Source organism: Lepisosteus oculatus, chromosome 22 (genome assembly GCF_040954835.1).
Source record: "Lepisosteus oculatus isolate fLepOcu1 chromosome 22, fLepOcu1.hap2, whole genome shotgun sequence".
In the NCBI taxonomy this organism is placed as follows: Eukaryota; Metazoa; Chordata; class Actinopteri; order Semionotiformes; family Lepisosteidae; genus Lepisosteus; species Lepisosteus oculatus.
Window position 1 is genome coordinate 8719990 of NC_090717.1, and position 241325 is coordinate 8961314.

At 36.5% G+C, this 241325-nt stretch overlaps 3 protein-coding genes and 2 long non-coding RNA genes across 27 annotated transcripts; 2 read left to right on the top strand and 3 right to left on the bottom strand.

Moving 5' to 3' along the window:
- Window positions 1-7717: 7717 nt before the first annotated feature.
- On the top strand, window positions 7718-127805 carry rimbp2b (RIMS binding protein 2b). Of its 22 annotated transcripts, none has more exons than XM_015366315.2 (27): window positions 7718-7861; window positions 56893-56976; window positions 69810-69899; window positions 73060-73182; window positions 79811-79915; window positions 84018-84068; window positions 86862-86882; window positions 89765-89969; window positions 90668-90816; window positions 94406-94482; window positions 98182-98291; window positions 99040-99858; window positions 106472-106626; window positions 106945-107427; window positions 108688-108837; window positions 109317-109472; window positions 111899-112720; window positions 114311-114428; window positions 115015-115167; window positions 116721-116890; window positions 117222-117390; window positions 118833-118898; window positions 119541-119644; window positions 121240-121290; window positions 121784-121855; window positions 122452-122586; window positions 125897-127805. In XM_015366315.2, the coding sequence occupies exons 5-27, from the start codon at window positions 79814-79816 to the stop codon at window positions 126086-126088; spliced, it is 4530 nt and encodes a 1509-aa protein (XP_015221801.2). In that variant the 5' UTR covers window positions 7718-7861; window positions 56893-56976; window positions 69810-69899; window positions 73060-73182; window positions 79811-79813; the 3' UTR covers window positions 126089-127805. The 22 variants fall into 22 exon arrangements, 21 of the variants coding, with proteins under 21 accessions (XP_015221801.2, XP_069038100.1, XP_069038107.1 ...); XM_069181999.1 differs by having other exon boundaries at window positions 106475-106626; XR_011182964.1 differs by lacking the exons at window positions 7718-7861; window positions 56893-56976; window positions 69810-69899 and adding an exon at window positions 123689-124810 and having other exon boundaries at window positions 73097-73182; window positions 125897-125920.
- On the bottom strand, window positions 7749-11621 carry LOC107079776 (uncharacterized). Its single transcript, XR_001480692.2, has 3 exons — window positions 11527-11621; window positions 8935-9093; window positions 7749-7828 (listed from the first exon to the last, which is right to left on the bottom strand). It is a non-coding gene; the product is annotated as an uncharacterized lncRNA (long non-coding RNA).
- A 1132-nt stretch (window positions 127806-128937) lies between the features above and the next one.
- piwil1 (piwi-like RNA-mediated gene silencing 1) lies at window positions 128938-142490 on the bottom strand. Its single transcript, XM_069182221.1, has 21 exons — window positions 142396-142490; window positions 139959-140034; window positions 139458-139563; window positions 138577-138702; window positions 137375-137589; window positions 136922-137043; window positions 136566-136646; window positions 135609-135806; window positions 135350-135458; window positions 135130-135256; window positions 134706-134823; window positions 133857-133971; window positions 133485-133672; window positions 133324-133396; window positions 132853-133053; window positions 132530-132633; window positions 132289-132359; window positions 131978-132131; window positions 131401-131526; window positions 130956-131103; window positions 128938-130193 (listed from the first exon to the last, which is right to left on the bottom strand). The coding sequence occupies exons 2-21, from the start codon at window positions 140025-140027 to the stop codon at window positions 130077-130079; spliced, it is 2568 nt and encodes an 855-aa protein (XP_069038322.1). The 5' UTR covers window positions 140028-140034; window positions 142396-142490; the 3' UTR covers window positions 128938-130076.
- Window positions 142491-143665: 1175 nt separating this feature from the next.
- Window positions 143666-178828, top strand: LOC138224497 (uncharacterized). 2 transcript variants are annotated; one of them, XR_011182996.1, is made up of 6 exons: window positions 143666-143790; window positions 162267-162334; window positions 163846-163933; window positions 174935-175024; window positions 175152-175236; window positions 177977-178828. It is a non-coding gene; the product is annotated as an uncharacterized lncRNA (long non-coding RNA). The 2 variants fall into 2 exon arrangements; XR_011182995.1 differs by having other exon boundaries at window positions 177981-178828.
- Window positions 178829-183960: 5132 nt separating this feature from the next.
- fzd10 (frizzled class receptor 10) lies at window positions 183961-187495 on the bottom strand. The gene has a single exon (XM_006640395.3). The coding sequence runs from the start codon at window positions 186688-186690 to the stop codon at window positions 184933-184935; it is 1758 nt and encodes a 585-aa protein (XP_006640458.1). The 5' UTR covers window positions 186691-187495; the 3' UTR covers window positions 183961-184932.
- Window positions 187496-241325: the final 53830 nt, after the last annotated feature.

A 241325-nucleotide genomic window follows, 5' to 3' on the forward strand; every position in this document is an offset into this window, starting at 1 on the left:
AAGAATCAGCATTGACAAGTGCATTTCAAGTACAATAAATGTAAAATGGAAACCTTCAGTTCACATCACAAAACAGACAAAAATTTCAGGTATGCTCAAGTATAATTGGAAATGGTGCAGCCATATTCTGATTTAGAATGAGACAGCAACACTTCCATTGAGGTGGAGCTGTCCTATTACAGTGTAAACAAGCAGGCTTGTGAGTACATCTGTGAGTACATTGGAACTTTTCTGCAGTGAAATGTCCGCTGCACAACCTGTACTTATTTGCTTGTACTTCACATTAAAGTAGTCATTACAGTGACTAGTGAGCAGGAAGGGCTGCTTCACATAGCAATTTTCACGAACCTTAACTCTTGCCTGGGGTTTGCGACAACAATGGTGACTTACAGTACTTTCACAAAGGTAATTATTTTGTTCTTAATTTGATTTTGGTTAAATTCTTCTATACTGTCAATGAACACATTTTGTTACTGAGATTTAATAACTGTTCTGAACCAGCAGTTCCCCTTTAATTCCTTTTCCAATTTTAATTACTAAATATGCTCTAGTAAGAAAGGAAAACATTAATTCTGCTAAACATTTCTTTAAGTATAGTAATTTAATGAAACATCTCTAGTGAGTACATTGCAAACGTAATAGATATGGCATTAAGCCAAACTAGTTTTTATAAAGTGTTTCTCTTCTTGCCTTAAGCTTTAAAATTCCCTCTTCATATAATTGGTTAGGAAAGCAATTGGTTCTGTGTTGTGTAAAAAAACAAGCCAATTAAATGAGCAAGCTTGAAGAGTCTTTGGAAATGTTTCAGACTCTTCAAATTTAATCTTTTGTTCAAGACTGATCTTCATCTCTTTCATGAAATTCACACTATGGCTTAACCCATAGAGGAAGAATTATTAATGTAAAAGTTATATTTAATCTTAAATTAAATGTGCATCCAGGCATTCACAAATGCAAACATAATGTTTAATTCAGTGATGCATTTTGGGCAGCTAAAAGCATGTGCTTGCTTCGTAACAGTACAGTGTGTGATTCATTGTCCATTGTCCATTAACTAATAGACTATTAGTTAATAATATCCACAATTCCAAGGGAAAAACATTTATTCCATATCAATACTATATTTCTGGACCAATAATTAGAGAAAACTTTGCCATATGATGGTTCTATCAACTACCTCAAATATTTAAATACAGTCATCGTATATATTGTAGTGCATTAACGAGCAGGAGCAAGGCAAAAAAAAAAATACAACAGCTAACATAACTAGAACTGTGTTATATTCCAAAATCATGTGAGAAAACAAAAACTATAATTGGGTTGGTGATGGGGGGAGGGGGTATATGTCAGATTTGATCAAATCCTTAAGTCCCACAAAGCAAAACACTTCAGCTCAGTTTAGTTTGTAAAGAATGCTTTTTGTTCCTGTCTTAAACTTATTTTTCAATCTGATTATTTTCAAAGCCAACCCGAGTGCCTGATGAAAGGAATGTAAATGAGTTGCACGCAAGAAATTTGATTGTATTTGCTGTAGTAGCACATTTTCTCAAAGCCGTTTCAGATGAGCTTTGTCACTGCTGGATAATTCCAGGCATTTTTACAAGTCAGTGTTTAAGGCATGATTAAGAAACTAGTACATTGAATCTAAATGTATGCATCACACTGGCTGTGTATTGTCATGTATGTACATGTGTGCACTGTATACTGTACATGCATCAAACTATATTTAGCTTTCTGGATCAAGCTATAGAATTGGATTAAATCCAAACAAAGCAGAGACTAATCAGCAAGACTTTGTGAAATTTGACATCGTTACATTATATTCAGGTCTTTTTAGCTCACATTCTATACAAGTTATGTTGGATCCTCATGTTTGCCATATTGCATTTGCAGTGGGATTGCTATAGACTACAATCTTCCTTTGCTGTCATGGTGGTTATATATAGCAAATAAATGTAATGTTGAAATGTACAGGGGTTAGACCTTTCAAAATACATCCATCCCCCCGTTTCTGACTGTGAAATAGGAAGTCCATGTTCTGTTGATTCATTCTGAAGGTACAAGGACAGGAAGGAAGATAATTTATTTTTCTCATTTTCTTAGTCTACCTTTGATAATCACCTTGCAATTCGGGAGGTAAATCTCATGGGAAATAATCGTTTGGGAAAACATTGCAACGTTCCCTACATTCTCATTTTAGTTGCACTATGTATGGCGGTCATATGTGGCACTGAATACAAGTCATAGCTTTGATGGATAGTGAGAGAATTGGCAATATTGATGTTTTCAGATGAGCAGGATAGGATTTGACAGCACATGGGTTATAGCAGCATTGGTATTTATTGAATGAATTATAAATGGACTAAAGCATTAGATGCACCAAGGACCTTCTAAGTATATCTTGTAAAAAACAGGTAGCCTGCTTCATTTCCTTCCTATTTGTAGTTACAAAATTAAAATAGTCTTAACTCTGTTTTAAGAGAAAGTTTAGTTCTTTCATATTGTGTATCTCCATAACAGCACAGGAAATACGGCTGCTGAAATTTGCCTTTAATAATGTTACGTGATAGTATGATCTAATGAGTTTCCCGTAAGACAGAAACACATATCATTTCAAGGTAAACACTAAAAGTACTTTTTAATCCATTCGAATTCTGCAGACTGATGCTTTATACAGTATATAATAAGTGGGTCTATCTGCGAGCTATACAGTACTTAGTCTGAAACAAAGAGTTGTCTGATTTCCGTGTTCTCACATTCAATATCCCCAGTTGCTGATTATTAACTTTTGCATAAGTTTAAAAATGCAGTTTGTTTGTCAAGTGTGGTTAGGCATGTCTTATCAATATTCCTGAACATTTACTGTTTGACAAGGTTAACAGTTGAGTGTATGCAGTATTAATTTTATCCATAAAACCAGTAGTGCAGACTTTTATTGGTACTTTTTCAAATAATGGAGCACTCAGTTTTACCAAAAAATTTACCCCAAATTAAACTACAGCTTTATACTTTAATGCTCCGTGACTTGTTTAAAATACGAAAGGACTGGTTTTCTTTCATGTCAGTGTAAGATGACTACAAATCTTTTACAGTTCGCAAAAGGTGAGTCTCAGCAGCACAGATTGTCACGTTAGGAGCTCGCAGTGCCTCAAGGGTGAAGCATTTGTGCTTCTAGGCATATTACACAAACGTTAATGTATTAACAAACATTTGGTTAAAGAAATAGGGATTAAATATAAAAAATAAACATTGCTCAGATTTGCAGATTGTATTTAATGGCAGTATATGTTTACCTTAAAAGTGTTATTTATAATGTGCATTGGGTTCTGCCTTTGTTTTTATTTTCTTTAGATTTTAATTTCTAAGGACTGACAGGTGTCGGTAGGAAAGATCGGTTTGATTCTAGTTAGTGGGGTATTCTGCAATGGACTGTCATCCTGTCCAGGGTGTACCCTGCCTTTGTTCTGGGATAGTCTCCGACTCCCCCACGACCCCGAACTGGACGAAGAGATTAGAAAATTGATGGCTAGTTGCATATTAATGAAGTGAAGTCCCCATAAAGACTGGGGTTTTGAAGGACAGATGTTGGAGCTCAGTGCCAGAAATTAATATGATAAGTAAAAAACAATGCAGGAATGAGATTGAAAGCAGGTTGTGTAGCTTCAGGATTTCAGCGTTCAGGATGTGAGAAATATGAACTACGTTTTTAACCCACTACCCAATGTCTGGGCTCTTAATTAATATGTAGTTTGTGTACAGATGATTCAGTCTGAGCACCACTATTGATCTGACCATTCTCTCTATGGTCTCATAATGACTGGCTTTGTACTTGTACTTTTGGCTTTCACTGTTGCAAGAGAGAAATAATATTAACAGCAGAGTATAGTGTTCTGTTTAAGGCAGCATAGCCATAAAGCAAACCTGGATCCTGTGTTTTATTTTTGGCTAGGGTGAATTACTGTGTCTAGTATACATATTCTCTCATGTTCGTGTAGCTCTGTGTTCAGATTGGGTTTTCTAAAGGCATTGTTGTAGGTTCACTGGATGTTACATCGCCCGTTTCAAGAGAAACAAGAACTGGATGCTCTCCTCACTGGTCCCACTCCGTCAGGAGTAGCTCTGCAAGAAAGCCACTGCCAAGGTGGATTTAAAATCCTTACAAACATGTTTACTAGATCTATGTTGTCAGATTCATGAATGACAACTCCACACGTTTTTCATTCAAATACTTCTCCTGCAGTGCTCCCTGACACTCAAGTCAATAGAGAATATGTCATCCCAGATCAGTGCAATAGGGGGATTTTTTTTTACTTCTTACACTTTATGATTTTTGACATATATGTAATGTATGAAAATGTTTAAAATTCTCCAGAAAGCTGTTACATTGACAAGCACAGTGATTAAAAATAACAATAAATAGTAATGTTTTAACCACTATGATATGTATAAACTCTTTAAGGGTTTAGATACTTAGCACAGTCTCTTTTAAAGATATCAGTATATTCCACGAAAGCCCCAACTCATATGTCTATTTCTGTGTTTTGAATTTCAGGAATGTTTTCCAACAGGGCTACTAACCAAACACTGCCTGCTTGCCTTTGGTTGAATTGATGTAAATGGGGTGGTAGTCTAAAAATATAAGCTATTCCTTGACAACAACATCTTTAAGGCATTAGCCTTTACTGTGGTGTAGAGAAAACATCAGATAACGATGAGAATGTCCAACTCTGACAAAACCAAAGGAACTAAACCGTTATAGTCTTGAACAGAAAAGATGAATTTTCAAAATCCTTGATGAAAACCCAGCAGACTTCTTCATAATAAGCAATGAAACACGAATCAGAGGACACCAGTGGAAACAACTTTAATATACAGTTTAAACTGAGAACAGGGGACACTTCACTACTCAAAGGGTTGTAAGAGCATGGAACAAGCTGCCCAGTCATGTTGTTGAAACCTATAACCTGGTTTTCCTTAAGAAACGGTTGATTAAGATCTTTGGATACTGTCCCGATTTATACCAAATACCAGGCAAAACCTCCCACCAACTCTTCTTTACAAACAAACCTGTGCTGAAGATTAATTTGAAAGTCTTAGAATCCTGCCCCCAGGTGCTGGGATCAGGGGGACATGCATCACAACATCATACAGTGTTCGGGTAACCCCTTTACCCGTTTCTTCGCCTTAAACCTCTCTCCACTGGATCTCACTAGAAGACTTCTAACACTCATTTAGGCTCAGTCCCAGCACAACCACTACTGACTACAGAGAAATAGAATCAGATAAACTTAATGGTCCAAATGGTATCTTCCCATCTGTGGCTTTTCTGGTGCTCTGATTCTTGCTCAAGGCACAATTTTGCAAAGACAAAACTTTCGGGATGTGGTCCTTTATAAAAGCCATTTTCCATTATCTGGAAGCTGAAATTAATAAATACATGTTCTGCTCACCCCCGACTGGAAAGCATTTTTAAAGTTTTGCCTGGTGTATGTTTAAACATTTCAAGTAGCCTTTTTGGTTCAAGATCTTAAATATAGATTCAATATTTATGTGTATTTAATTTCAGAAGCATGTTTGAAAAATTGATCTGTTGAGAACAGAGCTCACTAAAGAAGCATGATGATTTTTTCTTGTTTTTTGGAGGTTTTTCATTTGTTTTGGGTCCTTAGGGAGAAAAGTATGCAGTGAAAGAGAGCTCACAACATGAGATAAAGTTACAGCTCTTTTTAGATGACACAATAGTTGCAACTGGTTCTACCTGACAGAGGTCATGAATAAATAAAGCAGCATTCCAATTCAGACCCGAGTCCTATCAATAGACAGAATAGAGAAGAATAGAAGACCTGGCAGCAAAAGTCAGTGTAAACGGAATACCTGAATATGGAGGGTGAATTTTACTTTATTACACCACCTCAGCATGCTTCTGTGTGCTTTTTGTAAGTATTGGATTTTTGAATTGCCACCTGCACCACTGCTTAATTTATTGAATTCTTCAGTTTTCTCTGTCAAATTTGAAAATAAAATGTAATATGGCTATTTCTAGAAGGCAAGGCAGCTGCTGGACAGAAAAAAATCGAATTTTGTATTTATTCTTTATTCTGTTCCACCAGATGCAAGTGACTGTAAACATACAGTTTTGGAACATTTGAACAGGGAATGAAAAAAAAAGTTAAAGCATGCTATTTAAAAGCAGCTTGATATTTGTCGTGGAACTAACCTTTTTGTGGTTTCCCCGTTATCATATTTTAATTATAGGCAAGAATGCCAGTACTTTTATCATCAGGATATTTATTATTAACAAACTGATAAAATGTTGTGGTATAAAAAAAGACTATACAGTAGGATTAAGCTGAATGGGTTGTATTGATTTAAAACTCGGAAGAAGCCAAACAAAGAACAAAGAACAAAATAGAATCATTGACTCCGTTTATAAACAATACAAACACAGACAGTAATACTAAAAAAATCTCACAGCTGGAGTTTGAGTGCAACCTGTAGTGTGACATTATAATCACATGTTTTCCTTTTGCCTGACTTTATAACCCCTGCTGATCTCCAGCAAACAATGCTTTATCAGCAACATGAACTAAACTGGGATTTCTTAGATGTTATTTATTTTGCACCTAAACCGAATCTTTTTTTCTTTTTTTGCTGTTTAAATTAATTGCTCTCATTTCACCACTGACGGCCATGACCACTCTAATCTTTCCTGTGTTCTCAAAGACGGTTTTCCGAACTCATACATCAGAAAGACTACCGAAACCAAAATTATTCTGCAGCTAGGATCACACCTTCTCCCTTCTCTTAACGACTGACTACTTTTCTTCTAAATTCTCTCTATTCGTTGTAGGTTTCATTTCACTCCTCTCTACACCTATCCTGACTTCACACCTCTTGATTGGCCTCTCTTTCTGTCCCCTGCTCCCACCTCTCGCTCCTCCTCTCTCCCAGCTTTTGTTCTCCCACTACATTACCTTTGCCTACTGCCTTGTCTCTCTCACACCTGAAAAAGGCTCCATGGCCGAAACATTGTTTTCTTTCTTCTTTTTTTCAGCATGGAATAAACCTATTACTTGTTCCTTTGCAGCCTACACATGCTGACGCAGCTACCCAACCTGAACTATCACAAAGCCATGTTCACCAGTGGTCACATATAATAAGTGGGTTCAAAGAATTAAGAAGCTTGTCTTTTCACCTATCCCCCAGCTTGTTTAATACTCTATGGGAAGTAAACAGTGTCGATAGAAGTCTCTTTGTAGCAATAAAGATTTACAGTATAGTAACTGAGGCGACAATTGAATATAAATAGGACTTACAAGTACTTCCCATTGCAAATAGTTTCTTTCTTGTGTTTCTTTGGTGCTGGATTCTACAAGAATATAAAGAGACTGTTTATATACTGTTTATATAACATTTATATAAATGTTTTCCAGGAAAATTGTTTAAAAGTTGCTGTTTTTTATTACAATTGGCTCATAAACCATTGTGCAGATAACACCATATGTTTTTGCATGTGAATAACCCCAATTACGGTAGCTTTATTGCCTTAGTTATCAAGTTTGTTTGTTGAAATATGTTCAGGATGAGCCATGGTTGGGTAGATAAACACGATCATAAACCTTCTCCACAGGACCATGGGTGGGTGGATCACCTTGCTTTTGGTACTGAAAAAGTTCAAGAGCTCACTCCTCATTTTTCTTTTTTTGTCCCCCAGCAGCTGAAAAATGAGGCTCAGCTCCCGCAGCTCCCAGCTGAAACAGTAAAAAAAGTTCATGGGGTCCAGCTTTTAGGAGAAAAGAGCAGAGCCTTTAAGTCTGAAGCAGCAGATCTGAACCAAGAGAGGAAACAATATAAATTACTGGTGAGTCATTTCAAATTGTTTTAATCTTATATTTTAAGTATAGTTGGGCTTTCATGGTCAGTGCTCTTCAAACTGAACAGTTGCTTTGGTTTTGTTGAAACAGCAGTTTCATAACTTGTGAAAAGTGCCACAGTACTGTGTTTGTATTTTGGATTGTGTTCGATTTGTAAATCTGAATGGTGCTGCCTGAAGAATATCAAATAAAAAGACGTCGGAGATCTGCAAGAATTTTAATTGCTAGAAAGATCAAAATGGGTTTCAAACCTTTACATCCGTGTAGGAGGTGACAGCATTTTGGAAGTCAAGGGTTGCCTTTTGACAGTTAATGAAAAAGATAACCAGTTGCAAAATGAAAGGTGCTGTTTCGTAAGGGTATACAGAGCGGGGATAACGCATAACAAGCCTTTGAGACTAATGTATTCCTCAGCTCTGTGGGCTATAGTAAGTCTAAAAAAACCTAAGAGGATATTCTAGAAATACAGTAGAATGCTATTTAAAAGCTTAATGTATTTTCATATTTGGTAGTACTATTGTACTGTAGAACCATTTGTCTACTATTAGTACAGAGTGATTTCCACAAATCACTTGTAGTAACAGCAGATCTTCACCTGTCGCTTCTATGAGAAGCATAAATGTACAGTATATACTTTTACTCCAGCTAAATGTTTTTCTTAATATGGGCTTCACTCTTGTCCTAGGTATGTTACTGAGCAGTGATCAAGCAATGCAGTAAAGCAGTAGAAACATCAGACAAGCAAGTTCTTTATAATCCTCATAACAGTAGCGTTCTACCACTCTAGCCTGATCCTGTCAAATCCCAGAAGCCAAGGAAGGTTGTGGCTGGACAGGACTTTGATGGGGGCAGTCAGGTTGCTGGTTCAAGGCCCTGTAGGTGACTCTTGTCTCTCTGGACCACAGTTTCCAGACCAGTGCCCCCATGGGGTGATCAGAGAACTGGTGCTGTAGGCAGTGGAAACATCTGGACAAGACATGAACTTGAAGTCCTGCCTGCTTGGTCTTTAAAGATCCAAAAGGAGTTTGATTCCTTATGTCCTGGCTTCTCCGTAATTCACCTTGTAAAGGAACATCTCTTTCCACAATCAGCTGTGCACTGGGGTTGCTGGCACAGAATGGCTGCCACACTTCCTCCTGGTGGGTGTGCCCTTCAATGGAAGATGAGATGGATCCTTTCTGATGTGTAGATAACTTTGGGATCCTTTGGGATGCAATCTCTGTAGAAGTGCAGTTCATTACATTTGACTAATTACTGTTTTCTAGCATTTTATATGAAGGGAAGCTCCTCAAAAGCAATGATGTACTGCATTGTCCAGTGTGTGCTCTAATAGTTCAAATATTTTGTTTATGTTTAGATCTTTAATTCAATCATCTGTACATCTGAGCAATGTGCTTAATAGTCTTTGTAGTCAAGTACTACTTGGAAATCTAGGAAAGTCTTCAGAATGCATGGCATATGTCAGCCCCTCTTCTTTCTGCTATATAGGAGTCTGTCTTACTGTAGAACTCCCTGAGAATCTTAATTCTCCCATTAGTACTTTTAAATGAGTGCAGCCAAGTTCTGATTATGAGACAATTATCATCCTCTCCCATAATACCAAGCAGTGAGGGCTCTTCCTCTGTCCAGTTTGGTAGAGAAAGATATTGACTAGGAATGAAATTCTCAGCTCTGCCTGACAGCTTAAGCAAAGAGCAGAGAGAACACTAGTAAGTAAAATGCATGTGTTTAATTTAATTTACAGTCCTTGTCTTGTCATTTCACAGTGCTATTCTTTTGCAGTATGCTATTAATGTCATTTAATGATGGACTGCATCATACTCCTTTGAGTATGTCTATTATACTCAAAATGAAGGGAAAATGGCTATTCTTCCTCCATCATGTAATAAAATAGGGGTAGATCTGTTTTATATCATTCGTGTTTTGTTTTTTTGTTTTTCAGAAGGGTGTATTAAGGTTAAACACCCGTATAGTTGAGCTATAAGCAAAGCAAGCTTCAGCAGTTTACTATACCCTGTTCTCAGGCAATATGCATCTGTGGTTGTGATCCACTAAATATTGTTATGCCTTCAGTTACTAACTGCAAAAAAAGTCAGTCGCACTATATCAAACAAAATGATCTCCTGTTCTTTTAAAATCATATTATATTTTATGTTCATAAAAAACAAGACTAAAACATTTTGCCATAGTCTTTATGTTATGTTTACCAGCTATTTTTCTTGCTAAATAAGGCAGTAACTGCACAGCTAAAATGCCACCAGTGGAGATGTATTGGTGAGCCTATAGTGTAAATGGGGTATTTTACTCTTGGGTGGTATATGTTTCAGCACAATAGAAAAAATAGTATTGTTTGTTCAGTTACATTTTTCATGCTGAACAGGCAAATGTGTGATAATTTTCCAGCTGTTTGCCTGTGATTTAACAGGATACACCTGGAACCTTGAAAAAAAATACTCCAGTTTATCATATTCTAGGAAAAAAGAGGTGTGTACATTTTTCTTCGGTTCTTGGTTTATCCCAGGTAGCCTTTTCTAAAAACATTTCCTCTTCCAGGTGAAGAGGGAACTGGCAAATACTCTGGCAGGAAATGTAGTGAAGTTTGCTTTTGATACATTATTTGGATGCCATTAGATGCCATTAGAGTTGCTCAGGGAATAGGTTTGGCCTTGGAGTAGCAACCTCAGCCCATGGGCAAGGCTCTGTCATAATTTTACTTCTTTGTGAGTATAATTGTCCCATATGTATACAACAGTATTCTATCTGGTAAAGTCAAGGTTTAAACAGTTAAACAGATATTTCATTTTCTGGGTGGTGGGAGAATTGAATCCAAAATGATTCTATCATTCTCTGTGCATTCTGTGCAAAAAATAAATTACTGAAAAAAGGCAAAAATGTACAATTATTTGTCTTATCAAAGTTTTCCTCTTAATCAGTAGTTCCCAACCATAATCCTGGAGGTCCAGCTAAGCTCCTAAATTCTCAGAGCCAATTCATGATTAATTGCTTAGCTTGCTTAGACTTTTATTGAACTTGTTTCTTCAGTAATTCAGTGATAGAGTGTCAAAAATATCCTATTTAAGAGTACTGTTTCTAACAACTTCAGCATACAGTCTCTGATGCAGTCTCTCCACAATTTGTCAGCCATTATTTCTGACTAAAAAGCTCTTGATGGTTGGCCAATTGATGATGAACAGACACGGGTGGGAATGACACTGCAACAGATGCACCCACAGTGAGCTCTTTATCCTTCCTTTCGTAAGAGGTTCAGTTGGGTTCAGTACAGGCAGCGCACTTGACTGACGGGAGTTCTGAAACTCAGAAACTGTTAGTGTCGATTACCCAGATCTTTTAAGAGCCAAAAGGAAATTTACTTTGCTGGAGCAAATACCAGAATAACAGAACTACTGCTCTATACTCTTATGTCTGTTTCTCGATCGTTCTATTTTGCCTACCTAGCTGAAAGTTTCAGAACAATGTTTTGGAAAAGACATTATTTTTGGATGTTAGCAAAACAATGACAGACTGAAAAATAATGAGTTGTCATACTGCATCAGTTTAACCTAACAGAGTAATATTTCCTTTGTTTGTTCCATTACTCATAATGTGACAACACGGGTACAGAAGAGTATGCTGCAAAGCTGTAACGTTTTACCTGTTAGTTGCTAGGAGACCATGACATGGCAAATGTGATTGTTCCAATGTCATTAAGTTGTGCTGTTTTGCAGTGTGTGCAGTAAACAGATCAGTGTTTTGTTTTTAAAAAAGATCAATTGCATGCACCTGATAAAGGGTCTAGCAGAATTATAATGACATCCTCACCTGACAGTGCAGCATTGTTTTAGGTAACCGTTGGAACTGTTGTCATAGTAACAGCAATAACCAACATGCTTGTGTGTTAAGAAGAATGAAGTAACAATAGAAAATTGACAGACTACAATGTTTTTTTCTTTTATAAAATATAATTGTTTTTTTTATATTTTTTGCATATTATAATATTAATGACCCAGATTAATATTGTTTTAATTATGTATTTATTCCAAAGATGCACACAGATCTCTGTAATATATAAGTAACCATACAGGTCAATCCATCTTTCTTAAATACTTTTAAAGTATTTCCCCTAATGTTTTCCCCTTGTGTTTTGAATTATGTTTCCTATTCAATTACAATAGACTGCTTGATTAATAAAAAACCTTAGTAGTATGGACAAATGTCTTTGATGGGCCCACTAAAATATTGTTTTTTTGTATTAGATCATTTACTTACATATATTTATTTAGGTGAGTTTGTTTTAGAAAATGTCTTCATATCTGAATTTTTAAAGTCAGAATTTCAGCAGTGAGAGAGAGCTCAATATCTGTAAAGTTTGCAGTGCAGTTAACCATTATCTTGTTGCAGCAATCAACCTACAGTCTTAACCGAAAAACCCAGCAAAAGAACTCCAACAGCAAGTAAAAAATATGATATTCAACATAATGCAATTTTTTCTTATAAAGGTTTTTTTAACTGGGATACTCCCTTTAGGTTGCCTATATTAGACAAATAAATATTATTTGTCTGTTTCAGGAAGTCTAAAGGCTTTATTCTTAATACTATATTTCTATGCTACAATATCTTAAAATACAAAGCATTTAACACAGTTATTTCACGTGTCTGGGTGGTGGGAGAAATGCAACCGAAATGATTCTATCATGCTCTGTGCATTCTGCTCAGCATTCTGGGTTTGTGCCTGTAAGTCATGCAAAATAGTTAAACCATCATTAAAGCTACCAGGCTGCTGAAGCTGTGAGTAAAATGCTAAGCTGATGATGGACTCATCTGCAGGCCAGCTGTGCTACAGAACAGTGACCTTCAAAATCAGTGGTCCTGTGAGAGATAAAATCCTGAAGGAAAACAGTTAGTCGTGCAGACCAGTGTCCCTTTCATTGTCTGTACTGTGCCTGTTTTGTATAAAAAATGCAGCAAAGAATAATTCTATCATCTACAGTTCATAACTACTGTGCAAAACAAGCATGAATGGGTGGTTTTGTTTTTATTAATATTTTCTGCAGCGTCACAGTGTTCATCTCATGAGAGCTGTAAATTAATGAAAATAATGCAAAAGAAGAGAATTATGGATGACAGCTGGCAAAAATGCATCATGTTCATTTTTAATTAGCTCTTAAGAAGTATTGCAAAGCACAAGACGAATACAGAATCAATTTTCCTTCTTTACTAACCTTTGTCTGTGTATAATTAAACATCAGGATCAATTCAAAAACTGTTACCTGCCTCTATTATGTATAATTTTATTATGCATAATTATGACTTGCATGTAATACATAGAACCTTTTTCAATGGTAGAACACAAAACAAGTTCTGCTTTCCTGGTTTGTCAAAGCTTCAGGGTCTATATGCTGTCTGTCTGAACTATCCTGCGGTAATAATTATTTAGCTCAAATTATTTTGTGTTTTTAAGCAGAACAGTTTAAAGAAAGAACTTAGGCTATGCATGTGCTCAAGCCATGTGAGGAGGCTTGTTTTGTTATTCGAATTAGGGACTGCAGTGTAGAGTACTGGTTACGGTTTTGCACTTGGACGTTTTTTCCTATCTCTAACCCCCCATCTTTGGAGGACAACATTTGTTTTGATACTATCTCTCTCTCTCTCTCTCAAAATTTCTCTTACAATATTTTTGTGTCTCTGGTGCCATTCAAGCAAGCCTCTAATGGGTCCCATACATGTTTAAATTCATTAATTTGCACCTCCAAGGCAAGGGAAAGTTTACCTATTTAATCTGTAACACAGCTTCATTAATCATGTCTGTGTGTGTTGGTCCTAGGGTATTCAACAGGTTTCGCAGAATTATTTTTTGGCAATAATATGGATACAGAGTTGATATTTTAAACCTTGATAAATCTCAAAGTGTAAGGATGCAAGGAGTCACAGTGCAGTTCAGTGAAGATTTTAGATGAGCTTTCATTTGTGACAGAAAAATGCCATTTCCAGAGGGCACTGGGGGAAGATGCACAAAAGGTGCATGCTCCACAGAGTCCTGAATTCCAGCAGTCTTACAGGGAGTTTTACATTCCAGCTACAGCCACGGTCACCCTACAGTACATTATTATCATGTGTGGGTGATACTTCCATATTGGAATCATAGAAAATACTTCCACTTATGGCACAGTGGCTGTTTCTGATCATGTTATTACCACCTTTCAGTTATTCCTGGGATGTCACGTACAACAGTTATTTCTGACCAGTCTTAGACAGCAGGTTTCTGTTTAAAATGCACTCCACTCAAGCCAGAATACAAGTAATAGGAGGAGTTAAAGGAATTGAAATAATTTAGTATTTGAGTGGTGGTCCAAATGGACTAAATGTCTTGACAATCCCTTAGTAAACATATTAATGATCGATCAAATAAATTACATTTTACATAGATCCCAGGCACTGCTGTTGAGCCAGGTACTTCACCCCACATATCAGGCTATTTGATCAGCACAGTAGTGATCAAAATGTTTAATCCTGCAACACTTTCTTTCTTATGCAAATGTTATAGCATTTTAAACCCACAATTAAGACAAAATACTGATGCAGCAAAAAAATGATTTCCCCTAAAGGGTTTATCTATTTTTATTACTTCTCTTGAAATACCTTGTCTAATCATTTTCATATTCATATTGCACACAATTTGAAATGCATGAAGGCAGCATTTGTAAAATGTGTTTAGTGGAAGGAGTGTCATTAAAGCAAAGACTGCATTGTCAGACGAGGCTGTTTCCACATGTACAACATTAAGAGCAGCTGTGCAATCAAATTGCCACATGCAAGCCTCCATCAGATAATGTTTACATCTTTTTAATGGAATTAGACCAGTTCGGCATCCACACCACTTGGTTTTTGCAGCTTAAATAATTTGATTATCCCTTGTTTTAATGTGTTGAACGGATTGCTGGCTCCCGACAAGCATTTTTCAAAACTGAATATAGTTGTATCATCACAAGGCAAGCAGCAGTCTCTGATTTTAGGAAGAGTTTGTGCACTTTAATATCATTTAGAAAATGAAATGCCATTGTGGCATTCATAACAAAGGGATAAGTTCCAGGTTCATAAATCCTGTGTAACCATCCCAGGTTTTGTCCAAGCAGGTCTATTTAAGGTTCTTGATAATGTGATTGTTGAAGGACCTCTGTAAACAATACTGAACCTCTTTCACTTTAAATGTACAGCAATGATTATCTTAACCAATCCAGGTGTGTCACCTTTGGTTTCTTTTTCAGCCTAATTTGAATGTGAGAAATTAACTTCATTATTTATTTGGAATTAAGTCATTTAATTCCAATGAAAAACAATGTAATTATCAACCAAATGGACTGTGCCAGATGATAAGTGAGTAAAAGGAAGTGAATCTTCCTGTGGGCTTTATCCAACAGTCTTTTAATTAGTATTACAGGTGCAAATTTCCATAATGACTTTTAAATCTGTAGTTAAACTTCTATGTAAAAGATTATGCCAACAATGTTAAACCTAGAATTTTGCTTAGTTTTCTGTGGCAAAATAGAATTTGTGAAGTGGCTGTTTTTTTCCAAACATTTTTCAAAATGGGAACCTAACAAGTATGACGCTTGATGTATTTGTAAAAACTTTGAGAAAGTAAAAGAAAGGATCAAATATTGATCACATACCTTATTCGTCCTTATAGAGCTCTTTTTTCTCAGACTAAGAACTTTCATTAAGCAGTAAACACTCTGGAGGTAAAATAAAATCTCTATATTGATAGCATTAGTGTTAATATGAATGTAAAAAGCGCCCCTATAAATTCAGATCCAAATTTAGTTTTTTTATGAATATAGATTCCACAGTTTTCCGTTATCATGAAGTGTGGGAACTGTACTAAGCAGTCATGGGGTTAATCTGTAGCTTTAATTCTATGCCAGCGGCCTTGATGCAATAGGGCTCTTTGATTTATATATTCATCCATATGCTAGAAATGTAGATATACAGTATGTATACTGACTACACAGTCTGTGTGTTTAAAACAAAATTCGGTGCCAGTGTATTATATGAAATAACAGCCCTGTTCAATCCCAGCCCACTAGCCAGTGGGGATAATAGAAGGACTTTGCTGCTGAGTACTCAGTGTCTTGGCAGCTGATTGCATTAGAAAGCCAGGGCAGCCTGGCTCTGTGGTGCCTTGGAACCAGTCAGTGCTTCACGAAGGATGCAGACTGTCTCAACACAAATCTGATTAAGTCATTAGCACGACACCTACAGAGACATCAAATATATCTCGAATTCAAAGCACAGCCTTTGCCATTCAAGACCAGAAGGGGCGGATGCGATGATGAACAAGGTTCTGAATCTGCAGTTTTTAGGGAAAGGAGGAAACAGTTTAGTATTTAGCATTCCCTCTTTCTGCTAATAAAATTTGATGCTTATGGGGTGAAGTGACTGCAAAGAAAAAAAAAGAGATTATATAAAGGGATGTGTGAAAAAAATGTTATTTATTAATAACCACCAACATACTTTATTAATGTGCGTTTAACTGTATGATTCACGTCTTAACTGCGGGGAGTTCTTTTACCCTCCATCAGTGTATACATTGATTATTAGCCTCTAAGGCTATGTCTCTAATTATGGCATGCATAATATTTTAAACATTCCCAGTCCTGAATGTTTAATTATATGGAACAACTGAAAATGTTAAAGTAAAGTACAAGACTATAAATACAGCTGATCTCAAATGCCAGCATTGTTCATATACTGGAAATATAGTCTCCTTAATTTAAAGTGAATATAGGCCAACAAGTGCATTATTCAAAAGTCCAATTTGTAAAGGAACTACCTTAACTATCAAATTGAAGTTTGTCAGATGGCTCTATGTAAATGGCAATTCCATGTTATTCTTATGTGAATATCTTATCCTTGTGTACTTGTGTAAAAATCCTTGCAAAGAGGAAATTAACATAGAAGGAAAACATGTTCTTTCTTATTCAATATAAAATATTCATTTACACTGTTGCCAGCCTAGTTTGTAATGTGATCTCTACTAGTGAAAAGTTACGTTCTCACACTGAACCCACCCAGTGAATTGTTTTTACACTCATACTGTTTCTAACATAATATTTCAGGTCTGTAATATTCACCCTTCAGAGTTTGCTCAGGTATAGTACTTAGCAGCTGGGAAGTAACGAGGGAAAGGGCAATACAGTATTTTAAGTAATGACCCCCCCTTGGAAATGAACATAATCTTTTAATTCTAGCTAAATAAGTGCATAGCCAGTGGGAAAAGGACCCATTTAGACAGCATTTGTAAGGCAAGGGTAAAGCTCATTTGAAATGTAGCAGAAGATAAGTGGAATACTATCTTTCCACCTCAGAAACCGGCTATATCATAAGTGCAGGGAGAAAGCATAGTATTTACTGATCAAGCAGATTAGTACATAATAAAGCTAACACCATTAGTGTTTTGGCAGATGTACTTGATTGCAACTGTGAAATCTGGAAACTAAGCACATTGATACATAATGACTCACAGTATATTTTCACATATACAATATGTGATATATATATATATTCACGTCGATGTACCCCCAGAGCATAAAACATAGAAGATGGAAAAACACAAGTGTAGCATCATTAATTTTAAACAAAGTGCATAGTATTTGACAAAAGCTGTGAATTCAGGTCTTGGCTTCTACTCAGAGTTAAGAACAGACATTCAAAAGTTCCTTTTCCTAGTAAGAGGAGCATGCTGTACTTGATTTACATTCTTCCTGCCAAATAATTCTTTCTGCTAAATCAAAGTTATTAAAATTTAAATCTGCTCATGGCCCTGATTTTTTTCTTTTTGAAAGAATGTAGCTTTTAATATTATATATAATATAACTCATTTTATCAAGAGTGTAAAATATTCATTTATTTTTTATAAGCTTGTTAGCAGAGTGATAAATAACTCTGCTTTTTAAGCTGGCTGTCACTTCGCAAAGCACTATTATAAAAAAGGCCACATATAGAGGTTACTATCTCTCTGACTACTTGATTGAATTTATGATGGCTGTTGTCCACATTTTGATGCATCTAATCTTCAGAATATAAAATATAGTTCTGGTCTTTTCTTCTTGGAAATACACATATACAAAGGACTATATTTTAAACACTATTAAAGGAACTGTGGGTGATCAACATTATTTGTCTATTAATTTAAATATTGATTTGAAGGATTATCGAGGCAAAGGTAAAAGGAAAGGTAAAGAAACCTTTTATCCAGTATCAGTATCAATTTCTAGTTAGTGTTCCAAGCTGTAGTCACCTGAATTACCTGAATTAAGTTTTAAGAAATCTAAAATCATAATTCAAGTATGCATTTCTCAGACACAGAGTTTTTTAATGGATTTTAAAATCTCAATCTCAACATCTTGAAGCTCACACCCATAATTCTAAGGATAGTTCTGTCAAGTATTTGTTGTATCTTGAGTATAGGGTTTTCTTACCCTCAAAACATAATTATTTGTTCCAGATTTGGCTTTTATTCTCTCTTTAAGTTTGGTAACAATAAATTGGAAAACAGAATGATTGTCTGCCTAGTATGTAATACAACTGCAGTTTTCTGATTGCAATACATAGCAAGCATACATCAAAACTTTGTGCCATTAAGAAGGTAAGCTGCTATAACTTAGTAATATAATAAATTAAGCAATTAAATTTAACTGTAATATCCTGGCACATGATAGCTAATGATTGTGAGCATTATTATGTCAAGGATGTACCACACCAAAGGTTTTTAACCAACTGGAATTCCCATAATGATACTAAAGATGCTCTAAGCATACTGTGTACTGTATTACTTTTTTTCTTCTCCTTGGTTAGTTATCCAAGAACATAGATATTCCCCAAATAAATTAAGAAGATAATATGCGTCTGCACATCATCTAAGAAGGAATCAAGGCCTAGTGGCACAAAGTAACGAAGGTTAAAGCACAGACATATCTTCATGGCACAATTCTGCTCTGAGGTAAAAGTGGTCTGAACATTTATGGTAAGATAGCAAAAAAGTTGTTCAAAGTTTCAAACCATTAAACTCTCTCTGTGTAATTTGTTTTAGAACCACCAATACTGTACTTATCTAACCACAGTTTCCTCCGTTACTGATAATTAGAAGAATTAGATGGTTTGTAGAGATACTTGTAAAGATACAACTTGTCTCTTCTTGAGTAATTTGAAGATGAGGTTTAGGCTGTTCTGTATAGTGTCAATGTTGGGTAAAAGACAAAAATTGCATATGAATTAACCTTGATAAAGAGGGACTTTTATCTGAAATTATGCATTTGAACCTGAAAATCATGTTCTTTCAATCATAAGAAGCCTAATGTGTTTGCATTCTGGTAAGCCACTTCGCCCCCTGCTACCTCAACACTGATATTGCTAATTAGTATGATTTTCCAATAGAAACACAGATCACATTGTGCTTATATTTCCGGTTTTTTTTTTAGAATTAAGACGATCAAAATTTTGAATTCAAGATTAAGCAATTAGGTTCTTGTCTGGCAGGATAATGTGAGATTTTGAAGTCTGATCTCAAGCAGGAAGGTAGTGTGAGGAACAGTCTGGTTCAGGGCTCCTCTAATCCAATACACTGCGCATTTTTGCTCCACCCAGCTTCATAAGTATTTAATTCATTATCCATGTAATCAACAGAATAATTAAGGTAGTGAATAGTGCAAAAGGCTGCGATGGACTGCATTGGAAGATGAACAGGTAGACATTTTAATTGAACATTTACATATTTTAATATTTATGCGCACAAGTGTTAAAATGATACAGGACGATATGCAGGTAGCTAAATAATACTGAGGAGAAGTTCACTAATGCAAGAGCAAAATGAAACACTGAAGGAAAAATGAAATTCTTGAATCTTTGTTCTCTAAAAACTGACAAAATTGACAGGCAATCATTGTCACTGATTTTGTGACTTAGCTCTGTCTTAAAAAAAACCCGCCTCTGTTCATGTTTAAAAGTTCATCCGAAAAGTATTATTTATAATAACATAAGCTACTGTAAGTAAGAACTGAATTAACCCAGACCTCATTTCCACCCACCTTTAAAACAAAAATAATTTTATTGAAAAAGCCTTTACCATCACCATGATTATTAGAAGTGGCTTAAGGGTCTTTTTTTTAGGGTTGCTAGGGGATGGTGCATTTGCTGAGAGGAGAACAGATGCTGATTTGAATCCTCCACTGAGGGTCAGTATCTCTAAAAGAGTAGTTACATTTAACACCATGCGGGGACTTTGGTTAAGCTTTGAAGAAAGTGAGCTCCTGCTGAGCCACTCTGAGAGCTTCCCAGCGTACCTGATTTTCTCTGAGGTCATCCATCCAAGTGCTCTGTATGTCAAATTTAGATTATCCCCTCAAGTGGCACCCTCACACGGCTGGAGATAGCACGCAACTGATATGTCGTACCCACACAAACTCCTTGTATTTTGTAATGGGGATTCTGGATCTCCTGCAAAATCTTTTGCTTCGTAAAAAAATAAAACAGATAGGTAGAGATGTTTAGATTTTAATCACCTTGCAAAGAAATTGATGATACATTACACTCTGCTTCAAGCTGCGCTGAAGTACTTTTTAAAGCATGGAGTCTGAACCAGAACATATTTTTATTATATAAATAAACTCTGCAGTGTGATAATCTAATGTTATAACATACTGTAGCTTGCTCATTTTGATCAGAATAGCTTTCAAGCACTTTGGTATGACTGTAAAGATAACATGGAAATACACAATCAATATTTAAATGTTTTCTAGTTGTATAGTTAATGACAGGAAAGGGAAAGCTGCACACGCCTGGAAAGGATACTTATTTGTTAGGCTGCATAATTTAATAAGCAAGAATAATCTTGCGGTCATAGAGGATGGTGTTGTTTTACAGTTTTGAATGACTGCGCCCACTGGACAAACATGGCATTGGTATAAGGCAATGGTTACAGCTCCCTTTGGAAAGTCTTCACACCAATGGCCTCACTTGACTTCTGCCTCCATTTCAGAGGTCATTGGTTCCAGTGACAGCTTGTAACAATAAAAAAAATCCACCTGTTTTTTTCAGATGTTTTTGATCCTAAAGTTAATTCTATTTGTGAATTCTGCTGTGCTTCCTAATTACCAATGACAGCAGACAGTTAAACAGAAGCCCAGTTCCAGGTACAGAGTGCAATATTGCACAGTTCTAGACTAGGTATTTAATGAAAAGGATCTCAATCCATAAACTACTTTTACATTATATCAACCTTTCATTTTTTGTCTTCTCTTAAAAATAACTCACAACATTTGTTGAAAATTGAAGTGTTGTCTAAAAATGAATGTGGTAAGTCTGCATTTGACTTTGGATAGCCACAAGAGGCAGTGCATTTTAGATTGCTGTCAGTTATTTTTTAATTGAATTGAAAATGAACATTAAATCTTTCATAATGAAGATAAGGGAATAGAAATTTAAAGTCTTTAATCTGATATAATAAAAAATAAATGAAAGGAAATATAATTAGAGGGAAAGTGGATGGAATTTGCTCTTCTTCACCCTTCACTACAGCAGTGAAGAAGTGCAAACAGCTAGCTATGAAATACCAATTTGCCTCTGCATTTACTTGCCTTCTAGGCCTCTCTTTTCTTTCTCAGAGAGCTGACAGGTTTAAGACAGGCAGCAGGTTTGATGTGATCTGTGACCTTCTCATTTCCTGTAAAGCCTGTTGAGGCCAGCCAGTCGTGTTTCTGGAGGCTGGGATAGGTAGTAGTGGTGGAGAGCTATTTCTCTTATCTTCTCTTGTTATGGCACTATTTCTCTGAGCACTTAGTCCAAAATGAGTCATAGAAGTGTTTCTTAAAGTTTTTCACTGAATGATTTTGATTATATATTAAAAAAGTGACAGCTTTACTTAATTTAATATTAAGATTATTTAATATTAATTTAAATAATCCACCATTTTCTAACGGCTTTATCCAAAATGGGGTCACAGGTAAAACCTAATGGAGTTCTAACAAAAGTTTGGGAGAAATGAAGGCAGCTGAACTAATTAAGCTCATCTGTCGCAATATACATCTAATCCACATATATACAGTACCACATGTCACCCTCTCTTCTTCCTCGCTCGCGTTCACATCTCCACCTCTGCAGCTGCCCCTTGGTCACCTTTTCACCATACATGGGGGTCCCGGCCTCCTCATCCTGTGGCCCTCAGCCAAGTGGGTTAAGCCAAAGTTTTCACTACATTCAATAAATGAACGTAGTCTACTATTACAAAACTTTGGCTGCTGCCTTTCCTCGTGAAAGAGTACTTATATCAATCTTATTAAGAATGTTTCCATTTTTCTTGAAGTAAAAAAAAAATCTCTTTGCGCATACTGTGGTGGTTTGTGATATAACTCACCCAATGCCTTCTAATATCAAAACAGCTAACACCTACAGTCTGTTAATCCTTGTATATTTTACAAGCTGGTAGCTTGATAGCTGGTGCATCTAAATAATTATGTGGCTCTCTAATGTAATGTAAATCAAGTGAAACCACTGCACAACAAAATTATATTACTCCCAAGTCACACTAAAATAAATTACGACTGTGAACTGCCCAGGTCCTGTAAAATAGCATTTTATAATAAAACGTTATTATAAAATATGTATCAGAAGAGTAGTTATGTTTCAGCTGGAGAACTGCATTGAGTTGCTATCAAACCCCCTCTCTCTAAACAGTGTCTATCAGTTTTTTCGGGCTCCTTACTGTGTCTAGTGTCTCCTTTGCCTCTCCCCACAATTAGTGCTTTTTTCTGTAGGGTACTCACGCTGTCACTTAGCTCTCCATTTCTCCCAGCTTTTCTCCTGAAATCAGTTTTAGCAGATATGTCAAGAAGATGTTAGATTCTGACAATTCAATCTGTCATGACTCATCTTCTTTGTGGAGTAAAATCGTTTCATTGCTTTCATAGCGTTCGTACTTCATTTTGCTTTTACTGCCTTAAGTGCTTGCAAATATTTTTAATCATATATTGTCCTTTACAATTTAAAGGCAATGCTGTTTTGCACTATTGTGAGTAATGTGACGTATGTCTGATGGATAATATTATGGATGTGACCTCATGGTGCATTGTACAGTATGTGTACAGTACATTGCAAGTCATGTGCATTGTAAATCTATGCTGTCTTCTTGTTATTGTTTGCAGTTTCCAGCAAAGAAATACAGATCTTTTTTATCTGGTACTAAAATTAATGCTGTTTTTTTCATTTTCTTCAAGAACAGATGACTGTTCAACAAATTTTACAATGTTATTCAATCAAATGAGTGGCATTCGTGTACTAGATCTAAAACAAAGGATTTAGTTACTGACCTGTACTGTGTTTAGTTCATTGACTGGACTGTGTGGTACTCTTCTTGCCTTTTCTTAAGATTATTATAAGTGGTATAAAGATCAGCTTGATTTCTTTGAAGTTTGGAAACGAATGGTGTAACCAGCAAATCCTGTCTAATTTACGAGCAGGAAAGCGTGAAGAATTCTATTTCTTAAATTCTTAAAGTTCCAATCAATACTGTATTTGGTTCCATTTAAACATGTGAATCAATAGCCAAGCAGGAACGCAGTTATTACCTTGCTGCTTGTTATTAATGTGATATGAAATCATTAGGAATGCCGTCTAGCTGACTCAAACAGGATAACAACAACATGCGATGAAAGTGCACGAACAAGGTGACCAATTCAAAGAGAGAACAAGGCATAATTCTAAATGTTCAAAGGAAATCTTAACACGACCTATAGGTACTTGAAGAGGTTATTTCCGTGCCTGCTGTTTTCTAGATTCTGAAGTGGCTAAAGAGGCTGTGAGGAGCTGACAGATAAACTAAAAAGGATTAGCTCCTCTGTGGTTTCATTCTATAGGAAATCATGTAGTTGAATATTTCAACCACCATAGTTTTAGTCATTTAGTGTTAGCAATATGATTTCCTGCTTCTAATTAAGTTGTTATCAGTGGATTGAAATCTTGTCTCTAATAACTGGTAACTAATAAATTGAGACAAAAAGGCATCTGATGTTTAGTGAACAGAAAAACAAAATTATGTGAAACCTAGCACACAGGCTGCAGCATGGCATGCTGTTTATTTTTAGAGATGAAGGTTGTGAATAACCTAATGTAAAGGGATATTATTTAATTACCACAGCGAAAAATGCCTTTTGGTCATGCTATTTTTGGTTTCCCAAGAGAGGAAGGTAAGTATCTAAAGTGCTGAGGTAAATGTGGTATCTCATCACATTTTTAGAGTGGAATTAAATTGAGCATATGTGGGGAACAAAATCCACCCTTTAGCATGTAATATTGACACAGGGGGATGATGATCCCATCAAACTCTCACCAGCGAGGTCCAGGTAATGGTAAAACGAGCCTGCTCTGCTAGTACTGTAAATAAGTAAAAGGAAAGACTGATTCTTCACTGCACCCTCATCCCACGTGGGGGCCATCTCCTTGGCACGTTTCAGGACGTGCCTGACAGAACCATCTGACTGCTGAAAGAATAGAACAGCAGTGATCACTGGAGTTTGTTAACACATGTTCAGGGAAAAAGACAAAACCCAATTGCAGCAGCCTTTTGGTTTGTCGTAGAAAGTTCTGTCCTCCTCATCCAGGCTATCAAACAAAATAAGTTAACACCAAATACACAGTATCAATAACTGCAGTATTGTGCATCAATGTTCGCTCTATTTTACAATTGTAACTATTGTAGCTAATTGTAACTACAATTGTTATTATTTTCCAATTCTCTTACATAGGGTAAAAAGCAGACCTGCACTTGTGACACAGGGACTCATGAATCAGTTTGAAAAAGGAATCTTTCTCAAACTGCACAGTTCTGTTTGCAAGCACAATATATACCTTGGTGAAGTGAAGTTGTTAGTTCTCAAATTTGCACACGGCCTAAAATGTCTTGTAGGCCTTCAAAGTTTAATGCCTGGCCTCTAACACATGCAGCGTAGAGGGAGCACAGAACATCCGTTCGCAGGAAAATCTTGCAAAGACCAAAATGGTGCTAGAAATAAGTCACTGTACTTTATATGAGGAAAGCGATCTGATCTCCATCATAGTCAAACTGGCTTCAAGGACTTTTTCCCAATAACTGCTGCAGATCTGTTTTTGCTGTGACATCAGCACATCACAAATACTCTGAAAGATGTCAGATGTGAAATAGATCAGTCAGCACACTGAGTTTTCTCTTTTTGACTTCTGCCCTTGAAAAGGGACATTCCATGCTCAGATGGCTATACTGATTTGGGAGGCTCCATGTTTCATTCGACTTGCTTGCTAATTATAGTGGTCAAAGAGGACATGACATTATTCTGCCGTTCTTCAGAACACCTTGCTGATTCATGTATTGCACTCAGGTCTATTATTTCAATGTGTAATTAAATATGCGCCTTTGCCACCTCAGTGTCAGCCTTGGTGGAAATAATATAATGTGACATTTATGACTAGTACAACAACTAGCCTATAGGAAATGTGACCTAATCCAGCCCTGGGCTCTCCTTGTTCTAATTAAAACAAAGCGTATTTACAAAGTCATCATCTATACACAGGGTGGGAAATGTCCTTGGCATTTCATAGTTAATAAGAAAGAAGCAAAACTCATAACTCAACTATTAACCTTGGGGAAAAGTAAATAGTTTCAATCACTCATGTTTTCTTCCTTTTTATTGCTTATTTGTAATGTTGTGCTTTTCTTATTCTTTGTTGTCATGGGTCTGGTCTATCCGCTTAATAGATGAATAGATGAGAATTTTGAATTTACTATTTAGAGTTGTGATGATGATTTTTGGGATTGACTCCTTTGATACTCCCAGGTGCTCAGTGCCTTTCCCAGTTCTGTTAAGGATGGAGTGCTGAATGAAATAAGAAATGATGGAGGTCCTCAGCCTCAGGAGTACAAAATAAACAGCAAACAGTGTGTTAACACTTATTGTCATGGGTACACATTCAAGTAAGGTAGAATACAGCAATATAACAATGCAACAGGTACATTATATACTATAAAAATGAATCTTATTTTGACATTTTATGCTTAATATTCCTTGGTTTGTTTGACTATTTAAACTTTATTTATAGTAAACATGTTTACTATAAATTACTGTTTACTGCTCAGAAACAATAGCTGATATTGTGTCAGCTAACGAACATCAATGTTTCCTTAGTGACTGGAAACAATGGTTAACAAAGTTTTGCAATTTTGCGATAGAAGGATGTTTAGCTTTTAGTTTTAATGCCATGGATCTTCAGCATTGAAAATGGCTGCTGCTAAACCAAGTTACATGTATTTTTCTGGAAGCGCATGCCTTCTGTGCATCTATTACCCCCTGAGGAAAACCATGGCAGCTCATGCAGAATAAAGAAAATCATCATTAACTTAAAGAGCACATAATGAAGGCTTTAAAAATTGATGGTTTCATTGTCACAGCTAGGAGAATATAAAGGGGTTAATATTAGTGTGACATGCCTAATTAGTATTTCCAAAAATATCTAAATGAAGTCTCTACATGGACCTTATACAAACAGTCATGTATTATTAAATACGTTGTTTGTAAGGGTGTAAAATAGGTACTGGAGCTTGGGAATACTCATTGCTCAGGTTTGGATAGTGAAAGGTATCAAGCAAGGTATTACTGCTAAAAACCTGTTAATGAAAGTATTATTTTTACAAACATAAAATGGGAAGTTTTGTTATGAAGCTCCATCCTGATAAATTAAGCAAATTTCATTTGCTTTCTAAACAAGACAATATTCTGAATGAGCTCGTATTAGTGAATTGTAAAGCTGAAGCATAACTTACTCATATTTAAATCCCACACCCTTTGCTTAATGGTTAAGCAAGTTAACCAAGTAAAAGACATCAGTATTTTTTTATTTTTGCCTACCTGATGAAAACGTGATGTGCTGTAGTCTGTTCATCCAGAATTCTGCTTTCAGTCAACTGTGCTGAGCTGGCTTTTTAATGTAAGGTAAACAGTTTACTAAAAAGACAAGTAGATGTTTCACAAAAGTTTTGTGAAAACCCATAATATCAGCTGTGACATCTTCTTCAAGCATGGTTGTCTTCAGAACTTATTTTTAATAACTCTTTTTACTTTTCAGTGTGCAGTTAATTTCCACTTTCTAACTTGATTTTACCAAACGATTTTGTACCATTTTTTGCACTGCGATGAATCGTGCCTTGCACCTGTTGTTTGCAGGGATAGGCTCTGGCTCCCCTGAAACTCTGAATTAAATAAGAGGTTAGAAAAGGGATGAGTGGATGAACATTGTTCTGTTTCTTTATTGCACTACCTTATAGTTATAGCAGCCGAATTTATCATCATATAATTTTCACAAAGTATCCTTCTACCAAATATTTTAATATAGACTCCATGGTATTATATCTTAACTTCCCTCTCAGAAGAGGTAACTGAAAAAATACTCAGCACAGGTCATGCTGCTGAAATTACATTCTTTAAAAAAATATATTGTATGAAGTAAAGCAACTACAGCAAGAAAATTACAGTAAGAGCTAGTCCCTGTGAAAAAGATTTAGGAGTGAGTTTCACCATGTTATCTGAATTTATTAAGCCTAGTTGTTTAACTAGATTATTTGTCTTTGTGCCTTCATTAACAAATCACTCACTGATCCATACATTTTGTCCTTGGGGCTAAAGAAGCATCGTATAGAGCAAAAGATTGCAAATCAATAGAGACAAGAAAAATAAATCAGAATGTGAAAGTGCAATATGAAAGAGTTCTGGTTTATTCTCCCCACACACTCATGAACATGTTTTTTTTTGGTTTTTAAAGCTAGCTTGGAAAAAGTGTTTTTTTTTTCCTTGTGTATACAGATTTTTTACATTAACTGCCATGATTAGGATAAAACAAGTTTAATTTCTTTGGGACTTAGGGCTTCATTCACTAAAGGGCTGCAGAGTTTTTATATGCATTATTAATATGATGCTAATGAGTAATTTGCATATTGGGAAACAACACAGGTTTTATAATATACACATGAGTAATCAGGGGTAGCATTAAAAACTACTTACCACTTGCATCGAGTGAGGACTTGTCATATTGCAGATAACTTTTTCCCTGTATTTACAGTGATTATGTACAGTACCAGTCACAAGTTTGAGTACACCTGCTTGAAACCAGGTTTTTCAGGATTATCTGTGCTTTAAACTTCATGTCTATAAACATGTCTATAAACACTTCATATTTAATTACATTATATGTGTATTTATAATTGTAAGTGAACTGCATTTAAAATGTTATTTTTCATTTTCAATAAAATGAACACCAAGCAGATTTCAGTCTGAAGCCCAGGTTAGTTAAAAGTCAGAAATGTGTACTGTTATAACATGGTGTTAAAACACTAAAAGTTTTAAATTGTCTTTGTTAGATGTTCTCACAGTTAACTAGCATGTTAACTTATTTACCTTTTGTCAGCAATTATTGGTAACCAGGTGAGGGTCAACGATTACTATAAATATAGGGATCATGGGAAAAAGTTTGTAATTCCTAAATGAACATGGCGAAATGTGCCTAGTTAAGCAAGGAGAGAAGACAGTCTATAATTACTTTGCCAAATGAAGGTCAATCTTTAAGACAAATTACAAGAACTTTGCAAGTGTCAGTAACTCCTGTGGCCAAGTCTATCAAACGATATGAAGAAACTGGCACTCATGAGGAAAGAAAAAGGTCAGGCAGGCCAAAGGTGAGAATACGTTCATTAGGGTCACAAATCTGTGAAACTGGCGACTAACTGCCCCTGAAAAACAAGCTGAGCTCAATGCAACTGAAAGTACAGGTGTTTCAACATCAACTGTTTGCGTGAGCAAACATTTGGTAAAGGCTCCTACTACTTATAATACACATTACCATACTTTTAACACTGAGGGCTTTATACTCAATGTAGTAGGATACACTGAATCTTCCAGTACACACACATTAAAATAATTTTTAGTCTTTGGTTTGCATCTGAATTAGACTAATAACTACAATGAGGAAAACAGAAATGTTTTTTTTATGCTGTCACATTAATCCAAAATAACATTCTTTTTAAAGAGAAATTAAGATATACAAAACTCAGACTATTGAAAATGGGAAATTTACTGATTTTTTTATTAAAAGAAGCAAGATTTACCAGAGAATAAGGCCAGGTCCCATACTTAACATCACAATGGGGAAGTGTGGTGACCACTGGACAAGAGAAAGGACCTCTTCTTCTGTAGGGCCTGTCTTTCATGAACTTAGTGTTTGACCTTGCGTGGGCATGTTGGAAAGTCAGAAAGAAGGAGCACACTGAAAGGACGTACTGTATAGTCACACTGTCATTGGCTTCCAGCATTAGTAACAGCACAGTCTAGTATTAAGGAAAAAAGGGGATAATGGCTGTGTGAGAGTCTTGTGAGAGGCAGCAATGTACCAGTAAACAGAGAGGAACACTATAGTGAGAGTCAAGTAGCCCCTTTTTAGTACATTTTAAAGCCCTTATATATAGCAAGCAGCCTAGCCCAGGTGTTCATTTGCTAACTAGTGTTTTAGCAGTGCTCCCTCTCAAAATGAAAAATAACCAAACATGTAACGTCATGAATTGTGCCATGCAGATTAATGCAGTGGGAAGTGTCTGCCATTTTAAGGATTATACCATGAGGAATTGCAAGTTCTGAAGTTCTGACAGTTTATTTAACAATTATAATAGATAGGTTTGACGGTAAATGGTTGGCTTTTGTCTTAACAGAACACTTTATATTATTATATCATTAGATTTGATTATAAAAACATAAAACGTTCCTTTTTTTGTTGTACACACTGGAATACTGGATTGTTAATTTAATTTGTGTGTATGCCTAAGATTAAAATAAATTGAATGTTGGGTTGAAAAGAAATATATACTTTGCTTTTTCCTCGATTATTACATTTGTAGTCTGTATCTGTTTTGTTTCAATTTGTTCTAATGGGATAGGAAATCATCTCAGAAAGCCAGCATTATACTTTTAAGCCTAAATAATGTAGTATATATTATGTATATAATATACTGAATATGTAATTTAAAGGTTGTTTCCTATGGTGATGCACAGATAAATGTGTACAGTTCTTCTTCATATTCTCCGTTTTCAAATTACAATAGGTAAGCCAGAAAAGAGTCACTGAACACCTTGCTCTCTCATGACTTCTCATTCACAGGACATGTGAAATATACAGACCTTGATGAATGAACTTTTCTAGGGAAATAATAGTAGGAAGCATCTGCAGCATTTTTCTCCTTTGTAATATTCACTGTGGCTCCATACACTGCATTGTCCAAAATGGGAATGTTGTCTGAACTGCCTGAAAAAGAAAAATGTGAAAGAAAGTGGTTAAACTTTTCACACTGTTGCATTTGGCATTGAATGCACTGGCATCTTAACAGATGTAGCTTAATTTTAATGGGTATTCCTGACTCTTGACCTATGTAGCCCCGATACCATACTCATTGAGAGCACCATTCAACATGAAATTTCCAATAACGGAATAGTTGTCAGAAAATACAATTGTACCACAGTTGATACATGTTGTTTGGTTAGGCAAGGCTGCTTAGTCTATTCAGACTAATATTTAGATGCCCTGAGTTATATTTACTCCGGAAATGAGTGGTAGGTTGCATTCAATTCTTAATGAAAATCTGAACCTTAACCCTAACCTACCCAAAGCCTTAGCTAGGGTTAGGGTTATTAGAAAACATAGAGGATGTTTGATGGCACGGCTGTGTTTTAGGACAGGAGTGAAATGTAGGAAAAGTGATATTGTAATGTTATCTTCACATTTGTTTTCTTGCATATATTCACTACTGGAAAAATGACAGGATAAATGTTGTTTTGTGAATTCCTATTTCAGGAGGAAGCACATGCTAATGTTTCCAGCCTGCTGATGTACTGTAAGTCAAGTAAACACCTATATTTGCAACAACATTGAAAACATGTGTCTGTTATACAGTTTAAATTTAGTATACAGTAAGTCACGTCCAAGGGGGTACCCATTCATTATAATATAGATGTGTTTGATATCTTCAATGCCACTGTTACTCATCAGCAAGGCTACAGTACATAACAAGAACATTTCTTGTAAATTATTCAAGCACTGTGGTTAATTATCAAGGATAATTGAACAATCCTGCATGTTTGTTAATGACGGATGCATAAGCATGATTTCAGTCAGTCCCAGTGGACTACACTGTAGAAGTTTGTTTATAAAAAGTGTGTCCTGATTAGCAGCTTTTAGAACCCCAGCAGTGTGCTGAATCATTTGTGTTGAGGAATGGATTAAATAGGTAATCTAGTGCAATTACAGCAGGAATAAGCTGCCTGAACCTAAAGGATTCAATTTGGCATTGAGAATTTAAGGATAGCTGAGATGCCTGAGGAGTTAACCCAGGTTTTCATATCAGTGTGGTTTACTTCCATGGACTGCTATGAATGTTCAGAAGCTGGTAGCCATGACACTGCCAATGAATCTTGGCAGTGTTTTTCCAAAATCTAATCTAATAAAGAGTGGTACAAGTCTGGTAACAATAGCAAGCATATTATAATTATTTAAAGGGTGTACATATTTTGACTGAAAATGCTAAAAAGAAAATTACTTTTCTTTTTTTTTACATCTTTTTGAGAAAGATGTGCCTTAACTGAACAATATCCAGGATAAAAGACTGCTTTTGTTACACTGTCTGTCTGTGTTCTGATAGAGAATGTAGGTTGGTGTCACATACTGTAGGCTGAGGCTATGTCTAAGGAATTTTTAAATATACTGTTTATGGTTTCTTGTGCTGTTGTTTTAGTTTAACCTTTAGCAAGATATTTAAATAACAGAGAATTCAATGCTGGATAGTAAAAGATGAACAAATCTAGCAGATGTACTATAAGCAATCAGAAAATTAGCCTTTGAAAGTGATTTCTTGACTTAGTTGTTGTCAGAAGATGGTTTCTCCCATCAACAATGACTGACACTTCACCAATGCCCAGACTGAAAATGAAAGAAAACTCAAGGAAGATCACCTTGTCAGCAACAGTTTTTCTTGTTTTGGTATTTTTCATGTTAAAACACATTTAAAGGATAACAATCAGAAATTTTCTTAAATAAGTCTTTGTCTCATCTTACCAGCTAACTCTGGATGTGTTTCAGGATTCACTGTTTTTAAAAAATAAAGGTTGTTAAATGTTCTAAGAACTTTTCCTTGTTCCAGTCTTTCATAGTATTTTGTGACTGCTTAGTCATACCACAACTAAATACCAGATGAGTTATCCATTGTCTCAAGAGCACAATAGTTCATTTATTGCTGAAAATGCCAGTTATTGTTGATAAAATTATAATCTTACTCATGTGCAAGAACTAATTTTTCCTTCTGTCTATTGAATTTGTATTCCACTGTGCAGAAAAGACAGTGTAGTAATAGTGTAGCCCCTTTGTACCATGAGGACTGCAAGAGTTGAGTCCTGTTATAGTGTCTTCATATGTTAGCATGTCCCTAATTTGAATTACGCGGTTAAGTACAACAGCCACAAAACAATTTTTATTCATTTTCTCAGAAGAAAGGAAAGGCCAATGTAAGACCATATAATCCTTTTACATTCTAGTTTCCCAAAAAAGAAAACAGAATCCAGCTGTCTGAAATGAAAATTGACTTATTTTGGACTCATTTTCATTTGGGAGGTATTTAACTGACTCCAAAGGCATTAATGAATCTGTAATGCTTAATTCCCTTTTTGCAAGTAGTCAAAGAGAATCTTTCTAATAAAAGTGGATTGTGAAAACCAGTGTCACAATCCAGTTGGACTAGAGACCAGTCCCATCACAAGCTTGTTCAATTATTTATAAGCTTTTAGCCGTGCATGTAAGTCAACCAGACCTGGTAACAAGCTTGTGAATCAGATAGCACAGTAGCACTACTGATACACAGACATAGCATATCTGTCAGAAGTACTTCCACAAATGTCAAGAGATGTCTAATGAGTGCTAATAATTGTCAGTGTGTCTAATAAGATAATACATTACTTTTATATCATTCATGATTATATTTTCTTTGAGGTGGCTAATGTTTAACATATATGACATGGCAGGAGAAAATATTATATTTTACATACACATATAGTATCACTAAACAAAGAGGTGGAAGGAGATGTATGGTGATTTGATCACACTGTTATATCTTTATAACTTTTTAATGTGCTCAGTGTTGACCTACATGTTATAGACTAGAAATCTACCTCATTTAGAGACAAGCAGAAGTTAATTCATTGCTGAAAAGTACAATGAAAAAAGCATTTTATCTGTTACACAATTTTCTTGCTCTTTTCAGATTGAAATTTACTCCTACTTCCTACTCTCCACTCAACATATCATTTATCTTTCCTTAGACAAATACAACAGAGTAGTGTTCTGTTTAAACTGTAATCTTTATAATGTTTATTATTATCATGTCTCACAATGTATGGTACTGTATGATGTAGGGAGAGAATGAGGAACACAAGTGGATTAAACATATTTCCTTTAAAAACGTATTATCCAAAACAGGACTGTTTTCTAACGTCTTCAGAAGGACTGCAAACTTTTCTCAGCAAAATGATTCATTAGCTAAACAGTTTCTGTAAAATGGCTTTGAAATGCTGTTACAACTCTTGCCAACAGAAATGTTATTTTATAGAACGTTTTTTGTTCCTGTCAAATTGATATACATTCTCATGCATTTTTTAAATAAATTAATCTGCCCTTGGAAAAGTCCTCAGTCTTTAGGAAAAACAAATCCCATGATGGTGACAATGCCAGTCTTGATTAGATTTTGAAAAGAAATATGAAATAGAATATACAGTATGTGAAAAAGCAGTGGGATTTTCAGCATTTATTTAAAGATGATCTTTGGATGCAGACCAGTAAGATTATTGACAATTCTGTTTACTTCCTACTGAAAATGTTGGTGTTCACATGCTAGTGTCTGTGTCATAATGTGTCACTCACTTTGTTTATTAAGGTTCTGAATTTATTTGACACGATTATTTTGATGGCACGTGAAGGTTTTACAAGAGTGGGTGTCTTACATACAGTGTTTATTACTTCATATATGAAATTTAATATATGTCAAATTATTTTACATTGCTGTGCAGTGCTGTTTCCTGTAGTACAGTATATGTCACAGACAACTTAAAGAGACTCCTGTAATTCACTTTAGCTCTGTTGTGCTTGGGGTATCTGTGTACTGGAAAATACAGTAATTTATTTATAATTTGTCCTTTGCTGAGTAGATTTTCCAAACTGAAATCTGAAGCAGGTTAAACAAATGAGACAACCTGAAAGTATTGTGCCGTCATGTTTTCCTCTGTCACTTGTATTATACTATGTACCTTGTATGTTACGCTACATTAACTTAATTGGCATTTTCATTTCATGTGTCGCCTTACTCCTTGCCAGTTATTGAGGTAGAATGAAGATTACACAACAGAAAATTCATGGCGCAAGTTCCAAAGCTAAATAAACTCAATACAAGAGTTGGCTAATGGAGTTTATCAGGAATGTTCAGGAGGGATGACAACGACCAGGTTCAGTCACTCTCAGCTGTCAGTAATTCGCAATCATTACTGACGTCATTTCCTCACATTATGTTACTGTACCAATACCGTACCTAAGGGCCCTCATTCTCCCTTGCATTCACGTTTTGCATCCCTTCTCTGTCCCTTTGCAGGTATCCCTTGGCCATTCCTCCCTCCCCACAGCCTCCTTGTCCTGTGGGCAGAAAGTTGACCCTCAGCCAAGCAGGTTAAGCCAATTTTAAATGACTAAATCACTTAATAAACCTCTCCAGTATGGTTCATTCTTGGGTGTTGCTATTCCTATTGAATTGTCTATTCATTAATTCATTATTTTCTTTACCCAAAAGAATTTGCAGTGCATACTATCATAAGATAAAAGAAGTGTCACATTAAGGATATTTATTGTGCAACCTGTGTGTTTAAAACCTGTCCTCTGCATGTTCTTTCCGGATCTGTGAAACATGTTTACAGTCATGGAGTCATGGACAGCTGATACTATTACATATACTTTTTACAGCTATCATAAACCTTTTAAAAGTAAGAGTAAGAACAGAGTTGATCAACAGTCTGCTGATTCCTAATTGTAATTACGCTGCATGTACTGTATGCTGGTAACATAAGCTATAGGCTCCCTCTGTTCATCTGATCTTTGACTCAATGGGAGGTCAAATTCCTTTATGTTGTATTGTGTCATGGCCTGGTGCTACCAAGCTTACAGTGAGTCTTCATGTTGTTTGAGCCTCCTGTGTATTACCTGTTTAGTATTAAAGAAAACTAGTAAGTCTTTCGACAGTTCAGTTGTTCCTGTTAATTTTAAAATGACTTGAATGTTTGTATTTTGACTGCAAGATAAGAAGAAGTCACTGCAGCTTGGGTCTCTAAAGAGAATAGAAAAAGATCAGTGTTTTTCACATTACAATTTCTCTAAGAAGAATTACTGTATATATATATAAAAATATTTGTCAGACTCTGGCTTGGGTATTGAATACGCAGAATAAACAGCCTTACAGCAAGTGTCAAAAACTTCAGTGTTTATCCTAAAGGTGGTTAAAACCCTAAGAGGAATCTGCAAAGCTAGTTTGTTTTGGCATAACATAGAAGATTAGAAAGCTACAGGGATTTAAAATAAATGGAAAAAAGTGGTATCACAAATACCTATCACCCATGATGTGACAATATTTTAGAAGTGATACAATTCATTTTTTATATATTCTCATTCTGGCTGTCATGCAACACTAAAAGTGTTGAAATGAGGTCATCGGGAAAGGATTACAGAAGTGACCAACAGGTTAGTTTCAGTTTAAAACATCTGCTCTGTATTTGTAATTCATCGTAGTTAAAAGACAGAAGTAGATGATGCTTCCACTTTACAGTACTGTAGTTACTGACTTGCAGAGCATATACAAAATAAAATAATAATAATCTAATGATTTAGTACTTTTAAGAAACATTAATTCAGTTTTTTTATATGCATTGAAAAAAAGATGCAAAAGTAGAATTGCACAAAGGATACATAATGGGTTTAGGGAAATAATGAAAAGATTACTGCAGGTTTTTTTGCTTTTATGGGAGTCTGAATGCTAATGTTAAAACTGTGGAGGTAACATCAACATTGAAAGGACAAAAAGCAGATTTTATTTGGTATAAATGAAATCCAAACACTCTGACTAGTGCAAAGATATCAGACCTAATCGCAGATGATAACCCAGCTGTATTGTCTGTTAAAGTTCAACAGCTGTGTTTACCCACTGTAATCACGAACGGACAGTGTTTCCTCTAGCTATAACAGTTCCGGCCAAATACCTCTCTTTACTTGTAAGTTATGAAATAGTAAATAGTTAATTATATATATGCTATAATCATAGTGAATAGTTAGTGAACCTGTTAAGTTCAGATGTTCTGCAGCAAAGACCACTTCATGTATTTCAGAATATGTGCAGTAGATATAAAATATAATTTTATCTATAATACTGAATGATTGGATAGCAAAACGATGCTTCGGGTTTAATCCTCATTTTAAGAGCTCGGTCCTTGATGTGCTTTCCTGCACTGAAGCTTTGTGAAACGCTAAATCAAAGGATGGCACTTTTATCATGTGATATCTATTTCCCAACTTCAATTTTTCCAGCCACCTTGGGTGCTTAATTTTTCAGAAAAGTGGATGAGCATAAGACAGAAAACTTTGATTATGATTTTGTTTTTCTTTAGTCCTCTAGCCACAGGATAATAAAGTAAAGATATATAATTAAGATAGTACTGTGATTTCAGGTGTAACAGATTGCTGCATTTAGTGACTATATCTTTTCAAGATTGTGGACTACTAATGTCAGTTGAAACATTTAATTGCCAGTTTGTTAAAAATGCTGAGCACCGATAGAACAAACGAATAAGCTGACAACCCATGATGATCTTGAATTATTTTTTGGTATGCGATTTTTTATAAATATGATGGGAATGGAGACTCAGATATCTTATGAATTTATACTCTTTTTTAAAGATATTTCAGAATTATATTGGAAGACATTGTAAAACCTTAGAGATAATTACCAAACCTTTTTTGTCCAATGCCTCATATTATGCAAAGCAGTGTACCTCTGTACGTAGGTGTACCTCTTACAATGCACCTCTTAGGTTGGTCTAAATGTTGCAAGAGAGGATTTCACTCTTCATCATATGCAATATTGAATGATTTTCATATTGGAGTGGTTGTTTTTCCACATTCAGGTTTGACGTTGGTCATTGTCTTTTGTTTTTTCACTTCTAATTTTGCAGTCCTTATTCATATATGGTACGCTATCTTGGCTCATTTTTGCAACCTGATAAATTTTCATTTCATGTTGATGCTTTCAGAAATTGTAATATTTTGTATTGCTTTGTTTGTTATGGTACTTGAAAAAATAAGTATATTTTTAGTTAATATATATTTTTTCTATACTATAATACCTTGTCTTTGATGGTGAAATTCTTGTTTTGTAATATGTCAACCTTAGCATTATAATAACATTTCAATTATATAATTGCATTCCTTTTATCAAAACATAGCTTAGGAACAGATTGAATCCTGTACAGCGTTTAGGCCTCCTATATTTGGTTACATATCCTTGTATTTGTGTGCAGTACTGCAAATGCTTATTTATGTTGTGATCTTAATCCAATAACCTACTCTCCAGCCTTTGCCTTTGAGGTCATTCCTGTTGTTCTCAGCAGGGATTTAAATCTTCTGTTAATACCTGCAGGGAAAATAGCAGATTCACTTCCACACTGCCCTGCTATGCATAGCGTGTGACTTATGAATCACCCAAAGAATATTATGTCCTTCTCTCTTGTTTAAAAAATAGATACTCATGTCTTCAGGCCTGTAATAAAACCTTCTAAAAACATTTACGTTTTGGTCCTGAGGGTTGATTAGTACAAGGAATAGGAATTTCATATTTAGTCTTTTTTAGTGCATTGGAGGTCTAAATATATACGAGAGTTGCAATATTTTAGTTTGTAATCCACCTCCTCATAAGATCCTCTATAGTAAAAATATTAAAGCTTATGGCTATAATATTCCTCTGAAACTTAAAAAAGAATCAGAGGCTTTCTTTCTCATTTAGAAGCAGAGAATGAGTATTATGGCTCAGGGCCAAAAATATGCAGTGATTTTCCCATTGGAAAAGTAGTTGAGTGTTTCTCTGGGGAAGAACTGGCTGTGTAAGACTTCATCTTTTAGTTCTGGACAGTCTCTATAATGTTTTTCATAACCACGTACAGTATATGCCATTATGTAATAGAATATAATCAACATTAGCCATTCCAATAGTAATGCAATGATACATTGATTTATGTTAGTACTGAAAAGTTCACTATAATATTTTTTTTGGGGGGATGTGTATCCATCCACTCATCCATACACATATTAAATATTTAAGAGGCACTAATCAAGATAGCCAGCACACCTTTGAACGATGTTAAGAAACTAGAGCACCTTGAGAAAACCCATGCTGTCATGGAGAGAATATGCCACACATAAGAACCACACAGAAGACACTCCAGGACAAAACTGAACACAAGACACAAGAGCTATGAGGCAGCAATGTTAGGCACCACACCTACAGGACTTTTTAAATGAATTTTCAATAAAACGCTGAAAGTCAGAAATGCATATTTTCCCTTGTTGCAAGCTTTTGATAACAGAAAAAAGGTAAGTGCATCAATTTGAAGTAGTTGCTTTTGGCATTTATACCTTACTTAAAAAATGAATGGTAATTGCCAAACATTTATGAACATCATCTTAATTGTTTTTTTTTTAAATATTATGTCCCAAATTAATGTTAAAAAAATGTAACAAAATCGGGAACAAACAATTTCGCCACGGGCAAGAGCAAGAATTCGCGAGAATTGTGGGGTGGGAAGTGGCCCTTCCTGTTCACTAGTTGCTGTAATGCGATCTATAAGCGAATAAATACAGGTTGTGCAACAGAGATTTCCCCGCAGAAGTGCTCCAACAAAATCTGCATGCAAAGTTGACCAGTAAGTAGTATTTCACTGCAAAATCATCTCAAAGTCGAGAGCAATATTTCTATAGTATTAAAAGAGCTGTATTCACAAGCCTGCTTGTTTACAAAGTAGTATCGCCACTTCATGTCACCAGATGTTTTGTTGCCTCGTTCTAAGTTTCATAAAATGGCGCTGTGAAAATTTACCTGGAAATTTTGTCTGTTTTGTGATGCAAATTGGAGGGTTTACGAGTTACTGTGTGCATTTTACTTTCATTGGTTTATACTTATCAACAATGATTCTTTCTAACCCTGTAAAATAAAAATAGCATTTCTGTTTCTCTTTAAGAATGTGACTTGCAATGTGTTATGGGTATAAAGTATTCTTTGTACCCTTTGTGTTAGTGGCTAAGTCTTTAAGGAAGTATATATTGTCTTAAAATCAGTAGACCTGCCACAGAACTGAAGAACATTAAACACTTGAACGTTGAAAACACTGGCTTGAAAACAGAATGATTTATGACACCTGAAACTACGCCTTTGAGGGCTGTTGTGGGAGTCTCTGAAACTGAAGATTAAAACTGGCTTTATTTGCTGAGGCGATCCTTTTCTGAACAAGCTTTGTGCTTCTTATGCATGAACACTCTCTGAAATGTCACCCAGTAGTATTTTGTTTTACTATTACTTTTCCAAAAAAAACAAACAAACATTTTTTTTCAGAAATGAATGTTGTGTTTCCATTCAACTAATTCCACTCAAGTGCTTTTGTGTACAATAAAACCTGGCAATCAGTACATGGTTTCCATTGAGAAGGAAGTAGAAAAGAAACTGCATCAAGTACTGAGGCTGCAATTTGCTGTTGGTTTTGTATGTTGATGTTCAGAATAAACCAGCTATTAATTTTGTACAAAAGGTAAAGATTGAGCACCTTTCATAGGTTTGGTAATAACCAATGAGGTATTTGCATACAACATGTGACTAAATACTCTATGTGAAATTTCTAACATCTGATGGTAATGCTTGTGGTATAAGTTCACAAGTTCCTTGTGTTTTTCTTTTGACTGTATCCATCATTTGTATAGCCTTTTGGCACTGTATAACACAGTAAGTATGGGGCTGCATCCTTTGCTGTGATGTTGAGAGTATTTTCTCCTTTTCAAATTTCTACTGTGCGTCCAGACTTCTTTCTTCACCAGTGCCAGGCAACTAAGCATTTTACTGACTTGTCTCTGAGACTATGCTTTAAAGTCCCAGCTGTGATTTATGAGCTCTGTGTGTGGCTTCCTCTGTGCAACTAATGCTCTCATGCGCAGGTGCGACAGCTGTTCTGTGCTACAACCTCAGGGATGTCGATAGAGGAAAAAAAAATGTTTTTCTTTTCCTATACGTGGTACGGTTTTATTTAAGAATTATCTCCACCTTGATTCTGTTTACTTAGTGTTTCTTTGGAGAAGACATCCTGCTGTTTTCTCTGCTAAGTGTGTTTGGCAGGCATGCCATCATCTGAAGTACTGTGTGTCACGTCCTTTTCCCCTGTGGCCAGCTGTGGGTAGGCATGCCTAAGGGTCTCACTGTCAAGCACTTTCCTATGCTATAGTTCTGTTGAGACCCCAGTGTCACCCTCTGGGGGAAGAAACAAAAAAATGCTATAAAATGCAATAACTGCAATGTTAGTAGTGTGGATGAGTTTGCACTACAGATAGCTGAGCACTCTTTGCTACAGCATCTGCTTCCTACCTCTAGGTTAATGAAAGATAACATTTAAGGAGTTTTTATTTCTTAAGTAGATATGAATTAAAGTCAAAAGATGGGAGTTCTCCTCATTTTTCATATTGGCTTTTGTGTACGTCGATGATCACAGATAACTGTAGAGTAGCTCTGAGTGTTTAATATTGCCAAAGCAGTCATGGCACATGTACAATAGGTTTATCATCCATGCCTGGAAAGGATGATAACACATCTTGCACACCCAGTCTTCAGCCTGATTTCTTGAGTGCAGCACTAAAAATAACACTAATTTACCATCCTGGAAGAAGAATTATTGACTTTTAATTTATGTTTTCATTGATTGTAACCATTTAAAATAGACACATGTTAATCTAATTAGAGTTACACTTGGTGTAATCATAATGTGCTGTTTACTTTGGCAACTAGATCAATACATCACTGAACAGTGTATAGGAAAAAGAAGATGAATATCTCTCATGGCATTAGTTACAACCTCAAGGGGTTACTGTCTACTTATTGCGTTTTGAAGGAATGTCCTTAATTAAGAATTGCACTTAAATGTTCATATATATCCTTGTATATTTCAAAACATTTTACGTAGCATAGCTGATGCATGAAACAATGCTTATCATTGTATGAAGGTTGCATTAAGTTAACTTAAATGCCAGCAGCCATATCACTCTGCAACTCACAAACCACTGAAGCTAAGCAGGAGTGAGCCTGGCCAGTACCTGGATGAGAGACCTCCTGGGAAAAACTAAGGTTGCTGCTGGAAGAGGTGTTAGTGGGGCTAACAGGGGGCACTCACCCCTATACTGTAAACAGGCACCGTCCTTCGGATGAGACGTAAAGCCGAGGTCCTTTTCTCGAAAAGAGTAGGGGTGTAACCCCGGTGTCCTGGCCAAATTTCCCATTGGCACTTACCAATCATGGCCTCCTTATAATCCCCATCTATGAATTGGCTTCGTTACTCTACTCTCCTCCCTACTGATAGCTTATGTGTGGTGAGCGTACTGGTGCACTATGACTGCTTTCGCATCATCCGGGTGGGGCTGCACATTGGTGGTGGAAGAGAGTCCCCATTACCTGTAAAGCGCTTTGAGTGGAGTGTCCAGAAAAGCGCTATATAAGTGTAAGCAATTATTAATTATTATTAATTCACAAGTCTTAAATTGCTCTTAGACAAAAACAGAATATGTGCAGCGAATCTGATGAGAAGCATAAAGGAAATTTAACATTGCTCCCTCATACAGTATATTGGTGAGAATCTAATCTCTTTTTATACTGCCTGCTTATCATCACTACATCCCATTTGTAAAATTTCTTTGCCTTGAGATATTGTGATAACATGAAACTATAAAGCAACTGTATTAGAATGTTGGTGTTGAATTTGGCCAGTTTTCCTTTTTTTGTACGTCTATAAAAATATTGCACTTTCCCCAGCTATGTTCAAAACTCATACTGCAAAAATGAACCATGCCTACCTATGTTATATGAGAGACATAAAACAGTTAGCAAAGGCCTGTGTTAAACCAGACCATCAAAAACTCTGTTCTGAAAAGTCATGTGTATTGTTTCATGTTCAAAATTTTTGGTTGTTGTATTTTTAAGTCTTCAGTCTATATTTGTTTATTAAACACATAGGGCATGCCAACAGGTGCCATCTCAAATTGATTAATACGTCATCCTGAGTAATTTTTGAAAAACCCAGGAGGTCTTGTTTAAGTTTTCATTTAGTAGTAACCAAGGTCTCAGTCAGAAATGTAACACTGGACCATGTCTTTTGCCTATGCGATGTTGCTATTGAATAAAAAGTTCTGCAGTTTGCATTATTTGCTTTAAGACTGCATGAATAGAGCATTGATGAGTGACTGCTTTTTTTCAAATTAACTTAAAACCTTGTCTTAGGCCTCTGTAAGCAGGTTCATGGATTAATGAAGAATTAGTTGTGTGCCTTCTTCGTGATCCTGATGTAAATAGCATTAATCAAGCTTTCACCGTAATTAGCACCTCTTCTCTCTCTGCTGCCTTGTATCAGTGTGTCAGTAGTTGGGGTGTGTGTAGGGGGGGGGGGGGGACTGGAGGAGGAGTCAATACTAGAGAGATTCTCCTCCCTTCCCCAGCCTCCAACCCCCTCTCCTGAAACCTAAAGGGACCTGCATCCCATTTCCAGGCTGCAGTCAGTCAGAGTAAGGTCAGCCTAGGCAGATAGTGAAGATTAATTCTAATTCTGCAGCATGCTACAATACAGCGTGCAACACGAAGGCTGCCTCAGCGCTGAACTGCTGCTTATCTGTACCAGAGAGAAAGAGACTGACCGTGAGAAGCTGCTTGACATTTTACAGGGATAAAAGGGAAATATAAAATGCTGGCTAAGATGCAGAACATGGAAGCTTAAATTGTAAGTCCTGTCCTCCTTTCCTTTCTTGTAACATTTTAATTAATGCAGGATGGAAACCTTGTGTTGTAATGCATGTAAAGGGGGTGCTACACATATCATTTAAATGTGAAGTAGCATGCCTGCTTGTGCAAGCATGCAGAGACGAATCTGTAATTGTTGCCAGAAGATAAATGATGCTGTAATATAATGTATTGAATATCAAGCAGTGCAGATCAACCTTCACAGATTATACACTATTCATAATCAGTGTATCTAGATATGTTTCCTACCTTTCCATTTAAAACATACTTGGTTGTACTATCTGTATTTTACTATGCAGGTTATGCTATAGCCTGATGTTTTTAGTATGAAAACTGCATCATTTGAAGGCAGTATTTGTAAAAAGATTAAATAAATATTTTCCTGTATAGTCACACAGATGATATTTTAAAAATGTCATTTTGTAATGCTGACTGGTGATTAGTTTGTAATGTTGGTTTACACCTGTCAGTTACAGTAAGTGAAAAGGAATCAAGGGATGGATTCCAATTCATTTTATTGTGTAGAGCATGTATTTGTGGTGAGTACTATCCTGAAGTACTTCGAAATGATTAATGTTACAGCAAGGGACACCCGACGTAAAGTAAAAGAACAGTGCAAAAAAACAAGTAATTATCAAGTTTGAAAACATAATACAATTGAAAGCATTTTCATTTGCAAGTGCTTATTTAAAGCATTTCACAGCAATGTTAAAGTGCACACATATACAATTACAAAATATTTAGCTTTTAAATAGAAGCAATTCACACCCAATTACAAAGAAATAGTTCTGTATATGAAAACATATATCACAGAGATGGTAAAAAACAGGTTAATATAGATTAGAGCTTTGGCAGGACTATTTAGCATATTCACACTTTAAGGTCTCAAATTCTCAAAAATATACTGACTGAAAATTAAAGCAGATAATCGCATAGAGTTGTGCTAGTGATTAAATGGGAATTGTGCTACAGTATGTGGTTGAAGAAACACTTTTAAATAACAATGTGGCTCTAGTGAGCTTTATAAAAAGAGTAGTGTTTTGCATCAAAAACAAGATTGATTTTCCAGATTAAAGGAGTGAACCAAAACCACATGAGAAGAAACATCAGGGTACATTACACGGCATATTCAATATTTATTCAAAATATTTGATCAACATGTTTCCAAATTAAAGGATGACCGTATAAACAAGCCTTCATTACAGGGTCTGATTCTGCCAATACTGCACCCAAAGGTTAGGGTGTACCACTGCTCAGTCCCGATTACTGTTCATTTTTGATCTGGTATTGCAATAGAATGCTTTTCGTTTCACTATTTATATCATTATATTCATTTTCAATAGAGGCAAGTACGTTTTGTGTGCTTTCTTACAGTTAATTGATGACGATCATTACCTACAAAGAATTATTTATGGGATAGTCATTTGTTCTTTAAGACAGTTGGTGTGTAGAGTCCCAGACATTATTTTAAAATTATTGTATTTCTTGATTCTGATTATACTTTTTATCTCTATAAGCATATTGGAAGCTCCAGTTTTTAAAGCAGTCTCTTGCTCATTTAAAAAACATTATGATCAGGATGAGTGCAAATTATCCCTCTATAGCTCATAATTGGAAGAAACTTTAATCAACTTATAATTATGCTGTTAAAACAAGCATACGATAAGAATCAAGTATATAGTTAAGAATCTATGAAACATTGCAGGCAAAAGTGATTACCAATCTAATAACTAAAGGCATATATAGAAGGATTGATTACCCTTTGATAGTCAAAGTTTATGAGCCCAATAGGTTAAATTTTCTTTTTTTGCAAAATGAAAAGTAAGAAGTGTGTCTTTATGTCTGAGATAGTAAAAGCAGAAGTATAATTTCACTTCTATGCATTCATGTACAGTATGTTGATATTAAACAAGAAATTGGAGGTGTGTTCTTCTGCCAGAAGATCAGAGGTCCTAATATTGCTATTATCAGTATCTCAGCATTGACATTATTTAAATTGATATATCTGGTTTGGGTTCACATGGCTATGACAGGAACATCTTGCTTACGTCTTATGAATTCTTAATTCAGTAATTCCCAGGGAACTTTCTTTTCAGCCTTGCTAGGGAGTTAGTTAATTGTAATTAGTTTAGTTAGTTAATTAAATATTTCCTGGATTATATCATCTATATAAATACAATAGATTTAATGGATTAAAAAATAGATAACTTTCTGACTGTTGCTAAAATTAAACAAGCTTTGGCTAATATACAGTAGTACTAAAATTGCTGGAGAGAATGAAAATCAATTATAATGAAAATAGGCTTTCATATGTGTGCCTTATAAGTTAATATATCAATATTGCATAACACCTCTCCAATATGTTAATTGTCTGGACCAAAAACACGAAATGCCATCTAAATATTTTTTTATGTGTATAATGAAGGCTATTTACAAATTATATTCTAATGTCATTAGAAGATCGCTACCTCTTTCACTGACTCTCTAGGCCAGTGGTCTCCATGTCTGGTCCTGGAGAGCTGTAATCTATCAGTCTCTTTTAAGTGTCTTCAATCAGTGGCTGAAGGTCATATTAATCTTGCTTAATTAAGGCACTTACAGTATAGTTTCATTTAAGCAACTGTGTTTTTGACTGGATTGACAACTGGAAGAGACTACTTTTCCTGAGATTGATTTTAGGCCTTTAAAGGTGCTTTTAAGACATACAGAAGTCTGAAAATAATTTCCCTTATCCATCAGTATACACTTCAGATCTCTAGGGGGTTTATTTAACATTTTGTGACTCAGTAAATAAGCCGTCCACTGTCATGTCCGACATCAGTGTTATGGAGTAAATTAATTAATTTCTCAGGATGTGCATGTACATGAAATGTATGACCAGTTGGCTCCTGATCTTTAGTTTTCACAAACAGCATGCATTTAGGGAAGTTTCAAGCATTATCACAACTCTCAAAAAGAGTTATTACCTTGAGGAGACCTGCCATGATTTGACAGATAGACAGTACAGGGATTGTATGTATGTACCACATAGAATTGCGTTTGTTTGTGCAAAAGACACACAGAGAAAAATATGAGAAAAAAGACCAACACACCTGCATTCAGATATTTAAGTATAGTTGACTGTACAGCGGTGCAACATGCTCATTAAAAGGACATGTATTTACAGGATTCCCAAATATTCCCCCATTAAACATTATCCAGTCTGACTGATAAAATATAGTGCTTCTTGATAAAACCTTAACTGCAAAATACGATTAACTGTTATCAATTTATTTCCACAACAAGATGACATAGATCAACATTAAAATGAGGTTGACTACTTTGTCATTTACGATCCCATGGTACTGTTCTTTAGAGTAGGGATGTTAACCCTGGCGTCCTTGCCAAATTCCACTTTAGATTTGTTCAATATGAATTCCATAAGTATCCCCCTTAACTAAGCTGGTGAAGTAATTTCTCACTATTTGCTGCATAGAGAGGCTGCTGTTGCATAATGACTGCTGTGTGTCACCCAGGTGGGTGCCGTACTTCAGTGGTGGATGAAGTGGGTTTCCTCCTACATGTGAAGCATTTTGCGGCCCTTTGAGATGAAACACACTATACGAATGCAAACAATGTATTATTACATGAAAGGATCCTCTCTTAAGTTCATAATACAAATCTTTAGTTTACGCATTGTTAACATATCCTGCTGAACAAACATAAATGGAAACAAGCATCATTTAAAAAAAAAACACTACAAATGCAATTGAAAATTCTCAGACTCAGATTACAATGGGCAGCTTTCAGACATTGAAAGATTTATTAAATGAAGATTCTTCCCAGACATTTATCAAGGAAGAAATCGACAACGCCTCAGATTGAGGAAATGACAGTAAGTAATTCAATGTAAAAAAACCTTAAAACAGAATAGAAGTGCCTAAGATGGTGTAAATGTATTTGCACAGCTTGCTGTATACAAATAATTTCATTTTACAAGTCGAGAATCTCACCAAGCATGGCCATGTGTGCTGCATTAATTGCAAAGACGTTGCAGTACAAGAATGACACATTTGCAATTGATTGCCCAACTACCCAATGGCACAGACAGTGTACTGGCATATTACATCTTAAGTATTTACCAGAATATGTAAAATGGCATGATTGATACCTCAGTATCTAAAGCATACTGTACCTGGATTGTTTTTTCTTTTGTTATTTTGATTAAACATCCTGAAAGTGTAGAAGGAAAAAAAAAACACTAGCTCTTTTTTTTCTTAACCAGTTGCCAGTTGGTGACAGATTGGGAATGGTTTTTATGCATTCATTTGACATATCATCCTATCCTGTGACAGTACTGGCATGACAGATTGTAACCAAAAGTAATTTACATGGTATATTATCCCAAGGCCTTTTCCAAGGCCCCACAATAAGATAGCAGTCATTACTGAACATAACTGTATATATTTTATCACTTGTACTTTAACACTTTTTGTGGAAAATAATTCTTCTTTTACATGGTAATAAGCCTTTTCTCCAGGTCCAATTAGATCTGACCCCCTGTCATGTTTTTTACGGCTTTTGAGCTCACTGTGAGGTCTCCGACTGCTGTGAGAATGTTTTATGAGTCGATTTAGTAAAGATTGGTGCAAAATATCCCCCGATAGAAACCAAGAGGCAATCATGAAACGAGCAGGCAAACCAAGAATGTTGTATTTTTGGAAATTTGATCCATTGGAAAATGGATAGATGAGAGTTAATTGTTCTCTAGATGTTCGTACAAGAAAATAACACTAAGTAGGAATTTCAGGGAACAGCTTTCATAGTATTCCTTGAGTCTGTTCGGTGTGTATTGAACTGAGAGTTCCGCTGAGGGTCAGAGTGTGTTTTTAGGGAGAGTTCAAGGTGATCAAAATTTAAACCTTTGCTTGAAATCAATAAGATCATCTGGAGATAACTCAAAATGTAAACTCTAGCTGAACATTCTGGTAACTCCTGTGACATGTCAATAAAGGAAATTAATTTTCTGCATGGGGGTGACACGTGGTGCTGTGGTTGGCATTGGTGCCTCACAGTCTGGGGTTAAATTCCCGACCTGGGATACAATCTGTGTGAAGTTTGTATGTTCTCTTCGCGTAGGCGTTGATTTCCTCCAGGTGCTCTGGCTTCCTCCCACAGTCCAAAAGCATATGGTACTTTAGGTCAATTGGCTCCTGGGAAAATTGGCCCTGATGTGAGTGTGTTTGTGTGGGTTTTCCCCTGTCCGTGCTGTACCTGCCTTGTGCCTGTTGTTTGCCTGGATAGGCTCTGGAACCCCCGAGACCCCAAATTGAACAAAACATTTAGAAAATGGGTAGATGGATGGAATTTTTTGCACATTCCATTGCTATATGTGGCAGTGAATCAGCATTATTTTGAAGGATGACTTTTCTACTTTATCAGAGGAAGAAGTGGGAATGACGCGGGTGTTTATAGTTTTCTGGTGAATTTACTTAAAGGCCCGAATTTCTGTCAGCTGCAGCAATATAATCCCTTACTGGCTTATTTATATTTTATGACACCTATCTTAAAATGTGATCAAGTTTAAGTCAGTGTCAGCTTGTGTCGCCTGGATGCTGTTTCCATCTGTGCTGGCCCGTGACCAATACCACTGAAGAAAACTGCGTTGGCTCAGCAAGTGGTGGCTAGTTAAACTGTCTGGCTCAATTACCAAACAGCAAACTCTAAGACAACTCAGATAAGTTGCATACGGTCATTGTCTCCCAGCTGATTTGGACAGGTCTCCCAGTGACAGCACAAATCACATGAAAAAATAAATGTGTTTCCATTCCCATATAACAATAAGTACAGATTTTAGATTAGTCTAAAAATTCATTTTTATTTAGTTTTTAATACCCATCATTCTTGTAGAATAAGGAAAAAATGTTTTTTTTTGTCCTGTCTTTAGATATATTATATACTTAAATCAATTTCCGTTGGTGTTTCTGTTTTTTTACATGCCATTTAGATGCATATTTTATGATTTCTTATACAATAAACTGAGTTATATGAATGTGACTCTTATAAGCAACATTCTGCATGATAAACCACAGACATGTATTTCATATTCCCTCTTGGTGTGTAATTGTATGAGATTTATCATAATTGTGTGTTTTATATTCTAATGTAGTGCTGCGTTCTCACTACAGAACACAATTGACATAAACCATGCATCATAAAGATTTTAAAAGAACTCAACATTGTTTTCCCAAAGAAATTGCCCTATAAATTATTTTACAAATGAAAGAAACATTTGCATAAAACATAGAAGTGTATTAAAATTCTTTTAAATTTATGGATTTACTGAGACCAATTACAGTACAGAAGATTGTCATATACTGGAATGTGTGTATGAAAATATAAAATATGCTATACTAAAATGATAAATCATAAACAATACCTCTTTTTAGTAGTGAGAGGAAACATTACTTTGTAATGATGATGTGATACAGTGTATTACAGTATCTTAACTGTGGCTTATGTGAGAGCTAAAGACTTCTGCTGGATCAGCCTTGGTTTGAGAAATCAGTGGCTTTGATCCATTCCAAGAAAAAAATTGTTTTGACCTTAACAGCCAAGATACTGAAATGCCCTATGTACTACTTGTGTCTGTACAATCATTCATACTTTGATCTCTTAAAGAAAATAAGGTTTACTACAAAGTTTCAGGGGGGACTTATTAATGCATTAAAATGACATCAAGAATGCATCAGAGCTGTTTCTCCACTTTACCATTGTTGTTGTAAGGTTTATAGAAATTCCAACTAGCAAACAGTATTGCTGTTCTAATGTTCAAAGTTTTTTTAGACATTCTTTTTGCTGAATATGATGCTTGTGTGGTGGAAGAATGGGTACCACATTGATATGTTCAATAATTACAAGTGTACATAGAACATACGTACATGTTTTTTAGCCCTAATTATTAATTATGAAGAGCTCACCGATTAAACTGTTTGAGGGGTTGCGATATGCTTGCAAAAAATGTCAGAGTTCATGAACCACTTTTACAAATCTTGTTCTTTACTGAATATGACAAAAAGCCTGACATTTTGTTTGGTAAAAAACAATTCTGCTTGTAGATTTGCACCTGCAAATGCGGTATTTGTGTACATGAAACATTGCATGAAGAACACAGCACAGATTATCTGTTTTATAACACTGTCATGACTATACACAACATCTCTAGCTATTGATGGGCATACTACATATTGATCACTTATTCAGGAGCCAATAACTGATATGAATGCACTATGTGACCCATATAGAAATTATGTTTAAACCTTTATGTCACAAAATTGTTTAAAATAGAGGTAGTTTCACAGTCACAGTAAATCCACAACTTAAAGAGCCTACCCAATTTTGTAAATGTTTATCATGATCCTTGGGTCATGTTTTTAAAAGCAGTTTAGACAATTCTTGATTGATTGTTTTATTTTTAAATAAGAGTTAATACAGTAGATCTTTCTCCGAAAACAAGACTAATTAAAGACAGATTTATGTTTTTATAAAAGACAGATTTATATTTGTATTTATTATACAAAATAGTAAAAGAAAGTTCATTATTAATTAAAGACCCAAAGTTTCCAAACACGTCAGATTTGTTTTATAGTAGATTTTGTTTTATAGTCTGCAAATCAAACTAAATATAAACAACTTTAAAGACTAACTTTAACTTTAACTTAACTTTAAGTGTTTCACTGTTCCAAGAATAGGTATACACACAAATACAATCTAAATATGTCTTTGAATTATTGAATTAGATACAGTATTTGAGAGAACATGATTATTCGTAACAGAAGTAATGTTCATCCTGCAGCTTTCTATAAGTTGCTCTTTTTACAGGCTATCAATATCCACTGAATACAGTATATCACATTCATGTTTTATATCAGTGTGTTTTGGATTTCAAGCTTTGCTTTGAAAATGTTTGTGTTCAAATCTATACTATAAGAATTGGTCTCATTCTGTCTCACTGGGTAGAAAAGCAAAATGTTACAAGTGACTGAAGCTGAATATTATGATTGTTTTACTTAGGGGATTCTTTATTTATAAATCACAAAGCGTTGCATTAAAACCAGAATTATTGCACGTACAGTATTATCATATACAGTATGTTATGAATTAATGGGACTGCTGCGGTATTATGGCTACTACATGTCACTCAACTGGATGCTGCACTTCAGTGTAGAAGGTCCCATGATATATTTAACTATGCAATGGAAAGCAGTATATTAATGCAATGAATAATTAAGCTACTTGTTTAGATTATTCATTGCATTAATATGCTGTTTTCCAGGTGGAGTGGTAGCTCTGTGGCTAAGGGGCTGTGCCTGTGGCTGGAAGGTTGCTGGTTCAAATCCCTCAGCTGGCAGAGGAATCCTACTCCATTAAACCCCTGCTAAGGGCCTTCACCCCAACTGCTCCAGGGGTGCTGTACAATGCCTGACCCTGTGCTCTGACCCCAAGCTTCTCCCCCTGTTTGTGTGTCTGTGTCTCATGGAGAGCAAGCTGGGGTATGCATAAAGATGAATTCCTAATGCAAGAAATTGTATAGGGCTAATAAAGCAATATTATTATTATTATTATTATTATTATTATTATTATTAGATAAATAATTGTAGCTTGTTTCTCTTTTGGTAAAACAGTAACAGACATTCTGTGAAAAGAGTATTGTGGAATAAAATAATGTGCTGCTTTATTTCAGAGTCACCAGGCACGTTTACATCTTCCAGGTCATTACGTTCTTGGTTTCTTGGGTATGAGCAGAAAGAGTAAAGATAAGGTTAAATAAATGCCGGATTACACTGTGCACGTCTACACAAATTCTGTAAATGATCAATAAACCTAAAAGGTGTCATTAACCTCAATAATGTTATAGCTGTGGATAAGAAAGTTTGTTGTCCAACGTGAGTATTTAAATAGAAAATGTGGCAGATGGTGTGAATGAACCTTTCAAGCCAGTGGGGTGGAAAGCTGCCTTAAGGATAGGTAACATGCTTTTCCATCATTCATGCACACTGACAGTAGCAGACACTACTGATGCTTTGGGGTGATTCTGCAACTGTAGCAATAGCCATGGGTAACAATATCAAGTTCACTTAGTAAAAGCTCTATAAATGACTTACAGTACGTGGTTTTTCTACACTCTTTTTTTATTTATCCAGTGTTATTGTCAATATTTATGACGGTTAACTTTTTGCTTGGTCCATTTTGGAACCTTGGGCATTTTTGTACATTATCTCTCCTTCCAGCAAGAAATAAAAGTAGGTACATCTACAGGTAAATCAGCTGCAATACCTCTGTAGCCAGTCAGTTTTAGCTGGTTATTATTTACAGGTGATGAGGAGTAAACTGTCCTATGCATGCTGGTTGATGCTGGCATTCTTGTAAGAATCTGATGACCCTATCTCAGGCTCCAAGCCATAAGCAGCACAGCTCCTCCTCCAAAGATCGATGAATTCTGCTATGCCAAAAGGCCGACCCCCTATCACTTGTGTCATTCTTCTTGGGAAATATTCCCTAGGAACCTCAAAGCTATTAAGGTTCCTGGGAAATGACCTCACTGTAATGGGCTGAAGGTTGGAATGAACGCTGTTACATATGAATGAATAAAGTGACAAACAATGTTGCCTATGAATAGAGGTGCTAGGCAAATATTAGTTTTGCTTGTGATTGTTAAATCGTGGCTGTTTGTTGGATTAGAACCGCAGCTCCATTCTTTGTATCTTTATAATGATGGTATAATTTACAGTTAGTGTTATTGTAGTGATATGGCCCATCTATGCTTTACACTATACTCAAATAAATGGATACATGTTTTTTTTTTCAAATAGGCAGAAAAGGAGTATTTTGTACATGTGTAACATTTTCAGATGTAATTAATTACAGTATGAGCACATTTATTCAAATAGAATCTCAGTGAGCACCGATATGATTATAAAAGGCAGAGAAAGTGTGTTATAATTTACTTTTTAATAAGAATGTGGAAGCAGGGATTTAATGAAATCCCCAAACACTTAACGAGGGATTTCGAGTATTTACGGAAATATTTAAGGATTTTGTGAAATGGCAGGTTAAATATTTAGGCATTTCATGAAATCCCTGCTTCCACATTCTTACTGTAATATGCAGGGTATAACTGAAGAAATAAGGTAAATGTATATTTGTAATTTAGTAATGGTAAAGAAGGATGTGGAATTATTAGTTTACCTTTACCATTCTTTATTTCCTACCTCCACTATCTCACTGTTCCTATAGCAACTATATTTTCCTCCCATCCCCCAGTATCTCTCAGTACTGCAGTCCTTCCATATGATATGTAATTAAACACATGGTGCTTCTATAGACCACTAAGACCCTTATGTGTGAAGGGATTGCCTTAATTTTCGCGATATTCAGGGGCGTAATTATTTTCAGTTCTAGTTGTCAATGATTTGTATTGCCTTTGTTTAGTACTAACTTAATTTTTGTTTTTAATTAAACTGATATTAATTTAAAAGTATTTTAAAATGAGTACATTTAGAAACCTTTTTTAACAGTAGTTTCTTGTATCATTTGTATTATATTCTAACATCATTATGCTTCATTTCATTCTCTGGTGCATAGTGTTATGAAAAAATGCGACAGCTTGATGTGTTTTTAAGAAAATGTATAAATTTGACAACAGTGTACTAAAGGTAATTAATGAAAAGGTTTCAGTGGTGAGCCTGTCCTGTGGTTACCTGGTAAAAGGTCTCAACCCTCAACAAAGTAAATAAGATACACAACCTGAAGAACAAATGAGAACATACTGTATTTCACATGCAGTGTGAAATATATTAGTTGTTTCAAATATATGTTAGTCTCTTTTAATAATAATTGGTTAATAATGTAGGCATTGGTCACTACAGGATATATTTCCTTACAAAGGAAACTTTGCCTTGCCTACTTCATTTGAAATTTGAAGATTGTTTAAATTGCAAAATATTTATACATAAACAAAATGCAGTCACTGTCTGTCTAATTTTGTCTTCTGTCTCCTTGAAATGAGTCACTTCATGTGACACAAAAAATAGTGCCTCTTACCAGTTAAATGCATACAGTATGATGCACCGAGGGTTAATGTTCCAGATCCAATGAGAAAGTGATCCATGGCAATAAAAACATAAATAAGTATCCCTGGTCACCAATAAACATAAATTGAGCTTGATCACTAAATGTGAAATCAAATTTCGCAAGGACTGAGAAAATTAAATCGCTTGAGCAGTGAGGTCATGGTGGCTGTCATCTGAGCTACTCCACAGCTGTTGGAGAGAGTAAATCAGAGGTGGTGAAGATCAATCAGGATGAGTAGCCCTTTTCATTGATCCCTTTTTCAACAGCTTACCTTAATTTGCCTCTTAAAAGGGGCCAAAGAGTTTGAGCTTTGATGTCAGATTAGCTAGGCACAGTCGCATTATTTAGGCCAGGAAACCTTTAGCCATTAAAAAAAAAATCAAGTGCATGCAATCATGCACATGCTAAATGCAAGCCATTGCCTTTTGATTACTGCTTACAGAGGTTTGATTTTAGAACCTAGTATTACCTTGGACATATTAATCCCATTACATGTGTAGACCTTGGTTTATTAAACTGAATAAAATATTTGCTAAAGAGTATATCCAATTTTGAGGAATTGTACCATTTTTTAAATTTGCCACATTAGGAAATTGCAATTTATTTATTTTTATTTTTATGGCTATTTGTACTCATTTCAAATTCAACTGTGATATCCTTAATAAGAAAGAAATCTTATACCATGCCAGCTTTGGTTAGTATCAGCCCATCACTGCTGAGCTTCAAAGATATATTAGTATACATTGTAGAGGAAACATTCTGTGTTTAGATTCTGATGATAGAAAAGTTTAAGTGGTCCTGACACAATGCACAGACTTTCCCTTCCAACCCTCTAAACACTTGTCATAAGTAGAGTAATGCACTGCTATAACACACACCAATAATACACTGCAATGCAAGTGTACTGTATATTGGGGTCTATTATCCCATTATGAAAAGAGGAGTTCTTGTAGACACAGAACATAACACAGAGTATTACAACTGGTAACTTTTGAATTTTGTTTTCACATTCGGCCATGCTCTGAAAGCAGCTCCATTTCATTACTAAAAGCAGTGGAACATGTTGAAACAGATGAAATCCTTTTTAATTCTACATGACTAATCTAGAGTTCACAGCTGTTCTCTTATCTCACTCTTGTTCTCTGTAAGGCTCAAGCTGCAGATATGAATCGCTCGTTACAAAATGTAGCAAAAGCTAGTCATAGGAAGTGTGAGTTTTAGACAGTAGAAATTATGTTGAGGGATTCCGTTTACATATTTGATTTCTCATTTGATTATGGAAATAAATATATGACATTATTCCAGTAAATTCTCATATCCTTTTCAGTGGTTTCTATAGCTGTTCAGCAGCTAACTAAGAACGCTTAGTTTAAGAACACTACACTAAGAACACAACTAAGCGAACTCTGGTATTGTTCATGATACAGAAGGTTTTTAGTAATAAAAAACATCAAATGGAATATCTTTTTTTTTTCTTTCAGAGCATTGTGGATAAAAATAAACATACTCAATAATTAATATTTTCTATCAAGGAATTATGGTAGATTTTTTTTCCAAAAATATATGTTGTGTTTTAAACAAGCTAGGAAGCTGAAGAAAATAAATAGATTAGAGCTGAGTAAAGAAAACGTCTTCCAAGTAGTTTTGGTTTGATGGACTAGCTGACAAATGCAACAAATGCAAACACATGATAATTTTGAAATAATAATTTAATGTCTAACAAATGATTTGAAAATATGCGTTCCTGAGTCTTTCTCTTTTAGGACGTGAATCGTGTTCAAATGACATTTTGGGTCGCTGGATTCAGTTCCGGACCCAAGTTGCTAGCCCCCTTGTTTGCCTGGGTTTTTTCCGGGTTCTCCGGTTTCCTCCCACAGTCAAAGACGTACTAGGAGGTCAATTGGCCTCTGGGAAATTTAGCCCTGGTGTGAGTGTGTGCATATTTGTGTCTGTGTGTCTTGCTCCCATTGCATGCCAGAATAGACTGTGGCTCCGCCATGACCCTGAATTGGATGAACTGTTTAGAAAATGGATGGATGGATTTGGGCAAAATGGAACAGAAAGCAAAATGAGCAGAAAAGCTTATTTTTTCCTTTCTTTTTGGTGTGTATCTTGTTTGACAGGTCACTGAACTTCCAAATCACAATTCAGAAAGGACACTAGAGCAAGTCTCTCCACCCACAGGCTCTGACTGATAGGAAGGCTCTGAATTCAGGACTTTAGCAGTCATTGACAAAGAGAGCTATAGACTTATAAAAGGCACATACGTGGCAGTTCTCCCAGGATTTTTTTCAGGAAAATTAAGAACTCATCTCTAAAGGAAATTGGAGATGTGAACAGCATCCTAAAATCATGTGGATGTCCATTTTAAGAAGTTATTCATTTTCCACCAAACCTGAAGCCTGAAAAGAGCTAAATTATCAATTATAATTATATAATAACTTACAACTTTTTAAAAAAATCTTTAAATCTTTAGCAAACATTTGTTTTCTTTCTAGTTCTGACTCCCTCCAGTATTGGCAGACTTTTATTAATATACAGTAGCCCACAAAGGCTTGCAGGGACATTGTTCAGAGCGTGATAAAGCTATTTGCTCTTTGACCACTGGTAGGGTGCCAGGAGAGCACGTCCTGGGAAACCATCCCAGTTTTTACCGACACATAATGAAATAGTGTTTTTGTCCTTTTACAGGAGAAAGAGGTACACAGGAAAAGAGAGCAATGCAAAGCCCTCGATGAGGAGTTGAAGAAAAAGCACAGAACATGTCAGACTTTGGTAAGTGCTTTTCAGAATTTCTTAAAATGCTCAGGCCCTGATCCTTTCCTAAAACATATTTTTAATTTTGCAGTTGTATTGTACTCCTTCCATCCTTCAAATTTGGAATTGCATATTATTTTTAGTTTTTGCCCACTCAGTTTGGAATCTCTAGACCTAGTGCACACATAGTGATAACGACAAATTGCCAGCTGACTCCTCTGACCTCCCAACTAATTCAGCTTCAGATCTGTTGACACACTTCAGCCACTGATGCAATGCACAGCACCAATTGTACACCAACTGATTAATTGAAGAGTGTTGTGTCCCACTCTGATATAATCACAAGCCTGCAGATGACAGGGAGAGATCTCTGTATGAATAATGTTAACCCTGGTCAAGGAGGGGCTGAGCCAGTCTCTGCTTGGAGAATATGAGTCACAGATGTCCTGTGTCACAATGTTGGCACAATATCAGTAGAGTTAAACCTGTATATACCATTCAAGAGCACCTAATAATGTCAGCATCTACCCAATTAGTTGTTTTCAGTCAACAAAAAATATTATGGGCATAATTGTTTCTGTTTTGATTGTGTTTTTATGACCGTGGTTCATGAAACACTGCGATGTTGGACAATAAGTGTCAGTAAACAGTTTGATTTTTTTTAAGGTTGTACTGGTTGCAGTAGTAACCCACAACTTTGTGTATTTCCATCAGAGTTTTATGTCAAGCGTCATTAGAGCCTTGATCAAATTAATCTTTAACTTTCTAATCTGGTTCTAAAATGGAGTGGACACTAATCTAATGTGGTCTGGGTACTAGTTCAACTAGTTCTTGTGTATATGATACATTAATAATACACACAGATGATTTATTTATCTTGTTGAATGTCTCAGCCTTGTAATTCCATCTGCAAAAATGACAGCTGGAAACTCACCAGGGGTGAAAATCCACCTTTGCTGGTATACCTGCAAGGAGGATTTTCCATCACATTACATTTCATCCATGGAGATTAACCTTTGTATTATTTCCTGCACATACAGAATCGTTTTTAGGTGAGGTAATTGTTCACCTGAATGGCACTGGAAATCACCAGGGTATACATTACTAATCAAAGGTTAATTTGTATGTGATGATGACACATAAGGAATCCAGCCACCACCTCATGATATTGTGTGATATTTAAAATAATGCATACTTTCAATTCATATTTTCAGTGGAAAAACATTGTCTACTTGTCATCATTGTTGATCTTCCACCTTGCTACCTCCAACAGATGACATAGCATAATGGTCATATGGCTGGAACAAACTACAGATTAATCTTTATTAGACAGGGGATGTGCAAAATAAAAAAAAGGTATATAGGTGGATAAATTCCCATTCCCTGACCTCCACTGTCACCAAACCTTATTATTCAAATACAGTGGATTTGGAGCCACTTCAAGTCAAACGACGTAATGCTGAAGACATCAAAACATAAATAAGATCTGAGGCAATCATTCCTAATGATATTGTTCTGAGTGATAAATGACAAGTCAGAATGCAAGGATGCAGAGGTATGGGGTCAAGACTGAGGCCATTATGAACTTTTACAATAATGTAGATGTTTTACCTTCAGCTTGTTATTCTGCAGTGGTAATGTCACTTAAAAATCATTTTTGCAACCAACCATTTTTTTTACCCACCCAATTACATGCACAATAATCCAATCCAATCTTTCGAAACTGATATACAGAATCCTAGCTTAACAATAAGTACCTGAATACACTATCATTGAATATCTTAAGTCAATGGCTTTTCCTTCCTGTCCCATTTGTCGTATAACGTTGCAGATGTTTGTCAGTAAATAAACAGAGGTGTTCGTTAACCCCTTCGTTAAATGAGAGGCGCTTGAAAAGGTTAAGAAGAATGGAGCGAGCCGTTCTTGTGAGGTCAGGGCTGTTAACTCCCAGCTGTGAAAGTGCCCTGTCTCTCTACACAGGCAGGTTCTCCTGTGGTGATGCGGTATGGGTTCTGTCTACAGCAGGCAGCTCAGAACAGAGTATCCTGTCAGAGAAAACAATATTTTCAAAGGATGGCAGTTTAAATAAATATCAACACTGTGGCACTACCAGCACAGTCAACATGCAGTTCCTTTTTTGTAAAGTGCTTACGTATATAGCCAGCTGAGACACTACAATATATTTACTTTGGCTGCCTGAAATGTCATGAACAAAAGGGGAAAAAAAATAGAAGGCATTGTATTACTGGCAGTCATATCAGCTGGTAAAAAATGGAAAGCTGGGTAAACAGAGTTGTATACTATGCTTATAGTTTATGTCTGCGAGCAGACTTTGGCTTTGGATTGGTATAGCAAAGATGAGCCTGGTCAATGCATAGTTTCTGTCCTTCAATTCTGCATGTGGGGGTACAGTATGGTTTACCCAAAGAGTGTTATTGTAACACAGGACATGTTCTTTTTATCAAGCAATTAAGATCGGCCTCCTCCAATCATGTTGGTAACAACCAGGTAGTTTTCATTACTCAAGAGGATTTTAACTTCATTTTCTATTTATTTCATTACAAAGCATGAATCGATTAAATACTTCAGAGAGATGACCGAGTTTCAGCTTCCATACATACGTACGTGTAGTCAGTTGTATTCAAATGAATTTAAAATGTATCATCATGGAAAGGTACAGTAATGGTACACATAAGACACAGAAGTGCTCCACGTCCTTTTTTTGTTTTTAATCAATTCAGAATAACCAATTATTTTGTGCCACCTAGTCTTACAGTTTGGAAATGCCAGAAGCTGATTCATGTCTTGACCCACAGCTTCCCACCCTGCTCTCTTATGAGCAGAGCCCAAGGATCTTTATAAAAGAAACGTTAAAGACCTTATTAGAGGAACCGCAGGCCTCTTTTTTTTCAATCTTGAACTCTTATAACTGAAGACCTTATCAAAATTGATCAAGACTAAAGTTCAATTTAGATCCTAATGAATGCGATAGACGGATGAAATTTGTAGAAAGTACTGTATATGTTTTTTGGTGAGGACTGAGCTAGGGAGTTTGCTGCGAGAGTGTAGCTGGGGATGTGTGATGGATACACAAAGGGAAGACCTGGATGCTAGACTGATTTTCTATACATTGGCGAGAGGAAGCGTGCAAGATTAGGATCTTACTTTCCTCCTGGGCTTCTGTTATAAACTCCATTATTAAAAACTGCTCACATAGCTGTAGTACCGTGCATCCCAAGGTGTTTCATATACTGTACATATAGAAGGGGACCCATATTATCCACCAGTGCGCCCATAGCCCATCTGATTCCAGATCTACGAAGTTCAAGTAAAGTGAGAAATCATTCACCGGTTGAATTAAAGGGAAGGTTTAGTTAGGAAAGATTGTACAAACCAAAAAGTGGAATTTAGCCAGGACACAGTCAGAATACTCCTGTCAATATCCCTGTTATGGCCAGCACTACTGTATGTCCAACAACTATGACTGACTATGTTGTTTACTCTCATGAACAACATTAAATGTCCAAGTAGTCTGCACCCCAGTTTAACATCTTATACAAAAGACGCTTTCTCCTAAGACGCAATGTATTAATTTGGGAATTGTGTTCCAGAGGGAAGAGCCTTGCCTAATGGCTCTCTAGCACCATTTACAGCAGCAGTCTGGCTTTCCTTAGAGATCATTCATCAGAGTAATAACCAGGGGCAGCCTTGCTTAGTTTCTGAGGTCTGGCTATAGGGTGGTAATACTGCTGTCGATATTGTTTTTATTATATTTCTTTAACCTAGTTAGAGGTTTCTGCCTACATTGTAATTAATCAGTTTACAGAAGTCTGATCTGACTGGTCAAGCACTGCAAAAAAAACACATCAACAATTTACAACATTGGGATGTCAAATATGCAGCCTTTCACCCATAACCACTACTGGGAAAAATAAATATTTGCCTGAACAAATCTGATTAACTGGTGCACTATTCTGGAAAAGCTCATTTGGAAATAGGAACATTTAAAATGTTGTACGCATGCATCCTAATTCACATTGATGCTGCACCCTAACATTTTCCTATCATGGCCCAAATATTACCATTTAAATCTTGTTCTGTTAGCTTTTGAGCATACTGCACAATACTCACTCAAAAGTCCAGTATAACCCACACAGTCAGTACTTAGTAACAGTCATCATAAATGTTTGGTATTTCTGTGGTATACCTTGAGAAAAAGTATAATGAAGAATGAACAAATTATTTTATGCATGAATTAGTTTATGTTTAGATTTATGTTTAGATTAAGTTTCATATGACATATTTCATATGATACATATGAAATAATAAAAAACAGTATATGCTGTATGAGCATATAAAATACAGCACTCATGTAATATTGGATGTAATCAAATGTTTTTAAAAAATATTAAACAAAATTAAAAAAATGAAATATACAGATTAGAGCTGGAAGGGTCGTGAGAAATTTCAGAGTGAAACCTGTCATGATCGAAGTACTTCAAACTTAGTGTTGGGTATGACCTCCCTGTGCTGACACAGATCTGATCACATTCTGGGTGGAGTGCTATGGTATCACTCCATTTTATCACTCTTCTTGGCCAGAAGAAAATGCTGGCAACTCCCAGACTTTGACACTATTTTTTATCACTTCCTGCTGTTCATATCCTGGCACCTTTTGGTTTTGTATTGTCTGGCTAGAAAAACATCATAAGTTGTGAGAATGGTAAGCTTCTGGCTGGAGGACTTCAACGATGTATCGCTAAGCAGTAAGGTTGTCCTCAGACTACACCAAAGGAGTTATTGTGTTAAAGGAGATTCCATCTGACATTATTACAATAGTACTACCCCACCAGCTGGGGCACAAATAACACCACAGTCATCACGATACACACCAGGACATCTGTACGTTAGACAGACGTTTTCCGTCTGTCCTGTCAGGGGCAAAACGGTATTGACTGCCAACTCAAATGATTGCCAACTCAAATGTCTTCTCGTCCCCAGAAGATGACAAATTCATCTCTCATCTGTCAACGTTACGCCTTAAGCACATAGGCATGCAAACAGAGAGCCATTTTGCTGTTGTGCAGGTTATTTTTTATTGGAATCTCTCATGCTGGTGCCACAGCAGTCAGAAAATAACGACACAGATGGATCACACAACCGTGACAGTCCTCAACTGGTCTTGTGGCCCTCTGGTTTCCAAGACCTGGCTTGTCCCTCACAGAGCCATTTTCAGTACTAGTCTGCTAAATGTTAGAGGAGAATGTTATTTTCCTAAAATTAAAGGTATAACATTCCAGTATAGTTGTTTTTATTTATATTATCATTACCCTGAAGAACCTCATCTGAATAATTTTCAGTTGTACTATTGTGACTTGCAACAGTGCTCAAGTGTACTAAGAAAATGTTAATTTAAGATTAAAATAAAAATCTGTCATCAACATTAAAAAGGTATACTGTATAAACATTAAGGAAATCATACTGTGATATTCCCATGAAAGATGCATCAAGTACAAACCCTTACATTCAACCTTATGAGGAAAATGAAATTCAATACACAGGAATTATCCTTTCTTTAGCATATCTTCAGACACAAAGTTTAAAAAACAAACCACTCTACCTATACAGTATAAGATCTAAAAAAATACTGAAGCTAAAAATTCAAATTGGAGACATATATTATCCATAAATACTTAAAAACCTTTGATTTTTCTTTTTTTACTATTTATCTGTATCTGTACATGTGCAAGACATTTAGATGTCATCACAGCAAGGGCAAGATTTCAGAATTAATTAAAATAAATTAATGATATCTTGGCATTAGAATAATAACTGATTTTCCATTTTTTCCATAAGCCTTTCCATATTTTTCCTTTTATTTCTATAATGGCATAATATACATTTCTGTTAAATGGTCTGCTAGGCAAAATCGTACAAATAAGAACAGAGAAATTGTGTTTGAATAGCTTTGAATAAATCTGCAATCATTAGTGTTGTTTGAGTAGGCACCAGAGTAATTATAATAGGAAAAAACTCTTTGATGGATTTTGCAGAAATATGCAGTAGTTAAAGGGCAAAAACCTGATTTGTTAACTTTGAACTTTGTTCTGTTCGTGCTACTATGCTCTTCTTTTATGCCAAGTTCCTTCTGGCTTTTACACAGTCACACCAAATTGTTTTTAATGAAAGTGATCCAAAAAACTACCTTTTATTGCTATTCAACCTCTTTATCTTTTAGTTAAAATGTCTTAGTTTATGACTTGACGCAGCTCCTAGTTTCTAGAAATAAGATGTTCAGTTTTTAATCTTTTATTTACAAATCCTTGGATTCAATTTAATATTTACATATTATTATAGTGATTTAATTCTCCAATAACATATGCATTATGTACAGTATTTGTCACTGCTGTTTAAGAAACACCATTTATCATACAAATTTCTGTATATTTGTGGCTTTTGAGATTAAGTGATTTTTCGTGGTGGGTGGTGGTGGAATTTTAAATTATTAGAAGGTTAAGGACAAGATGTGCATCGCATACTAAAGGGTGTGGCTCTGTATTACCCTCTGTTGCGTTTGTTTTATTTCCTCTAAAACCTCTGTTTTCTAATCTGCTTCAGGCTGTAACCCTTCTCCACCATCAGCATGGCTATGGGAGAATGCAGATTTTGACATTATCTTAACTTGCTAATGAAGTCGACTTTGATCGTTTTACATGTGTTCCATGCATTCAGAAGTCCTGCTGCCAGGCTGTCATAGCAACCAGCCCTGCTCTTCAAGAGACAGATAAGGGGCTGTCCATTTCTGTTTTAGATTAATAAAATGTATTGAAAATATGTCAAGCTTTCCAAGGACGATTAGAGATGACTCTTTATGTGTATTTATATACTGTAGGTATGTCTTGAAACTTTGCAGAAGCATTTTACTTAATGGTATACAATACATGTGTAGACACATTTATTACAGTTCTGGGCATTTACATGGATTTGTTAGCGATTTCAAGGCCACTTTATGTAAGCTTACTATGTTTTAATTATGAACCCTTTCTAATCTATCTGTTAAGCTCTCATTTTTCTTCGTGTGAGAGGCATTGACAGGGAGAGGAAATAGAAAGAGAAGCTTTTCATAAACATACAGTATGTTATGTACGATGCATGCATTTATCATGTTTGTGCTTGGAGGTCTTGATTTTAATATAGAATAGAGATTTGTGCTGGTCCGTGTTGCCTGGACTGCAGAAATGCACACATCAGCAACTTCAAAGATGCTGATGCCAGTTCTAGGAAGGAATTAGGAAGAAATCGAAAATAAAAATAAATGGATAAAATGGAATAAATTTGATGAATAGTCTCTATTTTCTTTTTTGAAAGAAATGCCACTTAAATCTTTATTTTGCTTGTGAAATGAGCTCTCTCTTCCATAGTGTATATGCAGAATTAATTATTTTACAGGAAATAAGAAATGAGAGCCATCATGTTAAACAGATGCAGTTCTGGAATATAATTTTGGACAATGGGACAAATATGCAAACAGTTGTATCCATTTTAAGATTTACAATTAGTACGTTATCACCTGGGATATTGAATTGTATTTGCCATTCAGATTAAACTGCCTGAAACAAAAGTCTGTCGGAAACAGACGTTTTCTTTGAGTGGTTACGATTGCTCCCTCAGAGCAATGGGGCTCTGGGGTCAGTTCCGGACTTGAGGTGCTGTCTGTGTGGAGTTTGTTTGTCCTCTGCTCTCTCCCTGTTTTCATGTGGGGTTCCTCTGGTGCTCCAGTTCTCTCCCACAATCTAAAGGCATAATGGGAGGTTAACTGGATTCTGGCAAAATTGACCCAGGTGTGCATGTACTGTATGCCTGTGCTTGTGTCTCGCAAAAAAACAGTACCCACTGTCAGACTTAAATTACTGTACTGATTCTGTAGCAAGTGCAACAGTACCACCCTGATATGTACTATATATTAAATAAGCAAATTAAAGTGTCTATGCGCCCTGTCCTGTCCAGGTTGTATTCTGTATTCCTGGGATCGGCTGTAGCTGAATTGAATGAAGTGCTTGGAAAATGGATGGATGGAAAGATCTTTCCTTTACACTTTGAAGTTTAACTATATATTGTTTAAAAAAAACCATAATGACTAGTATTTAATATAATTTATTGTTTTTGGTGTTTTCAGTTCTGCTTACTATTATGGGATTGGAAAGTTTTGGCATGTGGCACCATTCTAAAAAAACTATTGCATTATAATTATTTAATATAATTATTACAGAGACATCTATGTTATAACTAATTGAAAGATGCATTTATGAAGAGACTTTAGTGCTGAGTTTTTGATTTATTAAATTGCAGGTTTATTAGTATGTTAAAATATTACAGTACCTGTTGGGTCGAACTGTCATAGATTCAACATTTCAAGAACAGTTCTAGCTAATTTTTCTTGCTCAATAAGAGAGAAAAAAAAATAACATTAAATGAATAAATGGTTTTGGATCAAGATTGAAATCAGGAGGTTATACACAATGTTATAAATATCAGTTTCACAGGAGCTTCATACACATGTAAGTTCTAGTTTAAAAAGTGTAAACTAATAAAAATGATTAATTTGTTTTTCAGTCTACTTTGTATTAGTAGGAATTCATATACAGTACCTCACCAAAAATAACTAAGAATTAATATTCTTACACTTAATTTAGCCAGCGGCTATATCACCCTGTAGCTCTCAGCTGGCTACCCACTGAAGCTCAGCAGGTGTGAGCCTGGTCAGTACCTGGATGGGAGGACTCTTGGGAAGCTATGGTTGCTGCTGGAAAAGGTGTTAGTGGGACCAGTGGGGGGCGCCCACCCTGCTGTCTGTGTGGGTCCTAATGCCCCAGTATAGTGGAGGGGACACTATACTGTAGTGGGCGCCGTCTTTCAGATGAGATGTTAAACCGAGGATTAAAGATCCCCGGGCATTTCTCGATAAGAGCAGGAAGTTATCCTGGTGTCCAGGTCACATTTCTCCTCTCAGCCTTAACCATGGCCTTCCTCATTGTCCATGTGTATGAGTGGCTTGCACTGGCCCTGCGATGGACTGGCACCCTGTCCAGAGTGTACCATGCCTTGCGCTCTTTGCTTGCTGGGTAGGCACTGGCTCAAGACACCATATGGTATTAAGTGGTTTGGTAAATGACATGACATGACATTTAATTTAAATACATTATTTAATATCTCTCAATTATTTATTAGGACATTCTTTTAATGAGATCTTAGTTTTCCTAGGATATCTTCAAACAATAAATATTAATGTAAACTTCATTACAGAGAATGAAATCTTTAAAATAATTTTAAGAATTAAAATATTTCTTAAAAAATGAAGCTTCATGCTCATTGTAGTATGTTTTGTCAATAAATGAAGTTTGTAGAAGCTTGTATACACAAGGAATCATAGCCAATCACAGTAAAGTGATATTTTAACTTCATTCAATAATTTTGTCCTTTGACAGCCTTGCATTTTTTGACTTTATTGTTTTTATGCTAATGAGAGATTAGGTCCCCATTAATATTTGCCTCATTAATTTAGTCCTCTTGTGTCTGAACATACCATTACCTGATATGATGCTTTGCATGAGAAAAGCGTGATGTGATTTACATGTAGAGATGGAAAGGATCTATTGAAACTGAAAGCTATTTTATTAAAGAACAATCAGTCATGAAAATAAGACAGGTCTGGGTACAACGGTTCGTAACAAGTAGTGATGAAGAGTTGAACAGTAGCCATAGATGTGTTTTTGACAATATAATAATTGTTACTTTATCTTAGTGGATAACGTTGAATTTTTATAATCTGTGAAGCAGGAAAATAAAGGTTTTAATGTTCTTCGTTACAGACTGTAATTTAAGAAAGAAAATAGAGGTTTTCTAAGTTTAGTTTCATTGTCCTTCTTAAACAAAACCCTAACATGGAAATTGCCATGAAGTGTTTTCCTGCAGTACTAAAACTCTTTTTTAGTGTTTTGTATTCAAGGCACGTGTCTCTTCACTGGTATTCTTGCTGTCCAGGGCTTCCTTTTACAGTATTGATTCAAGGCCTCGGTATCTTGTCTGGATTAAATCCGGGATATATATATATACTGTATTCCTTGGTTTACACCTCAGGATTGTCACTTAGAAATTGTCCAGCAAAGAGCCCTCTTAAAGCTTTTTTTCAGCTCTTAACAATTGGGACATAATCAATCTGATGTACAGACCTGAGTGCCTGTGCTGGAAGGCTTATTTCTTAATACTTTCTTTCTCTGCCCAACTCCCTTTCATCCTCTTATTACTTAATATTGGATGGTACCCTGGTTTGGTACTCGGCTTTGAAAGACTACCAATAAATGTAATTATGCACAAGAGCTCCAGCCGGACTTTATTGTGATTTTTATTTTATTTTGCAGGTATGACAACAGAAAGCTGTTCAGATTACACTTTAATTGCATTCCAAGCACATCAAACAAGGGCTTGATAAAGTATAATTAGGTTTCCTCCTCTGCAGTAGAACTTGTTTTATCTTCTACTGAAATACTAGTGAGGATTATACTGAACCTAATTTTTCCCAGCAAAAAGTTGAAACTTGAAACTAATGTTTTTACTCTGCCAGTACTGCCCTTTTTTGAATTCTTACAATACACCATAAGATATATATTATTTCCATTGTTCTTAACAATTTCATAATTTATAATTATCACAATAGAAATTCAACATTCAACAACAATGGTGCCTGTGGTATGTATATTTTAATGTTGAACCCCTTCTATATGCACATATTATAGTTCTCCACATCATAGGGTATTGGAGTCAATAAATATGTGCAGAAATGCTATTTCTCTACAGTATATAAATGTGTATAGATATGTAGTATATGGATATTTTCATCTCTTTGATCAACACCTACTGTAGCTTAATGGTAAGAATGTAAAGCAACACGATTGTCTTTTGCTGTTATGATACGGTATTTATAGATTCGTGTTTATTACTTTGTTTCCTACATCTAATATTGCTAATATTGCTAATGTTGCTCGCCAAATACCTGACATATTGAAGAGCCACTTTTAAGCACGTGTAAAGCCCCACTAAACTATAAACTTTCTACATTGACATGCAAAGGCTCCTTAAAATCACTAAATTGTGCAACTTTTGCAAGCCAAGCTCCATTATAAATGTGTGTTGTGTGATACACTGGTACTCTTTGCATGTTACTTGTGTCTAGTGGCATGGCTCTTATTGATGGTTTCAGGGAACTGAATGACTTTTCAGGAAACTTACAGTTTCCTATAGTGTGAAAGCTTTATTAATGAGATAATCAAATTTCAGTTTGTTATCCCTTTTCCTTAGCTCATTTTCAACCTTAGCAATCAGCCATTTTGTAATTATTCAGTGTGGAAAAACAATTGGCAAATATGTATTTTTATTGCTAACAGAGATTAAGTACTCACATGTCATATACTGTATTACTAGGATTTTTTATTCTTTCAATATTACTGCATTGATCACACCTCTGAATATGGATCATGTTCACAGTCCAGCAGGTGTCCAGATAGCCCTTTCTTAATTGCGGACGTGACATTTTATTCATACCATCTTATTGAACCATTTGTTTTTTACTGAGGGAGATGGCACACTGCTGTGTTCTCGCCCATCTCCGGAGTGCAGTGTGCTCCTTAATGTTAAAGCCCTGAATATAATGATCTGACAAGCAAAAACAATATCCCGGTCTTTCCTGCTGTTGAATAGAAAATGGGAAAAAAAATATTTGAAATATTTTGCTGCAGTGAGTTTTCTCAACCTTCAAGCTATCACGGCTTTCTTTTTTATCTTAAAGAAATCATTTATATAATTTAAATGTTCAAGTTAATCAGCTTCCGTAAAACAGTATAATGAAGTGTGTATAGTAAACACTGTTTTCTAACAAAAAAAATATATTTGAAGGAAAAAATATATTTTTAATTTTTTCCTTCATTTCTTCAATTCAATTGTAGTGAGTTATTACTTTGTGGCACATCATGACATGTCATTAACCAAAAGTGGTGAATTTTACTGTAGTGTCTTTCAGCTGATATTTGGAGAATTTGAATGACATTGATTGCCTGACATCTGCCTTGTTTAACTATGTTAAAGCAATAAATAGAGAAGTACCTTAGTCTTATACTGTCTGACGTTTATTGAGACTCACTGTACAGTATGTCAGGGTACACTGCTTTGTAGTCTTTAATTGCATGTATCAATTCCATAATTCAGATTGCACTCAATAAACAATGTTGCATTTTTTAATTTTATAGTCCTATAAAATGTTATAATGTTTTAACGTTTGATTTTGTGATGAACACGTTTTGTTTTCCATTAACTGAAGAAGATACAATATGCAGCACATCTTTTTACAGCTGTTACTACTCTTGCTGGTTAGAAGCTGAAAGACTGACTATACTGTTGGATGCAAATTAAGACATTTTAAAGTGGTATTGAATAGGTAAAAAAGACAAAAGAAGTAGCTGGCCTACACATTAGAGACTTCTAAACAGCAAATTGAATAGGATATGGCATGTAGCTTATAAAAGTGTATCATTTCTGGAAAGAACTTAGTGTCCTTGTATTCAGTCATTGGATTTTGGAACTGTAATGTGTCTGGCACCATACAGTATCTCTGTCTGTCTGGTTATTATTTAACCAAAATATTGGCTGGTGCAATTATTATTTAGACATCTAAATAACTCTGATTTGCTGTATTATCAGCGCCATTAAAGAATTATGAAAGGTTTCTCTAATGTGTGAATATTACTGCATGCAATCACAGTATCACAGTTATTTATGCATGTCTGTTCTATACTTCATAGGAGAATGAGCTCAAAGTGGTTCTACAGGAAAAAGATCGCTTGAGTATTCAGTTGTCAACCTACAACAAGAAAGTAGCAGAATATGACCAGGTAAGAGCCAACTTGTTATATTGCTTGGACCAGATAATGAAATATGTGTGTCAAGTTGATAACATGATAACAATTCCTGACCATTCTATTTTATAGATATCTTTACCTGTCCAGTAACAAGCAACAATTTTGAAAAAAATCATACACTTGCTTTTTTTCAGTCAAGACAGCTTTGCCTCCTGTATTCTGTAAACTTAGGTGTACAGGCATATCACTGTCTGTATTTGTAGCTGTATGATTGTCAGAGAGTAAGAGGCTTCTTATTTGAGCTTCGGTATGGCTCATCTGTAAAACCTCCCACTCAAGTGGTTTGTTGAGAAAGCCTGTTTTTTGACGATTTGAATCCAGGCTGTGGCCTGGAGCACTTGAGGTCAACACAAAATTGGCTTCTGAGCTTCTGATCTAGGGTGAGATGTAATTACAGTAGTTGTAGAATCATAAACTATTCCTCAGTACCATGCAATGACAGGACTGAGGAGGAAAACCCAATCCCTCAGACAGTGAATAGATCTGCGTTATTTTCTCTTTTGGTTTTTATCTGCTTATTTCTAAGTGTAAAAAGAAGTACTTGGTCTGACTATCTGTGTGTTTCAGAGGATAGGTTTGAGTAATTGTCCAGCTAATTAATATCAAGATAGTTTATCTAAGTTTACACTGTAGCAATGTGAATAAAACTCAATAAACTGAACTGACTGCATTATCAGTGAAATACAATTTACAGGGGTGTTGTATAGCTCTGTTTAGCTTTCATTCTTGAGATCTGTGTGATCTGCACAGCATACTGTAGTTGTTTTGTGCTGAACTAAAACAATACAAAGAGAGATGGAAAAAAGAGAGAGCTACAGGCATTATTGTCTTATCTGAAGGAGATGTTCTTCGACACAAGAATTTATAAGGTACTGTAGATTATAGTTCAGGATATGAAAAAAAGAACAGTGCAGCACTCTAGAAATTACTTTGTGCTAATGCGAAAGTATTGTGATGTTATCATTTTGAAGAGCTAACGTTAACCTGACTGTGACAAAACCTTATAAGCTTCACATCAAAACAGCATTTTAGAGCTATAGTATGTTTTTTCCCCAATTAGGACAGTTTTGCATTGTTGCTTTTTATTCCTTAATGACTCCCGCTGAGCTGAAGGGTGATGAGTTGATGTGCTTTTTTTAAAACACAGAATGTCACTTCTTGTTATCTGTTTACTGTAGGACTGTATTCACATACAGTAACATTTAGCAAGCCAGCAATAACAGCAATAATATAGACAAAAAAATACATGTGAAGAAGAAACACTTGCAATACTTACTATTTTTTTTTTCAAACATTCAAATATGAGCCAAAGGTTTTGATCACAGGTAATCACTTGCTTTTGCATGAATGGGAATAACGAGGGACCATCAAAGATTCTTGTTCTTGTTTTCTTATTCTTTGTCTTCAGAAATTAATACCTCTTAATATTGGGGGGAAAATGGTACTCAGTATTGGAATGCTGTGGAAATGAAAGTATATTTTTAAAACTTTTTTACTCCATAATCTTTGCTGGAAATACCACAACATAAATTGTAGTTTGGGCTATTCATGAGGCATCCAAACATACAGTATTTTTCAGGAGATGTCCAGTCAGGCCATTAAACTCACATTCACCTAATGCAGACACTAGAACAATCTAGCTATTTTTTAGTGTCTGCTTAAATTAATATGATAATCCTCTACTGCGACATTAAAGTGAATATTGATCTGTTAGGCAGATGTTATAATTTGTTGGTTTAAATCCTTGTAGACTAACAGTTATAGCCACATTTCTTTTATTTTTTGTGGTACAGGTTCACCAAAAATCTAATCTGACATTATAATTGAATATTTTTTGTGTTGCATAAGAGGTTAATAGCTTGTTTTCATAACTGTCTCGTTATATTGGATCTATGCTCGTTGTGCTTTTTTGTTGCCTAAATATTTTTTAAGTTAAAGAATTCCCCTAGAATCAGAATCATATTAAAGCTTCTAGTTTTGTTAAATTACATAAGTCTTCTACAATGCACATATCTGCAATGTAACAGTGCTCATTTCTGCAGATATGAGGGTATGAGATTTAATCGAAAATTTGGAAAGCAGGCATTGTTCCAGATGAGAGAAAATGCTAATTCAAAACCAAAAGTACAGTTTGTCATGCTTGAGACGTAGTAAGTTATTACTTCTGCAAAAAGCCATTGAAATTGCACACTTTGTTACTTTATGCTGCACCTTTTAGATGTAGAAAATTATTTAGCAAAAAGTGAACAGATGGCAAAACAAAAGAGTAAAATAAGCCGTATACCTCCGTGGGTGGAAATAAACAGAAAATATCACTGCCTATTAATCAAAAGGGATCTTCTGAAGGTCTACTCGCTAGCACTAAATAAGAAGTGGATCATGCTCATGCCTATGAAACCCCAGATTCTGCAGTTATATAGTACTAAAGATAATTCCCCTCTGATTTTATCTGTTTATTGTTTAATAATAAACACCCTACATGCAGTTACAGCTGTGGGTTTCTTGGAATTTAAGATGTTATTTTAGCACACATATAAATTTTGAAGAGCTTAGACCTTTTAACCTTTCTTAAGTGTTACAAAGTGTAAATCCTAGTAAACAGGAAAAAATAAGAGTTATCAGTCATTTTCATGATAGCATCATGAATTATCATGTGCTTTTTTTGGCCCTTTCTCTCTACTTCCACTCCCACTCTAATTACATATCACAAAAGTGCATCTAGAAATTACATATAAAAAAAGAACACAATTACTTATTGTGACACAAATCTAATACCAGTTCTAGTTCATCATCTCTCCATCACATCTCTGTCAAATCGACAAAATATATAAAAAAACTGTACTGACAGATACTAATGAGATCACTAAAAATTGGTAAATAATACGGGGAAATGTTTTTTTTTGTGAAGAGATGAGAGGACATGGAAGTAATCAATATATGAAATGAGAATAAAATGGAATGTCATGAGGTTACATGATCAAGCACTTGATGCAGTTGGATTTTAGGTTTCTGTTTCATTTTATTATTAAATTGTTCTTTTAAATCACTCCATTGCTTCTTATTGACACTATTTGGATTTGTATGTTCTCACTATGCTTGTATGTTAAAAAAACACATTTAATTTGATTTTCAGGTGAAGTCGGACTATGTCCAGCTTAGAGAAACCCTTGATATTGTGACTCAGGACAGAAATTCGGCCCTGCAGGAGAAGAAACAGCTCCACGTCAAACTGGAGAACCTAGAGCAGGTCCTAAAGGTGAGGAAATTCACACAAAAACATCAGCTTCCCATATATCTCCAGATGTTTTAGATGTTGCACTGTTTGATACATTCAAGAGTAAACCTGTCCTATGTCTACTACCTTTCAATTGCATAGTTACTGCTAAATCTGCTGAACAAAAAGGAAAATAAGCACTTTCTCCAAGCTGTTGCTAGACGTTTCTCACAACAAACATTTCTTAAACAGAATAATGGCAAACATATTGAGCTGTAAACTAAAAGGATGATTTTGTAGTTACAATTGCAGAAATAGAAGATTAGTCAAATAAAAGACCTGTAAGTGCAGTTTGGATGAAAATGCACTGTTCAAAAAGGAAATTGATTTCAGATAAAACATTACCAAGAACAGATGACTGATGTCACTTGAACAGTACAAAAAAACAGCAATTTGTGATTGGGAAAGGGAAGCCTATCATTAATGCCAAATGACTGAGGTTTCAGTGAACGTATGCAGATAATACTATGTCTTGTAAAATCCAGTTAACTGCTGGCTTAATATTTGAAGAAGGACATGATTCTTAAACATAAATGGAGAAAGTGGGAAGATTTTCCACAGACTAATTCTAGTTAATTCCAGATTTTTTAACTTGCCAAATACTATCCTAATGGACTATACAGTAGTATTCAGGAGTAAAATCCCAGCAATGGTCCCCACTCAAATACCCGGGTAGATGGAAGCAAATGGGGTACATTACCTAAACCAAGGGTAGAACAGCAATTTCTGCGGCACAGACTGAACCCACAAACCTTTATTCATGAGTCCAATGGCCTATCCCCTATGCTACACTACCCCTCTTTCTTAATATAAAATGTCCGATCATTTTTCAATGACAGCTACTTTCTTTTTAAAACCCCAGTCGTGGGTTTAGCAATTCAGAGCCCTTGTAGTGTAGCAGCAGAGGGGGTAGAGAACCGTGTTTGGTTTTTTTCTCAACAGTGGAGCCATCAGCTGCTTTATACACCACAAATCCCACAGTGCCTACAGCTAAGCAGGAATTCATAGTAGGAACAGTGCAGCTCCTTGTTACACATCAAAGTAGCAAGCCCTCGACAAGCATCAGGCTCACTGTTGCAGGATGTGTAGGTCGCTCTGGCTAATGTTTTTGCCATTAATTGTGGGGAAGCCCTGACTATGAGCTTTTTATGACAAAGCAAGCTCAAATAAGGGTTATAGAGCTCAGTGTTCTTTTGAGTAGCCTCTTTGGGACCCTGCCATTACAGATTGTATTGAGAATTCTGTGTTAGGCAATATTTCAGAGGAACCCTGAAATTTAGCATTTACTTTTACTGTAAATTATAGTTGGAAATAATACTTCTTATTTTTTATTTTACAGTTAGAAGTGATGTGTCTATGGTTTGGTGGTACCTTTTTTATTTCTGTATATCAAGAGTAAAATTGTATTTCTTGTTCCTGTATTCAGCATACAAAGTGAAATCAGACAATGGCTTTAGCTTGAGAAGTACAGTGAACTAACCACAAATGCATGGTTTCAGTTTGTGATGTCATTCTTTGCCATTTTCCAGTCATTAAGCCCTTGTTGGAATTTTTCCAAGGAAGAATAAAATAATTTAAAAAACATATACATTGAAATCATCCAAAACCCATATTACTAATCTTGTCCATGTGTTAATCTGAATTCCATACAGTATGAAAAAGTAGCAAAGATTGTTTTATTTGGGTTGGAGAATGGCTTTGGTTGCACTACAATTCATTTGCTCATATCTGGCTATCTGTAAGACAAATGTCACATTCATTTCCATGAACTAATTATTCACAAGACACATGGGATACTACTGTCCTTGAGCACCTCATTAGCACACAATGAAATAATACTATGCAGATCTATACCACACTTGCACATCAGATGATTCAGTTAGCTGGTTTTTAATTTTCCTTTCTCCTAGATAAATGTATTTTTATTTGTGTAATGTTTATACAAAGTTTTTGAAATACTGTATATATAATCCTGAAATACATAGCCTCTTATCATCAAGCCCAAAGTACCTCATTGCTTGCTAGGAAACAGCTATAACACGAAATATTGTAGCCGTGATCATCAGTAGTGATAGTGACACAGAAGTGATTTTTGCCCCGATTGGATTTTGTGTCATACTGCATTACCACTACTGTTGGCATACAGTAGTTACTTCTCCCATATGCTCTTTCTAAAGTAATCTCCTATTTCTTTCATTAAATCTACTTCATCTTGCTTTCCTATTCAATATGGCATTTTCAGACTGCTTCTGCTGAAACTATTATAAAAATCTTTTAAAGGTCTGCATTGTGCCATTCCTTTTTTCTCAAGACATATGCCATTAGGCTGCATTCAGCTTTTTCTTCATTCAAATGAGTGAAGAAAAAGGAATATTAGGATATTACGGGATATTATAGGACATTTTGGCGATACATTTTCTCTTTGACTTGGACTTACACATTTGCACCATATTCATATCCCTCATTAAGAAGACAATTATCACCAAAACTGTATTTCTGAGTTTGGAGAGTTGTCAATTAAAGAATTCTAGCAAAAATCGTCAATTATGATGTTATTTCTGCTAAGGGCTGTAACATTCTAGAGCCTATCCCAGAAGCACAGGCCGCTCAGGACGCCAAGCCATCGCAGGGCATACACGGATAAGCAAGATACATAATTTAGAGACACATGTCAAACGAGCCAACATTTCTTTTGAAGGCGAGTGCGAACCAAAGCCCTTCTGAAAACCCCCATGAACTCTGTGGAACCCCCATACATAAAAAGATGAAAAGAGATGAAACTCAGAAGGGCCCACGTCTGCAATCGAACCCAGGACCATGGGCTGTTAGGCAGTAGTAGTAACTGGTATAACACTATTCAGTAATTGCTGCAATCTTCAGTTTCAGGTTCACGAGCTCAGAGCATGAGTTCTATTGGAAAAATCAGTATAGCCATTATTTTGTATGCCTGTTGGTCAATAGAATCTGTACTTAACTGGGACTGGAAACGGGATTTCTACAGCACAGTTCTTATTGATTATTGATTTCAGGAAGAGAGTTAATGAGGAAATTAGAGCTAGAAACATCTGCAGAGCATTTCAGGTGTTTGTTTCAGTCGCAGCTCTGAAGTTGAAAGAAACTGATACGACAAAGTTTTGGACACTATCTGTTATTGTAGAAGGATTTTTTCTTTCAGTTGAAAGTTGGGAAGGGGGTCGAGTAACTCATATTAACAGGGTGGTCTCACTGTGAAAATTATCCATTCTCTCAGATAAACATTTAAAAAATGAATGAGGTAATTACAGCGATTACTTTCTCTATTATATATTAAAATGCTTCCCATTAACAAGTAACACTCAACAGTACGCCAGTAATGGGAACAATTGTTCCCTTTGGTGCTTTCAGTCATTAATGCCTGTTGCAGTGGAAGAGAAGGCATTATATAGTTGAGCCTTTTAAAAGAAAGCATTCACACAACATTCTGTTACACAAAGACGAGGGGGTCAGTGGATTGAAAGAACAGAGTCTCTGAAAATGAATGTCCTGCTGATGTTCAGAAAATGTACGAGTATCCACTTTATCTCTTCAAAATGTTTTCTACTCCATACAATAAACTAAAAAAAAGTTCTGAGTTGCAGTATCTGCCTTCATTTTTCATCTCAGAAAGGTGAAATTCTCGTGTCTTTGTTTTACAGCTACAGTGTATAACATGACAAACAACTACTGTAACTACAATGTCTGCTTTGAAAAATAGCAAAGCAGAAGGGGTTGTGTTAATTGGTAGAAATGATGTTTTCTAAAAATGTTTTTTGGAATCTAATTGGATTTGAAATAAATAGCAAACATTATTTTTTTTATTTTGGTAAAATGTTTTTATCTGGGGGAAGGAAATGCACAGTTCCTACCAAATGTGTTGGTTTGTGTTGTAAATAACAGTGCACATCATTAAGGATGGGTTTCAGCTAGAAAAGAGTTAGGCCTCAGTACAAATACCTCCTTGCTGATGAGCAATCATTCTATACCACATCCCCAGATGAGAGAATCCCAGAGCAGCTGTTAGTGCTACAGTACCTTGGTAATTTGTTTCAGTGTGCAAGTTGCAGTTCTTTCCCTGAATAAATGTAACCCATCTGTAGCAGAATACAAATATCATCTGAGGAATTGCCACGTTTTTACATTTACTGTAAGTGTCCATTCCCAGGGAACACCTTGAAATGCTGATTGCAAAGGAATGTTATGGAGCAAGAATATCTGAAGTATATACTGTTCATGTAACTGCCCCCTGATGTAGTGGACACAGATGGTTGGAGAGCCCCTCATTACTGCTACATCATTGCCCATTTAGGAGTTTTTCAACTGCAGCTTTTCCTTCCTTTTTGACTGCTTTATATCTCTTAATCTGTGCTTTTTCAACCCAGGCTATATCCCTGCCAGGAAAGTTACTGTATATAAAAAGTGCAATCTGCTTCTCGCTGCTCCTAATTAAAATGCTACTGATCCCAATATCTTTCCATTTTTTTTTACTAAAGAAACTGATTTTGTATATACATTGTTGATGCAATCAGATTAACTACCAATTTGTTTAATAGTAAAATAATCACTTAATTTATCTGAAACTTCACAGCACATTGCTCTTGGGAAATGATAGAAATATGAAGTATTTCGTGTAATGTAGATATGATATTCACTTCAAATTCCTGAGTTTTATGAAAAGCAACCTCTCCCAAATAAATAGCAAGGTTACAATTTACATGTCATACATATTTGTGATTCACAAGACCATGTGAGCATAAGAGGACTTCAGATGAGAGGTGACCCTTCAATGCATCACACTCTAATGATTGCTAGTAAATCGATCTGAGAATATAATCAACCATATCATGAGGATTCCTAGGGGACTGGTAACAGTGCGACTTGGTATCTTGTTCCTGACACCTCCCACCCTTTGTGTAAAGAAGTCCTTTATGTTCTCATTCTTCAATGTACTTTCTTATTACCTCCATTTGTGATCTTGTCTTCTGGTTTTGCAGCCACAACTACACTTAATCACAGTTTATTTGTTTTAATTAACACTGTTTTCTACTCCTACGGTTAAAAAAGAGATTTGAAAGTTTTTTTTAGAATAAGGCAAAAGACACATATCTTTGTAAGATCATGTCTGTTTATTATAAACAGTCTGGTTTAGCTTTTTTTACTTTTTTATATATATTTTTTCATCAGGCACTTTTTCCAAAATGCTACTTCATATCTTCAAAGCCTTTTTGCATCATTGTTTCACATTTTATTGAAAACTGAAAACTTTCCTTTCCGCAAACTGAAAATATATTAATGTATAAAAAACAAAAATCGGAACCTGACACAGTGACAGATTAATTTATTTTACCCGGTTATATCCCCTACAAAATGAAGGATGCAATACCAATAATTTTGTTTCAGCAGCACGGCCTCTTCTTGTATCCAATGAATGTGCATGAAAACAGATTCTGCATTAATCTTATAACCACAATGTTGTCAGTTCATCTTCTGAAGCATTAAAAGAGGGGAACTAACCTCCAGTCACAGGGTCAATCAGGTCCAGAATTGTGTTCCAAACAAGAGCCAAAACTCTGCCGTTCGCCAATTACAAATCACTTAAATGTTTATTGCTTTCCAGTGCCTGGTTGGAACTAATAACTGGAGCTGTTACAGCCTTGGAGGACTGGAGCTGTTCACCCCTGAGTTAGATTAAGAAGGTATCATGATATCTACCCCCATCAAGGTGGGGGGTTGGGCTGTTTTTATACTTATAGTCCTTCTTTCCTCTTCATCTTACGCTTTCTTCTGGCACGTGATATCTCATGAGGAACTTTCTTCAATGTACAGCACAATGCAGTTTTGCATGTGACAATAGGCATTGATGCTTCATACAAAATATCAGCTGCAAAGGGCAATCAGAGTTTTGTTAACGACTGTCTCGCTAAAACCTCGCAGGTGAAGTATGACGTAGCATGACAGAAGTATCACTGTCAATAAACTCATCAATCCGTGGAAACATTTTGCAGAGTTAAGAACTTTTTTTCATTCCATTGTTTTCTTTACCCTATAAAATCATGCATTACTCATTTTGCCCATCGTAGTCTTGGATTAAACCCGCATTTATTATTCACCAGTTATTACAAAGGATCGCAGACAATAACCAACAAACAATGAAGCACACTGGAGAGTTTACACCAAAGGGCTCTAGCAGGAAAAAAAAATGATGCATAGTTTGAATGACTTAATACTGTTTTATTTCCTAGTGGTTTTCCAGATACTCAAATTAACATTCCCATTGAAGCTCATCAATTACATGTCTAAGAGACGGTTATAAAAGAAACCGGATAGCAATGTTTTCAGGGTGCTGAACGCTTTATGAATGCAGCATGTCTCCAGTCCTCTTTCATAATTTGGTCCGAGATTTCTGGCCCAAAGATCACTAGCAAAAGATACTCGGCAAGAGCCTCCAATGTGCTGCACGCTTCTTACTAGTGCATGGTTCACGAAAACATCTGGAGCTGTTACAACTTAACAGGACCAGAGTTGCGCACTTCTCTGGCAGGCTGAGGTGCTGCTGTTTCTAATATGTTTATTTCTATGTATTGATTCATTGCAGCATATGCGCGAGGCTGCCGAGCGGCGGCAACAGCTGGAGTTGGAGCATGAGCATGCTTTGGCAGTTCTCAATGCTAAGCAGCAGGAGATCGACCTTCTGCAGAAGGTAAGGTAGACTCTGTGGAATACAAAAGGGACAATTAGGAATGCACTCTGGGCTCCTACTGCGACACATTAGTAACACCGTCTCAGCCAAATTTCAACTTTGAGCATTTCTTATTTGCAGTGCATTCAATGAAGAATATTAGAAAACAAAAGGCAAAAGCCCATGAAAAGATGTCATCGCACCCGGATCAAGATTTGGATACATGCTTGTATAAAATAATTATATCTCGAAATGTTTTGGAATCTTCTTCTGTTGTCTAATCACTCAAAGGCCAGTGTACGAATAAGATATAAGAATGGTACTGTACTTGAAAGCCTTCAAATATGTCTGTTCTATCAAGAAATAAAGTGTGGATGCACCACAGAAAGCATAAGCAATATCTATAAAAAAAAGAACAAGTATTTCCCAAGATGGGAGATCTGATAAGAAAGAATATCATCTGATATTCATACAACCCCCATCAAGTGTTATTCATGGGTAGAAGGAGTTAATCTTTATTTGCATCAATAATACCTTGTTACATTTTGCTTGCTTTTTCTTCAGGGGAAGGGGGACAGTTTAATCACTTGTGCTGTGGTTTTATAAAATTAGAAATATGGCAGATGTTACCTAAGTCATGTGGAACAGCATTTTTCTTGACAGATGTTAGGAGTCATATCAAATAAAAGGAAGTAAATTGTGTTGTATTTTAGGTAATAAAGTTGAATTCTCTGCAAATGCAGTATTAAACACCCATTAATAATACAGAAAGGCTGCTTGTTTTGTACCTCAGTTTTCAGTCGTGATTAAATATTGTGCAGTAGCATCAGATTTTCCGTGAGACCATAAAGTACAAGAATGTAACACAAAACAGGTAACAATTGCAAATTAACAATGGTAGCTGGCAGATTGTTGGTCTGAGAAACCTGAGAAGCCATGTCCCCAGGAGCCTTCTGATTTCCAACCGTTTTAAAAAAATATTCCTTAGTGATTTGTTCCATACACAAACTTCACTAAAGAACCATTGCTTCTCCTCCATCCTGACACAATAAACCCAGGCAAAGACATCACAAACATGATCCTTCTCCTGTCAAGTTCATGTGCTCCTGCAGTAGAACAGGAGAACACTTGAATCTGAATTTTCCTAGGTCACCTAGTGGTTTATACTTATCTCATGCACCTGTCCAGAGTTGACTGGGCTTTTTGAATGACTGCCCCAATATAGTCCAAAAACAAATCAGGAAAATGGAAATGAAATGGATTGAGAAGAGATGGGGGTGACAAAACTACAGGGTACAGCAATCACCATGAATCCACAATCTCACTGATTAATCTGTGACAAAGGCAGAGTTTAGTAATGGTCCTCCTCCCTGCACTTGAAGTCAATCTACTCTAATGAGCCTTCAAATTGAAGTAGAAGAGCACTTTCTGTTTTATTATGCCGATAATTTAGAGAAATAACTCTAATTGTTGTTCCATATTATTATTCCCAATCACCTTTAAAACAGATTTTTACTGCACAGAAGAAAATGTATCATCTGCGCAGAAAAGATTTTTTAGTCTGTGATATTCCCATCTCTTCTTCAAAACCCCTAATTAAAGTGGATTAATACGCCACAGAGTACTATTCATGTATCCAAAACATTTCTTAAGCCCAGCATAATGTGGTTATTATAACACATTCCTTGTAACTGGCAGTACAGAAAGGGCACGATGTGATTAAATAGTTTTCTTGTTTTCTCTAGTGAAACAGTGGCTTAATTTTAATAACATGTTCTATATTTAAAACAAACTACCTAAGTACACTCTTAATGCTGGCGTCATTAAATGAATCAACATTTGTAAGAGTCGTGAAAGAGAAATTAGCAGAAGTATTTTGTTTCTTTCATCTGAAACATAAATTATAAATATATAAATAATATTACATTTAAGTAATACCAGTATGAACATTTGTCTGTTTAGTTTAAATATGATTATCTTTATTTTTTAACTTAATTAAAAGTTCAATAGGTAGACAAAGCAAATGAGCTTATTATCGCAGTGTAAAATCCTGCAAAGACACCAGCAATATTAAAGAACTTGTCTGATGTAGCAAAAATGTATTTGTAACATTTGTTACAGTTATCAAAGAAGTGCAACCAACTCTCCCTGGATGCAATGATATTAGTTTTGAGTGTGGCTCTATTAACTGAAGGTAATGAAACCTAAACACATGGCAGCTGAATGACTTTTTCAGTATTAGTTGTTTTAAAAACTGAATGTTGTGGATTCTATTCTTATAAATTTATAGGATCAATGATTAGGTACTGAAGATACAGAAAGCCTTCTTCTCACTTCTTTACTCTTATTGTCTGTGATTTCATGCATCTGCAATCATGGGTCTCAGCTGACTAACTTCATTGCCCTAACTGGCCTTCCACGCCTTCTTCATAAATGGACAGTTTTCCAAGTATAATCTAGAGATCTCTTTTAGAAAATCAAAAATTCTCTGAATTCATAAACTGAGCATCACAGAAATCAACAAGGTAATTACTGTGAAAATATGTATTGTGGCAGTTGCATTGGCATGTTACTCAGAGTGAATCTACAGCTAAAGTCACAGGCTAGTGTCATGGGTGACCATAGTTGAAAGCAATGAAAGCTGTACATCTGTGACACGTGCTTTGAACCAGGTTGCAGATGCAGATTTGTGAGATTCCTTGTGTAGATCGTGGACATGCTTGTGACTTTTAACTCCTCTCTTTACCCTAGATGCAACATATCATCCCCGCCCATACCACAGGTGCTCACATATGGCAAGCAGGGCATTGAAGGCATAGCTGTTGCATTCTTATCTTGCAAGAAAAGTATGATAAAGCATTATAAGACATACAAGGACATGCATTGTCCTGCTAGAATGCTGTCTCATGAGGATGAGCCCGTATGAAGTGGACCAAGTACGGTCGAAGGAACTTTTCTTCCCTGATTTTCACCAGACATGTCATTCAATGGGTTAAATGACAATCACCAGCACCCAGTCAGCTCCCTTACGAATGAGGTGATTTAGTGCCATTACAACAGACAGCATCACTCAGTTAATCAAAATGTCAGAATTACTTAATCAAAATCTGTCCACTTTAGTTTTCTAAAAGCACATAAGCATAACTGAGTTGGTGTCATAACTAGGTGTCTTTTGATGCTCAATAGTGACAGTTTACATACCTTATCATAGATATTTTTTAAATATTCGCTTCTTGGTTAGGTTTAGTCTTTCTTCGGCCATATTCACTTCCATTTTAATCAAGAAAAATTCCATCCAAATGTAGATCTTAAACACTCAGCAGCATCAGTTAGCTAATATCTAAAACCTCATACAATGTATTATCTGTCTGGCGTACTGTCAACAGTATTGTGTCTACCACTAATGAGATCCTATTAATAAGTAGTTATTTTCACTTCTAATGCTCAACCATCCATTTTCTAACCACTTTATCCAATATAAGATTACGGGGGAGCTGGAGCCTATCCCAGCAAACAGCAGACCCAAGGCAGGATACACCCTGGATGGGACAGCAGTTCATCACAGAGCACATGAACAGACACAATCACACCACAGTCAGTTTTCCCAGAAGCTAATTTACTTACCAGTATGTCTTTGGACTGTGTGAGGAAACTGGAGCACATTTTATGGATAATTGTTAAGAGAATCAGAAGGTTTCAGCAAAGAAATGGCACATAATAAAATGTATTTACTACACTGAAAACTCTCTAATAACGAGCCTGTTAAATCAGAGTAATAACATCAGAACAACACTATCATGCACAATCACTTTGTCTTTCTCCAGTGATTATATACGTGTGCGAACAGGGGACCCTACCTGAAAGCTCATTGTTGCTGACATTTATAAAAAGTGTCTCCTGTGTGTTTTTAGTAGCTCTGTGTTGTGTTGATATATTTTTTTAAATCAATTGAAGGAAATCACTGGAAGGAAAACATTGTTTTTAAAGGTGTACACACTCAAGAACTTTTTGATGGTCCTGACTGGATCTTTCCTATCCCTATAAAAAGTGTCTGACAGAAACACTGCCTTTTCTACACCTAAGTTTGACACCTCTTGTTTTTTCTTTTCTTTAATTGGTAAAGGCTCAGGTTGAAGCTAAGAAGGAGCATGAAGGAGCAGTACAACTGTTAGAGGTAAGCAAAAGGTATTTTTGTCTTTGTTTTTTCTCGTTTTTAAATTGATTTGTTAGAAATTGATTTGAATGTACTGTGGCATGTAGGATGAGATGTGGAAGTGATGTGAATACAGCTTTGTTAATTGTGGAGTTCTGCATTATTAGTAAGATGTTTTTTTTTTAATAGCTGAGCACCATAAGCAAGAAATTCTTCTCTCCAAAAGTTTGGGAATAAAATAATTAAAAAAAAACAATAAACTGGGCAATCTTCCGAAAGGTTGTTAGAACTGATTTAAAACATTTTATTCTTTGGATAGCTTGACCAATATTCTCCAAGCATCCATATATATTCTAAATGATGGCAAATTTCCTGAACAATAGTAGAGTCAAAAGTAGAATAATTTACAGTTAAGTGTTCACACATTTTGTATCTGGGGTATTTAAGACATTGCTAGGGTTACAACGCGAGTTCTGTTGAAGCAGTTATTGCATTTTTCTAGCATTGCTTTAATATGTTGTCATTTGTGTTTCATCATTGAATTTTTCTTTGGATAAGTAAAATGTACACATACTGTATAGTTCTAGACCTATGAAGAACCAGAGCCATCTCAATATGAGCACATAATAAAGCTAATGTTAGTCTAGTCCTCACATGCTCTTATTTGAACCATTGGGTACACAACCCTAACACCAGTTTTTTTTTTCCTCACAGCCTTATAGTTTTCATAACCCTAACCCTAGCTCAGTCCAAACCCCTACTCTGATCTCAATGCCTTTTCAATTCTGTCCTTAATCTCAGCAAAAATATAACTTTTAGGATATAAAATAATATTTTCCAGCCATAGTCCAAATGATGGTAAATTTGCTTTTCAGTTCTTTGAGGTTTAACATTGGAGGAATATTTGGTCAAAACAGTTGGCAAATGACAGGTTTTAGATATTACATGGACCTGGTATATTTTTATTTTTATTTTTCATTATTATTAACATTATAGTTACATCGAAGTAATCATTGTGTTTTTCTAGCTTTGCTTGTATAGTTTGATTTAGCTGTTAAAAAAAATAGTTTCAGTTCACATTTTCTTTCGCAATGGCTCTCAGTATACATATGGTAGGCGAGTTAGATGATTAACCCATTTGAGGACACAATATTATTTCGTAACACAGCATTCAGCACACGTTTTACTTAATGGAGCTCAGACCATACATTTAGGAAGGAGAAAAAACCTCAGTTTCCATTAGTTGGTTCATGTACAGTACACGTAATGTACATACTTGGGACTTTCCTTCCCGGTTGCATTTCTCAACATCCCATCCAGCCAAGGTAGTTAAAGTCAAAAGTTTGTCAATAAGTCCATTTCAAGTGTTAATGAAGCTTTCATATGCTTCACTTCTTGGGGTTATTTTTGAATTCTTATATGTGGTAGGTTATGGAGGAGTTCTCCAAAACAGTGTTCCCAAAGGCAGGGTATTAATCTCACTTTAATTTAAAAAAAATACCAGGCAAGAAAGAATGGTTTTTCTAATGTTGCCAGCATTAAATCAATAAACTGTATTTCTGAAACAGATATCGCCTGTGTTCATCTCTGATTTTGATTGTTTCATTGTGTGATGCATTCCTAATATCATTTAAATCATATCAATTCACATAAAAATGGGATCTTTTATGCTGAAGATATCTCCACTGAAATGAAATACAAAGTGAAACTTTCAAACGCCGCTAACGTCCATACATTTGTTAAGCCCATTAACTGATTGGAAAAAAAAATCAATTAAGCAAGTCTCTGGCCGAATGGGATTAATTCAGAGGAAACGTACTTGCTTTATGATGAGAGGTAGATTGAAGTTGGTGGTGAGGAGGAGGTCTGATTTCCAAGTATTTACAAAGTCTTACCGGTTTTAACTGCATTTTGTGTTATAGTAAGAAAGTGCTAGATCATGTTTCTTTTTTTTACTTTTTTGAAATGCATGTGGAATACTCTGGTCTATGTCAGGTCATACCTGTACGTATATACTGTAGATCATGTCTTAGAAGGAACATTCTTCAAAGTTAGCATGTGTATTAAAAGCAAGCAGTCTTCATACTGTAGGTTATGGGTAACTATCAATCTGATTATGTAGCTGAGTGGTACCATATTCCAAATCTAAGCATTTTGGCTATTTTGTATAACCTACCAGGCCCTTTAGGTTTCTAAAAAAATGAATAGAAACCTCCATAAAAATATAATTTATGTACAGTAGCTGTATTCCACTGTATTTGAATGTCCATTTTTGGAATCACTCGTCAGTTGATACCTGCTTTCCTCTTTTAATCAACTTTACAAATAGGGTTTTTTTTAATAGAAGAGTGCTTGCAAGTCACAATGGCTAGGTTGTGACAGAAAATCTGCAGGAAATAAGTATAACTTGTATTTGTTCTTGTCTAAATATTTTTATGGATTGAAAGCAAATACAGGGCAGCTTTTCTAGAAGCAAAGCTATCGGATATTACCAGCATTAAAGAAAAAACCGCAGATGTAAAATAGATGTACTATATTCTTTTGTTTTCACTTAACATTTTTTTGCAGGATGTAACAGTAGGTCATAATGCTATTTGTTTTGCACTTAAGTTACATTACGTTTCTATTTATATGTGAAGTTGATTTGTGTATCATATTGTGTTATTGATTGTTTTGCATGATGTGAAATGGAATTCTTTATCTTTTCTTATTATGTTAATATTCAATAGCCTTACTGTGCATTATGTGACATTATTTGTGGTATCTTTTTCTTTTGTCACTGTGTTATTGGTATGTTTATTTTTTCACATACAGAACACCTTGGACAGCATGCAGGTATTTCAGAATTGTTTGTTGCTTAACATTCTTCAACTATTATTATTATGAAAATGACAATTGTCCCCCAGTTTAATTTGAGCTTTAATTATATTTAATTTATATTCTATTTAACTATTATCTATCCACTATCAATCTGTAATCATGCTATTATGCATTTAAATTGTTTTGATAATCATAACATTTTAGGAACTGTATGAATTGTTGATAATTAGAAATATAAAAATAATATTTATTCTACTATAATCTTAACCTTAAAAAGATGCCTATTTAAATTTACTGCATTTTCTTGAGAAAAACAGTGATGGCTAAATTAATTTGGGGGTTGCAGTGCTCCAGACATTCTTTTCTAATTTTGCATGATTCAAGAACTGAACAGATGCCAAAGGTCAAAAGAGATACATTTCATATGCAATCTTTAAATAGTAGAACCCAAGTACAATGTTGATTCTGGTCACAAAGACATGTTACCCATTCCACAATTGTTTAGCCTACCAGCTATTTCTAATAATTGCAGAAATATTTTCTGATTGAAGCATCCTCATGGGTAAATTTAAAGAAAACTGAGAAAATAGGAATATTCAGTTCTTGGACATGTACTACAGTGTGTGTTTGCAATTCTTCTTAGCTGTAGACCTGTGTGGACTGACTTTATATTGCTGAATCACTAGTGCAGATGAAGTTACTGAGTTTTAAAATCTGATCTGAAGGATCCACAGCTAATAGCTATCCTGTATTAATTTACTGAGTGATAGAGAGACATTTACTCTAACTACAAACTATACTCCATTAAGACTTCCAAAACAGCACTGAAGGAAGGCCCCTTCGAGACAACACACCTGCTGGTTTCCATTACAGCTGAGCTCAGTTGCCTAATAGAAGCCTTAATTGAAATAACAAGTTTCTTGACTGGAATTATTGGCAACTTTTTTCACCACTGAAAAGATTGGGTTTTTATTCCACTCAAGAAATGCAAAATGCAACTTTCAACATGAGCTAAAAGCAGTCGGAAGTTCAAAACCATTCTGTTATTAAGTCAATTAAGGCTCCAGTTGTGTACAGTAAGTGAGAGCTCAGCAGGAGCAAGAACCAGTATCTATGTGGTCCCGACCAGAACCCCTGTACTTAAGCATTCCTGTATTGAAAATAGATGAATATCTCTGTTTATTTGTGCTTCTTTACAGTTTTGCATGAATTCTGCATGTATTTACAAGATCATTATGTAAGATAGTGTATATTCTGAAATATACACTGAAATATATAATTCACCAACACAGCTATTTTATGATACCATTTAATTATGGAGTGATCTAAAAAGTCATATCAGCCAACCTCATACTTCAGTCACATCTCTACAACCGAAATGTTGTGTCTCTTTTCTTTTCCTCCATGGAAAAAACCTTTACCAGTTCCCAAAAAGTTACATCCCTGATTTTAGTTGCATGTTCAAAGAGCAGCAGTGTCTCTTGAAAAAATTATAGTTTTTCTCCTTAAATGGAGCAAACCATTTGGTGAATACAATGTGCAGGACAGAGGAAATAGTCAATCTGGGAGAATCTGTCCGCACTCTAAACATGTGTGAAATCTCATAAAGTGTGCTGATGAGATTTTCTATTGTTTGATCAGTATACACAAAAGGTATATACAAAACAATATACATATCATCTAGATAGGCGGCAGTGGAGCTACCTGTACAGTATGTCCCATCACTAAAATAACCTATGATAAAATTGAATCTTATTTGATTTCTGTTTTATGAGTTTTTCATGTCAGGGACTGATCATTGCTTTTCTATTCATTGCCATACTTCCAAAAATTTTATAATACCCACAAACTAAATGGTGATGACCAACTTTCATCAGAATATTCTGTAGCAAAGGTTGCAAACCAGAGGAGGCATTTGGCCTATCTAGCCCATTTAGAAGTTAGTAGGTAGATTCCTGGATCTCAACCAGCTGTGTCTTGAAAGAAGCCAGGGTAACCTGGCTTGGGAGCTTGTTCCATATTCCCACAACCCTTAACCTTTCGTCAAAGTAGAAGTGTCAGCAGGAAGATAAGTGGAAAACAAAATTAATAGTACTCATCTTGTTGAATACATCATGCTTTGGAATATTAAAACTAATGCATCCTTGAAAAAAGGCCCTTTTTTTCCTCCTTAGAGATGAAGTAGTGACCTTGAACTACTAAGTTATCTATGACTTTTTCCAGATTATGACCATTACCGTAGGTTTTTGTATTTGTGATGCTGTACAATGAAAAAAAAACAATAATATGCAATTACAGGAACCTCAGTTTTGTACTCGTGAAGGGCTAGGAATTGTCTGTGATATGGAATTAGTTACATTATTAGCATGTCAACAAGAGGCATTCTGCACAAAGCATTGAGCAGCAGCATCTTAACAATAATCCACTTCAAACACTTTAAATATATTGCTTTGTATGCAGCTAGGCAACAATTGATCTGAGTCATCCATCACAGATATGATAGCCAAGTAATGTCTACTATGAAACCTATAGAAATTATTTCAGAATAAAAAACTGAGTTGGAAGAATTCTACTTCTTATTATACCTTATGAGACAGGCAGCTGTAGGATGATTTTGTTTAACATATCATGAATTGACATCACATATGAGCAATAAAATATACTTACTATTTATAATCCTTTATATAAGTTAGTTCCTTCTTTAATTTTTACAATATGGGTTTACATCTGCCAGTTAGAAGAGGATGAGTCAAAGGATAAGCTGTGTAAGTCTGATCAGCAGCAATAGATTTGTCCCTCTTGGTGGTCCATTCTACACGCAGTGTGGCAGGATATGGTCAATCACAGCCTGTGCTCTCAAATGCTTTACAAACATTTTGTGTCTGTGTGTATGGTAGGCCAAGGTTCGAGAGTTGGAGGAGAAATGCCGGTCACAGAGTGAGCAGTTCAATCTTCTATCAAAAGAGCTCGAGAAATTTCGCCTGCAAGCTGGGACGTTTGATTTATTCAGCACTAACCCTTTAGCAGTGTGTGATACTCCTGGGACTCCCACCAAATCACTGTCCCAGCTCCTCAATGGACTAGCCACCCCAATTGGGAAAGGTGAGGGAACTTACCTTCTGTGTCACAAGGCAATAACGCAGATCAACTCTAACCCAATGAGGTTTAAAAACGGAAAAAGTGCAACAAAAATTAATTAATTAATTAATTGTGGTGAAAGAAAAGATGTACTGGTCATTGTCTTTCTAGATATCATGCCATTGGTAATACAGAATAATTGTTTCAAGACCGTTTTTTTCCATAAATACTACAGAGCTAATTTGTTCTTGTGAAAACACTGACCTTAATGAACACTGCGAGCGGAAACTCTCTTGTACTCGCTTCACAACTGGTACAGGGCAGATAAACTGGTATAATTTAATTAAGATTTGCTGCCTCATGATTTTTTTTTTGTATTCAGTAGCATTAACATCACTTTTGTTTCCTTTTTTACAGTAGAAACAATATCTTAGATCCAGCTGAAGAAGTGATCTCCAAGATTAAAAACTTATTTTCAAAGATTAGAATTTATCAGAGATACAGTGTATGGGTATTTCAGAAAGTACATGTTTTAAAAAACACAGTTGGGTCATACAATAGCAGTTATACAGTAGCAACAAGATGAGAGAGAGAAGTACTTAAGTTGTAAACATTTTTGAATACATTTAAACGGGGATAAATTAGATTTGGTTCTGTATATTACTGCAATATTGTTTAAAAGAAAACTGTGTAATTTTTAGTGTATTTTTCTTCTTTTCTAGGCAATGAGAGTCCTGCAAACAGAAACATAATATCCGAATTTATTCAACCTATCCAGATATCTGGAGACAAACCTGAACTCCTGTCTGTGAAGCCAACATTCCTCACCAGGACTCGGACTAGTAGCCCCCATCGTGCATTTTTGGCAGAGGTCAGTTGTTTTATAAACTTATAATCTCATCTTTAATACAATTTAGCTTTTGCTTAAGCTTTTTGAATCCATCATTTGCTAAAATGCAAGGAGACGGCACAGACTTCCCCCATGACCCTGAACTGGTTGAAGCAGTTAGAAAAATGAAGGATGGAGGTACGGGCTATATAAAAATTAAAACAGTGAAACTGAATTACTGGTAGTTGAAATTTCACAAAGCTTTCATCAGAAGTTCATGCCCTTAAAATATTTTATTTTGTACAAGTAGCAAATCCAGGGGGAGGGAATATTTGCATTTATCCAGGGTATAAATATGTGCATTTGTGTAATGAGCTAAACCTTTGTATCATGTCAAGACACCAAATGTGCATTTTTATTGCATATTGTATGAGAGAGAAAATTCTGCCAAATATGCTCAATATGAAGAACAACCTACTCTAAATTCTTACTGCGAGTCCTCTGTGAAAGAGTTGACATTCTCTTTAGCTTTTATAAAATTTCCCTGTTAACTCATTCTGCTAATAAATAATATTTAGATAGTGTTGCCGGAACACATTGTTCTTGGCAAGTATCTCCCTGATCCAATCTTTATTGTATGCAACTGTGCCTGATTTATACGCATAAAATAAAGTCTACAGCTTGGCAATCATCATGCAAGCAGGCGAGACAGTTTTATCCCTCCCCCCTTGCTGGTCTTCCTTTCTTTTACCTTGTAAGCTATCAAAACCTTGGGGAGTCACACTCTTCAAGTGCTTTTTGTGGAATGTTTAGGTTGGAGGAAGGCATGAAGTAAATCTCCTGAGTACTGGCCAGTATAGCAGTCATTGCAGCTACTGCTGAGAGGCAAAATGCAGACTGAATTTGGTGTTTCACAAATCTCCCAGGGGTGGAGCGCAAGCTATATGGCTCCTAGGGTGTGTGAAGCTGTCTTTCACAGTTACTTGTACTGTACCATCTTTTCTAAACATTGTTAATGTAATATGTAAGATATCAGTGTTCCATCTAGCTTGTTTGGTTTCTAATAGGTGATCGATTCAGGGATCTCATCCAGCTGGTTTTTAAATAAGGTCCGGTTATTGCTTTCAAATATTTGGCATGCTGGATTGATCCAGTCTCCCACAACACTTGCTGATTTCTACCTTCAGTCTGCGGTTACTGTTTCACTGTTAATCTTGAGGAATTTGTGTTGACTTTGTCAATGTCTTTGAGGGTTTTGAATTTAACACGTCAGTGTAGATTTCATACATTCCTTCAAACCCAGAAAGATACTAAATCATCACTTCAAAAAAATCTTGAAGAGAGCCCCCCCAAAAAAGACCAAACTTACTGTACTTGTTCCTTCTACTCCACTAACACACCAATGCATGTGTTCTTTTTATAGTGTCTTTAGACTTGTTGCTAAGCAACAATTAATTCTCAGCACTCTGTCACTTTTCATAACAAAGGTTTCAAATGAAAAGAGGCCACTCAATTCATGTAGCTCATTTGGTAGTTAACAGACAATTGATCCAGGGATTTCATATCTCATCTAGCTGTTTCTTGACTGCTTCAACAATTTAATTAACAACATAACTGGGTAGCGTGTTTCAGATTCTCAAAACACATTTTTAACACAGGACCATGGCATGTCATAAGTTCATATTGTTTGGTCCATGTGTTTACAGATTGTTAACTGATTTACAGATTGTTAAAATAAACAACAACAACAACAACAAAAAATGTTACTTTAGGTATGTCAAGCTGTTTTACTATATACTGTATAAACCAGGCTATAGAAGAAGGCTATTGCATAGGAGACCAAGAGACCCAGTTCTGCAGGTTTTATATCAGGCAGTAATCATCATCCTTTACACTACTTTTATTAACAGATGAGCAAAAGTTTGCCAAGGCCAAATGGGTATTAATTCAAGACCCAGAGTATCTTAAAATGGTTTGCTTTTAAGTACAGATTCAACATTTCTTCCTGAAGCACAGGTGTTTCCCAGTTTATACCTCACATAATGAAAGGGGTATAAAGAGTTAAATATGATTTGTGCCCGTTGTTGTCTGTGTATATGCACTTATTTAAATTATTGCCCCCCTAATGTAATAGATCTCAAAAGGTTTCAATATTTTAAACTCCCTTATGCAGAAGATTCACATCATATCACTTCTGTCAGTAAAATTACTGCAAGATTTTGTAGTTCTTTTGTAATAAATCCCTGCAAAGTGTTAAATTTCAGCTATTAATTCAGGAACCATTCCATTCCCTTGTGGTGGTCCATTTATCTTTAAATACTAGATGTAGTGCTATTTCTCTAGATAAGAAGACGGATATGATTTCCTCATGAAATTGCTTAGTGGTGCAATTCAGGTGGATGGATAGATAAAAATGTGATACAAAAGATTGTTTTAGAAATGTGTGCTTTGCTTTCATGCAAATCAATATAAACAAATTATAGATGCAGCTTTGTCTTTCAGCTATCAGATTGTCAGACCATTTTTCATGTTGTTATTGAGCCTTATATTCATATCAGACATTCATATTTACAGGGTGCAAATATGTCAATAATCTTGAGTGACTTTCCTTAGTATCCTTCACACTCTTATCTAGGTCTGTGACTGATGACCGCTTTTAGCTGTGTTGTTGAGCTAATACATGAACAGGTTCATCTTTGTCTCAGTAACTGATTTGCTAAGCATAGTGAGCATCACAGCATTCACAGGGTTCTACAGTTAACTCTGGAATATCGTACAATAAAAATTAGTGTTCTTTCAAAAACTATTTTAGGAATTTGAGTTTGCATAGGATAAAAAAGATCATGGTTAAGTTTCTAAACTCCACATGTGTATTTCTAGTTTTCTAAAAAGCAGTGGCTCAGGTAAGGTCTCAGTATTACTTACTGAGTATTTACTGTTATAGCCCTGTGCAAACACTCATTTCTATTTGGGCAATTCCAGAAAAGGGTAATGATTCCATAGACGAAAGGCTTAAATTCGGGAAGTTCATGCTCAAACTCCTTTTCCATTTACTTTCAATCTGGCATCTTACTGTATATCCTGGAGATGTAAGGCAAATGTGCAAAAAAACCTAGTACACCCTTGTTTGCTCTTTCCACAAGAATCTTTCCCATCCCATACTGAGTGTTACTCACTTCTGAACGAGTCCTGAGAGGAGTCTGTCAGTAGCCTATTAATATTATCAATATGGGCAGGTTTTAGGTGTTTTGGAACTGTTGATCAGGCACATGTAGCTGGGTAATATTTTAAACCAATTACTTTTATCTGACAAACCCAAGGTGTTATAATACTTCAAACTTTCAAACTAAATGCATTTGCAAAACACTGTTTAAGTTGTTTTAGCTTTAATTTTCCCCTACTCCTCAAGGAGAGACCTGACAATTCATGTTTTCACCTTAAACCATTAATTCTAGTCAAAGACATCTCATCTGTTTCTGATCTGAACTGGTTGAGAAGATTTTTAACAGGTCAGACCTCACCTTGATTAATAGGGGGAAAATAAATATTCTATTCTATAGTTATTAGAAAACTGATTGTAAATATATATGAACCCATGGGTGATAAAGTTATTTTATTTTTTTTAATGCAGATGGACAATGAACTAAGTTCTACAACTTCCAAAGCAAGGTACACAGGAAAGGTCCGTCTCTGTATTGCCCGATACAGGTAAGGGTATTGGTAATTTATTCAGTCTCAGTAATTGTAAGTTCATAATCAGTGAAAACATGTCAGTTTGGAAAGGTTATTATCTTTGGTGTTGCAGTCGCCTGCCTCTCCCACAGAGATAGAGAAGGTGCCGCGTTATCTGAGAGTGTTCCTCAGCTAGAGTACAGATCATCAGGCACTGCACTGCAGCATATTTTGTAATCTGTTTTGCACGTCATGCTAAATAAGGAAAGTTAAAATTGCAATTTGTCATATCATTTATTTTTTCTTGTGCACTCTGCTCTCCCAAAATCAAGATTATTGAAGTTAGTTTTCTAGCAGATTTGCTCCTGCACACATCCTAGTTTTAGCAATAAGCCATATCTGCAGGTGTATCGAAACCTAATATTGACTATGAAACTTTCAAACTCTCTTTCTGAGATTGTCATTTAGATTAACATGAGCAGTGAATTCTAAGAAACCTAGTTATGGGAGGGCAGTTTGTATACATATATTATTTTGTATAAATCCCCCAATATCTCTCCACATTCACGGGTGAAGTCTGTATAGATTAGCTTAAATGAACACAGCTGGTGTTCATCAGTAGTTTCCTGTCTGTATTTGATCTTGCAAAACTAAAATTTGTTCTGTTATGGGCTGAAGGTACAATTGTGACTACTGTCAAAAGCCCTAAATTAAAATTGCCACTTGTTTAGTTGGGAGGCCTCTTCAGTAAAAAAGTGTTCTGGGTAATTGTGGTCAGCAGATGGTACTAAGCAAGTGTTAAGTGTATGCGACTTTCAACTGCTCAAAATATATTGTATATAGTGGTTGTATATAAGACTTTATACAACGTAAGTTGTTCTGGGGTAAAGGACCCCAACAATGATTTCCCATGTATCTCTGCAGTATTATTAAAACAATAAAAGCCACAGCTGCCCATATGCATTTTAATACTTTCAGTACATCTCAGATGGTGATGCTCAGCTTGGCTTCCAATATGAAAAAACAAATTGTGCTCAAAATAAAAAATAATTGCCGTTCCCTAGAACAAAGGGAACTATAATTCTTATTCATGAAATGCATTTAAATCCTCCTACATTTTATCGTCAGCTCAAGGAATATAGTTTTTAAGAAAAACAGAAAAGTTTCTTAATGATGAATCAGTTATTCTCCAGATGAATTCCTTAAATTATATGGATGCCCTTTTTAAGGACTTTCTATTTGCTGCAGCACTCCAAAGTATTAATTTTATTTTCTTTACTTGCTTTACTTGTATATTCATCTTTTTTTTTTTTTTGCTCAGTTCATTGTTATTGCCCCTTGTATAATTTTGACAGCTAGTTTCTATTTCCCCTGGCTCCATCTTTCATCCATTATATCATTAGAATCAACACTAAAACACTTGTAAGGGGGAAAATCTAACTGGTACCACGCCATAGGATGAGACCACTTAAACATGATCTAGACACCACACTTGCTTTGAATGTCATGAAACAACCAACAAGCCCTACAGCATGTATGACATTATTATCTACATCACCTCCTGAGTGGTCCACCTTTATCACAACCCATCCATCCTTCAGAAGATCACGAAAGAAGGCCTAACCATCAATGGTGCTAAATGTTCTTTTTCCCTCACAGATGTTTGATATTTGGGAGACATCATGAGTGGCATAGTCTGGTCTTATGCAGACAAAGTTGAGGCTATCCATAAATGTGCCGATCTTAAAGGCATGTGGTTGTTCTTGGTCTGATCAACAGGTATCTTTTGTTCCTCTGTTTGCTGACAACAAACAGTATAAGTAACCCCACAAGGATAAAACTCAAAAAGAATCTCACTTGGAAAGAGGAATGATCAATTACCTTCCACAACCTAAAAGAATCAATATCCATGCACCTGTCCTTAAATGTCTAGATATTACAGCTCTGCCTTTGGTGTATACAGATGCCTCAAGTATTATCTTGGAAGGATTTGCCCTGGAAAAAGATGAATAGGAGCCCCCAGTTATATACTTGAAAATTGCAACTGAGAGAGATGCTTGACGTTGAGGTCTTAGCTTCCACATGGGCTTTAGAAAGTCTAAAATGTTGCATACTGGAACAACATTTCAAATGGGAAATGGATCATCATACATATCTCGCTTCACATACTGTATTGAAGGACATCAATAATCAATGCATGTTCTGGGCATTATCTTTGCAAATTTTCCTTTATTGTTGCAGTTTATTTGTCTTGAAATCTGAAAAACCTGGCAATGGACAATGCATGCCTTGAGAAATTCTAGGACTGCAAGAGAAAACTGTATCTTCCTGCATGGAAATAAAATCATGCCAACACCTTGAAGAGCACAATGTTCTCAAGCTTCCTTTGTAAAGACAAGGGGATTTATTGTGACAGCGCAACCACAGAGGCTACACAAACAACAAAGACGTGTACTCACCTGAATCTTGAATCCCACACCATCAGCACATGAGTCACCCTTGGCAGATTAAGGCATTTGGATAAAGGAAGAGGGACACAATTAGCAACCGACATGAAGAAATGTGACATATAGACATTTTTACACAAACACAAATTATTTCTGATGTAAATATTTTAAGTGTTTTGTCTGTTATTTTCTGATCTGGAGTATGTCTTTTGTGCATTGCAGACAAGCATAGGATGTTTAAATACTAACAAATGAGTCTGTAATTGCCTAGACCTGAACAAGGGAGAAGGGCATTATATTTCATATTTTAAGTATATCTGTGTCCTGTGTTAATTGTTGGGAAAGAATTAGATGGTAGTGTAGTGGAGAAATAGTAAGACAGTTAACAATTGCATAATGATATGGCTGCTGCAAAGCCAGCAGCCATATCACCCTGCAACTCACAACTGGCAACCCACTGAAGCTAAGCAGGTGTGAGCCTGGTCAGTACCTGGATGGGAGACCTCCTGGGAAAAACTAAGGTTGCTGCTGGAAGAGGTGTTAGTGGGGCCAGCAGGGGGTGCTCACCCTGTGGTCCACGTGGGTCCTAATGCCCCAGTATAGTGATGGGGACACTATACTGTAAACAGGTGCCGTCCTTCGGATGAGACGTAAAACCGAGGTCTTGACTCTCTGTGGTCATTAAAAATCCCAGGGCGTTTCTCGAAAAGAGTAGGGGTGTAACCCCGGCGTCCTGGCCAAATTTCCCATTGGCCTTAACCAATCATGGCCTCCTAATAATCCCCATCTATGAATTGGCTTCATTACTCTCTGCTCTCCTCCCCACTAATAGCTGATGTGTGGTGAGCGTTCTGGCGCACTATGGCTGCCGTCGCATCATCCAGGTGGATGCTGCACATTGGTGGTGGTGGAGGGGAGACCCCATTACCTGTAAAGCGCTTTGAGTGGAGTGTCCAGAAAAGCGCTATATAAGTGTAATTATTATTATTATTATTATTATTAATGCAGGTGAATAACTGGACTAATTGGTGGAGCAGAAGCTCGACTCTCTGGAGGCTACCATATAAACTACATATAACATGTTTTCACAGTAATTATGGACTTTTGACATTATATTTTAATTCTTTTAACCAACAACATCACAATCCTGGCCAGCTTAGTATGAGTAAGTCCTTTTGTCCTGACATATTTTAGATGGGGCCCTCTGTTTGCCTCATTCCTCCATGTTATTGTGATATCTGTAGGCTCCCTATTTTTTAATTCTGGTTTTCTCCTTTCTCTGTTTTAGTTACAACCCCTATGATGGACCCAATGAAAATCCTGAAGCAGAGCTCCCCCTTGTTGCTGGGAAATACCTCTACGTCTATGGAAATATGGATGAAGATGGGTTCTATGAAGGTCTGTTACATGAGGTGTACTTCAGCTGTGTTGTACCTGACTGTAGTTAATCCACGCCTCTCTTGTATTAAATACTTATTCCTTATTTATGTATTTTATTAATAGTAAAGAAAAGAGAAACAGCATGAAATTAAAAAGTAACACAGAGAACCAACCTAGATATTAAAAGCTAAATAATTAATCACCTGCAAAAATTAATGAACAACTAAAATTTTAATTACTAACATACTGTATTATCTCATGTTATTAAATTGCTGAACAGTAGTTTAAGGATTTGTTCATCAGGAATCGGATGCGAAAAAGTCATATAGCCCATTTAACGTTCAGCAATAACAGAATAATTAGACATCCATGCTCACATAAACCATTAATGCAAGTATGAATCCATTACTTTACATTAAACAATAAATGTGCCACATCCTGATTTTGTTTAGATTTTTAATAACACTGAATATTACACTGAGTGTTACCCAGATCCTACCATGACATAAAGGTGATTTCTAAAATGAAAAATATATGCAGGTATGCCTATTAGTGAAGTAGATAAGTAACAATGGTAAGCATTATTGCTTGTCTTCAGTGAAGCCGTGTTGGGTATTTATCCTTCTGCTTGTACCACATATGAAGTTGCTTTCATTGTAGTAAAAAAACTGATGTTTACTGCTGTTATTTTAAAACCACAGATCTATGAAGTTTATATTGTGTTGCTTTTTCTCAAATTCTTGTTCTTACGGTGTTTCTCCAATAGGAGAGCTGCTGGATGGGCAAAGGGGTCTCGTTCCTTCCAACTTTGTGGACTTTGTGCAGGACGAGGAGATGCCTTCGGTCCACGCCGTGGACGGCGGTAAAGAGCAGGGTTACCTCAACCACACGGGCCAGGCGAGTAGCGGCATTTTGCCCGATTCCAAATTCGACGGCAGCTTGACTGGTGACATCACCAGCTCCTGCAGCAACGGGACAGGGACCCTGGATGTCAGCATCGACGAGATCGGCGAAGATATTGTGCCTTACCCCAGGAAAATCAACCTGATCAAGCAGTTAGCGAAGAGCGTGATAGTGGGCTGGGAGCCGCCTGTTGTGCCTCCAGGATGGGGCCCCATCAGCGGTTACAATGTCTTAGTGGACAAGGAGGTCCGCGTTAGTGTACCTTTCGGTGGCAGGACAAAATCTCTGATAGAAAAGCTGAACCTGGCTACCTGCACATATAGGATATCCATACAGAGTATCACTGAGAAGGGGCTTTCAGATGAACTGCGCTGCACCCTGCTGGTGGGGAAGGACGTGGTGGTGGCGCCTTTCTACCTCAGGGTGGACAACATCATGCAGACGTCTGCAGAGCTCTCCTGGCTGCCCAGCAACAGCAACTACAGCCACACGATCTTCCTGAACGACGTGGAGTACGATATGGTGAAGGCCGCCTGCTACAAGTACCAGTTTTTCCAATTAAAGCCCAACTTGGTTTACAAGGTGAAGGCAGTGGCTCAGCCCCACCAGATGCCTTGGCAGCTGCCCCTGGAGCAGCGCGAGAAGAGGGAGGCCTCTGTGGAGTTCTGCACACAGCCCGCAGGTCAGACCATGCTCTTTTTCTCACCGCACTGTCCTAGACAGACCCGCTGTCCTTCCATGTCGTCATGGCGACATATTTCCACGTAAAACAAACAATTGTAAAATGTAAAGGACTGTGATGAAATTTCTAAATGTATTTTCATACTTTCTCAAATACTGGATATTGGTGTAGCATTGTGCTTGTAGAAAAACATAGCAGGTAATTTAATCTAATTATTGATAGTTCAACTGTAATTATCTGTACTTTATATTACTTGACACACTAAGGGTATCTAGAGAAGACCTATGATCAGTTGAACCTAGGATTATTCTCAACAGGGGAAAGTAAACCTGGAAGTTTCTTATCATTTTGATCAGGTTTTTTGGTTTCTGGATCTTAGACTTATCCTTTTTTGTGCTGCGGTAGTGCACTGTGTCAATCTCAGGTGCCCTGCTACACAAAAGATCAGAAAGACAAGTGATAAAATTGCTTCACCAACTGAAAGGTGCAGCCTTAGGAAGGTCATTCTGTTGGAGACCAAACTGAAATTCAGCCAGGACACATGGATATCGCCCCTACTCTTTCAAACAGTGTCAAAGGATCTTTAATATCTGAGCAGTGAGAACCTCAGGTTAACATTTCAGCTGAGGGACAATGTATTCTACAAAGTTTCCCCATAAAATAAAACCAACAAATTAGTTAACTTTTTAGTATTTTACGTTTTTCTTCATTAGAGCATCCTACAGAGCTGAGATAAAAAAAATTGAGCAAGTTAAATAACCTCATATTATCTCAAACAGTTGTTGTGCCTCAATAATGAGCATCTTAAGCTGACGTTTTCTTATTCTGTCACCATAGCAGTAGAACCTGTAAGACATTTTCTGTTATTGGAAAGCTGCGGTGACTCACTGATTTCAATAAACCTCAATCAAAGAACATTACCTGTACACTTAGTACTGCATACAAAAGAAGTTAATGAAGAGGTCAAAAAGATAACGTCACACATGACAGCCCCTGGATATTCCAATTTGATACTTGTAGTTTACAATATTACCTGTATTTAATTTTTTTAAGTCTTCAAGTAGTATTCTGACTCTATAATTCATTGTGACAGATACTTTGCCTGTTATTTTTTGGCAATTTATCTTATTGTACATTCTTTTATTGTCATTATTTTGATGCTGCTCTTGAACTTAAAGGGTAATAAAATTTATTTTCTGGCTGCTGAATTAAGCAGAAAAAAACAGCATTTTCTTTTTTGCCAACAGTGTGGAGGATTGGTTTAAAGTTCTGGATTAATGACTGGGGTTTTTTTTTAATTCAAATCCCACGTAAGACATTGCTTTTGTACCATAATCTAAAATAATTTATAGCTAATAAATTCCTGACAAGAGCTACAAGATCTGTTATAGAAGAAAAGAGAAGAAACACCAGTAGACCAGTAGAACAAACATGTTGTCCTTTTTTTCCCCAAATAACTGCTGTTACTCTTATTTGTTTGGATTTATGTCCCACGAGAAAATTTGTTTCAAATGGGGTTTAACCAGTCAGGGTTTGCAAAACTAAAAGAAAGTCATTACTTGTAAGATATCATTCAGTAACATTGCTGATTTCACTTAAAATGTTCTGTGGGACATGATCAACTGCATTTAATTCTGATTCAGCAATTCTTATTTATTTTCAGTAGAAGATAGTTCTTACATATTGACTCTAATGAAGATCAGAAGAAATCACATCAGTTGAACATGTACACTTGTGCAGCACAGATAATGTGACCTTTCAGGAGTATGCACATGCTCCTTCTCCTAGGATTCAACCATTTGCAGTCAAGTGTCTCTTAAGCCATCTGTGCAAGCTGGTTTGTGTGGCCAGAGGAAGTGGTAATTTCCTGGTAATTTGCAGTTTGTCAGTGGTGAACATGAGGGTGTTCACCTTGTGATGTCAGGAAAGTTTGATAAGATAAAGATAGCATTTGAGTGCTTTTCAATTACAGGGGGGATATCCCTGCCCCTGATGGTTAACTATTAGATTACAGGATGCAGTTCATATGGGGCATATTTGTGTTAGTTTAGGAAATGGAACATTTGAGCACATTTTCTGCTCACACATACAGTAGTGAACACAGTTTCATTGTACTGATTTGAACCTCTGCGCAAAAATGGAAGGGCAAATGTAAGGCACAATTGGGAGGTCTTCATCCTGGAACCTCCAGTGTGTGTAGTCATTCTTCCTGTCAATATTGACAAGCTTTATCTCTGCATTTTCCCTGGTTTGTGAGATTTATAATCAGTCAATTCCACTGTAGCACGTATATGAATTAATTAGCTATTAATTTACTTAATATGTTCTGTAAAGTCCCTTGATATAAGGAAATGTTACAACTAGCTCAAACTGGATAAATCAACAATTAATTTGCTTCATTTTAAAGCTTCCTGGTATGATTAAAAAGTTTTTAAAACAGTATATTCAAAGCTGATTTATCCTTCGGGGGGAAACAACTAAGTAGTTCTGGTAATTAAGCTACACCATTTATATATGTTTTGCATACATTCTGTCCTTCAGTTCCCATCGTGTTGCTGTTTCCGTAACGTTAGTTTTTTACAGGACAGGCCTGTTAGCCTTGTGCCCAGCCTCCAACATGGGGGACCTGGCGCCCGATGTGGGACACAAACCCACTACCCTGAGATTATGAGTCTCATGCTCTACCAGCAGAGCTAGTAGGGGCCTATCACAATAATGCTCCAGCCAAAATCGCAACTGTCTGATCACAGCATGTCCACACTTTCTCCGTTAGAAATGTGATCTGTTGTTTTGGACCCTTTGTGTTTCCACCCACTGAATTATTTTGTATTTTATTTTACTTTCAATATGAACAAATAAGGTATTTTAAAGAACTGAGTTCATTAAGTCTTTGCCAACCTTTCAGGTGATGTTTTCTGCATTATTTTTTCTTTCTCTTTGCTTGACAATAAAAATGAAAAATGTGCTAATTTAGGCCAGGTCTACACAGGTGGCACTCAGATTTGCTAAGCTGGTTGCTGGCTGCTTCTGCAACCAATTCATTAGAAATACCGTGCAGCCTGACAGGCCAGGAAGCAGATTCTGTAGCATTAGCATGACAGGCTACTCCTGTAGAACCTGAATGATAGATCCTTTTCATTTTTCACACACCAGCTGTGACAGTGCAAGAGCTCAGAAACCACACATGGTGAAATCAGCTGAGCTATGTATTCCTGCCTGGGACTTGTCAAATGTTCTTGACTGGACATGTTCATTTTTCTAATGACAAGGTTATTAAGCTAGAAAATGAGAAATGTTGAATCACACCCTACCCCTGGATGTGTGAGTGTTTGAGGATGTGTTTGAGTGTTCTCTTGTAGTTAGTGTTTTAAAATGATTTAAATTAATAATCGGAAGACCTAGTGTTCAAGAAATGTCAGTAATAGAAATACCTTACATGTGTGGAAAGTAGTACTACTGTACTAAAAACAATTGTGTCCAGACAACTGCTGTAATTTGACAGTAATAGTTTATTTTTTCGTAGTCTACAGAAGTTTTAGCGCCACAGAGAAAAAAAAATAGGTTTATAAGAAATAGTATTGCATTTAAACAAGACAAGTATTGCGTTTAAACACAGTAGTTAATTTCTGAACAATGTTGCCTACCATATTAATATATTACATTATATATGCAATAATATTGTTCTGTGTAAAGTAGCGTTGACTTTGACAGCAGTGTTACACTCCTCTTTTTGGAAAAAAACGTGTATGTGTACTGTCTTTTGTATACACAAAGTAGAGCACAGTGACAGTACGCATTCCTGGGTTACAGTTGTGGCGTTTCTTTGACAAGTAGAAATGACACGGCTTTCCAAACGTATGTCCTTCTTGATGTAAAGCTGCAGAAACATGTACTGTACATCGGTTTTTGCCTACTCTTTAAACATTGAACGGCATACATTCACGATGACTTGATAGTAAGACTTCCGTCATTGTCAGCCAGGGAACCAAATGTGTCCCATAGTGGACTTGGAAACAGTGAATGTTATAAGGTAGAAAGAGGAATAGAACATCTGAAAAAACTGTAGACCAATTATTCCCAGTCCAAAACCATGTGTTTAAGTAATCTCCAATGGCAGTGTCTTAACATTTTCAGGCAAATATCCCTTTGCAAAACCTCAAACACACAGTATCTACAGAAGAATCAGAAGATTGACACTATTACAAATACTGCAGGAAGTGTTACACATGTCCCTATGGATTTCTTTAAAATAATTCAGTTTCAATTAGTGAAACAAAGATTGAGATTATTTTTTAAAACAAATCAGCAGTGTATCCTGTAATTTTATTTTTAGAAACTTTTCCTGGTAACCCAGCCTATAGTCCTTCTTTCTTCAGTTAGGTTTTCTTACTTTGTTTACAAGCAACTCAGCACTTACAGTATTCTAACAAAGAATTCCATTATTTCTTTCAAATTAGGGTGGTTTTTCAACACTGAAAGATTGATTTTTTCATAATGTGCGACTAAAGTCATTTGAGGTGTAATTACCATTGCTAAACCTTTACTTTCATTATTACTTAACAGCAATTAAAACAACAGGAATCATGTTAAGCTCAGTGATGAGTGTGCTGGATGTGAACTGAACCCAGCAGCTGTATTGATTGAAAGTATTTCACTCTTGGGCAGCTCTCACTGTCAGAGGTAGTGAGCCTTGCCACTAGGCATGGTCACCTTGAGCTCTTTATTAATTTTTTTTCTTCTCATTTTTGTCTTTTTATAGTATTCCCATTTCACTGCATGTGTCTTTTGGTGCTCATGAAGAAATGCCAATAGTCATTGATAAAATAATTTTCCTCGCTTTTCTTAACGACACTGGTGGTGGCTCAATGCCAAAAGTCTTGGCAACTCTCACGCTGTCACCAGCTTTAACAGCACTGTCAGCTGATTGCGGCTTTGATTCAGCTTCCTTGGCCTTTCGGATTTAATAGTAGGTTCTGCTGTTTTCAAAGCCTAAATTGACTTCAGCACATGCATTATTGAAGACACATGGTGATTGAGCTTGGGAAGCAGCTTGCCAGAAGGTATCCTACTGGACCACCCTTTAAAATCGTTTTGAATTTATTGTAAAGAACTGTTGGAGACATGCAGTGCTTGAGTATTTCTGAAAATAAGTATTCAGTGTTTAAAAATAAATTTCCTGCCCCAGGACTAGATTCAGCTGTAGTATAAAAACCAGACTATTTTCCCACAGTACTGGGTGAGTTGTTTTGAGCCCCTCTCTGTGCTCAAATTTCTATGTTCTTAAGGAAATATCATTTGTACCATTTCTCATGAAGGCTTGGTAAATTAATTTGATGTTTCATTGCAGCAGAACAGACGCTTGTCCGGTCAGTACATGATCAATGCATCATATGGTGGCTCCACTGGGTGCATTAACTAGTTTAAAATCCATTTACTCGAGTGCCTTTTTCTCTGTAAGGGGGAATAAGATCCTTCCAAATTAATAGTGCTAAAAGGGGTGTTCTGATACACTGTTAATCCTGTCCCAAAATCGGACTCTTTGAAGATTAATCTCAAACATAGGTTTGGAATTCTGTGTTATTGGAAAAAAGGCAGCAGAGATTTCTGAATAAAAATGTTTACTATACCATAAGTCCTTTAACCTAAGTCGTTCGCAGTTTGTAGATGACACCATATTGCTTCTCAGTGGTAGAATTACCCTGATGGGCTTATTACACCATGAACAAAAAATAAGACTTCTGGGACTGTGAAAGCACACATCCCAAGTTGTTCTTGGACTGCTGTTACACTTTGTGAAGGGTTTACTTCCCCAATTTGGTCTCAGCTGTACTGCCAAAGAGGTTAAAGAATTGACCTTCGGGAGCTGAAAACGTTTGGTGTGAATATGCCACCTAAATGTACTAACATGGAGAAGAAACACACTCAAGCTGCATATAACTGGCATTTTTATGGAAACACATTAATTAAATATTCAGTATTCTTTTATCCCAAGGGAATATACTACCCGAACAATCAAAACACTCAGTATTTTAAATTGAAAATAACATTATGGTGTGTGCCTCATAACTTATTGATGCAGAGCACACACGACACTTTCATTGTACTGTACATACTGTAAGTACAGTAACCTCCAAATGTATCCATAGCCCATATGAACTGTGATTAAACTTCTTTTAGACAGAAAGTGAGAGAGAGAACACCCACTATTTCTCATATAAAAATTAAAGTCTTATTTAGACTTTCACTATTATGTGTATAAGCTACATCTTTTTTATGTCAAAAACGGTTACAACCAGTCTAAATGTACGATTTTCATGTCTTCATACCCCAAAACTCAGTATCTTGTGAACCCTCCTTCTACATACATACAGGGTTATGTACACGTTCTATTAAAATAAATGATATTTTTAGAGTAATGCTATTACTCTGTACTCCTAAGAATACATTTTTCTTGCTTTTAATTTGTAAATGTTAAAGAGTCTTGATGTAAACCGGCATTTTCTTTGCGACATTGACTTAGCTGCCGCCCTTCAGGCCTGTGAACCCACTTGAAGGCTGCTGTATTGGCCACTAGGCTGTGTGCTGGTGAGCCTGACGTGTGGTGTCCCTCCAGCAGGGCCCCCTGCTGCCCCCCAGGAAGTGCAGATCGAGTGCGGGTCCGCTCCAGGGGTCATTCAGGTGAGGTGGAAGCCGCCGCCCCTCAGCCCAAACGGAACCTCCAATGGAGCTAATGTGGTCGGCTATGCTGTGTGCACAAAAGGACAGAAGGTGAGCCAGCAAGCGTCGCAACTGCTGTGTCCCTGTTTTATTTTAACAGTATTCTGAACTGTATTTTATATATATTTTAGATTTCTGCTTTTCTATTTTCAGGGTACTGTAGCCTAGGGGGTCGGGTGGGTTGTGGGCTCAGTTTTGGGTTTCACTGAGTTCAGCATGTATGGAAGATGGCTGATCAGTCCTCCCTAACTAGAAGGAAATGCAGTGAGCTTAGCAGAAACAAGCTCCTTGCTCTTTCTGTAATCCATGAGTTGTGCAGCGGATCCATTTACCCTACTGAAGTTTTTAATCCCCCCCCTTTCGTTGCAGATTGCGGAAGTCCTGTACCCCACAGCAGACTACGTGACGGTGGAGCTGACGAGAATCCAGTGTCTGGAAGCCAGGGAAGTTATTGTCAGGACGTTATCAGCACAAGGGGAGTCTCAGGACTCCCCCGTCGCCGTCATTCCACACAACCTCCTGGTGCCTCCGCCCCCTCAGCCTCACCCCGCCCCCAGGCCCAAGCCATTAGCAAGTGCCAGAGAGCCAGAAACCAAAGAGGAGCCCGGCGCGGCTCCGAGCGCGCGGCTGAGCGAGCCCTGGGAGCCGGCCCGCTCGCCCTCGCCCTCCCCCCTGCTTCACGGGCGCTCCCTGGAGCCGCCTGCCCCCCACTTCCACAGCCCCGCGCCCGCCCGCCGGTCCCCCTCTCCGCAGAGGATACTCCCGCAGCCTCAGGGAGAGCCCATCCCCAACACCGTGGCCAAGGCCATCGCCAGAGAGGCGGCCCAGAGGGTGGCCGCGGAAAGCAGCCGGGTGAGTGGCCCCCGAGTGGCCCCCGAACTCAGGAGACGAGCTGTATCGATGTGCGGTTTACAGGCACGCGTTCCTAACCTGTAACTGTGTAGCAAAGGTGTTCAGGACCCATTTAATTCAAGATTAACATCCTTAGCCAAGTTTGAGTCCAATCAAAACTTTTTAAAAGTTTCCTTTTCCTTCCTGCATGGCAGGGCGGATAGTAATTGCAGAGTTCTGTACTCTGATTGCAGTCATCACCATTACAATTAGTTGGTTTTGTCTCCCTCGCTTTTGTGGGTAATTATCATCTACATGTTTGCCGAGTGATTAGAAATATTCTGCATTAAAGTTCATGAAGGCACTGTCAGCTTTTTTTTTTCTCTCTTAACGTTTTTACCTCTGTCGTTTTCTTTTGTTAATTAAGCTGTCTCTGTGGATTGAACACAGAATTGAGAACTGGGTTGACCTTTGATTTATTGCTGGATGTGAGGTCTGCTTGTTGGCCCTGCTTTTCTGGAGTGGAGTAAATTATGATTCCCAAATCAGGAGTGGCATTAGCTGGAGTTCTCTAGTTCTCTAGGAGTGTTAAGTGCATCTGTAAAAATCATTACTGTATGTTATAGAAAAGGTCTTTACAGTCCACATTAAATCATGAAGTTTAATACATGCTATTTAGTATTGCCATAGTATGCTATCAGGAAAATTTAGTTTTTTTTCCAAAAGTATATAATATATGTAAGATATAATGATTTTTTCTGAAAAGTCTGTGTAATCTAAAAACACTTTTCTGTGGAATTAATACTGTTTATCTTCTAATTTGTAAAACAATCGGAAATCATTAGCATACATTAGCTCATTCCAAGCCTTGAGTCTTGTAATACAGAAAGGAAAAATATTCTTACGTTTTTAATGTATTTTTTTTACTGAATAAACACTTTTACTTTTTAGCTATAATGTATTCTACATTATTGTTTTTGCTTTTTATTTGACTTTAAATAGATTCACAGGAAATTCACATTATTAAGTTATTTAGTACTTTTATCTCAAGAAATAAACCTATCAAATGTGCCTTAATTGGATTATTAATACTATAAAATGCATTAGTAAAGATACAATATGATATAGAATATGTAAACCATACTTAATATATATATCTTAATATACCTTAAAAGTACAGTGAATGTTAAGCAGGACATACTGTAGCATCAGTTTTTACATCTACTGTAGGTCCATGTTAGTAAGCTGGACTTGTTTTCAATCGGTGGTATTTGGTTTTAGATGGAGAAAAGGAATATATTCAGTGAGAGGAGCAGCACCATTCATCCCCTGAACTCAGATGAAGATGAAGACGGCTACGAATCTCCACATGTGAAGAGGCGGGGGGCTTCAGTGGATGAGTTTCTGCGGGGCTCAGAGCTCGGCAAGCAGGTAAATCACTCTGTGTGCAGTACAGGCAGCAGTGCCTGTATAGCAGGGTCAGTCTTGATTATCCAGAGTCTAACTATCCTTTCCACCTTCTTGTGGCCTTTTATTATTTGTGATTTGAGCATGTACCCACAGTGTACAATATTACTTTGCAGATGCACCCCAAGCTTTGTATGTCACATTGGAAAAAAAAACTGTATAAAACATGTTTCCCGTGGCAATTTCAAGCAATATGCAGCATGCATATGATGTGATGTTTTAGGTTAATTTAATTTAGATGAATTATTACATTTTCTGAGGTCTGTGATGTGAATAAAACAAGGTTGTCAGTAAAGCAGTGGTCTCCCCCTGCTGGCTGCTCGGTTGTACTGCACAAACGAATCAAGAGCAAGATTGCGGTCTGAAATGTGCATCACGCAAGGGAAATGTGCAGAGCTGTAGACTGGCGGACTGAATGGGATTTCTCCCTTTCCATCGCCCAGCCCCTCTACAGCCACAGTGAAGACTATCAGACAGAGAGCAGCCGGGGCTCAGACTTGTCAGACATCATGGAAGAGGATGAGGAGGACCTCTATTCAGAGATGCAGCTGGAGGAAGGTGGTCGGAGACGCAACATTACCTCTCACAACACACTCAAGGTACGGGGTCTCCTGTGCACATGTACCTGCGGAAAAACCATGCTGATGGGACCAGCGCCCAAGCCCCCAACATCCACAGTGCTTCTGCCTCCTGCTTCTTCTCTGTGACTGATCCCTATCTTAGAAGCACTGCACTCCCTCTCTGACGCATGAACTGCCCCGGTGTAACTTAAGCTGAACTCCTTGATTTCCTGTCTGTTGCTTAAGCAGCCGGCTCACACCATCTCAAGCGCAGCGACTACGTGCAAGCCTTGTGAGTTAGATGCATGCACCTGAAATGCTGAGCAGAAGTTACATCTTGACAAGTCGTAGTGATATTTGTTCCAATTTGATTCCATGGGCCTGCGACCAAACACTGTAGATTATGGTGTGTTCAAACATAGCCTGTAAAAAGGTCAAAATTAATTGCAAATAAAAGCTATATTATAAGTCAACCATATTTAATTAAATTTAATGAAAAATGAGTGGTAGTAAGAGCAGTAGTAGTGGTAGCAGCAGCAGTAGTAGTGATTTGTTTATCCCTCACCCAAGTGACTGACAATGGCAACAACAAAGCAGATAAAAATGTGTATTAATTTTATTTTGCTGATAAAAAATTAAGTTGTGAGCACCTTAAACTTTTCAAGAAGTAAAAAAATGTGAAATGTTAAATAACAATGCAAAGCTAGAATTAAAAAGATATAACGAATACCCATACTTCGTAAATAAAAAATCGGGAATCTCATTTAAGTAAGCTTGCTTAAATGAAATGAATTATTCACTTTTTGTTTTTGTTTGTCTCATGTTATTTCTGTTTCTGTTTTTTCTAGATGTAGATGCTTATTGTGTATAGATTGTCTCCATCAAAAATGGTATTGTACAGTGGCACTATATGACAATACATTAAAACAGAAGATTTCATTTACTTAGCATGTATTTTTTTTCTTTTTTAGAAGAACATTACAAAGTACAAAAAGTAATACATTTAAAAGTTTCTTTGTCATCTTTATAACTAAGAGAAGAGTGTGTATCATCTGGTAGCCACAAAAAGACATCTATTGTTTTAATTTCTTATATATAAGAAATATAAGCTTCTACGAGGATTTCTGTAACGACAGGATATTTAAACTCAGAAGCATGTGATTGACATTATGAAGCATTCTACTAGATAATTTACAGAATTATTCAAGCACTTAATATGATCGAGCCTTGTACATACTCTGGGCTGTATTTACAATACATGCATCCAATCGGAGTCTTATAAATCAATTTTCTTCTGTCCTGAAAAAAACACTCCTCTCTTTTTCTTTTTTGAGATTATTTTAAACACAAACGTTATCTTTGCTTAATTGCGATTTTAGTTTTTCGTCGTCTTGTCCTGAACTACAATTCATTGCTATTCATCTTGGAAGAATTATTTATATAGAATCAGACTGTCGGAATCATTGAAGACAGGTGGTCGGAGTTGATTCAGGTTACTGACTTAGTGACTTTAATAAATAATAATAAAGAGAATGTTTAGTGTGACAAGCTTTTAGATTGTTTTCAGCATTCAATTCTGAATATTGAGATAAACACGCTTCTGTTTTTATAACATGTTTGTGTTTAATTGAAAATATATTAAAATATGTCCCTGCTGAGCAAAGATCCTTTTTACAAAAAAATCATGGTTAAACCATGAAGCATTCTTATTTTTACTGCAGGTTTTGTCTCAGAGATCAGAATGCTAGCTGCTTTCAGCAGCTGATGGTCAGCTCTAATCTCAGTCTCTGTTAATTTGTTCACTTAGAACAAAATCAGGTAAGAGAAAATATAAATTAGTAAAGGAATATCATGCAAAAGGAGGACGGTAAAATAAACAATAATTAAAAGGTCTTTTTTCAAGCACCTTTCTTGGAAACAAATTGAAAATGGTTAGAAGCCAATACAGTATATAATACTGTCTGCACCATGTATTAGTGCTCTGCTGCTCATATACCAGTAACTCTAGTTTCACTCACTCATATACAGTAGAATGTGCTTGGTCTGTGTTTTATTGTTCTTATCGTTTAAGCTTTTTTACTGTTGTCACTGTATGTATTCATTTCCATGAGGATTTATAATTTGGCAGTTTTCTGTCTTATTTTGCTGAGCATTTTGGCCCTTTCAAAATCTGTGTCTCCTTCCAAATCCCCTTGAAACCACATCTTATTATTTCTATTTTTCCCCTCACAGATTCCCGGTCAAAGCATGCCATTTCCGTCATGGAATGAAACTGCATGCATTACGTTTTGCCATTGCCTCTAATAACTAATTCTGTCTTTATTTTGTCTTTTTCCCATTTTATTTTTTATCACACACTGTGTTGTGTCCTGCCCGTTCTAACACCTCCAAATCCAAATTAAAAAAATAAAAATAAAATAAAATTTTAAAATCAAAACACAACAACAACAAAAAATAAAATAAAGGCTTCTTGTAAGCGTAACAATATCAGCGAAGAAGACTGGGACCTCCTCTGGGAATCATCACCCCAAAAGCAGCTCTGCAATAAAAAACTTTTCAGTATTCCAGAGGTGGCAGAAGAGGACTTTGACACAGGGGAAATGACCCAAAGATTGAGGCTGGATGAAGGCCAAGGTGTGTTTCATGGGACCCCAAATGAGCTTAAGTCCACCATGCAGGGAAGATGCAGAACATCCACCAAAGTCTACTACCAGGATATTAGGAAGCAGTATTTCCTGTCTCCCAGCAAACGCAGTATCCTTCTGAAACAGCGGTCAGGACGAAGCATGGAGGACTGCCCTGTGTTAGAAGACCGAGGCTGCAGCAGGCTGAGTAGACAGGTGACCAGAAGCCCTGATAGTGGTTTGGACTGTGGTAGTGAGGAAGAAGAGGCTCGTTCCCTGACTTACAGGAACCATTGCCACACGAGCCCACTGAGAGCATCACCGGGGCCTAATGTAAATTCTAACTGTGATGTGGGTCCAGAAAGCAGAGTACCGACGCAGTCCACAGGCCGTAAGAGAACCCTGACCAGGCAGAGCATTGTTGAAGAAGACTTCTGTGATATTCCCTCGTCAACTGCAAAGACAGTGCACATAGCAGATTTTAAATCAAGGGATCTCAAATGCAGACCTAACAAGGATGTGACAAAAAAACCTAGTACAAACGTAGTCTTGAATGAAAGGAGACATGACACCTGCAGGACCGATGCCAAAATTTGTCAGAAAGACTTTAAGGCAGCAAGTACAGTTGCAAACCTGGTCAACAGGGAAATGGAAGAAACTCTGGTGTGTGAACTAGAAGCTCATCTGCTTTACATTAGCATCCCGAATCAGTAAAATTTCATTCTTTTTCTAGTTCTTGGTGTCTTTCTGTGGGATCTCTTTTTTCATTTATTTGTTTTTGCTCAATATTTTGGACTTTTTTTCCTGCTGTGCATTGCATCGTGCCAATTTATTTCTGCTTCATTAGTGCATAGTTGTTCTTTTTCATAGAAAGTGCAGTGATTTATGCTTTTTTGTACTTCAAGAAAAAATCTTTTTTTTCTTTTTCTGGTTACCTAAAGGCCATTTAAAAAGAGTTTGTTTCTTGTTTCTGTGCCAAAAATGTTTTTTCAATTGAGCTTCAAGACAGTGGTCCAACCATAATTGTTTCTCAATCATGTAATGTTTAAAAGACAGCTTGAATTCCTGATCCTTATATTTTCTGTAGATTTGCTCTAACACTTTCCGCTACCAAGTGGAAAAATAGCATCACAAAACTTTTACAACATGCAAGTGTTTGAACTGTGAGCTTTCAGTGGTATTTTACCTGGTTGGAAAACATTCTTATAGGAACATCTTCCTATAATGTTTTTATTTTGTAAACAATATGTATCTTCTTGGGATTTCCCTGTTAACTCCTTTCAAGTCTTACTGGAACCTTTGTCTAATTGAGAGATACTACAAAAATTACATTCTTCTAAAAAACTATTGTATTTCTGAATGTATCTCCTCTTAAAGCTCATAGTGTGGCATTCTGCTGCTAAATAGGAGGCCATCTGGTGGTATAAATGTTAGGTTTTTTTTCCTGTATTGAATTATTATTGAGCAGATTACTGGATTCAAGATTCACTGATTCTTAATATAAATAATTGAAAAATCCTTCACATTGCGTTTTATTAAGTGAGTAACTTAGCAGTCATTATAACAACTCTTAAAGAACAAACCATGAAATATACTGTATTGTAGCTCCATTTTAGTGTGTTTAGTCCGTCTTAGCATATGGAATGTGAGTTCATTATTCATTGTTTGAAAGGAAAACCCACTTAGGAATCAAAATACCAAAATAGTCTTTAAAGGATTAAGTCAAGTGTCATTCATAATGCTCAGTTTTTCATTTATCTCTTACAAAAACAAAAATCAAACCGCTGTATGTTTTTCTGTCAGTGTTAACGAAGTGACCTCTTCTCTTCGATCATTCTGTTTCTATGAGAAAAAAAATGTTTTTCTTCAAAGTCAGACTTCTTCTTCCATTCCGTGTTGAATTGTGTGCTTTTTACAGGAGTTATTTCTTTCCCATGATGCCATTCAGAAATAGACTTCCATGCAGAAGCCATTATGGTTGTGCCCATAGCTTCTGGATACAAAATACCCACCCTGCTTTTCATCTTGTTTTCCATTTCAAAAGACATGCAGAACAAAAAACAAGAGTAATGGTCTTTAGCTAAACATTTAATTTCAAACAAATATGATTTATGTTGCCCTTAAGGTTTGTTCTGTTTGTTTTGCTTCTTTAAGAAATTACTTTAAAGAAAAGATTGTTTTTTTTATGTTTTTTGTCGGAGAGTCCCTGGTTCACATGAAGCCGTGATGCTGATTTTATTCTTTTGTTTTAAGATTTTAGGGAACCCTTCCTCCACAGGACGATCTGACAGGCTGGATCACTCAGGTCGAAGACTGTCTCATGGATGTGGAGCCCAACAACGTCCCCGACCAATGATGGTTCCCTCTATTGGTTAGTGTGTTCACTTCATAAAGGAACACAAGCTACTGTGTTTTCACCATGAGCCAACATTTAATCCATAGAACATGATTTAAGATTCCATAAACTTACAGTCTTACCACCACTCTTGCTGAACAAACCAACCAAAAGATCATGTTACATACATTGTCTGCAAAATATTTGGTAGATTCAGTGACTAACTAAGAATTTCATTTGTTGATTTGAAGAATTTTTAATAAGCACATTCAAACACTGAGAGAAAAAGTCAGAAAAAAGTACACTTTCAGTTGTAATAGATGCATTTCATACATTCAGACATTAATTGAAATGCTTTCTCTTCTTGACTTTCTCATTTCTCTGGAAGGAGTGAAACCATTGCTGTTTTACAACTGACCCCTTATTTACGTCTAACATCAGACAAGTACAGTGTACCCCAAGGAAGCCAAAATCTAAAAAATACAACCTAATATAAAAAGCTGAAAAGGCCTTTTTTATTTAATTTTTTTCCCAAAGCAGCCAGTTTACCGAGACTTCTAAAGGAAAGTCATACCTCCCCATCACAATCTGAATGTAATGCTTTCATTGGTGTCTTCTGTAGAGATCACCATGGACAGTAACAGTGAAGGGGGCCGTTCCAGGTCAGGGAGTGAGGGGAATCTCTCACCTCTCAAGGAGGATGTTTACTATCGCAGTGTAGCTGGACGCAAGAAATGGCCTTTACAGCGCAGTATGGCCTCTCAGCATCGATATGGTATGTGTGCAGCTCATGTGCAAAAACCAACAACAACACACTGATCGGATAAAAAAAACGTCATTCGATACGCACTTTAAGAGAGATGAACCTGAATTGACCGGCCACAAAAAGGTTGTTTTTTTCTGGGGTGGGGAGCTAATGTACTGTAGGTACCTGGGTCTTTTTGTTACGGCACTCCTGAATAACACAGGTATTGAAATTAGTGTTTACAGTCTAAATTAGTGTTGGGGTGCCAGGCGAGGCAAGTAGATGCTTATTTCAGGTAACCTCTAGGAGTCTGCAATTGCCATCATCCTCGATCCCCAGAAACCCCAATTACCCCCCCCCTTCTAATTTTAATTTTGCATGTCAGTTCTTTTATAAGGGAACATGAACAGATAAAATCGTTAATTTTTGGTAACCTAAAAATATAAATGTACTAACCATAAAGAGTTGCATACTTGGGACGGTACCTTATCATCCGAATAAATGTTCATACCGCTCTCAGGATGTTAAATACTCAAAATAATCTTGACCTTGATTTACTTTTCTTCTGTGTCACCTTTATTCTGAAACAGAATATGAAATCTGAACAGAGAATCTGACATACTGTAAATGGCATTACTACAGAATGATTATAGTCCATGCTCCCACATACTATACAGTACATAACCGGAAAGTGTCGATTTTCTTAGACTTCAGGCTCCATATTCCTTGTAGTCAAGGACTGGAATATTTAATCTATTACCTTTTAAATTTGTAGTTTGAGTCAGATTTTCTCTGAATGCCAAACATGTTTAACAGCATGTTTATATATTGACTGCATGATTTATTTTTAACAGACCTTGAATGCTTTGCTAGTAATTCACCAGAAGGGAGTTCTGCGCCAGAGCTGTTGGTCTAGTTCCTTCCTTTGAGTTAAACGTCTTCCTTTTAGCTAAATATATGTATTTTTTGTAATGAAAGCATGGAGTTATAGTTTCCTTTTGGAGTCTTACTTCTTTGTACATTTATATAGAGAGTATTTGAGGGAAGAAACATAGCTAAAATAAATCCAGTGCATGCAGCCAGTGTCGTTCAATAGTGCTGTAAAACAGCAATGTATGTTTGTTCTTGTGTTCTCATCCTCCTCCTCCTCCCATGCATGCTACCTGGGATTTCTTTCATCAGTTTACATCAGTTATACGTTCTCCCTGGTATTTTCTACATGCAACAGTTACAGTATGCGAGCTGCATTGAAAATTCCAGTTACAACGTGCATCTGTGAAGCTGTGGCAGTCATCTGTATCTGCATCAAGATGAATACGACGAGTATGAGTAAAAACAAGACCGTTTTACGCTTCAGCGTCTTTTTTTATTGTAGATAACAACCATGGCAGGCAACAAAAGTAAGAGTTTGATTAGTTAACATCTGCTTTCTCGCCAATTCCCAGCTGATTCTTATTTTCTCTGTTGTTTAGTAACGATCTTTCTCCTCAGGCTAACAAGGCACAGTGGTGACACACGTGGGCAGGATCACTGCTTGAGCTCTTGCTGTTCCGAGGTACGAGGAGGTGTTCTTTATATTTTAGATGGCTACGACAGGAGGGAGCAGCCCTCTCCCGAGTACTATGAAGACTCAGAGCCTGAGGACATGTCTCGGATCTTTGTCGCCCTGTTTGACTACGATCCACTGTCCATGTCCCCTAATCCTGATGCCGCAGATGAAGAGCTTCCTTTCAAAGAAGGACAGATAATTAAGGTGGAGTAGGACGCTCTCATTTCATTCACAAATCTGTGAAATTATGGTATAGCTCTATTCTTTCTTCTTAGACTTGTAAGTCCTTTTAAAAAGGAAACACATACTGTATATGTAGTTCTGAGCTATCTTAGGTACTATACTGCAAGAATTCACCATATCACCCTAGCATGGATTGCTCGATATTCTTACTTTTACTCGATATTTTCTTCCTTAACACCTTTAGAAATCTTTTTGTGGCATTCTTTATAGTTAATCTTATCAACTGTGTACCTTTTCTCTTTCTACAGTTTTCTTGCTTTTTCTCATTCTCTTTTTTGTATTATCCTTCTAGGTATATGGAGATAAGGACACAGATGGATTCTACCGAGGAGAAATCTGTGGACGATCGGGGCTTATTCCTTGCAACATGGTCTCAGAGATCCAGACAGATGATGAGGAAATGATGGAACAACTTATCAAGCAAGGATTCCTCCCCCTTAACACACCTGTAGAAAAAATAGGTACTGGCATAATCATTATCTCTTGCTTCGATACAAAAACGTAATTCACAATTGAGTATCATTCCAAGACAGTAGTCTCCATGCCAATTCAGTGCATTAAAAGCTGGTGCATCGCATTGATGCAATTAATTATCTATATCACAACACAACAAAATGCAGATTGATTTTTTTATCTTCTTGATCTTGTTTGTTGTTTTGAAGCTCATGTATTTATGATTCCTGTAACACCTGAAAACTTTCTTTCACTTTAAGCCAACAAATGAGTGTTCAAACTTTCAGTTTTTGTTATGAGCAGCAACAGCCTTTGGATTTTCAGATATTAATTAATTGATGTACTGATGTATCATTTAAGAATAAGTAACTCTTCCTAAAGTTTCTTCTGACTAATCATACCAGCATCTGTATCTGAAGTAACAAAACTATATAGAGGGTCTCTCAGGTCCCATATCAGTTTTTATCTGAAAGGCTGTCTATGTGTTTTCTGGTCATTTACAAACACGGATCCTTAGTACAGTACATGCATACTAATTTGATGTGCCATTTTTGCAGATTGCCTGATAAGAGATTGATATGAAATTACTTGTTGCTTTTCATATTTTGAATAATTTTGCTGTGCCAACATTTTCTGTCTTTCTGAGTGAAAAGATACAGATCCTATCAGGTTTAAATAAATCAGAACTGCTATTTAATAAGATATATAACTTACTCTTGTACTGTTTTATAGTGTGTAGGTTGTATGAATGTACTGCATATGTGTATTATATATACAAAGACCAAATGAATTATTTAATTTACTTTTATGTTCTCATTAAAATAACCTCCAAATGCTTACATATTATTACTACATTATTTATGAAGAAATGTCATTATTATAGAAAAGGTCACACAACTATGAAATAAGGGCATGAAAAAACATTAAGATATTAAGGTTCAGTTTCAAAAATAAAAGTTCAACTTAAATCTGATTCATTTATATTTAAAACAATCTTTAAACAACAGCAACAGGATCTTTGTGCTTTTCACAGTAGACATCATGATTTAATTGTGGGAAATGTATCATCTGGAAACCAGGCTTTTTCAAAATGCAAGGGGTTACAACAAATTGATGTATTAGGAGCTTGATATAAAAACTCACTATAAATCATGATCTTGAGAATCATGGGATCTTCTATGTGCAACATGTGTAAATCTTGACTTGCCCTTTGATCACTCACAACATGTAGAAAATACAACAAGTTAACAAGTTGGCTTTAATATATTATGAAAAACATCTAAATAAGCAGAACATATGTTAGCAATATATTCTCTGGTTTTCATGAAATGGCTATTACAGTCTAGACCATTGTGATTTCTGGTCAGTCCTGAGCAGTTACAGTAGGTTCTTCCTTCGGCCTCTTCACTCTTTTTCTTCTTCTGTTTGTTTGCATGCCTCTCCTGTGCAGTGAACTGTGATCGTTTCAAAGACGGCGCGCGTTCAGTTAACCGCAGGTCCCGAAAGTCCAAACGAGGTCTGTTTTTCTTCCAAACTGACTTTCATTCAGTTGTTTTGTTTCTTCTTTTTTTCTCCCAAGCTTATACGCTTTGGGCTGGGCAAGAGCTTACAGTATGTTGTAAGAGTGCAAACTGATTAACACATCTGTCTCCTTGAATGTAAGACTGCAGTGTCAGTTATGACTAGCAAAATACTTTGCTTCGGATCTGGTGAGTTGCAAAATATTTTAAGAAATAGTATTGGAATTATAAGGCTTAGCTTCAGTATTTTTCATTAACGGGGTAATATAGGTCTCCATTTTTGTATGGCAGAAAGGAAAACAACTTAATGGACATTGTGTTTGTCATTGTCAGAATAGACAGTGGAATCTACTTCAGGAGGCAGGAAAGTAGACAGTATTACATGGACGCAGTCGTCCTCTAGAGAAATATGTCCATAAAAAAAACTCAGCTCTAGGAAAACAGAACTAGATTCATCTGCAGACTTTTCCTTCTTTGCTCTAAGCCATGCTGCCCTGGCCTCAGTCTTTTCCCCTCGGCAGTGGAATGTGCAAAGCCAGATGAAATGTGTAGAAAAGGGAAGGGATCGCGAGGAAGAGCCGAAGCGGGGCTGAAGGAGCCGGCTCTCACTGTCTGTCCCTCTGTTCATGGCTGCACAGAGAGGAACAGGCGCAGCGGCCGGCAGCACTCCGTGCCCACCAGGAGAATGGTCGCCCTGTATGACTACGACCCCCGAGAGAGCTCCCCAAACGTTGATGTGGAGGTACTGATCAGCTCTCCCTTTCTTCTCAGTTTGAGCCTCTCACCAGACAGCTGAGCCAGGGAGCACTGGAGGAAGGAGAATAAACTTGTTTCTGCTTACCACATGATATGCTGTCAACTGGCAGTTTATGTGAGGTTGTGCAATTTACAAGTGTACAAGTTTTTTGGTTCAGTAAATTGACTTTACATATCTCCTCTGTGTTGTATTTAGGTATGTCATCACCTACTCCGTGAAACAATTAGGCTTATAATGTGAGGTGAAGGTGGACCTGTACATAATATTAATAATAGAAAGTGGCTAATTGTAATGTGTTTCTAATGGCAATGGTAATGTGAGCTGAGAGGAACAAGAGGTAGTTAAGGCAAAGACACAAAATGGGAAGGGGAATGAAGTTTGGAATGGTTAAGAATGAAATATGCACTGGAATACGTAGTTTGAAAGTCAGCCAAAAGACTAAAACTATGTCTCTTTAAGATTTGCTGAGGCTTTTTTGATAAGTTAAAATCAAAATTGAACCTTCAACATCCTTCTTGCACAAATGGATTGCCTGTAGTAACTACTAGGGGTTATCTTTGGAATGAAAAACAAGATGGAATGTAATTTTAATCCATATCAGTTAATGGCAATTTGTGTATAGCATTTAGACCTTTTATTCTTTGGATTCATTTCTTATTCTTAGGCCAAAACATTTGGTCATAGAATTCCAGTTATGACTAACTGAATAAATGAGTGAATGTTTGATGGAGAATGAGGAATCTTTAAACATTTTAATACGAATGCTGAGGTAGCTGTTTCACTTTCCTATCTCTACAATGTACCTTCCATCGTAACCTTTTCTTATTTGAAGAAATAATAATTAACCCGGAGGACACTGCTAGGTGGTAATGATTTCAACGTCGATAAAATCTGATTGTTTGGTGTTTAGCAAGTACACAGACTTAAATGGCTTTGTACATCAGTGTTGCAATAGGTTCTTATATTTACTGCTTTGAGTTTCTTGTTTTAACACACATATGAATAATCACTCCAAATAATGGTCTATAGGTGGGAAAAGGAATGTGTGTTAAATGTGGAATAATCTTGTTTTCAGAGGAAGATTAGATTGAAGTACAAATCATGCATGCTTTGACGTAAAATAAAACTCAAGCTGTTGTTTGTAAAGTGAAGATTTTCCCTCTAGATTGCTTTCTCTTCTTATTGTATTTGTGTAACTTTGTTACATTGTGTCCAAAGCAACCATTGAGTCTTAGGTCTGTTAAGTGCAGAAAACCTGTCATACTGTAAAAGCATAAACAGCCGTGATGATTTAGAAGTTTTTTTTTCTAAATTTATGACCATGAAACAAAATAAATTACCTTCTTCTAATTTAAGGAAATAATCTTTAGAGCACTTCCGTCCACAGTGAAAGATTGCTGTGTATGACATACGGAGTAAAGAAAAGAGTGTTGATATCAATTGCTGTAAACCTCCTGCCAAAATTGGAACCATTAGAAGAATAATTCACAATTTGTACATATATAGGCTGTAGTTTGCTTGCTATTCCCCCTTACGCTACAATTTCACTTACTTTCACTTTCACATTGGGGCTGCTGCAGACACAGGCAGACAGAGAGAGAGAATGTGGGGGAGAGAGACTGACACTGGAGGTGAGTTACATGAGATTAAAAAACATTTTTGTTTTCTGTCGTGATCAACGAAAGCTCGAACACAGGGACGTCTGTGTGAGAAGAATGGATTCGTTTCCTGACTCTCTGTCCGTGTGATGAGAATGCCCAGTCAGTAGGCGGGTGCCTCAGCGTTGTTTGGCTGTCTTTATTTGGACTTGTTTTTGTTCTTTTATGATGCAGTCTGAAAGGTTCTAGAGCTGGTGCTATGGAGGAGAGAAATTCACAAAATCTTTTAATTGCTTGATGAATAAAATGCACTAGACATATTTGGGAGCATAGCAAGTAGAGTACTTTCACAAAATGAAACTACTTACCATTGCAATGGGATTTTATTTACAATTTTTCTTCAAAAACATTTACTGGACAAGAAGCATCATAAACAGACCCTTATTTTTGTTTTCAATTTCTGACTGATATCAGAAACCCCTGCCTGAAACACTTGTCTGAGATCCTTTTTTTTCCCCCGTAACAGGCTGAGCTAACATTCTGTGCGGGAGACATCATTACAGTTTTTGGAGAAATCGATGAAGATGGATTTTATTATGTAAGTAGCCTCGGTGCCTGAAGCTTTACGATGACTTCTAAAACTGGGAGCAAGTGTTACGATAATCAAGATGTTACTGAAGACATATCAATTTCACAGTTAAATATTTTATGGTGCTTTTATATGAGTCATGGCAGAAGCTTTATTTTATTCTAATTTGCCCTACAGTTAAAACCTCTTATCAATGAAAGAATTGAAATGTAGAATAGGACCTTACAGGGATAGTTCTAAAGCTTCTCTGCCCTACTGCCACAATTGTTGTGGGTTTAATACACATACAGTATTGACAGGGAAATACTTTAAACACTGTTTTTTCCCATGGTCTGTCTGCTTTGTAATTAACTGATAAAAAGAATAAGAACAAAATTAAAATGTTGAAGCCGCTGAGTTAAAAACTGTTGAAGTGATCAGGTTACAAAAATCCCACATGAACAGCAGATTTGTTGTTTGCTGTTCAATCGTTGCCTTTTCCCTTTGAATGAATGACGAATCGGGGATATGAATCCAGTAGTGAGGACGTGACAACCTGAGCTGAAAGCCACAGCGAAATAAAGAGTTCACATGTGTAAGACAAGTTTTGTTAATTATTTTGGCAGGGTGAAATAAATGGACATAAAGGTCTCGTTCCTTCAAACTTTCTTGAAGAAGTGCCTGATGATGTAGAAGTCTATCTTACCGATACACCATCCCGATATGCACAAGACACCCCAGTGCGGACAAAGACCAAAAGGGTATAGCTTCTTTCACAAAACTTTTCTTCCAGTCATTGGCCTCTGTTATGTGACAGCAGAAAAAGTCGATGATTAATTCTAATCCCGGAAAGCTATAATCCAGTTTCTATGTGACAATTAAGCCATGAATTTCTAAGTAGTTGGAATAATTTTATTTTGATCACTGAAGTGGGTGACTTGTTCAGTTACATTTACTGAACACACTGGTTATTTGAATTGAATTCTGGGGTATTCCAAGTCAAATAAATGGTTTAAGGGTGACTTAAGAGAGTTGCTGGACTTTGGCTCTCTGGTACCAGGGCTGGCCTCCCCTGTAGTACACTGTAGACTAAATCCTTTAAAAAGACATAACTTACACAGACTTTCATAAAGCATTTCCTATCCCATTTTGGTTTTTTGCAAATGAAATAAACCCTAATGTTCACAAAGAAAAAGATAATTTTTCTTTTGGGACTTGAAAAAGATGTGAGCCAGAGTGCTTTCAAGTGGCTCAAATGATAAAGGTGCTTGTTTGAACTGAACGTTGAGCCTTGCGTTCAAGATACTGCTTGGTCCAAGACCTGGCTTTGGCATTTGCTGAATCGGCAATAATAAAGCTGGACAGCTCAGGCTCGACATGGCATTCTTGTCTGCCCCCTGTGTTTTCTTTGATTTCCATGGGCTTCCAGTGCTGCAGATCTGAGTCATCCTTGTAATCAATATGGGACTGGCTATTAGTATTAGGAAAACACAGGTGGTAGAAAACGTTTTATGAAAGCCCTAGTTACTGTGCCTCCAATAAGAAATAATATCAAGCTTCGTTATTTGCCTGAGGTGACACTCGATGACAACGTTTAGCTTTGAGAAGTACAAGATTTTTAAAGGGATTTAAAGGATGTTTTTCTCTTAGGCTTTGTAGCTAAAGTGCTTACATTTACAATCCAATGATATTTCAGCTAGTAGTAATACATTAAGTTTAACATGCATGCAAAAAAAAGTAAAATAAGCAGCAATGTGAATGTTACTAGAAGGGTTCATCATAGGTTTTTTTCATATTCATTATGTGGATTAATTAAAATGCCATCACTGCATTCTTTTTCTTTTCTCACCTGCTTGGCAACAGAAGAAGAGTGTTCATTTCACACCTTAAAGGCACTGTAGCCATCACGTAAGTGGACAACTGAAGATACCAAGATCTAATCCTTCCCAGGTCTAATGCAGATGATATGGGTGTATTTAGGTGTTGGTATGCAAAAAAGGCAGCAGCTGTATAGTTTCTAATGGTATTTTTAAAGTACTTTGATATTATTTTTCCTCTAAATTCTAACCCATGAATTAAACCCTGAATTACAGTAAATCCACATTTATTTAGAAGACTTGTAAATTGTTTCCATGCTGGAAAATTCTTTCAGGATTTTTGCTCATTCTTTCGGAATTAAGGCTAGTAGTGTCCAAGCAAAACAGTGCGCAGTCAAAACGATGCTTAGACACTAGGAATTAGAACATTATCCTTAGAAAAACCTGAAATACGTGTACTTGAGGAAACAGCCCAGCAAATGCATTAGACAAGTATGGTATCTTCCGTTGTTTCTCTGGGTGTTGTACATTAAAATGTTTGTCTTTCATTATAAGTATCCCTGCTGTTAATCATGGTAAGCTAAAAGGCCATTTGCACATCAAGATTGCCTCTTTCGTTTGCAGTTTATTACACTGTCTAATATTCTATTAAGATCTTCCCTTCCTCTGAAGCAGTGCACCCTGCCATACTTAAGTGAACAATGCAATAAGAGCCTACGCATCTGTTTCCCTGCATTTTCACTTCTACAAGAGTCAGTCCAACAAAGGCTGTATTACATGCACATGGACTAAATTACAGTATTTTTCCAATCTGATTTTATAACACTGGTGAGCTGATCTATCTATGTTACAGTTCCTTCAAGATGCCTAACCTAGCAATGTACCAATTAAGTGAGTAGGGTGCACTTTTTCTCTGTTGCCTAAGGAATGAAAAGCAATGACAAAAGTGCTACTAACAAGTATTTTGTCTCATAGAATGACCATCATGACCAGATTTCAAAAGTCCATCATTATATTAACATGAGAAACTAAGACCTTTTATTTTATTGATTATTACAGTGCTTGCAGCCAGATTTGTAAATAAAAACTTTTTTAAAGCAGGATGAATTGGTTCCAACAACCTTGATGAAGTATCCTTGGTGAAAAGTGATATATTGCATCAAAACTGGTAAATTATCTCCTCTCTTCATATGGTAGATTTTTAATTATGCTAGTAGGCGCCGCCACCTCTCAGTTTTAACTGAGACTTTTCAGTTGGACATTACATTAACTAACACCTGCCTTCTCATGTTAATGCTTTATTTCTAGATAGCATTAATTACGAAGTGCAATTGAGAAGGAGCCTTTTAGCTCATGATTACAATAAAGGAATATTTAGATAGTGGATGTTTCACTGTAATATTTTTATATCTGCCACCTTATTTGTAAGGTAAAATACACAATTTAGGGAACTTTAATAAAGTTTTTTTAATAAAGTGCAATCTAAACGGATTCTGTATTAGAATTCACATTTCTAACCTTGTTTTCAATAAGAAAACTGAAGCAATTTTAGCAAGCATTGCTTATACTTTTTGTTAAAGTGAACTCTTTGAAGGTGTCATTATGCATCTACATAGTTTGGCTATCAAGATAATGAATCCAAGTATTCCATGTTCACTAGAAATAACTCCAATCCTATTTCTGCCATGCAATCTATTACAAAGCTTAAGGTATTAAGACATCATGCAGATCCACCCAGCGAAATTTGGTATACAAAATAGGTTCTTCAATAAATCAGGAAATAACCTTCAATCAAACTAATGGTTTTTAAGGCCTGTTATCAATCACCTGCTAATGAATGGGAACAAACTGCAAAGCCTTTGGATAAAAAAATCTCCAGGATAGCCTTGTAATGTATCAGGTGTAATATTTTAAGAATGTATACCTCTTGCAGAATGAAGACCTCAGTACAGCACAGTCAATAATGGCAATTGCACCTCTGTTTCTGATTTGGAAATGTATTAGAACCAGATTACTCAGGGTCCTGAAAGCAGGTGGGGTTGTGGTTGGGAAGGTGTAATAAAACATCTAAGAGTTTTGCACAATAAGAAGCACTGAGCTTCAAATAGGAAAACAAAAACAGGTTACAAGCAGTATTGCCTCTTCATACTGGATGATTGGAGGAAATGGGGAACATTGAACTGAAAAAAAAGCTGCATTTGTGCTCTTCTAAATTTTTCCACCCCTGAACTGTACTTTACGGATCTCCCACTAGGTTCCCTCAGAAAACACTGGTTCCTCTAGAAGAGCCCCTTCCCCTACTGTGCGCCAACACCACCAAGGCTCTGGACCCGATCCTATGGGCCCTGGCAGTCCTGTCAGGGGCAGAGACTTGTCCTCCAAAAAGAAAAAGGGACTGCTCTCCAAAGGGAAGAAACTGTTAAAAAGGCTTGGAGCCGTTAAATAATATATTTTTGGGGAAAATATGTACACAACCATATATATATACAAAACGATACATTTCTTCGGATCTTGTCATTTAAATTTGGTGTCAAAACTAGGGTTTTCATGACTACTGGCAACTAGGCAAGTGCTGTGTAATACTTTTTTAACCAGCTTGTTCTGGTTTACTTTAAATTTCAATCCAGGGATTTTACAGCTGATGACAGAAGGTGTCCCACTCCTTATGCAATTTCTACAGAAGAATGTGTTTATGAGGCTGGGTCACAAAGCCCAAAACCACTTCCAATTCCATGACTCAAACGCGATGGTAAATTTTTTTCTTAGTGGACAGAAAGATGTTTGCTCTGATATTTGCGGAAGAGAAGTAAAAGAGTTGAAAATGCTGATGCATAAAATAGTATTACACTTTGGTGTTCCCGTTTTAACCCAGCATAGGGTTTGACATAGCGACCTGTTCTCTGCTTTGTCTATCCAAACTTGTTTGCAGCAATTTTTTTAAATGGTGGTCTTAAGTCCTATTCTTTGAAACTAATAAAATCCAGTGGCTCATATTTTGCCAAGAACAGAACAATGTATTATCCACTAAATGTTCGTGTTACACAGGTTTTTAGATTTCTTAATGCTCCATCAACCTCCAGAACACATTCAAAAGAAAAACAATCACAACTAGTTAATCAGTATTTAATGGTCATGAAATGCCTAGTTGAAACCAGCCTCGATGTATTTGCCTTATAAATGCACAATGGTTTGTATTTTTGTCCAGTAAATTAAGCAAGAATAGTTTTTCAGTACTGTGTACATTCATGTGTGTGCATTCCTTCACTAAAAATGTTGTTGAAGTTATGTGATCAAGTGATGTGCTGCTACCAACATTTCCATGTGTAATTTTAAGAATAATTTTAAACCTGCCCGATTTAAAAAAAAATTGTCACATTTTGCAAACATTTTTTCCTCCAATACTATCAGTATTCTAAAATCAGGCACTAGCAATTGTGGGTCCCTTCCACAAGCCCATCTCATTCAGATCTAAATCTATATAATGTATACTAATAAGAAGGAAAAACCCTACCCCTTTGCTGTCATTTGACTCAAACAAGAATATAGATTAATACAATAAAACAAGCTTCCCTTAAAATTCTGATAGCTACAGTATAGTCATCAGGGTTAATCGATCCAAACTGTTGTTTTTGCACATAAGTGTGGCAGGGCACCATTCTTCCAGATAAGATGTAACGAACTTATGTTCCTATTCCTATTTCTTGCTCAAAAATCAGTTTTGGCATCGATTTATATATAAAAAAAAAGAGATTTGATCAGAGACTGCCAAAAAAAGAAGGAATGTATTGAATTCAACATGCATAACCGCCAAAACAAATATAACAAAACAATGTAAATTACTAATTAAACCATAATCCAGTGCTCTGACATTGCTTCTACACATTGTTTGAGTGACTGTTGCTCTTTTTGTACTTTGTCCATTTGTAAATTGTTTTTAAATGTTTATACTTGATTTTCAGACTGCCTTTTTTTGTAAATTAAAATTTATAATCAAACAGTGCAAGCTTTCCCCATTGTGTCTTCAACAAAGTCCGCAACTGTGTGCTAGCTTTATGGATCTGTAAGAAAAATCATTGGCCTATTTGTGGTTATCAGCTGTGAGTGTGCATGTGTACATGTGTAAAAAATTTTTTTTATCAGAATAAATTTGATATTTTGTAGAATGGGTGGCTTGTGCTGTTTCAGATTAAAAAGAAATCACTGAGAAATAATGCTAAACCTAAATACAGTCAATACAAGAAAAACAATTCCTGCACATTGTTCACTTTTCAACTGATGAAGCACAGTAATAAAACGCGACTCGTCAGATTCAAATTGTACACGTACCAAGTGGCATGACTGTTTCATCAGCTTCACTACGCAGAACTGGAATCAAGCTTTCCTACTGACGGAGAAAGCAGCACAGATTTAGTGAAAACCGACTCGGATAAAACTCAGCAATTGATGTTAAATGGTCCAAATTCACAGAAATCGCACTAGTGTGGTGTTTGCCAGTCCTGTTAACCAGTCTCTTCCGATTTTAGTTAAAAAAAAAAGAAACCTGTCAAAAGATTATCAACTCCTCTCGTTTAGGATTTTAAATGACAAGGTGACGAGTCTGTGCATCTAGAAATGATTGTTAAGAAAGACTTTCATTCACACGGATTGTTGCAAATGTTTCATGCTAAATTTCCCAACATGGTCCAATGATTTTAGATCTAAAACCATTATAAATGAGGTTTTAAGGCTCTCGATGTACCCAAGTAGTGACTCAACAGGAATGAAAATCAGGAGAAAAATGTAGCCTCCTTGCAATCCTGGCCCGAGATCCCCAGGGACTCTGGAGGCTTTCATTCCCACCTGGCTCACACGCTAAAAGAGACTTGCACAGACCATTAAAGGAAACTTGCAGACAGAGTAGCCCTCTGGGACCAGAACTAGGCAGCTCTAAACTAACAAAATTCACTTATTTCCCAAACTCATAATAGCATGGGAGAAAAACTGTGAACCACTATATCAACTGTATTCACATATATTCCTGAACACTAAACCTTCAGTCTTTTTTACCCAAAAGGTCTTGAAGACAGCCCGTTATACTTGATTAATTGCAATTCTTCCATACCAATGCAGCTTCACACCATGCGTCACAATTACAGTAATATGCAGGATTTTAAAAGGAAAACTTTGTGTACCTAAAACAATGCATTAATACTTGTCACTAACACCTCTACAGAAATCTCTACTTGGAATTAGCAGGTGATCAAAGGACTGCATCCCTAAAACTTGTAGTTTAAATCAACAGGCTTTAAGTGCAAGAAAAATGTATTTTATTTCAGGGATTCAATCAGCATTTAAACAAGAGAACAGATTTATTTGCAACTAAGAAATATTAACTGATTTACTACATAATCTCTCAATAAGGGGCAAAAATAACATGAGAAAGAAACCAGAAGTTTTAAGTTTTGAAAAATCAAACTGGACATATTTCTTTTTAGAGTGCTGCTAACTCGTCTGGTCGTAACGTTCTCAGCTTACTTGAAAACTAAACGTTACAATATTGTATTCAACAAACTCCCAACACTGTCTTGTTGTCTGAGCGTGGCGTCACAGAACTTTAAAAATTAATATGAATTGCTCCCATTTCATTAACACTAGTAACTTATGCCACCTGTGTGGTTCCCAAGTGGCTTAGTCCATCTAGAAGTCACAAGGCTGATCCCGGCTCATCAGTCCACCCAGGTTAGGGCTGGGGTTAGTTAAGCTTTCTGGCAAAATGGCAACTCCTGTGGCCACAGGGACCTGTCTGCAAGCTTGCAGTGACATGTTAGACATGCAGCCTCTCCGACTGTTGCAAATGCTCCTGTGAGGCTCTGTGTCACTTGCAGTTCTCCAAGCAGTTCTGCATCTGGCTGTCAAAGTAACACATCTCCTGTAGCCTATTTTCTCCAGAACTGCTGCTGGGTAAGCAAGTCAAACTCCGCTGCATGCAAACGAAACCAAAACCTGCTGTTTGTCATATACTAGAACTCAACTTTCATTCTGTAAGGACGGTATTAATATTTGAAGTTTTACAAGTGTTCAAATGTTTAACTTGCAAAGAGAAACTTTTAAAGAAAAAAAAAATCAGGTTTCATACACACCTGCTTAAAATCTACAGCATTTCAGTTGGTAAATTGTAAATCTCTCCCAATTTTTTTAGTTTAAATCTGGTCTAACATGCAAGTCACCCAAAACATTTGTCACACATTCTCTTCCGTTTACTAAAAAATGATTTTACTTAACTTACTAAGGAAGTACCCTTTTAAGGTGCCATCTTTGGAAACATTGTCTCAAAACCCAATGAAGTAATACAATTGTTTTTGGACCTCTTGAAATATCTTTAGAATAGACCTAGGGATATGTCAACAACAACAAAACAAAAAACAGCAGGGAAATCTTTAACAAATGTTTTTTTGTTAAAGATAATAAAGAAAATCATCTAGGTTCCTGTTGGGTTCCCTGTGAATGCTCTGACCAACCAAGAAAGCCAGTTTATGGGCATACTGGCAGGGGGCAGGCACTCTGATGATCCCCTGAAACAAAACAAACAGAATTAATAATATTGTATCAAGCCTGGTCTATGGCAAGATCAGAGGCCTGAAGGAGCAGATCTTGGATCAAGGGCTGGACTACGCTTAATTCCTTAGCAGCAACAGTGCTCATATACCTTTTATGACAATTCAATAACTTTCTCAAGTATCAATTTTGACAATTTTCAAGGATGCAATTCATAGTTTGAGGCAGTTTCTGTGTAACAAACTTATCAAAGATTAATAATGACAATCAAAATTATGTTCAATGAGATCTGGAATGGACTGGTAAAGGTTCTAAACCCGATTCACTTGTTTTCTTGAAATCATGAATGGTTTACTCTATGAAACTGTTATGGATAAATGTGCGTCATATGACTGATTTTTTAAAAAGCATAGAAAATGATTTCTAGATCAATCCACATGTTAATCTGTTGCTCACTGAAATCTAAATTGCTTTAACCTTAATGTAATAATGGCATATCAACGAATTTCAAATTTCCATGTTATGCAGAATTATGCTTAACTCCATGCAGTAGCAGTCACATTCCATACAAACAAAAAAATATCTTCTTTAACTTTGGAGAACAAAAGACCTTGCAACATGAACCTAAAAGATGACTTTCAAATGAAGAGAAAATTGTCAAACTCTATAATCACATGCTCTTAAATAATACACCTAATGAATGATTTTTCAAGGCAGGGCACAGTGCAGGATACACCCTGAACAAGATGCCAGTCTCTCACAGATTATGAATATATTACCTGCCAATTGTAGTACAAGTGGCACAGTTTGTACGTCAGACGCTGCATGTAATCGGGTTTCAAGCCACTGTTGTCATATATCACATTGTAATGAGTTGGTGAGACACTGCCGACACGCACAGCTTGACTCACGATGTAAAAATCATACCTGCAGGAAAGAAACATGGTCACTGCACTCCACTATAGAGGTCAATGTATCCGGATTCAGTAATTATCAGCTAATATGAAAGTTTACTGTTATTCAGTAGTTCTCGATACAAATTTCTGTAAACATTACAATGGAATTCGTTGTGACGTATTCAAGACGTAGTCAAATCTAGTATTTGTTATTAGTAAATGTTAATATTGATTTAACATTGAAATTAGGGACAACTGCATGCTATCTGCAAAGAAACAATGGAAAACCGTATTTTGTTCCTGACCAAACAAAAATCCTTATAATCACCATTCAGGTCGGGTAACATCAGTATCAATGATAGTTCCAGGGGGTGGATTAGACAACTTTCCATCAATCCATGCAAAGAACCTTGTGCTGATGCGCTTCTTCACAATGATGACCGTGACCTTGGGACTGCAAAATAGAAATTCATTTCATTGGAACAACGTCGATGTTCGCCCTTCATAAAACCAGTTCAGACAACATGAACAATGTTATTGGTAGTCATGCAAGAGTGGTCAGGAGGAAGGGGAAGGGTAGGGTAAGGTTTAGCAGGAAAGACCTTTTTCAGAGATGCTTTTTTGTACTGGGGATTGTGATGATAAATCAAAAGACATATGGTTAGTCTGGAAATATGTCAGGTCTTGTATATAGCTAATGTATAATTAAGCTTCCTTAAAATTTTCCTTACCATATACAATTAAGATTTTAGTAAATCTAGCCTAACAGAAAAGTGAACCATTTAGAAGAAAAAATATCAAGCAATACAACTGCACCTAGAAAAAGTAAAAAATTGCTAAATCCCTACTCAGGCCGTGATAGGTTATCGTGACAAAAGAACTACAGTTTGAAATTATCACCTCACCTGTAGTCCTTTCCAAGAGCTTTGATGCAGTCCAGAATCTGCTGCAGTTCATAACTGACTACGCTCTGCAGCTGTCCATCACCAACTCCATCTCTGTAGATAATTATACGCTGTGGTAAACCGTTGTTGTAGTTCATCCAGGTCTTGAGAGCAGCTGGAAAAATGTTTATGTATGAACAGCATTGATATATTATGAAAAGACTTTGAAATCTGTTCATGATTCTATAATACTGTTTCACTCCTTGAAAGACAAAAAAAAAAGATCTATATTCTAGATCCAGACATCTATTTTTGCTGCAGAGTAAACTCACATTGCAAAGGTACTTTCAGCCCATCGATGATTTCCTGGCCTCGACTCTGCAGCACACATTTAGAATACCATCTGTAGAAGTAATCAAGTATTTAAAAATTGGGAGAAAAAAAAATCTTACATCAGGACAAAAGTCAGTTTCAAATCGAAACTACAAAGTAAAATTAAAAAGTATAGTTTCAAAACATTTTGCTCAATGAATAAAGACGATAAAATGCAGATGAGAACTGTTAAAACCCTGCCTTGTCATTCCTGCGTTGAGGCTGGCCACCAGTCCTCCCACAGATCTCCTTCCTGCCGATATATCATGGTAACAATCGATTCCCACGATCATAAGCTGTCTTAGCTGTTAAAAGTGGACAACTGTGTCAGGCCAATATCAATCCAGAAAACACTGAGAACACTGGGAGTCCAGAACAAGATAAACGTGTCATTGAAGCCCAAATCATCACTTTTCAAGAAACAGCTGGGTAAGATCTTCAGATGAATCAGCAATTAAGATTCCAAACAAGCTAGATAGGTCAAACGAGCATTATTTGCAGACTGTATTCTTGTAACCACTTACTGGGATGTCAACACTCCACAGTTCCCCTCCCATTTTGCAGTTCATCTGAAGGGCTATTTTGGTGGCGATGGTCATAAGGGCTTGAGGCTTGCTCAGAGTCCGTGCCAGAACACACTGGCTGGGTGTGGGGCAGTCAACACACAGGAACTTCTTCACACAATCGTACTTGTCTTTACGGTTAGTTGGAAGAATGCACACCACCTATTTGCAAAAAAGTAAGGCAATTTAGATTCAAATCAGTTACCTACCAAGAGAGAAAATCTGAACAGACATAATAGGATAGAAGGACAGAAACTGGTTACTTTTTAAATTGCAATAGTTCTTGCATTGGCAATGTATAACAGATGTATTTTACCGATTTAACTTTATGTGGGGGAAATTTGTTTGGATTGTATTTTAAAACGGAAACACTAAGAAAGCTATGTACTCTAGTCTCAAAAAATGCAAAAAAAACAAACAACAACCACATACCATCTGAGTATTTGGACCAACATTCTGTTGTAAGGCTCTCAACAGAGAATCCTGACGATCTTCAACCTCTATCCTGCAATAAAAGTTTATACTCTTTTCATAGAAAAATCTGTAACTTATAAAAACAGCCCAACCCCACCACAATGATGTCTAGAACTTACATGCATGCCCGCTGTACTCGGATACCTAGCGGCTGACACACTTTGTGCAGAGTCTGAAGCAATGAATGGGCACATTCTATGTTCCTACGTGTGTACAGTAGTATCCAATTGTCCAGTGGTCTGCAACTAATCAGAGGAACACCCCTCATCTCCTTTGTCCAATCTGCAGCCCATGGGTTGTATTCATACTGGCAGAAAAAGAAAAAAATGTGGTATTATTTGGGGACAGATGTTACATTAACAGCTGTGTGAATACTACAATTTTCTATGCATTACACATTGGAAAAAGTAATTAGAATTGTATGAATTGTAACTGCACTCTTAAATTAACAATATTTTTTAATTGCCCTTGGTTGCAAGAATGCTACTTACAGATCTTGCACCTTGAGTTATCTTTTCCGGAGGAAGAACTCTCGACTGGATACTTAGAAGCTTGTTGTCAAAGTCAAGGCCCCAGCTTCTCAACTCTGTCTGTGTATCAGGACCACTGTAGAAAAGCAAACATACACCTGTTGGCCAACAACGTTTTATGGGTTGAAGAAATTCAAGTAGGTAGCTGCATCAGCATGTGTAGGCTGAAAAGGGACAAGTAAAGGTTTATTCTATGCTAAAAAGAGATTTTTTTTCAGGGGACATGGTCACGAGAATGGAATACATAAGCACTGTAAATTACAAAAAATTCTGTAAAATACTGCCAAATATCAAGGCTGGGGAAATTTAATTAAAAGTAAGCAAGAAGAGGTCATTCAATCCAAATAGTTCATTAGGATAGTAGCAGCTAGGGTACTGGCACTGTACATATCCAATGCAAAATGATTAAATGTCAAGCTAATTTTTGCATTTTTTCTCTTAGCCAATAGAAATTGTAGTGTGCACTTGGCATCACTGACTTTTCCCACACACATTGATGCAGAGGGGATAAAGTGGTGTATACAGCTGCCAGGGACAGATTTAAGTATTGCCCTCTTCTCTATCAGATGAAGACCTCCAGCTTTAATCAGGCTGAGGCACTTTGTCAAAGTACTTCCTTGACAAGCAGATGTATACTTTCTTAAATTAATACTTCACACTTACCTTTCACTCTTCAACATTTTACATTATCTCTGTGACACTTCATTTTTTGCTGTTCTTTTTTGCGGTTGTAATACTAAAACAATAACCACCCGATACTTAGGGTGCGTATATGGGCTACAGAGGTTTAACTGGAAAACGAAAACAAGCCTGTGGATGACGCCGATGAATCTTGTCAGACGATTCTCCCTCTGATCTGGGGTTAGTCTTGTGTGTGAAGACAGGTCTCTCATGATGTTGAAGTCACTGCGCATCCTATCTGTCAGACCTTGTTTAGAACAAGAATAGCTGTGATTCAAAGACCAATGTACTTGAATTTTCTGTTTTTTTTTTTACAGAGGAAAAACTGATGGCAAAACACTTTCATTCTTTTGGTTATCTATACATCACACAAGTTGCACTTTAAGCTCCAACAACAAATGAACAACCTAGTGATGGAGTTTAGAGGCATTACCAAGGTACAACATTTTTGCTGTATGTACTACCTTCCCTGGATAAAAGATCAAGAGCTGGTGAATTGCTTCAAATTAACCATGGATTTTATTTATCCAAATGACTTCAATAATATTTATACCTGTGAGATAACAGAATTCTGGAACAAGCATTGCTGGACCAGGAGGAGGGGCACCTGCAGGTCCCAGTCTCTTAATATTACTGATCAGAAGCACTTGGTTACCGTCCGAAATTTCCAGATTATATTGCTGTTAAACAAACAAAACATTAGTTTTTCAAGTGTCAGTTTCCTGAAAGTACATAATCACAATTCACACTTTGCATCCGTTTCAGAAACATACATTTTTGTAGTAGTCCTTGAAGGAAATTTCAGAATCCCCTCTCTTGAAGGTATTGTTAGGTGTGTGATCCCAAGCAATGTCATCAATCCTGTATGTTTTGTTGTTGTACCTAAACAGCAATAAGACACAAGGGACAAGCTTTATAGTCCACATCCTTCTATTAGGACGTTTTTATGATTGACTAAATTCATAATGAAAGACCATAGACGTTTAACCCAAGCTGATACAGATATCTTAATAGATTCCAGCATTTTAATACCTGGTGAGAACGATCAATCCCACAAGCTCCTTAGTGCAGGCCTCAGGAAACCGCTGGTCCCCGACCTGCTGTCTCAGCTGAGACATGAAACTCAGAACAGTCTCACTGCGAAGGACTTTGTGGCTAACATCAGTGCAGAGCATTATGCCGGATTCATACTGCAAAATTGATGTTGTAAATCCAGGCCAAATCATAAGCCTACAGCAAAAAAAATACACAGTCAGATTTAATGTTTAATACAACATAGATTTCCTTATACAACAATATATACTTGAACAGCAAGTTGGAAGACTTGAATGTCTAAAAGCGATACAAAACAAAATGAATATGGTTCCACTAAGGATCAGCAGTTCAAACACAAAACAATTAAGGGGTGGGGGATATTCTGCCTCTGTCTTATGAAAATGTAATCTTTTTTAGTTTGATTTCAGTAGAATTCCAGGTGACCGTTTAAAATTTAAACTTAGTATATGTACTTTTAACGTTTATTTATTGACTGAAAACACAATCATGCCAGTTTAAAATACTTACAACCTAGTCTATGCACACATAATAATAAATTGACTCATAAGAAAAATCTTGAAAGTGGCAGAACTCAAAAAACATTTTTTTCATCTTTAATAAACTGTAGGTTACAAGCCGCTTTATAGGGATTAGGGGAAATAAACTATTTGATGTTATTTTTACTTGAGTCTTGATATAACCCTTCTGCTGAGATTGGGAAACAAAGATAGAAAAACTAAACTGAACCTTTACAAGAAATGCACATTTGCACAACTAGGCAAAATTAAAGCAATAAGTCTCATCTCTCAGGCACAAATAGAAACTAACAGCAATTACAAAGAAAACCCACTAGAGGCCAGTATGTGACCAAACTAAGTACACTATTAACATTTAAATGGGGAGACAAATAAAAATGAACCAATGCCACCACATTCCCCAACAATTAAGACAAACCTGTGCTGTGGAATATTCAGAGGATCATTTGGGTTGTAGTAATGGCGACCAATCTGCTGCATGTTCAAGATCCTCAAAATCCTTAAAAACAAGTTGAGAAAGATTACAACAGCTTCTATTCTGAACCTCAAAAAGTGGTCAAGCAACTCACACTTGCATGTCCTTCATACATTAGTCACGTCCAAAAAAGAGGAAACACTGCTGGAAATCCAAACTATCAGATCACACAGGTTCTACAAGACAGGGTATATAATATTTCGGTGGCTTTAAGGGTAGAAAATTCTGTATTGATACCGACCGGTACCAGGAGTGGGCTATAATTATTTATTCTTATTAAATAACTAAAGCTAACTCACCTTCTGAAAATGATATTGTAAAACTGAAGGCATGTAGGAGAAGATGGAGGAAGCTCATTTGTCAGAGTTACTGTAATCTTAATTTTCTCTCCCTGACGTGTCTCACTGAACAACACTGTCTCCTAAAACATAAACATTTAAGCGATCACTAATCTTTTTAAAACCACAATGAAATATTTATACAAGGACAAGTTTTTCTGATGCAAAACTTAAAAGTCTGCAAAAATATCTTAATGTTAATTAGTTTTTATTGCAAGTTACAGTACATTCAAAATGGATCCCGTTTTAAACGCCTTTGTAGCAACTTCTGCTTTACTGAATTTACAAGGCCTTATGCATACTTTTCAGGAAAGGTCTTAAAAAAGATAGTAGAATTTACAATATTCTAAGTGCAGATGTGTCTAGAGAAAAACATTTACTATACAACAACCCCAAGACTTTTGGTGCTAGTACCACATCACGCAGTCTACATGGCAGGAACAAAATGCTTCCATCAAAGGTTCGAGTCGGTCCAAGAGTTTCATCATGCTTAAACAGGAGAGCAGAGCGCAGGCGACGAGACTCAATTGGAGGGTTGTAGTCAATGTGGTACTGGTACAAAACCCACTGTGGTCGGGAGAGGATTCGGAAATAATTTGTCCTCAGTTCAATAGGAGATCCAGAAACGCCTGTCAAAAGAAATTGCCAGGAGGTTATGCTGCCCTTTTACTCAAGGAAAATTAATCCATCCATTTTCTAACTGCTTTATCCAGCCAGAGTCTATCCCAGCAAGCAACAGGCGCAAAGCAGGATACATCCTGGAACGAAAATCAGTTCATCACAGGGAAGACAAACACACACATTAACAGCAGGGCCAGTTTTCCCAGCAGCCAATTAACCTACCAGTATGTCTTTGGACTGTGGGAGGAAAACGGAGCACCCAATGGAAACCCACATGAACACGGGAAGGACAAACTCCACACACGTGGCACCCCAGGAACTGAACCCAGGGTTCCACCACTGCAAGGCAACAATGCTAACCACTGTGCCAACATACTGCCCAGAAAATAACTTTCCCATTACTACCCCTTTAACTCACTGATCTAGCAGCACTCCCTTCTCTTCAGAGTCCAGGCAACTTCACATTTCGTAGTGTCCATTTCTTTTGGGCAAAGCCAAGTCAGAGGACAGTGTGAAGACTGTACATTGCCTGGGATTTTTCACATAGATTAGGTCAGCTCTTCACAGATGGGTTGTTAGACCACTAACAGTAGACTGCAATACATCTCACTCGGAGCAATCTAACCAGGACAGTCACAAGCGAGGACAGTGCCAGGACATTGGTACTGTATGGCTACAATGAGAGAAGGCCATTGAGCTTGTTTGGTTGCTATTACACAAATGATCACTGAATCTTATCTTGGCATTTCTTAAAAGAAACCAACATAAGGTGGCTTAATCTTAGAAATACCACTTACTTTACTACAATTTCCAGGATTCCGAGTTGCTCTTATTCCTTACCATGGTGCTTTATAATAATTTCCTTCAGTAAACTAGATACAAGAAATCACATCTTAACATCCAATAAGCCAATTTGGACTAAGCCACCAAACAGTTTTTTACATTCCCAAATGTAAAGATTAGTAACAAATTTACATGACAAATTAGCAACATACCCATTTTCGAATCTTTCACATGTTCCATAGATTGCCTGGTGTTGACTCCACAATCCTGGAAATCTCGACGGCGCCCTCCTCTTTCACCAATCTTTATTTGGTGAAAGCCGGCAGAAATCTGAATAACTGCACCATTGGAGGGGAGGCAAGAAGAGATTCTTCACGAAACTTGAAAATACAATTAATCGAAACACTAAGCACTTTTTTACGAATTATCGGTCTGGTTTTGAACAAATCCAATCATTCAACAAAATACATCGCACAACTATTCTATAAGAATTTCATGACAGATTTAACCAACGTTAACAATGTGAGCAGCTGTTCAATAAAAACAGTACACCACTGCAATAATGAACTGGATTCAACAAACTGTTAAGATTTCTAGGAAGGCAGGGGGATGCACTGAATGACTACAACCATATTATGAATTCTACTTTAGTAAGCTTTTAATTGGGGTATCTTAAAATTTAGCAAAGTCAAGACTGAACACTAGGCATCTATATTAAGTAAAAGATGGACTTATTTAATTGTTCTTAGCTAATCCATTTTACATTTTGTGAAAGATTATGGGCAAAATTTAGAAGGGTATTAAATGAACATGTATTCAAGAACAACGAAGTTTAACCAAGAATAAAATAAAATGCTATGTTTTCTATTCTAAACCCGTGACCCCATAATCTGGATATATAGGAACATAGGAATGTAATTTTAATTCTGTTTGAGCTTTCAAATGCAGGATTCAAAGTCTCTCATTTGGACGTTTGTACGCATTTCCCAAAACATTCGGAAAAGCAGAAAAACAGAATCTGACTGAGGATCAAGCCGGAGTCCTGGAAGACAAGGCAATCTGCTGGAGCAGGGCTGGAAACGGGACCTCTCACCATCGGGCCTGACGGCTCTGGGGGGCCCTCTCTGTCGTCCGCGGCCCAGCAGCTCCCCTTCCGCTGGAGGCTGGACGGGCCTGGCCTCCGCTCGGACCCGCGGGATCTAAATCACAACGCTCGTCACCTTTCGCGTTTCGGAGGTAGCTTTTCAAATTTATCGTAGACAACTTTCAGAAGGACTCAACAAATAACTAGATTTTGCTCTGCGTGTTCCTATTCATTGAGTACATGTAGAAGATTAGGAGTCTGATTTTTCCCTGTGAATATATTGTACTAAACTTAATATAAAACCCCTAAACTTCTGCATAGTCCAGTACAGAAAGGAATCATAAGCCATACAGCCATGATAAAACTTTATAGCCTCCACAACGGAGAATCATAAGTGATACCAAATACGGTAACTCAAAAGGAGTTGATAATGCACGTCTTGCTATTTTATCAAAAATGTCATATCCGTCGTAAGAATTTATGGTTTGAAGCGCATAAAGTATCACTGACCGCTCCTGGAACCAAAGGCTCCTGCCCACGGGCTCTTCCCCTGGAACGGGCTCTCGCTCTTCCAGACATCCTGATGCTAAAACAAGAGCACAGAACAAGCTTTTCTCCGTTAATTAACTTCATCGAGCTACTTCCCCAGAAGAAGTTATATTATATACAATATAATATACAGACCAAGGCAACAAAGAACCCTTCATACAATTTAACATTTATGGGTGTTTGCATTTAGCAAGAATAAAAGCAGGTTTATTATGGATTACAGAATATTTATAGGTCCCAAAGTCTGTGTATACTATCACATATGACATCCTTACAACATCTTATGAAACGTCGGTCTAATATTCATACTTAAAACTCCAAATAGTATTTCTTAGGATGTGAATAAATCACCATCAGAAATTAAAGTAAAAATTAAACCGCTTTTTTATATAGCAGATACAGTTCCTTACACAAATGCTCTTCAATTTAGGCCTAATACAGATACATGTAAACAGGTAAACTTTACACAGAGATTGCATCATGATAAAAAACAGTATCTTCACTCCTTCGCTGCATACTAAAGCAAAACCTGAACACTTGCACCTCATCTTCCATATTCAGGTCAACTTTAATACGTTATTTTAAAACTCAGTGGTCTACAAACCAACATCATTTACTACTATTTCACCATGCAGACAGCCACAGAAATAGCCCACTCAGCTCTTACATCAAGATCCGTCCAGTCCATTTCACAACTAGACACCAGGGACATTTCTACCACCAACTGGGGTTGGCCTGATCATGAACAAAGGGTATTATTTTTCTCTCAAGCAGTAGGGATATATGCTCAGCTGGCACCACAATATACTGTATTGCACCAGTGACTATAAATGTGTACTGGTAGACGATCCCATTGCAATTATAACAGGCGTAACAAAACTAAGACCTCCTGACTGCTGGCACTTTCAAATTCTGCTCCTGCATGTGGGTTAGGTACGATCTAAAATAAAGTCACAAATCTAGAATAAAACATATAGTTTCATGATATTAACGTAACAAAACTCAAAGCACAAATGCATGGAAGCCTTTCTGACGGGGGCGACGCAAATTTGACCGTGCAATTTTATTAGGAAAGAATTTAGTCAATTTAGCATCATGTACACGCCTTGCATAAAGCAGTTCATTTCCGCGAATACTAGTTTTAACAGCATCTTTCTCATTAAGCTTTCAATTATTCTCCGCAATACACTTTAAGAGAAGTAGAGACTGGACCTTCCTTGTCATGTAGCAATGTCCTTAGGCCTTCCCTTTCCACTATACTACTTAAAAATAATATATAATCGCCTTGAACAGTCGCCAGTTTGTTCACCGGAGAAAGAACTGGTTGTGCTCTCTGTTGCACGAGTCGGTAGGGAAAGTGGATTAAAGGTGTACTTTCTGTGCACTACAAGAGGAGGAAAAAAAAGTACAATCCTCAAAACCTGTATCCTATTTACAGTACATCTACTACCGGGGGACACAACATTCATGAGAAAGAAAAGAAATCTGCTGTAACTAAAGTGAATTGTGAACCTTAGATTAAAATTTAGAGCGTTCTGGTCCCAGGATTGACACTCACGATCCCTAAACACCGATTCTAACGGGCGTGCCATCAGATGTATGTAAAGAGTGTAATGTTAAATAATCTAATGCATTAATCCTTCATGCTGTTTTTTTTTTAACATAACTGCTCGTATATCGTAGCCCACTATTCATATCTGTCTTTTCGGGAGACAAAATCCCCCTCTTCCTTGCTCACTGACACTCTCCCCAGATTCAGAGTTCACACTTTTTTTCTACCGACTTCAAAAGTTGAATCAAAAGATGTTAATACTGCGAGTGAAAGGCGGTTAAGTGCTAATGCCCCAGTACATTTCTACTTTTCATGCATTATTTAAATATCACTGTATTCCTGTAACGTCATTTTCCAAATGTTGTTTTCAGAACACGCCAAATGTAATGCGATCTGATCTGAAAAATAACATAACGGTGAACGGTGCCGACTGGTTTCCTATGCGTCAGTGCAGTAGTTTTAATGATGCATTTAATATGTAGACAATATTCCGATCGAAAACTATTTCATATAAGATTATTTATAAACACGAAGCCAACTGAACGACAGGCGGCATATGCAGCATGCATGTCGCTATACTCATAAAACTAATTCTGAGCTGATTACTTTTATAAGCCAACATTATAAACTGGTTTCACTCTACACGTTAAATTAAACATGCTTTATTTTTAAAGTTAGCATGCAGGCCGTTGCTGGGCCTTATAGTTGCTAAATGACACATGCACATACTGGAGTAACCCATAATATTGTTTTAACAGCAGTAGCAATATGTGCAAAGTTTGTATTAATGGCCATCACCTTTACTCGTCTTAACTAGTATTAGTTTCCTGCAAAAAAACGCCCTACCTTCCCAATTTCGACGCTCAAAAAGCGCCCTGTCTTCACCTGCAAGCGGCTGATAACTGCTCGCTTTCGCTTTTTGAATATTCTTCCGCATCCATCAAATAATCCTTTATTAAATAAAAATGAAAAGGTAACCCATAATCCAGTCTCAATGAGAGACATATACATAAATGCGTAAGTACATTTATCTTAATGCTAGGCCCTTAAATTATGTAAGAAAGACAATTTACACAACGAAGGGGATTACTTTTTATTGCGGAAGGCTACCTTTAGTGGGGCCCCTGAAGTCGCTGCTTGTTATCCAGAAGTCAGTGGGCAAAAGCACGCTTTAAAAATGTTAAAGCTGTTGAGTAATGTGGGAAGTGTAAAGGGGTTGGGGGTGATTATGTTAACACTGTTAGGAGAGAGCACTGTGAATTGAACAAATATGGGCCATTGTGTATTGATTATCTCACAGTGGTACACCATAATCTACGGATACATTTCATAGGCCAAAGGAGGGTAGATTCAGCTACAGCTGAAAGGTTTCAGGTATTTGACATTGTTAGTAAGAAAAGCTTGCAGAAACTAATACAATTTCCCAGTACTTGCTAACGTTAGCAAGTACTGGGAAATTGTATTACTTTCTACAAGATTTTCTTACACTCTTGAACAGTAGTTGCCAACTTTATGACATCCATTTCACTGTGTTTTTTTGTTCCAGGCAGCTTGTCCTGAGATTATTGACACACTGGTTAATTTAGGGTCAATTCAGTCATTAATTTAGCAGAATGTTTAACCTGCTGTCCTGTAATTGCAAGTATCAAGACTACCCACCCCAGTTTAGGAAGTAGGGCCTTATCTAATCCTTATCCTTGAGGGCCTGTAGACCTGTCTGTTCTTAACCATAACATTGTGATTGTTAGCTCTTAATTGAACTAACAAATTGCTTAATTGCTAGGGTCTGTAATCTCAGGCCTAATGGGTCAGTTTGCCACAGGTTTTGTGTTCAGTTGGGCTGCTAAGGACCTGAATCAGTCTGTTGTTGACTTAACTGGACCAGTTTAACTTCCTCCATTTCTTTAGGTGCTGGTGTTTTAAAGAGATATGGAAAAGCTGGAGACAAACAGGCCCTCCAGAACCAGGATTGGGATCCCCTGCTTCACTGGAACTTTCTTTTCCTTTTGCTTTGGTAACTCCTCTCCACAAGTGCCGCCTTCCTGGATTTCATTCTGTCTTTGATCTTTAGTGGGTAAGTAGTCAGGTCAGATGTTTTTTTTCCAGGTGTTCACTGGGTGCTAATTGAAAGTTACCCTGTAAAACGTCCAGGCCCCCCAGCAATTGAAGACTGGAGTTACCTGTCTGATGGTGGGAAAAACTTGACAGCTGCTCAGTATAAGAATATTCACCTCAGAAAAGGTAAAGGTTGAATTTGTGCACTAATTCCTTTCAACTTGGGGGTGGTTTTAAACTCTGGTCCAGTTTTAAAGTGTGCTGTTTGATTATAAGCTTAAATCAAGGTGGTTCAATCCCTGGCTAGAGATTCACTGTTTGCAGGTTTTTAAGGTCTCTGTAAAAAGCCACACCTGAAAAGATGAGTTAGTAAATTTGATTAGGTTGAAGACAATAATGATCTGATTGAGGACATTAAGAGCCAAGCTGGAACAGAAATTCACCCACTTCATCCCAAGACCACCATGATTGAAGGTAAGGAGGTTCTTAGAGGGACTTTCGCCTAAACTTTTTTTACTGTCTTATTTTGCTTAAAAACTACCCTGGGGGAAGAGACTAAATGAGGAACAATACCATGAAAACTGTAAGCCTGTCAGTATGAAATCTTCTCCCAGTGTTCTCCGGAAAACTGAGAATCCATCTTAAACCTTCGCTGAACTGTACTGTGACTCTTTGCGTCCCTACACATTCACTCTGTCCTTACCGCCCGTGCAAATTTGTTCTGATTTTCTGGTGTTCTCAACACCTAAATTTACAGTATTGCACCATAGGTGTCTAAATACCAGTGTTAAACATAATGTAAACCAGACTGGATCAGACTGCTCTGGGCCAGGGCTGCCCAACACCAGTGTGTGTTCTGGTTCTCATTGTAACTGAACTTAAGTGCTGTAAGTGAACCTTTTATTTGACTGTGAATTTTGGTTTCTGGCTCTAAGATGAGGTTGTCAAGCTTGAGTGTGAATACTATGCAGTTTAAAGAACAGTATTTTGATAGAAAAAATTAACAGTAGAAGACCTATGAGGCTGAACAGAAAACAACTCAATACAGTAAGTTCTAAGTAGGGCATTATTTACTGACCCTGGTGCTCAGTTAAATAATTAAGTGCTCAGTTGGAGCAAAAAACCGGGACAAGATATTAGTATCTGGGGGATCTGGAGTGGCAACCCCACTTTCAAACTGGTATTCCCAAACACCCTTAACCTCCTGGTTGCTTTTGTTCCAACTGAGATGTTGATTACATAAGTGATCCTTTAATTGGCTCAATAGTGGGGGCTTATTTAAAGCCTTTAACTTGTGTTTTGTAAGTAACTTATGTTAAGTAACTACAACTAATTACAACTAAGCAGTATCCATTTTAATCTAAAAAGAAACTTGAGCACAAAGCAATACTTGCAAAGTTCCTACCTGTTCAAAGTAGATCGCTAGTATTGTACTTAAAACACGATTATGGTAGCTGCAAGTCATACAGTCGACCACCAGGTGGGGCAAAAGGACCAAGGAGTATAAATGTGTCCAGGATGTGACTGCTGAATGCAATGGGATTTAAGAAAAAAAACGTTCTTAAAAGATGATAAATTAGTAATTTAGCTTAACTGTTTAACTAATGTTTTGTTCATTATAAATCTTATATAATGAATGTGTATTTAATAAATCCAGAGATAACACTGTAAAATAAGAATGGTCTGACAAATCATATGTACAGTATTCATATTATCTAGGATGAATGGTGACAAACTTATACTCTTTCATTTTCAGAAATTCAACATTTGTAGCTTTAGAAGTCTAAAATGATGTGTGGCAGAGAAAATCAAATACATCCACAAGTAGACTCAACCCTGTCATTCTGTCAATATTACACAAAATCTGCCAAACTCAATTCTTTAAGTTGCGCTGATAGTTGTGGACAGCAAATCAAGATTAATGATTGCATAAATTAAGACACAGTCATGACATATTCCTTTTAAATTTTGTGCTATATATAGTAATTCAAATATTTTCCATAAGTTTAGGATTTTACATTTTGTATTTCATTAACTTTGGCAAGTTGCATCCTTACAAAAATCATTGTGAATCATTGTGTCACATGGTGTAGAGTAAGTATCCAGCACTTCTGCAGCTGAATTCTGCAACACATTGCAAGAAATGGACAAGCTTTACTGAACATATTCATATTTACTGAACATGTCATAATTATTGTCCATTTATAACTAAAATACTTTAATTCCCATATTCTTGTCTGATGAATGATTGTGATAGTACCTCTTTCTCTTTTTGCTTTTTATTTTGGAGCATATGGCAAATATACTTTGAACTAAAACATAAGATTGTTCATTTTAAAAAGAAGTTTATATTTTAATCATCTTAGTAGCTGATCAAGTAGATGATTTTGACATGTTTTAAACATGCTTTGCAATGTGAGAAAGCTCAGTTTAATTATGTACAACATAACATCTGTCCCAGATGACAAATTTATTTTTTATTCAAATTGTGAGTGATTTATTATCTTCTAATCTAATACATGTTTTAGTTAAATTTTAATGAGCCTTTGCAATGCTCTCTGACATAGTCCACATAACTTTGGGCCATGTTACTCTTGGTACAATGCTGAATTAATCTACTGTATGTGTTCTTTCTAAAAGCTTACATAGTGGTGATAAAAGTTTTATGTGAAATTATGTAACTTTTTTGTGATGGTAGTGTACTGTACTAACATTTACTGAAATAAATGTGAACTATGACATGAACCATTAGAAATGAAACACTTATAGTACCAGGAAGGAAAATAATATAATTCAATACAAAAATGTTTGAATAGTTTAAAATGTTTCTGTCACAAAGCTTTTCAAAGAAAATCTGTGACTGTTCTAACAAGATTTACCATTGCTTCAGAGTTTTAAAAAGAACAGTCATTGTTCTTCTTTCCAAAACAATGTATGAAATTTGATATTGTATTTAAAATCTCTTATTTAGGGCAAATATTTATTATAATGTGGCTGTTTGCATGTATATCCGTCTGCAAACAATTATGCATTTTTGTGTACAATGTAGATGGTAGAATTACAGATAAAAGTACATCTTTCTTAAAGAAGGGACAGGAAAAAATCCACATTTGACTTAAAATTTTGAAATATCTTGCTGCAACCCATGGACATTTTACAGTCTTTTCATCATTCATTAAATTTGGTTTTGTGTTTTGCTCCTCTTGTGTACTTAAGCCATAGTATGTGATGTTTATCTTGGTGAGGGAGTTCCCTCCCAATTGAGAGGCTCTTTGAACTAAACTCTAGCAAATAATAATAAGTGCACTTCAGGCACCTGTATCCCTTATCTGAAGCTTCCTCTGAAGAAATGAAAGCTCCAGCCCACATGTTGTTTGATAGAAAGTTAGCTGGGAGCACTAACAGGTTTCAGCTTGCAAAAAACATTCCGCAGTTAACAAGCTTGAGTTATGTGGAGCTTTGTGCACCTCCTGTAAGATGTACAGTAGATTCCCCAATTTAAGACCTTCTATTTAAATTTTTAACGTTAAATCGGAAAACTGCCATTTTGTTGAAATTGTTCATACATAATTTTAGGTTTAGTGAAATATCTTAAACCTTTAAATGTTATGTGCACCATAGAGGATAGCGATGGTGGGAGCTGTGGTTTAGTTTCTTATTCCTCAAAGAGACAAGACAATATTGTATTCTTAGCTAGATACCAAATGTACTGTGTGCTGTTCTTTAAGGTTAACCTCCAGAGAGTTTCCTTTCATATAGGTAATTACTACACAAACTTTGCTCCAAGATGTGTTGCATCACTGGAAAAGAACTAATCATGTGTGGCTAATGTACACCTTAAAGCTCTATAGATAACTTGCCTGAGTTTCACATATGTCTGTTCTCCTACTGTGAACTGTTGGCATATTTAATGATCAGAATGCGTTTTGATTTATACAACATCAGTTGCTCCTATAAGATTACTGGAAACACACAACTAAAGCTGTATGTGAATTCTGAGTGAAGTATAGGGTTCACCCAACCACATTAGTTTTAATGTGACATTCAGAAATAAAGTGATGCAAAGACTTGGGTATTTAATTCCTATCAAACATAGCTTATTACAGCTTTATAGCATACACATGTGAAATTAATGTCTTCTTGATTTAGATTGTTGGCCAACCAGCTGATTTTACCATGTACTCCATCTGTCTGAAACCCTCACTTTGTACAAAAGCATGTTCAGAATGCACAGTAAAAGTAATATCTCATAGTTTATTTTTATTTTAGTATCTGCTAATTGTAGCCTTGATAACCTGGATGGATTTTCTACTGTGGTACATTTCAGTGTTTCAGTGGTAGCCTTCTGAACATCCTTACCGGTGTTTTGGGACATCACAAACAGAAACGTCTTATAAAATTGTAATTAGGAGAGCCAGCAAGTTTGTGAAGAGCATTCCCCCTCCTTTTTCAGGGTATTACTGCTGACTTTGATGAAAGATTAATGATTCAGATGTTGAAAGTTGTAGATTTCTTGTGTCTGGATCTACTGTATTATGAAGTCTAGATTATGAGCCACTACTTAAACACATTTTATTTGGCTTCTTTGAGGGCATTCTCAAGAAGCCATTACTGTTTTTTCATATCTGTGATCTGAGATTGATCACTGATTAGGACCAAAGGACTGCTGGGATTGGAACTCACCTTCTGTTGACTATTATAAAAAAAAATAGGTTTACCAATCTCAATGTGAGGATTGAAATACAGCAAACAAAGAACGTACAATACCAATAATTGAAGTCTTATAAAAGCAATCTCTAATTGCTATAACCAAGTGGAAGCCAACAACATTTCAAAGCATTTTAATTAACAAGATTTTGATAAATATACCAATATTCCACCCAGGTGATTAATCAAGGAGGAAATTGTGCCTGAGGCTGATGATAGAGATAGGTTATTATGTTAAGTAATATTAACATAATTTGAAGCAAAATTGTTACATGTACTGCATGCAGTTTAAGTAAACTAATTTCTGGGGTCTGACTGCAGTCTACCAGTTGCACTTAAGGACTCACCAAGAATTACAAAACTTGGCTAAGTATTCATGGATCAGTAAGTTTTCTATTACATACTTGTATAAGGTTATGGTAATGATCATTTGAACTTGAGGACTACCTTTATTGCAATAGAATTCCAGAATTTAGTTGACATTTAATTGAGAAATGGTGCAAAAATTGCTAAATTAATTTGTTGGAATGCAACAGCAGTAATAGGTAGGAACAGTTATGCGTTCATTTATGTTTTCAGAACAGTTTGATAGATTTCCTCAAAATAAAATGCTAAAACTGTGGTCTGATCTTGCAAGATTTCAGAAACTAAGCAAGGCTGAATGCGGTTGGTATTGGGAAGACAGACCTCGAAGGAAAATCAGATTGCCTCTGTAAATGGTAGCACTCTGCCATCTAGAGCCCAATTTCCAAACCAGTGCCCCAGTGTGGTGACAGTGGGATGAGCTCTGGTAGTATAAGGAATTATCAAAGTAGACATCCTTGCCTCTCTTGCAGAAAAAGCTTGGTGAGATCTGTGGATCACTCAGCTCCTAGGGGTGAATGGCCTCCTCTTGTAATTAATCATGTGTTTGTGATGCATTTGCAATATTCTATTTTGAGATTTGACAATACTCAAAGAGAAACTGCTGATCACCTCATGGAAAGGCAGCCTGATAATTTTTTGTTCCCTTGGGGCTATTAGCAACTAATGCATCTCCATTTACAGTTCTGACACATTTATGACTGAACTGTAAAATGCAGATGAACAATAAATACTCTATAGAATGTGCTAATGCAACACCTGGAGCACTGAACTCTACCCCCGTCAGCAGTGTGGTGTTATAAAGCACTTTCTCTGAATGGGTTTAGTGTTTCTATTGCATCAAAAGCTCTCTGAGTAGAAAGATGTAGAAGAATGGTCCCGGGTGTGAGCTATATTTGGAAAATATGTTGGTTTTTGGTTGCTTGTTTTTTTTTTCTTGGCTTTGTAAGGTGTTTGATCTGTGAAAGGAAACTGAATAAATGAAGGTTTAAATTAATGCAAAATTTTGGGTAAACAATCATCACTTTCAGGAATTAAATGCATCTGAACTTTTCCGATACAGTTTTGGTGGTTTAATGAGCATTAATTCAGCATTTTGAAATTTTGATGTTAAACATTTAATTGGGGCATCAAGATGTTCTCTTGTCCAAAAAACAAAGATGTTAATAGTTATGCTACTCAGGTCAGAACAAAAACTTGAAGACACTAGGGACTGAGTTTAAGCCTCTGGCATAGATGGAAACTAAGTCAGAAGCATCTAAGTCATGGAAATAATTCTGCCAAGTTAGGTTGTGGCTCTTGAACTTGGGCAAATGGAAAAAACATCTCGATGAGTTGTTGGATCGTTAATCCTGTAACAATCAATAGGTAAAGATGAATCCATCTCCCCCTTTTCTCTTTTTTTTATACTTTTCTCCCATTCTTACCAGATTTGTTTTATATGAATTTTGCTTCATGCTTTAATAGATTTAGGGTTGGATAGGACATAGATTACAATTTTTGACTGGGTTTTGTGATCCCTGGAGAGAGACTTTGGTAAATTGATTCCTACTTTTTTCAAGATGAATTATCTTGCATGCTTTGTTCAGGGCAGGTTACTGCTAGTTGCACCTATTGTTCCATTGGCTGTAAACTCAATGGTGTACTGAAATTCATCATTACAGTTATAATAAAATAACATGCTTCATATATATTTTTTTAAAAGATTGTAATTTCTCGAGTTCAGTTAAACGCCAAGAGAAAGCACAGTAGCCCTTTTATTAATGATTCATTAAAACATAAATAAGGGGATTATTTCTTTCTTTTGTATGAATTTGGGCTGAGTCCAATTGGTTTTCATCTTCAGAAAGATGCCTATCAGCTGAGTCTGGATCGTAATTAAAGTAATTATTACAAGCATCTGTCCCTCTTATGTCTCTGTGTGAAGCTGCTTCAAAAGACACTTTTTAACAGAGATTTTCAACGCTGTACACAGTTCTGTTTTGATCAGAGCTCTCTTCAAATCCTTTCAGGGTTTACTGTACATGTCCTCTGCTATTTCATGCCCTCATCTATCTGCTTCTCTTTGTCCTCCTCCTGCCACACCCATGTATTTCGGGTATATTTAGTTTAAAATAATTTTGGGGCTTCTAAGGAGTATTTCTACCGTTGCGGAATCAAGCTTTGTCAGTGATCAGTGCTTTGAACATTTCAGTATTTGAAAACTGCTTGAATATAAATCATTTGAATCATTGGAAGAAGGGCTTAAATCTAATTGTTGTGCTAATTTTATTATTGGTAACTTATAGCTGTTACACCGTTTTAACGTTCAGTTTTATTCATTATCAAATGAATTTTTCATTGACGTCCCCCCCCCCACAAGATTTTCCACAATGGGGAAAAAAAAGTAAGATATTCGCAGGAGAAGAATACGAGAGAAGCCTCTTCCTAACTACTTTGTTAAAGTGTCATCGTAGAATCTCTGAAGTTCAAATAGATGAATGTCTTCCATGTAAGAGCACCATCGAGATCTTTATAAAAGGGTAATGGCAATTTACAGGTCACTATATTCTTGAGCATGTGATTTTGAAAAAGATACCATAGTCGGTTTCCTTTTTTAAATGGTTTAATGGAAGACGTTTTGCTATGATTTTTTTCTGGCACTTCTGAAATTCAAGCAGTGTGCATTCATATCGGTTGAGATCTTGTAGACCCCCGGCTACATGTTGTGTGTGTCATCCTGGAACGGCTTGAATTGCAGTTTTGAAATTCAGGCAATATTTTTGTTTTTGGGGAGGGGTGAACCTTCATTCCTGTACTTATTAACGAAATTCAGAGGTGAAAACCTTTTTTTTTTTTATTATTATTTGCTTTCATAACACCATAAGCCTTTGGACACTTGAGCAACCTTTTGGTGGGGGGGAGGAAACCCAGCTCCTTCCAACTGCAAAAACAAAGAGACCCAAAAAGAAAAGGAAAAATAAAAGAAAGGGAAAGAAGAAAAGAGCGGTAGAGCGAGCAGCCAGCTGAGCAGTACGAGGGAGAGAAAGGTGCCCCCCTGCCAGGGAAGTTGATGAATAATCGTCAGGGCTCAAGCTGGGCCTTCAGCTCGAAGCAGCTTGTATCCCACACTAACACTAATCAACTACTGTGAAACATCCATTTTAAACACAAATGAGAGGGGCTTTTTTCTTAGAGAAGCAGGGGGAAGAAATTCAAAGAAAAACCAAGCTGGTTGTGTGTCCTTTTTTTTTTTAAGAAATGAAAAGAATATTGCTGGTTATTGTTGCGTTTTATTATCTCTGTTGACAAGCTGGAACAACTCCACAGAGATTCAAAAACCAAGCGAGATTCGAACAAGTAAATAAATATAAGTGCAACGTGAAAGCAGTGAGCTACATTATTTATTTCCCTCAAAGAGAAACATAAAACAAATAGATAAACCTCTGTAGTTTCACACAGATCCAGTACAAAATGTAATTATTCAGCCTCCTAGATTTTTTGCACACCAGTGTATATTTAGGGATTGTATACATTATGTACATTATGTATCTTTTAAAGGTTTTCCATTTTGTCGAAGTACATGTATGTCTTCAGGTAGTAAAGACAGGGAAAGCTGAAAGAGAGAGCACGATCAACAATTTCTTGAAGCAAAGATTAGCAATGATGTAAAGAATATCTCTCTCATGTGAGCTTTTTAGGCTGACTTGTAAGATTTCTTACAGTACTGTATGCTTCCTAACAATATTGTTCGATTTTGAAAACTTGAATTTATTTTCAAAACGGTCGGGCATTTCTTATGAGTCATATTACAAGAGTAAGATTTTGCAATTGTTAAACCAAGTGAACTAACTCAGTTTTCTATTGATTTTGTACAGATGGCAGACAAAGGATAGAATCAGTTTTTATATATCCTGTATATTTGTAAAATGTATATGCACTTGTGTATAAAGCAATAATTCAAAATTCACAAGCTTTATTATTTTAAAGGAGAAACGGAAAACAAATTTGGGAAATTATGCTATGGTGTAAGTAAGCGGGTTATGAAAATTAGATTACTTTATTGCCTGCTGTGAAGCTTAATCTTCTAAGTATCAGCTATATCCCTCACATCATGGCATGGTGTCTGTGCCATGTGACTGCATGTGCCACTTTTTCTGTGATATTAGGGATATTGTTTTGCAGATGGCTTGAAATCAAAAAAGAAAGTTGGCACCTGTTTAGGAAGAAATTATGGTTTCCGCATCTGCCTTCTTGAGTCTTTTATCATAGATTTGAGTTGTTGTCTATGAAGAACGTGCTTTTTGAAAAGCCACATCATTATGCCAGATAAAATTGCAGCAATGGGTTGAACAATTTTCTTTTTTGTTACCATAATGGAATTAAAATTCCATTATGATAAGAAACCGTAATACTTGAATGCTGTCTCTATAGGGGATACTAAGTGGAAATCCTTTATAACGGCAGCCTGCACCCCTGAGCTGGAGAGTCCCAAACCAGTCAATCTTATAAATCTGTTTTTTAAATAATAATAATTCCTTAGACTTATAAAGTGCATTTCTGGGCATTCCACTCAAAGTGCTTTACAGGCAATGGGCACTCCACCACCAATGTGCAGCATCCACCTGGATGATGTGATGACAGCCAGAGTGCACCACACACCAGTTATCAAGGGGGCGAACAGAGTGATGAAGTGATTCATAGACGGGGATTATTCGGAGGCCATGATTGATAAACGGCAATGAGAAATGTGGCCAGCAAGCTGAGGTAACACCCCTACTCTTTTCAAGAAATGCCCTAGAATTTTTAATGACCACAGAGAGTCAGGACCTCAGTTTTGTCTCCTCCGAAGGACGGCACCTTTTTACAGTATAGTGTCCCTGTCACCATACTGTACTTGGGCATTAGGACCCACACAGAGTGCAGAGTGAGTGCTCCGCAATACCTCTTCCAGAAGCAACCTTAGTTTTTCCCAGGAGGTCTCCCATTCTGGTACTGGCCAGGTTCAATCCTGCTGAGCTTTAGTGGGTTGTCAATTGTAACTTTATTGGACTCTATTAATCAATTAAGCAAGTGATTGTTTTGGAATAAGCAAGCTCCAGTCCTTGAGAGCTACAAGGTATATTTGATTTTTGTTTAAAATGATCTCTTAATTACTAAATTTAGCAAACCAACTGATTTATAGATCAGTTAAATTGTTCCAGGCTGTTAGAATGTGATATTTTACTTCAGTAGTTTTAGGTAAAACCTGATAAACAGGTGCAGTCCAGGATCAGGAATGGAAACCTCCCTTTTTTAAAGTTGTTGGAGGGTAATTTCTTGACATGGCAGTCAAAAAGTTTCATGGGGCAGCTTTCAGTACTTGAACTTTGTAAATGTTTCTCTTTCTACATATCCAAATAAGGTTCAACTAACCTTCTAGAAGTCTGTTTAATAATAAAATTTGTTAAACCTTTGTTGTTTGGATGTCATTGCTGTTTCATAGAGAAAATGAGATGGTATACCTGAGCTTAATTTTCAGCTCATTTACAGTAGTGGAAAAATTGTTGATGATTGCAGAGCTCTAGATAAGCACAGTATCCTTAATAACAAACTTTTGAATTTTAATGTGCAGTATGGTTCAGGATGAAGTGCTTTGGCACAAATCTCAGCCAGCATTTTTAAAATTAAGTCTTTGCAGGAAAATGTGGCAAGAAGAACCTTACTTATTAATATCAAGATGTGTGCATTAGCTAAAGCAGTTTCAACTTGTTTTCCCTAGCCTCTTCTGGTTTTATTGAGGAGTAGAGATTAAAATGTGCAACATAGGACAATGTCCTTTCCAAATATCCTCAAGCTTGACGAAAGCTCGTGATTGTTCAGTATCCATTTACAAAGACTTTTTTACTCTGCAAAATCCCACTTCAAGTACAATCAAATATAATCAATTCAGAATTACTTTAAAACTGCTGCTTCCTAAAGGGAAAAAAGCCATGGAAACTGATCTTTCTTTAGCCTGATAAACTGAAGGGGTTTTCCTTTAATCTTTAAAACCCCTAAATAGCACCATTATCTCCATTTAATGCAGCATTGACCAAAATTAAGAAGTTCTTTGAACAAATAAGTGGAAACAAATGAGCTTTAAGATTATGATCCAGCGTTTTTCATGATTACTGATGAATAAAGGAATGTTTCATACATTTATTTTTATTTTTGCCATGTAAGAAAATGGTATGAGTGATTCATTGTTTCAAGTTACTGATGACACCTTAGTTAATATTAAGGCAATGCAGGGGACAAATTAATATGATTTTGATATTTATCAAATTAGTTTTAACTTGGGGGCATATCTTAAATATAACTGGAAACATTGAATAATTAAGAAGATTGTGTTCTATTTTTTCCATCTTTTAACTTTGTTAGCTTAAATGGCTCATCATATTGCCCTCCATAACAGCAAAATCAAGAATTCATTTTCTGACACCAAAAAATAAAAATATAGAACAGACATTTAAAAAATGCTTCCTTTGCCAAAGCAAATGCATCAATTGCCTAAGAACACGGTGATTTATTTTTTACGCTAATGCTAGCATTAAAAGGTGTGTGATTATTACGTACAACTGAAAACCATGGCAATGTACTTTGACAACATACTCTGAAGTGGAGATTATAAAGCCATTTTTATATATGATGTGCTTACTAAGAGTCCATTTCAATTAACTTTTTAGATGAAGGGAAGCTTTGAAGTTCATGCAATTAATTGAGCAAATGGAGAGCATTCCTTTTTGCCTCAATTAATGTATTGGAAAATCAGGGAAAGAGAAGAGTTTAGGCATAACTGCAAAATGCAAAGGCAACTTCTTTTATTCACTATTCTGAAGTAGTTTGCACCTGGAAGCAACAGCTCAATAAATGTCAAGTGTTTTAGCCTGAACTGACAAATACAGTGCCAGCCCCCTGAAAGAGCCTGCAGCTATTACAATGTAATGGCAGACCTAAGTAAAGCTGAGCAATGATGTCAGAATTCAGCTATTATTGTGCATTCATTTTCTGTGTCTTCTTATTGTTCTGATTAACAAAGAAATAAAGAAAAATATTGTAATTCACTAGTTGAGGGTTGATTATCAAAATCCTTTAATGAAAAGCAGGCAATAAAATGGAAGAGGGGGGAAATGTTTGAAGACTTGAAAGGTGAAGAACAAAATTTGCATAACCCAAGGCTTGAATTTCAACTGCAGCTACAGTAGACGCCCTCGGCATTTCATCGTTTGAAGAGCGTTTCTGTACTTGCCTTGTTTTTGGCACTATTATCGAGGCAGCACTTGCTGATTCTGCCTTTTAAAGCTTTCACATTTTAACGTTTTAAGTAGCGTTTTAAGATCAGCTTGATTTTTTTTTTTTCATTTTTATTTTGCAGACCATTTTGTAATTGAGACCTTCTGGTCAGTCGTTGCATATAATCACAATTACAATACTGGCATTTGAGATATCCTATTATATTAATGTTCATAATGATGGCCCTTGAAAGTATTCTCTTTTGGTTCAGCTAATAATGTTTTTAAAAAGGCGTTCGGGAGGAGGTCAGACTTTAAATTCGCCCACCTGAGCTCTCCTACCCATAAATATCTGCTCTTCAGAGCACCCCATCTTTCTCACTCCCTGAAAAGTGGCTGAGGGGGTTCCTGTCTAGGCTGGTATTTCCTCAGACAGGCAGATTACACCAAATCAACTTTAAATATGCTGTTCCTTAAACGTCATCTCCCATCTCCATCTCTGCATTATTTACAGTTAGACTGCACCACTGATAGAAGAATCAGGCTTGTGGCACACGTGATATAGAAGGTAGCTCTTGAATACGCCTTCAGTGAAAATGATCATACTATAAGGTTTTTATGCAGAATGAACACAGTGTAAGGCAGAAAATGAACACCTTTTTGGGGAAAAAAATCAGCCTATTTAAATTGTTCTATTACTTTTATGTTGAGAATGAGCCCAAAACAAACACACCTGCATGTGAGCAGTTAATTGAAGAATAGCAGACTTTCTTCTTAAATATTTGAACTGTTTTAAGTGGGAGAGGCATACTTATTCATTATAAGGCTTTACATTCCCTACATTTTTACACTATTAATATACATTTAGGAACTCTGGGCAGGCAGTTACAGAAGAGTTTGCTTTATCCTTTGTCTTTGCATAATATTTAATGGAAATATGGAAAAAAAATAGGAATATGCTGCAAACATGTCTGGTAATATCCATCCTGTTTCTTGAGCCTTAATATTGTGTGAAAACGCAGATGGAATTTGCAAACCTTCATCTGCAATCACATTTTTATTGCATTATTACCATTGTGTGTATGTTGTTTGCAAATGTAAAACAGATTATGTAACTTGGTACAGGGGTGCATACAAAGCTCTAGCACCTCAAAAGATCCAATTCTTTCATAATTTACGAAGTCAGCCAATAGTCAATGAAAGCAGCCTGTTAGCCCATCATCTGAGTTGTGAGTGTTTTTTTTTTTTTATTCACATTGTAAAGCTTCTGAGCTAAATAGTGTGAAGAGCTGTAGATTCTGACTAGGCATCCGTGACTACAGAGCTATTCCTGTCACTAATTCTTCATTTCTGGGGACTTGCACATTTGCTTTTAGGGAATTGTGCATTTTTCATTTTCTGGGTTTGTGGGGGGGGTTGAAGGGTGTAGTGATCCAAGGCTGGGCTACCAAGGAGGGGAAGTTTGATGCTATGCACCCTCTGGCGCCCCCCATTGGAAGTGCGTCTATATGGTTTGAGATCTAGCTGCTTTTTGTTGGAGCCCGAGAGAACAAAATCTCCACGAGTGCAGGAATTTCACTTGACTAAAATTCTGCCCTGCGGAGGAACAGCATCCTGTGCTGTTTGCTGAAAGGGGGCTGTGTGATCTTTTAAGTCAACAGACAAGACCTTCATTATGGAGAAACTCCAGATGATTGCATAGGACTGTTCAGATGGAGAATGAAAGCTGGAGAATAATTGTTCTAGTTTCAGTCCTGCTATTCTTCAGATTTCCAAATCATGTGGTTGCTGCTAAATGAATATAATTTCTATTGGCTATTGATATAACAAGGAAACCGCAAATCTGAGGAAACATGCTTTTTTCTGTACTATTCCTCAATAAAGTATAATATGTTGTAATATTTTAGGGGAGTGAAAGCGAGATTTACATATTTACTTCTTTATTACACTCTGTGCCTTTTTAATGCTCAGCGCTGTGTGACAGCTGCTTTTGACTTTATACGGCAATCACATTTTTGTACAGCACACCAAATGCTGTGTGTGTGTGTGTCTTTCCAGTTCCTCATTTTCGTCAAAGCTTCAGTACAAAAGCATTGCTGATTTCATTTCCACAAAAGCAAAAGTTTCTATTCAGAACGCCAAAACTGTCTTGGGTTTAAGTTGAGATTTCACTCTTTGTTTCTCCACAGCTTGGGCTTGAACAAAGGTGCACTGAAGCATTTTCTTGAAGCAAGAATCTAATAAGCAGGAGGGGGAAAAGCGAAAGAAGTGAGCATCAAAGGGAGAGAAGCTCAGCGTGACTGGCATCAGTCTGAACTTACAACCTAAGACACACAGCATGCACTTCAGCGATACCTCTTTAGAAAAGTCCTCGCCAGTAATTAAAACCATAATTCCCACTGGTTCAGCATCTCATTAGCAACAGGACATTCTCCTTTTATCCCTGTTTGTCCGAAAACATCACAACTTGAGATTAACAAAGGGGAGTGATATGAAAACATACTTTTGTAACATCTCTACGCCAATTAAAATATTTAGTGTTTTGCCAGGGTGTACACAGGCTGCTGCTTTGTTTTTAACCTCCACTCGTGGAAAAAAGGAAGCTTCATGGTCAGTATTTCTGTGGTGCCTTGAAAATCTGACCTTTTCTTTAGCCCCCTACTCAGACTGCTTACATCTTGAAGGCTCAAAAAATATCTCAATCACTGTGGAATCTTCTAAAGTTCGTCAAGCCCAGCTACTCTGGATGTGGCATTGGTTTTGATGGAGAAAAAAAAAACAAAATTAAGCAAGTCCGAGTAATTACAATCCCCCTGTGCTTGCTCAAGCTCTCAAAGAGACCCGTCGCTTTTAATTTAAAGTGTTTCCAAAACTTCATAAACTTCCCTATTATATGGCATTTAAAATAACCTGCTGTGGCCTGCACTTAAAAAAGGCAAACTGAAGATGTACTGATGTTTGGAGATCAAACTGAATTTTCAAGAAATGCAAATTCCTGTTAAAGTGCTTGTGATTGTAATGTCAGGGTTTAAGTTCAAGCCTAACTTTCACTTTAACATTGAAAATCACAGTACGAGCACATTGTTTTAAAGTTTTTTTTTATCCACATTTTAAGCAGTTTATGCTACTAAAAAAACCTCCGTGACGGCTGTACTGTCAATAACAACATGGAAAATGTTATTAAAGTCAACGGTTGTAAAAACCTATTGGAAATATTCATTTAAAACATTTACTATTTCCATCTTGTAGAATTTACATTTTGCTACACTGTGTCACCCCCGGTTTTTAAAAAGTTTTAGGTTGACAATTGAAACAGAAATGAGATTCTGTGAATTATTACTGTGGCAATCGGACACCCGTGTACAAAACTGTGCATAGCCTTCTGTATACCTAAATATAATGTCAGAATGAAGTAGGGCATTTTTATAACTTTAGTATAACAGTATTTCAGTAGATCATTTAGATAGAGGGTTGAAATTTGGATTTGGCACGACTCGCCTACCTGAGGGAATGGCAGCTTAGTCATGTGGTTAGACTGCCCCCACCCCCCTCACTAGTGAGCAGTGAGCTGGCAAACTCCCCCAGGTTGTAAATGGGGTGGGGGGTGCGAGACTTTATATATACTGTACAATATGTAGGCAAGCAGAAGCATGCAAGATTAGAATCTAACCTTCCTCTTGGAGGTTAATATATCCCTCCTGATGTAATATATCCACCTATATTCTGATATAAACTCTGATAATCCTGATGAACACTTGTTGTTTTCAGTTATTCTAATAGCTATTCTGTTAACACTTTTTAAGCCAGAGCAATAACTATTACAAAAGCATTGCAAATGCTGATTTAAATCATGCATTTAAATTTACATTCAAGTGTTTAAGATCATTGCAGAGTCTCTGTGATGTGACTGAGAGCTTGAGCCTTCGTGAGCTGTTATTTAATAATGATCTAAACCACCTTCTGTCCTGATGATTCAATTTGCGTAAAGGACAAAAACTTTGTCATTTCTGTTTAACGCATGTTGAATATCACATCTATTCAACTAATGAGCAATCAATCAACTAAAGGTGGATCTGTAATCGAGCAAGTGCATGGCAATCAGAAGTTAAAAAATCTGGAATGTGTTCCTTTCCTTATCTTCTATCTCCTTTCCCTCCATCTGTGCCCTGATTCTGCTTTGCCAGCCTGAAGGTCTCCCACATTTTCCCTACCTGTGTCTTAGCTGGCTCTGCAACAAAGAGAGTACTTAATGGGAGGGGGTTATATCTGTTCTACACAGGTATGATGTGATTAAGCACTCCCCTATTGCTTCTATCAGTTAAGACTAAGGCTGGCATTTCAAAATTCTGGCATTAATGATTGTGGCATTTGCCTACCAGTACCGTAGCATATTTGATTTACATTTTTAATGATCCATCATGGCAGGGGTTCAAAGGCAGAACAGCTAAAATCCTTGAGCTTCTAGAAGCCACTCGTAGGAGCCGCCTGTCAGAAGGTGCCTATAATAAGCTCAGGCTTTTTGAAACAGTAGCTTCCTATGATAATACCAGATCTGCACATGAATGTATGCAGTATAAACATGAATATACATAATAGATACGTAGTCCAAGTAGGTAGCTGTGTCAGTATGTGTAAAAGAAACACAATGTTTCGGCTGTGGAGCCTTCTTCAGGTGGGATATATCTAGTATATACATACTGTATATACAGTACATGTATATGACAGCTGAAGAAGGCTCCCCAGCTATTTTTTTTAAAGATTTCATTGGGGATTTACCCCCTACCTTTTATTACACATACATAATGTTGCAATGCCTGATCAGGAATGAGCATTCAGGAAAACTTAGCATTCAGGTTAAGAAAAGCTCTAGTGCCCACGTTTTCAGATCCATGCCTGTATGATCAATCAAGTCAGTACATTATCTTTGTTAGTTTCTTTGTCAGTTATTCTCACTGTTGAACAGTAACAGGCCCTTAAATGTGTATCACTTTCAGGGCCTTGTGTTAATGCTAGCAAAAATGGAATGTATTTGTCAACCAGACAACTAGATGAAAGAGAAAACTGTGCCCTACAAACACTTGCTTGCTGATCTGTAGCGGTGGAATTTGACAAAGTATAGTGGTGTTGCCCTCTGGTGAGTTTGATCAACAAGTGAGCAGTCCACTAGCAAAATGAAATGACCGACATGGAATAATAAGAGCAAAGAATTCTCGCCATCGCACCCAAGACTGCCCGAATCTACCTGAACAGCATGAAAAGATCACAAGGCTGTCAATGGATTCACTGCGGCACCCACATCACTTTGCATTCTTTTTAAAATATTCTTGCTTTTTAGCTTCCGTAGTCCTGTTCTCATATTTCCTTGCCCTCGTATGAGTCAGAGAAAGTTAAAACTAAACCACAAGCTGGTTCCCAGCCAAACGGCGCTAACTGACTTTTTTTCTTTCTTTTTTTTTCAAGCCCTTTGATGTTAGCAGGGGGGCTTGTGCACTCACAGTGATGGTAACGAATGATACTTTAAGCGATTCTTTTTTATCCAGCTAGCTTAATGAAAGATTAATGGGCTTGATATTTTTCCTTGTTTATGTTTTATTTAAAAAGTAAGCCATGGTCCTTGGAACCTGTTTAAAGCTCTCCGGCAGCCTCTCTAATGATTTTATGGATCACTGAAGCCAGAAGCATGCTACACTGAAGTCCTATCTTCTCCGCTGCATGTATGCATACAAATATTTGTGCTGATTGTTTCATTTACATCCGCACTCTTTTTGGAAGATGTTATCCAGGTCCAAAAAATATGCAGGCTTAAAAGTGCAAACATCTGGGCCTCTCATATATGGTCGAGATTTTTATTTGAAAGACTGACTTGATCAATAGTTTCATTCTGAAGCTAGACAGTTGTGCTCATCGGCTCATGCTCTGACAATTTCATGTTTTTATCCCAGTAAATCATTCTCCGTTCAAAGCAAAGTTGTGTACGGAGGGCTGTTGCAACACCTGCAGAGCACCTGTGTTTATACAGCACAGTGTTCTACACCGAGTCGGAGTGAAGCACCTTGCTCAAGGGTGCAAAACCAGTAGCCCACCTGGGAGTGTAACCCACAACCTTCCAGTTATCCATCATGCTGCTGCGTGCATGGAGGTGTGGTTTTTTGTTAAAGAGAATGAAGGCATGTCCTCACAACATAAATGCCATTTGATTTATAATAAAATGCTTTCTTCTGCAAGGTTGGGCTTAGTAAACAAACGATCAGGTATTGAGTGAGAGAGACCTTGAAAGAAAATCAGGTTGTTGCTCTAAATGGTGTTGGTGGACCAGTAGGTGGCATTAAAACCAGGCTGTTGCTCTTCTCTCCCAACCAGAATTTCCACTGCAGTGCTTCAGACACTAGACAGTGTGGTCACTGCTGTACTGTATGTGCTGTACCAAGGTGGGTGATGCATTTCAAGGTGTTTTTTAAATATATTTGAATAATTGCAAAATTTTTTTCATCCTCCAAGACCTACAAGTTGGAGTAAAATCTGTACGTTGGACATTCTTTTATCACAGGTTTATGTGCTCCTAATTTAGCCCCTTTTTCTTTTCTTAAAATCTTGCGCTATGAAAATGTTTTTGTGGGGATTTCAATCTTTCTTAACATAGTGCATGTATGAGAGATATGATGCAGTATCTTCTCAAAAGAGCATTTTCCTATCTTGAACTCCTAAAATATAGCAATACTCTATAACAGTTTTAAATATGTATTAAAGTCCACTTCTCATCAGACAAGATTGTGTTGTCTAAAACTTACAGTTTTATGTAAAAGCATAAGGAAATTGGAGCAGAGTGTTTTTTATAGTTTTTGTCTCCCCAGAAGGAGTCTATCTTTTAAAAACTCCATAAAATAAGGCTGTACAACCATTCACAGCCTCACATATTGCTGTATTAACTTCCTAGAGTCTTTATGAGAAAGCCTGTTTATATAATTAACTACAGCCAAGAAGGTATGCTTTTCTTTGTCCTCGTACTCTACATGATGCAAGCCTGTGGGTATGATTTGTAAACTGGTAGTAGAGTAAGGGTTGGGGAAGAACCAGATTCCTAGAATAGACAGTTTTGCAACATTCCAGCTCAGGTTTAGAGTTCCCACTAAGCTGTGATGCATTCCAATATATTAGCTTAATAGACACTGCTTTTTGCATCACTCTTACCCCCATTTCAGCCCATTTCTGTGTTACAAACTTGGTGGGTAATAAACTAATTGCTATTCTGTTGTTAAAACAATGTTGCTACAAAAAAGTGTGGTTTTGATCAGCCTCTACTGAGTTAGACTAGGTTTCTGCTGGATTTTATAGATGTAATAGGGGAACAAATGCCAATAGGAATATGTCTATATTGCATCAAGCACCTACAAGTGGCTACATGTATTGACATGTACTGTATTGCTGTTTAAGCCAGCACAGAAATGGGCAACCATAACACTTGATGTCTCTTTAGTCATGGGACTTGTGTAACCTCTGCTGTATTTTCTTAAATCTTGATTACCTAACCCAGCTGCGGCAAATTATCTGATTTAGTTTAAAATGAATGTAACATACTTGTAATGGAAAGGAATGGGAGAGCAAATGATGTCCAATCCTGGGCTACTCAGCCCAGATATTGAAATCCTTTTTGAGTTTTGTCTGGGAAAATATAACTTGACATATTACTCATAGAGCAATGTGGAGCCAAAGCTGTATTTCCATTTTCAAATTAATTTTAATGGCTCTCAGTTTTGCAGCACTGTATCTTCGTGATTTTTTTCTGCCCCACTTTGAATTTTATGAAGTAGTGCAAGTGCCTTCATTTCTGCCAGGGAGGCAAGAAAATTGCCCCAAATTCCCACATTTGGGTGTGATGGAAAATGAGCTTTGATTTTTTAGAAGCAAGTTTCCCAAAAGTTACTATGTGTTCAACTTTTAGAGCCAAAATTGTTCTGTGGGCTGAGTGAAGAAGGGAGGAAAAGAGGAATTCATTCCAGCGTGGGAGGAGAGTCCTGCATTTAGCAAAGGTAAACTGTAATGTAGACTGTGCTGCTTATGATCTAAAACTACAGGAAAAGCATAATATGAGATGTTTATAATTTCACATAACTTTACAAAAGAACAAAAAAGAAAGAAACTTAAAAAGAAAAGTCCTTTAGACCTTTACTAGAACTTGTCAATGTGTTTACCATATACAGTACAGAGGGGTTAAAGACATTTATGCACTGTCTCAGATGAACCACAGCCTATACTAGTTTCTGTAGCATTGAGCAATGTGAGAGTTCAGGAATTCCCCTCAGATGGTATGGCAATCCATTGCTTATTAGCCCCCCATTTGTACAGCTGGGTGGGCTGGAATGTTTGTAAAAATGTACCTTGCTCAAAGGCACAGCAGCTGCAAATTTACAGGATGCTTGAACCCACAATTCTTGCTAATGAGTCCAAGAGTCCTCACCTATTATACCATGCTGTCTGTGACCTCCATATTGAATGGATGCAATATGCATAATATAAAAATATATATTTTTTTTAGATGTGTGAATCTTCCAATGACCACCCTCCAGGGTTTATGGTGGCTTTTTAAGAGGATGTAGTTCCTATGCGTTATGGGTGCGAAATAAATATTATTTATTTCTTGCTAAATCGCACCACTTGGGAGAGCCATCTAAACGCATTCAATTCCTTCACATATATTTATACGTACATACATACTCAAGAGTTGTAAGATGGCTCTGTCTCGAAAAGCATTGTTATATGGTAAGAGCTTATAATGTTTGTGCCCATATTATATACATTGAAAAATATTTAAAAAGAAACAAATGCCATTGGTTCCAAACTCATTTTCTTTTCTCATTTTAATCCCTCCCTGTATGTAACCATTTGGCATTTCTTTTTTAATTTTTCATTTGTGCATCTGAAAATGTCCTTGTTTCTGAAATCTGACTGCATATCATTTCAGTGAAGTTTTAAAGTGTTTTCAAAAGTATAAGGCAGTTAAATAATTTACTGCACGAGAACCCATGACATGGAATGATCAGAAAGTACAGTTTCAAAGGACTGCTTATTAAGCAAAACTTCTCCGTGTGCTTGAGTCTTTCCTGAAAAAAGAATCTGCACTGCCTATCAAGTTAGAAATAGAGACTTTTATAATTAAGAGATGCATCCAAATGGCTTCAAACTGTTTCATTTTGACAGGATTGTATCTAGAGTTAATAGAGTCAATGGATGTGTGCGTGTTTGGGTGGGAGGGGACTGATGAAAAGTATGGAACATACTTTTTTGCTTTAAGTTATTTTTGTAATTATTTTGTGTGTGGTCAAAATGCATACTGTAGCATGTGAACAGATGCTCATTTGGAAGAATGTACGCAGTGACTAAATAAAAAAGCTTTTATTTGATTAACGTTCAGGTACATTCATCTTATTTTTAAGGAGTTATAAATCTGAGATCCTTCTTCGGCTCTGGTACATGTGGTCTGGCACACAATTTTTAGATCTGAATTCCAAAGTTTCGTGTTGAGTAGGATGCTCAAATATGGGGACACTAATAGGTTGCTAGATCTTGATTGCACAAAGGGAGAAAATCAGTTTCCTTACTTATCTGGTGCATTGCAGCCTGCAGAAGGGATAAAAGACACTGTTGGAGGATGAGGTCCTTGGCTTATTTTAATACCAAGAAAGGACTTGGCAAGAAAAGGCAAAGAACAAGCCTGTATCTCTCTCCACCTACCTCTCCCTACATGAGGTGATGTAGACACTGAATTATCTGTAGCAAATGGAATTGGGATTCTAAATGGGAAATGCCTGAAAAAAAGAACAAAGAATGCGTTATTGAAAAGATTAGACAGTCAACTATGGGCATGTTAGAAACAGATAGTTCTTTCTTGTCTAAATGATGTTGTGCAACAGAGCTGAGTAACTGGCGTTTCCTTTGAAATGGAAAAGATCATACAACTTATGATGAGAATCACAGTGAGCCTGTGCCATCCTTTATCAAAACAGGAATACGAAATGCAGCTGATTGTGCTGGAATTTGAGAAAATACCAGTTTGGGAGAGTGAGAGAAGAAGGCGGTGCTGCATTTAAAAAAAATTGTGCCCTTCACAGGCTAAACTGGAAAGCTGTTACTTTTTTCCCATTAATGCCATGTCTCTATTCAAAGTGCACTCTTATATGTTGGAACAAATTACGTAGGATCTTGCGAAAATGTGTGATGCCATCTTTGCCCGTTCTTTGTCGGTGTATGTTGCTCTCAAAATGCTGTTAAGTACATTAACCATAAATAAAATTGGAGCCAGAGCTGACGCTTTTGAGCACCTTCCTAAGAGTCAAGATCTAGGCAATGGCTCAGGGGGCTCACGCAGGCTGAAGGGTCATTCAGTTCTATATACTGTAAATGAACAGATTTGCCTGTCACTGTTTAAGAAGACAAATTCTATACAGCTCATTCTTTCATATGAAGCATTTTTTGTTTTTTTTTGGCTGATGGGTGGAATAATCTTGGATTAGAGTGTTGCCTTGCCTGATGTATCCATTCCTGCAGCTGTCATGTGCCAGGTTATTCTTATCACCCAAGATTACTCTTAAGCTTCGGCCTTAATATTTTGACCTTGAGTTTTCCCTGTGAAATAACTGCCAGAACGCGTCCTTCTGTTGTATCACGACGCTGGCATTTTTTCTGTCCTCTGTAACGATGCCTTAATAGGAGTCTTTTTTTCTCTTTCCCTTCTTTAATTTCCCAGTCAGTCTCTTTCTTGTTTGTTTTTCGTTGATGTTCTAATTAATATTTAGCAGTGAAAATTAATGGATTTCAGCCCTGCTACTTCTGAATACAGTGTGCTTATTTATTCAGTACAAAATTCTGTAGTCGGGTACAAGCGAACATCCATATGTTATTTTTGCTGGAGTGGGTATGAACAGTCCTTTAGTTTAAATCGTCTCCCTCTGACTGCAGCACCAAGCAACTAACCAGCTTCCAGTTTTTTTTTAATCTAATTCTCACCTATAGAGGTCAGCATTTCCTGTAACAACAATGTGTCGCATAATGTGAACAAAATATTGCAAATGCTGAGACTAGAATACCTTCAATTATTTATGACCCTGACATAAAATCATTTCTCAGAAAGGAATAATTTACCTCTGTCTTTACAGCATCAACTTTTTGTAACCAATCATAAGGAAAGTTTGCAGTAAGGAGGAGTATTTTTTTTCTTATTTTTTGTTGCTTGTCACCTTTTATGGTGGTAGAAAAGTGATGTGTGGATCTAAATTATTTTCTTTAAGTAAAAGGGATATTTAAAGTTTTGGTGCAATTCCCCAGGGCATTTCCTGGAGAAGAGCCACCTGCTGTTTGCTGTCAGGAAATAAAACTCCTAGACACTTTGATAGATAGCGGCAACATCCCTGTATCCTCCTTTAAAACGGATTGTAATAAGTGCTGTTGAGTAATGTGTAAATGAGGCCTCTCATTTCCATGCCTGAAGTATTTGCAAACAAGTTGGATACCATTTTTCTTCTGTAGGAAACGGACCATATTAACTTTCTTTAAGAAGTATTTAGTGCCATTAATCTGTTCTTTGGAACAACTTATTTAATATATTTAATATATTTCAGTAGCTATTGGTAGCCTCTACTGCTTTTAGTTTGAGGGACAATAATGCTTTATTAAGGTATAAACTGTATTCTCTAACTTTTTATAATCTAATCTTTCAAAGCTTCAGTGGAAACAAAAATGCCCCTGGTGATGGAGAGTAAGCACCAAATAGAGCCGAGATTTAAAAAGCCCACTAGTCTCTCTGACGATTTTTTATTAGTAAACTAATAAAAGTATTTTAGGATTATACTGGAGTTTCTTTCAGCAAGGAACAGCATCATGGAAACGAAATTTTAATAGGAATCATTCTCTGTGTCTCTGTGTCTCCTTAGTAATGCCAGTTGTGATAGATTTGCCAAGGTCTTTGCTAAGGTATAGCAAAATCACTGCAATCTAAATGAATGCATTATATAATCCATCCTTCCATTTTTCTCACTGCTTGACACAAAACAGACTTGCAAGAGAACCAGAGCCTGTCCTGGCAAGCAACGAGCGCAGGATAAACTCAGGATGGGACGCAAGTCCATCTCGGGGCACACACTCACACCAGGGCCAGTTTTCCCAGAAGCCAGTTAACCTTCAAATATCTTCAGATCATGGAAACCAGAGCACCAGGTGGAAACCCATGCAAACCTGGAGAGAACATACCAACTCCATGCAGATAGCTCCCCAGATCCAAAATTGAACCCAGGAGCCGAGTGTACAATATAATGTATAATTTCTGTCCTGGTTGCTTGTCATATTTATTATTAAGTGTTTTGTGTTTGTGCTTTTGCTGCTTAAATATGTAAATGGCTATTATAAGAAAGACAGCTCGGACTGATTTCTTGCCGTCAGGAAGTGCCCAGTTAAAAGAAATGTATATACAGTATAACTTGACAGTTTTGTTTGCCATTTGAGTTGCTTCATTTTTGCCATGAAGCACTATATTTTTATTGATCTGCATCCTTGTATCGGTTTGGTTATAATACATTTTCAGATATTTTATGCATGCATTGATTATATTTTCTAAATAACACCCTCATAATGTCAAGTGACAAAAATGACAGAAAAAAATAGGAGAAGCACAGTGAATGCCTATAACAGAATAAATGTATTATTTTGAAAATAAATTGCTATAAATCTGTCTAAACTTTGAGGGCTTAAATTGTCTTTTGATACCAAAATAATATATACATCATATATTATTTATACAATTTATTCACTGAGCATAGAGATGTTAAGTCACCTAGATCTTAAATATACACTTCTCCTTGTGCCAGAAAATGTCTAGACTAGAGTGCTGTTGAACTGTACGTTTCATATTCTCAGACAAGTATAAAGGCTGCAGGGGATAATTCATTTCCTTCTGATTTAAGTTTTAATGATGCATAGATATGGTTGCTGTCAAGTTCAGGTTCATCTGCGGTTAGGTGGATTGGGTGTGTACATTTGGGAGCCACACCTTAGTGCCAGTACAGTACTTTTAATCATCAGTGACATAAGTGAGGTTTTTGTGGCTCCGATAAAATCAATAAAGCTCTTTTTTACACTTATATTTCCTCTTCCCACTATTTTCTTAGTAAACTGAGGTTTTGAACAATTACATAATTCAGACTAAACTTATCACTAAGCTTTTAACAGTTATCGGAGCATTAAGAGCCCTAAGAGTTAAAGGAAGAGAACATCTAACCAAAGAGATCTGTGTCATTTCAAAAGATTAAGGATACCCGAGTTCACTTTGACATGTCGTCTTTGATCAAATGACCGAGAAATTTAGAAACAGATTGACCTATCAATATCTCTCCCTGAGCTGTAAAATTTAAATATTTTAGTAAGCCTTTTATTTTGTATTTCTTTGATTAATTAATCTATTTGATTAATCGAGTTTTAAATCGGATGCATTTCTTTTTATACTCTGATAAAGCAACACTGCAACTACATTTGACATAACAAATAAAATGGAACACAATTAGCAAGTAAGCAAGCTGTTGCTCCCTGCAGCCTGTGCTCCTCATAGCAACTCCGTGTCCTGAGGAAGTAAGTTGCTAAAACTGGATTCTGAGAACGAAATCTATATAGTGTCCCAATGTAAGAAAGACCAGATTTTTTTTCTTTTTTTTTTTTTCCTGGATGTGTTGGAAAATGGCCATAGCCGTGAGCTAGTGTTAACTTTTCTTGCACCACCTGGGCGTTTGTGTACCAAGGATGAATGTGACTCCACGCCATTGTCCCTGAAAATCAGCTTCCTTCTAGAATGGACTCCACTGCTCTGAGGGCCTGTGCAAGGGCAGTAAAAGAAAGTGCTTACATGACTGTGACAAAGTTCTGGTTGCTTGGTTTTCTCACCATGACAACAGTGTTGAGGAGTACAGGCTGGGAGACCCTTCTGCTGTAGAAAGACACAATGGGGAGAGGCAAGGCTGTCTTAACCCCGGTGACATCCCCATTGTCACTAGGTCAAATCCTTGAATATCAATGAACTGACTCGGGCGCCCCCCAGACCCTCCAACGCCCTGACTCACATGTGAACCTCTCTTCGCCTTCTGTGACCTCTGTGACCATCTCTTCCACTAACTTCATTCATTTCAAAAGGAAATTTCCTTTAGAAAACCCCTTAATGGGTGCACATCCATCTCCCCTTACTTCACTTAAATCCGTTCCTTCAACAACAAAATGCATCTTGGAACAGACCTTATAAAGCAATGCCCTTCTCTTGGTGATTTGAATGAATTTCCATTGACTAAGGAGTTGAAATCTGATGTTCTGTATCATGATGATGTTATACAGTGGTCGTTTGGACAGAACTTTGCACACCGATATATCACTATAACTATTGAAAGTTAGTAGTGGTACTTAAGAGGTGCAGAAATCAGTGCTAGAATATTATGTAGATTTACACAGAACGCAATCCACTTTACAGACATTGGCATCCAAGTATGGATAAGCCGAACGGCAAAAATGCACAAAATTAAATCCTAAATGTAAATTGTAAAGTTGTGATAAATTGTGAAACCATTGTTCACAGGGTTGAAGTGAGCAGTTTAAAAAAAAAAAAGTTATTTTCTCCTAACACACTGGACCTTCTTTGCACAGATGTTGCCCAGACAGGCCCAAAATGCACTTTAATTTTTCTATTCTGGTGGCTATTAAGATAAGTGGATCCTTGCAGGCTCTAAACACGGGCTCCTTGTTTGTGAGATCGCCTTGTTTATCAGCTGAAAACATCTTTACCAGCTTCTGTACTTAGGAGCTAAGTAACTTTTATCTTGGGCCCTGTTTTTAAAGGACGATGAAAGCTGCCATTATATATCTGATAAAACCGAGTCATTTTGTAATCCTGTTTCAGAAGATGGTACTCTCCACAAATTGCTTCCAGTTCCTGAGAGTATTTGGTAGTGTAAAGAACCTTTTACAGCCCATTCTTCAAAACAACCCATCACAAATTTAGACCTCTTGGAAACTACAGATTTCTGTAACATTATTATTGTGTAGTATAGTCAATAATTGTTGTGTTTTGCTTTTTGTGAGATGTTTCAGTTCTTTGTATGCTTTCTGACTGTTTTGTAGATGCCTTTCATACTGCACATATAAAACCTCAAGTTAGTGTTTTAAGGAAAATGTGAAAACATTTGTTTCAGCTACAGAAATATAAGTTTTATTTTTTTTTAAATCTAGCGTTTTTTTTGTCATGTGGGTTTTGATGACTGTGGTACACAGGAGACTATATAAACTGCAGCACTCATTTGCAATATTGTTGTATGTGAAAATCTATTTAAGGTGTTCTCACTAATTATAGGCAGTGAACATGTGTTTGAGATTCCATCAGAGAAATCAAAAGGAAATTACTAGATAGTATCCACCTTCAGTAATAATAGACTGATACATCTTATATGAGCTCCTATTAATAAAGAGAAGGGAAATGAATTCGCACATTAACTGTCAGTACCTGGAATCCTGCACTGTGCAGCACTGGATTTTCATCTCCCACACGGGTGAGGAACCCCAGCTCCCTGCTGGAAAAGCCTGTTTCCTTCACAGCTTACACACACCGCTGTGACAGGCTCAGGGCTCCGTGCTTCACAGACAGCAGGACTTCAGATTAAAAAGTAATAATAATCCTAACAGAGTGCTGACTGGCAACTAACTGAGTCATACAGTTTGAACAGATTAAGACGATTCACAATATTTTAAATCTGAAGTGTGCCGGGTAATATTTTAGTGATAAAGGTAAGATGTTTGGAAATAATGTCTGATTTGAGTAGTTCTGAATTTGCAAAATGTTTTATTCAAATAGGAGTTTTAAATTATGTATTGTGTGTTATGTTTGATGAATAGCTTTAATGCCATTTGTAAATTATTGACACAGTACAAAGTTGTTGTGGAGAGCAGCTCAGACAATGTTAAGACTGGCCAAAAAAGGTCAGAAAGTTCTTTTAGTATACATAACTCATTTGGTATGTGGTGCCAAGAACCAAAGTCTGTACATGTGTCCTTTTGTGAAATCTGATTTAAACCAATGAGATGTTATTAGCTCCTATTTTGAAAAAACCTTTTTCTAGTGCATGGGATGTTTGTTTTTGCTTCTTTTGTATATAGAGGTGAGTAATTCTTCTAGTATGAATGAGTGAGGAGAGGAACCCAGTTAAGAAGCATGGTTTCCAAGTTGTTTCAATTGAGATTTATAATGCGTTACTCAGTTTTCAATCGCAAAGAAATCAAGGCTCCATTTCATTTGGTTTTGTCGAATAAGTAAGCAAGCAATTTCAAAACTGACTGCTAAGGAGGTAACAGGCAAAGGAAATTTGCACCGTAAAAGACTAAGAAATTCAGCTAGGTTCTGCATTCCAACCTGTGGCAATGACAGTCTAACTGAATTCCGTTCTTTTAGTACTGTATGTTTTTTAAGGCTTTCATACTTTTTAATATAAAAATGGGAGGCATGATAGCTTTACAGCTATCAATGCTGCCTCACAGCTCTTGGATCATGGTTTAAAGTCTGGATCTGAGCACCTTCTGTGTGGAGTACACATGTTCTCCTCTGGTTTTCAAAGGGGCTCCATTAATTGGTCTTTTGTCACTGTGTGTATGTACTCTATAATGGACAGTCATCCATTCTAGGAAAAGCTCTGGGTTGGCAATATGAGAAGGAATGAGAAGATTTTTAAGGATGGATGAATGTATATTATATCTATTCACCATTTTAACAGCAATTCAGAAAAATCAAGAAAGTTGTGAGAACAGCCCACAGTGTAGTTGTAATCTGCAATGTATTCTAATTTTCCTTTAGAACTAGGCAGTTTTCTTCTGGCTGCAGGAAAGCAGACAGGCCATGAAGACGAAGTTGTCAGAAACACACATAATGGGTTAGCCAAAGCATTGTTACAAGATGAGCGACAGAGACTCTGGAGAGACAAATCCGCAGAGAAGAAACAAACAACTGACCACCTTCTAATATGCCAATCTGAGTTTGTCCCTGTTCCAAAATTTAAAATGTCCACGTTGCAACTGAATGAGAATAAGGGGCGATGTGAATTTGAGGTTTGAAGCGAGAGGTAATAGACTGTGGTTAACGTGAAGGAACTGCATGCTGTAGGCATGTCTAGAGCAAGACAGCTTGTGGGCATGTGCTGTGCTCTGCAGTTGCGTTTCTGATTGTGCTGACTAAAGTGCCAGAATTCATCACCGTAAGGCGCAGTACAGTAAATTAAAAAACCAAAGGCTGAGGAATTTTTAACAAGCTGCATCCTTCCCTGCTGAGGGTTACCATGAGATCTGAAGTTTGTGGACGTTCTGTCTGCTGTTTTAGAGGAAATTTATTTTGACTATGAGGCATAATGAGATACAGGACCCTGGAATTCTTGATAGGTTTCATTATCTAAACACTTTGCTGGGAGGATTAAGAGGGTGGCAGATTAGAGCAGAAACCTTGGCAGTTAAGTCACCATAGCGAAACCTTGCTTCCAGCTGACACCACACTGAAAGACTGTTCATTGAAATGCTCTTGATACAGAATTTTAAGTCAGTTCCTTTTGTGAATCCTAGTCATTCTGGTTTATTTCATGAAATTGGATGCCACTATTATTGTTATTACTTTTTTATTTAGCTTTTCAATTTAGCTTCAGATTTACTCTTCCTTCATCACATATGCACGCTATTATAAACTTTAAAGTCCTATGAAGGATAGATTTGTGGTGAATTTTACTCTTTGGGAAAGCCTTTTTGTGACAGATCACGGGGTCTGAGCTTTCTGTATTTTTCCATTGAGAAAACAGCATTTAAGTGCAATTTTAAAATACTTTCTGGCCCAACAATAATGATCCCTTGTTTCATACAAACAGGTTTTTCTTCATTACCCTTTTAATTTTAGAAATTATGTAAGTAAAAAGAAAAAGAGAGACAATAAATTGTAGAACATTTAACATCTGCCATGATCTTATTTCTAGCTCTATACTGTATCTACAGTTTATTATTGGCAAAAGGTTTTAAATGCATGTTGATATACTGTATTTCACTCCACAGTTTTGTGCAGATAGTAGTAAATCATTTTTTTTAAGAATGTCTAAGGTTAGAGAAAGAGGTACTATGCTGTGGCACATCTACAATTTAAAATAATCATCAGAACATGTACAGCAATACTGTGGCACAAGTACAATGCTTTTTCCACCTATGTTATTTCCAAGTATTGCTCTAAAGACCTCATATAAATATTGTCTGGACAATGAGAGAAAATCTTACACCTCATGTTCTGACTTCAGATCTTTACAGGGAAAATGACACTTTAACAGTGCAATTCTTTTGTTTTGTTTTTTTAAATTAAAACTTTTTATTATCTCCTAGCGAAAAGTTCTTTTACGGCAGAGTCTGGCACAACAATAGAATTATAACGGTCATCACCAGCAAAGTGGTCAGAACAAACGATACCTCAAGGACATCTAATCTTGTAAAAACTATAATAAAACAAAAGATATCATCATTTTACATAATTCAAAATTGAAATTGCGGAGGAGATAAATGATTTCCTGCAGTATATCTATTTCTCTTGCACCCTGGGGCACAGAGGCAATTCCTAGATAGGAGAAATGCAAATTAAGTGGACAGGGGTCACATACTTGGTAAATACTTTTTCAGGGCTATTACAGCTACTGTACATAAATGCTTAGTAAAGAAGTTGAAATTCTGCCGACAGTATTTTTATCTTATTTTCTAATGATTTATTTTAAACATTTTTTTTCTTCATGAGCCCTCCAATCTGCAGACCAATAAAAACCTGCTCAAGATTTAATTTGGTGATGAAACCTCCGATTGCTGAAATTTAGCGGGTCGCGGAAATTTTAAAATACTCCAGCAAAATGAGTTTTTAAAACAAAAGTTCGTTAAGAGGCCAAACTCTCGTCCTAGGTCATGCAAATGAATACCGCGCCGCTTAAGCGTGTCTTTCTCGCCCCTCTCGCCAGCACATCTTCGCCCTTACAGCAGCTGCCGAGCTCCGGGGAGTTTCTGACAGCACGGTTATTGCAACCGGGAGTTTCTATCTCCTCATTCAGGTGTGTTACCCCAATCTTCTCCACCTTAAGCAAAGTACGAGGGACCTACTGAAATCTATTTAAAAAAATAGAGAAGGGTTGTTTTAAATCCGTCTCACTTTTCTGATAATTGCAATCTCTTCTACAGCTTCAGAAACCACAGAAACCATAGAACAAACAGGAGTGGTGCCAGGTTTCTGTTAAGGGAGTGCTGCCTGCTCTGTGTACTGTATGTAAGTTGTTGCTATGCAGTAACCTGTTAACAAGAACTGTAGACTTAAATCTCTCCATTCCAGTCAGTTGTGATTTTCTTTTAAAAATGCAAATAGCGCATCAGGTATTTAACAGTCATGTATGCTCCAAACCCAAACAATTATTCTAGCACTTTTTGTATCACAAGCAGGCCTGAAAGGGATAGCTCCCTGCATTAGAAAACAAAAAGGTACCTCTGTCCTATCAGAACTCGGCTTTTGTGTCTGCAGAGAGATCAGATTCTTATGTAATTACTGTCAGCTTTGACAATCAAAGGGAACATTAGTTCCTCTGCAGTTCTAATGTAAAGAGGAGAATCAGAGGGGCACAAGTCATCTGGTGTAGCTTCTAAAACTCATGTTTTGTCTCAGCTATTGAGGTCGGCATCAAACGACTGATTTGCAATTTAAATTGGCCATGTTCCTCTGTCATGCTTGTATTTAACAGTGACTGTATTGCATACCTACAGTATAAACATAAAGAAAAAGACTAAGTATCTCATGGTGTTAAACAGGGGAATGAGCCAAAGTACTGTAAATAAATGGATTTACTATTTATTCTGTAGTATTTCTGTTTCATATGCATGTTTCTTCCAAGACTGCATTTGAATTCTGATAGTTTTGAAACATTATTTGAAGCAAATTCTGTTTTTTCCAAATATATTAAATAATTGTTATTGGCTCAATTTTATTTTTGGCAAGTGGTTATGCACAAATGAGTCAAAAAGCAAAAAATGATGGGGAAAAAAACATTGCTTTTTGTACTAGTTTAAAATTAAGAATGCAAAGCATTTCAATGATTAAAGGCTTTTCCAAAGAGTTAAACCCTTTGTGAGACTGATATGAGCTGCTGTCTTGTTCTAATATATTTATTAGGTACTTGCATAATTATTTGTTGATTGCATTGCTATTCTCTAAGCTCATTTCTTTACATGCACTAAAAGTATATCTGATATGCTACTACACATGAAAAAATGCTACTCAGCCTGCTTCTTTTCCTTCAGGAGGTATCTCCATGCTTCCTTTAACTCTAATCTTTTGATCTGGGGGAAATACGTATTGTAAAGCCTAGAAGGCTTGAAAGAATATAAAGAGTATATGTGATGTTCACTTTACATTTCTCACGGTGTTTTGTAGTTTATTAACAGGATGAGAAATAATATTATTTTATATAAAAGTTGTAGCTGAAGGAAAGAAAATCTTGTTTGATACATTGAATACACCAGTGAGATTTATTATAGTTTAAAAGAGCAGAGGCAGAGGAAGTTGTTATAAAAACAATAAACACAGTACACATATTGTAGTCCATTTGTTGGTTTTTACTTTGCCCTTTTGTTTGTTGAATACTGTGGTTTGGTGATAAATGAATTCCAGCTACATTTACAATGCAAAGTTACTAAAACAAAGTCAGAGTATTACAATGCGTATTCTAACCTTTCTATTCACAAGTCCAGCTTTTTATCTTTTGTTTTTAATTTGAAAGACTTTCTTTAGCAACATTTAAAAATAATCACTTTGGCTAGATCTTTAACCACTTTATTAGCACAGGCCTCTAAGAGTCTTTCTATAACCAGTCGTGCAAAATCTGCTACATCGTCTAGGACATACAGTGGAAAAAAATATACTTTGGATATATAAAGTATATAATCTGCAAGGCAAAAAGGTTGATGCATTATTTATTTTCTTTACAATTAAATATCTGTGCAAACAGTTAATGTGATGAGCAGGTGCTGGCTATTATTGGATATAGTATCTGCAGCTATAGAATCCAGTGAAAACTGATGCTGAATTCCGGCTTTTATGTGCCAGACCTACCACTGGGCATCTACCAAAGCAGACAGTGAGCCGGGATGTGCAGGATGTTTAAACTCCATGCATCTCCTTCACTGAATAAATATGTCCAGTTAGAAGAACTTACCGAAATGTTTTTGTTTTTTCAGGCCATCAGAAAATGTCCCAGTGAGGAGTTAACACATGGGATACAATTTAATGTAGCAAAGTAAGAGATTAAATAGGGGAACTTGCATTAACAACATGAGATGCTTTCTCCAAATAAATTATTTTGGAAAACAAACTTATGTACAGTATGTAAGCCTAAAAGATAGTGAAAGAATGTTCAATGCGCAGTACTAGGAGTCTTTTCCATTGAAGATATGGCTATTTAAAGCTCTCTCGAGAAGGAACCAGATAAATATTAATTTTATAACAGTAAAATGTAGAGGACCATAGTCTGCAGCAATTCTCTCTTGCACTTCCAAAACACTTTCCCTTTTTGGTTTTGCTCTGTGTTGATAAATTGTCACTGTATTCAAGCATTTTCCTACCTGAAAGTAGTTATTTATTTTCCATATTAAAAGCAAAACGCATAAAAAGCCAGGCTGACACAGCAGTGAACTGTTTCTTAATAAGACCCCTCTGAAACTCCTCTACCTGTTTCAGGGATCTGTGAAGGAAAAATAAAAGGATTATTTTAGCAAGACAAGCTACAGATGACAAAAATAATCAAGTTAGTGGTAACCTTTCCTATTCACACTACAGAATCACACTATTAACTCACTCATACCTGCATTGTACAAGCCCCCCAAAAAAAGAAAAATGCGAAATTGTTCCTAACTTGTTCAACATGACATTTTAAATGCTGAAGACTGCAAATGACTGATAGCCTTCTTTAATGTTATACTTCTTCTGCAGTGACACATCTTTCTTTTTTTTTGTCTCCGAGTAAGACCTTCGGTCTAACAAAGTGTTTGAAAGTGTGATTGAGTGAAGAGAGAGTTGTGAAGTGGAGAGGACAAGGCAGGCCAGGACTCGCAGACAGGTGGTGGAAGGGTCTCTATGCGCTGAAGAGGCTACGGTGGGTCTTCAAAACCTTGATCAAAGAAACCAGCCCTACCAACCAGTCAGCCTCCTCTGCCTTTCCAGGACGGACTGATTTATGGCATCTTGTCAGTTTAGCTCAAAACTTCACCCTCCTCAAGGCTCACAGATTCACCAAGAGTTTCCAGTTTCACTGGTTTGGTTTTTGATGCAAGGTGCATGCTGTGCAATGAGCAAAGGAGCAACCAAAAGGAATTTGGCCTTCGAGAGTTTAGCCAGTGTGTGTCAGGAGTCAAAGGAACATGTAGCAAAATGTTTGCGACAGCTGCAATTCTGTGGCCCCTCTTCAAGTCAATGAAACACTTAAGGCTGGTCTAACACACCGAGAAGACGTTATCAGGCAGCCAGGAAGATGAGAAATAAAATTAAAAAATAAATATTTTTAAAAAATGTTAGCATAGAATGAACCAACCAGGTGGGGGTACACAGTGGTAGTGGGGAGTCCCTATTACCTATTACCTATTACCTATTACCTGTGAAGTGCTTTGAGTGGAGTGTCCAGGAATAATAATAATTCCTTTAACACTTTGTGTGCAACAAGATATTGCATGTAATATTAACGTTTAAAATATCACCTCATGAAACATTATATATTCTCCGTTTCACTACATAAGCTTTAATGACCAATGCAACAGTTCAGAAAAAAGCAAAATGTTTTCTCATGCAAATACTATTACATTAATCTTTAATCATTTGAAGCAAGCATATATATATATATAGAACATATCTATTGTTATTTATTTGATTTTTATGGAGAAAGTTTGTATATTTGGTATGATATTTCCTCAAACTGTCTGTTCATGTTTTAACTGTAAATTAAAAAGCACATACTACCAATCGGATGACCACAATACTGAGTGTTTGTTTACCATGGACACATACTGTACTAACAGAAATACAGTAGTTTGCTACTGATCCTTTATCACTGATTGCACCTAATCAAATTGGTAGTGTAAGCTCTAGATGTTGGAGTTTAAGGCGAATGTATAAATGAAATAGTTGTATCCCACTAAATGTATAATTGATGCAAATTATGCTTGTAAAGTGCGCTGGGACACTGGTTTGTATTATAAGTAGTTCACACAATTGAACATAGAATATGAATACAAAACAAGAATCTTATTTATTTCAACGTTTTTCCCATGGTAGTTTTAGATCCTAATTCATAATCTATTATTTTTTTAACAAAGATAATTATCATAAGGTTAAATTATTATGAACCCATTTACTTGAAATTCATTTTCAAGGAAGAGCATTTCTCTGAAAAAAATAATAAGGAAGCATCTTGCACATACATGTGACCCTCTTATAAAATTTCATGTCTGGTTTTGTTCAGGTGAAGTCATGGGAACAGGTAATTCACCCTGTGTTGAGAAAGTCCTGCTTTTGGCGGTTTGCAGTAAACAGACTTTTTGAGTTCCTTCACTTATTCGTTTTCTAAGCAATATCCATCTTCCCCGAGAGGCTGAGGGAGCTTGGAGGACTAGTGATCATGAGGCCGACACCCCAGCAGACGTTTGTTGCCAGAACCCCCACGGGGAAAAACAAAAAGTGGTTTCTCTCACACAATTGACTAAAACCATCGTGGTCTGAAAGGGGCCAGGAGTGCTAAAAATATTTAATGAACTCCTTTTCTGATTCGATAATAGAGCTCCGTGCTGCAGTTTGGATCATTCTACATTTAGAAAACAACAGTATCTCCCAAAACATGCAAAGAGTATAGATATAAATTAATGATAATAAAAATACATTCAATTGCTCACTCTTAAATTGTGCAAATCCAATACAGATGTTCAGTCTCTGAAGAATGTTGAAACTACATACAGAAATTATATATAGAGAGAAATTCTGACTTCACCTTACTTCTTTATTATTTTATATTGCTTTTTTCCCCAAAGTGATTCATGAAAAGTTTGCACACGTACTGTATGTCATGTGATGTGTTGTTAAGTAACATCTCTGAACCTCATATAAAACAGTTAAAAAACAATAAAGAAAAAAGGCATTTACTCATTTTTTTACTCAGCACTTTTGTATTACAGTTTTATAGTTCTAAGCAGTAACGTTAAGCACAAAAATAAGAGAAATAAGCTTGCAAATCCTACTTTCTAAAAATCTATTGAAAATGCAATACTTAGCATTTGCATTTCACTTCACAGTATCAAATTCACATTACTGACAGTAATTCCTGTGAACTGACTTTGTATTTTTACAGTGAATTTCTGTCAGGGCAATAGGACATTTAGCATGAGGCATTTATAGACTTTTGTAAGCACTGTTTTTTTGTTTTAAAGATGTTTAAATTTACATTCATTTAAAAATGTCTTGAAATATCGGCAATTTGTGAAGTACTTTGAGAATAATAAAATGAGAGCTTTGTCATTTCTATTTACAACCTTAAAATACACCTAGATCATTACAAAGCTGGTGGACAACAATGAAAAGCAGAATGTAGATTTTTGTAGCATACATTATCAGTAGACACGTCTCAATACTTTCACACTTTCATATGGCTACAATATGACAATGTTTCATCTAGATTTGACTGTTAAAACAGGCTTTGTTAATGTTGGAACTTGAATGCCCCCTGGGAAGATACATATTTAGCATTAACCTGCTCTGGCAGTGCACCTTGTACAGTTTTATTATAACCACATAAAACTGACGATACTACTTCTATTCTTAGGTTGGTTTTGAGGTGGACATTTCAGAAATTATTTTAGTTTTTGATTGATAGCACAAGTGTATTTTCCCTGAGCCCATCATAATTCTGCTGACAGTCTACTTTTTATGCATCTATGAATAAGCTATCAATACAATCAGATCCTTGTTTCAAAAGGATAAACCACTTATTCTTGCTCACATAAGAAGGATAATCATTATAGCTTATTTCTTCCATTAAATTAAGGAGACAGACCTGAATATGCATTATAAAATTATGCCTTTATAACCTATTCCATTAACGCATGATGTAACTGTATATACATAAAATGGAGAACTACAGTACTTTTCAATAAGTTTCTAAAAATACAAGATATATAGGGAATTTCACATGTAATTGTTATTATTAGTAATATATGTAGAACTTTGTCAGGAGTTTTAGGTTAGTTTTGACTATATAAAATATAATAAGATATAATAAAACGTAAGAAAATATTATTGAATGTTACTGCTGTATAGGCTTTGACATATGCTGTTCTGAAACTATTCTTGTCTTGACATACTAATTCTCGAAGTAAAACAGGGGTTATCTTCCATAAACACAGCAATAATAAAAGAATTACTTTCCCATAATGGTATTTGTAATTAGCACACAGGTGTTTTAGTGGCAAAGAAATGCACTAACAACAGAGCCTTGCAAGATCTTTGTGAACATAAAAGACCAGGATCCAATTCATGATGAGACATGTACTTCCAAGAGATATACAGTACCAAGCAGAATGCTTTGCACCACATGTACAGCTGAATTTTCTAAGGCTTAGTCTCCTTTACAAAACTAGGTTTATTCACATTTCAAAGAGAACCTCATAAAATAGGTACCAGATGTATCTTTAGAAATGTCATTTGTTATTTAAAAAATAGAATAGGTGATTTTATATAAATAATAATTTTATTTTTATTTTGAACTATTTGTCAATGTCTGCTCAGTTCAACATCCAAGCCTATAAAATGTTAGGCAAAATTCTTAGAATATTTATCTGTCAGCCACCAAACAAGTAAAATAGACAAAATGTCCTCTTTTAGTACGGAATCTTTCATACATTCTTAACGCAATTATACCCAGAATAGCTTTAAAGTCATTTTAAAGAATGAGCCTGAAGGTTCATGCCAAAGGATGCTTTTTGCATTTTTCTCACTTTCTGTGTGGATCATGTGTAGGGCTCAAAGCATGCCCCCTATGCCTCTGAATTAACAATAAGAAATTGTTACAGATGGACATTACTGAGCATAGTATGTCTTTACTTAAAACCTTTAACTGCCTTTGAAACAACAGGTCTAGTACTATCGACTAACATCTAGTTTTTAAACATTGACTTTCCAGTGGAAAACGAACCCCTGTCCATTATGTTACTGATTGCAGAACAGATTGGAAAAAATAGAGCAGCACCATGTTCCACAGGAATTCTGTAAACTTGATTCAGAACAAACTATAGTAAAGTCAAACATTATCCGTTACTTATATTTACTCAGTATTTGTTTTGGAGGATAGTTTTGACCACATTTACAATTTTTATGGTTTTACAAATCTACAAGCTAAAAATATTTATCTCAAAACATTTTAATATTTTTACAAAAAGTACTTTATCCTCAATGATTAATAAAACCTCAAAGAAACATTATGATCTTCTAATTCAAAAGAATTATGTAGGAAATATTTTACATACAAAACTTTGGTTCTTAAAGGTAAATTATACAACATTAATTGCTCGTCTTGCCTATATAATACCACTAAGAGAATTATTGCTTACAATTTTTGCCTCAGTCTAAAAAGGAGTTAATTTTGGCACATCTATCATGTCTAGCATTCTGGAAAAAAACACACACCTTAAACATACAGAACCACGCTTTTGTATTAGCAGAGACTGGTTGAAAATGATGTTTATTCCTAGCAAGATGTGCATTGCTAATGAGGTAGCAGAATGGTTTAGAGTTTGATTGATCAAGTCAGGATTCAACATCAATCAAGGGAAAAATAAAATGGTTTTCATGATAAACCAGAAGAAAAACATTTCAAATGAAAATATTTTCCTAATTTAAAACTTTCTGAATGACCTTGTTTAGTGTAAGACCATTAAGGTTAGATACCACATACTGTACATAAGCAATCTGTTTTGATAATGAAAAATATGCTTCTTTCTAGGACTACATTACAGAACTGACCTGATTTTAAGTTAAAGAGAAATAAAAGTTAAAGGTTTATAAGCCTTATTTCCATACTGCTTATACTAACCTGTACATAGACGTGAATAGATTAATATTAAAAGCAGTGAAATATTAAAGCCTAGACCTCAAAAGTGCCTTGCTTAAAAAAACAAAACAAAACTACAAACTCTGCTTTGTTGAAAATCTCTTTGATGTCATCAAACTTTTTTTTTTCTAAAACTGAGTCAGCTCCCCTTTTCAACTTACAATGAGACAGTTAAAGTAATCCCCAAAGTCTTTCAATAACAATTAACAGAGTTAACCTCTTTCTGGACATTTATTACAAACCAATGTATGCTTTAATTCTGTGTATTCATTTGTCTTTTTTACCAGGAAATGTGCAATATGTCCATTTTAGTGTTGAAACCAAAGCAAATTTCCTAACATGTTTGCAGAAATTTAGCCCGAATCATAATATGAAACACAAAATAACATGATACAGTAATCTAAACTATTCTCATCTGTAACATTTCCTCTTCTGACAAGGAAAAAGTCCATGATCCAAATTCAATTTTTAGTATCAAACAAATTTTAGGAAAATTAGGTACAGATGGATTATGAGTAAAATTATTGAAGAAATGTAATAACTCTGATTGGCAAATGCTTTCACATTACATAGTCATTTTATAAGCATGACTTGAATAAAACTGTATCCTAACCTCCAACTACTGTACATATGAATTTGTTTACTTTCATCTTAATGTCAAAATGGTGATCTTTAAAGTTATAAGGTTTACGTTGTGAAAAAATAACTTTAGATTTTTTTTCTTTTACAAGTGAAGTGTTAAGTGTGCAACTGTACAAATCCACTAAACTGAAAAGTAGTTCAAATGAATTCCATATTTTAAAATGCACTTGAATCATGTATTTGTTACATCAACGTGAAACAATGATTAAGATCTCTACTCCTTAGCATCATTCAGATGTAGATTTTTTTTATTTGCAAAAATAGATTTTACTGAAAAAATATAAATTGGAAAATTAGTACAATCTCCTTTATTCCCCCTTTTTTTTCCTGTTACTTACACAGTGGCTAAATCATAAGTGTTCACTTGCAAAATATAATTAAAAATATATAAAGTTTTGAAAACACATGTAAAACTAAAAAAAAAAACAATTTTATTTTTTTATAAAATACTGAACCTTTCTTTTAGAAATATATACAAACTTTTTTCTGTGCTACAAAAAACACAGACATAAAAAAGAGCAGTCGGCTGTACAAAAAAAGTTTTGCAATATCTAGTGCTTGTTGATTCATTTATGGCTAGAATTTGCTTTACAATAGGCAGTCCATACGCTCCCTGAGCCCTTTTCAACTAATCCTTTTTTTCTTCACATCGGTTCAAACATGTATGACACTGGCTTGATTTCCATTAAAAAGCCACAAAACGCAACACTGAAGGGCTTCTGTCTCCCAGACCATTCATTCCCTTTGTTGAGGAGTCCTTTTAGTCTTTAATCTGTTTCTACAGTACTTGTGTCTTTTTTGTCACTAAGGAAAACATCTATTGCACATTATTCAAGCAACCCATCCTCTCATCCAAACTATTTATTCCTTTCTTTCCTCCAAACCAAAACATTTTCTTATAATTTTGCGAAACTTTGTGAGGGGTTATGTTCAAATAAAAGTCTGCCCAACCCATATAAAAGACTGTTTGCTTTACTTGATGTGCACACAGAATCAGAAGTCCTATTAATTATACTGTATCTCAATACATTGCATCTTTTCAACTGTTTGCATAAAAATCACATTGAACAGCTACATTTTTTTGTTTCTTTTTTTTTGTTGTCGTTTTGCTTTTCTTATAGTTCAGTCAGCGATGAACGCAGCTCAGGAAAAATGAAAAAGAGAGATTTGGCTCCATTCAAGGGAAACAGTTAAACACATGTTGGAGGCTGCCCTGCTGGTTCATACTTTGCGTTGTGCACTTTAAGTGGAGGGTGAGGTTTTATATAGGGTCCACTACTTGTGAAGACACTGGCAGGCTTTCTCCTTGTTCTCTTCCTTAACTTCCTGCTGAAAACATTTTGCCAGGACTGAAGAGTTTTGGAAGTCCAGATCCACATGCCACTTGTGATGCCTACCACTAAAAGCATAAAAATTTTCACCATGAAGATCTCCACGGCTGGTATGGAGTTCTTCATGATGCACTCTTCTGCCCCCGGACTGCTGGTGCTGCTTTCGAAACATTTCTGTGCACTGGCCAGCACCTTCCAGTAATCCATGTTGAGCCTTTCGTAAAAATAGCACGCAATGACGCAAGTGGCAGGGACAGTGTACAGCACTGAGAACACCCCTATCCTCACCATAAGCTTCTCCAGCTTGTCTGTGTTCTCTCCTTCGGTCTTCATGATCTTCCTGATGTGGAACAGGGCAACGAAGCCAGACAGAAGGAAAGAGGTCCCTATGATGAGGTAGCAGGAGAGAGGGATAAGTACGAACCCGGTTAAGGCTTTAATGTCCATGCTGCCAACATAGCAGACACCTGTCAACTCATCCCCTGCCACTTTCCTCATGACCAAAATCATAATGGTCTTGACTGCAGGGATGGCCCATGCTGCCAGGTGAAAATAGCTGCTGTTTGCTTCGATGGCCTCATGTCCCCACTTCTTGCCAGCAGCCAGGAACCAGGTCAGTGTCAAAATCACCCACCAGAGGGAGCTGGCCATGCCAAAATAATACAGGATGAGGAAGACTATGGTGCATCCTGTGCTTTCCAAGCCCTCCTGGATGACATATTGGACCCCGCTGTCCCGATCACAGGCAATGTTGTCTGCCCCAGCAAAGAGCCGGATGAGGTAGCCCACAGAATAGACACAGTAGGACATGGAAAGAAAGATGATGGGCCTCTCTGGGTATTTGAAGCGCTGTGGGTCAATCAGAAAGGTGAGGACAGTGAAGGAGCTGGAGAAGAAGCAAAGAATGGACCAGATAGCTATCCAAATAAGGGAAAACTGCTTATCGCCCTGGCTCCAGTAAACATCTACTTTGGGGTAGCATTTTGGGGCACAGGATTCGCTCTTCTGCACATAGTGGAACTTTCCCGGGTTGCCACAAGCTTCCCTGTCGCTGGTGTCTTTGAGCTGAAACTCCTGGCCGCTGTTGGGCCTCTGGAGCCGAAACTCTGGAGGCTGGGTGCTGGAGCCCTTGGGAGACTCGTCCGAGCCGTTGTTGGGCGCTTCCATGCAAAGGTAGTTCGGGTCATTCTTGTTGGGGAGCTTGCTGCAGTCCAGGGAGTCCGGCCACTTGAAGCTGAACTGCTCCATGATGGGTGAGCACTTCTGCCTTGCCTGCTCACACATCACCCTGCAGGCTGGGATGGGGGTGGACACTTGCTCTGTGCACATAGGTGCGTACAAGGAGCAGAGGAAAAATTTCAGATGGCTGTGGCATCCAAATTCAATCAGGGGAGCAAATTCATGCAACTTGATGGCAGCTTCCCCTTGGTCCTCATGACCCATCAAGTTAGGCATCCTAGTCATGTTATATCCAATGTCTTTGCACAAGGGAATTACAATATGCTGGCATCTTCCCTCCGCTGGACGGTCAGGATCAATAGAGCTTATAGCAGAGCAGCAGGGAGCCACATAGGCTAGGAAGAGGCAGAGCAGGCTCAGAGTTACAGAGAGAGGCATTCTCGTGTGAATAATCTCTCAAGCAGAGCAACAACGATAGCCTACATAAAACTAGGGAACGCTTTCTTCTTTAACACTGTGCTTGATTTTAGGTTTCATTTATAACGTAAATGTTGCATAACGTAAGCGAAGTCTTCGTCTTGAAAATGTATAGATGTGGTTCAGTGCTGGCGATGCTGGAATAAACTTAGAAAACTGCCCATCCAAGTCCCGCATTTATTTGCGCCTCCGGTTGTAAGATTAATTCACCCAAAAGTTCTTGAAACGGTTATTCAAACCATCATTGACTGATGTGAAAAATAACGCCACGGTACAACACGCGAACTGTTCTTGTACATTAATTCAGTTAACAGAGCCAGAAACGTGAAGAAAAATACAGCAACATACGGTGTTATAAATGTCCTTCTCATCCAATGCGAAGAGAGGTCCGTCTTCAGCCTACTTTTCTTTTAACACAAAAAAAAGTGTTCTGAACCCTTCAAAGCGACAGAATCCACGATCTTTAGTCAATCGGCAAAACCGATACTCTTATTTCTCTTGAATATAGGCAGAATGTCCTTCCACCACCGTATTGCTGCAGCATCCGCGGTAATGGGTTGTCTTTTTCAAAATCCAGCGTATCAAATCCTTTGTTAAAAATGTAATTTAAACTACTTTTCAATTACTGGGTATTTTCACCCCGGATCACAAAAACTGATGTATGAAATGCAAATACTGTATCTTGCGTTCACAAGCAAGCGAGAGACTAGATTGAAACTTCCTCTTCAACACTCCGGCGTCAGACAGAGTTCTAGCTAGTAGTTGGTTGCGCTGCAGTTTTGATAGTGCCTTCTCCCCCGTCCTGGGCTAACCTGCTAAGAGATCCGCCTTCAAAGACAACTCTTTTGCATAAGAAAGGTGAAACTGACACGGTGATTACTTTCAAATCGGGCGGAACAGCCTGCAGACCTCCTTAAAAAATCCCCAACAGCTTTCTAAATCGTGATCACAGCAAATAACACACTAACCATTTGTTCTTTTTCTGGAGGCTTCTTAAAAAAAGTTTTGACGGATCTGAAAGTGTTAGTCTGTCACATCCCAACACAGGTATGAGCCAAACGTTACAAAGGAAAAACAAAAGGGTTCACATGAAAAGGTTTATTTACTTTTGTTACTTAAAGCTGCAGTTTTCACAGCGGGGTCAGGGTGACATTCAAGCAAGTGAAGACTACAAACTACTCCCTCTTCGACGCGAATATTGTGCAGTGCACGCTGTATAAAATATGCATGCTATTTTTATCAAGGACATTTTTATCTCACGAGATGCTCATGTAGAGGGTAACAAAAATGTTATGTTTAGAATAGGTACATTTAACTCTAGGTAAATGTTAAATTATTTTAATTTTTAATTTGCAGATGATGAAGCAAGAAAACATAAATCAGCAGGACAAAATAACATACATCTATTGGCAAAGCATTATAGACAGTGGTTAAAAAAAGATTATGCTTTTTTGAGTAGCCTATACCTCCCTTAAACAGTACCAAAAGATTGGGCGGGGCAATTTTTAAAACGAGCAATCTCTCATCAGAGTATTTCAGAGTTTGCCTGTGTATTTTTTAAAGCAGGAAATACTGATCCCATATTAATTGCAGAGTTTATTCCACGTGCAAGCTCGTCTACTAAATGGATGCACATTCATCTGCGTGCTAATAGCATGTCTACTGTTAATTATGTGTTCACGAGAAGAGCTGAGAATTTGTCGGAGGATATAAATATCACCAATATTTCTTTAAAATCTTGTGTTTCTCGTTTTAGATTTTCCCCAGGAGACTTACGGAGTTCTAAGATGTTAAGAATGACTCACATGCTGTATTTATGGTTTCTTCAAATATTAATCCATTAAGCACTTACACATATCACATTACTCTTCAAAGCTGCAATTTGTTCAGCCTGTGATTTCTGCACAATTAGGTACAGCTAGAGTGAGCAGAATGAGTACCAAGCATAAGGATGAAGCAAAAGCAATAAAAAAGGGAGATAATTGAATGGTTGAACTGATATTCTGTTTACCTGTGATTGTCCATGTACTGTATATTGTGTATATGGGTGCTGCAGACAAATATAAAATATTGTAATGCAACGGGGGCTCAGGCGGGGCCCTTGCCGCATCTGTTCGGCCCCTGCACCGTTCGGGGCTCGAACCCGGGACTTCCGCGTCTCTCTGCAGCGACCTAGCCCCGTGAGCTAAAGAGAGATCTCTCTACAGCCCAGTAGCTGTGGTCCTGCTATCACAGGGAAGGGCGGTGACGTCACCCGCTCTGGTACGCCGGCTCTTACACACACTGCTTGTCGGCCGTAAGCGTTACACTCTCCCCCGCTTAAATCGCCGTCCCCGGCGAAGGGCTATCCCATCCCACTCTGACACCAATGTAACGCAACGGGGGCTCAGGCGGGCGCCCTTGCCGCATCTGTTCGGCCCCTGCACCGTCCGGGGCTCGAACCCGGGACTTCCGCGTCTCTCTGCAGCAACCTAGCCCCGTGAGCTAAAGAGAGGTCTCTCTTTAGCTCATGGGGCTAGGTCGCTGCAGAGAGACGCGGAAGTCCCGGGTTCAAGCCTCCAGTCGGGATGGGGCCGACCAGATGCGGCAAGGGCGCCCGCCTGAGCCCCCGTTGCGTTACAATATTCATATATCACATATCCTAATACACTGCAATTAGAAAAAATGCATTACATTTCTGTTTTGTTTTATCTTTAGGAGTGACAATTCATTACTTTGTCCCCATGTGTGACCAACAGACACAAATTTCAAACCTGTGTTCACAAAGTGTGTTTGGAACAGGATCTATAATGTTGGCTATTTGGACTTTTGGCAGAAAGTGAGGAGTTTGGCAGCACCGGGCCAGGTATAAAAACAAAACAAAAACACTTGTACCTAAAACAGAAACCAGTCCAGGTCTCTTTGAGCGAGTCGTCATCCTGTTCTTGCATTTGAAAACTGAGTCGGAGTTTGGTGGTGTTTTGTTTAATGTAAAGCTGCAGAGAAGCCATTCAATGTGTTGATCAAACATTTCACAAGATGTGAACCTTAGCCAAAGCATCATAGCTGACCACCACCCAAATCACCACAGCAGATACATGCTTTTGGAGTCCTCTCTTCCCTGAGGTTGGGGTAAAAATGATGATTAGAATACATGATATTGAGCAGCAGCAAGAATTCCACATCTAACCCCTAGCACCCTGCCTGTGTCATAAGAAAATATTAAGATGCCAGACTTCTTGCATTCTAGTCTAATGCTGTAGATTATGGAAAATCAACTGACAATACAGTATCTCACTCACTGATGCTGAAAGCCGTGTAATATGATTGACGCACCTGTCACTGACAAAGATTCATTGTTCATCACGGCAAGCTTTGAGTCATGGGAAATGTGATACCGTTTGCGTAGATCAATGATTTGCTGCTTGAAGCCTCTTTTCCAAACTTCTGATGAATCCACACAGTTTTATCAATTTCCTCAATTCGAACCGCCATTTAGCACGCTCAGGTTAATTTTGGTCACATTAATCAATTAGAGATGGTTAGCAGTGCATTTGTTGTACAGTGAGCAAGATGGAGATTTATAGATGCACAAACTACCATTGAATATTAATGCATTTATGTTTTATGCATGGAATACATATGTGAATCAATTACCTGGAGAAATGATTACCAATCAACTTTGATGCAAAAGAATGTGATAAAGCATCTGTTATTACTGTACACTTCAATAATTGACAAGGAGCTGTTGATATTCATTATCCTTCATTACTCACCATCTTCTTGAAAATCTAATGACAGCTTTTCACTAAGTCAGACCCGATAAAAACACAATATATGGACAGTTAGGGCAGATAAAACCAGTCAGGACATAACATTGGAACAAGTAATAGGTTTATTCCATGCTGAAAAAAAGAAGAAAGAGAACACAACGTTTCGGCCGTGGAGCCTTCTTCAGGTGTGAGAGAGACAGGGCATAACATTGTTGCTTTTCCTTTGTATATGTTTTGTATTTGTTTTCAATTATTAAAGTTACCAAATTAATAAATAACAGATTGGTGATATTTCTCAGGATTTAAGTACAATGTACCCACTGTTTTGCAAGACATTGCTTGTGGTTCATCTGTATAATCTCATTCTGTGCTGTTATTTCTTTTGTGCAATGCTTATTAATTCTTATGTAGTGGGAGTATGGAAAGGATATTAATAACTTCAGACATGCAGACACAAAATGTCTATGATGTGGAAAGAAATTAAATGCAGAGAGACATTTAAAAGTGTGTCTCCTTTACTAGAAAGAAGCAGTACCAGCTGCACTTATTGAGACCCCATAAGCCGCAATGTTGCACCCATTGCAGAGCCTGTTTTACATGCTGCTAATTTACAGGTTTTAGAAATAGATGAGTGTGAAATGGGAAGAAACAGTGGGAACACTGAAGAGCTAAATAACTGTCACATGCTATCAGCACCTCATGAACAAATGTGCAGTAAAGAAATTGAAGAGTTTTATTTGTGCAAGTCTGTTGGGTTCTTCTGTCTATGTTGCTCAGCATCGGTCACCTACAGTACTTTCTGTTTAATTAAGACTTTTGCCAAGATCTGGTCTTCAGCATCTTTTCAAGATTATCGTAAACCTTTCCAGATTTTTGGGATCTTCCACTTAAATAATCATTTCTTCACATCTACACATTCAGCCTTGTATGATTGATCATAAAATAAACTGTGGTTGAACATTTAAATGTGCTTGTTGGAAAAGTATTTAATACCTTATTGCTATTTTGTTCACATCACCTTGGTCTGAAGTGTCACGTGATGTCTTTATACTGTCTGTGTCAGATCATAAGTCAGATGACATGGTAGAAATAATTGGGACCTCAAACCAGATACTACAACTGGAGCTGCCCTCAACATACGAGAATATTGCTTGTGTTTTTTTGGTTAACTTTCTTTTTGGAGACAGTAAAGCCTCAGAGACAAATTTTCAGAAACAAAGCCGATTTAGTCAGTTTGGAGATCTTCCATCTGAGTTAGTGATTTGATGTGGGCTGGCACTCCAACCAAGGGATTGTCAGGGCATACCAAATGTGGGTCTTGTCTTGGCTTAGGTTCATAAGGATCTCATTCAGTGTGCCAATAAGTTGTCCTAAAGGAACACTGTTTTTCTGGGAGATTCATTAAGCCAGTGGCTTTGCTTATGGTATATAACTGTTTAATTGGAGACTGCTTTTGAGCTTGTTTGGATGTTCACAAGTGGATTCATAAAACTGAAGTGTTTGGTTGAATAACCACTGGGTGCAGTGTAAAAAAGTTTGTAGATCTTTGTCTTGGCAAAAACAAGAAGAATAATGAGATGACTCGCTGTGTTTTTCTTCTCTTTACTCTATAATTTGCATGCTAATGTGCTGACACATAAAAAGAGCATTTACCTAAAAGCGTAATGACTAGTTGCAATGTACAATTACTGGCTTCCACAATTTGTCTGCATCATCCCTAAAAACAGTGGGATGAATTATTAAATAGGTCATCATTATTGTCATTTTTATAGCCTTGTTTTGATGGACTAACAGGAACAGTTAATCAAGTATAGACAACTACCCAAGAAAACCTTTAAAGCATAAATAATGTGTCGATCGTTATCGACAAAAATTGTTATCCTCGTATTTTTAGAACAGATCCTGAATTCAAAGAGAATTTGCTTCCTTTCTCCATGCAGATAGTTATGTGGATTTTTAACAGGCCTGACTGACAGAATAAAAAAAAAACTTACAGAATGTATTGGGAATAATGTCATTGTGAATATGAATGGCTCCATAAAAAGTATTCTTAAGGATTCTTATCTGATGTGGATAAAATAAAGAAACACTGCCTGCATGATTCAGTCTATTTGTTTTCTGATAGGGGGAAGTTAGTAGTTTTTTGTATATTGTGCATTCCTTTCACTGTACTCACTCTTACATTATTATGTACTGTAGATAATAATGTTCAAGGATGTTGTAAGCAAATTAGATTAAAAAAGCGTCTTGTGGTTAAATAGGCAGAACATTAATAGTACTGCTTTGTCACTCAGTTTCTGTATGTAATGATTGCATCACCATCTATAATTCATTGCCAACTCGTGGAGAAGCACAGGCCCCATGTCATGTCACAGCAAAGGTGTGGGTGTAGTGCAAAGGCATTATTAAGGATAGGATGAATATTCAAGGTGAGCAGTAACCTGGATGTTCAAGCACTTACTCTGCTTCTAGGTGAGAATTCTAGTCTTAGTGAATGCATTATTAGGGAATACATATGCACAAAGCTTGCTTCCCCTCACTGAATACAGAAATCATGCTGAATTCTCCTCACTGTTTGTACATATTTGCAAAAGGCCAGCCGTCATTACAACTGATATTTGATATGACCGTGGGCAGGTGGGCCACACACATATATTGTATGCTCATAATGAAGCAGACAGTGGCATTGTGTTGTTTTACCTATTCAAAACCTGCTAGGGTAATGTGTTTGCAACAACAAGAGGTCCTTTGACCTGTTGCTTGCATCTTCCATTCAAGAATTGCGGTTTCCTTCTAGGTGTGGTCTGTTGCATGTTGTCTTGCAGAGGTTAAGGGCTGCCCTAGACTCCAGAAACACTCTCATCTTTGTTTGGAAAGAGGGAGTGGGTTTGGATTGAAACCTGTGCTGTCTGCTGTGCATGAACAGCCTCCTTCTGTGAGGAGAGCAGACACCAAACTTAGACTTGTTGACATTCGGAGAGATTTTGTTTCATCTGGAAAAAGTAGAGGGGATCCATCTGAGGCAATGTGAGGCACTGTATGGGTGGATCTGAGGATGTGGAAATCACAGCTGTTCATGCTAATGCTATATATTACCATATAAATATTTAATAACGTGATTTATAACAAATGATAATTTATGATGTCACAATCGGTCTAACTGATCAGAAGTATAGAGCTGCTATATTTTTCAGTGCATTTTTTTTCCAGGAGAGCAAACTGTTTTGGGGTAGGTTGTCTTTTAATTGAAACACTCCTTTATATAAGGCAATGTTTGTTTCAGGCATGATGTAACCACCAATGCCTAGGACGAATCACTATTAATAACAAATACAGCATAAATTATTTCCATGTGCAATTACTCTACTGTTTATACTATGATACGAAACAAGACTCAAATAGCTTGTAAATAAAGTGGTTCAGATTGCACTTATATTTTTCACGAGTTAGAAAAACATGCTATGACTAAAAATGAGAGGCATCTCCATTTTCTGCATCCTTTAGTTTTCTCTACACACCCTGATATACTAACACATTTGCATAATTGGGTGTCCTTTTAAATTATTTAATATCAACGCAATCCGGCTGAGACAGAAATGGAATCCATCTCTGGTAACAAGAAGCTACTCACCTGTATCTTATTTTAAAAACTGTCCTTTAAGTCTTCAGCAGTAGAACTGGTGCTCACTTACTTGAACACCAAAGCAAGAACAAATGACAGCTTTGCGTGGAAACGGTTTATTTAATATTCCTTCTTTTCAGCCTTACAATGCCAATTGTTTCTACCGCTTACCGATCACCAAGCTTTCAGGAAACGCTGACTGACACTTTTTAGAGCTCACATCCACCCCGATTATCCACCTCATCCCATGTTTAATAAAACGTACAAGTTAATATTGTCACACAGTCTAATAAAAATACACAGGCTGTGGGTTGTTTAAAGTGAATGCCTTTGTTCCTGTTTGCTGCCTCGTACTTTTTTTTTCCCTTTTCCCCTTCCTTTCATGATTGTTTGGCTGGTCATGATGATTGCTCTTTGAAAGAAAACGGGAAAAAAAAAGAGGGAAAAAAATCACTCAATCTTTACCATCAGTAGCCTCAGTAGCTACTACTTTCTCTTTTATCTAATTTGTTTTTTTTTCTCTCTAACCTCTCCCCCCCCCTCTTCTTCACATCAACTTTATCTCATCTTCCCAACCACAACAACACTATAAAGAGGAAAGCGCTGTTCCATCTCTGAGAAATCAGCAACTGTGAGATAATTCTGTAACTAATAAAGTGAAAGGGGCCCTTTGATGGCTCAAGCTGAAAAGATATTTTATTTTTTGTGTGTGGGATTTGAGATGTGCGATTCTATGGAGCTAGCTCGCTCCCCTGCTGCTAGGCTCTGGCTAGAAGCTGGCCCCCCTCTGGCTAATGTTATGGAGAATCGGAGGAATTTTATGGCTGTCTTTTCCCTCAGCCCCCTTTTTTCTTTTGTTCCTCTTTGAAGAATGACTTTAGACATTTTATTTACATATTTAACGACGGATGAAAGAAAAGAGGGGTGAAAAAAGAAGCTCCCAGGGCCCTTGTGGGAATTTTGATAAGTTTAAATTAATGGAAATCTTATTAGCTATTTTCTAAAGAATTTTAAGCTTGTGTTTTCTGTTTGCAAAAGTTTCTTTCTTTTTTTTTTACCTAAAAAGAGAGGATGAGCAATGAGTGACAATAGGAGTACCTATGTTGCAGGGTGTTGATTACTTAGTTTTGGACAGATGCCCTTGCATGTGTCGTACTGCTTTCCCTATGCACCTCTTTAAGGTTTTCCTAGAGAAGAGGTGTGTTCTGTCCTTTTAATTACTGATATTTGGTTCTGCTATTGGAGTATTTTCTGCAGGAGGTAAAATAAGCCTATTTAATGATCTACAAGTGTTAACTGTTAATGTTAATTTCTCTAACTTCACCCAGAACAACCTGTTTTATCATAAAGGCTACACCTGACAGCTTTTATTTCTAGATTTCCTCTAATACACGCATATTAATTAGACAATATGAAGCAACAACATACTGTAGCAGATGGGTTCTTGAGATGGCTTTTTTAGTTCTCATAACACATGCTTGCTTTTATTATTACAGTTTAAGATAATCAACTGAAATGAAAATTGAGTATCTTGAAATAGTATTACTAAAAGAGTACTGGTTTAAATGTGTAGCATCAAATGTGGTTTCATTTCTGTTTTACACATGTGTGTACTGTATATCTATGCCTGATGCAGCTTTTCTAATGGTTAGTAAAAAACTTAGATTTATATATACAGTAGCATTACTGTATATAGCATATACTGTAGCATATGCTTTTCCAGGTTAGTGTAGAGTATTTCGTTAATACTTATAAAGTATAATAGAAGGATAATATTTCCAGAAAGAAAAGGAAGAAGGTGAATGTGACTATCTTTTTCAAAACTTTAAATAGTTGCTTATTCCTTTATTATTACTGGTTAAGTCAATTGAGAATAAATTCTTATTTACAGTGACAATATTAAAGAGCTGTTTATAAATGTGAGCATAAATTTTCAGCAAGCAACTCCATGCAACAGCTTGCAATTATTTTTTGTATTTCAGATGAAAACAGTTTAAAAACAGAATCAGTTTTAGGAAAGGGTCAGATGTTACAAGGAAATGCATATGAATCTAACAATTAATTATTAAGCAAGCTCGCATGATCAAAGCCTTTGATATTCATTGCACACATGATTTTAATAGTCCAATAAAAATAACTTATTAATGAGAAATAATTTGTTCTTCTTTCTTCATGACACAGATTGAGTTCTGATGCATATCTACTAAAAAGATAAGTGATGCTAGTATTCCTTTATAATGCATTTCCATTGCAAAGGAAAGAGAAACGGTGCTCCATTAAATTATTCTTTTTGCTGGGGGATAGAACTGGTTCCGAATAAATCTGGCACGTTTTCTGCTCTATATTTATTCATAGAGATGGTATACTGATTATCTGTTTTGTTAACACAACAGTAAGATATTCTTACTTTATATCATTGTTCAAAAGTCTTAAACAGAGATGTTAAAGAGAGAAAATCCTAAAAGAAATATACTTCTAATGCTGTTTACTGAGTGGTGTCTGGTTTGTAGGTAGGGTGAAAATGATCCTGCGTTTGCACTTATTGTCTCAAATCTATAAAGAAAAGATACAGCTGTGGAATACCTTGAAAGACGGAAATGGAGATTCATCCTTACAACTGAGGTGGATGGAAATCCAGGAAAAAATGTATAGCTCAATTTTATATATATATATCTCTTAGATAATGGCTCTATGAGAAAGATGGGTTTAAAAGCTAGAAATAAGTGATCCGCTCAAAATGAGAATACCCATTATTGCGTTGTACTACTGATATACCCAGAATGACTCATGTGATCACCATCATCAAAGTTTTCAAATACTCCTCCAGACCTGCCTGATGTTAACTGCAAGGCCTGTGTTATACTCTGTACTATTAGTTTATAATGGCAAGATCTGATCATAAGAATTTAGTTGAGAGAGAGTTCAAATGTGTGGCTCAGGCACTTGTGCATAAATTAGGTATGAAAACATTCAAACCTCTTCAACCTGAACCCTCTCGCACAGTCCAGTTTTTTTTTCTCAACATCCACATTTCCTAGAAACCATTGGATGCAGAGAAAGAAAGCAACAAAATACAGAAGCAAAAAAAAAAACACAAAACAACTTTTTGTCTTTCATTGGAAACTGCATTGATTGAAATATTACCAAGGGTCCAAGTGGGGTACTTCACTGTGAATTGCAAATCAGAAAGGCACTCTCTAATCCCTCTTTCATAGCCTGGACTTGGATCAGTTGCGTCTGGGGGACTCCCCACTGCTTCTGGCTCTGGAGGTGTCATTCAGTGGGTCTGCTCCTCTGCACCATTCCCACACTCAGTGAAAACAAGCCACACAACAGCACAGACAGACACCCTCCAACTAAATTAGATTAAACTCCTTCCCTTTTTCTACAGCACGTTGTTAGCCTTTTCTCTGACTGGGCTTTATCCTTTTGCTCCATACAATTTGAATCGTTATTTTTTTTTTAAAAAGACCTTTTCTATTCGTGAAAGAAAATGTAATAACTCTGTTATCACGTGTAGTTACCATTCAGAGGGATCAGGAACCATTGCTGAAATGAGAGCTACATAGATCATTGAGGCCTCTTCCTCTTGCAGCCTCTCTCTTATTTTATTAAGTTCATAGGCAGGGTTACCTTAATCTTTACTATACAGTAGTTGTCATATTATCTTTATGTTAACCACACTTATATATACAAATACAAATATATAATCTAACTGATACATCTGTTATAGAGATTACTACAATCTAGTGAAAATATGGATAAAACATTGAAGTTAGTCTGAGTTGTGTTTCACAGCTATCACTATTAATAAAAGGAAAAAAAGCCAAGTTAGGTTTTGAGAATTGAGAGGTTTAAGGTGGATATAATCACATTTTATCGACAAGACCCACGGAACAGAAAGTGTCCTGACCATCACAGGTAAGATCGAGTCCTGTGAGTCAGGGTGTTGGTTAGACAGACTCATTGAGAACCTTAAGCTCCGGACGTCTTGATGAAGATCAGTATCCACTATGAATCATTATTCATAAGGAATAATTTCATATAGTCTGAAATTTAAAAAGATGAATGTCTTAACTCCTCAAGCTGCAAGTAAGTATTGTGTAACAGCTTTACAAATTTGGCTTCTTTGTGTGATCAAACCCCTAGAAAGTCTTATTTTGTGTTAATTAATTCATCTTTTTTCTTCTAGTCAGGTCTTATTTTTGCTATGAATCAAATTCATAAATTTCTATGAATCGTGTACCTTCATTTCAGGACACAATAATCAATTAAGATGAATATTGTAGATCATTCATTTGCTCACAAATGCATTTTGGCTTTACATTGAGAATCCTATGTGCTTGAATCTGAAACTGACCATGATTAAAAGAAGTTTACAATTTGCAATTATATTGTGAGTGTATTTATTAGGAATGTTCAACATCAAGTGAAGTTTATTTATTATCACTGGTGTTCTCCTGCTAACTGGAAAAGAGGATCTCAAATAGGTGCTACATAATGTGTGGCACTCCCTGCATTTCGTTCACCATAGCCCAGGCAATCAAATTAGAAGTGTGTTTTCTGTTTGTGTCACGAAGGGTAATAATCAGGAGATTCAGATTTATAAAGGAAGTGTTGACTTCCTGCATTTTTTTTTCTGTTACTTAGTGTTTCAGAGTCAAATGTGAGTGGCAATTGTCAAATATTGCTGTTTGTTTTTAGTGTGCCTGGATTATACAGGATATCAAAAACATGACCATTTACATCTGGCTTTGTTCTGTCTCCATCATGTCTTCATTGGTGACCACCTAAAGCCCACTTACTTGAGCATGTTTTTTTCTCTGACAGTTGTTCCCTTTCATCACAGAAGTTGGAAAAAAGGGTCTGTCATACACAGTTAGAAATAGGTCAGGAAAAAAAATTAGTCACACAGAGCCACTTCGGTTAAGAAACATACAATGCAGATATCTAGTAGAGCATTATTTATTTATTGGGCTACCAAACTTGATTTGTGACAGGACACATATTTGAATACAGTAACTATAATAATAACTTCACAATAACTAAAACTATAAGTTATTTTATTAGTGTTATTTTACATATCCATCCAAGCCCTAGAAAGACAACTGTCAAATGAAGTGCAGCTGTTTGTAACACTATGCTGTTGCCTAGAGCTGTAATACTATGCTGTTGCCTAGAGGCTATTGTTGAAGTGTAACTCACATGAACGAGGTATTACAGTGTCTGAAATCATTTTTACAGCTCCTCACAATCCATACTTAAATTGCCTGAATGCACACAGTATATACAGACTGTATCTATAAATAATAAACAAATCTCTTTTTGAAAAAGTGAAAGCCTGCCTATGACAGCATAGATTTTATCTCACAGCTCCCAAGGCTTCTAAGATGCCACAATACAATTGGAAAAGATGATGCTAACAAAGAAAAAATATATTAAATCTAATGGCCTGAGTTAGTGAGACATAAGGTATAAGGCATCGGGCATTTCACTCGCAGAACTTTGACAGACACTTCGACTGTGATTCACTCACAGAATTCTTGCCATCTGCCGGGGGTCCGTTGATCATTCTGGGCACCTCCCCAAGCAGCAGAGGTCAACTGGAACAGCACTGCTAGGGTATAGGTGGTGTTTCTTCATTATGGAGGGCCTTCCCAGAGTTGGAAAGAGTAGCTTCTATAACTTGTCATGCACCCACAAACATTCAGTGATGTCAAGGAGAGATAGTCTGGTCCTCCAATCAGCACTCGCTCCCCTGTAAGCTGCCGTGGAGCTCCTGTCATGACAGAGGTCATTGTCCGACAGATCTGTTTGCCAGGAGACTGTATCTGACGGTCCTAATTCTGCCTGCCCAGTACAGGAGTTGTATTTGTAAGCTAAGCCTTAGAACCCTTGCTGATTTCAAACTAGGTAAGCATTTAATGAAGAATAATTGTTGATTCCGTTTTTGTCATTAAAAAGATGAAAGTGGGAACCTTCCTGATGACCAGCTGTACACACCCAAGCCTTTGTCACCCTTTGTCACAGTCTGGATGTGCAGCATAAATCGGAAATCCTAAGCAGCAAACTGAAGACATATGAATTTGTCATCTTTGATTTGTGTTCGTAGGTTCAACAAGTACCTGCAGATATTATACACTGCTAATATCTTTTGTTATAAAAGTCTTTGTAAAAAAAAACACATTCAATCTTATTTGTTGTCCTTGGGAATCTAGCATTCATGTAGGTTCTGCTTTTCCTGGAGAATGTCATAGGACCATGCATGCTGTCGTAGGTCATGGGACCATTTTTTTTCATCACAGCTCATTCTAGGTAAAAGTAACCCAGTAAAGAGACCCAGCAATGAGATGATTGTTCAGTTTTATTGTGTTTTGTTCTGTCCTGTCTTTGATTCATGAAGTTGCTTACTTCTGAATTTCCCTCTATAAGATCATAGCAACCTTTTTTAATCCTCACCATTTGAAATTTTGCCTTTTTGGAAAAAAGAGATTAAAATAGAGCGACTTAACTGACATAAAAGTTAAACCCCTGTCAAATGTTATCTTATAATGCCTGAAGTAAGAATGCAGTAGATTCCAGTAGGGTACAGTGTTATTCTGAGTTTATCAGAAAGTTCAGGGTTCATTTACAATGTTATTAAATAAAAGCACACGATCCATCACATTATTTATTCCTACTTTGTAAGACAATTTTTCTGTACACTATATTATGACCGGTATAGATTGAGGCATTTGAAATTAAAATGGTCAGACACATTCATAATAGATATCAAGTGAATTTTAGTAATTAAAGATACTATTGAGAAACCGTAGATACATACTGTATATAAATAATATTATGTGTAAATCTAAATTTTGCTTCTTAATAAAACTGTACACCATAAGGCTGCTTCTCCATCAACTATTTGGGAATAAACCTCAGAACTGACTAAGATTTCAGGTTCTCACTAAATTTGTTTGCTTTTACCATGCAATCAGTTGTAACTTCAATTATCTCTGTTTTAGGGAATGTGCTCACACACAAAAACTGGTTAAATTTGCTTGTTAAGATGTCTCCATAGAATTAAGCCCTTCATGAAAAGTTTTATTAAGTTCATTGAGTAGCTTAGCCATCCAGACAGCATAACAGACAGACAATTTCTGACTGCAAATTGAGATCAAAGCCAAATTAAAGCTGACTTGTTCAAAGTAAGATACTGTATATTGTGGAAGCCTCAAGCTATATTTTCTGTATTGATTTCTTATTTTTTTCCATGGGACTTCTGCAGTTCTATATGGAGCTATTAACTATATTTTGGCAACTAAGTGCCAGAGAAGGCAGTGAGCAACGGTTAAAAAAAAACAAAAAACATAATGAGAATCTTACTAGCTCTGATACAAAGAGCCCGGGACCTTGCAGTTCACAAACTGATTGTTTTAGAGGTCATCTCATTATTGTGGTGAGAGTTAATTACTTTGCATTGAAGACTGACAGTGCTTGTGTCGAATTGTGCTGCAGATCTTTTAGTTGCTGTTCCTCTCCCAGCTGCTGCCCTGCTCAGAGACCTGATTTGTCCATGTGATTGTAACATGTTAAGGCAGAGAATCAGACGGAGTGATCAGTGCTTAGCTCATTGCTCAGAAGATTTGTTCTCGAAGGAAATTATGACCACTTGTAAGGTGATGTAATGAGCAGTCATGAGTTTAATATTTGTGATATCTTATTTCTTCTATGCTATCCAAAGCTTTTATCCATACACATTTTCATTGAACATGTACAGCATAACATTTGGGGCAGCACAGTGGTGTAGTGGTTAGCATTGTGACCCTGTAGGGCTGAGGCTCTGGGTTCAATTCCTGTTCCAGCGATGCTACTGTATCTGTGTGGAGTTTGTAAGTTCTACCTGTATTTACATAGGTTTTTCTCTCCAGTTCCAAGACATGCTAGTTGCTTAATTGGCTTCTGGGAAAATTGGCCCTGGGGTGAGTATGTGCGTGTGCGTGTCTGTGTTTGTGTGTCCTGCGCTGGTGTATCCTTTCTGGCAACTGTTGCTTGCTGGGATAGACTCTGTCTCCCCTGTGACCCTGTATTGGATCAAGTGGTTGGAAAATGGATGGACGTTCATTCTTAAAATGCAAATTACAGAAAATCTAAACGAAGCTTTATAAAGTGTAATCTTTAGAAATTTCTGTAGTTATCAAGAAAAATGAACCTCCTTTTTGCTTGTATAAATGAGGGGTAAACAGATTTAACGATAAATCAATCTGTGTGTTATTTGAAATCTCTATAATTGATGTACATTCCTGTTGGTTATAATTAAATGATGTATTTTCAGGTATGAGCTGGAGCAATCAGAAACCCATTATTTGTACTGTGATTTCTCAGACCAGCTCTCCAAGTACTTGTCCTGGAGTGCCACAGTCCAGAAAGGTTGGATTAGTCAAATCACCCTTAAATCAGCAATTGCTAAATTCTTGGACAATTTAATTTTAACCACCGAAGCAAGTCATTTTTCGACAGTGTAGTTTAAAAGGCACTTGAAATAAAACAAAATCAATTCAACTTTTAAGGGCTACAGTGAGCCATTCCTGACTTGATTGAAACTAATTGAAACATAACTGTGAAAGTGTGGCTTTCCAGGACCTGAAGGCTACCCCTGCTCTACTGCGTATACTGTATATATGATCCATATATTCCATGTTTAGACCTAATAGTTTTCTTTGAACTCTAATTGGAAAAGGTAAAAGAATTTTCAGATTCTATGAATGTTTCAGGGCTCTATATTCTGTTTACTGTGGTTTTCAAAAGTATAATAAAACTTATATTAGAAGGTACATGAAATCTCTTAAAATATTATTGATAAAAACACCTTGAATATCAATTCTCAAACTCAGTGAGAGGAATGGTAAGTACAGTGTGAGAGGGAAAGATTTAACTTGATTGGTGTATAATGAATGAATTATATTGTCAGTTTTAGGACTCTTCTGTTCCAAAAGAAAATAACACAGTATGAACTAATTAAATATGACAACAGGTACTTGACTCAGGACTTAAACGTATTAGTTTAGAAAAATGTTTTTGAGGTTTGTTTCCAACAACTCTACTAGTTACGCTAAATTTAGCAAACTGACAATGAAGAATTGTGAGTCTTATTAAGCATAATGCCAACCAGAGACACATGATACTGCATGTACGCATGCATTTACTGTGACTTGTGGTTTTGTGAACAGCTGAATTGTTGCACCGTAAATTAAATTTTTGTATCTCATTTCAGACTGACATTTTGCATCTGAAAGAAGAAAAAAGGCAGACTTTTTTTCACTTTTTACTCTGCCTTCCCAAATAATTTAGACATGCAAACACAAATGCACGCACAAAATGGATTCGATTTAGCACCTGGACAAGCTGTACTGTAAATGAGTGAAAACTGAGGTAAATGCCTTTTAATCTGTAATAGGTATCGTTTCAGAGCTCCAAGCGTTCATACCTCAGTTATAAAGCTTTCTTCCTGAGCCTGGCTTAAAGGGATCAGTGTATCTTTAGGCATTCCTAAGGTTCAAATATCAAAACAGTACTAAATAACCTGTCATACTTCTATCCAGGGATATATCATACTTGTAGGAGCTTGTGGGCCACTTTCAAAAAAATTCCTTCAACAAAGAAGCCCTTGAACAGTTAAGTCACCTGGGCGATTTCCGAAAGCAATTTTGTTTGGTTGTTTGAACTAAAAATAACAAAGAATAGTGACTGAATATTCTATAATTGCATATTCAAGGTTAATCTGATGTTAAAATAGATGAAACATAAAATAAATCTGCTTATAAAAACACTATATATCAAAAAGAATCTTACAAAGGGACATCTGGGTTCCTCTTGAATTTGGCTTTGTCTATAAAATAAAAAGAAATCCCCACCACACTCGGGTATAAGGTCAGAAGTCTCCAATCAGATATTTAATAGCGTTTCTGACTTAATTAAAATAGATCTCCAAAATCCTGAATGAGTCCTGATTCCGTTCAGACCATTGGAGAAAAATCATTTTCAGTACTACAATTTAAATATGTGTAACAGAAAATGTAAACCTAAACCTATACTGTGAGTAAAATGAACTAAATGAAAAGGTTCTGTTTCATCTTATGAAATAGAATCTTTATAAGATCATAACCTCTTTATGAGTGGTGTTTCTATTATTTTAGTAATAGTACAGCAGTTTCAAAAGCAGAGTATTGAATATCAATGCCTCTGTATGCCATCAAGTCAAGAAAGTACTATTCAAACTCTCTTTTCAAATTTATTTTCATCTATGAAACATTCAGTGCTTATGGGAATGGTTGTTCCCCCTATATAATTGAATAGCACAGCGTAACAATATTCTTGAGTCGGTTTTATTTTATTTTCATTTTCTTTTCTCTATAATAGATATTGTTGCATATATGAGCTGGGATAAGAGGATGTGGGTTTATTACTCACAAGCACCTTTTGTTGTGGGATTTAAAAGCCACCTTAAGTATGGGAGCTTTGCAATGATGTCACTGACTAAAAAAGAAAAGAGGCAAATTAAATATTCAGTAACATTTGTGTTTCTTGAAAAGCTTCTTTATAGTCAACAGCAGCAATTATTTTAAGTTTGTTTGACCTGAGCAAGCTTCTGACAGAATGCTGGGAATTATTTACGTCTGAATACCAAGCAGTTAAATGAACATATTACACACCAGATTAATAACTGACTGCAGCACAACTGTGAGCCCTTTCTTTGGGAGAAGGGAACAGCTGTTTAATGGGAAGATTAGAAGCATTATTTACTACTTTGAGGTTAAAACAGAACCAAAAAACAGGAACTGCATCTATGCTGACCCTTACAATGAGGGACAGCAGTTGTGACACAGTTACTGAAGAATGCAAACATTTGCCTTTATTTAAAAAAAAAAACAAGCGATGTGACTAAGACCCAAGTTAAATTAGAAATTTGGCCCAATCTGCCATCACACATTTCAAGATGAGTTTTGATGGCAGCCTTCCATTGAGAAGATGAGTAATGCATGCAGCAAACAGAAATCTATTATTTAGCAGGGCAGCCTTAGGAAACATGATGCCCTGGATGAACTTGTATGTTGGTCTCCACATTGCTGTTGGGTATGGGCCCAAATCCCAAAGATAGATTGCAGATAGATACATTAGCGCCTGACCTCTTTTGAAGTTTTCCATTTAAAACTTTGTTGAACAAGTACTCCACCTGTCTATAGTGTACTAGGTAGTCCGCTCCACTGGCCTCTCATGAGGCCTGCGCTCTAGTTAAATATCATTAAATATTAAATATCAAAATTTGAATCTTTCAAATTGCTATTTTTCATTTTTCTTTTAACGTCACATCTCACTCTTTTATGAACTAAAAATGTCATAAATAAGTATCCTCACTTTAAATCTGCAAACCATCTGTGAATTTTGTAAGAATGGATCCTTATATATTTCTATGCTTTGAAACAGTTGAGTCCAATTAGAGTTTTATTTCATCTCTGCTACAGATGTAGAGGAACTAGAGCAGTGAGAAACCAAAAGGAGTAAACAAAACTTCTTTCATTGCCTTTAAGCCAGCAAAGGCTGTGTCAGTTACTGTTTATGGTGCTGATAGGTGTGGAGTGAGAAAATGGTTAGCTGTCTAAACAAGGTGACAAGCTCCCATTAAAGTTCAAACAAGGAATCGGGAGTGAAAGACAACACCAAACTCATTTCCTCCGAGATGAAACACTCCTGTGGTCCACTGTGCTCCAGAAAGTAAGCAACAGCCCTCTAACCAGAAAGATAGCCTTCACGTAGCTTGATATGTTCAGACAAAGACCCAATTGCCCTTCCTTGTGTGCCATAATGGGTGCATCAGAACCTTCCATTAACACATTTTGTTTTCTTTTCTGTGGTGATTATGGTCAAGGATATTTGCTGACATACACATTTAAATCTGTAGTTGTAACAGTTAAAAGAAAGACAAAAGCTGTAACCTAGAAGGAGAAACCACAGAGTTTAATTATTTTACCCTACTTTTCATTTAGTTACCTAAATAGCAGCTGACTTAGAGGGATGCTTATCAATATATTATATAGAATAACTAGATCTAAAAATGAAATATTTTTCAGAAATGCCCAAAAAAGAGTTGAGTATGAGCTTTAGAATTCTCAGGAATGTGTGTGGACATTTTTTAGCAGAAATCTTAGATGTCAAAGGTTAAACTTAGTCAAAACCATAATTTCCTGAATATTAGGTATGTTGCAATGTTTTAGAAACAGCAGTATCTTATTAAAAAAAGTTCAGATGAAAGTTCTGCATTACGTTTTACTAAAAGTCCTTGGTCATGTTATGAACATCATAGTTAATATTCCTCATGGGGAACTGAGATGCACCTAAAGCATATGGCTGCCATTATTGTAGAATAAAGCAGATAATTTTCTGTATTTATTAACCCATAAGCTCAATGCCTAGATCTGCAATGGATTATAGCATTGCATACCCGCTCCATATGAGAGCAATCAAAAACATGAATAATTTATTGCTCAAAGAGGTACACATGCTCCAGAGAACTTGTCATCAGGTTTGACCAGACCCATCTGCCAACATCTGCAAAGCTTGGGTTTCACAGATAGCCTGGAGTGTCTTAGAAAAATATGAGAATCCAAAAATATTTCACACAATAGAATGGAAAGTGCTTCAAATATACAGTATCACATACATAAATATACATCACTAAATTGTTCCAGTCCTAAATCAGTAAAAAGTTACACTAAAAATAACATTCCTTTATAACACTAAACAAACTTTGAGTGATAAAATGGCGCATATAATTTTAATGTGCTTGAAGCTTCTTCCTCAGTACCTTTAAACTGAAACAAAGTCCTCAATGTTCAATGCTCAGGAATAAAATACACAGAACATCTTCTTTTTAAATGCAATTATTTTTGTGGAGCCCGTTTCATGAAATGATCCCAAACCAGACCCCTTTGTCTAACGTGGTGCAATTTGCGACCCTCGTTTTTTTTCCCCTGCCGTGCCAGAAAAGTCCTGCCAGTGCAGAAATTGGCTGCAGCCAGTGCCAGCTTCTCTTTATTCATTAACACCTAAAAACTCGGAAATATAAGCTGTTACTTTTCTCTTTGTTTTATGTGATGCTGGGTTTGCACATCTCTACCTATAAACACACATAAAACTTTCATATCCTCCTGTTTTTTCTTTTTGTGTGTGTGCGTGTGTACATTGAAAAGGACCTTTTTTCTACCCTATTCCACTGGGAGGAAGTTAAAGTCCCGATACAGATGCTGTTTATCAGAACTGAGAGGAGTTCTGGCAAGAGAGAACACACACAACAGAAGACAAACAAACAGAAATAGAACAATAGCTCTCCCAAACCAGCGTCTTATTTAAAGATGTAACGCTGCATATTTGTGGCAGCTTGCCGTCCACATAAGAGAGATGGCAGGAACTTGAAGGCCTCTGCTGCTTGGCATTCTGGGGCTCCATTTTTTTGCCTTGTTGTATTGACATTCCATTTTCCTTTGTTATTTGTTTGCTTTATTTTATTTCATGGGAAGTAATTAAATGAATACATAATGGTACAATAGGGTAGTGTACCTATGAACATGCATTATTCAGCAAGGTCTGAGCTAGACCATAATGTAACTATATAAAACAGTTAGAGACACAAAACACAAATCGACATACACAGGGCATTAAAGGGTGCCTGCTCTGTAGCATGGGAAACTGACCTATTGCATTGCCCTAGTGCACATTTTAGTACTGTGGTAATATTTCATGTTTTTTTTATTTTTAATTATGAGATTGAAAATCCATGTGACATGAAACATCTTTAGCCGAAGGGATGTGGGAGTATGGAACAAGCCCGGTCATGCTGTTGAACCCAATCGTACAGCTTCTTTCATGTTCTGATGAGATTCTTATATTAATTATCTACAAACTACGAAAGAGGCTAGATAGGCTGACTGGCCTTTTTCTTGTTAGTACCCTTTGTCGTCCCATTTGTTTCCAAATTCATCATTTTTTCCAGTGAAAAGTTCCTTCAGAAGCCTCTTAACTCACAATTTCCGTAGAGAGAATCGTTATGTGGAAAAATAAGACTCTGGTACTAATTAAATAACATGGGCAGGCCATTTTAACCATGGTGCTGCTGACAGTATTGCTGAATGTCTCGATGTGGTGGCAAGGTTTGTCTTAGAAGGTGAATCCTGGCTCCTGGTAGCTGAGAAAAAGGACTTGTGTTAGACGAGGATTGTGGTAGGCTGGTCAGGGTCACATTAAGAAGGGCTTTTCATCACTGACCTCAAACCATCTAGATTTCCTGTAGTAACTATTTGGTATGACATCTACGATGAATATCTTAGATCATATATTGCTAGTACTCTCAAAGCCTTTTGACTTTTATACCAGAACAATGCACAAAGTAACTTTAACAAGAAGATTCACCATGTTTTCTTGTGAATATAAATATCATTGATTGTGTCCATACAGTGAGATTGTATTTCATAACTTGAGAAGTTTTTCATAGCTTACTCAGAATTTAGTCTTTTAAAGGATATTTAAATGGTTATAAATATGGAAGGAGAGCAATAATACTTTTATAGTACTTTATAGCAAAAGAATTCTTGGATCTGACTGAAGCATTAAAATCAGTTTTATAGGCCCATGAAAAGCCTGAGGATTTATGTTTTTTATTAATATTACTCTAGTTGCCCACATCTGAGAAGATTTTGCTGGGCTGGTATGTTCATTCCCTTGATGGAAATACAATCTGCTTCACAAGCAGGGAATCCCCTTCCATGCAAAATTAATGGAGAATAAACATCTATTTCAAGTTTTTTCTATAGATTTTTGAATGTAACATCCAAGTTTGTGAGTTAATTTCTAGTACACCATGGGATAAAAGTTAACACGAGATGTTGTAAATAGTTCACGTCTTTTGTTGCCTGCATCTAAAGTAAATTTGAAAAGTATTGTACATTTTTTGTCGATAGTGTACTTTATTGATGTAGAAATATTTTAATTTCTTCATCTCTCTACCCAGCTCACTAGAAAGGTCCAGATGATATACAACGACCAAATGTTATTCTGTTCATCCTGCCACTTAGACTAATGCTGTCATGCCCATCCATTGCAGGCTGTTTAATAGGAAAACCGACATACAGTACATGCATAATTTATTTCAAGGTACGGTTAAACATTTAACCATCTTAATTTCCTAAAGTGAGGTTTCAGAGCTGACACAACTGGCACGGACTCATTTGCTCTGTAAATTTCCTGGACACCTATTAACCAGGTGATAGGGAGATATGGGGGAGAAATGGAGCTGGGATGGTTTGAACTATATCACTGGTGGGTGTTTTTTTTTTGGCTGGGAGTAAACTTGAGTGGGCTCAGCAGGCTGTGGCAAAACTGAAAAGGTGACTGCTGTGACAGCTGCTTTGATCCCACCTGAGAGGAAGTGTGTCTGCCTCTCCTCCTTAATCCTTCTCACCTTTACATATGGACAAAAGGCACTTCTACACAGGCGGCCCTGGGTCTGTCCCTGCGTCCTTCACTCTGCTGAGAGCCTTTCAGCGGCTCCCCCAGCCTGGGAGAGCCCCCCTGCTGCAGGAAGGAAATCCTAGTGTTGTCATCCCTCCCACTAAGAGCATGTGAGAGTGTGCAGGAAGGCCACAGGAGGAGCCCAGTGGAGTTCTGATGTGGGGCAGCAGCACATTTCCACACTGGAGAATCTTGCTGAAAAACTCAATCTCATTCTAGCCTGGTGACAGCGAAAACAAATGTTGTGGACAGCACTGAAAACATCATCTTTGAGGCCTGTTTCTCTACGAAATGGCTTCCCTTTTATATATTCTTTATTGATTAAAGAAAAAGGAACTATACAGTATATGGTCTTGAAGGATTCTCTTTGTGCACTCCTCCACATTTAATCTCTAAATTCATAATGGCATGTCTCTTTCTGATGTCATTACAGCCTATTTGGACATACCCTGAGTAAAGCTGAATTATTTAGGAACAAAAAAGTTCCTAAAAATTTGTAGTATTTCACTAAAACAAACCTATAAATATTGGAATGCTGTAGCGAAAAATAAAGTAAATATGCACATTCTTTCACTGATTTTACATGATCCTGTAATGTATGGTAATCTGTTAACTCATATGTACTTTGCTACAGGAGTTCATAAACTGTAATGGCTTCTCTACATTTCAGATATTTTTTAGGAAAAAGGTTGGTTGGTTTAAATGTAGCTATAGATCTTTTAGATTAAAAAGGTGCTCCTGCTGACTTCAATTAAATTTGTGTAACTAAACATTGTGTTAAACAATGTTTTCTTAGTTGCTCAATGGTGTGAATTTTGTGTTAATGATGTGCTGTTTTAAAGAGTATTGTGGTGATTTGTTCTGAGCAAAATGGTGTATACAGGAAACACTGAAGAGTTTTTTTTAACATTCTAGCACATATGCCTATAAATAAATTATTCCCCTTAAGCATGGGAAAAAGAGGTGTTTAGTTGTTAAAGGTTTAATTAGTTTAAATACCACTAACATAATTACTGTAAAATGATATTTTGTGGCACTTGACTCATTCCTGGTTGAAAACCTAAGAATAGTTGTGCAAGTATATCTTTTGAAGCTATTTAAGAGTGAAAAACAGTAGTTTATTGAAAAGAATTTTAAGTTGTTGCTGTATCAGTCTATATAGCAGTCTTTTTTAATTGACCCAGGAGCCTATGACATATTTTCCTTTTTGCAAATCTTGGTTTACTGGAATTATTGGAAAGTGGTTACCATCTATCATTGCTTTTACCTGAAACTGCAGGATGTCTTTATAGTGGCATGGAAGACCTGGTCTTATCATCTTTAAACATTCAGGTCCAGGGGTCAGCTATGTTACACATTAATCTGTGAAGAAGAGCCATTCCTTCCTGGCATTGTTCACTTACCAGCTTTCAGTAGACCAGAAAACAAGCCATGCAATGTTTTTATCTGATCTCCCAATACAACGCAATTACTCAAATTTCACCTTGGTGTTTTGAATAATTACCTACAGTAAGTTTGCAACTAGGAGTGCAACTTCTTTTGTCAGATATCCATTTTGTTACATGTTTTACTTTTGGTAAAACTCACCCCGTAGTGTCTTATTCTCACATTATTTATCAAACATGTGTAAAGATCTTGACTGCCAGCCATTGTGCAGCCCCTAAGGTTACCCGAAATAAATTGGTCAGTCCTCTGGATAGGCTTTTAGTGTAGTCCAGTGCAGTGGGAAACAAAAGACTGTGGAAGAAGCCAGAGAATCTTCCAATGACTACTTATCACACCACCAACAATAAAAAAACTGCCAAAAAGCAGACTGCAGTAGGGGACTGGGATTCCTCTGTAATTAGTACATGGTCTTAAAAACCAAATACCAACCCCTAGCAACCTCAGTGAGAATTGAGAGGGAGAAAGAAAAAGCCAAGCACCACCACTGAGAATGACCTCCGCCTGACCTCAGGTCTTTTACAACCAGACTCAGGCAGCTGGAGCTTGTGTTCAGAGGTGACTCAGAGGGTCTTGTCTGCACCCCCTCAGTTTTACTGCTATCTACAAGGCTTCTTAGAGAAAAGAAATCACCTAAGATTCCTAAACAGCATGTGCTCTCAATACAAAAAAAAAGAAACGGAATTAGAGCTTGGGCAGCAGGCAGCCTCACAGTTTGAGACGGAGAAAGAAGATGACTGAATTTAGAGACCGTCTATTGAGAGACAGAGCTAAATCCATTATTATTAGCTGGCGTGCTTGATATCATTAAAGCAAGCTGGTGCAAACACTAGTCCCAATTTAACAATTTAACAAGTACTACCCTGTGTACAAATTATTGAAGCTCTCAATTTCTTTTTCACCAGATAATGTTTTTTAAAACAAATTACTTTTCATGTTTAATTAGTAAAAAATGAAGTGGCTGTTAAATTCCTGCCAGCTATTAATATACAGCAGTAGGGAGGAAAAAAAAAGCAACAAAAAAAAAAGGCAGCTGTCTATTTTAAGCTGGGTAAGCTAGGCTCCCAGCTACCCTGCTGTTACATTTACATATCAGAATTATCCTTCTCCAGCTCTGCTGTGCTATAAGGTAACACATCTAAGAGACTGGGCCTTTGAATATGGAAAGAAACTGAGGAAAGTTGTATTTTCTACTGTTTGAAAATCTTGAGACAACCTGAAGTTATAGAAGAGAAGGAAATAAAAAGAGAAAGGAAAAAGAAAAGTTGAACTTTTGAGAGAGAGAATTGTGCATGTTATTTGAAGCCTATGCTTAATAATTCACTCTGTTTTAGGTACCCTCTTAACTGTTCATGCTGCATGTATGCATGTATTGTATTCATTGTCAAAAGCATGATACATAATGAAAACTAATCTCAGTTGTTTATCCAAAAGTTGTTGGAGGTAGCTCAGAAATTAGTACCTTGGACAACTTTTTTATGTTTACTCTTTTCTTCAGATGACTCATATTAGATTATTATTTCGTTGTGACTTTCTTTTTGCTTTTATCAACTGAACGGCTGTTCAATCTACTATACAGAATTTCGATTTCTGTTAACAGCTGCTTATTTACAAATGATTTTGTAATTAACAGTTTTTAAAAAGTTTATCTTGGTACAAAAGGAGTCCCTTCTGTGTGTTTGTGGATTATCCATCAAGGTGGTAATGAAAATGTACTTAGCAAGTCAGTTCTTCAAGTATGGCGAATTTGCCAGCATAAACACACTTCCTATCAATGAATAAAATACTCCTACTAGTGGCTTTAAAAGATCCTAATGGTATACTGAATTTAGGCTTGTACGAGCCCACAAATGTTTTTTAAAGAGCTCACTTCCATTCACCTTCAAGGTATTGCTTTAATACACTGCAGTCCACATCTCATGGAAACACAAGCAGAAATTAGTTGTAACAGCAGACAGGTGATCACAGTTACATTTCCTGCTGGAGCCTTTATGCAAGCGATCCAGCTATGGTGCTATAGCACTCAGACAGTCATCCACATAGCTTTGCTTTCCGCTAACACTTTCTGTTAGCGCTGTTTAAAGCAACAAGAAAGCAATTGTAATGAAAAGGGTGTGACTCTGCTTGCTATTTCTTGGCATTTTCAGTGAAAGGTAATTCTGCACATTCTATATATGCTTGCATACAGTGCATAAATACACACAATATTGAAGGATGGTCAGGTTATCTCATGTTAACTCATGTTGGTCATTAAATTTAATTTAACCATATGGTTTTAGGGTATGTGAAGAAGGTTCTGTAATCGGGGTACATCAGCACAAAAGCCACCTCTCCTGCTGATTTCAGCTTGATGGCAGACACAACAGGGAGTCTGCCATCCGTTAGCCTCAGAGGCGAGACTGTCATCACCAAATGAGACGGAACGCATGACCTTATGGCATTATTCAGCCACAATATTGTGACAATTATCCAGTTTTTCATGCATCTTACTAATTTTTTTTAAACAATTAAAATACATGCAGCATGTAGAGACCTACCTGTTTTATTTCTATTCATTTTTACCCTTTTTCTTCTAGCCATTTTGTTGTTCTTTGTTCATGTCTGTTGCATATTTGTGTGTAACCCGTAAGGAAAGAAAAAACACGCTGCATTCATTTTTTGTAATGAAGAATAAACATAAACCACATTAGATCTTACAGCAAGGAAAACGTCATTGCTGCTGGCTGCATGATGCAGTGGAATTGTCACAGACTTATAGAATACCAGCCTAGGGGTTTGATTCTGTACTTTTCATTCATCAGCCTTTGTGGGAATGATCACTGCATGATTTGCATGGCAGTTAGTGCTGGTTTCTCTGATCTCTCTGGACCTGAGTTGGATGCTGGTCCTGGATGTCTGTCTGTGTAGAGTTTGCATGATCTTCCCATGGTCTTGCATGGGCTTTTACCAGAAGCGTTGATTCTCAGATCTGTCAAGGACACGGCTGCCTTGCTTTTAATCAGTTCACTAATGCAACCACACATCTCCCCATCACAAGCTGTCTTTGAATGTAGAAAATTTAACATTTTTGTAATTATAAGTGAAAGATATCTTCACCTAATTGCAGACTGATAGGAAATGTGACGTGACTTTGATTTTTTGGGAATACATGATTGTGGTTTTGCATGTGTCCAGCATGGTAGGTTGCATCTCAGGTTTTGTGCATCTGTGAAAGAATATGTGCTATGAATGTGTCTGATAATGACAGACTATATGGTTATTGAGGAGCTTTCAGCCTATTTGTATCAGGAGATTTGCCTTCATGTAGGCTAAAGTATTGATTGACAGTGACAAGTGCATGATTATCAGATCCTGTCATATACAGTATTAAGGAGGTGACTAGGAGCACTCAAGCTGGCATTTCAACTTTATTCATTAAAATTGTTGTAAAATTGATTGTATTATTAGACTATTTGCATGAACAATTCAATTCATCTTCTCTCTAGGTTGGCAGGCCTTCACAGTTCTGCCTAAGAACTGGGAGGAAGTCTAACGTCTTATGCTATCTAAATTCTGAATTGAGCTCTTTGTCTTACTTTCTTTAGAAATTACAGGTAACAATTAAAAAGAAAACCTCTTGTGCAAAGAGGTGCACAAGCTCTGTCGTATTTAAATAAATCACCCTATCTCGGGCTCAGTTTAGTTAAAAAAAACCCTCTGTAGTTTCAGATTAAGATGGCATTGCTTATGTCAACTGGAATTTTAAAGGTTCATCTGGACTTCATTAAATTGTCACATAACATTGTGGGCATAGGGAGAAACAAAGCAATGTACCCCAGGCGTCCTAACGTCTAGCAAGCATTGATAAAATCTCCAATCTTTTATAGGGTGCAGCGATGCACTTCATTGTCTGAGCCGAAATGGTTGGACTACGTAACTACAATGACAAATTCTGTGGTTAAAAGTGGCTCATCCTTCCTGTCAGAATTATTGCATTTGATTATTGTCAAAGGACATGTGGTGGGGATGCATTTCACCATTGGTAATGGTTTACATTTCAGGCCTGCTAAAAGTCACGAATATAATTAAACGCTTTGAATGGATGCCATGCTATTTGTTGAAGTAGCTTGGAAGGCAATACACAATACAGTTCTTTGTAAGTCCAGAGTGTGGACCTACTAGAAGTTCCAAAAAGCTGTTTGAAATTAGTTAGGGCAACTAGGGCTTTCAGTTGCTATGCCTCCTATTTGTGGAAGCTCGTTCCTATTAGCATTAGGAATGCCGACACAATTGTGTCTTTTGAGTACATGCTCAAGACCTACTTGTTTAAACATGCTTTTAATGTAGCTCTGCCTTTATCTTGCCACAAACTCTGTATATGAACAGCAGAGAGTCCTGGCATGACTGCCACTATAAGTGTAAACTGTATGGCATTGTTTGGGGAAAGCCAGGCTGAGAAATGTGTGTCACTTGTACTTTGAGCCAAAGCTTAACTCTGAGTGGAAAAGAATGGCCCGTCTCATTATACCACCTAGAGTTCCTTTGTTAAATGTTTTTGATCTATAAAGAAACTTCCATTCTAGTTTATATGCCACAATATTGAAGCTGCAATGTTTCAAGTAACTGTCTCAAGGAAAATCTTTAATATTTACAGGGCAAGGGAAAAGGCAGGGGAATGCCTTGATTGACAATCATTTTTGATCATTTAGTGTATCACTTTAACTAATAGCAATTTTCAGCTCCCCATTTGTCATATCAATCAAGATTTCTCAAACTGGAAAGTGCAGTGATGGCCTTTTTTCCCTCCTACATATCATTTGCTTTAATGTATTCTTGATATGTACCCAAAAAGGCTTTCAAACATCTTACATAAATTATGCTCTTAGTATTAAAATCAAAGGCCAACACCACCATTCTTAGAGCAATATTAAAACTTCCTGATAGATATGGCTTGTATAGCATATAACATGAGTTTATGCTTCTTCTATTATTTTTAAAGAGGACAAATATATTAAATAAAGATGTCCTATTTTCAAGCCATTTAGTTTGTATCTCCAGAATGTAAAACACAAATATTGATTGTGGTACAGTATTTAATTGTACACTCTAATAAAAGGTGTGATGAAAGTAGGTGATATAACCTGATATGACCTAATTATGTCAGTATAAGATGTAAAAGCTTCTCATGAATAAACCAGATCAGGTTCTTTACCTTCTAAGGGGTTAATATAACTGCCATGTTTTATATCTCTAATATTACCTTCTAACAATTAAATTAAAGTGTATAATCTTTTTCTGAAAATCCTAGTTTAGTGTCTTTTAAAAATCATATTACTAAAAATGCTGTACACTTAGACATCTGCAAAATCTTTGTTGTCTTTTAAAGGAGAAATCAAGTTCTGTCTGGAAGAAGATGGGAGTCCATTTCTGTTAAATTTGCTATTGTAAAGTTGTACACATGTAAGATAATATGCTAGCTTTACTTTTAATTTGAAAGTTTTAAATTTTTTAAAGATCCACTTGTAGCTCTACAAGTCTGTATTTGACTGAGATACAAATGGAAGACAAAATTAGACATTGGAGCTCAGTGACAACCTAATCACTTACATTTTTTCTCCAACATTTCCAAAACTACTTGGTTCCTAATAAAGGTTTTTGTTTGATCCTCCATTCCTCTGTTTCAAGAACAGAAGTTCTTATTCATTCATATACTGTATACAGTATATGATATATATCATCCTAAACCATTCTGGCAATAATAAATTCATTTATACATACAAATACTGTCATACATATTTCAGGCCCATTATCAGTTATCAGACTGATATGACTGTAAAGAATTAAATGAAAACATTTTCTAAAGTCTAAAAAAGGAGACAGAGCATTGTGGTCAAAGCCATTATGAGCAACAATATGAAAAGAAAACTCTACCTTTTGAAGCTTTGGCTTCTAAGGTGCAAGGTACATGAAAATCTGGTTAGTTTAGTTCCAAGGAATGTTTTTTTGTTCATTGGATGGTTTAAATGCCATTGTGAAGGGGCACTGGATAGCCAACACTTTTAAAAAGTATCATTAAAAAGGCTTTCACTGCACTTCTGCTCTTGTAATTGCTTACCCTGACATTATCCAATAAACACTGAATTTAAACAGCCCTCAACTGTCATAATCTGCTTCAGTTCTGCAACCTAATAGACCAAGAGGTCATTTGGAATCTAAGGGCCCACACAAAGTCCCTTTCATGAAAAGGAAAAGTGCAGGGCAGATACAGAAACTGCTCTTGTTGGAAAGAAGTCAGGCTTATCACTCTTCAAACAGCATGCTTAAAAAAACCCTGAAAACAAATACAGGTACAGGATAATGACAAGGTCAAGTGTGTGCTCAATGCTCCAATTCAGAAGGAAGAGATAAGGAAATACAGTACTTGTTGACATCAGCTGCAGTAAAGACAGACCACTCCACCAGGTGTGTCAGAAAACACATCCTGAGAGGAACCCTCCCTTTACAACCATGCTTTGTGTGGAATGCACTCAAACCAGGACTTAAATCACAATCTGTTTGTTGATGGTGAGTTCATGGCTCCCCTGCACCATAAAAAAACCTCAGCTTCTCTTCCTCTGGTGAGAACAGTATGCACCACAAGAGTCAAAGGGAGTTTAGTTTTGTTACATGACATATGAAACTTGTATGTATACATAGAGTCTTAAAAGTGCAAGAGGTGGAAATGCAGTTTAGCTGCTGGGATGTGTTTTTTTACAGGACACAGTGCTTCATGTGGTTTACCACAATCGAGCTAAACTAAATCAGATGATCCTAAAGTGATTAGTTGGAATGGAATCGTGGGGCCATTTTCCTTCCATTCCTTCCAAGCTTGTGAAAGGAACAAAAGAAAATACTGGTAGTAATGTTGTTTTATTTTCTAGAAAAAAGAAAGGGCATCTGTCAATGTCTGTCAATTGTGTCAAGTGCTTACACTTAAAAAACCAAAAACATTCTACCTAAATGTTTAGCTGTCTGTATTTAATGCAGAAATATATGTTATTTGTATATCAGGTTGTCCAGTAATAATTCCTTAAGCAATGTTGAAGAAAAGTACTTACATTTAAATATTTAATTGTACATATAGTATTTATTTTGAGTATATACTAAGAAAAAGACAGCCTGCACTGAAACAAAGCTGATGGGAGACTTGTGGGAAACAATTACAGTGGTAAGTGCTTGTGACTGTGAAAGTTACTTTTACCTCCTTGGCGTGTTTTAGATGTAGTTATTTAGAACCATGGTAGGAGTGCACTTTTCATAAATCAGTGCTTTGTATATACTGTAGAAGAGGCCTCACGTTTGCCTGCTTGGATATGGCTGACAGACACAAAGCAGCTGTTTTCACACAGTACAGCTACATTTGCTGGCTGTTTGAAAACCATTGTCTTGCCTGCTTTGCTATTACGCACTTTTCACTTGAGTCTTCATAGTAGTTTATGAGCATCATCTAGAGGGCTGTAAAGAAAACAAACTGTTTTCACATGAAAACACATGAACATTGTGAGTATGCGTACGTTCATGTGCCTGAAGTGAAGAGCTGCTACAGTATACAGTGTTTCCTTAACTCACTTGCAAAAGAAGCACTCAATGTGATGTCTGAGGCTTCCTGTTTTTAGATTCTAAATCGGATTTCTGTGTTTTACTTTTCTTAATTGTCATTTCTGCTTTAACTCCTTACTTTTATATCTTCAGGTTTGTGCATGTGGTGCTCAAAAGGGAGTTCATTACATTTGATTTGTGATTTTGATTTTGGGAGTTGTAGGAGTTCTGGGAGGGTAGCATACACATTTTATATGCCTTTTTATGTATAAAGTGAAATAGAAGAAATTAAACACTGCAAAAGAAATACCTCTGTATATCTTCATGAGTAGCAGCCATAAAGAAGCATAAAGCCATACCTTTAGAGAATGTTTATTTATATTGAAGATAAAAACTAGAAAGAAAGAAATCCAAAGCTGTGATAGATTCAGAACTCTGGCTCAGAGAATAAACAGATCCTTGAGTGCTGTGAACGGGGTACCTCAGGCTAAATGAGAGGTTTTATTAAGGCACTTTGACCAAGTCAGCTCTTTGAGTTCTGAGAGCACAGTCTTGAGCTCCAGCTCCTTCTCTGCTTGATCTGGTGAACCTGCTCTGGTTTGAAGAAGAGTCAGAACCTCAGCTGCCGAGCTTTGAAGAAGACAGCAGGTAGCACTGAAATCCGTTGTTTTGATTAAAAATGAAGCAGGCCAAGAGGCCTGACCTCTACAGGGCTAAAGGAGTCAACCCTTAGTTCTAAAACTGTGACACATAAGAATAAATAACAAGGGTCATGGGATAGTTTGCTGTCCCTGTCCCTGACAGTCCCTGTCCCTGACACCTGTACAAGGTGACCACAAACATTTTTTTCTTACACGACTTTTCAAAACTCTTCAAAAGTTTGTTTTTTTTGTTCTCTAATACAATTTCTCACCAAAGGCCAGCACCTCCAGTGCTGGAGATGTCAGAACTGAGTTTAAGTCCTGAAATTCAGGGCATGAATGTGATCAATGTGCTACCCAATCACACATTTTTTCATGCACTGAAAAGAGAGTCAAGTCAAAAATGACATTATACTGTAGAGATTAGGGTTGCCAAACTCTTCGCAGTTCAGCTGATTTCAAGACATGTCTGTGGTTGACATGTAAAAGCAGAGCAGAGCACAACCTTAATATGTGTATGTAATTTTTATCACTAATGCTTTAGTATACATTTTTATTCTAAGTTAAGTAATAATACTAAATAATTCTGTTTTTGGTCATTTGTTCTAGTCACAGATATATGTGCAGTTAATGTTAAGATTTCTGAAAGTTTCCTATAACTGTGTTATCATTGCCATAAAATTACTTTAATATCACATACATCCATATATATTAATAGAAATTATATAATACAGAGGGAAATGTGTTCATTTTACAGAAAGGTAGGCTACACACATGAAATCAATGAGAATTGTCAACTTGAAATGATTATATAGTATATATGTATTTGTAAAGAAGCAGATAATTGCACTGTATCTTAATTTCTCTAAATCTACATTTTTCTAAATAACTTTTCTAGAGTGTAGTTCAACAAAATATCTAGCACAAAACATAATTTAGTAAGTGGTCTTTTTTCAATTAATTAACGTATTGCTTTTATTTAGTTTTTTTTTCAACCCAAAGAATGCCTAAGGAGTTTAAAAATACCAGAGGACATATACAGTATCATTGACCACTGAACTTCAGCACCCACCTAGGTGACATGTAACACCAATTATGCACCAGAAGCCTTACATATAATGTTTCTGCTGTACATACCAATGGGAATTGGGAGTGGTGACTCCAGAGGAAGTGCTTAAGTCTTTTACAAGAGTTTGTGTATTGAGAGCAGAGGAGAAGTAGAAGACAGAAGACTGTCTTCGTTCTGTTGCTACTTTTGCAGTGGGCGCCATCTGGCGGTTCTATCTTTCTATTGCAGATAGGAAACAATACCTTCTCTTTCTGAGGGTGTGAGGAAAGGTAACATGGGAAAATATTTCATTTCATTCTAGCTTCTTTGTGTCTATCAAGTTATAATTGAGTCCCTGTATTCCTCAATTATATGTTTATCAATAACAACCAATCTACAGCTCCTCAGGTTAAATTGAAAAAAAAAAACATTATTCATATGGCATGACTGTGCAAGCTCAAAGTATTCGTATACCTTTACACAGATGTTGACAAATATTCTGGTAAAGAAATTTCATTTGGTGTAGTATATTATGTAGTGTGAATGAGGAAATGTGTTCTGTATCAAAGAAGGAAAGAAACTGGCATATAGCTTATTCCTAAGACAATTTCAAAAGATGATTGAAACCGTGTGACGGAGTATAGGATGTCTCTGACTATAAACAGTTTTAAAAATCCTTTTTTTTTTCTCGAAAAGAGTACGAGTGTAACAGCGGCGTCCTGGTCAAATTTCCCCCTGAGGAAAATCTCTGAACTGGCCTCATCACTTTGCTCTCCTTCCCACTGATAGCTGATGTGTGGGGAGTGTACTGGTGCTGTGGGCTGCACACTGGTGGTGGTGGTAAAGTGCTTTGAGTGGAGTGTCCAGAAAAGTGCTATATACTGTAAGTGTAAGGAATTAATTATTTACCACTATGCCACGCCACTGTGCTGCCCCAAATGCAGATAGCACCCCAGGACCAGAACTGGACCCAAAGGGCAAGCCATCAATGCTAACCACTATGTCAACGTCCTGCCCAATACCATTATGTAACTCAAAAGAAGGCAAAAGTCCTACAACAAAACATTATTATAGAACACCTGCTTTCTCACACACAGATTGATTCCAATGTCCTTAGGCTCTGACATAATCACTCCCTTGCTATTGAATAGTGTTATGTTTTTATTCCCCACTTTTGTCATCGGGTCAAAGTAACTCATTGTTATTACTGCTGTTTGCCTTAAAGAGGAGAACCAGGCAGATCAATGAACAGATGATATACCAGGGCTGAAAATTTCAGATATTTTACAGCCGTAAAAAATCACAATGTGGACGTAGTTCTATTATTTTTTCCTCAGCAGCTAATGACTTTTCAAGCCACAATTCACTGTACTGGAAATCTTGTTTTAAAACCTACATGGGTTATTTGATTCCAACCATAAAGGCCAAGAGCCAGTGTTCCAATCTCTACAAACTATCCAATTATTTATATTAACAGATAGAAACAAGGACCACGAAATCATTAAGGCTAATAGCCCCAGTGGGCATATTTCCATTGTAGTGTAACTTCAGTGATTAAAGATGAAGTTCCTTAATAAAGATGGTATAGGTTTTGAAAATGCTACAAATTGAAAATAGATACAAAAATTAATAGATACAGATTCTTTTAATGAGTTGGTTCAATTTTCTTCACATGGAATGTGTTTTTGATATCTGGTGAGATTATTAATAGTCAGTTCACAGTCTGCTTTTAAATATTTGTTTTCTGCATCAGTAAATGCCGATATCAGTGTGCTTACTGCTTGGAAGACATAATTGCACTTGAAGTGAGATTAAGACAGTCTTTTGTAATCTCTGTTCCCTCTTTGAGTTTGGATGGTTTGTTAACAAGAAAAATGACACAGGCAGTGGAGCACGAAAATAACTATTTGTACACTCAGTGAACATGTTCTTCCAATTAAACTAATGCTGTAAACATTTTCTGTTTAAAATATATACAAAGAAAGGAGTATGTCCTGTGGATTTTAGCAACAGTAGGCTCTTGCATAGAACTATTCCACCTATGAGTCCTCTGCAATCCTGTCATTAATCTTGATCTTTTTGTTATTTTGTGAAAGGAAGGACTTAAAAGGAGTTCTCATAGATTCTCATATTGTTGTCTTTCTACATAGAAAGTATGCAACAGTGTAAGTTTATTAAGTATATTAATTTTATTATTTTGAGTTAAGTTTAAGTAATGAGCAGTTAACCTGCTCATGATTAATTAGGCTCATGTAAATACATTTTATCCATCTGTCTTTGTACTAGATAGATGGCAACTGCTCCTTTGATATGAGAAAGCTGTCATAATGGGAATGGACATGACTTTATTTCTCTCATTGGTGTGAATTAAAGTATTCTGAATACTGGAGAAAAAGATAGTTGGACTAAGTCTGTTCAGAGTATAAATTCAACTGAACTGCTATGGGTGACAAAAGTGATACAAAGTTCTGCTTCCTGGAACTGAACTTAACTGACACCTCATGACAAATACAAAGCTTCCTGCAATAGCATCTTTCTCCAGTTCACTTTTGAGCTATCAGGAGCATTCAGAAATTATTTTGTAGTACACGAGAATTCTGCTATGCCTAAAGACATTTTTCTTTGTCCTAAAAGACAGAAAACAGATGTGCAATATAAATATTTTAGTATTTAAAGAATATGCAAAAGAACCAGATATACTCTGATTTTTATTTGCCGAACTTACGATTTTTTAATGGTATTTCATTGACTGACAGCCCACTGTGCATACTGTACAATTCTATTAAATAGTTTTCACAATTTTCCACTGAAGTTTGAACTTGAAACTAGATGGTTAAATGATGGCAGAGCTGCTCAAACAAAATCTATACTTTACCCAGTGCTAACATCATTTCACATCAGCGAAGTGATTAATGGGCTTCTACAAATTGGAGCAGTGCAATTTTTGGATGGCTTTGACGTGATGCATTGCAGAGGGCATGATTGGTGTCCCTTGCCCAGCCCATTTAATCTCTCTAAATTACTCCACAACCATTTGTCTTGGCAACCTGTTCTTTCATGAAGGCTTAGTGATTCTTAGAAGAAGACTAAAGTCATGGTAGCAGTGATTTTCCTAGAGCTATAGCTGATCAACAAGAAGGCTTGTATGCATGCACAAAAGCTCCACACATAGAGAAGTCAATGTAGGCATAATCACAATTCAGCATGAACAACTACTGGACATGAGTCGGTGCAAAAGGCAGTATTTTCACAAGGAAGGTAAAGATGAGGAAAAAGTAATTCTACAGGTCTTCAGGGTCGAGTAACATTGAATTAGTTACTAAACCAAACAGTGAATTGTACAGCTTTGCATATATGCATCTTGTTCATATTCTATTAATAAAATCACCAACCTAGGGTAAAATATAAATATAAATAGCATGCATGCCTTTATAAACAATATAAGTCTGCTTTGCACGAGACGCCCTGAAAAGGATTCATCCTTGCAAAGGGAGCACAAATAATGTGGATTCCTTTCGCTACCAAGGGATGTGAGCAATTATATGATGAGGCACCGTACTACGAAGATCAAAATTGTTTTCACGTTATTAAACTGTCAATACTTTTTGAAAATATCTTTTCTTGAAAGTAGAAAATCTTTTCCTCTGGACAACGTAGTCAATGAACTCACACTTCCTTGCTGGTTTTAACGAATCATGTGGTATTGGTGTCTCAGGCTGCAATGCGTATGACCTTATTTTTAGGCTAGGCATGACAGTGGTGAATGTTTTTCAGCTTCGCTGCACTTTTAACATAGTGACAAAACTATGCAAAATAGGTTTAATGGAGTTGAGAGTGAAAATGCAATTTAAGTAATAAACTCTGAAGTATGTTGTGAAAGTAATTAAGAGAGTTGTAGCTTGGAAAATGTTTAAGTCACTTGCTTTTCTAATTGCTTTACTAATGATGGATTACTAAATGCATTACAGATGTATTTAGTAGATATTTCATGTTTCTTGCAGGCTTCTATACTGATTGCTTATTGCTTTTGTTGAGATTGGTAGCTCTCTGCTGTCTTCAGAACTGCTACTTTGTGTACTGCCCATGATGGTTAATTGTTTTCTGATCACATCTCTTGGGCCCAAGCAATTAACTGGCAGAAAAGACAGCCATATGTAATTGCATATTGAACCAAAAGGAAGGAGTTTATGAGACGCATCATTTGGAATGGAAAAGGCCACACAAGACAGCACAAGATAGATTCTTTTTTTTTTCTTGCAGAATTAATTAGGTCATAGCAAACTTCTTAATCAATGTTTGATAAATAACTCTTCCATCCTGCTTTATATAGAGATGGGCTGTTAAGCAGTCTTTTCCAGCTATTTCATATTCTAACATTTTATCGGGAATGGAGGATTTTTCAGGTACCTTTTAATGTTAACTGTTTAGCTAAATGTGTCAATTCATCTGTGAGTTCAGCCGCCTGATGAAAAAATCCGTTAAATTTCAAGTATCCAGAATTATTGAAATTTTTTTAAAACTTGGTAGTGTCTTTGACTATTTTTGATGCCGGCTGTCATTACTAAAATTTCATTTTAATGCTGAATCTTGCTAAATATTGAGACAAGAAATCTAAATGTGTTGTCTATGATTCTGTAGTTAATAGAAAATGCTCATATCTTTCATATTTTTCTGACTTTTTCTGATTTTTGTGGTTTCCAAAAATCTAATGGACAATCTGAAAGAAACATTCCTGGTGTTTTACAATAGATTTCTATACATATTCTTGCTTTTTCTTAAAACTAGTATCAAAGTAGAGCACTGTTGTATCATGTGTTACACAAGTTGTTTTCTGCTCTCCTTATTGGAGTGCTAATAAGTCTTTTGATACTGTACCTCCTCTGTTCTCTTTGTTAATATAACAGTTTTGAGTGATCAAACTGAAGAATATATTCAATACTACAGGAAAACAAGATGGAACTGACTTTGGTATAGGCAATTTGTACTGTTCATGGAAAGTTTTTCTTGTAATCTGTTTAATCAGATAATTTTCATTTGTACTTGTATTAACCTTTAAATTACTGTTTAGCTAGTTAAAACACATCCACAGAGAAAGAGAAAATCATTGAGTTTGTCCTGGCATGCGTAGCCTGAAAGCTTGTTTTGATTAAAGCAACAAATGTTTCTGTATATTATTGACATTTTTATTAAAACAAGCTGTGTTTTATAAATATTACTGAATGTCTAGATACAACTTAAATATTAAGACAGTTCTATCTTGCTTACACTTCATAGCATAGCTGTTTTATAATTGGAAAAATATATTTGTTCTAGCTTTAACACCTTGAGGTGTACTATCTTATGATAGAATAGTTTTAATGACTGAACCTAATTTAATTTGTTTTCCTGAAAGTATCACAACACAATTGAAGTGACCATAATAATAATAACAATAATAATAATAACAATAATAATAATAATAATTATTATTATTATTATTATTATTATTATTATTATTATTGTAGTCCTGGAAATAGGCAAAAAGGTTTTTGCAAAAAAAGATTGACAGCCCATTAAAGTCAGTCATTAAATTGCTGATAAGCTTAGCCAATCAATATGTTTCAGGAACCCACAGCAGACAGAATATTATGCCCATGTTAACTTTCAGATGTTCGTGTGTCTTCTGTCAACAGCATGAAAAGAAACAATAAATCCCACATTAACTATCAAATAAAGCAGAGTTAATATTACTGGAGATAAGTTAGGACTTGTATTTCAATGTCTAGGTCCTGTTAAAAAAACACCAAAGTGCCGTTATTTGTCACTTTTATGATATCCTGGATACAGTAGGTGGTGTGGTGGTGCATTGGTTACCATTGCTGCTTTGCAGTTCTTGAGCCCTGGGTTCTGTTCTGGGCCTGTAATGTTATCTGTGGGGAATATTTTCTCCCCATGTTCGCGTGAGTTTACTCTGGGTGCTCCGCCCAGAGTAAAGTTAAAATTCGTGTGAGTTTACTCTGGGTTTCCTCCCGCAGACATACTGGTAGGTTAATTGACACCTGGGAAAATTGGCCCTGGTCTGATTGTGTGCATCTCTGCATCTGTGTGTGCACTGCGATGGAATGGTGTCCATCCAGGGTGTACCTTGCTTTGTGCCCATTACTTGCTGGGATAGGCTCAGGCTCCTCTGGGACCCTGTAATGGATAAGGTAATTAAAAAACACAAATGGCATCCTAGATGCGCTTGCTGTGTTGTGCTTTTAAGCCACAAGATGGCAGTAGGAGGTTAGCTATGCAATTATTGCAAAGCCCCCCTGGTTGTTACATTTATTCACTAAACTGCAGGTAAAAAGTCAGAATGCCGTATCAAAGAACAATATAGTTTCAAAATTAATATTCGGTTTGAATTTATAAACTGCTGAGACCTAATTATACACACTTGTAAATGGAACCAATGGACTAAAAATTGCAAAGGGAGCAAAAAGAGTCTGAGTATTTGTCTTCTGTGGTAGAACATTGAAATTGAGGGATAAAATATGGATTGCATTAAAAAAGGTCTCGGTTTCCAGAACACACTAAGCATAGGAACTTGTTACAAACTTGTTGTCTTGGACTTTTCTTGATTTTTACTCTTTATTCCACTCATAAGAATTTCTCCGCACAAATGATTTGGCAAATCCCTGAGGGAGATGTAATTTATTTTGAGTATCTTGAAATTGCACGAGTAGGCCAGAGTAGAAAAAAATAAAAATCTAATCACATGGATGACTAACTTTCCTTACCTGCGCTTCATGCTGTAATGAACATACAAAAAATGTCAGAGGGTTTACAACCAAAATCTCTGGTTTCCAGTAGAAGTAACATTTTGGGATCATAATGTGCAATTTCAGCTCAAGATGTTTCCTGTTGATGCCCCCGACTTTGCAAACAATTGCCAGGTAATTCCTGGGACACAGCGGCAGTTACAAGCCTCAAAGCAAGATTAAAAAACACTCCAGTCACTTTCTACTTCCTAGTGAACCCTCTGCATTTAGAGGTTTCTGAAATCTGAAGGTCATCGGCACAAATCTACAGGGATGTTTGTAATAGCAAAAGCCTGAGTTGACATTAAGCAGTTTGTCATCCAAAGAAAATGTTATCCATGCTTAGCAGTGGAATGTCTCTTTGTTCAACAAACAACCACTGAATGAAATTTATATCTGCATTCTCGCATAAGAATTCCAAAACATCAATAAAAGCCTCGATGTATGTACTGAAAAGAGTAGGCGCAGTGATATTATTGAACAGCAGAAAGGGGTCAGAAATTATGTTAAGTGAGGTACAAGTGATATATTTCATATTCTACTGTGGGATCCTGTGAAATTTACACATGTCACACAAAACCGGATGGATATTGTTACAAATAGGGGGTCAAGAAAATGGAGAAAATCAGAAAACAGGTTGAGTGGATAATTCAGAAAATAAAATAAATAACTATAACCCCCAACTTGTAAATGCAACATAAACATATAATACACAAGGTACACTATGTACAGACTTTCAAATAAGGTGTCCCAGATGCCTAAAGTCCTAACAACCCAGAAAACCCCTGACTATTACCAAGGTGTCATACTCTTATATAATGCCTACAAAGGCCAAAATAAGAGAAAGCAACCTTCTAAACCAAATAGAATACTACTAGTGGTTAGACTGAACTCTGCAAAATCTAGATGCCACAAAATGAACCTACCTCCCTATTCTAAAACTGCATCTACTAGCCAGGAGAGGCTGTTTTTAACCAAGGGATTCTTTACACAGGAAATCAGAGTTCCCTAAAAAGCACAGAATGGCAAGCTCCTTTAAGAAGTTTCAAATACTTAGCTCCAGTTTGATCCTGGTAATCTGGAACAGAGACCTCTCGCCTTCCTTCTTTTCTTTTCTTGCTTTTTCCGCTTTCTTCTCTTTTCTCTTTCTCCCTAGTTTTCTTGTTGTCTTCCTTTGTCGTGCCCTGTTTTATGCCCTGTTCCTGGACTGTTGATCGACACTGAATCACATACCCAGAACTTAATTAACTAAAAAGTTTACGATTGCCTCAATCACTGAATCCAGTACCCCTACAGTACATCTCAGCAAACATCTCCTTGCTTTGAAGCTGGAAATGTAGACACTAGCCAGGAGTCACCATTGTAGCTAGAGTCTTAAAGATACTTCATAACATTATATAGAATTACTTTACAATTTTATGAAAATCTCTGTAAATTACTGGATTTACCCAGAAAAGAACATTTGCAAAAAAACATTCCCTTTTTATACTTGTTTCACTTTGATTATTTGGACTCCTTTGTGAGTTTATTACTCCTTTATAGACAAAATTAAATTGTATTAGTCAATGAAAGAGGAGCATCTCAATTATTGACTAATTAATACAATGTTTTTCTCATTGGATCTGTCCATGGTCCTGAAACAGATATTTAGCCATTTTTCACAAACAATTATCAAAAATCTAATGATTAGGGCAGTAAAAGTATTGAGAACTGAAGAGCTACAATAACCTCTAAGGTGTCTGAATCATTGTTGTCTTGTGCCTGTTTATTAATGCTAATCCATTAACAGAACACATGGCTGAGAATATTGTGTACTGAAGAAGGCTTCAGCTTTCTTGGCCACAGAAAACCATTCCATGGCAAAGGTTTTCTGTACAGATAAGGATGAATTACATCTGAACAAGATGGGCACCATCAATTCAAAACAAATTAAAACAGAAAAGAAGGGAGGGGAAAGAAAATGTGAAAAGGCAATACACAAGGGATCATAAACAAAAAGAGAAACCAATGGAAAAACACAATAACAGAAAATTAAAGGTAATTAAGAGCAATAAACAGAAGACAACTTCACTAACATGCAATTATAATATAATTGAAATAATCAGAAATATGGCTAACAGCAAGCTGACCACAATACAATACAGTGATAAATACAACAGCTGACATAATGTTCGCAAGAGACAGGCAAGATGGGAGTGATGGAGGTGTAGCACTATATATTAGGCAGGAAATTAACCTGGAGGACTCAAGACAATCTAGTTGGGACAGATCAAAAAATATTCAAAGCAGTGATTTGTTACAGAAACAACATTCAGATAATAATTCTGACATAATTAATTAGAATGTAATCTAATATAATAAAATTGGGAACGGATGTATAAAGAAAAATGTAGTGAGCATGGGAGAGTTTAATTTTCCTGACATACTATGGGAAAAAATACTAGGAACATCAGCAACTGGCACAAAATGCTAGACATGGCTAATGACTACTTTCTTACTCCACTTTTACATGGGTGAATGGCAGTATTGATCTAGAATTCTTAAAACACAAGATAGAAAACAGGGAGGAAACAGTAGTACAGTAGAATGTATTAGGATGAATAGTGATTCAGTTGGGAAAGCAAGCCGTATTTCAGTAGTAGTTATTTTAAAGATATTCTGCTTGAAGTACAAAGAAGTATCCCAATACCAAATCAATGGCTAGAAAGTGATTTACTAAATGGGTTACTAAATCAATAAGTAATGAGGAGGGAAAACACACTTTATAAAGTGATTAATAATGAATATACAGTCATTTAGTTGAAAAATGGAGTACAATAAATTACAAGAGCAGGTACAAATATATGATAAAAGTCAAGTGAGAGAAACATATTTCAATGGAAGCTACAATAAATAAATGTTTTCTTCAGCATTCCAACAGCAAAACCATGAAGTAAAGTGTCCCAGAGATAATGGTCAATGACCTTTCAATGACAAACGATAAATAGCTAATATATTAAATGGAGTTTATAGGTTTGGGAGGGATGACAACTGCCAAGTTCAATCAGACTTAGCTCTAAGCATTTGTAATTACTCCTGATATTATTTCCTCACTTTAAACATTGTAAATACAATACGTGATCTCCTTCTCTCTCTTGAATACGTCTTTTTGTCTCCCACCTCCACCCCATCTCCACCTCTGCAGCTGCCCCTTGGTCACTCCTCATTCTGCAGAGGGGTCCCAGCCTGCTCGTCTTGTAGCCAGGAGGGTGGCGCTCAGCCAAGCAGGTAAAGCCAAATTGTATTTACTGAAGCATTCCATAATCCTTTCATTATGATTAATTCTTGGGTGTTGTTATTCCTATTGAACTGACAATTCTTCAGTTGATTACCAAGGAAGAAAATGACATGTCCCTGGCTGAGGCTCTACAGTATGTACAAATATGAGTATTTGTAATTAGCATAAATGTAATATGTATTAAAAGTATCAGAAGGCATTCATGATGAACACATCTCCATAGTCTGATGATATTCTACCAAGTGTACTTCTGGGAACAAGGGATTAAAAATACAATTTTAATTATTATTAAATTAATAATAATATTATCATTAATAAAACTCTTCCAACAGTCTTTCAGGACACAGGTAATGCCCACTGACTAGAGAATGGGTAATGTAATGCAGGTAATTGCATTCTGCAGCCTGTCCATGAAGCAAAGGGCTTAAGGCGATACTATACCCTGGACATAGTAAGATACACATACAGTACTAGCAAGTGATTGAATCTCTAGGTGCCATCATTATATATGAGAGGAAGGACTTTAATGTCTGCATTTTAAAAGCATAGGAATTAATAAGGAATATATAATGGGAATTGTTGATACATGGATAATAATAAATGTGGCATTTTGATTAATGCATTGTGAAAATGACTCAGTTTGTAAAGAAAAAAATGTTAATTAGAAAGTATTTTCTAATACACTCTGAGTGCTTATTAATACTCTATGGCAGGTAGAGACAAATGTCAGTTTAAGTTAGTTTTCTGTACTCAGTTTTAGTTGGATGAGTCTCAGGTGCGGACTAATGTTTACAGACATTCTAACACACCTGCAAACTTTTTTCCCTTTGAGACTCTTGATACGGCTTTTTTGTAAACTAAGGAAAAAATGTTGAGCAAGTGTGCTTTGCCTCACTTTATCAAGACAGTCTTTTTTTCCCTCAAGCATGAGGAAACCCTTATCATCTGTCTTAGTGCTTCACAGTCTGCTGAAGTTTAATTTAATGCTACAATCTGTAACAGCTAGTGATGCAGACATTTCTTATGTACCTTCAAACCTGCATAAGACCCCATCATCGAAAGAAATATGAAATTGTCGTCTTACACAATAAATCCCATAATTTGACTTTAAATGCAAGACCTCTGTCTCGGTGGAAATTATTGTGTTGGGATAAATGCTGCAGTACTTATCTGGGATGAGGCTTATATAAAAACTGGTAGCAAGAAAAGAGATACTGTGTTAAAAATATGAATACAATCATTGTACACTTTTAAAAATGATTGGGTTCATAAAGAAATATACAATCTCTTCTCTTTGATGCACTGGCTTTCTATTTAATAAAAACTTAAATATTTGGTTTTAACTCTCTGCAGTGCAATGCCATTATCTAAAAATCCTTCAAAAGGCATAATGAGAAATAAAATTAAGGATGTGCCTAGATTGGAAGATCTTAAAATTTTGGTGACATAGAACAGAGAGACCTTTTCTGAAACACATTAAAGAATGGTTGCTGTAGGATGTGATGAAGGCCTTCAGATAAAAATAACAAAACTTGGGAGTTTTTAACCTTGCAGCCTGAATAGTGCTCACTGTAACTCCAGAATGCTATTCCGTTTTAATTTATAAATGAGTGTGGAGACAAGTTATACAAGGATTCTATGATTTCATATTGTGCAGCTGTTGAACTTCAATTGTGAGTTCTGTATAAAATCAGAAACATAACTACAACCAAACAATTAGGAGAATCTACATAAAGATTCTAGTTACATCCAAAACATAAATAACTACATTACCATGTTATACAGATCTGATAAATAAAATATATAACATCATATATTGTATTACAAATCCAGTGTTTTTCTGGATTGGAGGTGCAATTTTTTTAAGGTTATACAATTGTGGGCTTTTTATCTCCTGAAATTTTGAAGTGCAAACTATTCCACAGATCTTTGAAATTGCAAAAATATAATTAACACTTCTTCATTTATTCTCGGCCCAGTAGCTTGCTCATACAGTAGATACCTTTACCCATATTTATGGATACCTAGATTTGAAGAAAAGAGTGCTGAGACATTGTCAGCACACAGGGGAAATCATTCATGAAACCTTTACTTTAATAATGAGACAGTTTAATTCTAAGTGAAATTATTGTATTCATTTATTATAGAATAGGGCGGTTATCTTCAGCTCTGGATTTCAAGGCAGAGATGGCACCTTCAAAGCAGTAATATTCACAGTAGGTTGCTTAAATTTGCTGTTGACATAACCCTCGCCTGTAATAACCCCTGAGTGAGATGTTAAGAGTCTATTTTTCTTTCAAAGGAATACATAAATATTTCAAGACCTATAATGCACACTAATAGCAAAAGGAGAAAATTCACTACCTCGCCCTCAATTAAACTGCACAGAAGGTAGCCAGAGAACAAGTTGTCTTCAGGTGGCATAGTATGCAGTCATCTATCTCGTTCTTTCAGAGTTCGAACTCTGTCAGACAAGTAAATATTTTTGTGCAGGACTGATATTACGAGTAATGACAAATAATAGCTATAATCGCTAACAGCTGTGCATTTAATATGAAACCTGCTTACTTCAGGTTTTGCAATAGACCCTGCATAACCTGATCATTGTGTTGATACAGTATGACTTGGAGATGTGTTCAAAGCCTGATATAAGAGAAGATATAAATATGGGTCATGGATGAAAAGTTTATGTGAAGACTGATTCAGAGGTTATATTAAACTTGAAATGCAAGGGTTCTGAAGAATAAACATTGTCCTTTTCATTATATTTTCCCTACTGTCCTTTGTATTTACAATAAAATTCTAGCTGATTCAGTTAGAATCAGATAATCTGCAGACGTCTATACCACACAATGATTATGATGCATATATGTGATGTAAGTGGAGTGGATACCTAAGGAACAGCTCAAGATTCAATTTATGGTTCACACAGAGAAGTGCCAAGTGTGTTGTTCTGGAAAGACATTTACTCCAAAATTACAGAGAAAGTGCCATTTTTCTTTGTTATAAAAATGACCTTCTTCAATTACCTGAAACATTAACAAACTGGTAAGTCTTTGGAAACAAATACGATTTTGAACTTATCATGGTTAAGCACAAATGCATAGCAAACACCACCCAGTCCCTTCTCTGACCAGTCATCTTGGCCTAGACAACCATTGTAACAGTGCATTACAAGTGTACCTAGAAAATCAGTGTCATGGATTTTATCTCACTTCACCATTTACATCCATTGGTTTTAATTGAGCATTTATTTTAAATGAAGTTAAATGGATCAAGCTCTTATTTTAATATATGCATACTGATTGATCTTAGGAATTATTTTTTTTTACTTCAGCTTCGCTTGCCCATATAATACAGACAGAGGCCATGTTGATCTAAATGTTTCTGTGTTAATCAAAAATATACACCTACACAACTAAAAGACTGAAAAATGCCATATCTAAAAGATCACCTCTTGGTAAACTTTCTTTTATTTTTATACTTTCATAGAAACAAAACAATAAATGACCATGTACACAGAATGACAAGACTGCCTCTGGCTCCTAGGAATAGGAAAAAGAAATGGAGTTCTACATGCTGAAATAATACCTGGTGATCTAAAACCACAATAGAGAGCTCCAAAGGAGTCATATATAACCTTTAATCTTCAGTTTCCAGCAATATAATTACAGGGCCAGAGAATCTGAGGTGAAGAAATCGTTTTTGGTTTTTATATTTCCTATAATGTAAGACATATTTAGGCTTTCTTTTAACATTACAATGAACTCATTGGTCTTTCAATTACTGTTTAAAAGGAATAACACAATCGAGTCTCACTGAACTGGTATAACTGCATAGTATTATCAATATTCCTTTTCATTATCCATTTTAATTTTTCTTGTAAACGATCTGTAATAACTGCTTGCAGTAATATGATCAGCATGCTTCACTAGCTGAATTTAAGGAATGTGTATGACTCAGTCTTTCCAAATTATACTTTAAGGCCGTAGATTTCTTTTCCCCACTAGTGTCTATTTTATGGCTACAGTCTGCTTGAGATAATTAAACAGGGCTTGTACTGATTCTGTTGGTGATTGGGCGTCTGGGAGATCCATTGTAAATTGAATGTTTGGACTAAGAGAGGCCACAATCAGCAGGGCGATCTCTGGCATTCCATCTCTGGGGAGAAACGGAGGCAAAAGCCGATTTAAGGCAGGAAGTGCAACTCCAGATGTGAAATAATCACAGTAAAAATGTTTTGAAACATGTTTCCGCTCTTCATACAGCGTCAAAGGGAAATAACACATTTGATCTAGTAAACCGTGTAACCCGTTTGGATTAACTGCTTAATGACTTTGCTGTACTCCTGTAGACTGGAGCTGTCCTTGTAATAGGACTTTTCTGTGACAGTTCAGACATGGAAATGGGTCAAGCAGTTCTGTGGACAAATTAGATCGAAAATCCAAATGGAAGACTGCTAAAATATCTGTTGGCCTGGATTCCCTCATCTCTTTATCTGGGACCAAGGTGTTTGGTTTCTTTCAGTATTGTAAGCGAAACATACTTTCATACTTTTCATGTGGTTAATTAAACTTTAAATTACCAGAGTGACATAGGAGGTGCCATCTTATTAAGTAAGGGTGCTAGCAGAGGTTTCTGCGCTAGATTTCATTAGTTTGGTCTTGCTTAATGTGGGCTGTGTTACCTCATTTTTCCTACGTATGCTGTTGATTTAAGTGGTCAAGTAATTTCTCAATCCTCCCTCTGCTTGGTGAGTACCACACTTGAATGGTTTGTCAACTCCAAAATAAAAAAGGGGTTTAGGATCCTTTAGGACCAAACATACTAGGAAAACACAAGGAATGATGAAGGCCATACAAAGCATACTGTATATATAATTTCTAAACCACAAAGATTGTGGCACGTCTTGCCCATCAATGCTCTTTCTTTTAAATGCACAAACTTGGTTCTTGTTTACTTGTTCTGAAAGACCAAAGCTTCTAGACTGACAATGTATTTTAGCATGATGTCTCTGCCTGTCAAGCAGAGGAATGATATACATTGAAAACGCATTCCTCCCTGCCCACTATCTTCATCTATCATGCAGCTATGGATGCAATTCACATAATAAAAGATCCCTGTTCTGGCTTCTTCGGTATCCATCAATGCCACCATTATTTTCTTACAGTTCCATGTTTTCATAACCTGAGGCATAGCTTGAATATAATCTTTTCAGATTTTTCCTATTGGGTAGGACTTAACATCAGCAGACCGGCCTACGTAGAAACCAATAAATTTTATATTGCATTTATAAATGCTACACTTCAGCAATATATCCTTATGGTGTATGAAAATGTCACTGCATGAAAATGAAAATCACAACATATGGAATTTATCAATCTATCTACCATAGCTGTAATCTTTGTATTTCTGCATAAATATATGACTATACAAGACCTTCCTGAAAAAGAAAATGAATTTACAGCCAAATAATCCAAAATATAAATGTCATTGTTTGCTATTAGTTTATATAAAATAATAGTATATATGCATATGAATATAGTATATGTTTTTAATCTTGAAATTAAATTTAGAATTTATCTATATACTGTATATGAATATATACTGTATAATTTATCTTCTCTTTTCCTCTTTTCAGAAAGCATTTGCTCATTGCCAATTGCCAAAACATACAAAATGACCATAAGCCATGCCAATAATAAAAGCTATTATCAGGGGATATTTGAAACAGTTGAAGCAATTCAGACATTTTTTTATTTGAAAAATTAATTTCAATGTTTAATGATAAGTGGTTTTCACATTTTTGCCAGGCAATGGGATGTAGATCTTTTTTTTCCCTTTAAGTACAGTTAGATTTTAGCTGTGTCAGGAAAGTTATTCAGCTCCTTTCAAAAGGTTAAACTTTAAAAGCCACATTTGAACAGAGCTATGCATTCATGCAGCATGTAAGCTGGAATAGCACCTCATGATAGCTTTCTATACTTTGTTATATCACGGGGTAAAAATAAGGTCAAGATCGGCACTAAGTTCTGTGGACAAATTTCATCGGGCAGAAAGACTGCTGAGGTCTTAAGTTGTTAGTGGACCAACCTGTAAATCTGGATTCAGCTTGTCCTTTATATAAAATCCCCTGCAAATTCTCTGTAACACACGATCCAGATGGCACAGTCCTTGCTGCCATGACAATAATCTGTCATTTAAATGTTGAAACATCTTTACTGATTTGACAAGAAAATTGTCTATACTATTAACAGGACTTTAAAGAGTCTAAATTGAAAGTCGGTAGTATTTCAATTACCATTGCTGGCAAGCAGTCCTGTAGGATAGTACAGTCATATTCCACTGAACAAATACATCGGTGAAAATACTTTTGTTTGGAAATGCTTGCTAATTACCTGTTCTAATTAATTTTACCTACCTCTTTGTGCAGCGGTGTACAGTAGATCTCAATTATTTTCTCTAGAAAATGTTATGCCATTGAAAGACAAGATTTGCACATTGACCTGAGAATTGTGATGACTTCACTTCCTGTTTAGAACTCTAGTATAATTGTTTCTACTCAGATTAACCAACATTACTTATTTATGTATTTATGTTATTTAGTTAATATGGTATATTTTATTGTTTTACAGACCTCAGGGGGACACATACTGTGGCTGTGCTTAAACAACTAATAAATAATTAACCACATCAGTAGAAACAAAAAACTGAGATTTGTTCAAATAAAAACAAACCCTTGAAGGTTTTGAAGCATTAATTCTGTTGTATTCTGTAAACATTGTACTTTAAGGTCAGACTATAAACCACTGTGACAGTTTTCTGTAAGCAATTTAAAGCAAGTAAACAGACTTCACTGGGCTCAGTCTGGGTCATAAAACAGTTTACAGTTCCATTTCTTTTAAGCATAAACTATTCTTTTATATGAACTTCCTTGGAAAAAATTGGGTTTTGTCATTTGACATTAAACTTCATTGACGATATCGGAAAAGAAATGTGATTTGTTAGGTAGGATAAGAGGACAGAATTCAAAGCATATTTTTCTATAACACTACTCATTAGGCACATGTCTTGCAAGGCCAGACTTACAGTACATCACATAATGAAATCAGCACAGGCTTGCGACAATTCATTGCAACTCAGCTGCTAATCACAGCCAAGGGCAGAACAAAACTCATGTGACAGATTCTGGATTTTATTGCACTAAGTTGTGTGAAATCAAATTCAGTGTCCCCACTGAAACCCCAGTTAGTTCCATGAAATCAGAAGAAGGAAAGGATTATTCAAATTGCATTTAAAACATATTTACAAATAATAACATTAACATTGATGATGGTGAAAATAATAATAATAATAATAGAAATAGAAATATTTCTATTGAAATATACTAAGAAGAGGTTTTATGGTGATTTATGATGTATGTCTGTCCAGTAAGTGTCAACAGTAAATTAAAAAAATACATAATTTCTAATGAAAGATTTTTTGGCAAAGAGCTAAAACATATCAATATAGCATTATTAAATTATTCCTGCACTGTTTTTATGTATATACCATATATTAGACACTATACTGTATTTTGATGTATGTAGTCTCACATCATGTCACCCAGAGGTCAATAAGATGTCATTTTGTCCACTGCCAGAGTGCTACAGCACATGATATCTGTGGCTCCATTTTATAGAAAATAACACATGAGGAAATGAGATAAGTATTGTTCAATGTGCCATGTTGCAGGAAGATCACACAAAATATTATGCATTACTGTTCCCTGGAAAAATGCTATTCTGCATATAAACCATCAAGCTGCTGCTGCAGCAGAAAAAGCTGTGCTTTTAGCAGTGCTACTGGAAGGTTGTTATAAACATTCACATGTTGTCATATGTCAGACTGCTGGGAGGTAGAACAGAGTGGCATATATCCATACCCCTAAAGCCACAGTACACTGGCTCCTTGTAAGCTTATCACAAAGCTGCAGTGTTAGGTGTTCTTCATTATAGCCAATGGCAAATTCACCACATTTTCTTCCTTCATAAAGTGACACAGCTGTACATATCACATTTGCAGAAAAAGCCTTTCTGTTTTATGGTAATATAAAGTGGTTTTCTGGTACCACAAAGTGAAACTTGATTTCTGTGTGAGTGAAAGCCATATAATAGCATTTTCTCTTGAAACCACAATCTGCGAAAGGCAAGACCTTAAAGACTAAGGTCTATTAAAATTTTAGAATAACATTAAAACCTATATCATCCTGTATCCCTTATGTTCAAAGCTACGTACAGAAGAGCATAGTAAAGTATATCCACAGACACAGTGGTAAAGGGGATTGGATATATTTACAGTTGAAAGGTATGAAGGGCTATGAGGTCTCATTTAATGACCTGAAGCAGATAGATGAGAAGTTCACAGTAAACTGCATGTCTGTAGATTTGCAGATATGCATTGTTTGATTGTGATACAATAAGCCTCTTGACAACCAATGTATCTAATTTATAGATATAATAGAAAGAATCCAACTCTCGTTTCATGGCAAAAAGTTCAGCCCCTTACTAGTGAGACCTGACAACCTGCCATAGAAGTAAACCTTACAATTGAATTAGAATTTGTTAAGAGAGCAATATCAATGGGCAACCATTGTTAACTCCATCAAGACCTCAATTGTATTATGAAAAATGCCAAGGTATGAATTTTCAGACTTCCTTAATGGAATACAGAAAAAATTGAAATAATAGAAAACATACTGTAAATCAATTTGGCAGCATGCTTTGTAATATCTTGACTTTAGTAGACATCTTATGGAGACTTTTTAGAAAGTAAATTAGAAAAACTGTTTGGTTGTAGCCTAAAATGAACTTGTGACTTACCTTGAAGCTTAAAAAGCTCAATTGTACAAATCTATTTTAACTATGTTGATTGAAAGATCACATTACACTTGCACAATAATTTGTCACCAAAACAATGTGGAAAGTACAGATGTGATGAAGACAGGAGAGGAAAGGTTTCTTGTTGCAGCTGTCATTCATTAATAGCTGTTCGTTATGAAAAGCAGGTGTCATTCTGGGTAGCAGACTGCACAAACAAAAGTTTGTACTTGCTCTTTATTTGTTGGCTATGACAGTGTTTGCACTTGTCAAAACATGCAAGATGCATTGTTTACACAACAGTTCTTCCTGCTGTGCATTGATTAACCGTTGGCTTTGATAAATATGGTGAAATTCTTTTATGTCACACTATGCTGTTCTGAATGTCTGTGCTCAAGGCATTGTAAAACTTGTTTTTCTTTTTAGTTTTCCAGCATGTATATTTAGAAAAAACAATAATCACCTGTTACATTCAGTATTGGATAAGTAAAATGACCTACAAGAAAACGTTTTGACACATCTTCCTGGAATCCCTTTGGAGATCGATCCTGAACGTTTTTATGCAGTATGTGCATAAATGTTGAAACAATGTTTTTCTTCTTTTTTTTAATTACTAATGTTGTTTTAGGTCTGTGGTTAATGTGATTTGATAACATATTGCTAGATATCTTGTATCTGTTGAGCTCTTTTACAACTACTATCTGTATATCCAAGCCAGACTGAATTGTAAAGTGAACAAAGGGACATATGTGACCACTAGGAGGCATTGCCTTTCCATTCACACTTAGGCAATATTTTTTATTTAATTGCTTATATTTATTTTTTTTACTCTAGCTTATTGATTTTTTTTTAATTTCTGGGATTTTAAAAAGTTACAAAGTGAAAGTGAAAAATAATTTTATGAGGTAACGGCATATGAAAAAGATATGTGAAAACTTACATTGTTGCCTGTTTAACAGCATACTGTTATCATTCTGCATTTGCATCGAAGCAAATATACTGTCTCTGAATTAAACTAAGAATCTAATATGAAAAGTTGTTTCTTGAATCTGTATATCAGAGGGTCTGGTAAACAATTTCACTCTGCAGTGTGAAAGGATCATGAAAAGTTCTGAAGGCACTAAGTTAAATACATTTTACTGTCAATAAGTTTATTTATTTGCTTTTGAACTGAATTGATTTGTGTGACCCTACCTGTTCGCTTTGGTTGAATTAATAGACACCCCCCTGCTTGTTTAACACAGGGTATAAGTATAACACTTGGAAAATCACGTTTTTTTAAGAAACAGAGCGAAGCACGATCAGGAGGCTGCCCATGTTTTTTATAATTACTACTTTTTTCAGTGTAACTTTTTTGGGAAAATGAAGTGCAGTCATGCCGTGCGAGTTTACCATGTTTACTGTGAAAAGGAGAAATTTCACTCACAGACAGAATGATATGTGACAGATCCATACTCGCATATAAGGAAAAATACTAATTCACTATTATATTTAGTTTAGCATAGAAAACTCTAATAAAATCAGCATCTGGACTTCACGCCCCAGATTTCAAGAGGCTGAAGTTTTGCCCTTGATTATGCAACTCAATGTCTGTAACACTTAGTGTTTCACAGTCAGAACTTTGTGCTCTTTGTTGGTTTACTGTTTCATGAGCTATAGCACAGGACCACAGCAATTAGTTCGCTTACGGATCAGCTGTAGGCCTTCTACAGTGTCCCTTTGGTGTGTGTAAAATCTGAATATGCTCCACGTGTGCAGGGAAACAACTGGCAAGTCACTTTTACATCACTCAGTTGTGACCTGAGGTGATTCGTAATACTGTATCTCATCAGACGTAAAGCATACCCATTACTGTGTAATGCACTTGCTGTTCTCAGCTATTTACTTGCACTCAAATGTACTTGTATTATAACACACTGTTATAACAAACAACTGTAGTTTTACAGTAAACATGGGAGTTCACTGTCAAATGTAGCCAGAGAGCTCATAAACTTGTCAATACTCTAAAGCAATTTCAGCTTGCCATTGTCTTATGATCATTAACAAATGAATAGAGCTATTAATTTCGGGAGC

What these genes read in the sequence shown, in the direction of transcription:
- rimbp2b (XM_015366315.2), top strand. Translation starts at nt 79,814, where the DNA reads ATGCGCGAGGCTGCCGAGCGGCGGCAACAGCTGGAGTTGGAGCATGAG. An exon ending in CACACCTGTAGAAAAAATAG is followed by an intron (nt 117,391 to 118,832) that starts GTACTGGCATAA and finishes TCTCCTGTGCAG; the next exon opens with TGAACTGTGATCGTTTCAAA. An exon ending in CCCCAAACGTTGATGTGGAG is followed by an intron (nt 119,645 to 121,239) that starts GTACTGATCAGC and finishes GGGCTGCTGCAG; the next exon opens with ACACAGGCAGACAGAGAGAG.
- piwil1 (XM_069182221.1), bottom strand. Translation starts at nt 140,027, where the DNA reads ATGTCTGGAAGAGCGAGAGCCCGTTCCAGGGGAAGAGCCCGTGGGCAG. An exon ending in CTGAATATTCCACAGCACAG is followed by an intron (nt 135,807 to 136,565) that starts GTTTGTCTTAAT and finishes TTTTTGCTGTAG; the next exon opens with GCTTATGATTTGGCCTGGAT. An exon ending in GCTGAAAGTACCTTTGCAAT is followed by an intron (nt 132,132 to 132,288) that starts GTGAGTTTACTC and finishes ACATTTTTCCAG; the next exon opens with CTGCTCTCAAGACCTGGATG.
- fzd10 (XM_006640395.3), bottom strand. Translation starts at nt 186,690, where the DNA reads ATGCCTCTCTCTGTAACTCTGAGCCTGCTCTGCCTCTTCCTAGCCTAT.